At 41.3% G+C, this 288,358-nt stretch overlaps 1 protein-coding gene and 1 pseudogene across 1 annotated transcript; one reads left to right on the top strand and one right to left on the bottom strand.

Moving 5' to 3' along the window:
• The first annotated feature begins 51,372 nt into the window (after nucleotides 1-51,372).
• On the top strand, nucleotides 51,373-52,885 carry LOC101670845 (annotated as a pseudogene).
• A 61,304-nt stretch (nucleotides 52,886-114,189) lies between these two features.
• On the bottom strand, nucleotides 114,190-268,283 carry STAC (SH3 and cysteine rich domain). The gene is made up of 11 exons (XM_045089090.1): nucleotides 267,965-268,283; nucleotides 208,300-208,579; nucleotides 174,640-174,740; nucleotides 172,963-173,044; nucleotides 171,732-171,847; nucleotides 164,147-164,225; nucleotides 153,595-153,659; nucleotides 151,716-151,804; nucleotides 137,509-137,560; nucleotides 131,743-131,880; nucleotides 114,190-118,447 (listed from the first exon to the last, which is right to left on the bottom strand). Exons 1-11 carry the CDS (start codon nucleotides 268,073-268,075, stop codon nucleotides 118,349-118,351), a joined length of 1,212 nt encoding a protein of 403 aa, XP_044945025.1. The 5' UTR covers nucleotides 268,076-268,283; the 3' UTR covers nucleotides 114,190-118,348.
• Nucleotides 268,284-288,358: the final 20,075 nt, after the last annotated feature.

The following is a 288,358-nucleotide window of genomic DNA, read 5'->3' as shown; positions in this document are numbered from 1 at the left end:
CGCCCCTAAGGCTGTCCCTTTAAATGGATATATTGAAACTGATATGTTTCTCCATCAAATGTAGATGCATACAGTCTTTCTTTCTTTCTTTCTTTTTTTTTTTTTTTAAATCCATGCTTAATGCAAGTTTGCTTAATTAACCTTTTGGCTTCAGTTTCCCTGTCTGGATATGGCAGTTGTTAATATTAGTTTGAAACTACGGGTATGCAACAGTTATGGCACAATTTCATTTTCTGTCATTTGAATGATTTTGGCTGTACCCTCATCCTGCTGGCTGGACAGTGACTTCAGCCATTCGTTCCACATGGGATCCCAGTTCTGGGATCCTGTGAAGTGCCACATGGAGGGGGCAGCCTTCAGCGATCTGTCCCCATGGGTTCCTGCTGTCACATGCTCTGTCCCAGCCTACCTCTCTGCTGCTCCCTTGCCACTCTAGGGGTTGGGAATCCTTTGTACAACAGTCCACAGTCTGGTCGCACTGATTATTCTCCTTTGGGGTCCTGATGCCTGAGAAGGCATCTACTTGGATCCCTGGGGTTTCTGGAGCCTGTAGGATTCTCTTTCCTCAAGCTGGGAAGGATCCCTTTGTATGGTTTGGGAGAGGGAGGCACGCTTTCTCCTTTTCTCTCTGTAAGCTCCTTTCTCCCTCCTTATACTCTTTATAGGTCTTCCAGATACTCTCCTGGGCAGGGCTGGGATTGGGACGAGATGAATGAAGATCTCTCTCAGCCCCTAAATTTAAGGGTACACCTTACAAATCAGAGTTTTTTTGTATTAAAAAAAATTTTTAAGCAACACCAAGGATATTTGTTGAATATTACTTAACTACTTAATATTACTTAACTTAAGCCTGGGGTGAAATTGACTTAGTCATTTTATTTTTTAACTATTACATTAAAATATTATCTATCCGGACTTCTGAGTTTCTTGTGTGTGGGGGGGGTGTCTTTAGATTTTGCCTGCAGGACAGTGCCTCACCTGCCTCACTTTAATGCTTGCCATGGGATTTTGGAAACAAAACCAGTACATCCTGGTGTTTACTTGTCTTTTCTATCTTTTGAAAACCAGCTAGAATTGAAGAAAAGAGGGAGGGGAATGCAGAGAGGACAAACCATCCATTCATATCCCAGGACACATCCAGCCACACAGTGATAGGGGGTGGGGCTCTTGAACACCTTCCAGCCCTCCTGCCTGCCCTGCAGATCACAAGGAGAGGCTCCTGGACAGGTGTGCCCCCAGGAAGGCCCCTGCTTCCTCACCCGCCTCAGGCAGCAGCTGCCATTCAAACCGTTTTCAGCTCAGATCCTTGGCTATGGAGATGTGGCCACTTGACAAAGCCTCCCTGGCTAGAAAAATCATGACAGGAAGAAGAGTGGCCTCTCACCTGCTAGAAGGTTCTTCCTTCCCTTTCCTTCATTTTTTTGAAGCTCAACAGTTTTCCCCCAGCTGTGGTGGCTCTTCACCTTTGTCCTCATTAAAAAGCAAAAAAGAAAAGCAAAAAACACCTTTTCAAAAAGAGTCTCTATTCTCCAAAATGTGATCTGTGAAGTTTGATTCTATTTTTACAAAAGGCCCAACATTGGCCCAAAGGCCCCCACACAAGCACTCTGATTGAGGAGGGGACTGAGTCTTAATACCGGAGGGTAATTCCTTTTATTGTGCTTCTTTTTTTACACTCGCCCTCAGGGGCGGGAACCAATCCCAGGGAAAAAATGGAAGGTTATGAAAAGTCAGCAGGGCTGCTCCCCCCACCTGGAATCGCAAAGCCCAGCCTTTGTACCGGGGAGGCAGCTCCTTTCAAGCCACCTGGCTGGCTTTTCAGCCTCCTAAAAATCATCCAAGGGCTGCACATCGCTGTTTTTTCTGCTTTGCCTACTCCCTTGAAAATAACAGAAGCACCATGGGACGTTTTGTCCCACATTTGCAGCTTCTGAGTATATTCTGTTGCCAAGCTCTGGGACACAGGCCACCTTCCGAGGACTGAGTGACTGCACGCTGTTTCCATTCGTCTGGTTTTCTTTGGTCTGCTTCATTGTCCCTTCTGATCTCTCTCAAACAGAATGGACCAGCTGTGACCTCTCCTCCCCCCACCTCCCTTAGCTCTGATTTGTTCCTTTCTTCTTAGGGCGCTTTTCCTAGCCTGTGCATCCATAAAAGCTGCATCTACATCAGGAAACATGATGCTGCAAGAGCGACGAGCAGGGCAAGTGAGTCAGGTGGAGAGAGGGCTTACTGCAAGGTCGGTCATGGGGATCCAACAGAAAAGGTCTCTCGAGAACCAGAGGTCACCTTCACTGATTGTCCAGCCTCGTGGAGAGGTAGCTCAGGGGCTTTGAGCTGGGCCTGGGGCTGGGCATTCTTTCTCCTTCCCCTGCACACCAGCCTGCTTCACACCAGTGTCTGGGTCTTGCTCGTTCACAGTTACGGCTGTCCTGTGCCTGCTTTGGCTTTGGATTCTCCGTGACCTTATAGCATGTCTCCTTGGAGCTAACTGGCTCACCCATAGGGATCTGTTTCCAAATTCCTGGGAAAGGAATTCTGATTGGCTAGCTTGGGTCAGTTGCCCTAGCTAGCCCCATCAGGTGTGTGTGATGGTGGTGGCAAGTGGCATGGGAACGTGGCTGCCCCTTCTGGGGAAGCATGAATTGAGAGCCGTTTTCTAAGAAGAGGACAGTGTGGCCTGGGCAGGAGAGAGCCAGCATTCCTAGTGCCATCCCTCCACGTCATTTCCTGCTTGCTGCCCAGTGCTCTGGGGCACACTCCTGGTAATCTTCCCTTGCAAGGAAACATGATGCCCTTCTCGAGGTCTCACTCCCTGGTCTTGCCTGTTTTGGGTTCTGATGTTGATCTATTGCCTACAGAGCACCCCTACTCCCAACACCGAGATGAAATATTAACACTGTTTCCTGTTTTTCTTAAACATTTATTTATTTATTTTCTTAGAAATGACATTCCATTCCAAGGGACCGTTTTATTTTATTTTTATTGTGTTATGTTAGTCACCATAAACATTTAAACTATAAATATTTCGTCCATCCGGAATTTGTTTTGGTGCAAGGAGTTAGGTAGGGAGTTCAGTTTTATTTCCTCCCCCCTAGCGGCTAGCCAGCTGTCCTTGGACAATTTTTTAACTTAGCCATTAAAAAAAAATTTAATGAATATCTTATTTATTATATAGTAAATGAATTTAATGAATATCTTATTTATTATATAGTAAATTTTCTCATGCGTTCAATCAGTATATGCATCCCTATGTCTAGACTATATTCAGTTTCATTAACCTGTTAACCCATGTACCAGAAGCACCATGTTTTAATGATTATGGGCTGCTGCTTCTACATTGTGAAGTCATTTTGTAATTTTGTACATCGGGTGATTCTTCTTTTTTTAAAAATTTAATTTATTTATTTGAAAGAGAGAGAGAGAGAGAGAGAGAGAGCATGGGTGTGGCTGTCAGCGGGAGAAGCAGACTCTCTGCTGAGCAGGGAGCTGGATGCTGAGCTTGATCCCGGCATTCCAGGATCATGACCTGAGCCGAAGGCACTCGCTTAACCAGCTGAGCCACCCAGGCACCTCTCTTCTTGTTTTTTAATTGCAGTACAGCTGACACACAATGCTACATTAGTTTCAGGGATACAGCGTGGTGATTTGACAAGTCTGTATGTTACCCTGTGTTCGCTGCTAGTGTAAATCCCACCTGTCCCCATACAATGTCATTGCAGTACCACTGACTATGTTCTCTATCTTGTGCCTTTCATCCCTGTGATTTATTCATCCCACAACAGGAAGCCTGTTCCTCCCCCTCCCCTTCACCTGTTTTGCCCCTCCCCCACCTTCCCTCCTTCATGTCATTTTCTAAGTGCTCTTTCTCATAGATTAGACTGGTCTTGTTTGTATGATATCAGACACTGGGGGACAGCCAGTGCAGATCTTTCTTTCCACGGAGGGAGCCACCTCACCATGGGAACCCCTCCTTTCTGTGGGGTACTCCCCCTCCATGTCCACATCAGCAGACGGAAGCTGCTAGGATCATATATGGGGTCCCCTCGCCAGCCTGCCCAGTGCCATGGCAAAGCCACTCTCATCAGGAACCGTGTCCCATGCAGCTCGCTACCCACACCCTCAGTGCAGGTTGGGGAGCTCTGAGGAGAAGTGAGGTCACTCTGTGACCCCAATCACTCAGGCCTTGGCAGCAGGCTAAGGGCTACTCTTGTTGGATTTGTTTTTGGCTGACTACAATATCACTCATCCCCATCTTCGGCCACTTTGGTTCAGAGCTGGGGTGAGAGCTTGGGTCCTGGAATTCATCTTTCACAAGTCTGTGACTTGTGAGGCCAGAGCTCCCTGAGGGCCCTTGGTCCACAATCTCAGCTTTTAAGTTTTAGGTCTGGCCTCTGTTTGTGATTTAGTTCTCAGTTTGTTTAAGTTATTCTGGTGGAGATTTCAGAAATGAGAAAAGAGAATACAATGCAGAGACTCAATTACCACTTGGATCAGAGTTTCTACACATTTTCTTTTTTTAAAGGGAGAAATGGGAATGTAAATGCTCCCTTTCCTTAAAGGCAGTATTTCTAAAATGTGGGTCTGTAATAGGTTGCATGGTCTGTTCACAACCCTACCTTCCCTCCTCCCCCCATCCTGGCTTCTTTACGCTTCTGTGGGGGAAGTACACCTCCTGACCCTGCTGTTTTGACCAAAAGAATTGGAGCAGATGTGATGGGCACAGAGGCTTTAAATGTGCCTCTGTGTGGTCTCTGTGCCCCTGCCATTGACCACAAAAAAAGCATGCCAGGTTCAAAGATGAGAGACATGTGGAGCCGACCTGAACTTGGCCTGCAGAGCCACAGGGGCTCTAACTGACCCACAGCACATGTGGGTGAGGAAGACAGATAGCTGTCCCTGTAAGCCTTTGAGACCTGGGGGTGGGTTGTTATGAAGCACACCACCACTGCAGGCAAAACCTGATTAATGCTGAGTCATATAGGGGGTCCCTTTTAGTGGGAGAAATTTCTAGCGAACGCTATGTGTTGGCATATTTTTTCCATTCATTCAACAATTAACACTGGATATGAGTGTATGTGTGTATTGGAGGGGAGGGATAGAAATAAGGAGAGCAGTTAGAAGGAGTCAGAGGTAAATAATTCTGTATGATTTAACAAACATTTTTAAGAAGATTTTATTTACTTGAGAGAACGAGAGTGAGAGAGAGCCAGAAAGAGGGAGAGAGCACAGAGGGAGAGGGAGAAGCAGGCTCCTCACTGAGCAGGGAGCCTGATGTGGGGCTTGATCCTAAGACCCTGAGATCATGACCTGAGCTGAAGGCAGAGGCTTAACCCACTGAGCCCCCCAGTTGCCCCTAATTTAACAAATATTTTAAACAATACTAGGCATACATTTCTTATCCTTATAATTCATACTCCATCATACAAGCAAAACAAAATTACAAATTAGCTTCAGGTAAAACTGCCTCATAATTTATATCAGTTAGATCAGATAGATGATGTTTTATTTCCACTAAGTTGCCTTTTGCAGTTCCACTATGGTCCTTACTGTTCTGTTTACATTCTTTGGAGTTAGGTGGGCTTCTACCCTCCTGAGTCTCCTGTGATGACTCAGTTTTCACCCCATTTTTTCTACAGTCGCTATAGAGCTCGAAGCTGAGTCCTTTGACTTTTACTTAGTAGAAATACCTCCTTGAGGATGCCATCAACGCTCTTCTGATCCATGAACATGCCACAGATAGAAACAGTAGCACCGGACACAACTTCCCAGCAACATCCTAACAAATGCAAAATAGAGGCCAGGAATGTTTTGATGATTTTCCATTCCTTTATCAGTCGTATGATCCAGCATGTGACTGTTTAGGCCATCATAAACACAAAGGCGTACAAACAGCTCACAGATCTTGGAGAGAACTTCGGAGACTGAGCAGGCTCCCCCAGTTTGAGCTGAAGGCACCTTCCATTTGAGGTTGCTGAAGAGAAAGGTTGACGGACAAACCGGCCTTTTCGCAGTCTGGGCAGCAGGTGGTGCTCTTGACTTTTGGAATCACGCTGGGGTGTGCAGCGCTGGGTTCCTGGGTCTGCTTTGGATAGAATTTGCCGCGGTTGCATTGCAGTAGGCTTGTTGTTTCTTCATCTTTTAAAAACACCGTGTCTGCAATGAACTTATCTGGGCCAAGGTTACCCCTAATGCAGCACAGGCTGCTGACGGGGCTGTGGTTTGGTCGCTGGGCTGCATTCTATTTTTTTTTTTTAGGCTATAAAGGCAGCCGGGGCTCTAGCGCTAGCTGCCGAGGGTTTGCTAGGATACATTCGGACCCTCTTTAGACACAGGCAGTCAGTGTCTCAGCTCTGGTCTACTCCACAGCCCCACGCCTGTAGGCTGGTGGCTTCGTTGTAGTGCTAAGGCAACGGCGTGGGTCTGCTCTGGTCCCGGAAGGAGCGGATAAAAATGAAGTTGTGGTGATTTTACCTTTAGGAGCACGGAAATCCAATGTCTTCATTTGTCTTCAGAGGTGTGGCCATCAGAAGGCACTACATTTTCAAGTTGCTGTGTGGCGGAGGTTTTCCATTCGGAGACTTGGAATAGCGGCATCCTCTTAGGGACGGTAGCTTATCAGAAGCCTCACTTCAGTCTTTTATGATTGATAATGCAAGTCACCCGGGTGCTGCAAGATAGATTAAATAAAGAATCAATCATAAAATTTGAGATGTAGAGATCATCTTACCCATCTTACTCCTTTTACGGTTGAATGTCTAATGCCTAGGGAGGGGAAATAAACTTGCTCCAGGGAAGACGGTGGGTGTGTAATCAGCTTAGATCTCTCCCCTCCCAATCGAGTTTTTAAAAAAGCCATAAGGATATTTTCCTCCACCACAGCCCCAACTCTGTGCACAACACCATGCCAGCACCATGTCCAGGGCTGCCCACCTGCTCTGTCCTACCCAGGTAATTCCTAGGGTTGAGAATGACTGACCCACATCCTAGAATGAGAATATCATATATATTCTGTCTTCATTAACCTAATCCAAGTCTCGAGGGTCCTAAAGCATGGAAGTATCCCTTTTTACAGACTGAAGATGTCTTTGATGACATATGTATTTGTCTGTTTCCAGATTTTACAGATGCCCATAACAAGTGAGTGTGTGTGTATATGTGTGTGTGTGTTTTAAGGTGAGTGTTACTTAACACACAATAAAATGCACCAATGTTAAGTATTCAGCCTAATGGTTTTTGACAACCATGTAATTGCTTTTTGAGGACAAACCTGACTATAGAGTTAAGTCTTACAGAGGATGGAGTAATAGAATTTGTATCTGAAGGAAAGTGAATTGCTGGCTCAGGGCTTGTCTGGAAAGGGAGGAAGCCTGACATCTCAGGAGATCCTGTCCATTCTCCTGAGTTTCTTAAGAGGGTGAAGCCCTGGCTGTGCCACCCCAGAAGTTCACTGTGCTTCCTGCAGCCTGTGGGAAAGGATGCTCTCGCCAGTGTTAGTGAGGTCTCAAAAGACAAGGGGACCACATAAAGCGTGATTGCTACCAATCACAGGCTCTGATTTGTGTGTCCTTGCTGACAATCTGGAAGTCACCCTCACCAACGTGGTCAAACACCAGGCCTGTCTAGGTCCACTGTGGGCACTGTGTGTGGCTCTGGGCTTTAAAGGCTTGGATTTTACTTCCATACTGCTGAGTCTTTACCGTCAGTCTCCATTTTATGTTTCCTTCTGGGTCTCTGTAACTCTAGTGTCAGGTTCCTGCAGCGTCTCTTCCTGCCAATACGTTTGGAGTGGTGTGAATCTGAGTCTTGAACTCAGGTGTGCAGGGAGGATCACCTGGAAATTTCACTTCTGGTGTTACTGTAGGCTCCTCTCCAGCCTGAGGTCGTGCCAGGGTCCTGGGGCCACTCACAATGGTAAAGCCAAGGGGAGACTTTCCAGTCATAAGTCACAGGTCTGCACTGATTAATGCTGAGACATACCCATTGTCTCATTGTCTCTGTTGAGGCTGCATAGGTTCAGCTCAGAATGCGAGAATCTTTGGTGAAGCTTTGAGCTTTGGGTCCTTGGGCCTAGCATCTCCCACCCTCGTATCCTTTTGAGGTCTTGTGACCCCCTCATTCCCCACCTGCCTCAAAGTGCTGTCCTCATGACTCAGACATTCCCAACATCATAGATGTGGGACTCATAGATATTCCCAGCCCTGTCCTGGACTCTCTCCTTGCCAGCATAGGCTTCTCTCTCTCCACCCTATACCTGGGACACCTAGTATTTATCAGGGAGCCATTACAGAGGGCAGGAGAAGGACAAGCTTCTGATCTAAAGTCCCATCTGTATCCTGCTCTGTAAAAAATACTCTGAAGGGAAGAATTACAAAGGCTACTTGCATGAAATCCAAGGAGATTAAAATTGTATGAGAAAACCATAGGCTCATATATCAAAAAAGTATCTTGCCAATGTTTACTTTATTCCAATGGCCTGTTTTGCTTATGATGCTCAAGCATCATGCCCTCTGGCTCACTCTCCAGAGAGTTCTGTATCTCCTTTATTGCTGTGATACATCTGGGATGATCAGAATCATCATGGCAGGGATTCAGTGCATGTTTTTACCTGAAAGCACTCACTTCCTGTGCCCGGTTCAGCTGGAAGAACACACCCTGACAACACCGTAATGCTAGCTGAGGCATTTGTCTTTGGTGGCATTACTGCTCGGCAATCTCACCATCTTCTCGTGTTTGCAGCAAGGTTTGGGGGGAGAGGTGGATATTGTCTCCTCATGGTGTTTTCACATTGGGATGAGTATTAATTATAAGGGGAGGTTTGTTCTGATGTACTTGAAAGAAGACTGGAAAAGGTAAAGAGGCCTGTATGTTGTGCCACTGGCCACTAAATCATTTGGTGGCTGTAGATCTTCCTTCTGGCTTGAGGACAGCACTTGAAGAAGATCACATTCAAAGAGGAAGCGGACCGTGCAATCCCAGGGGGACAGCCATGGAAGACTCTTTCGTCCTCATCTCCTGCCTTTGCAAAGGAATGGAAAGGGAGGACAAGTGGGAAAAAACACTGCACTCCAAATGGGCTGGAACATTCCAGCACTGGTCTGGGTGACCGGATGTCTAATACATCCCAGCGAAGCAAATAAAATTTCAAATTTTATTTGAAATAAATTTTATTTGAAATAAAATTGCTTTATTTCAAATGGAACTGAGCTTTTTTTCTCACCGTGTTCATTATGAAAACCGAGTAAATCTTGACGATTAAACGAGAATGAGCAGGTGGAAGAAAGAGCTACAGGCAGGGTGAAGTTTTGACTTTTCTGAACCCTTTGGTTGAGATTTTGCTGGGGTCTTTAGGCTCTGCAGGCTGGCATGTCACCAAGAAGCCACCAGATGGCGCTGTGAGCAGTGTCACTCCCAGGTGAGGCAGATTATCCTGGAATCTGTCCCTGTTCCCAGGGCACTATATTGGGCTTGAGGAGTCAGCCTGGCTCTGATCAGGGAATGACCTCAGTTTAACAAAGCGCAACCATGCCTGGGTCTGGCTCCTGCTTCCTGACCTGGTACCTGAGGGATCTGTGTTGTACTGGTTTCTGATGAATGCTTTCCTTGACAATCTGGGTTTGGTATCTTTCTCATTTTCTGCCCTGCTAGGTTTAGTCTCTCAAAATGGGATATTTCTGTCAGACAAGATAAGGATTGTGTCACTGTAACAAGCTGTTCTTGCTCCTGGCAATGAAAAACTTCATGGATAAGCTGTAAAGTGTGCAGCCCTGCCCCAGTCCTTACATAGACTCCCTGACTTAGGTTTGCCCCATCCCGGATGTCAGGGTGAGAGGGAGTGTGGATGGACAGACCCAGACAGGGGCTGGAGCTTGAGCAAGGGCCAGGGGAAGAATGAGTCAAGGCTTGTTGGGGGGGGGGGGTCAGAGGACAGGGCTGTTAATGGGGAAAGGTTCAGATTCCAGTGCACCAAAGGCTGGGGGGCAGCTGTGGGAGGGGCTCGCTCACATACTCTACAAACATTCAAAAAGAACCCTTTCATACTCGGATAAGGTCCATGTTTCTATATATGCCTTAAAAGAATAAAAACCTCCTAAGGGTTAGAAGAGCCTTGTCGAATTGCTACTTTGAAAGGTCCTGATTCATTCTATGGAAGGCTCTTGGGGAAATCATCTCTTCTTGGATCAACGGGATGTACGCTGAGCAGTGTCGGCTAGGAAGCAGTCTCTCACGCGTGGTGGGCTGGGGAAGCAGTCTCTCATGCGTGTGGAGCCAGCTGGGGGCTGTGGCCACACTTGAAGGTACAAAGAGGTCTGGGTTCATTTCTGCCCAAATCTCCATCTGTGAGAGAGAACAGGTGTGTGAGGGTTTGAATGTCAGTTCTGGGGACAACTGTCTCTCTCTCAACAGCTAACAGCCCTGATTCCTGGCTTAGGGAAGGCAATGAATGCTTATGACTACCTTGTCCAAGCTTGCCTGGAACCAGCTGTCATGAAAAGGAGATAAGATCTCAGGCTGAAATGTTTAAATTGTACAATTTTTTCCCCTCCTAATAACAGAGTTGTTGACAGTTGTGAGGCCTCTAACATTTTAACCTTCTAAAATAGTTAAGGGTCAGCCAACATTTTAAAATCATAGTGTTAAATGTGCCCAAGACATACTCCTGGATATAGGTTCCAAAACCTGAGTTTTCATATTTTGAAGAAGATAGATCTGTTATAAAGGGAACTCTCTTCATATGATGAGAATGTGTTTTGATCCCTGTATACTGCAAAACCTTACACATATTTAGGTTTGAAAGGGGTGTGTGTGTGTGTGTGTGTGTGTGTAAGAGAGTCTAAAGTTTTGGGACTTAGAATGTTTACTTTTCTAGAGCATTTATTTATTTATTTTTTACCAACTCCCAGGATTGGTTGGAAGCTTCTCAGAATCTTCTAGAATGCTCCTAATATCTAGGAAAAAGCATTGCTTCCTTCCTCTAGTTTAGGGAGTTAGGCTGGGTCAAATACAGGTCAAATACATATGTGTGACTATTATCTTACCTAGAACCATGCCGTTTTCATAGCTATTGCCAGCACTGTCCTGCCCTTCTTTCCATGAGATGAAGAGAGACATAATCCCTAACTTTAGCTTCTCAGGTGCCTATAATTGTCCATGAATTGACTAGTTTTGACAAAATTCCCTGAATTTTGGGGGGAGGGAATCATGGTGAGAGCATCAGTCATCTATTACTGTGTAACAAGCAATCACAAACACATCCCAGTGGCATAGAACAAAAAGCATTTATACGGCATCTGTGGGTCAGCTCTATGCCTCTCTTGATCTCAGCCTGACTTGCTTATGCATCATCCATTGGCTGGAGGTTGTCTGATCAAAGTGGGGCATGGCTGAGCCATTCGGCTTTGACTGTGACAGCTGGAGAAATTCCCTCTCTCACTCAAGTCTGTGGGTCTCAGAGAGTGCGCCTCATCTTCTCTGGACCAAACCATCCAGTGCATATCTTTGTCTTGCAAGGGCAGAAGTTCAAGAGGGAGGGCCTTCTGCAAAAGGTGGCTTTGTCTCATCTCCTAAGATTTTATTGGCAAAGCAAGTTTTATAGCTGATCTCAAAGTCACAGGATAGGGAAATACACTCACTCATGCTCACATGAGGAAACTACAAAGTTGTATGGTAAGGGTGTGGATTAGGGAGGTATAAAAAAATTGGCTCCCAAAAATGTACTCTACCACATCATGTATAAGACACTTCTCTGCACTGCACGGACAACTTCACTGGCTCTGCATACCCTTAAGCCTAACCCTCAAATTGAAAGGGCTTCTTTGCTTCACCTTCCTCTGTAACTGCTTTTTGTTCTATGCCACTGGGATGTTTGTGATTGCTTGTTACACAGTAATAGATGACTGATGCTCTCTGCCCATTCCCCAGACAAATACATCTTAAACATGTCCACATTTACCTAGGTAGCCCTCTCTAGTTTTTGTTTGTTCAAGCCCTACTCTTGCTTTGTGTGGAATGTAGGTTCCATAACCTTTAAGCAGCCCCACCCCAAGACAGACTTCCCCTTCAGAGCTCACATTGTCATTCCCCTTTGTGGCTGCTGGTCTGGGCTCAGAGCACTTGGAGGGATGCACAGATCTACTGCACCTCTAAATTCCCAACATCCTGCCTGCACGCTGCCCAGCATGCAGTAAGTATCTCAGTCAATATATTTTTTGGCCAGGAGCTAGGAGGGGAAAGGAAGGAGAAAGAGAAGTTAGTCTTCCAAGAGTTGGGAGGAGCCAGAGCTTCTGCCTCACTCACAGTTGGGACAGAACAAGTGTTGGATCAGCTCAAGTCCCAGACTCCTTCAGATCTCTCAGACTTCTGCTTCAACACCTGATTCTCATTGTTCTTCCTCTTTTAGTTCACTCAGTGTTGATCAGGTGATGAGACAATCAGCTTGTATCAGCTAAGTAATAAAATATGCACTTATGCGAAACCATCTTCTCATAGAGAAGTTCCAACCCTGTAGGTCTTTTTCCAAATTTTTTTTTTACTTTTATTTTATTAACATATAATGTATTATTTGCCTCGGGGTACAGGTCTGTGAATCATTAGGCTTACACTCTTCACAGCACTCACCATAGCACCTACCCTCCCCAATGTTCATATAACAGCCTCCCTATGCCTCCCCCAATACACCCCAAGCACTCCTCAGTTTGTTTTGTGAGATTAAGAGTCTCTTATGGTTTGTCTCCCTCCCTGGTCCCATCTTGTTTCATTTTTTCCATTTCTTTGAAAAAAATTGATGTTATTTTGATAGGGATTGCATTAAATGTATAGATTGCTTTAGGTAGCATAAACATTTTCACAATATTTGCTCTTCCAATCCATGAACATGGAAAGATTTTCCATTTCTTTGTGTATTGCTCAATTCTTTAGTGAGGACTTTCTAGTTTTCTGAGTACAGATCTTTGCTTCCTTGGTTAGGTTTATTCCTAGGTATCTTATGATTTTGGGTGCAATTGTAAATGAGATCGACTCCTTAATTTCTCTTTCTTTTGTCTTGCTGTTGGTGTACAGAAATGCAACCTATTTTTGTGCATTGATTTTATATCCTGACACTTTACTGAATTCCTGTATGAGTTCTAGCAGTTTTGGAGTGGAGTCTTTTGGGTTTTCTACATAAAGTATCATATCATCTGCAAAGAGTTAGAGTTTGACTTCTTTGCTGATTTGGTTGCCTTTTATTTCTTTTTATTGTCTGATTGCTGAGGCTAGGACTTCAAGTACTATGTTGAATAGTAGTGGTGAGAGTGGATAGCCCTGCTGTGTTCCTGACCTTAGGGTAAAGCTCTCATTTTTTCCCCATTGAGAATGACATTCACTGTGCATTTTTCAAAAGTGGCTTTGATTATATTGAGGAATGTGCCCTCTATCCCTAAACTGGGAAGACTTTTGATCAAGAAAGGATACTGTTTTTTGTCAAATGCTTTTTCAGCATTTATTGAGAGTATCATATAGTTCTTGTTCCTTCTTTTATTAATGTACTGTATCACACTGATTGATTTGCAGATGTTGAAGCAAACTTGCAGCCCAGGAATAAATCCCACTTGGTTGTGGTGAATAATCCTTTCAATGTACCATTGGATCATAGTGACTAGTAGTTGGTGAGCATTTTTGCATACGTGTTCATCAAGGATATTTGGTCTGTAATTCTCCTTTTTGATAGGGTCTTTATCTGGTTTTGGGATTAAGGTAATGCTGGTCTCATAAAGTGATTTTGGAAGTTTTCCTTCCATTTGTTTTTTGGAACAGTTGCAGGAGAATAGGTATTAATTCTTCTTTAAACATTTGGTAGAATTTCCCATGGGAAGCCATCTGGCCCTGGGCTCTTGTTTGTTGGGAGATTTTTGATGACTGCTCCAATCTCTTTACTAGTTATGGGTCTGTTCAGGTTTTCTATTTCTTCCTGGTTCAGTTGTGGTAGTTTATATATCTCTAGGAATGCATCCATTTCTTCCAGATTGTCAAATTTGCTCATAATATGTTCCTATAATTGTTTACATTTCTTTAGTGTTGGTTGTGATTGCTCCCTTTTATTCATGATTTTATTAATTTGAGTCCTTTCTCTTTTCTTTTTGTTAAGTCTGGCTAGAGGTTTATCAATCCTATTATTTCTTTCAAAGAACCAGCTCCCAGTTTCATTAATTTCTTCTACCATTCTTTGGGTTTCTATTTCATTGATTTCTTCTTTGATCTTTATTATTTCTCTTCTCCTGGTGGGTTTAGGCTTTCTTTGCTGTTTTTTTCTCCAGCTCCTTTATGTATAGGGTTAGGTTGTATACTTGAGACCTTTCTTGTTTCTTGAGAAAGGCTTGTACTGCTATATTCTTTCCTCTCAGGACTGCCTTTGCTGTGTCCCGAAGATTTTGAACAGTTGTGTTTTCATTTTCATTTGTTTCCATGACTTTTTAAAATTCTTCTTTAATTTCCTGGTTGACTCATTCATTCTTTAGTAGGATGCTTTTCAGCCTCCATGTATTCGAGTTCTTTCCAACTTTCCTCTTGTGGCTGAGTTCTAGTTTCAAACCACTGTGGTCTGAAAATATGCAGGGAATGATCCCAATCTTTTGGTACTGGTTGAGACCTGATTTGTGATCCAGATGTGATCTATCCCGGAGAATGTTCCATGTGCACTAGAGAAGAATGTGTGTTCTGTTGCTTTAGGATGGAATGTTCTGAATATATCTGTGATGTCCATCTGGTCTGGTGTGTCATTAAAACCTTTATTTCCTTGTTGATCTTTTGCTTAAATGATATGTACACTTCAGTAGGGGAGGTGTTAAAGTCCCCTACTATTATTATATTATTGTTGATGTGTTTCTTTGATTTTGTTATTAATTGGTTTACATAATTGGTTGCTCCCATGTTAGGGGCATTGATACTTAAAATTGTTAGATCTTCTTGTTGGACAGACCCTTTAAGCATGATATAGTGTTCTTTCTCATCTCTTATTATAGTCTTTGGCTTAAAATCTAATTTATCTGATATAAGGATTGCCAGCCCAGTTTTCTTTTGATGTCCATTAGCATGGTAAATTGCTTCCCACCCACTCACTTTCAATCTGGAGGTATCTTTGGGTCTAAAATGATTTTCTTTCAGACAGCATATTGATGGGTCTTATTTTTTTTAAATCCATTCTGATATTCTATGTCTTTAGATTGGGGAATTAGCCCATTTACATTCAGGGTAACTATTGAAATAGATGAACTTAGTGCCATTGTATGCCTGTAAGGTGACTGTTACTGTATATTGTCTCTGTTCCTTTCTGTTCTTTCACTTTTAGGCTCTCTCTTGGCTTAGAGGACCCCTTTCAATATCTCCTGTAGGGCTGGTTTGGTGTTTGCAAATTCTTTTAGTTTTTGTTTGTCATGGAAGCTTTTTATCTTTCCTATTTTCAATGACAGCATAGCTGGATATAGTATTCGTGGCTGCATATTTTTCCCGTTTAGTGTCCTGAATATATCATTCCAGTCCTTTCTGGCCTGCCAGGTCTCTGTGGATAGGTCTTCTGCCAATCTAATATTTCTACCATTGTTTGTTACAGAAGTCTTGTCCCGAGCTGTTTTCAGGATTTTGTCTTTGTTACAGAGAGTTGTAAGTTTTACTATTAGATGATGGGTTGTGAACCTACTTTTATTGATTTTGAGGGGCATTCTCTGTGCCTCCTGGAGTTTGATGCTTATTTCCTTCGCCAATTAAGGAAATTCTCTGCTATAATTTGCTCCAATATAACTTCTTCCCCCTTTCTCTTTCTTCTTCCAGGATAAATTATCCTAATATTGTTTCATCTTATGGTATCACTTAATCTCTTAAATTCTCCTCTCATGGTCCCGTAGTTGTTTATCTCTTTTTTTTCTCTCTCAGATTATTTATTGTCCATCATTTGGTCTTCTGTATCACTAATTCTTTTTTTGCCTCATTTATCCTAGCAGTAAGAGCCTTCATTTTTTATTACACCTCATTAATAACTTTTTTGATTTACTTGCTTAGATTTTAATTCTTTTATTTCTCTAGAAAGGGATTTTATTTCTCTAGTAAGGGATTTTCTAGTATTTTCCACATTTTTTTCAAGCCTTGTTAGCACCTTGATAATCATCATTCTGAACTCGAGTTCCGACATCTTACTAATGTCCATATTGATTAGGTCCCTAGCCATCAGAGCTCCCTCTTGTTCTTTCTTTTTGAGGTGAGTTTTTCTATCTTATCATTTTATCCAGATAAGAATGGATGAATGAGAGAACAAAATACTAAAAGGGTAACAATTACCCCAGAAAATATATACACTAACCAAATCAGAAGAGACCTACAACCAGGGAGATTAAGAAAGGAGGAGATATATATACATATACATATATGTGTGTGGAGATGTGTGTGTGTGTGTGTGTGTGTGTGTGTGTGTGTGTATGTATCAGCCACACACTTGATTTTCAGTGTATTTTGGTCTGTTAGAATAAACTTCCTCCCAAAATTTTAAAGAAAGAAAAACATATAGATACAAAAATAAGGGTAAACATGACAAAGGGATAGAATATGACTGTAAAGATAAAAATTAAAAAAAGATTCTAAAAAAAGAATTGATAAGATAAGAAGTTGGTTGAAAAAAGAAAAAAAAAGAGGCAAGAATGTAGTCAGGCTGGAGACTAGAACAAAGCCATGCATTAGATTTAGGGTATATTTTGAACTGTTAGAAGAAACTGTATCCCAAAATTTTAAAGAAAGAAAAACCACGTGGGTGGCTCATTTGGTTAAGCATCTGCCTTCGGCTCAGTTCATGATCACAGGTCCTGGGATTGAGCCCCACATTGGGCTCCCTGCTCAGCAGGAAGCCTGCTTCTCCCTTTCCCACCCCTCCACCCCGTGCTTGTGTTCACTCTCTTTCTGCCTCTCTGTCAAATAAATAATAAAATCTTAAAAAAAGGAAAGAAAAACCAATATGTATACAAAAAAATAAGGTTACTGTGGAAAGACTGTGGAAAGAACCAAGATGCCTTTCAATGGATGCATGGATAAAGAAGATATGGTCCATATACCATAGAGTATTATGCCTCCATCAGAAAGGTTGAATACCCAACTTTTGTATCAACATGGAAGGGCCTGGAAGAGATTATGCTGAGTGAAATAAGTCAAGCAGAGAGAGTCAATTATCATATGGTTTTGCTTACTTGTAGAGCATAAGGAATAACAGAGGGCATTGGGAGATGGAAAGAAGTGATTTGGGAGAAATTGGAGGGAGAGATGAACCTTGAGAGACTGTGGACTCAGAGAAACAAATTGAGGGTTTTGGAGGAGAGGGGGGGTGAGGGGTTGGGTGAGCCTGGTGGTGGGTATTATGGAGGGCATGTATTGTATGGAGCACTGGGTGGGGTGCATAAACAATATGTAGATTCTGGAACACTGTAAATCAATAAGATAAATAAAAAAATAAAGTTAAATACAATGAAGGGCCCATGTTGCATCACCACTTCCTCATATCAGGGAGATCATATGATAGTTGTCTTTCTCTGCTTGACTTATTTCGCTAAGCATGATACGCTCTAGTTCCATCCATGTTGTCGCAAATGGCAAGATTTCATTTCTTTTGATGGCTGCATAGTATTCCATTGTGTAGTGGGTAGGAGAAGAATAAATGAAACAAGATGGGAATGGGAGGGAGACAAACCATAAGTGACTCTTAATCTCACAAAACAAACTGAGGGTTGCTGGGGGGAGGGGGGTTTGGGAGAAGGGGGTGGGATTATGGACATTGGGGAGGGTATGTGCTTTGGTTAAGTGCTGTGAAGTGTGTAAACCTGGTGATTTATATGTTTATATGTTTATAAAAAAAATAATAAAAAAAATAAAAAAATAAAAGTGCACCTGAAAAAAAAAATACAATGAAGGGATAGAATATGACTATAACAATGAAAATTAAAAAAGATTTTTAAAAAAAGTATTGTTAAGATAAAATAGCTAAAAAAAGGTTAAAATGAGAAAGAGGAAACAAAAAATAGGATAAGAAGAAAATAAATATTTTTCAAATTTTGGATTCTTTTTTTAAAATTGAATTTTATTTTTTAAGTACTCCAAGATTCAGTGTTTATGCACCACACAGAAAATAAAATTAAAAAAAAATTTAACTTTGGAAGAGTAAAGGATCATGAGAAGAAAACCCACGAATTCTATGTGTTGCCTTCCCCTAGCTTTGGAGTACTGCAGTTCTCATTGATCTATGAACTTGATATTGGCTGGATGTTCTTTTTGATCTTCTGGGGAGGGGCCTGTTGCAGGGATTCTCAAGTGTCTTTGCCTGAGGTGGAATTGCACTGCCCTTGCCAGTGGCGAGGCCAAGTAATCTGCTTGGGTTCACTCTTGGAGATTTTGTTCCCTGAACACTTCCATAGATTCAGAGGAAGAGAATGAAAATAGCAGCCTCACAATCTCCAGCACCAGAGCAGCTGAGAGCTCAGGGCCCCACCCCTCAGTGTGCCCTCAGAGAAAAGCAGTCAGTCACTCCCTTCTCCCTGGTCTCTGTCCACACTCTGTGCTCTTCCAGCCTATGACTGAGCATTTCTATCTCTGGTGCATGCCCCGTTTGGAGTCTCTAAACCCAGCCAGTTCCTGCAGCATGCTCCTGTGCCACTTCTCCTGGGGAGGAAGGTGAGTGTCCCTGGATCTGTCACTTGTGAGGTCCCTGCTCGAAGAGCAGTGGTCTGACTGTGCCTTGGATCACTGTTTAAGGTAACCCTGAGCTGAGAACCAATCCTCGGCTCTGTCTCTGCAGTTGGCTTCCCACTGTGATACCTGGGAGCTCTGACACACTCAGACACCCCTGGTCTTTCTGTGAATCTGAGGGTCATGAGACCACATTGTCCCAGTGAGGGATCTACCCCCTGAGTAGCCTCTGGAGTGATGTCCCTCAGTGGAGCAGACTTTTAAAATTTCTGATTTTGTTCTCTGCTGCTCTGTCACTTGCCAAGAGCTGCCCCTCCCCCTATGGTCTATCTTCATATATCGCCTTGGATTCATTTCTCCACACACCCTACCTTCCAGTAAGTGGTTGCTTTTCTGTTCCTAGAATTGCTTCTCTTCTCTTTGATCTCCGTTGAGTTTGTAGGTGTTCAGAATGGTTTGATAACTGTCTAGTTAACTCCTGGGATGCCATCACATTTAGGTCTCCTACTCCTCTGCCCTCTTTCTCCTCCCTACCCCTGTAGGTCTTATCTGCGGAGGTTTGTTCATGTGGTTCCCTCTCCTGGGATGCCTATATATGCTGAGAAGTCAAGGTCCAAGTCCAACTCAGCCTCTTCATGAGTTAATTCACTTAATTCTAATTGGAGAGCTCAAGGGGAATGATGGCTCCAGCACTCCCAGGAAATTACCTCATTGCTTAGACTCTAAGACTCATCATCTGTAAAGTGAATCAGATTTTTAAAAGATTAAATGAGATACAGTGCAAAGTGTTTAAGATGGACATCACATGCACTGTACTTGGGAAAGAAAACTCCACAACCACATCCTTTTATTAAGAAGATTTTAGATCTGGAAAATTTCACAGAAATAAACACACTTCCATGTACCCAGGATGCAGCCTTAATAATTGGCTGGATTTTGCCAATCTTCTTTCATCTGCCCTCCCACTTTTTATCATACTGGAGAATTTTATAACAAATCCCAAAGTCACATCATTTCACCCCTAAATACATGTAGTAGCCTGTTGTTAAGTGTTCCCCTGTCCTTTATCTTTTCCATCCTCCATGAATCTTTGGGCTCCCAAAGCCCTCTGGTTTCTGCTGAATCTATTTCATAGCTAATCACCTGATTTTGCCATGCCTTTTCATTTGTTTCCCAAAGGAAATTGCAAACAAGAGATAAAGGATTTTGTTTTGCTTTGCCTCTGTGTTCAGCTACATATCCATTGTAACAATAATCATGGAGCACAAGACACTGTATTTGAACACATAATAAATGAGGGTGGGCACCACAGCAGGTGCCACTGATGCATGGTGAGGATCAAATTGTTGAATCTGCACTTGGATAATGAACAAGATTAGTTGTGAATTATGTCAGCAGGGTTGGGCTGTTTAATCAGTTCATGTAGCCCTCAATTGTTCATTGGTAACAGAGATAGCTCTACAATGCAATGTAAGAAAGAAACTGGATTCCCAGGGCCCTGTCTCAGAGGTAAAATAATAAAATTCATTCATGGTAACAAGCTGATAGAGGTCAGACTGGTGCAGGTATCTGAATCTTTTGTTTTTGATTTACTTCTGTGCTCTATGGAGTTTGGGCATTCTCAGAGGAGTCTCACAGGCTGACTGAGGTCATGAAGTAGGGGAAGCTCTAGGCCTCATCTCTGCTCTATGTTCCCCATAAGATTTCCTCTGATGAGAACAGGGGTTTCCAAATGACTGCTCCAAACAGCCTTGCACATTCCTTAAAATGGTCTGTAGTAACATATAATCTCCAAATCTCATTCTGCAATTTGTTTGCAGTATCAGAAAAATGCATCTAGGAGAGATGACAAGAAATGTGTCTCTGGCAGAAAAACTTTAGCAATGTTGCCTTTTTAATTTTTTTAAACATTGATACCAGGTGGCCTCAGTTCCACATTTCTAACCTCTCTGAGTCTCAGTTTCTGCATCTGTACAATGTGGCTTCTCACATATCAAATGTAGATTATTGTCAAAATGTAAAATGTAGGACACTATATTACATCCTCTTGGACCACCTGGAATCAGCACACCTCTGGTGGACAGTTCCCCAGACTCTGTCAGAGTCCCCCCGAAAACATTTGAGAGTGGAACTCAAGATGCCTCTCTGTTTCATTGTTCTTGGAATTCCTCTGAAGCTGCGGGAGGCTGCCCCACCTCATGTAGGCACAATCCAAAAATGTAGAGGGGTTAATGCCCCAGGGATGACTCTCAAGTAAAGGAGACTGGGAGTCAGGCTATTAATTCCCTGGTCTCTTCCATCTTATGGTATAATTAATTCTGAGATGCATTGTTTGCAGTTCTGTAGTGTCCACAGTGGGATTGAATCCCACTGCCTTCAATAGTAATTAATTCAGTAACTCGTTTTTTATTGGTGTCACTGTCCATCAGCCAAAGACCACACGACTCCATCTGAAGTCAAAGTGAGGTTGATAAGTTTGCAGCAACAGGGAGAATACATACCTTAAGTGACTGTGAGAGGGTAAGTGGGATTTTAGTATTGGTGATTTTGAAAAGGATTGTAAGAAGTGATTTGATCCCTCCACTCCTGAATTGAGTGCTGAATTGGGAGCTCAGGGCAATTTGATGACTGTGTATTTTAATGATTTTTATCTAAGAGGCGGGGCCAACAAAGCAGATCTTGGGTTGTTGTTGATAAAGAAGCAGGACTCAGTTATGTCAGAACAAAGGGATATTTAATTATTTTTGTGGTCACACCATGTCCTTATCTTTGTGTACAGTCATGACTATGGAGTGGTCTTGCTTTTGTCTTGACTTATCGTGAGTGGGCTTATCTGGTTCTTTTTGAGAGTCTATAGAAGTTTTTTGTTGTCAGCAAGCTGTTGACAGCACTAAGTCCTTTTATCCTGCCCATATTAGTTTTCCTTCCCTTCCTGTTTCTCCTCACTCCTCATTGTGCTTCCTGGGATCACTCTTTTAATAAACTGGCTGCAGCCCCCATCTCAGTTTTGTCCTCCTGGGAACCCAAAGCAACAACAAGACTCTTTTAAGTAACTGGACTTGGGTCCAGAGAATATCTTTAAAAATTTAGAGGCAATATGGCTCCTAGAATCTTAAGGCTTTTTAAAAAAATACTACAGTAATTGTTACATTATAGGAATATGAACACTGTTATCTCCTCCTTCCTCAAAAATATTCACTCATGACTGAAGGAAAGTTAGAAAAAAAAAAAAAAGAAAACAAAATGAAACATAACCACAGAGGCATTTCACAGTTTTTCCCATTTTTTTTCACCTGGATCAGTGTTGTCAGGAAGAAGTCCTACTGTCATTATGACCTTCAACCTTAATTAAGAGATATTTCAGCTGGACGTTTCCTTCCACCTTTCCCCACTGAGTTCTTAGCATCCCCTGATACTCATTTATAGCTGTAGATGTTAATGCTGGACCAATCCCTATATCCTGCATGTATACATCATCCACTAGTCTCAGTCACAACATAGCCTATTCCTCCACTAGGAGAAAGGCCAGATTCACTGCAAAGCAATAGGAGGGGCAGGCTGTTCAATATGTGGGATTATTATTATTATTATACATTGTTGTAATTAATAGATTCAATATTTTTAAGTGTAGTTCTAGATTTATGAAATAATTAAGCAGATAGTACACAGAGTTCCATATACTCCTTGTTCAACCCTTCCCTCACCTCCTATCCCAAGCACAGAATTCTTGTGTTAGTGTGGTCCATTTGTTACAATCAATGAACCAATACTGATACATTACTATTAACTATAATCCATATTCTGTCTTTGTGCTGTACAGTTCTATGAGTTTTGAAAAATACATAAAGTCATATGCCCACCATTACTGTTTTGTACAGAATGGTTTCCCCACCCTAAACATCTCCCATACTTCCCTTTTTCATACCTATCCTTCCTTCTCCCCTTTTAAAAATCCCTTCACTCTGTTTTGATAAATGGATGAAAGAAGGCAAGACACTCTTCTGTGACCCAGGAATATTCAACTAGAGTTGTTTTGCTTCTTGACTTCTGTTTCGTCAGGAAGGCTAGGCGGACTCCTTCTATGGCCGTCCTGTAGGGGTATGCAGAGAGTCATGCTGAAGGAGACAATACAGGCAAAGTACCCCAAACATGGTGGGAGACTTGGTACAGATTTTCCCTGTCTCCTTCCTCCATTGTGGCTTCGTTGAGGCTTGGCAGTTGGAAAGAAAGGTGAGGCAGCTCTAGACACCAGGTAATTGTATATTCTTATGATAATTCTTTTCTCTGCCTACATCCCAAGGGGATGAATAACAGGCTTCTCTGGCCCTGGCTGGAGAGAGATCCAGTGGGAAATTGAATTTTCTCTGTGAGTTTAAGGGACTCAGACCAAGACTTTCATTAATCATCATGAGAACCCTCTGCTGCCCTATTGCTTATGAGCATCATCTGCTCTGGATTGTCTTCTTGGGGCCGGCCATTCAGAACAGCCTGAATTAACCCCTCAGGATTGGTTTTGACCCACCCTGACACCACCTGCTGAAGGCTGGCTCCCTCCAGCAAGACCCCCTCCCCCAACCCCGTCAAAATCCTCTCACCCTCAGTCTTCCCTGACATTGGACTACTTCCTCGATGCAGACTCAGTCCTTTGTGGCAGGATTTCACAATACAGATACTTCTCTCTAGCACACTTTCATAATGCAGATTGGGAATGATGTGATAGTTTACTGGGGAAGCTTGCTTTGCAGTGTGGAGATTGATATGGGTTCTAACATGGTGTTTGCTCCATGAATATAGGAAAAAGTTGTTGCTCACAAATCTTACTTTTTTGGGGGTGGTTCCTGTGCTTGGTTTATCCTAACAGTAGTGGATTGGTCAGGATCCACAGAAAGCAGATGGCACATAAAAATATAATTTAGGTGAGAAGGTGAGTGTTTGTAAAAGTGTAGGTATGGTGAAAGGCACCAACAAGGGATGGTGAGGCACTGAAGGACCCAAATCAGTAGGAAGCCATTGCTTTTTGTGATGGGTAAGAGGTGGGATGGCAATGGGAGTGTGGGAAATCTGTAGCTCTCAGAGAGGGGCTATTTGAAAGGAGCTGTAATCTTGGGTAGAAAAATGCAGACATTTATCAAAGTGTTGTCTAGCTGGGAAGGAGCCAGGGAATAAACCTGTAACTTCTCTCCCCTGCCCTTCAGGTGCTTGGTGGTATCTCCATTTGCCAACAGAAGCCAGAGGGAAAAAGAGCTTGGGTGATGCATTCCATCAAGTTCAGCCTGCTGGGGTCCAGGGAAGGGCAGGAAAATGTGGACAAGAGCTGGGGAACAGCAAGTGGAGAGTACCCACCACAGGTGGATTATAAGGATAAAGTGATATGAATGTGTGAGGTGACCAGGGGTACTAAATGAACTGGTGGTGAAAGGGAAACATGGGTATTAGTGTTGCCCAACAGCCATGAGAAATAAATTCCTACATGAGCTTAATGATTTTGATTTTGTAACTATGGGATATAACCATAAAGAAAAACTCATATGTAAAATATCTACAGGAAAAATAACTCATGAATCGAAAATTCTTGAAGCCCTATCTTTTCACACCACCTATGCCCCTATGGCCACTGAGATAATAATAATTTTGTCATTCTAGTAAAAACCAAGTAACATAAATTTACCCTCTTAAGAATTTTTGTGTGTGTCGTACAGTAAACTATATGCACATTGTTATACAACAAATCTGTAGAGGTTTCCCATCCAGCATGACCGAATCTTTATACTATTAAGCAACAACTTCCCATTTCTCTCTCTCTGAAGCTCCTTAACAACAACCATTCTGCTTTATCTTTCTATGAATTTGACTATTCTAGGTACTTCATGTAAGTGGAAACAGGCTCTCTATCTTTTTGTGATTGGCTTATTTCCCTTATCTTAATGACCTCAAGACACATCTGTGTTATAGCATATACAGTCTAAGAAAGAGATAGTTTTACTTCTTTCTTTCCAGTACGGATAGATGTTATTTATTTTTCTTACCTAGTTGCTGTAGTTAGGATTTCTGGTATTGTGTTGAATAAAAGTGGCAAAGGTCAACATCCTACTTTGTTCCTGACCTTAGAGGAAAAGATTTCATTTTTTCAACTTTGATTGTGTTAGCTGTGGGCTTTTCATATATAGCATTTATTATGTTGAGGTAATTTTCTTCTGTTCTTAGTTTGTTGAGTGTTATTATTATATAAAGTGTTGAATTTTGTTGAATGTTTTTTTTCTGCAAAATTGAGATGACCATGTGATTTTTTGCCCTTCATTCTGTTAATGTGGTGTATTATACTCATTGATTTCTGTATGTTGAACTATTCTTGCATCCCAGTGATAAATCCCAGTCGGTCATGGTGTATGAACTTTTAAAGTGCTGTTAAAGTCAGTTTGTTGACATTTTATTGAGAACTTTTGCACCAATATTTGTCAGGGATATGGGCTATCATTTTTTTGCCCCTTGTATCTTTGTTTAGCTTTGGTTATCAGAGTAATGCTGGCCTCATAAAATGAGCCCAGAAGTATTCCATCTTCAATTTTTTTTAAAGATTTTATTTATTTATTTTTTTGACAGAGAGATCACAAGTAGGCAGAGAGGCAGGCAGAGAGAGAGAGAGAGAGAGGAGGAGGAGGAATCAGGCTCCCTGCTGAGCAGAGAGCCCAATGCGGACTCGATCCCAGGACCCTGAGATCATGACCTGAGCCGAAGGCAGAGGCTTAACCCACTGAGCCACCCAGGTGCCCTTCCATCTTCAATTTTTAAAAAATGTTTGAGAAAAATTGGTGTTAACTTTTTTTTTTTTAAATTTAAGCCACAGAAACTTATTTGTCTACACTTCTGAGGCTAGAAGGCCAAGATCAAGGTGTTGGCAGAGTTGGTTTCTTCTGAAACCTCTGTCCTTGGGTTGCTGGTAGCTGTCTACTCCTGGCGTGTTTACAATCTCCCCTGGGTGCATGCCTGTGTCCACAGCCTCTCTCCTTATAAAATCACCAATCCATAAGTGGCTTAGGTCCCACACCGATCACCTCAGTGTAACATAATCACCTCTTGAAAGATACAATCTCCAAATGCAGTTGCATTCTGAGGTCCTGGGGGTCAAGACTTCAATATCTGAACTTTGGAAGGATACTGATAAGCCCATAACAAAGTCCTATTCCTCAAAATATTGTGAATATTCCTCAAAATATTGTGACAAGAATGTATCTCTCTGATGAATGGTACAGTGATGGGGAAGCAAACTTGCCTGTGTCATGAGGATGTTATGCTTCCCTGCTAATGCAGACAAATGCCTGAGGGACTATACTGGTTGCAGAGATGTTTGCTTTCAGATCTCCTCTCCCCTTGCTCTTTCTCTTGCTCCTCTGTAACAACATTTCTTTTTTTTTAATTTCTTTTTAATTTATTTTCAGTATAACGGTATTCATTATTTTTGCACCACACCCAGTGCTCCATGCAATCTGTGCCCTTTATAATACCCACCACCTGGTACCCCAACCTCCCACCCCCCCGCCCCTTCAAAACCCTCAGGTTGTTTTTCAGAGTCCATAGTCTCTCATGGTTCACCTCCCCTTCCAATTTCCCCCAATTCCCTTCTCCTCCCTAACTCTCCATGTCCTCCATGCTATTTGTTATGCTCCACAAATAAGTGAAACCATATGATAATTGACTCTCTCTGCTTGACTGATTTCACTCAGCATAATCTCTTCCAGTCCCATCCATATTGCTACAAAAGTTGGGTATTCGTCCTTTCTGATGGAGGCATAATACTCCATAGGGTATATGGACCATATCTTCCTTATCCATTTGTCCATTGAAGGGCATCTTGGTTCTTTCCACAGTTTGGCGACCGTGGCCATTGCTGCTATAAACATTGGGGTACAGATGGCCCTTCTTTTCACTACATCTGTATCTTTGGGGTAAATACCCAGGAGTGCAATGGCAGGGTCATAGGGACATTCTATTTTTAATTTCTTGAGGAATCTCCACACTGTTCTCCAAAGAGGCTGCACCAACTTGCATTCCCACCAACAGTGGAAGAGGGTTCCCCTTTCTCCACATCCCCTCCAACACATGTTGTTTCCTGTCTTGCTAATTTTGGCCATTCTAACTTGTGTAAGGTGATATCTCAATGTGGTTTTAATTTGAATCTCCCTGATGGCTAGTGATGATGAACATTTTTTCATGTGTCTGGTAGCCATTTGTATGTCTTCATTGGGGAAGTGTCTGTTCATATCTTCTGCCCATTTTTTGATATGATTTTCTGTTTTGTGTGTGTTGAGTTTGAGGAGTTCTTTATAGATCCTGGATATCAACCTTTTGTCTGTACTGTCATTTGCAAATATCTCCTCCCATTCCATGGGTTGCCTCTTAGTTTTCTTGACTGTTTCCTTTGCTGTGCAGAAGCTTTTGATTTTGATGAAGTCCCAAAAGTTTATTTTAGCTCTTGTTTTCTTTGCTTTTGAAGACATATCTTGAAAGAAGTTGTTGTGGCTGATATCGAAGAGATTACTGCCTATGTTCTCCTCTAGGATTCTGATGGATTCCTGTCTCACATTGAGGTCTTTTATCCATTTTGAGTTTATCTTTGTGTACGGTGTAAGAGAATGGTCGAGTTTTATTCTTCTACATATAGCTGTCCAGTTTTCCCAGCACTATTTGTTGAAGAGACTGTCTTTTTTCCACTGTATATTTTTTCCCGTTTTGTTGAAGATTATTTGACCATAGATTTGAGGGTCCATATCTGGGCTCTCTACTTTGTTCCACTGGTCTATGTGTCTGTTTTGATGCCAGTACCATGCTGTCTTGGTCAAAAACCTCCCAAAAAACAAGAGCCCAGGACCTGACAGATTCCCTGGGGAAGTCTACCAAACTTTCAAGGAAGAAATAACACCTATTCTCCTGAAGCTGTTTCAAAAAATTGAAGCAGAAGGAAAACTTCTAGACTCTTTCTATGAAGCCAGCATTACCCTGATTCCCAAAGACCCTACCAAAAAGGAGAATTTCAGACTAATATCACTGATGAATATGGATGCTGAGATTCTCAACAAGATCCTAGCAAACAGGATCCAACAGCACATTAAAAAGATTATCCAACATGACCAGGTGGGATTCATTCCTGAGCTACAAGGGTGGTTCAACATTCACAAATCAATCAATGTGATAGAACAAATTAATATGAGAAGAGAGAAGAACCACATAGTCCTCTCAATCGATGCAGAAAAAGCATTTGAGAAAATCCAGCATCTGTTCCTGATTAAAATGCTTCAAAGTATAGGGATAGAGGGAACATTCCTGAACTTCATCAAATCTATCTATGAAAGACCCACAGCAAATATCATCCTCAATGGGAAAAAGCTTGCAGCCTTCCCATTGAGATCAGGAACACGACAAGGATGCCCACTCTTACCACTCTTGTTCAACATAGTATTAGAAGTCCTAGCAACAGCAATCAGACAACAAAGAGAAATAAAAGGTATCCAAATTGGCAATGAAGAAGTCAAACTCTCTCTCTTGACATGACATGATTCTATATATGGAAAACCCAAAAGACTCCACCCCCAAACTACTAGAATTCATAGAGCAATTCAGCAATGTGGCAGGATACAAAGTCAATGTACAGAAATCAGTGGCTTTCTTATATACTAACAATGAAAATACAGAAATGGAAGTTAGAGAATCGATCCCATTTACTATAGCACCAAGAACCATAAGACACCTGGGAATAAGCCGAACCAAAGAGGTAAAGGATCTGTATTCGAGGAACTACAGAACACTCATGAAAGAAATTGAAGAAGACACAAAAAGATGGAAGACCATTCCATGCTCTTGGATCAGAAGAATAAACATTGTTAAAATGTCTCTACTGCCTAGAGTAATCTATACTTTTATTGCCATTCCGATCAAAATTCCACTGGTATTTTTCAAAGAGCTGGAGCAAATAATCCAAAAATTTGTATGGAATCAGAAGAGACCCTGAATCGCTAAGGAAATTTTGAAAAACAAAAATAAAATGGGGGGCATCACGCTACCTGATTTCAAGCTTTACTACAAAGCTGTGATCACCAAGACAGCATGGTACTGGTGTTAACTTTTGTTTTGAATGTGTGGCTTCTAGTGAAGCCATCTGGTCCTGGATATTTTTTTTAATGGAGCATTTTGATTCCTGATTTAATTTTCTAACCAGTTACAGATCTGTTCAGATTTTCTATTTAGTCATGATTCAGTCTTGGTAGGCTGTATTTTTCTAGGTTATGCAATTTGTTGATTTATATTTGTTCACAGAAGTCTCATGATCCTTTGTATTTCTGTGGTATTAGTTGTAATGTCTTCTCTTTCATTTCTGATTTTAGTTATTTGAGTCTTGTCCTTTTGTTCTTAGTTGATCTAGTTAAAGGCCTGCCAATTTTGTAAATCTATTAAAAGAATCCAACTCTTAATTTCATCATTTTTTTTCTTATCTCTGTTTTGTTTATTTTTGGTCTAATCTTCATTATTTCACACATTCTGCTTGAGTGGATTTAGTTTTTTTTTTTTTTTAATTCTAGTTCATTAAGGTATGAAGTTAGGTTACTGAGTTGGGATCTTCCTTTTTTTTTTTTTTTTTTTTTAATTTTTTATTTTTTATAAACATATATTTTTATCCCCTGGGGTACAGGTCTGTGAATCACCAGGCTTACACACTTCACAGCACTCACCAAATCACATACCCTCCCCAATGTCCATAATCCCACCCCCTTCTCCCAAACCCCCTCCCCCCGGCAACCTCAGTTTGTTTTGTGAGATCAAGAGTCACTTATGGTTTGTCTCCCTCCCAATCCCATCTTGTTTCATTTATTCTTCTTCTACCCACTTAAGCCCCCATGTTGCATCACCACTTCCTCATATCAGGGAGATCCTTTTTAATGTAGGCCTTTACTGTTATAAATTTTCCTCCTAGAACTGCTTTTGTTGTATTACATAAGTGTTGGTATGTTTTGTTTTTGTTTTTATTTGTCTTGGATATTTTCTAATTTCCTTTGTGATTTCTTCATTAACCCATTTGTTGCTCAATAATGGGTTGTTAAATCTCCACATATTTGTGAAATTTCCAGTTTTCCTACTGCTATTCATTTCTAGTTTCATTCTATTGTGGTTGGAAAGGTACACAGTATGATTTCAGTCTTAACATTTGTTAAGGCTTGTTTTGTGGCCGAACATATGATCCCTTTGGAAACTGTTCTATGTGTGCTTGAGAGGAATATGTGCTCTGCTGCTGGTGCCTAGAGTGTTCTGCTTATACCTATAGATCCAATTAGTATTGTTCAAGTCATTTATTTCCTTACTGATCTTCTCTGTAGTTGTTCTATCCATTATTGAAGGTGAAGTACTAAAATCTACTGAAGGAAATATTGGTTTCCTTCATGTATTTGGGACCTCTGATGTTAGGTGATACATATTTACAAATGCTATTTTCCTGGTCATTTGATTCTTTTATCATTATATAATGTCCTTTTTTGTCTCTTGTGACTTTTTTTTTTTAACTTAAAGTCTATTTTCTTTGATGTAAGTATGGCCACTTCTGCTCTTTTTAGTTATCATTTGAATAGGAAAACTTCTTTCATCTTTTCACTTTAGCCTGTGTGTCTTTACATCTAATGTGACTGTCTTGAAGATAGCATATAGCTTCATCTTATTTGTTTATTTACTTCCATTTTGCCATTCCTTTTTTTTTTGGAATCGGGTGCCTTAATCCATTTACATTTAAAGTAATGACTTATAGGGCAGGATTTATTACTGCCATTTTGTTAATTGTTTTGTGTCGTTCTTGTAGCAATTTTTTTCCTCTTTTTTTCTCTTAGCGTCTTCCTTTATGTTTCATTGATTTTTTTTTGTATTGACATTTTTTCCCCCTCATTTCCTTTTCTGTAATTTCTTATAGTATTTTCTTTGTGTTTCCCAAGGGCTTACATAAAACATAACAATTTTAAGCTGATACAACTTAATTCCAATTGTATGCAAAAACTCTATTCTTTTTGATTTCCCCACTCCACTTTATGCTATTGATAACAAAAATTACATCTTTATATATTGTATATACATTAACATTGCTTTAGAGTTATAGATTTTTAAAATTTAATTTATTTTTTATTTTTTTCATTTATTTATTTTCAGCATAACAGTATCATTATTTTTTCACCACATCCAGTGCTCCATGCAATCCATGCCCTCTAGAATACCCACCACCTGGTACCCCGACCTCCCACCCCCCACCACTTCAAACCCCTCAGATTGTTTTTCAGAGTCCATAGTCTCTCATGATTCACCTCCCCTTCTAATTTACCCCAACCCCCTTCTCTCTAACTCCCCATGTCCTCCATGCTATTTGTTATGCTCCACAAATAAGTGAAACCATATGATAATTGACTCTCTCTGCTTGACTGATTTCACTCAGCATAATCTCTTCCAGTCCCGTCCATGTTGCTACAAAAGTTGGGTATTCGTCCTTTCTGATGGAGGCATAATACTCCATAGTGTATATGGACTGCATCTTCCTTATCCATTCATCTGTTGAAGGGCATTTATTTATTTGAGAGGAAAAGAATGAGAGAAAGAGCAAAAGCAGAAGGAGCAGCAGAGGGAGAGAGAGAAGCAGACTGTCTGCTGAGCAGGGAACTAGATGCAAGCCTTGATCCCAGGACCCCAAGATCATGACCCAAGCCAAAGGTTAAGCTGAATCTTAACAGACTGAGCCATCCAGGCATCCCAAGTTATAGTTATTTTTTATGCTTCTGTCTTTTAGATATGCCGGAATTTAAAGTGTTTTATGGACCACCATTTTAGTATTACAGTATTCTTTATTTACCAATATATTTATTTTTACCAGTGAGCTTTACTTTTCACATGTTTTTGTTTTGGTATTTACTATTCTTTTCATTCCAATTTGCAGGATTCCCTTTACCATTAAAGCTAGGTCTGGTGGTGATGAACTCCCTCAGCTTTTATTTATTTGGGAAAGTCTTCTCCTTTGCCTTCAAAGGATGAAAAACATTTTTTCCAAAGGACAATTATTTAACACTTTCTGTTATAATCCAATATGACTTAATTTTCTTGCTCAAATTATTCCAGATTGGGCTATTGGGAGCACTTTTGGTTGACTGCTGTGTCCCCTTTACACACTCCCATCATTGTGAAGCTGTTTAAGTACTGCCTTAATTCCTGACACTACACAATACTTGGGCTCATGTTGTATATTTCCTGCTCCAGTCCTTGAATCAATCACATCTCCAAGGACCCCGGTTCCTTTTATTGGAGAATGATTTTAGAAACCAAGATTGGGGGGCTGGGTATGTTAGATGTTACTGGGGTGTCATTGTTATGGCTTCTAAACTGACAGAGCAAGAAAATGTGTATGTGTATATTAACCCATCTACGTATACATACCCATACATATTTTTGTATGTAACAATCTGTATCTATATTGAACTAAAATAAGTTTATACTGATGTCTTCAACTGTACTCTATTCCTACATGGATCATTCTAGCTTTCTTTCTAATCTTGACTATAACTTCCCATTCCAACAGTAAGAAACCTGGCTCCTGCCATCTGCCATCCATTTACTTAATTGTTCAGTTGCACATGTGTATGCAGTATCAGAATTGTTAACTCATTATTCCCATAGGAAACTACTTTATCAACCAGAGTAAATTGCTGATGCACAGATAGAGATTTTTTCACCTTAATAATTACAAATGATACAGAACTTTAACTCTACGTGGAGAGTAGTAGCTGCCTCATTAGTTACATCTGGATTTTTCTTCTTCAGGCCCCAAACTTTGCACACAAAATTCCATCAGCTTGTCTTTCCATTGGAAATGCCACTGAGGCTTATGTGAGCTTGTAACACTTAACTTCAGATTCCTTTCTCCAAAAAGAAGGAGTGGAATGAAGTCTTGGGTCTCCAGAAATAGATCACAACACAAGGATTCACATACAAATGTTTTATGAAGGACCTTCTCCCAGGAGAAGGAGGAGAGAGTATGGAAAGTCAAGCAAAGGTGTGGTTTTGGGTGAAGTCCTGCCTCAACTTAATTCTGAGAGAGGTTCTGGGGTATAAACCACATAGCAGAATATGTCTATCCTCAAAGAGGGTGCTAGACCTTATAACCATCTATCTGTCAGGCACTGGCCATGGGCCATAAATGGAGGATATGAACTCCCAGGAACCTCTGGCTTTCTTTACTTATGTTGTGGCAGTGCAGCTCTGATAGGACAAAGGCAGTTCTCTGAGGAGATCCCCAGATGTAAACTGTCAGGAGTAAGGAATGCAGAAACTGGAGAGGGGCATGCCCGACCAGTAGGAAGATCCAGAGGATCTGGGTGGAGCACTGCCAGGCAATGCCCCCTTAGAGTCTTATGTACTGAGAGTGCATGGTAGGTGGGGGGCAGCTTTAGTAGGATTTAACATTGTGGCAGTCCTTCCCATTTTCATTTCTCCTCTGGAGAGAGACCATCAGTCCGCTGCATCCTTTATTTACAAGGTCATAGGGTTTCCCATTTCATTCTCACTGTGTCAGAGCCCAATATCACAGCAGATAAGCATATTCCCTGTTTCAAAAAATATATATGTATTTACTGAAAATATATATAAAATATATTTACAAAATATATTTTTACTGGAAGGTAATGATTTAGTTTTTTGATTATTCATGCAGTTTGATATTTTGTTTTAATTTTCATATCTCTCAGAGGACTGGGAGATGAAGAGAGAAAGTAATACTCAAATGGGCCTAAAATTCAAATAAGCTTGGTTAATAATGAGCTCTTTATTATTATATATTGACCCTTTCTAGATGGTATTTGCATTAATGTGATTCATTTAAATAGGATTCATTTCCCTAAAAATGGTCATAATTTGCAGGGATGCCATTGGTAAGCTTATTACTGATTTTGGATGATTAAAAAAAAAAGCATTTCGGAGTCAAGATGGCGGAGAAGTAGCAAGCTGAGACTGCTTCAGCTAGCCGGAGATCAGCTAGATAGCTTATCTAAAGATTGCAAACACCTGAAAATCCATCGGCAGATCGAAGAGAAGAAGAACAGCAATTCTGGAAACAGAAAATCAACCACTTTCTGAAAGGTAGGACCGGCGGAGAAGTGAATCCAAAGCGACGGGAAGATAGACCCCGGGGGGAGGGGCCGGCTCCCGGCAAGCGGCGGAGCAACCGCGCACAAAATCAGGACTTTTAAAAGTCTGTTCCGCTGAGGGACATCGCTCCAGAGGCTAAACCGGGGCGAAGCCCACGCGGGGTTAGCGTGGCCTCAGGTCCCGCAGGGTCACAGAAGGATCGGGGGTGTCTGAGTGTCGCAGAGCTTGCGGGTATTGGAACGGGAAAGCCGGCTACAGAGACAGAGCCGACAGTAAGCTCGCAGCTCCGTGTTACCTTGAACCGGTCGCAGGCTCGGTGAGCTCGGAGCGCGGCCGGAGGTCAGGCAGACGGGAGTGACTGGGCGCTGTTCTCTGAGGGCGCACTGAGGAGTGGGGCCCTGGGCTCTCGGCTCCTCCGGGCCGGAGACCAGGAGGCCGCCATTTGTATTCCCGTCCTCCGGAACTCTACGGAAAGCGCTCAGGGAACAAAAGCTCCTGAAAGCAAACCCGAGCGGATTACTCACCCCGGCCCCGGGTAAGGGCGGTTGTAATTCCGCCTGGGGCAAAGACACTTGAGAATCACTACAACAGGCCCCTCCCCCAGAAGATCAACAAGAAATCCAGCCGAAACCAAGTTCACCTACCAAGGAGTGCGGTTTCAATACCAAGGAGAGCAGCAGAATTCCAGAGGAGGAGAAAGCCAAGCACGGAACTCATGGCTTTTTTTCCTGTGATTTTTTTTAGTCTTGCAGTTAATTTAATTTTTTTTTCGTTTTCATTTTTTTTTTTTTTTTTTTTTTTTTTTTTTTCTCGCCTTCGGGTAAAATTTTTTTTTTTTTTAACTGTTACCTTTTTCTTTTTTAACGATTTTTTACTAGTTTATCTAATATATATATATATATATATATATTTTTTTTTTTTTTTTACATTTTTCTTAGGTGTTTTCTCTTTTTTTTTAAAATTCTTTTCTTTTCTTTTTTTTTTTTTTTTTTTTTTTTTTTTTTTCTTTCTTCTCTCTTCCTTTTTGAACCTCTTTTTATCCCCTTTCTCCCCACTCACGATTTTGGATCTCTTCTAATTTGGTTAAAAGCATATTTTCCTGGGGTTGTTGCCACCCTTTTAGTAGTATTTTACTTGCCCCTTCATTTACGCTTATCTGGACAAAATGACAAGACGTAAAAATTCAACACAAAAAAAAAGAACAAGAGGCAGTACCGAAGGCTAGGGACCTAATCAATACAGACATCGGTAATATGTCAGATCTAGAGTTCAGAATGACAATTCTCAAGGTTCTAGCCGGGCTCGAAAAAAGGCATGGAAGATATTAGAGAAAACCCTCTCGAGAGATCTAAAAGCCCTTTCTGGAGAAATAAAAGAACTAAAATCTAACCAAGTTGAAATCAAAAAAAGCTATTAATGAGGTGCAATCAAAAATGGAGGCTCTCACTGCTAGGATAAATGAGGCAGAAGAAAGAATTAGTGATATAGAAGACCAAATGACAGAGAATAAAGAAGCTGAGCAAAAAGAGGGACAAACAGCTACTGGACCACGAGGGGAGAATTCGAGAGATAAGTGACACCATAAGACGAAACAACATTAGAATAATTGGGATTCCAGAAGAAGAAGAAAGTGAGAGGGGAGCAGAAGGTATACTGGAGAGAATTATTGGGGAGAATTTCCCCAATATGGCAAAGGGAACGAGCATCAAAATTCAGGAGGTTCAGAGAATGCCCCTCAAAATCAATAAGAATAGGCCCACACCCCGTCACCTAATAGTAAAATTTACAAGTCTCAATGACAAAGAGAAAATCCTGAAAGCAGCCCGGGAAAAGAAGTCTGTAACATACAATGGTAAAAAATATTAGATTGGCAGCTGACTTATCCACAGAGACCTGGCAGGCCAGAAAGAGCTGGCATGATATTTTCAGAGCACTAAACGAGAAAAAAATGCAGCCAAGAATACTATATCCAGCTAGGCTATCATTGAAAATAGAAGGAGAGATTAAAAGCTTCCAGGACAAACAACAACTGAAAGAATTTGCAAATACCAAACCAGCTCTACAGGAAATCTTGAAAGGGGTCCTCTAAGCAAAGAGAGAGCCTACAAGTGGTAGATCAGAAAGGAACAGAGACCATATACAGTAACAGTCACCTTACAGGCAATACAATGGCACTAAATTCATATCTCTCAATAGTTACCCTGAATGTGAATGGGCTAAATGCCCCTGTCAAAAGACACAGGGTATCAGAATGGATAAAAAAAACAAAACCCATCTATATGTTGCCTCCAAGAAAAACACATTTTTAAGCCCGAAGACACCTCCAGATTTAAAGTGAGGGGGTGGAAAAGAATTTACCATGCTAATGGACATCAGAAGAAAGCAGGAGTGGCAATCCTTATATCAGATCAATTAGATTTTAAGCCAAAGACTATAATAAGAGATGAGGAAGGACACTATATCATACTCAAAGGGTCTGTCCAACAAGAAGATTTAACAATTTTAAATATCTATGCCCCCAATGTGGGAGCAGCCAACTATATAAACCAATTAATAACAAAATCAAAGAAACACATCAACAATAATACAATGATAGTAGGGGACTTTAACACTCCCCTCACTGAAATGGACAGGTCATCCAAGAAAAAGATCAGCAAGGATATAAAGGCCTTAAATGACACACTGGACCAGATGGACATCACAGATATATTCAGAATATTTCATCCCAAAGCAACAGAATACACACATTCTTCTCTAGTGCACATGGAACATTCTCCAGAATAGATCACATCCTCGGTCCTAAATCAGGACTCAACCGGTATCAAAAGATTGGGATCATTCCCTGCATATTTTCAGACCACAATGCTCTAAAGCTAGAACTCAACCACAAAAGGAAGTTTGGAAAGAACCCAAATACATGGAGACTAAACAGTATCCTTCTAAAGAATGAATGGGTCAACCGGGAAATTAAAGAAGAATTGAAAAAAATCATGGAAACAAATGATAATGAAAACACAACGGTTTCAAAATCTGTGGGACACAACAAAGGCAGTCCTGAGAGGAAAATATATAGCGGTACAAGCCTTTCTCAAGAAACAAGAAAGGTCTCAGGTACACAACCTAACCCTACACCTAAAGGAGCTGGAGAAAGAACAAGAAAGAAAACCCTAAGCCCAGCAGGAGAAGAGAAAATCGTAAAGATCAGAGCAGAAATCAATGAAATAGAAACCAAAAAAACAATAGAACAAATCAACGAAACTAGGAGCTGGTTCTTTGAAAGAATTAATAAAATTGATAAACCCCTGGCCCGACTTATCAAAAAAGAAAAGAGAAAGGACCCAAATAAATAAAATCATGAATGAAAGAGGAGAGATCACAACTAACACCAAAGAAATACAAACTATTCTAAGAACATACTATGAGCAACTCTACGGCAATAAATTTGACAATCTGGAAGAAATGGATGCATTCCTAGAAACATATAAAACTACCACAACTGAACCAGGAAGAAATAGAAAGCCTGAACAGACCCATAACCAGTAAGGAGATTGAAACAGTCATTAAAAATCTCCAAACAAACAAAAGCCCAGGGCCAGACGGCTTCCCGGGGGAATTCTACCAAACATTTAAAGAAGAACTAATTCCTATTCTCCTGAAACTGTTCCAAAAATAGAAAATGGAAGGAAAACTTCCAAACTCATTTTATGAGGCCAGCATCACCTTGATCCCAAAACCAGACAAGGATCCCACCAAAAAAAAAGAGAGCTATAGACCGATATCCTTGATGAACACAGATGCGAAAATACTCAACAAAATACTAGCCAATAGGATTCAACAGTACATTAAAAAGATTATTCACCACGACCAAGTGGGATTTATTCCAGGGCTGCAAGGTTGGTTCAACATCCGCAAATCAGTCAATGTGATACAACACATCAATAAAAGTAAGAACAAGAACCATATGATACTCTCAATAGATGCTGAAAAAGCATTTGACAAAGTACAACATCCCTTCCTGATCAAAACTCTTCAAAGTGTAGGGATAGAGGGCACATACCTCAATATCATCAAAGCCATCTATGAAAAAAACCCACCGCAAATATCATTCTCAATGGAGAAAAACTGAAAGCTTTTCCGCTAAGTTCAGGAACACGGCAGGGATGTCCATTATCACCACTGCTATTCAACATCGTACTAGAGGTCCTAGCCTCAGCAATCAGACAACAAAAGGAAATTAAAGGCATCCAAATCGGGCAAAGAAGAAGTCAAATTATCACTCTTCGCAGATGATATGATACTATATGTGGAAAACCCAAAAGACTGCACTCCAAAACTGCTAGAACTTATACAGGAATTCAGTAAAGTGTCAGGATATAAAATCAATGCACAGAAATCAGTTGCATTTCTCTACACCAACAGCAAGACAGAAGAAAAGAGATATTAAGGAGTCAATCCCATTTACAATTGCATCCAAAACCATAAGATACCTAGGAATAAACCTAACCAAAGAGACACAGAATCTATACTCAGAAAAACTATAAAGTACTCATGAAAGAAATTGAGGATGACACAAAGAAATGGAAAAATGTTCCATGCTCCTGGATTGGAAGAATAAAATATTGTGAAAATGTCTATGCTACCTAAAGCAATCTACACATTTAATGCAATTCCTATCAAAGTACCATCCATCTTTTTCAAAGAAATGGAACAAATAATTCTAAAATTTATATGGAACCAGAAAAGACCTCGAATAGCCAAAGGGATATTGAAAAAGAAAGCCAACGTTGGTGGCATCACAATTCCGGACTTCAGGCTCTATTACAAAGCTGTCATCATCAAGACAGCATGGTACTGGCACAAAAACAGACACATAGATCAATGGAACAGAATAGAGAGCCCAGAAATAGACCCTCAAATCTATGGTCAACTAATCTTCGACAAAGCAGGAAAGAATGTCCAATGGAAAAAAGACAGCCTTTTCAATAAATGGTGCTGGGAAAATTGGACAGCCACATGCAGAAAAAATGAAATTTGGACCATTTCCTTACACCACACACAAAAATAGACTCAAAATGGATGAAGGACCTCAATGTACGAAAGGAATCCATCAAAATCCTTGAGGAGAACACGGGCAGCAACCTCTTCGACCTCTGCCGCAGCAACATCTTCCTAGGAACAACGCAAAAAGCAAGGGAAGCAAGGGCAAAAATGAACTATTGGGATTTCATCAAGATCAAAAGCTTTTGCACAGCAAAGGAAACAGTTAACAAAATCAAAAGACAACTGACAGAATGGGAGAAGATATTTGCAAACGACATATCAGATAAAGGACTAGTGTCCAGAATCTATAAAGAACTTAGCAAACTCAACACCCAAAGAACAAATAATCCAATCAAGAAATGGGGCAGAAGACATGAACAGACATTTCTGCAAAGAAGACATCCAGATGGCCAACAGACACATGAAAAAAAAGTGCTCCATATCACTCGGCATCAGGGAAATACAAATCAAAACCACAATGAGATATCACCTCACACCAGTCAGAATGGCTAAAATCAACAAGTCAGGAAATGACAGATGCTGGCGAGGATGCGGAGAAAGGGGAACCCTCCTACACTGTTGGTGGGAATGCAAGCTGGTGCAGCCACTCTGGAAAAACAGCATGGAGGTTCCTCAAAATGTTGAAAATAGAACTGCCCTATGACCCAGCAATTGCACTATTGGGTATTTACCCTAAAGATACAAATGTAGTGATCCAAAGGGACACATGCACCCGAATGTTTATAGCAGCAATGTCCACAATAGCCAAACTATGGAAAGAACCTAGATGTCCATCAACAGATGAATGGATCAAGAAGATGTGGTATATATACACAATGGAATACTATGCAGCCATCAAAAGAAATGAAATCTTGCCATTTGCAACAACATGGATGGAACTAGAGCGTATCATGCTTAGCGAAATAAGTCAAGCAGAGAAAGACAACTATCATATGATCTCCCTGATATGAGGAAGTGGTGATGCAACATGGAGGCTTAAGTGGGTAGAAGAATAAATGAAACAAGATGGGATTGGGAGGGAGACAAACCATAAGTGACTCTTAATCTCACAACAAACTGAGGGTTGCCGGGGGGAGGGGGTTTGGGAGAAGGGGGTGGGATTATGGACATTGGGGAGGGTATGTGATTTGGTGAGTGCTGTGAAGTGTGTAAACCTGGTGATTCACAGACCTGTACCCCTGGGGATAAAAATATATGTTTATATAAAAAATAAAAAAAAAAAAAAAAAAAAAAAAAAAAAAAAAAAAAAAAGCATTTCATTGATCATTTCTAGAAGCTAAAATTAGTAGCAGAAGACTGTGGACATGTGACTCTTCTGTCTGGAGTGACAGTAAAGATGAGGTGGGACCTTTCAACCTTCTTCTATTCTTACCTTCCATCTTCTCTTCCTACCTGCATGTAGACAGGACATTGGCAGAGGTGGTGGGCTGACTCTTCCATCCCACATGCCTCTCCTGCCCAATATACTTCATGTCAATGATGCATCTGTAGCCACTCACTTTGTGCCATTCCAGCTGGCTGGTCCCTGCCATTCTGGATGTTTCAGGCATCCTGCAGCACCTAAAGCAAAAACAAATTAACATATGTGTATGTTATCCTGGCACAATTAGTGTAAAGAATGATTATTATATTAAAGGTTTGTCGGTAAAATATAGGTCAGTTTAAGACTTGTTTCATTTTAAGAAATCAGACCTCATACCAAAACTCTCCAGTAAGCACTTCTCAAAAGGCAGTTTAAATGAGAATCCATTGAGGAATATTAATATTCCCTTGAAGATAAGGTTAGCAATGCCACATTATTAAAATCTGTGTTAATTAGGTACCTAATCTAATTAAATTTCTCTGTCTTACATTTCCTACTACATGTACTCATAATGTATAGTTGCAAGTTGATAGAGGCAGAGACAGGTTTCAAGCAGGACTGAGGGGTTCCTGAGACACGGGACTTCTGTGATAAAACCACGAAATAGCCAGGCAAGCCAGGACTAGTTGGTCAAGGTGAATCATTCAACACATTAACATGTAATGTGAACCCAGCACCAACCCCTATCCTAAGATGCAAGTTTCTGAGTTCATTCTGGCTCTATAGCTGTGGGCTATTGGTGACTCCAATCTTCCCCCACTTCCCTCTGTTGAATCTACTGTCAAACCTTTGTATGAAAGGGTTCCAGATTTACTTACATCATATTCAAATGTATAAAGAAACTCTCACTTCTTTATTTCTCTTGTTACAGCTCAAGCTTTCTTTCGAGAGACTCCTCACCTTCTAGATACCATGAAATGCCTGGGTCTTCCAGAGCTAATTGGGTGGGCTTCCTTTCTCTCTTGTTGGGTATGGGCTACCCTCCATCATGTCATCCTCTTTGCTGATATAATACTTGCCCTACTTTCTTTTCAGGCATAATCGATTTGGTGCAGGCAGAGGAACTGGCTTACTGATAAGGGGACATGTCATATTTACAAAAGTTTAACTTATTATATTGATTCAATGTACATGATGTATTGATTCTATTAATTCAATGTACCATGATAAATTTTGGCTCTTGAACCAAATTCAAAGATAAACATAACAACTGTGATATAAAGACATACATCTCTGCTGGTATTTTGTAACTAGATAGCTCTAGTGTAAGGAAGTTAAGACCAATAACAATTGGAATGAAGGTTTTAGAGAATTCTACAGTCTCACTGATGAATTTCGTCTTCCCTGCCTCTTAGGCAGGCACAGCTGGGGTAGGCCAGCTATTGTTAGGCTGTTTCAGGATCAGGGAAGCTGCTATAGGGCTCTTTTTTTGTACTGCTATTGTGAAAGTGTCTTAACCTTAGCAGTATATCTGTTAGTATTGATACAGAAAATTCATCTCTATTATCTGTAAACTGGTAATGAATGAGTAGTTTTAAATTCTCTTTTGATGGAATGAATGTATAAAGTTTCACATTTCCTGGAGAATAATTTCACAAAGCCATTTCTATAAGAGACACGTTTTTACAGTTAGTTGAATTTACTATCCCAGTAATGGTAGTTAAAGATATTTTTCAGAGATATTCACCCTTTCCTCTGTTATTTGCTGCCCAACTGCTAAAACTGTAGATTTATATCTGGCATCTTCCCCCCTCCTTGGTCTTTACATGTTTAACTTTCTTTTTTGGTAATAGCACCTTTAGAGGAGATAGTATATGAATTTTGGATATAAGCATGACCACCATGAATTCTAGTGACCCCTGTGTTTCAAATACAAATATGAGATACAGAAAAAACCTGTTCCTCTGTCCTCTTTAGCTCTAGAAACAATTACTACTCCTTTTTGAAGCTTTTCTTTTCCCTTCAAGAGTTCAACATTTGTAACTTCAAGTATCAGAAGGGATGACTGTTAATTACACATACTATTTGAAAGAAATCACGTTTTCTCAATAGATAACTCTAACTCTAAGCCAATTCTAGTGCATCCAGGGTATATAAATCCATGTGCAGTCATTGGATTACCAGGAAAAACAGCAGTTCTTAAAAAAAAATTTCCCTTGATTTTATTCTCTTTGTGAGAATATACTTATTTTAAATCCAAGACTGGGGTATTGATTGTTTGCATAACAGATTGCCACACACCTAGAAGGTTAAAGCAATACCTACTTATTAGCTCACAGGTCTGTATGTTAGAAGTTCAGTAAGGTATGGTTGGATTCTCTCTTCCAGGGCTCAAAGGTACATTCTTACCTGGAATCTCTCAGGAAAGAATCAGTCTCCAAGTTTATTCAGGTCATTGGTAGAATCTAGTTCATTGTGCTTATAGGACTAAGGTCTTATTTTCTTGCTGGCTGTTGGCTGGAGCTCACTCTCAGCAACTAGAGGTGCTTGTGGGTTCTTTTCACATAGCCTTCTTCATCTTCAAGCCAAGAGTGGCATGTTGAATCCTCCAGATATTTGAATCACTGACTTCTTTTGCCATCAGCCAGAAAAAATTCTCTGCTTTTAAAGAACTCATGTAGTTAAGTGAGGCCCATCTGGCCCATCTCCCTTTCTTAAAATTAACTATGCCATATAACATAATTTAATCATGAGAACAATTTCTCATCATATTCACAGGCTCCTTCCACTCACAAAGGGGAGAATGTATATCAGAGCAAATGTCATTTCAAGGTCATCTTAGAATTCTGCCAAACAAGATGGTTATAATGATTAATGGTAACGTGGTCATCAATATTTTTGTGCATTGAAGATCTTTTGAGTCTCGAGTCTCATGTTCAGCTATGAAAAATATGATAATAAGAATAAAGTAAGAATAAAATTGTTTTAAAAAAGAGAATAGAAAATCCACAGCATGATTATATTCCATGGAAAAAAGAGAGGAAGAAGGGGAAGATAGAAGGAAAAAATTGTGAAGGAATGGTCAAAAAGAAAACCACAGGCCCAGGATGTAGTCACTTATGCTAGGCCATGTCCCCAAACCTGAGTTTAAACCTAACCTAAGTGCAGTTTCAACCTCCCCCAGAAATGTAGTCTTAATGTGTCAGTCAGGAATTTTCTGGTCAGCACCAGTGAGGTAATCTCCTACATGGGCTGTCCATCCCCCACAGGAAGGCAACATAATCTGCATGATATGACTCTCTGCCCTCATCCCTAATGAAAGGTGACCTTGACTGGAACAATCCTCTATTTTCTTTTCTTAATAACTCTTGCTCCACCCTCCTTCCTGTAAAAACCTTCCACTTCGTACAATTCCTTTGAGCATCCCTCTACTGGATGGGATGCTACCTGATTTATGAATTGTTTAATAAAGACAATTAGATCTTCAAATTTCTCAGTTGAATTTTCATTCTTTAATAGGATGATAAACTTCAAATATTTTATTTGTCCATTTATACAAAATGGTGCTTGCCTACTTTGTAGTCTTTGTGCTTGTTTCCTTGAGCTGAGAGACAGGTGACTTGAATTCTAATCTCTGCACCTCTTCCTAACTAGAGGACTCTGGAAAGTCTCTGGGCTTCATTTGGTTCACGAAGATAATCATAGTGCACTTTCCTAAAGACAAGCAACCTCGAGGGCCTGTTTGACTCTAAGATTCAGGAAGTTGAATGTGAATGAGATGTGAAGAATGCATCCAGTTGTGGAGGGTGGAAGCTGTGTGTTTTGGGATATTTGACAGGTTCATATTTTGCTTCCTTTCAGTCTTACCTCCTCCAGGAACAGACAGTCCCTGTGGCTTCTTGTAGTGGGCCTCAGGTAGTTCCTATGGGTGTTGGGCCACTCTCTTTCCTCCTTCTTGGAAAAGTGAAAACTTCAAACCTCATTGGAACTTTTCTTCTTTTTTCAAATCACATTTCTGTTGTAGGTAGATCCTAAATGCAAGTCTATTTGCAAAGCCATGAATACCTGATGGGTATGACAGCAAAGTCCAGTAGAGAAAGAAGACTTTCTCAAAAGTCCATGAGTGACATAGAAGGCATCCTGGAATGGAGAGTGGAAAGGGAGGTGGCTTCAGATTTCCCTATTTTCATCCACTTTTAACTAGTTTGCTGACAGCCTCTAGGGAGCTTCACTCCTCAAAGGTCTCACTCTCTCCATGTTCCTTTTGGTTCTCAGAGCTTGAAACCCTCTGCTGTTTTATCCTCCTCACCAGCTGTCAATCATCCCATTCTCTTCCCTTTCCTTCCCTTCCCTTCCCTTCTAGCTAGAACTCTTGAAGGCCAAGGATACATGAAAATAGGGGAAAGAATGAAAGACAGCCATTTTCTGATAAAAATAATCAGAGTTTTATACTGCCAGTCAAAGCTTAGCAAAATTCCTGTATGACATTTTTATTTACAGAGCCACTGTTTCTTTTCTTGGTGTGATTTGGGTTGTCCTCTTCTGTTAATATGGATTGGTACATGCCCAGTCCTGTAAGTGAGTTGGTTTGGGTTTCTCTTGGGAAGAGTATGTAAGTTTCTCTGATCACTGGCTATTTCAATGCCTGGGAAAACACCAGTTTTACTCTTCATATTTGTGGTTTAAATGCTCCTTGCACTTAGGAATACATTTTTACTCATACATAAGGTTTCATTTCTAAAAAGTTATGTACAATTTTCATGTGCCATTGGATAATGCCATTAAACTGGTCAATATAATAAATCTAGGATGTTCAACTCAAAGTTTTAAAAATTGATTATTGAAGAAAATAGGCTCAAAATATGCTAGACTACTGTTGCTTTCCAAATTGAGATGGGAATCATAGGGTTCTATATTAATATGTTCATTTGAATTGAAAAATGAAATTAGATTGTCTGGATGGACAGGAACCCTGATTTGATGATTAGTTTGATGTTAGGAGTGGCTTTATCATCATGTTATATGAAAATAGTTTACCTGCTGCTACAAACTTTGTTATCAAGTAAAAGCATCCCAATATTCATAGCAACAATGTCCACAAGAGCCAAACTGTGGAAGAAGCTGTGATGCTCTTCCACAAATGAATGGATAAAGAAGATGTGGTTCCTATATACAATGGAATATTACTCAGCCCTCAGAAAGGATGAATACCTACCATTTATAATGACATGAATGGAACTGGAGAGTATTATGCTAAGTGAAATAAGTCAAGCAGAGAAGGATAATTATCATATACTTTCACTCATATATGGAACATAAGGGATAGCATGGATGACTGCAGGAGAAGAGAGGGAAAACTGAAGAGGAAGAAACCAGAGAGGGAGACAAACCATAAGAGACTCGATTCTGGGAACCAAACTGAGGTTACAGAAGGGAGGGGGACAGGGAGATGGGGTAACAGGGTGATGGGTATTAAAGAGGGCATGTTGGGCGCCTGCGTGGCTCAGTGGGTTAAGCCGCTGCCTTCAGCTCAGGTCATGATCTCAGGGTCCTGGGATCGAGTTCCGCATCGGGCTCTCTGTTCAGCAGGGAGCCTGCTTCCTTCTCTCTCTCCCTATGCCTGCCTCTCTGCCTACTTGTGATCTCTCTCTGTCAAATAAATAAATAAAATCTTTAAAAAAAAATAAAGAGGGCATGTTATATATCAAATGATCACAGGCTGTTATATGCAGCTAATGAATTGTTGAACACTACATCAAAAACTAATAATGTACTATATGTTGGCTAATTGAACATTATAAAAAAATAAGGTTGTGAGGGAGGAGTCAAGATGGCGGAGAAGTAGCCGGCTGAGACTACTTCAGCTAGCAGGAGATCAGCTAGATAGCTTATCTAAAGATTGCAAACACCTGCAAATCCATCTGCAGATCGAAGAGAAGAAGAACAGCAATTCTGGAAACAGAAAAACAACCACTTTCTGAAAGGTAGGACTGGCGGAGACGTGAATCCAAAGCGACAGGAAGATAGACCCTGGGGGGAGGGGCCGGCTCCTGGCGGCGGAGCAACGGAGCAACGGAGCACAAAATCCGGACTTTTAAAATCTGTTCCACTGAGGGACATCGCTCCAGAGGCTAAACCGGGGCGAAGCCCACGCGGGGTCGGTCAGCGTGGCCTCAGGTCCTGCAGGGTCACAGAAGGATCGGGGGTGTCTGAGTGTCGCAGAGCTTGCGGGTATTGGAACGGGAAAACCAGCTACAGAGACAGAGCCGACAGTAAGCTCCCAGCTCGGTGTTACCTTGAACCAGCCACAGGCTCGGTGAGCTCAGAGCGCAGCCGGAGGTCAGGCAGACGGGAGTAACTGGGCGCTGTTCTCTGAGGGCGCACTGAGGAGTGGGGCCCCGGGCTCTCGGCTCCTCCAGGCCGGAGACCAGGAAGCCGACATTTGTATTCCCGACCTCCGGAACTCTATGGAAAGTGCTCAGGGAACAAAAGCTCCCAAAAGCAAACCCGAGCGGATTACTCAGCCCGGCCCCTGGTAAGGGCCGTGCAATTCCGCCTGGGGCAAAGACACTTGAGAATCACTACACCAGGCCCCTCCCCCAGAAGATCAACAAGAAATCCAGCCAAGACCAAGTTCACCTACCAAGGAGTGCGGTTTCAATACCAAGGAGAGCAGCAGAATTCCAGAGGAGGAGAAAGCAAAGCACGGAACTCATGGCTTTCTCCCTGTGATTTTTTTAGTCTTGCAGTTAATTTATTTTTTTTTCTTTTTCATATTTTTTTCTAGCCTTCTGGTAAAAATTTTTTTAAACATTTACCCTTTTCTTTCTTAACGTTTTTAAACTAGTTTATCTAATATATATATTTTTTCTTTTTTATATTTTTCTTTTTTTAAATTCTTTTCTTTTATTTATTTTTTCCTTTTTTTCTTTCTTTCTTTTTGAACCTCTTTTTATCCCCTTTCTCCCCCCTCACAATTTGGGATCTCTTCTGATTTGGTGAAAGCATATTTTCCTGGGGTTGTTGCCACCCTTTTAGTATTTTACTTGCTCCTTCATATACTCTTAGCAGGACAAAATGACAAGGCAGAAAAATTCACCACAAAAAAAAGAACAAGAGGCAGTACCAAAGGCCAGGGACCTAATCAATACAGACACTGGTAATATGTCAGATCTAGAGTTCAGAATGACAATTCTCAAGGTTCTAGCCAGGCTCGAAAAAGGCATGGAAGATATTAGAGAAACCGTCTCGGGAGATATAAAAGCCCTTTCTGGAGAAATAAAATAACCAAAATCTAACCAAGTTGAAATAAAAAAAGCTATTAATGAGGTGCAATCAAAAATGGAGGCTCTCACTGCTAGGATAAATGAGGCAGAAGAAAGAATTAGTGATATAGAAGACCAAATGACAGTGAATAAAGAAGCTGAGCAAAAGAGGGACAAACAGCTACTGGACCATGAGGGGAGAATTCGAGAGATAAGTGACACCATAAGATGAAACAACATTAGAATAATTGGGATTCCAGAAGAAGAAGAAAGAGAGAGGGGAGCAGAAGGTATACTGGAGAGAATTATTGGGGAGAATTTCCCCAATATGGCAAAGGGAACGAGCATCAAAATTCAGGAGGTTCAGAGAATGCCCCTCAAAATCAATAAGAATAGGCCCACACACTGTAACCTAATAGTAAAATTTACAAGTCTCAGTGACAAAGAGAAAATCCTGAGAGCAGCCCGGGATAAGAAGTCTGTAACATACAATGGTAAAAATATTAGATTGGCAGCTGACTTGTCCACAGAGACCTGGCAGGCCAGAAAGAGCTGGCATGATATTTTCAGAGCACTAAACGAGAAAAACATGCAGCCAGGAATACTATATCCAGCTAGGCTATCATTGAAAATAGAAGGAGAGATTAAAAGCTTCCAGGACAAACAAAAACTGAAAGAATTTGCAAACACCAAACCAGCTCTACAGGAAATATTGAAAGGGGTCCTCTAAGCAAAGAGAGAGCCTACAAGTGGTAGATCAGAAAGGAACAGAGACCATATACAGTAACAGTCACCTTACAGGCAAAACAATGGCACTAAATTCATATCTCTCAATAGTTACCCTGAATGTTAATGGGCTAAATGCCCCTGTCAAAAGACACAGGGTATCAGAATGGATAAAAAAACAGAACCCATCTATATGTTGCCTCCAAGACACTCATTTTAAGCCCAAAGACACCTCCAGATTTAAAGTGAGGGGGTGGAAAAGAATTTACCATGTTAATGGACATCAGAAGGAAGCAGGAGTGGCAATCCTTATATCAGATCAATTAGATTTTAAGCCAAAGACTATAATAAGAGATGAGGAAGGACACTATATCATACTCAAAGGGTCTGTCCAACAAGAAGATCTAACAATTTTAAATATCTATGCCCCCAACGTGGGAGCAGCCAACTATATAAACCAATTAATAACAAGATCAGAGAAACACATCAACAATAATACAATAATAGTAGGGGACTTTAACACTCCCCTCACTGACATGGGCAGATCATCCAAGCAAAAGATCAGCAAGGAAATAAAGGCCTTAAATGACACACTGGACCAGATGGACATCACAGATATATTCAGAACATTTCATCCCAAAGCAACAGAATACACATTCTTCTCTAGTGCACAAGGAACATTCTCCAGAATAGATCACATCCTCGGTCCTAAATCAGGACTCAACCGGTATCAAAAGATTGGGATCATTCCCCTCTACATTTTCAGACCACAATGCTCTAAAGCTAGAACTCAACCACAAAAGGAAGTTTGAAAAGAACCCAAATACATGGAGACTAAACAGCATCCTTCTAAAGAATGAATGGGTCAACCGGGAAATTAAGGAAGAATTGAAAAAAATCATGGAAACAACTGATAATGAAAATACAACGGTTCAAAATCTGTGGGACACAACAAAGGCAGTCCTGAGAGGAAAATATATAGCGGTACAAGCCTTTCTCAAGAAACAAGAAAGGTCTCAAATACACAACCTAACCCTACACCTAAAGGAGCTGGAGAAAGAACAAGAAACCCTAAGCCCAGAAGGAGAAGAGAAATCATAAAGATCAGAGCAGAAATCAATGAAATAGAAACAAACAAACAAAAAAAAACAATAGAACAAATCAACGAAACTAGGAACTGGTTCTTTGTAAGAATTAATAAAATTGATAAACCCCTGGCCCGACTTATCAAAAAGAAAAGAGAAAGGACCCAAATAAATAAAATCATGAATGAAAGAGGAGAGATCACAACTAACACCAAAGAAATACAAACTATTATAAGAACATACTATGAGCAACTCTATGCCAACAAATTTGACAATCTGGAAGAAATGGATGCTTTCCTAGAAACATATAAACTACCACAACTGAACCAGGATGAAATAGAAAGCCTTAACATACCCATATCCTGCAAGGAGATTGAAACAGTCATTAAAAATCTCCAAACGAACAAAAGCCCAGGGCCAGACGGCTTCCCGGGGGAGTTCTACTGAACATTTAAAGAAGAACTAATTCCTATTCTCCTGAAAGTGTTCCAAAAAATAGAAATGGAAGGAAAACTTCCAAACTCATTTTATGTGGCCAGCATCACCTTGATCCCAAAACCAGACAAGGATCCCATCCAAAAAGAGAGCTATAGACCAAAATCCTTGATGAACACAGATGCGAAAATTATCACCAAAATACTAGCCAATAGGATTCAACAGTACATTTAAAGGATTATTCACCACGACCAAGTGGGATTTATTCCAGGGCTGCAAGGTTGGTTCAACATCCGCAAATCAGTCAATGTGATACAACACATCAATAAAAGAAAGAACAAGAACCATATGATACTCTCAATAGAAGCTGAAAAAGCATTTGACAAAGTACAGCATCCCTTCCTGATCAAAACTCTTCAAAGTGTAGGGATAGAGGGCACATATCTCAATATCATCAAAGCCATCTATGAAAAACCCACCGCAAATATCATTCTCAATGGAGAAAAACTGAAAGCTTTTCCGCTAAGGTCAGGAACACGGCAGGGATGTCCATTATCACCACTGCTATTCAACATAGTACTAGAGGTCCTAGCCTCAGCAATCAGACACAAAAGGAAATTAAAGGCATACAAATTGGCAAAGAAGAAGTCAAATTATCACTCTTCGCAGATGATATGATACTATATGTGGAAAATCCAAAAGACTCCACTCCAAAACTGCTAGAACTTGTACAGGAATTCAGTAAAGTGTCAGGATATAAAATCAATGCACAGAAATCAATTGAATTTCTCTACACCAACAATGAGACAGAAGAAAGAGAAATTAAGGAGTCAATCTCATTTACAATTGCACCCAAAACCATAAGATACCTAGGAATAAACCTAACCAAAGAGGAACAGAATCTATACTCAGAAAACTATAAAGTACTCAGGAAAGAAATTGAGGAAGACACAAAGAAATGGAAAAATGTTCCATGCTCCTGGATTGGAAAAATAAATATTGTGAAAATGTCTATGCTACCTAAAGCAATCTACACATTTAATGAAATTCCTATCAAAGTACCATCCATCTTTTTCAAAGAAATGGAACAAATAATTCTAAAATTTATATGGAACCAGAAAAGACCTCGAATAGCCAAAGGGATATTGAAAAAGAAGGCCAAGGTTGGTGGCATCACAATTCCAGACTTCTAGCTCTATTACACAGCTTCATCATCAAGACATCATGGTACTGGCACAAAAACAGACACATAGATCAATGAAACAGAATAGAGAGCCCAGAAATAGACCCTCAACTCTATGGTCAACTAATCTTCGACAAAGCAGGAAAGAATATCCAATGGAAAAAAGACAGCCTCTTCAATAAATGGTGTTGGGAAAATTGGACAGCCACATGCAGAAAAATGAAACTGGACCATTTCCTTACACCACACACGAAAATAGACTCAAAATGGATCAAGGACCTCAATGTGAGAAAGGAATCCATCCACATCCTTGAGGAGAACACAGGCAGCAACCTCTTCGACCTCAGCCGCAGCAACATCTTCCTAGGAACATAGCCAAAGCAAGGGAAGCAAGGGCAAAAATGAAGATGCCCTTCAATGGACGAATGGATAAGGAAGATATGGTCCATATACCCTATGGAGTATTATGCCTCCATCAGAAAGGACGAATACCCAACTTTTGTAGCAACATGGATGGGACTGGAAGAGATTATGCTGAGTGAAATCAGTCAAGCAGAGAGAGTCAATTATCATATGGTTTCACTTATTTGTGGAGCATAACAAATAGCATGGAGGACATGGGGAGTTAGAGAGGAGAAAGGAATTGGGGGAAATTGGAAGGGGAGGTGAACCATGAGAGACTATGGACTCTGAACAACAATCTGAGGGGTTTGAAGTGGTGGGGGGGTGGGAGGTTGGGGTACCAGGTGGTGGGTATTACAGAGGGCACGGATTGCATGGAGCACTGGGTGTGGTGAAAAAATAATGAATACTGTTATGTTTAAAATAAATAAAAAATAAATTAAAAAAAAATAATGGATGGGGACCAGAAATTGGATCCTTATGCCCAAGTAAAGCAGGATTTCATCCAGCACTTCTCTCAGATGGTCAAAGTGCTGACTGAGGATGGCATGACCCACCTGGAGACAGGAGATGGAATTGCCTGGCTTACGAAGGTCTTGGGATACAGTGCTATCCAAGGCAAGTACCAGTGGGGTTTGACAGTGCTGATAGATTTTCAGGAGCTGGTGGAGCCAGGGAAGCAGGGTGCTGATAGTCTCCAGCAGGACCTGACTGCGGGCTGGTGTGTGGAAATGCTCCAGGCTTTCTTCCTGGTGTCAGATGACATCATGGATTCATCTTTCACTGGACGGGGCATACCATGATCTATAGGTATCACAAACCTGGCATAGGTTTGGATACCATCACTGAAGTTTTGTTTCTGGAAGCATATATCCACCACCTGCTAAATTTTTACTGCCAAGAGCAGCCTTATTATCTGAAACCATTTGCGCTTTTCCTACAGAGTTCCTATAAGACTGAGATCAGATGGACCCTGGACCTCATCACAGCCCTCCAGGATAATGTGGATCTTGGCAGAATCACTGAAAAGAGGTATAAATGTATTGTCAAGTACAAGACTGCATTCTATTCATTCTGTGTTCCTGTGCCTGCTGCTGTGGATATGGCAGGCATAGATGGGGAGAAAAGCATGCCAATGCCAAAAGAATCCTGCTGGAGATAGGGGAGTTCTTTCAGAATCAGGATTATTACCATGATCTCTCTGGAGACCCTAGTGTGACAGCTAAAATTGACACAGACATCCAGGACAAAAAATGTAGTTGGCTCGTTGGTTCGGTGTCTGCAGCAGGCCTCTCTAGAACAGTACAAGATCCTTCAGGAGAGTTATGGGCAGAAGGAGGCCAAGAAGGTGGCCCTGGGTGAAGATGCTGTATAAGGAGCTGAACCTGCCAGCTGTGTTCATGTGGTATGAGCTAGACAGCTGCAGCCACCTTCTGGGCCTCATCGAGCCATGCCTCTGCTCCAAGCCATGTTCCTGGGGTTAACACACAAGGTCTACAGAGGAAAAAGTGACCTAAAGACAGAGGAAAGGGGGCTCTTAATAAATTGTCTAACCTTCCAAAAAACAACAACAAAATGATCAGTTGGATTTATGTTCTCAATTCTTCACTCATCACCCTTGCAGCAAAGGGAGTACATTTCCCCACCTCTTTGATGTTGGACTTGACCATGTGACTTCATTTAAGCAATGGAATCTTAGCAAGTGGGATGCTAGTAAGGATTTTAAACATGTTTGTGTGATTTGTTTCACCTCTTGGGCTTATGCCATCGGCCTTGATAAGAAAATGCTTAGGTTCAATGTTTTTTAAGTTTCTCTTAGGGTTTATGTGAACAGGAAGTTTGAGGCACCACTATAGATATATATATATATATAACTGTAATATATCTTACAGATCCTTTGGTAAAAAGACCTTTAAAGACTCTAAAATCCCAATTGCAAACATTGTTATACACATGAAGGTTGGCATCTGATCTGCTTTCTGGGTTTGCTTAGTGATGTTCCACCCAAGCTGTAGTTTCATTGCTAAAATAGAGACGTATATAAAACACCAGTTATCTAGATCTTTGGCCTATGATCTACAAACAGTAATACAAAGGCAAAATTTTTTTTTTTTTAATTTTTTATTTTTTATAAACATATATTTTTATCCCCAGGGGTACAGGTCTGTGAATCACCAGGTTTACACACTTCACAGCACTCACCAAATCACAAAATTTGAAAATGAAATCTGGCAACAATATAAAGGAACGTCTTAATTCACCTATGAAAGAAGACATTGAGACTCTTCTGCAACTGCAAAGTAGGTTCAATCTTAGCAATTCCCCCATTTTGGCATTACATGAAATTAGTTTCATTTAGGAAACTCCTGAAGACTGAAGCTCTGAAAGTGGAGGTTTGTGATCCTTGGGGCTCTAGTGTGAATAAAGACCACAGCCTACTCAATATCCAAGATAAACATGACTCCACTTCCTGGAATATTTCACTTACATACCATATTAAGTTGGGAACTCTTATGGAACAGGATGTAAAGTATATAATAAACTTTAAAAGATATCATCCAAGACTTCTAGGAAATTTTGAAATTATAGTAAGATCTAGCAGCCCTACCTCCAGGACTTGTGTACACATAGTTCATCCTTTTCTGCTGGTAGGAATTCTTTAGTGAAATTCTGGAGAAACCTACTTTAAGGGCTTCACCTGCTTAAAATGGTCCTTGTTGCACTGGGGAGAGAAGGAATTGCAAACATCACTAATGCCTATACTTCATGTTGCTCAGACACAGCCCTTGACATCCAAGGCCCTTTTGCTGGCCTTTTTCTTGAGGTTATTCTACTTATGGGATTTGAGAGCAGTTTGTGGAAGTTCTGGAGGGTTTTCTTCTTGGCTGACATTCAAAGGGGGATGTTTTTTGCTTGGATTACCAGGAGGTCGATATCTTGTTAACAGCGATGACAGATTGTAGGGACTCTAAGACAGCCTCATACCAAATGTGAAACACCCAATATATTTATGAAATCATTTAATCCATAATCACAGTGTATAATGAAAGGCGCTGGTGCTTTGGCATTGGCATTTACAAGGCCGACACCATGATATGTTTCTGTGAATTACAGATTCAGCGAACTGTGTAATTTATGAGTCATGAGAAAAAGGATCCATCTGGGCACTTCTCAAAGCTTGTTGAAGCAAGATGACATCTTTAATCAACATGAATATAAAAATCACACTATTGGGTTATTTACCTGTTCTGAGCAATGCCACATTCCTCTGGTCCCTACTGTTTTCTGAGGGATTGGGGAGTCAGAGAGGATAACATTCTTTTCAATTTTGCTGCAGAGATGCTATAGATGTGGTGTAATTATTGTCTTTTGCAATTCAGAGCCAATAGAGTTTGACTTGAAGGTCACTGCTTGTATTGACCTTGAAAAATTACTTGGGTTACCTTTCATCAGAGAGCTCAAGAGCCAAAATTTGGCCCTAAATGAAACTATAGAAAGAGCATCTTTGAGGTTTCTATGGACTCTGGGCCTTCTCATCATTTTCCATAATGGAATGCAACCCTTCTCTGAACTCTGGCCATGCTGATCTCTATTTCAATGGGTCATTACTGTGCTCACAGCTCTTTATTTCTTTATGACCACCTTAGAAAGGTCCCATATGTCGGCCTCTACAATTGCATTTCTGTGTTGCCTTTGGGACTGAAGGTCAAATTTAATATATATTCAACAAATCCATATTTTCCATTATCTGTGGTGTCTTTATCTGGAAGGTGCTGATAATAAGATTAATTTTTATGGTGGTCATGAGAGTGAAATGGTCAGCAAGTGTGAAGCACCAGTATATTGGTGCTCAGTTGATGTCAGTTGGAGTTCTTTCCCCATACCAGTATACATATTCAGTAGGTACTGCCAGGATATGGAAAGAATGCTGGGGTGTAGTGACATGCCCTCTCAGTTTTTATGGGTATAGGTGATGCTCAGAGCTTGTAGGATGAGCATTAGAAGAACCAGACACGTATTGGTTGCATATCATTGTAGCATGGGTTACATATACATTTTCTCTTGCTAGTCCATATTCTTTAAAGCCCACAATTTGAGGAAGAAAGGTATAATTTCACCTGTTAAGTTTCAGCTCCTCTTATGGCCCTCAAGTGCATGGCTCTCTGCTGTAGCATTTTATCCATACCATTCTTCTGGATTTTTGTATTAGAGCTAGATTTAGTATAAAGCACTTAAAGTGCTTTCTGTGAGTTCATGGTGGTAGTGGCTTGATCTTGGAATCCAGTTTTAGGTTTCCCTATGTATGCCTCCTCCCTACATTTGTTTCTTATTAGATTTGGGATGTTTGGGTGATTTGGTCTATGGTCAGAAGTGGCCAAGGGACCTGAAGATCACACCTTACAAACCTTAATCCAACCTTGGCATTCGCAAGTACACTTCTTTCTGGGATATAAGAATTGCTTTTTGATTGGATTATTTGTTATTTGGGTATTGAGTTTGCTAAGTTCTTTATAGATTTTGGACACTAGCCCTTTATCTGATATGTCGTTTGCAAATATCTTCTCCCATTCTGTCAGTTGTCTTTTGGTTTTGTTAACTGTTTCCTTTGCTGTGCAAAAGCTTTTGATCTTGATAAAATCCCAATAGTTCATTTTTGCCCTTGCTTCTCTTGCCTTTGGCGATGTTCCTAGGAAGATGTTGCTGCGGCTGAGGTCGAAGAGGTTGCTGCCTGTGTTCTCCTCAAGGATTTGGATGGATTCCTTTCTCACATTGAGGTCCTTTATCCATTTTGAGTCTATTTTTGTGTGTGGTATAAGGAAATGGTCCAATTTCATTTTTATGCATGTGGCTGTCCAATTTTCCCAACACCATTTATTGAAGAGGCTGGGCAGAAGACATGAACAGACATTTCTGCAAAGAAGACATCCCCCTGGGGATAAAAATATATGTTTATAAAAAATAAAAATTTAAAAAAAAAAAAAAAACAAGAAGACATCCAGATGGCCAACAGACACATGAAAAAGTGCTCCATATCACTCGGCATCAGGGAAATACAAATCAAAACCACAATGAGATATCACCTCACACCAGTCAGAATGGCTAAAATTAACAAGTCAGGAAATGATAGATGCTAGCAAGGATTCGGAGAAAGGGGAACCCTCCTACACTGTTGGTGGGAATGCAAGCTGGTACAACCACTCTGGAAAACAACATGGAGGTTCCTCAAAATGTTGAAAATAGAACTACCCTATGACCCAGCAATAGCACTAATGGGTATTTACCCTAAAGATACAAACGTAATGATCCGAAGGGACACATGCACCCGAATGTTTATAGCAGCAATGTCCACAATAGCCAAACTATGGAGAGAACCTAGATGTCCATCAACAGATGAAGGGATAAAGAAGATGTGGTATATATACACAATGGATTACTATGCAGCCATCAAAAGAAATAAAATCTTGCCATTTGCGAAGACATGGATGGAATTAGAGGGTATCATGCTTAGCGAAGTAAGTCAAGCGGAGAAAGATAACTATCATATGATCTCCCTGATATGAGGAAGTGGAGATGCAACATGGGGGATTAAGGGGGTAGGAGAAGAATAAATGAAACAAGATGGGATTGGGAGGGAGATAAACCATAAGTGACTCTTAATCTACAAAACAAACTGAGGGTTGCTGGGGGGAGGGGAGTTGGGAGAAAGGGGGTGGGGTTATGGACATTGGGGAGGGTGTGTGCTATGGTGAGTGCTGTGATGTGTGTAAACCTGGCGATTCACAGACCTGTACCCCTGGGGATAAAAATATATTATATGTTTATTAAAAAAAAGAAAAAAGAAAAAAAAGAATTGCTTCTTACTCATGACCTAGTTGTGGGTCTTATATAAACAGAAATATAGAAATAGTAGGTCAACTTTTACTTTTTAGAAAGAGCCACCATCCCTGTTATCATTAGAGAAATAATTAATGGTACAGACACAGATATGATGATAAGAATATTCATTGCAGCTGTGTTTTATAAGAGGAATAAAAAAAGCAAAATTATAATTACCCATAATTTTTATTGAGATATCAATTTATTTGTAACCTTCTCCCAAAAAATTCCACTGCAAATCTCAGTCCAGAAGAAAACATTCTAAAGCCACTTCAGTCCTGCAAGTCATTTCAAGCACAGCAACTAGAATGGTTTCAAGAAGATGGTCGGTGGCAGGGCTGGAGGGGAAAGGGCCATATCTATAAAATACAAAACGTTTCCCCATCAACAGGAACCACCTTAAAAAATGGGAATCAGTCATAAAGCCTTGTCCCTCCAATGTTCTCAGTACTGAGAAGAGAGTGAATGCCTGCACCTGAGGGGCAATGGGGTGGTGTGAGGAAGTGTGAGTCATCTGGAATCATACTGATATTTTCCACCCAAATTTCAAAATCTCCTACAAGTCTTAAAGTTTTATCTTTAAGAATTAATATTCATTCTCTGTTGTACTCCACATAATTCATACTTTATTTCAATATTTAGCAAGTTTGAAGTTACTGTTATTAAAGTGAAATTGATGTACCAAGAAGCTGTGCCAGATTTATCTTGGGCTTTGAAGACCTGTGGCCTTCTGGCAAGGGTCGGTTACCCTAATTTAAGGCCTGAAGGCAGGTGAAATTTATCTTTTATTAGACATATTCTCTGATACCCTATGAAAGGCTGATATGATGGTACCCCAGGCAGTGATAACTCTTGGTGAAGCAGTAATGCCAGCTATGGTGCACGTCAGAAGCAAAGGGACATGATGAAGAGGGCAGAAGGTGAGGATGCTCTCAGGAGAAGCATGGAGATAACCTGGCAAAGAGAAGGGGCCTGAGTCCTTGTGAGGACCAGCTTATTCACCTCTGTCTCACAAGAACATGGCCACTCTCCTTGTAGCCGAGTATGAATACAGGAAGAGCCTGTGATTCTGGGGGATGAAGTGGGTGCAGCACAGATCAAATGTGAGGACCAGTCAGTTGTGCTGGCTGTAGTCACAACAGAATGAGGAATGAGGGGACAATGGAATGAAGAGAAGTAAGACCTAGTCTAAGTAGTGGACTGTTTTTGAAGGAGATGGGAAAGTAGGGCTTGGTCTGCAAGTCATGTGGGGCCGGAGCAGAATTTCCATCTTGGTTGCAGGCCCTTCGAAGGTATAGTACTCAAGAGACACTTGCAGAGGGGGGCCAGACAGGCTGGCCTTTGGTGGGAGAAGGATTACATTCAGGCTTTACCTAAAATCAGAGGCTGAAAAAGATGGCCTCCCAACTCCATTGCAGCCCCTGGATTTCTCTGGTTTTAGGAGGAGACATCAAGGGTGGCACTGGAACTGAGTCTGTGGACTGATTTGTGTGCAAGGGTGGAGGGCCAGCAACCAGGAGAAGAAGAGGAAAGGAGAAAACAGATAAAAGGTAAGAACACAATCTCAAAGGCAGAGGAGTCTAAGAGTAATCACTAGCCCAGGAGTGGTAAGAGAGGGTACTCAGAAATGATTGTATTTCTGGCGGTGCATGTCGTTAAAGGAAAGCAAGAGGTTGGCTTTCAGCATAGTTTCAGCTTGGGGATAATGAGACATCATTTGGTAAAAACCAAACATGTTCAGGCATAGATTTACTGCAAATGAATCACACAGATGATCAGCTTGAGGTTGAAAAGAGGTTTGGGATTTTTCAGAGCTTCATAATTCATTAGAATGGCCTGGTCTTCCAAGCAGATAGACAATTCCTTTTTAAACTTCTTTTTATGAGAAGAGAAATATGGGTTTGTTTTTGTACAGGAGGCCTGGTTCCCTTCTTTCATTGTCATTATTTTAAATATGAAACATAGTTGGACAAGTAATGGTGAGAAAACATGGGGTGCATGAAATATGTAGGCAGAGGCTGAGGAATTTATGACTTTATGAAATTCCTTTGAAGTCACATAACTGCATCTAGCATTTTACATAATAAAATGTACTGTAGAAGTAACTCTTTCTGATATAAAATAAGTATTCAAGAATTATATGTAATACTATGAGAAAAATACTATCTATATTCTGCACCTAAAAATCCTTTAAAAATTCATTTGTTTCAAAATGGGATATTTTTGATACAAACATGAAGAATATATTTGGATGTAACTAGGCTGCTTGATGCTCACTGTGAATGTCCAAGTGAATAATTCTTTTTTTTTAATTCTCATTTTCCATTCATTGGAAATCTAACAACTAATTCCATGTTAAACACTATAATCTTTATGGGACCCATTGAGCACCCTGTCCTCTACAAGAGATGCCTGCTAGCTATATGGTCTCTATCTCAACTTTTTTATGGTGGCTTAAGTTTGGAGAATAGCAAACAAACTTCCTGAAGAAAATCCATATTGTAGATTTTCCTGTGTTTGCTTTATGTAGGAAGATAGTAAAATAATTCACTGTATTCTGAGGTTGTGGTGGGAGGTGTCATCATCATCACCATAATCACATCATCATCATCATCACCATCATATCACCACTGTCGCCATCATCATCACCACCATAATTTTAAAGACATGACATGTTTATTTACTCATATATTCATATATTGATGTAGTACTGTGTTAGGTATTGGACAGTCACAGAATCAGCTTTAAATAGTTGCTGATTCTTCATCTTCCTATCATTGTAGGGAAGATGCAGGTGTCAGGCAAGTCTGCAAGTACACCAAATAGAATATAGTTGGTGCAAGGTATATGCGTTGAACCAGCTCAAATGAGTTCTAAACATAAGTTGCTATTATAAACAAATAAATAAGTAAATAAAAATTATAGTAGCAAAGCTATACAGAAGACCCTGGGGGTTCCAAGCTAAATAGGAAAGATTATAGCTTCGTGATGTTATCTATGGGAAACCCAACTCTTGAAGCTTGAACTAGGTAGCTGATTAATATCAGATTTTAGAAACTCAAGGGAGAAGTCTGCCTGAGATTTCTGCTTTTATTGCCATTATGTCAACATCTTGCTGTATCTATGCTCAAAGGAAAGCAATATTTTAATAAATCAAGAACATTTTGCACACCTCAATCTTCATTGGACCTGCTCTGTTATAAACTGTGACCTGATTTCAAAAGTACAGCTGTTTAATCATGATAGCTAAAGGGTGGTATGAACCAGACCACCACACCAGGAGAGAGTCTGAGCTGGAACTGACATTTAGCTCAATCTTTTGCTGGGTAACTGCACAAGTTAGTCTCTCTGAGCATCAGTTTCTTAATGTAAGGCCTGTTTGGTTTGTAAAGTTTATTATGTGGATCAACTGAATAAATAAAGGTAAATATATTCAGAAAACTGTCAAGTAGTATCCACACACTACTGATTATGTAAGTAGTATTACATACTACTGATTATGTCTATCTATTTTTATAGTTTTACTGATATTTTAACATCCTTCATTATTCTACTTTTAAAAAGTATTCTTAAATATTATCCGGATTAATTTGAAATTATTTTGTCAGTTTTTCCAAAGTATTTGGTTGCTACTTTCATTTTTATTGTATTAAATTTATATACTAATTTGGAAAGGATTGGTGTCTTGACCATGTAGATACTTTAATTTGATAGTGATATATTGAATATTTTAATAGTTTGATTTTACATTCCATGCTGAAATTTTACTATTTATTTATTTTGCTTCTCAGATTAATAATATTTATCTTTTAATTAGAAATCTAACATATTTATATTTGATATGAGAACAGATGTATCTGGGTTTAAATATATTATTTTATTTTGGGCTTTTATTTGTTAAATTCTGTAACCCTTTTTTCTACTTTCTTTTTTGTCTAAATATTTAAAAAAATCCACTTTCCTTTATTTGTAAGTTTACATAGTATTTACATTCTTTTAGCGGTTACTCTAGAAATTACTCTAGGAACCATAACCTTATCACAGTCCAAATGACATCTTACTCTCACTCCAGAAAAGACAATGACCTGAGGACACTTCTATTCTGTTCACTTACAGAACTTAAAATAAACACTGAATAGTTCTTATGTCACCTCTTACATTTTCTCAACCCTCTCTCCTGTCTGCATGAACCTGTCCAGAACTCATGTATCCATAGCCCAGGAATGTGAGGAGATTAATGACCAATGGGGGACAGACGCTGTTGAAGAAGTATGTCTCTTGCCTTTCCTGTGGACAATTGTGGGTAGTTTCTCAGTAGTCCCTGGTGAGACTGAGTCCTAGCTGTCCACAGAAGTGAACTGCTCATTAATGAACACTTTTATTGGCTTTAACTCCTTTCTTGTTTTGCTCTCCTTAGTGATCCCTCTTTCCTGCAGTTATTACTGAACAAATTGCATTTATATATACATATATATACACACATATGTGTGTGTGTGTGTGTGTGTGTATACACACACACATATTTATTTATTTTTGGTCTCACAATCTGCTTTATGGAGGGGAGGGCCCACCGTAGGCTAAGACATTGTATATTTTAGTTATGTATCTTAACCTCATGTATTTACCTCTTTCTTTGCTCTTCATTCCTTTTTGCACACCTAACATTCCATGTAAAATAATTTACTTTCTGCTTGAAGTATCTTATTTATACCTGGAGGGTATACCTGGGACTTCTGGCAATACAGTCCGTAAGCTTTGTCTGAAAATATCTTTATTTTGCCTTTTTTTCTTAGAGAAATAACTTGTTTTTCTGGGTATGAAATTTTAGTCTGATAGCTATTTTCTCTAAACACAATGAGAACACCATTCCACTTCTGTTCTCTATTGTTGCTGTTAAGAAGTCACCTGCCACTGACTGTCATTTGTTATTTTTTCCTTTCCTCTGGTTACTGTTGTAATTTTTTTGGTCTCTTTTTCTGCAGTGTTGCTATGAAATGTCCATATGTGAACTTTTTTTCCATTAATTCTATTTGAGGCTTTTTCAGCTTCTTGAATCTGTAAATTGATGTTTTCAGTCAGTTCTAGAATATTCTTTTTTTTTTTTTTAAAGATTTTATTTATTTATTTGACAGAGATCACAAGGAGGCAGAGAGGCAGGCAGAGAGAAAGGAAGGGAAGCAGGCTCCCTGCTGAGCAGAGAGCCTGATGCAGACTCCAGCCCAGGACCCTGGGATCATGACCTGAGCTGAAGGCAGAGGCTTTAACCCACTGAACCACCCAGGCGCCCCAGTTCTAGAATATACTTAATCATTCCTTTATTGTCTCTGCTCCACTCTTTCTCTCTTTTCCTCCTTGGATTCCAAGTAAATATATTAGACCCTCTTATTTTGTCTTTTGTCTCTTTTTCTCTGGTCTGTTATTTCTATCTCATTGTCTCTATGTGTTGTGTTGTATTTAATATATTCTCCCTATCAACCAAGTTGCTGTTCCCTCTTTAGCAAAGTAGACTCTGCCCTTAAATTTTTGGTAATTGATTTTTTTCATTCTTAATTTATATCTGGTCCTCTGAAAATAGGCTTTGTCAGTTTTTATAGTTCTTAATTATTGTCCAAAACTTTTAAACTTGGCTTTTATGTCTTTGAACCAGTAAGCCTACGTTTGATAATTATAACAGGAAATCTTTGAGAATCTGTGTGTTCTGTCTTTGCTGGTTCTTGGTTATAGTGATTTGTTTTCGTGCGTGTCTGGTTTTCTTTGTGTGTTGCATGCCATACCTAAATTATTTTTAGGAATAATTATTTTTTTGTTGTTTTTGTTTGATAATTTCTCTTTTCTTAAAAAAAAATATTTTGCCCAGAGTTTTAGGGAGATTTTGTCTGAATCATTTAGATTTCCATTTAAGAAGTGGAAGCTCCATTCAAGTTTTTGATCAGGAGATGACATCATTTTGTGTCAAGTTTAAAAAATATCACATTGGCTACTATGTGCATGTTGGAAGCAGGGCAAGATTGGTAGCAGGGAGACCAGTGAGGAGGTCTTGTCACTGACCAGTGAGAGATGAAGGTGATTTGGACTAGAATGGGTGAGATGGAGAAAAGTAGACAGATTTATTCCTGATATAGAACCATCAGGAATTTATATTAGACTTATAAATAAATAATAATGAATAATATAGCTTTAAGGATGACTTCTATAATTTGGTTTTAGTAACTCAGTGGAGATTGTGCCATTACTAAGAAAGGAGAGACTGGTCACTTCCTGTTTAGTTTCATATCCTTTCTGCATCCTACCCATGGTATATGTTCTATGTTGTGAGACCCCCTATTTCTCAGTCCCCATTGTCAGCTAGATTTTGGTATGTTCAGCCAATGAAAGCAGTGGCAGAAGACTAATTAGCAAGAGGAAGAATTAGGCCAGGAGTATTTGCTTTCATTCTGCATCAGCTAGCCCCAGGTAGGCTGTGTCTCTTCTATGGCCCAGTTTCTGTCAGCCTTCATGGTCCCAAATATCCCTGGATGGTGCTCCTTCTGGACTCCCCTCCATCTCTCCTTTCCTTCCAGCCCTTCAGGTGGTGGTGACTTCCTGCCATGGCCAATCTGCAGGTGGTTTCACCATTATGTTTTCCATAGCCTGTCTTGCCAATTCCTGGTATTAAATTCTCTCTTTTGGAAAGACCTAGATTGATTCTGTTTTCCTCACTGGAATATAACTGATAAACCTGGGTTAGGACCAGGTTCATTGGAGGGAGAGGGGAAAATAATTTCCTGACATTTGTAGTGTCCTATAGATACTAAAGTGGAGATGTCAAAGAGTGAGTCTACCTTGACATCTTCCTTCATGGGAGAGGCCATGTTATAATACTGAGCATTTCTACACAGACCTGTCTAGGAACATCAGGAAGACATATAAGGCCCAACAGGTCTTGAAATCAGAAAAACTTAGGTTCATTTCCTGTTTCATCACTGGTATTAGTGAGAGTTAAAGTATAGCAAAAAAAAAAAAAAATCCTCAAATGTCTGCAGCTTAACACCATAGAAATGCAATGCAGCTATCCTCCAGCGTCCCTCTCCCCTGCAAATAAATAAATAAATAAATAAATATGCAGAGATGTCAAGAAGGTGGCTGGACATAGATCCAGAACTCAGGGGAGAGATGAAGAGGAACTCCTTTGCATGCTGGTGACTTTCAAAGTTAGGGAGAGATTATGTAATATATAGAGAGAACACAGAGAAAGAAGAGGAAGGATTCTGGATGGCCCTGGGGAATTTTTTCAAATGGAGGAAGAGGAATCTGAAAAAGGGAACTCAAAATGGTGAACCAGGGAGATAAGAAGAAAGTCAGCAAAGTGTGGAGTTGTTGAAAAGAAGAAGGGAGTATGACAGGAAAGAGAGGAGATGTCAAAAGTCTGCAGGTGGTCTAGTAACATGAGATGAAAACATCTGCTGGACATGTGGACATGGAGCTCACTGATGGCTGTGGCTGAGAGCAGCTGTATGGGAGGGCTGAGGGTTGGAGTGGGTTGAAAGAACACGAAAACAGCTCTTTTGCGAATGTTTGCTACAAAGAGAAGCAGTTTCTCAGCCTCTTTCTCATTATTGCCCCTTAAGGAGCCTCTTTAGACATTTTTCTCTAATTGCTTCTATCCCCTGAAATTTCAAACCACAGGTACACTGTGTATCTGTTTATGTCCTATATGTGTATTGTTACTGATACATAAAATGAGTACAATATATTTTCACTTCCTGAAAAATCAGTTTTACATGGTATCATCCCTGCTGAGAATACTCCATCTTAGCCTAATAATTTCTTAACATCTACAACGGGGCTCAAATTTTCTATTTATTTATTTTTTTGTGAAGGGCTAGTTAGTAACTATTTTAGAGACCATATGTGGTATCTGGCCTCTGTCACCTATTCTTCTCTTTGTCTTTTTTTAAAAAAAAATTCTTTAAAAATAATAATAAGAAAACACAATTCCTAGCTTGCTGGCTGTATGAAAACCGACTGTGGGCCGGGTTTGGCTCACATTCCATAGTTTGCCACCTCCCTGATTTGTAACGATGAAATCAGCCAAATTTCAGAGTTAAAATAAACACGTTTTTGCAGGGTTTTTTTGCATGGCATTTAGAAATATATGATTTAGTTATAGATTTGAAAGCCTACACGGAGTTCACTCATTTATTAGCCAAATCATGATTGACAACTTCTTATGTGCGGAAGGTATGAGTAATTTTTATATTATGGCAAAACAACCAACTAAATAACTGAGTATTAAAATGAGTCAAGGGTCGACTGGGTGGCACAGTCAGTTAAGCGTCTGACTCTTGATTTCAGCTCCGATCAGGATCTCAGGGTTGTGAGATGGAGCCCTGGGGTGGGCTATGCACTGGGCGGTGGAGTCTGCTTGGGATTCTCTCCCTCTCCAGGTGCTCCTCCTCTGCTTTCTTTCCTTCTTTCTTAACAAAAAAAAAAAAAAAAAAAAAAAAAAAGCCGAAACAGCCAGTGATGTGCTGAATACACCATGGGTTATAATTGGGGGAAGGCTGGAGTGCAAGAGGGACCAGCTTAGGTCTGGGATTAGAGACTTGTGTATGCATCTGCACTGACCTTGGTCTAGTTCCATGACCTCGAACAAGTCACTTAACCTTCTAAAGTCTCAGTGTCCTTAACTCACAATGCAGGTGTTAATAAGCCACTGGGAAGATTAACTATAGTAAGAGCACAAGGTGCCTGGTGTCTCATAGCAGCTCTGTAGTGTTAGTTTCCTTTTTCTCTCCTTTGCTCTTAATGTGACTGAAGAGGGTCTTATGAGCATTGTGAACTATGTCCAAAAATCAAATATATAGATCTGTTTCAGAGTTCGAAGACAATGGTGGCAAGCTGTTTCTATCGTGAGGATGCTGTTGGAATTAAGGAGGTGTATACAGAGCACCTGTAGGAAAAGAACCACCCTGACAGTCTGGTTTGGGACGTCTTGGGGCACCCGGGAATGTGCATTTCCCAAGCTTCCAGCTGACTCTGATGCAGGTGGTATCTGGGTGCTGCACTTTGAGGATTACTGCTTTATTATTAAACAGGAAAGCCTGGCTGAGGTTCCAATATCCCAGAAAAATGTAGTTTCCCACCAGTTTTCCTGAGACTCCAGCCATGAGAGGGGGAAAATTTTAGGGTCTGGGGCAGAGGGGGGTGGTATTTAACCTAAATGTCAGACTGGACTCTCTGCTGGGGTGAGCACTTTAAACAGGCTTTAAGAGAAACAAAGTCTAGCTTGATCCAGGCCCTGGTTGACATCCCAGGTGTTGCCTCAGGAGCTGGGGCCCGCAGACAGACGCAGTCCTAACACGTTCTGGGTTTTCTACTTGAAGATCCTGGACAGTGGAGGATTCTGGAAAAGGGGTCAAAGTCAGGAGGAGGAGGATGGCAAGAACTAAATGGGGTTCCAGGGTCTGGATCACAGTCCAATTTTTTATGCTGGGAAAGGTGGTGTTGAGACAGCCAGTTTACCACTCATTAGTTGTGTGCTAACTTTACCAGCCTTCATTTTTCAAATCTGGGAAATGGGATTGTAAATTCCTCCTTCAGAGTGATGCCGTGAGGATGATATCAGGTCTTGAAAGCACCCGCTATGGCACCTAGCACATCATACATTCTCAAGGTACAGGGATGTTTACTACCATCATGGCAGGGTGGAGTTCTTCCCGCTAAACCCTAGAGAGCTGATCTGGAAATCAGACTTAGGCTAGTATGCCAATGGCTGGGGAAGGGTCAGCTCCCAGGCTGCGTAGGCAACCATGTTTTATGGCAGTGGAGTAGACCGTGAACATTGATGAGAGGAATGTGAACCAGCAGTGGCCCTCACTGTCCTGGACAGAAGAGACCCAGAGTCTGTGTGGCTGAGCCTGCCTCATCAGGGGACAGCAAAGCACATGTATAGAGCTGGACTTCAGGGCCCGGGCCAGCAGAGGTGGCCTGCCTTACCTGGGACTGGGATTTCCAGAACCATCCATCATTTGGGATTCACTCCCCGAGACTCTGCCCTTTTGGATTGCGGCCAGAGTTGGGAATGTGCATTTACTTTAAAGCAACTCTTCCCCTTGCCTATGACCTCACCTCCCCCTCCTGTTCCCCCCCTGAAAAACATTGTCCTGGGGGGTGGCAGACAGTTATGTGGAGTGGGGTTCTCAGCTTTTTGTGTTTGTAACCCTCTGGTGGATTTGGGGCAGCACACGGTGAGGGTGCTAGAAGTCAGTCTGGCACCAGCAAGCCAGCCACCCCTCCAGCATAACCCCCAACTGTATACAATGTCTCATGCTGCCTTGGAGCATCCACCACCCCCTAGTCCCTGGTCTGCTCCTCAGAATCATGCTTCTGTTTAAGCTAAATGGTTACTGCCCTTACTATGTTCTTGAATACAGCTGGAGACACAGTCCTCACATTCTTCCTCTGAACACTGTCTGACTTTCTGCTGTGCCTTCTCCCTGTTCTCCTCAGCAAGCGGCGCTTCCTTATGTTGTCCTGCCTGGCTCAGACAGGGCAGCGGGTGGACAGCAATGCATATCCCCTGTTGTGGGAGGAGTAGGTCTTTCACAGTGATCAGCAAGCAGTTGGGGGCACACTTGTGCAGCTGCTGTTTTCTGGGGTGTGGGGGTTGAGAGCCCTTGACCCAGACAGGTCGACGGAGAGACACGCAGAGCCCTAGAGTGGGAGCTGAAGTGGATAGAGACAGATGAAGCACACTGCTGTGGAAGGGCAAAATATTTCCCCCAAAAGCCTTTTTTACAGAAGGCAAGCAATTTGCAAACCATTCCCAAGTCAAGCTGTGGCCTCCGTGTCTGGCTTCCCTGATCGCCTGTGGGGTGGGAGTATATCCACATATGCGGATGGACTCCACAGAGCCGCTGCTCAGCTGGATTGTTACAAGGATGCTGGATCTTTCCAGCTGGGGGGTCCAGCTTTAGCTGTTAAGATATGAATTGATATGAGCCTTCAGAATTGACTTTGGCTTCTCCTCTGGGGTTCCAGATTATCCCCTGTGGTTCTCTCTTGTCTGTTGGCAAAACTGCAGTGTGTTCATGTTAATTGGAAGTGTCTGACTAACCCTGTTTCCTGATGTCATTATGAACGTTAGATGACAATTATTATTTGCAAGAATTTCAATCAAAAAAAAAAAAACCATACCCCTTATAAACAAATGTAAAGTTAACATTGTGTGGAAATGGCTTAATCTTAAAACCAAAGACATGAATGTCTGTCTGTCAGCTACTTTGCCATCTGCGTGGTTTTGGAGACATGAAACAGTTAAACACACTGCCCCAAATGTGCTAACTTTTCACACACTGTTGAGTGAATCTCCGATGTTTAAAAGAGGTTGCATCCATTTTCCTTGGGAGTTTGCAGAAGGAAATAATGGCCGGTAGATTTTTCAGGACCCACAGGCCAGCTCTATTTAAAGTCAGCTCGACGTTGCTGTCACCCAAGCAATGATCACTGGCCTGGTCTTTGAATGGACTATAGACCAGTTTTACGGTGGGCTTCGCAGAGTCACATGTGCATGAGGAGCAAACTAGACCTGCTTGGTACGGCCCCATTAGAAGTTGGAAAGGAGCAACTTGAACCTGTTGAAATTACTTGAAAACTTCTTACATTTCTGTCAACATACCTCTGTGGGAAAGGTTTATCTACTATGAGTCTATGAATGTTATTAAAACAAAACAGATAAATAATTGGATATACTTTATTCCTTGTAAATCGCATGGCCAATCCAATTTAGGGTACCAAATCCATTTGTTACATTAAAACCTTTAAATGGTGATGTACATGGTGTTTGTTCAAAAGGTGCTCTAGGTGCTTAATGTGGGGAATTGCTAACTCATAATTTTTGGTTTAGTTGTAAGTGTGAGATGACAACGTTACAACTATAATAATGATTCTCTATGTTCATTGCTTTTAGGCATGCTTCCAATGAATTTGATACACAGATTTTTGTTCTTTCTCCTGTCTTATTGGTTCTGATTATATTTGTCAATGAATTGATATATTTATTGTTATGTAATTTTGTACCTGCTGAATCTAATCATAAAACATTTGGACTTATATTTGTACATAAGTGTCTGTTTTTTCAAAATTTCATTTTTCTAGTAATTCACTTTTATTGTGTTTTATAAAACTGTAAGTCGGTGATGGACTGGAATTTAAAGAAAAAGGTTTTTTTGTTTGTTTGTTTGTTTGTTTTCTACTACAAGAGAATCAATTCTGTAGGAGTAGTTCTCAAATGAGATCCATAGAACAAAAAATACATCCAAATCATTTTGGGGCTCTTGATGCAGATTCCCCAAAGCAGAATCTCCAGGAACAGCCTCAAGCATTTACACAAGCTACCTAGGGTATTCTGAGTCTTACTTGAATTTGGTAAAGAGCTGACTATAACATGTCTGTGTATTATATGATAAGCATTGCACTAGGTAGTTCTGTATTTTAGGATTCTTGGAGAGCTGACATACAAAGGAAAGCAGAATTCTTAGAAGTACCACATCCATCCCTGACTGCTTTACTCAGAACTGATCTTCAGGTAATTTTCAAACTCTAGACAAGAATAGAATCCTAGGTGGTACCTAGGGAAACATTGTTCCAGACCATAGTCTTTCAGTTTTATTTTTGTGACTGTGGCCAATGTAAATGCCCAGTGTGATGGACTGTTGGCAGTTAATTGCCAAATATTAGAGAGAATGCTCATAGCCAATGCATTTATTAATATGATTGGCTATTTGCCTTGACAATCTCAACGACTGAATTGAGTCAAATTGTGGCCCTCTTGTAGTGTTTTTTGATAGTTCACTATTGAGGAATAGGGAAATATGTTTGAAACTGAATTTAATCATCCCTCCAACCCCTCCCCCCAAATCCTCTTCTCAATTTCCTTGTTTTATCATGAAAAAAACCTGTTCCTCCTTATTTGGATTATAGAAGTAGACTCCATACTCAGTAGTTGTAAGAATTTTATTTTAAGAAAGAATCTAAAAATATATCCCATGGCTCAATGGCCCATGGCTGTCTCCTAGTGGCAATCTTAAGACCATTACTTTCACTAACTTGTATCCCCCAAATGACTCTGATTCCACAACATGCTCTTGAGAATTACATATATTGCTTAAAATTTTGTGGGGAGATGGAGAAGAGGATTCTGAATTTGGAGTCAAAATTAGAAAAGGCTCTTCTAATTTAAGATTATAAAGTAATTTACCCATGTTTCCTTGAATTACATTTATGTCATATTAAAAATTATTTTTTTCAGTGTTCTAAAGTTCGTTGCTTATGTACCACACTCAGTGCTCTATGCAATACGTGCCCTCCATAATACTCATCATCTTACCCAATTCCCCACATCCCCCTACAAAATCCTCAGTTTGTTTCTCAGAGTCCACACGCTCTCTCATGGTTTGTCTCCCCCTCCGATTTCTCCCCACCCACTTCTCTCTGTCTCCCAATGTCTCCTGTGTTATTCCTCATGCTCCTCAAGTAAGTGATATTATTTAAAAAAAAATTTGTCTTTAACATATTTGGACTTTACTTTTTTTTCTGAAATATAGCTCAATTTCTACCCCCCACACCCCGCTGCCCCCAGAGGGTTACTTGGTTGTTTTCAAGCAGTGGTCCTTAGACATGGGCAACTTTGTCACACAGAGGCCATTTGGCCATGTCTGGAGACATTTTTGGTCATAACAGCTTGGGGGTGGGTATTATTAGCATCTACTGGATAGAGTCCAGAACGCCACTAAAAAGCATCCAATGCCCAGGATAGCCACCCAGGACAGGGAGTTTTCCAACCCAGTAGTGCCAAAGATGGGAAACTTTATTCTAAAATCATTTATCAAGTAATCCACATTCATCTTACTGATTTGAGATGCTACATTTATCATACATCAGATTCTTAAAACCATTTGGGTCTATTTTTATGCTTCCCATTATGTTTCTTTGGTTTTTCCATATATCCATGCATCACTAACACATAGTGGCTTTATTTTATATAGTAGCTTTGTAATATCTTTTTAGTATCTGGAAGATAGTCTCTTTTTGCTCATCAGTCTTCCAACTTATCCTGGAAACATTTTTCTCCTATGTTAAAACTAGAAAATCAGCCTATTGACTTCTGAAAGCACTCTTTGATATTTTTATGGAAACCTGTTAAATTAATAAATTAGCTTAGTGAGATTTGACGTTATGATGTTGAATCATCTTATTCAGGAACACAATATGATGCTTTTCCATTTTTTCAAATCTTCTTTTACTAGTTTTGAAAATTTCTGTCTTATAGTCCTTGAATATTGTTGTCTTGTTAAAACTATTACCAAGACTATTTAAAAAAAAATAACCAAGACTATTTTTTGTCATAGATTTCTTGTTTAAATGGAGTTTCTTTTTTCATTTTATCGTCTCACTGTTGGCTGTTTATATAACTGAAAGCCATTGGTTTCAGCATTTTAAGTCTGCCCCTTGCTAACTTATTACATCTCTAATGACTTGTTGCAGTTTTCAGTCAGTTTAGGGGAGAAGAATTTCCACGTGTGCAACCATATCATCTGTAAGCAAAATATCAATAAGTCTTTTCAATTTAATCCTGTAATATCTTTGTGTTTTCTGATTACATTAGGTAGTACCAGAGTATAATGTTCTAGTATTGAACAGTATTATTAACAGTATTATTGTGATAATAGTGGGTGGAGTCAGGGTGCCATTGGACATCCTTGTATTGTTCCCAACTTTAGTGAGAATGTCTCTGGTGTTTCTCTGTAAGCGTGAGGCTGCCACGTGGGCTGAGGAGAGCACCTTTTATTCAGTCAAGTTACCTCCATCTATACATATGTATTGAATGTTTTTGTTATTTCTTTTTCATATCAAGAATGATTGCTGAATTTTTTCAAGTGTGATTTCATGGTCTATAGTGAGGATTACATGCTTTTTGTTTTTATTTATATACATATGATGGCTGATAGTAACAGACTTTCTAATACTGGACCATCTTTGACCAAATCTTCTTGGTCGTGATATATTGTTGTTAGTGTGTGTCATTGGCTTTTTAAAAATTTTTAATAAGGATTTTTGTATTCACACATATAAGTGGTTTAAGATTTTCTATTTTGGGTAATCTTTGCTGGGGTTTGATATCAGTATGATAATCACATAGTTTTAAAAATGTCAACATTTTCTTTCTTTCTTTTTTTTCTATATTCTGAAGTAATACTTCCTTGTGAAAACCTCTGAACCTGAGGCTTTTTTGGAAGTTGGTAAGTTGATGGCTTTTTTTGGTATTTTCTATGGAAGTCAGTTTGTTTAGAGTTTCCATCATTCCTAGCATTAGTTTTGGTAACTTACGCTCTCCTAGGAAAATATACATTTCATTTGGTTTTTTATAATCTTGAGTAATACAGCCTAGTGTTAATATTTAAATGTTCTCTCTTTCTCTAGTTATTTATACTTAACCCTTTTTCTTTATTTTTTTGGTAAAAGCATTTTTATAATAAATTTCTTAAAAAGCATTTTTGTACATTTTTTTGGGAAAAATAAAGATCCATTTTCTGTCTTCAGGAAGTAGAGTTCATACATCAGTGAGGCTTATCATGTTAGTTCTGTTAGTTAGGTCTTTTTTTGTCCCATTTGCCTTTGCCCAGAGTACTTCCAGGGGCGGTATGTCATTAGAAGGGGCCCAGCAGGGCCTTCAAAGCCTATGACCTAGAAGGTTCCCACTCTTGCCTGGGTCTAGGGTAGCACTACCATTATATAGAGATCAGAAGAGTTAGAATTAAAGAGACTGACAAAATGAAGTATAGGTGAGAAACAGCACTTTGGAACTGTTAACTACCACTGGTAACAAATTGTGTATAAATTGATAGAACACTGAGATATTGTTGCATAGCAGAAAGTCTACTAGAGGGATACACCCAGCAGAAGCATGCAAATACAGCTACTCAGAATTAATGCAAGGATTTCAGAACAGTCTTGGTTGTAAAAGCTCCAAACGACAAAGTCAACCGTCCATTGACACTAGAATGGATAAATAAATTATGGTACATTCATTCATTCAGGGGAATACTATGTAAAAATGAAAATGATCTACATGCAATGATACGGATCAGTCTCACAAACAATGCTGAGCCAAGGAAACCAGACCTAAAAGCATATGAGAGGTACAATTCCATTTATATAAATTCAAACACAAGCAAAGTGATGTCTGGGGACAGAAATCATTATATTGGTTGCTTTTGAGGAGGAAGGAAGAATTCCTTTTCTGTTTTTTAAGATTTTATTTATTTATTTGAGAGAGAGAGAGCATGAATGAGTGGAGGGGTGGGGAGGGGCAAAGGGAAAGAGAAAAGCAGACTCTCTGCTAAGCAGAGAGCCCAACATGGGGATGGGATCATGACCTGAGCCAAATGTAGATGCTTAAACAACTAAGCCACCCAGGCACCCCAGGAGGGATTTCTTACGGGTTGCAGATGAAGGTGGCTTCTGGCTGGGAACGTTGTATTTCTGAAATCTGGGTGGTGGACAGATAGTTTTCTTTTCTTTTTTCTTTTTCCTTTTTTTTTTTTTTAAGATGGGCCATCAACCTGCATGTGTATTATTCTGAACTTCTCTCTCCAAAGGTTACAGTTCAATTAAAGATTTATTTATTTATTTATTTGAAAGAGAGAGATCACAAGTAGGCAGAGAGGCAAGGAGAGAGAGAGAGAGAGAGAGAGAGAGACAGGAGGAAGCAGGCTCCCTGCCAGCAGAAAGCCCAATGGGGGACTCAATTACAGAACCCTGAGATCATGACCTGAGCTGAAGGCAGATGCTTAACCCACTGAGCCACCCAGGCGCCCCTACAGTTCAATTAAAAAGATTACTTAAAAACATCATAGGTTTCCATATATGTCAGGTTTTCCCTGACCTGAGTTATCAGCCATCTTTGACAACTCTCCTGACTCTTAACCTTCTGTGTTTCCTTGCTCAGAGAACTGAGGAAGGGTGGGGTGGGGTGGGCGGCATCTGTGTCCATACTCTGCAGTAGCTCACCCACAGTCACAAATAAATAACTGCCTCTGCTTTCCTCCTAGTGGACTTGGGAGGACCATGTTATGTAGACCAAGAGGGCCAGGCCAGGACTGGGTGGCATCCTTGAAAAATGCATGGACCCACATAACAAGTACAAGCCTCTGTCCCAGGAGTGGATCCAGTGGATAAAGTTCAGGTTGCAGTGGGCAGCTGAGTCAGGTTCAGGAAGTGGGAGATGAAAGTAGCAAGATAGGAGCCTGCAGATCCTGCCTGGAGCTGGGGGTAAGTACAGAGGTCAAGCACGAGGTTGAAGGGGGTCATGCAGTGCTGCCTCCTTGGAGCTGTGTGGGTTACTTGGTGAGGAGAAGCTGGAGAGAGGGGGCAGAGGATAAGAACCTGATCTAATGATACCTTCTGTATTTTAATCCTGCAAAGGTCTTAAAATGCTATTTGTTCCAAATTCAGGCTTCAAAATGGATAAAAACAAGCATGCATGCCTCACGGCACACACAGTAGCCACTGAATGGAACACCTGGTTGTTAGCATCTTCTCTAGGGAGGGAAACAAAGCTTTTCTGGCAAGGTGCTCATACCACTGCTACCATGGTGCAGTGAGAGCTTAAAATAACCCAAGAGACTATTGGGGATGGAGGGGGCTTGTACTGAAGTTTGTTTGTCTTTGAATTAATGTTAAGGCCACAATAAAACACAAGGAGAGAATGTTTTGCAAAACCCAGGAAGTTATAAAATATTTTTATTCCAGAACAGTTCAGTCGGTGCTAAAATGTTAATTAAATCAGCAGATGGTTAGCTACTCCTCTTTGCAAGTTCAATGATATAATTCCAGAATTAAAAAGACTGACAAATTTCATATACATTTATCTATTCCATTTTGCCACTTAGAGATACGAGACATGTCTTTCGAGTCAATTTTATAAACATTGACTCGCTCTCACCAACCCTCCCCACCGCCCCCAAGTATGCTTGGCAATGGAATAGCTTTGGGGTCCAGAGGATTGGGATGACTTCATACAGTTTCTTTTGTTTTCTTTTGGATCATGAACTCAGCTTTTCAGATTGATGGATGAGGTGTTTTTCAGCCATGTCACAAATGGAAGAAGTGAAAACAGAAAACATGTCCAGAGTCACGCAGGTGGGCACTCTCAGAGCTAGAACTGGAACTGGGGTGTTCTTGTTGTAGCCACGGAGGCAGGCTTAGTCACTGGATGGGAGTCAGACGTGTTTGCTCCACTGCGTAAACCATCCAGTCACTGAAAATCATTTAAGAGTCACTAGGTAAGTCAGGTATGGATAGAACACGCGAACAGGAGCCAGAGTGTCTCATTTATTGGTGTTTAGACTTAATCTGGAGATAGAAGAAAGCAATAGAAGTCCTTATCTCTGACAGAGGCAGGGCAGGGCAGGCCAGCAAATTATGATATAGAAACAACAAGGGGCACTGGATTCATCCCCTTCTCTTTTTAAATTTATTCTTAACAAATGTGATTTATGAATCCCAGGTGTTTTTTTTTCGGTCCCATTATAGAACGCAGCTATCAACCTTGTGCCCTGACACCATAATTTTGTTCTAAGCCAGTCTCTCTATTCTTATGCATTTCCTGGCCACATTTGTGCACCCACTTGTCAGTTCCATAAATCATCATAGATAAGCGAATCCTTCTCTTAACCTTTTGGAAAGATAACATGACCAATATTTTCTGAACATATTTTGCCAGGTTTGCTGTGGGGAGATAAATGTGGCCTGTCTTGACAGTGCATCACTAAACAATAGCATGATTTATGAGGAGGAGTGGGGCTTGTTCATTGTGGGTAACCCAAAGACTTTTCAAATGTCTTCTTTTTGGAAGGACCATGGGGAGTTGTAAGGAGACACAGTACAGATTTTCTACAAAGACCTTGTATTCAGGATTTCCACAGCAGTTTTTATACCAAGGTGAGGTAGCCTGTGAAAGTTTTAATATAGTCCCTCAAATTATCTAGAAATTCTTTTTGAGGGATGTGAACTTTGGTTATATTTTTTTCGTATGTTTACATAGACTCTTCCAAAAAGGTCTTAAGAAGGAGCTTCCTTCCAGATCCCAGACACATATATGCAATCTGGTTATAGGAGGAATGCAATTTAAGTGAGACACAGAGAGGAGATGGAATGTATGTGCCCGCCTCCCACAGGGGGGTGTTGGCAGAGAGCCCTTTACTTTAGCATAACCATGATATTGTGCAGCCAAAGACAGGACATGTAGAAAATCACATTCAAGGATGTCTGAGTGGCTCAGCTGGTTGAGCATCCGAGTCTTGGTTTTGACTTGGGTCCTGGTCTCGGGTTGTGGGATCCAGCACTGCGTTGGGCTCTGTGTTCAGTGCAGAATCTGTTTCAGACTCTCTCCCTGTCTTTCCTATTCTCTCTCTCTCTCTTTCTCTCTCTCTCTCACACACACACACACACACACACAATAAATAAGAGAGAGAATGAGAGAGAGAGCATGGGAGGGAGGGTCAGAGGGAGAATCAGACTCCCTGATGAGCAGGGATCTGGGTGCAGGACTTGATCCTGGGAATCTGGGATCCTGAGCTGAAGGTAGTCGCCCAACCAAGCCACCCAGGCACCCCTAAATAAAAATCTTGAAAAAAAAAAAAAAAGAAAATCACATTCAGCATGAAAATCAGAGAAGGAAAAATGTGCCATGGTTGGGGTATAGGCTGTGGAGTTATGTGAGGGTTGGATTTTAATCCCTATTTGTCAATGCAGCGAAGTTGGGCACCTTGGGTATCTATCTTAAGTTCGTCTGTTTCACTCCAGTGTAAAGTGAGGCTAATGTGTGCCTCAGACTGTTGTAAGCATTAAAAGAGACATTATCTTGGCATTGGATGGAAGACTTTGTTCCCTCCCTGGCATGAAGAATTGGAAGGATCCGGACCTGTTCCTCAATATATAGAACACAAACGTCCTTACTCTCTGCGCTGCCTCACTCTTCGCTGCAAACTACTTTATTTATTGTCCCTTTCCTGTTCCATTCCTGATCCTGTTTCCTGCTCCCAACAGGTACCCACTCCAGGGGAAAACTGGAGAAGTCTGTCTCAGGGTATACTGACCCACTGCCTTGTGTACATGAGTGAAGAGCTGAGTGTTAGCCCCCAGGCTGGTCTTCTTCATTTGGTTCAATCTACGTATATATATAATCTATATATAGAAGGATATATATATATATATATATATATCCTTCCATATATATAAATATATATATCCATATATATGGATCTATCTATATGTATCCATATATATGTAAATCTATATAATCTATATATAGATATGATATATTTATATATAGGTGATATGCTTTAGTGTTGGCAGAATGAGGCTGAGACTTTGTTTTAGGATCAGTCAATGTGTGTGCACACATATTTTCTTTCTTTTTCTTTTCAGGGAACACCACGAGATTCTCTTTTTGTCTTTTGATAAACATTCACTTACATTTTCCATGTAAATTTTCAGGTTTTTTTTCTTTTTGCTGTTGGAGTAGGGAGCCTTCTGACTTTGGTCTTTTCCTCTCCGTCAGGAGTGGGACTTAATACACTTGGTCCCGTTCTAAATCCATGCAGGTTCTGCCTGAGTTCCCTTTGGAAGCTGATGTGAACAATTCCTAGCCCCAGTTCATCCTGGGGCCCCAGGGGAAAAAGGGATATTTTATTTATTTATTTTTTAAAATATTTTTTTAATTTTTTATTTTTTTGACATATATTTTATATTTATTTTTAAAAATATATACTGTTGTTTTGCTTCTTAAACAAATGGAATTCATGACAATCTTTAGTCTCTATAAGCTACTGCTGCCAGAGCGCTTGGAGCTTTCCTTTTTAGGGACCTTACTTCTGCAGACTGCACTGTCCCTCTTTTTGGAGGTTGTGTCCTTACTCTTGCAGAATGCAATTTGATGCAGAATGATCAGAGGGAGGTAGAAGTCATGAGGGCTCTGGTGCAGCACTGACACCACAAACCCAGCCAGACCAAGAACAGAAAATTTCTTTCGTAAACCTTGAGGCTATTATGAACGGTTCATGATTTTGCTTAATTTTAATCTATAAACCATACCCTAGAAAATGACCCTTTTCATACCTGTAATTCTGATTAATTTGGTGTTTATGTTACCATCATGGGCTTTTTTCTTTATTACTTTTTTTTTTGTCCATCATTTAACTTTTAATATCTATGTACCATTTTTAAAAATGCATTTATTTATTTAAAAAATTTTCTTCACTTATTTGAGAGAGAGAGCATGAGCAGGAGGGGAGGGGTAGAGGGAAAGGGAGAAGCAGACTTCTTGCTGCAGGGACTCCATTCCAGGACCCACAGATCTTGACCTGAGCCAAAGTCAGATGCTAACCAACTGAGCTGCCCAGGTGCCCTCTACGTACCAATAGGATTCAACAGTACATTAAAAGGATTATTCACCACGACCAAGTGGGATTTATTCCAGGGCTGCAAGGTTGGTTCAACATCCGCAAATCAGTCAATGTGATACAACACATCAATAAAAGAAAGAACAAGAACCATATGATACTCTCAATAGATGCTGAAAAAGCATTTGACAAAGTACAGCATCCCTTCCTGATCAAAACTCTTCAAAGTTTAGGGATAGAGGGCACATACCTCAATATCATCAAAGCCATCTATGAAAAACCCACCACAAATATCATTCTCAATGGAGAAAAACTGAAAGCTTTTCCGCTGAGGTCAGGAACATGGCAGGGATGTCCATTATCACCACTGCTATTCAACATAGTACTAGAAGTCCTAGCCTCAGCAATCAGACAACAAAAGGAAATTAAAGGCATCCAAATTGGCAATGAAGAAGTCAAATTATCACTCTTCTTAGATGATATGATACTATATGTGGAAAACCCCAAAGACTCCACTCCAAAACTGCTAGAACTTGTACAGGAATTCAGTAAAGTGTCAGGATATAAAATCAATGCACAGAAATCAGTTGCATTTCTCTACACCAACAGCAAGTCAGAAGAAAGAGAAATTAAGGAGTCAATCCCATTTACAATTGCACCCAAAACCATAAGATACCTAGGAATAAACCTAACCAAAGAGACACAGAATCTATACTCAGAAAACTATAAAGTACTCATGAAAGAAATTGAGGAAGACACAAAGAAATGGAAAAATGTTCCATGCTCCTGGATTGGAAGAATAAATATTGTGAAAATGTCTATGCTACCTAAAGCAATCTACACATTTAATGCAATTCCTATCAAAGTACCATCCATCTTTTTCAAAGTGATCCTGCTTTTCATGAGCATCAAAATCTATTCTGATTTTGTGCCTTTGGTTTCCTACATCATTTTCTCAAAGTCTTCTTTGTTTTTTCCAGTGAGCTTTCTTTAATTTAAATTCAATTAATTAACATATAGTGTATTATTAGTTTCAGGGGTAGAGCTCAGTGGTTCATTGGTCATGTCATAACCAGTGCTCATGGCATCACATGCCTTCCCTCAGGTCTATCACCCAGTTACCCCATCCCCTCACCCTTCTGCCCTCCAGCAACTCTGAGTGAGCTTTTAATCTCAGTCCGTATTTTAGTCTATGCATCTCCTAGTTTGTTTCGTATGTTAAAAATAGAGTTGATATGTTCTTACATTTTAATAGAGAGCACAAATTAGATGCTTCATGAGAATTACTTTTGTGTTTCATAGCAGCTTCTTTTGAATGCTTGGTATTTCTTTGAGCCATGTAGGTCACAGGGATAAAGGTGAATGAAAGAAGTCTCCAGGTATTTGGGGTGAGCAACCAGGTGAGTGACAACGTCATGTCAATATTCCATTTTGAATATGTAAAGTTTGAGATGGCACTTAGATAATCCTTGGGTGATATGTGAAGTATCAGCCCCATGAGGCAGCTTGAGGCTGGGGTTGCAAATGCCGTTATCACTTATATGGGGGTCCTGTTGAAAACTAGAGGGTGCTTGAGTTTATCAAGTGAGAGTATACAGAGAGAAAAGACCCAGTCCTGAGAAATGACAACATTGACATTTTGGGTAAAGGATGAAGAGTGTACAAAGAAGCAGAGGAGGGGTTAATTATGTAGGAAGAAAGGTAGAATATGACATGCTACAGATGCACAAAAGAAAAGTGCTGAAGGCTACTCTCACTGGTTTAGCCATGTAGACAATCTGGATTTGTTAGAGTAAGTGCAATTACCCAGCCCAATGTAAAATGAACACTAACTGGATGGAATAAAGTGAACAACGATCTAGTTAACACTGGAATATCAGCAAAAAATTAACCTGTCTCCTCTCTAACATCTGTCATTCATCCTGTGAGAAGGGGTAGCCTGATGGCATTAGACCAATGGGTAGAGCAGCTGAGTGATGAGTATAGGGGATTTTGTAGTGTGTCTAAACATCTGGTTCTGGAACAATGCGTTGCTTGCCCATTCCAGCTAGCTTAAATAGAATAGGAAGTTTTGAGTACTTAGAGAGTCAGGCTTTGAGTCTCTGTAGTCAGGAAGAAAACCAAAATCATATTCCCCAGGACTCCTCACTCATACAGTTCCTTGATGGCTGGACATTCATTGCCTGATTTTCACAAAAACAGTGACCTGAGACACTGATGTGAATGCCTCTGGTATTCTAACTTCTGAAATCCTGGTATTTCTCTTCCAAGTTCCTTCTCCCTTTCCAATAAAATGGATTTGGTGCTCAATCCTTCCTTGTCTTGTTTTTTGTCATTGAAATCTGTGAGGGTGTGTTTGGTTCACTTCCTTGTGCACTAATTGCAAGGGAGTCCAGGAAAATATGTTCCCTGATATCTGTCTTGCACATGTGGATCTCACCAAGTAGGAAATTTCCAAAGTATAAGAAAGGTGTCAGAAAGGCACCAATAAGACAAATCGAGGAAACAGTGGATCCAGTAATGTTGTCCAAAGCCTCAGTAAGGGGAAAATAGAAAAAAAGTCTTGGCCAGTGGTGCCTGGGTAGCTCAGTGGGTTAAAGCCTCTGCCTTCAGCTCAGGTCATGATCCCAGGGTCCTGGGATCGAGCCCCACATTGGGCTTTCTGCTCAGCAGGGACCCTGCTTCCTCCTCTTCCTCTTTCTGCCTGCCTCTCCATCTATTTGTGATCTCAGTCTGTCAAATGAATGAATGAATGAATGAATGAATAAATAAGTCTTTTTTTAAAAAAAGTGCAGACAGTTTTGTAATCATTCTATGTTGCTTTTCCTCATGGCATTTCAAAAACTAACCATCTCAAAAAGAAATGAATAAGAAAGAAAAAAATCTAATTCTAAAATTTGATTTTTTAATCATCATGAAAATAAGTAGTTAAGTAAGCATGATTCTTGTGTTTTCTAACTCGATATACCTATCTTTTATTCTATTTAATTTTTTCGTATGTCATTGTCTGGAATAGACTCTGAGGTGATGGTTTTAAGAGGTTTTCCAGGAATTCTTCAGTGATCCACACCTGTAAAGAAGGGAGGGTATGAGGGTTGAACAGAGGGAGGAGGTTAGCTTCAATTCCCCAGACTCTGTGGTATTTCCAAGCTCCATGATATACAAATATATATTATTCTATATAAGGGTTTTACACTCAGCAGGACGATGAATGATAAGTAATACACTATTGCTTCCAAAACCTGTGAGCATTTCTTCAACCATAAGTATTATTTAATGGAGCTTCATGATTAAATGAAATTGGAAAATTCTGGATTAAGCAGAGTAAAACAACACAATTGATTGTAGTTTCTATGCTTAACCTTTTCTTCCCATGACGTTGTCATCCCATAGCTGGAGACCTGTACCTCCTCCTCCTCCCCTTCACCATTTTGCCCATGGCAAAACATCCCCTCTGGCAAACATCAGTTTATACTCCATATTTATAGGTCTGATTCTGTTTTTTATTGGCTTGTTTATTCACTTGTTTTGTTTTTTTAATTTCTACATGTGAATAAAATCATATAGTATTTGTCTTTTTCAGTCTGATCTATTTCACTTAGCACGAAACCTGCTGCTATCCATGTTGTCTCATATGGCAAGACTGCATCCCTTTTTATGGCTGTGTAATATTCCACTGTGTACCCAGATGGATGGTAGCTACACTTGTGGTGACCATAACATAATATATAGAAATGTTGAATCATTATGTTGTACACCTAAAACTAATATAGGCATGTATCAACTATAATGAAAAAATCTAAAAAATAAGCTAACTGAAATAGATTTTTCTTTTTTTCTTTTATTTTTAATAGAATTTATGCACTGTGAATCTTTGAGAAGAGTAAGTAGAATTTTCCAGTTTACCTGACCATGAAACACCCTTTTCCCCAGCAACACACTCTGGAAAATGCTGGATCACACTAACTTCATTTGCACCAGAGACCTTGCATTTGACATGCATGGCATTGAGTGTCCTCCACATATCTGATCTTGATGCCCAGGTAATCTGCAATTCTAGTTTATTATCTTTAAAATTAATGTAACTCTTCTGTCATGATAAGTCAATTAACTTTTATGAGAAGATTTACATGAATGAAAGGGTGCCTGGGTGCCTGGGTGGCTCAGTTGGGTGAGCGACTGCCTTCAGCTCAGGTCATAATCCTGGAGTCTCGGGATTGAGTCCTCCATTGGGCTCCTTGCTAAGTGGGGAGTCTGCTTCTCCCTCTGACCCTCCCCCATCTCAGGTTGTCTCACTTTCTCATTCTCTATCTCTCTCAAATAAATAAATAAAATCTTTAAAACAAAAAAATAAATAAATAAAAAAGAAAGGGTGACCTAAAGCTTCTACAATGTTACCATTTGTGGACTGCTAGAAACTCTTGGATGCATTTTGTTTCAGAACTTCAAAAAACAAAAGCTTATACATACATATAAATGTATGTATAAGCATTTTTTTGAAATAGAAATATATATATATATATATATTTGCCAAAATATGGGATTATGCCTTAATTTATTTTGTGCCCTGATTTTTTTTTTACTAAATAATAAATGATAAACAGACTTTAATTTCCAAAGTACACACCTACAAGGTTATTTTTGATGTAGTGTGGGTATATTGTGATTTATGTAATCCACTCCTTATTGTTGACATTTAACTTTGCCTAAAATATCACTATGGAAACCTTACAATTATTAAAAATAATGCTGTAATGAATAGTCTTGTGTTTACTTCCTTTTTAAGAAAATGATTTTATTTATTTATTTGAAAGAGAGAGTCAGAAAGAATAAGCAGGAAGAACAGTAGAGGAAGAGGGAGCAGCAGGCTCCCCACTGAGCCAAGAGCCCAATGCGGGGCTCAATTCCAGGGCTCTGGGATCATGACGTGAGCTAAAGGTAGATGCTTAACCATCTGAGCCACCCAGGCACACTTTGTGTCTATCTTGTTACATTCTCCCTTAATACATCTTAGGGAAGTTAGTTGAACTCTCTTCTATTGCATGTCTCTCATCTGTAAGATGGGTCTTGAAATAGCATCTATCTCGCAGGGGTGGTATAAGGATTATCATAAATCTTCTGTGTCATATTTAGATCATTGTGTATCTCTTATCACCCAAGAGGTGTTGACTTTTAAGACTGTGTTGCCATACTTTATGATCTATAATCCAACCCAGCTGTACACATTATTGCCTGTATTCACCTGGTTCTTCAGATGTTCTAGCAGGTCATCTTGAGTGACAAACATAGCTTGTCCTGTGTTAAGTCCAAGTATGTCCAAGGTTTCTAGGCACCTTAGGAAGAGGATCTGCACATTGTAACTGTCATAGGGAGTACCACAGCCTCAAGTGAGTCAGCAGGGAACAAGCCAACGGGAGGAAACCCCTATCAGTCTTTAACCCAACAGCCCACAGGTTTCTGAACAGGATACCCTGCTAAGGATTAACATTAGTGGGTGCCCTGCCTGCTTTAGCCTCTCCATCTTTATAAAAGGAAGAAGATGATGGGTTTGTAAAATACTTTTCTCCATTGGTGCAGATGACCACAATTGAAAAACAGATGGGGTGTGGGGTGAAGGGCTTTTTTACTCTTAAAGACCAGAAAACTCTTATGTTTGGCCTGGAATATCTTCCTCTGAACTATCAGAGTGGTGTCTGGGAGGTCAGAGCAATTTGGATTCTGGTTAGATTTGCTCTGCTGGAAGTAAGTCGAAGGTAGGGTCCCAGATTAGCTCTCAAACTGCTGTTGAGGGTGGGAAAGTCTCTTATTCACAATCTTGGGTAGGGTTGTCAGAAATCTGGTGCTCTGATGCTTTCTCTGGTGTCCCAGGACTGCCTGATGATCATCTTCCCAATCCCGAGGGGCATCAGTTTTTCTAAGGCCCTCATAATCTTCCTTTAGATTTGGCTTCACAATGTGGAGAATTTTGGATGTCTCCTTGAGTCTTTGGTCAAGACCGTGTCTGAAAAGAAAGACTTGGCTCTAAACCATTTCAGTACCAACCTATTCTTTCTGAAGCTGACTCTTCAAGTTACTGTCCATCAACCACCAGATGGCTCATGGTAAGTCCCTCCTGTGTGAACATAGGACCTTGCTCTTTCCTATCCATGTGTGTAGTCATCCTGGCCCTGCCCCTTTTAGCCAGGAACTCTTTCCTATACATGGACCTTTAGCAATGGAAACAGAACAATCTTAGCCAGTGGCTCAAGCTCTCTTGGGTGCTCCTTCTCATTCTGTTTCTGTGTGTATGGTGGCTTTGTTCTTTTCCCCACTGCACACTGGGTCAGATACCAACTTATAAGTCAATAATTGCTGGCCAGGGAGTCAACAATTACAAACATGGGAATATTCAGGGGACTCATGTATACAAAGTGGCAAGTGGGGGTAGAGGGGGAGTTCCATAAAGAGGGGAAATCCTTGGCAGATCATCCTTTATTGATCATTATAGTGAGGATACTTAGGTAGGGAGAAGAACAGATTCTGGGTACCAGTTAGCTTTTGCTGCAGTAACAACCAATCCAATTCTCAACAGAATAAAACCAAACACTTATTTCCTTCTGACATTAAATGAAGGCTGAGAGTTGGCTGTGGAGTCTTGGGTTCAAGGCACTTTCTCATTGCAGGTCTCAGGTTAAAGAATAGCCTTTCTTTTCCATACCATTCTCATGCAAGGAGGTAAGAATGCAAGAATGCAAGTGTACAGAGTAAGCATATTTAAAATTTCTGCTCACAAGTGGCAACTATCATGTTTGTCCATATTCCACTGGTTGACATCAGCTATGTGGGTAGCATGTCAGTGGGGTAGCCTGGAAAACCCCCATAGTCAGGTGGCAGAGGCTGTGGATGAGTTATCCTTATAGGCCATTGTGGGGGAAGGAACAGGCGCGGAGAGTGAATGAGAGTGAGGGAAGGACAACACATACAGATTCCTCTTTTTAAGGAACTTGGCATTTAAGGAAATGGAGGCATGGTGAAACATGGAGATTAGTGGTAGGTCAAATATTTTTGTTTTTGTTTTGAATGGAGGAGACTTTTCTGCATAGAGGTCAAAGAGAAGGAATAAGGAGAATATGATAAAATCATTTAATACTCTAGCCTACATTCTTTGAAGGACTACTCTGTGCAGCCTCTTTATGTTTGTCATCTTATTACAGCTTCTAGAAGCAGGTACTATTACCTTTGTTTTTCCAAAGAGGACAGTGAGGCCGATGCTAAATAACTTGCTTAGTCACAGAGCAAGCAGAGCTGGTACTTTAACCTAGTAGATGGACTGTAAAAACTTGGCTTGTTTTTTATTTACTAAATGAAGATGGTAGAAAAGTGTCCTTCTCTTCCTCACCTTTGCCCCCATCCAAGAAATCTAATATGCATGTAGGTAGTGCTTTGTGTGTCTTGGAGTACATGGCAAATGTTGGAGGTCACTGAGAGGCACAGGGTGAGATCATCATGCTCCCATGGACATTTTGCCCTCCTAACTGACTCCAGGTGTGCTATAAGCAGTGGGCAGCCTCACAATGAATGCACGGGGCCTTTGGTAAGGCTTTCTGCCTCTCTGCTAGATGTGGCCAAAGCAGCCAGAACTCTTGGCAATTGCATCCAGATGTTGCCTTTAGCTGGAAAATGAACAGAGTCTACCTCAGCCTCCCTCTGGATACAACAGAAGAAGTTTTAGATTTAGTGTACTTCTTGGTGGATTTGCTGACAACATTTCTTTTTATTTAGGGCCAAATGTTCTGAAAGCAAAGCCTGCATTGTATTTGCCAAACATGCATAAGAACACAAACAAAACTCATGTTTGCAAGCCCTAAATAAACACTTCTTATGCCGTAAGTGCCATTTGGAAACCATCCAGTGCCACAGTGTGTAAGCTTTGTGAACAATTCTCCATAATTGTGTATGCAAAGGGTGTATATTCACAGTTGCTTGAATGTCTTTAATTTCCTTTGATTACATGGCACACTGTGTCCTACCCTCTTGAAATGAATGTCCTTTATACACCAATGGCTTCCTAAATTTGATATAGTTTCCTGTGGAGTGGGACTTTGTACAATGGAATTTTCTAATTGGAGCTGGGGTAAAAGAAGAGGGAGGAGAAATGGAAGGGGACACCAAATTCTGAACAAATAAAAGAAAAATCCAAGTGTAAATTGTTACATCCCACTGATCTTCTCCCAAACAACTCTGTAGGCAGCATAGAACTGGCACGTTGGCCAAATTCCCTCTGGGTGGTGGACTTGTAGGGGATTAACCTGCATTTGGTGCTTCTTGGAGTCCTGCTGAGTAAATGTGAAGTTCAAAAGGGCCAACCGTGCATAAGACAGAAGGACATGTCGGAGAAGTGCATTTCATAATCTCCATTCATGCCTCCACAGTCCCTAATACTCATCCTCACCATCCTCAGCCATGCTGGGGATGGGAGCAGCAGACTTATGAGGAACCCTAGTCATCAGATGGTGGTCGTCCATATGAAATTGTCTGGAGGGAGTCTAGAAAGAGTCTCCAGAATCAGACAAGTCTTACTCCACACTAGATGACAAAGAGCAATGGGCTGGCAGCTGGCAATCTTTGGTCCTTATCAGAAGGCAATGGTAAGGACAACTTAGCACCATCACTACTCAAAACTCTTCAATACGGTGTTACAATACTGAGCTAATTCAACCTCAAAATGTGGCTTGAAGATACTCCACTTTACCCTCTCTGTTCTGCCCAGTTTGAATTCCTCCCGTTTTCCCCAGGGCTTGGTGTCATTTAAAGTTCTCTTTTCTGATGGGGTTAGTTGCTGTATAAGAATACAACTCTACTTTTTTGATCTGTACCTCGGCCCATGGTTTCTTTGGTTAGTATTTGAATGTTTGTGGTTTTTTGGGGGGTCCTGCAGTGGATAAATCCAATCCAACTGTTTGGACTTAAAGGATGAAGAAGCTCAGTGAGTGGGAGCAGGGAGCAGAGCTATATGCCATTGCAATAAAATACCATTTATTGAGCTCTGCACACAATGAGCCAAACACTGCATTAGTGGTTTCTGAAACATTTCCCCCTCCAACAGGCATGTCTTACTGTATTGTAACCAATGGAGAAACTATGCATCTAAGCGTATCCATAATTTTCCAGATCTTGGAATGCAACTGGATATACTTGACTCTAGGAGATGTGATTTTTCTAATCCTGGTCTCATTGTGGAATTGCCAGGCCTGATCCCCTGTTCCATTTCCCCTCGGATTCTTTTTCCCTAGTCTCACAATACTTAGTGGCAAGTCCTAATGTGTTTCTCTAGCATATCAAAGACTGATCTGATAGCATTAATTTGTACCACTGTATTGCTGCTGTTGTTTCTGCCTCAGAACATTTCAGAAATGGAGTTTTGGAGAGGAGTTCCAGGTACAGGATTAATTCCCAAAGGACCTTACAAGGAGTCTGCAGATGCTGGAATAAGGTTTGCCAACATTGCTGCTTATGGGCTTTTGCTAGATAAAAATGAGGCCAAAGAAGACAATACTTTGCAGAGGGACTGTGTGGTGCCCTCCCAGATTCTCTGTATTGGGTTGGTGCACTCACTTTTCCAGCTTCTGTGAATGTTGGCTGCTAGTGTTTCATAGATGGAAAATTGTCTGGGGATGAGGGAAGCTACTGGCCTTAAAAGCTATGGAATGACTAATATGGGAATGTACTCTATTTTGTTTTAAGAATGGAGACCTCCAGGGTATGGATTTTGCTCCCACAGTCCCTCTGTAGATCAGGACCAGGTCAGATTATACCAGAGACCACTGTCTTGCTCAGTCCCCTCCCCTTGCCTTCCCCTGCTATCCTCCTTCCTTCCTGGATTTCTTCTGAGAGTGCTTTTCCAGGAAACCATGTGTACTTGAATCCTTGTCTCAGACTCTACTTCTCAGGGCGTTGACCCCAGATCGACTGCTCACCTGTTTAGTTCACCTTGAGCATAGACTCCTAATGTGATAGCTGAGCAATGTCTATATTATTCTATTAGACATCCATAATAGTATCTGAAGGAGTCATTTAGTGGATTTTAGGAGACATTAAAAAGACTATATGAGAATAAAACTGAAACCACTTATAGAATAACAATCATACAGACATTTTTGAAAAAGTTATTTCATACATAAGTAATGCAACAGCTATAGGTACTTTTAATGATGCTTATAAACTAATTTGTACATAATTATACATATACTATAATACATATAATATGTATTTATATATGTATATATATACACACACATTATACATGTACATACATTATATACATATACTGATTTCTAATTCCCTTTCCACTCAAACTTTGGTTATAAACCTTGACCAGACAGATTTTTCCAAGGGCATATTCTCTCTTGTCACACAGCCTTGACATCCTTTTCTTCCTTTGTCCATGTTCTGCTGAGTATAAATCACTCTTCTTGGCCTATATCATTTTTGCCTTTTGCAGGAATGCAAGGGAAGCAGAATTTTCATATCAGAATGCTGTCTCATTCTCTTCTTAAATCTTTGTTTGAAGTTTATTTTCAATATTGTCAAATGATTGGAAAAATGCTTAGTGTTGGATCTTTATGGTTGGGGAATGTTTCTCTGCTTTTGGTGTTTTTTTTTGTTTGTTTTGTTTGTTTGTTTGTTTTGCTAACTGCTGAGAACCCACTGCCATATGCTGTAGATTTGCCATTTTGTTCTTCATTACAGTTTTTTTTTTTCTTTGTCCCTGAAGTGATCCTGATTGAAGTTTGACCTGAAAACCGATCCTCTTTGGGGTTGAATCATGGCACCATGACAATTCCCATATAACTTTTTGCAGAGTTGAAGGTTCAACTATGTGACTATTTCATGTCTGATATTGTGAGAGTAAATGATTTAAATCTCGTATGTATTTTGGGGGGGTTATAGTTCTCTGAGAATGTTACCGTTTTATGTTTTGAGGCAGGACTTCTTTTGGCTATGTCTTTCTGATTCTAAAATTCTGTGAGGCAGTAGAAGTGAGGAGGACAGGAAATTAATATCTATTCTATTTGCTTTCCCCACATAGGAAAACAATCATTGAGTTAGGCTGATAAAGTTTCTATTCTCACTTGCAAGTTCTCTTCACCAGCCCAAAACCACTGAATTAATGCGTACTGACATGCCTTTGCTCACACCAATCCCTCGGCTTGAATGCTTTAAGCTCCCCTTTCTACTAAGCTGTCCCATCCATAGTTCAAACTCACATCCTATTCTCCCGAAGAAGTCTTCTCTACCCGTTCCATTCTTATGTGTCTTCACTTTTTTTTTTTTTAAAAAAACCTCGTAAAGCATATCTATATAAAAATGGCAAAGAGGTGTCATTGCATATCCTCCCATATCTGATTGGTAGTGGCTACCAGGGATACTGTGTTGAGGAGATACTAAAATGAGGCTCTCTCCACGCTTATAGGGCAAAGGAGGTATGATTAGCCATGTCAGCCATGGGTATCAGTGATGGCCCTATGTTTGCCACTTTTGCTCAACACCATCCAGCTGACAATTTTATACTTCCTTCTTGGTTCTTTAGTTATCTTTTAGAAACATTATTTCTCTTTCAAGTTTTCATACCCACTGCAGAAGAGGACAGTATACTTCTCTGTAGCCACAGAGTTTAGTTTCTGGCACATAGAAGGTTTTAATTGTGGCAAACCATTAATGATCTGTGCTAGATAAATGATATATATATAGACTCCTAATGCTTCACTGTTATCCAGAGAAGGTAAAAACTACTCTTGGAGCTTCTCTTGCCTGTTTAATCTGTAACTAGCAGAAAGTTGCAATTCAAAGAATCTCGGGGGTAAAACATGGCTTCACAATTAAAGTACAAAGAAAAAAGGTGAGACTCCCATTGACCCAGAAATACTAAACACTCATTGCCAGTGGAATTTAAAATTTTTTTCCATTGCAAACAGTGATTTGACGAAGGAAACCACTAATTGAAGTGGGCTTAAAACTCAAACTGGATCCTTTCATGGAAAACCAATTATGAATTACATCTTTATTGAGGTCCACAAACATGTAAAACTTACCAGATGAGGGGACATATTTCCCACTAAATGTAAATCCTAGAAGAGTTTGCATCATTGCCTCAGAGGAAAGACAAAGAGAGTATATTCAAAGTCCAAACTTATTAAATATGTAGGAAAAGATCAATACTTGAAGGAACAGCTTTCTTGGTTAATATTTTTAATTCCTGAAGTCTATGATATAACATACGGATGACTTTTTCTTAAAAGATTTTATTTATTTATTTATTTGAATGAGAAAATGAGAGGGAGATAGCACAAGAAGGGGAGGGTCAGACTCCTCACACGGAGCAGGGAGCCTGACCCGGGGCTTGATCCCAGGACTCCAGGATCATGACCTGAGCTGAAGGCAGTCACTTAGCCAACTGAGCCATGGGTTACTTCTTGGGGGGGGGGGCAAATAAGTGGATTAGATCATTACCACCAAGGTTTAGACATTAAAACTTGGTTCATCTATAGTGGACTAAGTGTCAGAGAATTGTGTGACAGCCATAAACACTTGATTACTTGGTGGAGAGTATAGAATATATCTAAGGATAATTTTCAAGTTCACGAAAGAAGCTCAAGATAGCATAAAGATGAGTTTTAATTATTTATTTATTTGAAGATTTTATTTATTTATTTGACAGAGAGAGATCACAAGTAGATGGAGAGGCAGGCAGAGAGAGAGAGGGAAGCAGGCTCCCTGCTGAGCAGAGAGCCCAATGCGGGACTCAATCCCAGGACCCTGAGATCATGACCTGAGCCGAAGGCAGTGGCTTGACCCACTGAACCACCCAGGCGCCCAAAGAGGAGTTTTTAGAATGACACTCTCCAGTGAGGGAACTAACCCTACAGTTTTGATATAGTCCAAAAGATACACATGTTAAGTGTCTAAGAGTTGTCAAAACTTGTGCTGGATATTACATGACTTACAGTGATGACTAGATGCAAGGTCATTGGGAAGAGCATGAGTCTTACACTTATATAATTATGGGCACATATCAGGTACTGTAACTGACAAATTGTAGGAGCCTGGGGAGGTTGTTGATCTTTTCTGAACCTCAGCATCATCATCTAATGATGTTTACTTGGAATGCTATTAATGTGAATGAGGTGAGATGAAGTAGGTCTAAAGACAGCTGGGGAGCAAGAGAAGCTGCTAGAATAAGGATGGGAGGCTGCTCACTCTTGGGAGATAAGGGACCCTAAGATGCCTTCTTCATTAAGGTAGGATGTATGTAGGATATAGAGTTCTCCAGAGAAGCTAAACCAAATCTATATCATATATTATAGGCAAGATAATATATATGAAGCTATATAAAATAATATATATATATATATTTCTGCCAGCATATACATACACACATGCATACATGCATGCACACATACATGTGTGTGTGTGTGTGTGTCTGTGTGTCAGGCGAACGTGATAACCACTACACTACGGAAACGTGTGTGTCTGTGTGTGTAAGGAATTTGTTCACATGACTGTGGGGCTAGCAGGTCTGAAACCTGTAATGTAGGTCAGCAAACAGGAATCTCAGGCAGAGTTTCTGTGTAATGGTTTTGAGGCACAATTTGCTTTTCTTATGGTACTCTCTGTCTTTGCTGTTAGGGTTTCAGCTGATCTGATGAAGTCCACTCATATTATGGAGGGTAAACTGCTTACTTCATCTATTGACCTAAATGTTAATATTTCCTCAAAATTTATCCAAAAAATACCTTCCTGGCAACATTGAGAATAGTGTTTGGCAAAAATGACTGGGTGCCATAGCCTAGCCTAGCTGACACCTAAAATTAGCCATCACAGAGGATTAAAGAGATGAGCTGCCCTTAAATTGGTTAGAATTTACAGACTTTGGGGAAGAAATTTCGTCAAATGATGATAAAAATTATCATCCCAATAATTACAATAGTGATGGTAGTGAACACTTACTGAATTCTGTTGACCAGGACCCAGGGCTATACACCCTATCTGTGTGAATTGCTCATTTGTTCAGGCCATATATTTTTACCTCACTTCCCCAGGTAACTAGGGAATAACACCCCGACAAGTCTGTTTATATGCATGTAATAGAATATTATTCAACCTTTAAAAGGAATAAAGCACTGATATGTTTTACTCTGTGGATGGACCTTGAAAACATTATGTGAAATGAAAAAAGCCAGCCCCAAATATCACAAACTGTATGATTTTATTTGTATAAAATACTTAGAATAGGCAAGTCTATACTGACAGTAAGTAGATTGGTGGTTTCCAGGAGCAGGGCAAGGAGGAAAAGGGAGTGATTATTTAATGGTGTGAGATTTTCTAGTGAGGTGATGAAAATATTTTTAACCTTGATAGAGGAGGTGGTTGTATAGTATTGTGTCACTGAATTTTACACTTAAAATTATTGATTTTAATTATAAAAAATTTAAAAAGTACTCTTGAGACAAGAGTATAAAGAAATTTGCAGAGCTGATAGATAATGTATTCCAAATGTTAGGCATGTCAGTGGTATCCAGACTCTCCATTAACTGGGAGATATATATCCTTTTCCAATTCTTCTCCTCACTCTCAGTCATTAATGCTCAACCTCTTCTCGTGCTGGCATATATGACATATCCCTGAAGGGACTCCTATGTTAGTATTTTCCATCTTGCCTGGTTATATTCGATCTCCTTTAGTATCCATAAATCCATGTCTCACCTCAGTAGTGTCCCTTTTCCCCAGACCCTTGGATCTTAAATGTCGGAGGGGATCCTTCAGTAATGTCAGGTAAGGTGCTGTTTTGATTTTTTCTCTCCTTTGGCCAGTACGCTCTTGGCAGAGGCATACATATGAGAAATCTATTTCCCAGGAGGGTATGTCAGGAGAGGAGAATCCGAAGTTTTTAGCAGGCATCTTTTTTTCTTCTTATGGTTTTTTTTTCTTCTTCTTATGGTTTACTCAGTATCTCAAAGTCCCTTCTGATCTCTAATACTATCTTCTGTATTTCTCTTCTATTCTTCTACTCCATGTCATCTTCTTGGGGGACATTGTTATATTATAACCTGGTGAGGCTGGAAAGCTTAGCTCGCCATTCCCAACAAGTATGATTGAGATGGTGTGTGGAGAATGAGAAGGTTGACACTGAGATTAGGGGGTTGACAAGAAATGAGTGGGTGAGGAAGAGGGCAGCAAAAGATCATTGAAAGTAAGGCAAGAAACTATCGATGGCATTGACTGGATTGTCTACACGGATGTTGAAGTAGCAAAGAATAATAAAATAATTGAGAAGAAGAAAATGAGTAAGGGAGAATGTCTGAGAAGTCAGGAGGTGGCTGCAGGAGACAGGAATGGCAGGTGACGGAAACTTTTGGCATCCACTGCAAAAGAGAGGAGGCTTCTGAATGTGAAGAGAGAAAAAAATTCTAGAAATAACAAGGAGCTGCTGGAATGACACCAATATGCCTCACTCTCCTGGTACTGAGACACCTGAGGTGTAGGAGAAAAACACAGCCACCTCCTAAGAGGAGAGTAGGTGAAACATGTCCGTGCGTTTAGGCAGGTTTCAGTAAATGTAAGGAGCTAAAAGAAACTTCACTCTGTCAATTTCTCACTACATTAAAAGTTCCTTCTTACTTTGGCATTTGACACAAGAAATTGAAATGGAATCTTGAACCCATTTTAATGGGGGAACAGCAACAGTTTTTACTTAATAAAAAATGTTGATAGAGATGTGGGTATTAGGTCTCAGGTGACAGTTTCCTTGCTGAACAGATTGCCCAGGGCTCTCTCTATCTGTGGTGATAGGCCTACATTTCTTAGGAGATTGTTTAAAAGAGAATTACTCCTCTATAAGTTTGAGGGTCCTTACATACATATTTAGTTGTTCAGACATTTATTTCTAGAAAAATGTAATTTTCCCATCAAAAGAGTATCATTTTGTTTTCTGAGGAAGTATCAGAATTGAATAACTTTTACAATATTTTGTTTGGGGACAGCAGTCTTTTGATTTTATTTTGCTTCTTTTAAATTCAACTATAGTTGGCGAACAATGTTTCATTGGGTTTACAACACAGTGATTCAACAACACTCTATGTTATGCTCTGCTCATCACTAGTCTAGCTCCCATCTGTCACTGTACAGCGCTACACAGCCCCACTGACTGGACTCCCCATGCTTTCATCCCTGTGACTTACTCATTCCATAAATGGAAACCTGTACCTTCCCTCCCCTTCACTTATTTTGCCCACCCCTCCCATGCCTATCCTCCCATGGCAACCATCAGTTTGTTTTCTGTATTTACAGGTCTATTTCTGCTTTGTTCATTTGTTTTGTTTCTTAGACCCCACATAAGACTGAAATCATGGATTTATCTTTTCCTGTCTGACTTATTTAACTTTGCATGATGCCCTCTAGCTCCATCTATGTTGCCACAAATCACCCTGTTTTTTTTTTTTTTTTTTAAAGATCAGGTTTAGTATACTCTTTTCTTTCAACATTGCAGTTAGGTCATTGGAAAATGTTGAAAGTTAGAGAAACCCTACTGTGTATTATAAGAATAGGACTTCAGCACCTTAGGGAAACTGATACCGGCTGGACACCTGTTTGTGTGACTTCACAGGCTTGTGGCAGGTTGTGCTGGACCATGTTAAAGAGCAGAAGTGGTAGTCATGTGTCAGTAGGCTGTAGTTTTTCCATCCAGTAAGCAAAACAGCAGAATAGGGGGTTGTGTTCAGTGGGTGCTAGGGACTGAGTGAGATCATTAGCCCATAAGTCATGTGGTCCCATAATAATAGTGGAGCTTTCTTATTTAGAAAATCATGGGCACTTCTATTGTCAGTATTTTCTTTCTTTCTTTTTTTTTTTTAAATTTTTTATTTTTTATAAACATATATTTTTATCCCCAGGGGTACAGGTCTGTTTCTTCTTTAAGAAAATACTGACACTTCACAGCTTTGGTGAGTGCTGTGAAGTGTCAGTATTTTCTTAAAGAAGTTGCTTCAACAGAAGTTGCTTACTAAAGGCCATTAGAACAAAGCGGTGCTCCTGGTGTCCTCACCCCTCCCACTCTATTTGGAAGGGCCAACAAGGAGTTGGAAGTGGAGTTGAAACCTGATACAGGTTTTCAGCATGGTACCATGAGAAACCTTACCATCCCTTCCATTTGACAGAAACCACTCAATTTAAGAGAGTTGGCCCAGGAATGACCTCACTGTTTTATAACACGGTACATGCTTACACATGAGACAGAGAATAAATATTTAGGACAGTGCTCCCTTTTGGTGTGATGGCATGTCATGAACAGGAATGAAATGGGATTTGCCTATCATAAAAATGCTCTTGATATGGAGAGTGTACTTGACAAGCATTGTCCTATCTAGGCCAGTGTTCCATTGTAAACTCCCAACAGAAGGCAGAAATTTCCAGAAAACTGACTTGTACCAAAGGTGCAGTTTATAGGAGAATCAGTCAGAACATTTTTTTTTCTTTTGTAAGCATCATCTCTATCTAAAGAATGCAGTGACAAGGGTCTTGGGTTTGGAAGAACCTATTTTAAGAAATAATCATAAAACATTAGAATGAGTGAATGCACGCTGGTGCAGCCACTTGGGAAAACAGCACGGAGATTACTTAAGAAATTAAAAATAGAGCTTCCCTATAACCCTGCAATTGCACTATTGGGTATTTACCCCAAAGATACAGATGTAGTGAAAAGAAGGGCCATCTGTACCCCAATGTTCATAGCAGAAATGGCCAGTCACCAAACTGTGGAAAGAACCAAGATATCCTTCAACAGATGAATGGATAAAGAAGATATGGTTCATATATATAATGGAATATTATGCCTCCATCAGAAAGGATGAATACCCAACTTTTGTATCAACATGGATGGGACTGAAAGAGATTATGTTGAGTGTAATAAGTCAAGGAGAGAGAGTCAGTTATCATTTGGTTTTACTTACTTGTGGAGCATAAGGAAGAACATTGAGGACACTGGGAGATGGAGAGGAGAAGTGAGTTGGGGGAAACAAACCATGAGGGACTGTGCACTCTCAAAAACAAACTGAGAGTTTTAGAGGGGAGGGGTGGAGGGCTGGGTGAGCCTGGTGGTGGGTATTATGGAGGACACATATTGCATGGAACACTGGGTATGGTGCATAAACTTAGTAAAAGCTTACTTATGGATAAGAAAATGAGACTCTAGTCTGTTAATGGTAGAACTAGAAAGGAGAATTTGATCTTTCTCTTTCGTTCCTAGTCACCTTTTCTTTCCTGTTATAATCCAGAGTGTTCTTTCTGGCTTGAATATTTATCATCTTGGCTCAAAGTTGAAGCAAATTTAAACATGATGCTATATTTCTGTTTATGGAAACATAGAAAGAGAAGTATTTTAGAAAGTCCAATTGAAGGCAAATTCAAATGGGAACATAGGAATGATTTGACATCTATGAATACAGCCTTTTTTCAAGATAGGAAGAGAGAAATCATCAATTGTGGCATACAAAATGTTCTTAAATTGTGTGGTACAACTTTTAGGAAAGAAAACAGAAATGTTATCTGTTTACTGGATCTAAATTTCTATATAACTCTAAACCGTTCAGGAAAAATACACTTCCAAAAGCCAATGGCAGGACAGACATTTCTCTGCATTTACTACGCAAGCTATCACATGATTATACCTTTTGGAAGAAACAGATTGTATTATAAGTGTGGGCGAGTTTTATTGGAATTTCTGAAAACTACCATAAAGCTTTATTTTAAAATTCTCATTTTACTTCTGAGTGTACATAATGTTGTGTATTATTCCCTGACAAAATGCTTATAGGAGTTTCATTTTTGGTGATTAATAATTATAATGTATTGTATGTATTGAACTTGTCCTGTGTTTTATATATTTTAGAGCATTTTTTGGCTGATTGGCGAATTAATAAAAAAGAGTCAAGTTTTATTGTAAGTGTTCTCGTGTTATGAATCCACACTCTTCCTTCATTTGCTATGTTAGTTATGAAATAAAGGAAATAAGCTTGTTTTTCTAAGCATCTGGCATACATTGTAATTCATCCAAAAGAGCAGATAGTAGACCTTTTCCAAAAAGAGTTTAAGATATTTCAGAAATGTAAGAAGAAAGGAAGGAAAAAAAAAACCCTAATGTTTTGAATTTTCTTTATCATCACTGGGCAAGCTTATCTTTATATTTTTGTGTTTCTGTAAAATCATTCATGTTACAAATGTATACTAGGGGTTCTTCTACACCCAGGGAATGATTATGAGACACCTATTTAAAATTATTTATTATTTTTCATAATGAACAGTTCTTCATAAAGTTATGGATCAACAGATAGAAAAATGAAGATTTGGGCAATGGATATAAATAACCCCTTAGCTGTGGTGACTCAGTGGTGGGTCAAGTGAAGGATCTTCACAACCTCAGAACATTATGATTTTTTGAGGATCACTGTAAACTGATAGTTGTGAGCCTTCTACATAGAGCCAGCTTAACTATTGGCCTATCTGCCATTACTGATGGGTCGTAAGGAGACAAGGAAAGAGAAGAAGAGCATCTTCAAGGTCTGGAAAGGAGTTTCCAGGAAGGGGTAAGCTTGTTGTAAATACAAGTTATTCTAGTCAGCTTGGCTGCAATGCTGCCTTTGGAGGATAGGAACGTCAGGCACTGGGATTTACTACAATCTCTTTTCCCTGCTTTTCTGTGCATTGTACAACCTTATGATTTTTAAAAAAGATTTATTTATTTATTTGAGAGAAAGAGTGAGAGAGAGAGAGAGAGAGAGAGAAAGAGCCAGGGAGGGGTATAAGGAGAGGGAGAGGGAGAGAGACTCTCCAGCCGACCCCCTGCTGAGCACAGAACCTGAACATGGGTTCAGTCTCACCATCCCTGAGATCATGTCCTGAGCCAAAATCAAGAGTCAGACACTTAACAGACTGAGCCACCCAGGTGCCCCCAATATTATGATTATGACTTATATTACTGTACAAGTTTGTCTGTTTGGGAAAATGTATCTATCTGTGAATATGAGTATGAATTTTTTTAGCAGTCATCATTTATAGGATGCCTCACATGGTGCCAGGAATATGTTAATATATGTTATCCTAACTTTTCCCACATGAGCTTTATGTGGTAGTATTTTTATTGTCCCCATTTCATCAATGAAGACATCAAGATTCAGGAGAGTTAAATTAAATCACTGCCCAGGATCATACTCTTAAGGGGTAGAGCTGAGAAGTGAAATCAGGTCTGTAGTCTTCAAAGAGTGGAGATAGTCTTGGTGCTCTCATTGTTCATTGTACAGTAATTACCTATTTCATCTCAAATGCTGGTGGGTTGATCAGTCTGAGTAAGTCCATGAGAGACGGACCAGTTCTAGAGACCAGGAAAAAGCTTTCTTGGATCTGAAAAGCTGAGACATGGGGTCTGGATAGGTGGTCCCCGCTGGCCACCTGATCCAGCCTCCATCTTTACCAGAAGAAATCTCAGCCGTTTTCTTTCTCTAGCTTTAACATCGCAAACCTCCAGGGGGCAGACAAGGAAGAAAATCATTATTGGAGTGTTTGTAACTCTCTTGTAGCAAGTGGAAAGGGATCTGGGGGAAGTTCTGTTAAAAAAAAAATGTTGTTTGTCCTTAAATCCACAAAAACTCCATATTTATAGTATGACTACTTTCAGGGATTTGATAATCCACACCAGAAAGAATAAAAGATTCCCTCCCTTCCTTCCTTCCTTCCTTCTTTTAAGATTTTATTTGACAGAGAGAGAGACACAGTAGTGAGAGAGAGAGAGAACATAAGCAGAGAGAATGGGAGAAGGAGAAGCAGACTTCTGGCCAAGTAGGGAGGCCAATACAGGGCTTGGTCCCAGACCCTGAGATCATGACCTGAGGTGAAGGCAGACATTTAATGACTGAGCCATCAAGGTGTCCCTTAAATAAAGGATTTTCTATTCTATAATGCCAGGGCAAGTTTTCTTTTTGTTTTTGTTTTGTTTGTTTGTTTTTTAGAGAGAAAGAGAGAGCAAGGGAGCAGGGAGGGGAGGGGCAAAATGAGAGGGAGAGAGAATCCTAAGTAGACTCCATGCCCAGTGCAGAGCCCAATGTGGGGCATGACCCATGACCCCAAGAACTGACCTGAGCCAAAATCAAGAGTTGGACACCTAACTGATTGACTCACTCAGGCACCCTATATATAAATTTTTTTAAAAGATTTTATTTATTTATTTGACACTCAGAGATCACAGGTAGACAGAGAGAGGAGGAAGCAGGCTCCCCGCTGAGCAGAGAGCGCAATGCGGGGCTTGATCCCAGGACCCATGACCTGAGCCAAAGGCAGAGGCTTTAACCTACTGAACCACTCAGGCGCCCCTCCTATATATAAAATTTTAATCGAAGTGTAGTTGACACACAGTATTACATTAGTTTCAAGTGCACAGAGCAAGTTCTTGAGAGAGGTTCCTGATGTCCAGGTTGTCTGTATTTAATGACTATAAATATAAGTAATTTATTTTGAGTGATAAAGCACTGGTGAAAAGTTCTGGATTGTCAGCCTTTATGTTTCAAAATACCTTATTTAGTTAGTTGCAAGGATATTTGAATGGCTTCTCCTCTGTCTTGGGACACACAGCCTCTGTTCTAGGGGTGGGACTCCCTGGAAGGATGGGCATCCTGCTTTGCAATTTACCAAGTATTATATCCTCACTGGAGAAGAATCAGTCCAGTTGCTTAGTCTGAGGTTAAATTACCTTTTTTTTTTCTTTTAAATCGGGCAGTGTTTGGCATATGAAGGGCACCCAATATATTCTGGTTGAGAGAATAGAGACCAGAAGTTTCAGAGGAGCAGAGAAAGTAGAGGACAAGAAATATTATAAGAACTGAAGGTAAAACATGTATCGGGCTAAAGGCACAATTTTTCAGACTGTATTTTTCTAACTGGCATTAAAGAAGATAAATTTAATCTAGTCAATGTTCGAATGGATAAGGAAGATGTGGTCCATATACACTATAGAGTATTATGCCTCCATCAGAAAGGACGAATACCCAACTTTTGCAGCAACATGGACAGGACTGGAAGAGATTATGCCGAGTGAAATCAGTCAATCAGAGAGAGTCAATGATCATATGGTTTCACTTATTTGTGGAGCATAACAAATAGCATGGAGGACAAGGGGAGATAGAGAGGAGAAGGAGTTGAGGGAAATTGGAAGGGGAGGTGAACCATGAGAGACTATGGACTCTGAAAAACAATCTGAGGAGTTTGAAGGGGCGGGGGGGGGTGGGAGGTTGGGGGAACCAGGTGGTGGGGATTAGGGAGGGTACAGATTGCATGGAGCACTGGGTGTGGTGCAAAAATAATGAATACTGTTACACTGAAAAAATAAAAAATTAAAAAAAATATAATCTAGTCCAAGTCTTGTGAAATTTTAAACCTTTAAGAGGAAAGAGAAAAATTTCAAACCTTCCAGAGAGGCAAACAAAGAACCTAAAAAGGAATTTAAGAAATTAGTCTGACATCATACTTTACATTAAATGTTAAGGGACAAATTATTATTATTATTTTTTAAAATTAATTAATTAATTATTTTTTAATTTTTATTTTTTATAAACATATATTTTTATCCCCAGGGGTACAGTGAATCACCAGGTTTACACACTTCACAGCACTCACCAAAGCACACACCTCCCCAATGTCCATAATCCCACCCCCTTCTCCCAACCCCCCTCCCCCCAGCAACCCTCAGTTTGTTTTGTGAGATTGAGAGTCACTTATGGTTTGTCTCCCTCCTGATCCCATCTTGTTTCATTGATTCTTCTTCTACCCACTTAAGCCCCCATTTTTAAAGTCATTATTTGGACAAGCAGTAAATTTAAATAAGATTTGATGGTTGAAATTCTTGACCTTGATAATTGTATAGTGGTGATGGAAGTAAGTATGTTTGATTTTAGGAAATATACACTGAAATATTTAGGAATGAAGGAGAATTCTGTTTGTAATTTACTCTAAAATATATAAAAACCACAGGAATGAAATGAAGGAAAACATGCAGCAAAATTAGTGAACTCGTGTAAAGGATATGTAAGAGTTCTTTGTACTGTTGTCACTAACTTCTTTTAAGTTTAAAATATGATCAATATTAAAATTTAAAAATTTTCTTAGTGAAAGAAAATACTTTGAGCTCAAAATGCTATAGTCAGAAACAAATAACAGTTCTGAGAGAAAAAATAAAACATTGTAGCATGTACAACAATAAATTTAACATTCTCTATGAGATAATGAGTGATATTAGGTCAAGAAATGACAAAGATATCCCAAACTAAAACTATACAACACTGCATAACATTGATGAGAAAAATCAAAGATGACCTAAGTAAGTGGAGACACATACTGAGTTCATCGATTGGCATAACCTACAAAGAGGTAATACTAGATATTTTAGCTAAGCTAATCTAAGGGCAGCTAGACTAATCTAAGTTTCCATTCAACATTGAAATCTGATTTCTTTCCAGTTTTGGCTATTGTAAGTTAGGCTTCTATAAACATCCATGTATATAGGCCCAAAGTTAATGGCTCAAATACAATAGAAGTTAATTTCTCATTTATGTATCAGTTCCAGGTGGGTTCTTCCCCATGATAATTCAGGAATTCTGTTTTGTGGTCTTTGTTATAAGTAATTCTGGGTCCCCATATCCAGGGTGACCCTGGTAGAAGGAGAAAGAATATGTGGCAGTGGCTCACTGTCTCTGAAAATCCTTGACCTGGAAGTGGCTCACATTTTTGCTTATAAGCTGGCAAATGTGGCCACATCTAATTCTAAGGAGTACTGGGAAATGTAGTTTTTTTGTAAAATAAACTATTTATAAAATTACTATAGAGCCATTCCCCTTTGTGCCCTATATAGTTTCCAATTTTATGCTATTATATTATTATATTATATATTATATTATATTATATTATATTATTATTATTGGGCAAAAAGTTGTTTATCTGTTTAGTATTTTTCCATTTATTCAGTTCAGAAATAGAATATCGTAGGTCCAAGTTCACTGGGTTTAATAACTATACATTTCATTTTTTTCACACTTGCCTTTCTTTTGGATGCCTTCATAAGTTTCTTGTCTAAGTTTTCCTCTGCAAAAAGGTTTACCAAGTTTACGGAGTCAAAACAGTCAAGTTTTATTCCTGGATCTGGTTTGAGTTTCATTGTTTACTTCTTGGTGTTCACGACTCTCATATTGGTATGTATGTGGAAAAATAGACACAAGACCCTGTCTCATTCTTGGAAAACAGCAGTTTCCCACTCCCAGGGGAAAATAGGGTGGAGGTGGAGATTTTTCAATAAAAGACAGATCCCTGGGTGGGTCATCCCTGACTATTTTCAAGGGTTGCTGAGATCATTCATACATGCAGTTCAAGCTTCTTGACTTAGCAAAGTTTCCCAGAACTTAACAGTTCCTTCCTGGATGATCACTTCTCTTGAGTTAGCAGGTCCAGACATTACATCTATCCCTTGTGTTTCTGGCTTTGTCCAGCTCTAGTTCCTGCTCTAAGGATGAATAAAATATCTCTTAGTTCTATATCTGTTGATTAGCTTTACATTAAAACTGTTCTTATTGTTCAGTTGATCCTGCCAACTATCCTGCTGTGGTCCTTCTGGTTTTTCTTCTCTGGAAAATCTTTTCTCCCTTGTCTCTATGATTTATGACCTGGCCCCTTCTCTTTTTATGAAAGCCATAAAAGCATCCGGGCCATTTTTTTTCCCTCTGGAAGTTTATATCTGTCTTTGAAGACTTCACTGGGTTCTGCCCTGCTTTTCTGGTAGCCTTACTTTGGCTGATAGTCTCAGCCTCCCCTCTTCCCTTCTCTGTTCTGTCTCTTTCCCATTTGGTATCTGTCCTTCTGTGAGCTTTATGCTTGATCTTTTCTGGTTTAATATTAGGGTGGCAGGGGTGGGGTCTCTGGTAGCCCCCAGTAGGAGATGGCAGAGGTTTGGGTTGGCTGAAGAGGCTGATGGGTCATGTTGGGCAAGCACTCTGAAGACATGAGCATGTGATTTGAAGACAGATGACACAGTCACACCTGTGTGCTAATGTGCTATACAACAGAAAACAGGAGAAAAGCCAGGAAAAGAAACGTAAAAGACAACTTTGTGTAGTCAGAGGGAAAGAATAACCACCAAAAAAATCAGGTCAACAAAGTTTTCTCAAAATGAGATAAGTTTTGAAAGTGTTGAAAACATGCCTCTTAAGAAAAAAAGTGTAAAGACAGAAGTAGGATTACATGGAATTTGGGGAAAAAATGTGTAAAGAGTTGAAACTAAGGCTCTGACCTCAGACTGCCTGGGTTCAAATTTCAGTGTCACCACACACTAGCTGAGCAACAAAGGACAATATCCTCATTTCTCAAGTTTTTTACCGGTGAAATAGGGATAAAAGTAGTGCTTATATTCTAGGACTGCTGTGAGGATTCACTGAGACAATGTACATGTATCACTCAGGTTTCAATCAGAGAAGTGAACTACTCTAAGTAATAGAGAAAACAAACCTCATAAACAGTAGACTCTGTCATTGTGGAAACTGGCAGAGGCATCTATGCTTGGCTGTTGTCTCTTCATCTAGTGCTGAGACTATAGTGGCATTAACCAAGTAAGCTAAGAAAGCCAGGTGTGGTCACAGGTAAAGACAGACTGGAACCCATGAAGACGAACTGGGTCCCACCCGTAAAGTCCATGCCATGGCTGACTTGCAGGGGTAGCTTGTGCCTTCCCCCAAGATGCCACATGTGCACAAAGGTAAGTTGCAGAAGGGGAGAGAGTAGGAATTGGAGTAAGTGACAATGATGACATGAGCCAGGTGCCATAGTGCCTGTTGCCTATTTCTGACCTTCAGGGCATACAAAATATGGAGTGTCGCTCTCGGCCCGCAAGAACGACCCGCAGACGAGGTGAGTGGCAAACTTCTTTATTACTAATGTTAATGTACTAATGCTAATGGCGGCCGCGCCGCACCAAGCACTTACAGCAGTATATATTCACGTGTGTACGCCCCCCTTCCTGCCCAATCAGAATGCCGTGCATGCAGTGCCCTCATGCGCTCTTATGTAACCGAGCAGGATTCTTTTGTTCTCTAGCAGTGATCATGCATATATTTCTTGGCTCCTAGTGCTGTTCACGCGCCGATCACGAGCGCGCCCACATTCTCCTCAACCAATCATCCTCATTTCCTCAATCCACGGGCACATCCATCTACGTGACTCCTTGCATCTGCTGAATGGCTCTCCACAATGGAGGCCACTTTCTTTCTGCTTTTTGAGTCTCAAGCAAAATTTCTCTTGTGGCCTACCCTGACATGGAACCATTCAGGGAAGGGAATTCTGGAAGATGTGGTTCCAGCTTAGCTATGTTGTTATAGCACAAAGCCTATAAAGCTAACGTAACAAGTTAAAGAGTGGGCATCATATTGGTGTGGTTGGTTTATGAGAAGCAGACAGTTTCTGAGAAAACCAATAATGGGACAGAAGGTGGTGATCCCCAAGGATATGACATGGAGATAGTCACTTTGGGAGGTGGAAATCATCCTGTTTCTTCCTGTTATAGTTGCTGACACTACCTAAAGCTGGCGGTTTGGACCTCAGTCCCCTCACAACTGCTCATCAGAGCACTCTCACACTCTCTGTGCACAAAAGACCTCCTCTTTAGTCCCTCTTGAGCTCTTCTTTCCTCCCAAGAAGAGACTTACAGTAGCCACAGGAACTTAGCTCAAAATGGGAACTTTGGATTTTCTATGAAAGGTGCCATTACCACTCACCTTTGGAGTTCTGGCTTATCTACTTGTGCTGACATCACTGACTCAGACTCTTTACCCAATTAGGTCAGTCCCTGCCTCAGCATTTCTACCCCCACCCCTATATCCCCTAAACCTCCCAGCCATGTTCAGAGGATCATAAGATCTTTTTCTCCAAGAAACCACAACCAGGTTCTTTGCCGATCCCTGCTGACACTGTGCATTCCCATGAACACTGGTCTTCACATATAAACTAAAAACATACATGAGGAGGGAAGAATCCTGGACAAGCCCTCTGATTTATCCCTCCATGCCTCAGTTTATTTGTATGGGAGATAAGGTTGTCAACCACCTTCCTCAAAAGGATATTCTGAGGTTTCACATTGGAGACTTGACATTTATTAACCAGGGTCATAGGAAAGCTCTGATTTAATCTCTGGAAAAATGCTTTGAGTGTTTCAGACATAGGGACCATATAAGCATAAAGAATTTTGCCCATAGCTCTTGAAGGAGGCTGCGGTCAGTCAACAGGGGTGTGGGCCAATCTTTGGTGTGTTCTGTTTACAGTTGTGTCCAGACAAGTTTAAGTGGAGAATTAGAGATCAGTATACACTACACTAGTTTATTAACTATTAACTATTCATGTACTGAACAAGGATATTCCAAAAATATTTATAATATCTTATAATAGAAGAGGATTCTTGCCGCCAACAGGTTAGAGTTGGACAACAGCTTTTTACTAGGATAATACCACTCTTGGGGGACAACAGCAAGAACTGTGGAGCCTTCTCTCTGCCAGTCACTACACTATATCCTTTCATATAAATATCTTCCTTTGTCCCTTCAACAATTATTCCAAATAAGTATTATCATCACTGAGGCTCTGAAAGATTAAGCACTTTGTCCACAAGCTAGGAAGGAACCAAATCAGGATTCCAACTTAGGTTGTTTGTATTAAAAAAAAATCCATATTCTCTCACTCTGTTATCAAATCCTAATAGTTGTCTTTAAATTCAACAGCTATACTATTAAGCATTGACTATTTATGTTCCTATGTGATGAGGTGGTAATAGAAGATAAAAATCTTTGAAGGACTATAGCTAATGCATTTTAGAGTATGCAGTTGGATTAGTAGCACACCTAATCTTATAAAAGAGCAAAAATGTTGTCACTATTTTGCCCATTTGTGAAACAGATTATACTCCTTGGAAGAAAGTTTGTGTTAATGGGAATTCTTGTGAAGGGGAGGTCGAATACATCCAGTTTTGGGAAGAAAGCTCTAGGGAACTGAAGCATACATGTAAAAAAACAAAGCGTTATTTTTTTTTTTTAAAGTGTATTTGTGCAGTAAAATCATTGTGTTTCAGACCAGACCATCCCATTTCTGCTGTTCAGTTGGGGGTATAATTTCTATTTCTCCAAGAATGAAGCATCACCAAGAATCCCTGTTTCTTGTCTGTGGTATGTTGGAAAGATGACGTCCCACAAGTAGTCTGTTTTCAGTGATTATCCATATCTCAAATCAGAAACCCAGTGAAAATCATTTGTATTTAGCTTGAAAGGAAGGCATTAATAAACAACTGAGCATACACTTAGCTCACATCAACAGTCAACCGAGGAACTGACATGCAGAACCTTTCAAAAAGTAAGTGTTAAAGAGATGACACAGAAACAGTGAAGATAAACGGCAGTTGGCTTGGCCACATGGCACAAGTTGAGAATGTGTGAAGTGTCCTTCTAAGATGCTGAGGATGGAGTTGGTACCTCTAGGGCCGGTGGCAGGCCACAGGCCTGGAGGGGAGAAACCTCTGGAACTGTTCTTATGTGTTGTTCTAAATGAAGGCTTTCCTTGGTAACTGAAGATTGCCTTTTTATTATTATAATTTTAACTGTCATCTAAGTCTTTCTTTCTTTTTATTATGTCATCTAAGTCTTTCTACAGAGAGTAGGTATTGTCAGAAAGAAGACCTCTTGCCCTTCTGAGCATTTGGATATGCTGGAGCTTCTGGGGGCAAGGCAAGAGGAAGCAGAAGAGCAAGGAGAATGGTGGGGGTGAGGGGACAGTGAGTTGATGGAGTGTCACGGGCTGGCACTCCTCTCTGGGTCTCTTGCTGACATCATCTTGTCAAGTGTATGAGCCTTAGTCCATGATTTATGGGAGTGGATTTCTTGTAAACACTGCTGAGATGACAGAGTTCAGCATCCAGTCTGAGGTAGTGCAGAAACAGAAACAGCTTTGCAAGGGAATGGGAACAAGGAAGGAATGAGAGTCCAGAAGAACATAAGACTTTGGGAGTTTCTGGAGATTGTGATGGAGGTTTAATTATACACACACATATAAACACACAGACACACAAGGAATGCTATTGGAATATTAGAATTATAATGGACTTATATGGAGTACATATACCGTATTTTCTTTATTCATTCATCCGTTGATGGACATTTAGTTTCTTTCCATGTCTTGGCTGTTTTAGTGCTGCTGTGAACATGGGGGTACAGATACTTCTCTGAGATGCTGCTTTCATTTCCTTTGGATATCTAGACCCAGAAGTGGGATTGCTGGATCATATATGGTAGTTCTATTTTTAAATTTTTGAGGAACCTCCATACCGTTTTTCAATGTGGCTGTATCAGTTATGTTCCCAGTAATGGAGGCTTTAAAGTTTTCTGGGCTATGGACTTGAGACTCCCCAACGACCCTCCTTGGATTTCAAAGGTTGAAAAGACCTCAGAGAGCACCTCTATTTTGGAGACAAATTCATTTTAACCTGAAAAACAGTTATTGATCATTCACTATATGTAAAGAACCATGTCAGGTGCAAGGAAAAGAGAGATTCCGCTGGACATTTCACATTGTATGTTGCTGAAAGTGAGAAAAATGAGTCCTTTCCCCTAGGCTGCTTACAATCTAGGCAGAGAGAGAGACAAGCAAGCATCTAGTTTACAAAGCAGATGAGGTAGGACGTTTTGGGAAGGTATAGAGAGCTAGAGAGCAATCGATTAAATGGGTAGTAGATTCAGGGAGCTTATCCTTACAGCATGTATGAGGTATATTTATAGATACATTTTACTGAGTATTTACTATGTACTGTAACCTCTGCTAAGATCTTCCTATTTAATTCTCTAAGTAGTCTCACGAGATGGGCATTATTTGGTATTTATTTCACAATTGAGGAAATGGGCTCTAAGTTCACCCAACTGAGAGGTACTGACCCAGGTGGGAACAACCAGTCTGAGCACAGAGCCCCACCTGACACGACACTGCAGGAGGCCTGGGACAATTTGTGGGAACATCTGGGTAAAAGGCTCACAGTTTCCCCTTCTGGGCACTAATGCCAGTCTTACCATTAATGCATGACACAGACTTCCTCTGTACACTCAATACAGGGCTGTGGAGGCAGCCCTGTGAACAAGTGCTCTTTGAGTTGTCTGGAGGTGGGGACAGATCAGCAACACGACACACTTACCTTGTGACTGGGGCTGCAGCTGCCTTCCCTGCCAAGGGACAGGGCAAAACCCAATCTCTAGTCCAGGTCTCCACTTTGATCTCTATCTTGGTGGCATTTTCTGACTAATCCAACCTGCTAGGCAGAGGTCATGGTCATCCAGTGTCATGTCTCAGATATGCTAAGAGGTGAGGCAGTGGGCTGGTCATGACGGACAGGCTGGGGAAGAGTAATGACTCCATGGTATCCTGACCTACCACCAAGAGAGTGTTTTCCTTTTCCAGGGCGATCCACCCTAGCATTCTGCCCTCAAGGGGGTGTAGATCCTATTTACTGAAATAAACTTTAAAATTTACCAGCAGTTGAATGTTATGGGATGATGCCAATCGAGTGGATCTGGTCAGGGCTGTGCAGTTTCAGGAGTAGTGAGGTTGGTCTGGGGCCATCAGAGAAGACTCCACTGTAGGAGCAAGCTGCTCTTGCTTCTGTAGACTGAGATGGGGTTGGGGACGGTTTGGAGGGGTGGAGAGCCACTGGGGGGTTTTGAGCAGGGAAGCAACAGGATCAAAGTGATGCGTTAGGAAGATGATTCTGGCTTTGAGATTGCCTCTGAAAAGAGCCACCACCAAAAAAGACTTTGCAATGGTGGAGTTGCTGTGAACACAGGATGCTAGGATGAAGCTACCAAGCAGGCTGGCTGACCTTGCTGCATGGCCATGGGTCCCTTGTTGTTGCCCTATATGGCTCCAGGCTCTGCCACTCAGGCGTGGGCCTCCCTCATCTGTAGCCTGCCCCCTCTCTCGCTCCTAGAAGTGTCTTCCCTTCCATTTCACCTCTCCCAGCACCAATTGTTTTCATCCCAACCTTTACAGAATATTGGTATCACCCACATTTTATGATGTCTCATAACCCTCCTAGGATTTTTTCATCTGCCTGACTCACCCCAATTGTTTTATATTCTTATTTTCCACAATTCCATTTTTGATTAGACATCTCCTTTCCTCATGCTTTATAAATTACTTATTGCTGCATTCAAGATTGATCTGTCTTGAGATATAAAGTGCATCTGAAAAACAAATCAGAGCTGTGAGTGAAGTTTCCATCATCTAACCGTTTCCTTATCAAGGCAAACTCGCCTTTGCTCCTGTTACCTCCTAATCACACAAAGCCTGAGGTCACTGAGACCAAAATCCACCCTTCCCCTCTGGGGAAGATAGAAACTGGGAGTGGGGAAAATCCTTCACATTCATCTCCTGATGCTATGAAATTTACAACCTACAAGAGAGGTATTATTTCCTTAAGGAGGTTGGATTTTTTCTGGCGGACTGAGTCTGGGGTAGTGATGGTGATGCGGACTGTGGAGGAGGAAGGGATTGAAGTCAGCTGCAAGAAAAGAGAGGTCCAGGGGGGACTCTTCCAGAGACCTGGACAATGAGACTCTGCTTCATGTGTAAAAAACAGGTTAGGAAAAGCTTTGAAACCAACAAACTGGATCAAAGAATCTATAACTGCTTAAATCTGTATCACAGCATAATATTAATTAAATCTGAGTGTGTGTGTGTGTGTGTGTGTGTGTGTGTACATGCACACACTCTTGGATGTACTCTTACTGGCCAAACTAAGCCATTTTTTACTTTTCTCATTCCCAGAGGTTAGTTCCTTCTGTTACTATCCAGGAAAGGCAATAATAGCTTCCCACACTGGTTGAGTGTTACTAACTTCCAATTGCATTTTTCCTATTCTCTTTGGTTGGCTTTTTCTGAGTTTTGGTAGCTTTTTCTTTGTTCCTGATCTGTGTTTGCAGGTTTTGGTCCCCTCGGCAATGTTCTTAAGGTGCAACAATGACATTCAGTTAGATTTCCCCCATCTTTTCTCCACCTTCTCCAGCGGCAGTGCGATGTCATATGTTTCCTATTGGTGCTGAAACAGGTGATGCAAACTTAGAGGCTTAAACAATACAAAGTTACTATTTTACAGTGTGGAGGCTGAAAGTCCTCAGTGGGTCTTATTGGAGTAGGGCCCAATGGCTCTATTCTTTAAGTTCAAGGAGGCTCAGTGCGGGTCCAGATTGCAGGCTCCAGGAGCAAAAGTAAAGTCTTATAGCTATAGGGATCTACTTTTTCTAAAAGTCAGGTTAATATCAATCTGTTGTTACTTCAGCTCATTCCTGAAGGTCTCATACTCTTAGGGCTTGTAAAGAATTTCTTTCCTCTGCCAACACAGATCTTGCCCGCAGAATTCTGAGAAATATAGCCAACAAGACTCTCCTCCTTTGCTCGTGAGCCTTTAGTTCCTGCTGCTGCTCCGTCCCTACTCTACAGAGTGCCCCAACTGGAATCTCATCTGTTCCAGCTCCTTCCCTTCTGGCCAAGTCCTGGTGCACTCACTGACCCAATGCCCTTTGCACAGAGTACATGATACTCCTTGGATGGCTGATCGTCCTGGATTCAAGGTAACATTTCCTGGTCCCCAGAGCCCACAGTTTTCTTTATTTCCAGCACTGGCTCAAAAGGACTTGCCTTACACTGCTTCATTGTATTGAATTTTATGGTTTTAATATCACATGTGTGTAAGAGTTATGGATTCTATAAAACTGATTTCTGAATACTTAAGATTTTACCTTTTCTTTCCTGTGATTGAAAGAGGAAAAAGTAACTACAGCACTAGGGCAAACGGTTTCATTGTCTCTCTATAGAAAGAAGACTCCTGTGGGGTTCATCATGTATATGGTAGAAATCTGGCCCGAATCACAGGACCCGTGATTAAAAACAAACAAACAAACAAACAAAAAAACCAAAACAAACAAATAAAACCTTGTTTCCCCCATTGTGGAGAAATCTCTATTGTGTTCCCATTTTGAAGATGTTTAAAACATTATTCTCTGAAATATTTTTCCTAAGGTCCTAGACATCAAGATTGATGTGGGATGGATGAGGTTTTACCTGATGGCTTTCTCTCCTTGGGGCATTTCTCTGGAGATGAGATCAAGAACGTGAATGCTCTTTGGGGCAAAAGGTGGCATAGATGAATAAGCAGCCTCCTCCTTCTATCACCTACTAAAAAGTTAAAAAGAATTGGCTCACTTTTATAACATATTGCTTCACCTGAGAAAATTAGTAAAAGAAAATCTTATTTAGAATGGTGTTGGGAGGTCATCAGGGAAAGCCGTCATGCCCTACGCTCCTCATCAGTCGCAGCCCCAACAGGAAGAGCCAGAATCTTGCACCTGGATGCTACCATAGTATCCCAGCAAGAGGAAGGCTTCCTACCACCCTGATAACAATGGCTCAGCCAATGAGAGATTGTCATGATGATAGACAGCCAATGAAACGCCACTATACTCAGAACTCCCAGTTTCCTCCAATGGACTTCTGGTTTATTAGAGCCCCCCCCCCAACATCACCTCCCTCTATAAAAGAGCAGTCGTGTGTGTGTGTGTGTGTGTGTGTGTGTGTGTGCGCACGCGCACAGGCACGCGTGCTGTAGCTTGTTTGTTTGGGGTTGCAATTCTCTGCTGTTTCCGAATAAATTAATTTTTGATGGTAAAATAACTGGCAGTTTTACTCTTTAAGGTTAACCCAACTTATCTCCGTAAAATGTCCTCCTCCTTCATCATCCGTAAATTCTAGTGGAACTAGAGTGCTTCAAGTATTGGTAAGTTATAAAAGAAAGGGCTGAAAAGCAGCTTTGGCATTTTTAGTCTAAAATCGCCTTTTGGAAAGCCAGGGCGTTTTTGGAGTGAGAGGTTTGAACTTTTATAGACCCTGGTCCTGATGGAAGCAGCATAGTTGCAGCATATTCTTGTGGTTCACTGTTCTTCCTCTATTGTACCACTAATTACACATTTTCAGTATTGCTTGTTTGACGACAGTCGTTCCCGGTAGACTCCAACAAGTATTTGTTGAGTTCACTGCAGACAGGACAGCCATCTAATGACTGAAGAAAATGCGTATTTGAAACCAGCAGCTTGTGACTCACCATGTTGGGATTTAGATTTCTAGGTATGAATACATTTCATCAGTTTATGAGGTGAATTCCACCCTTTCCGGTCCGGTGGGTGGCACACACTGGAGAGGTTGTGAGGTCTTAGCCCAATAGTGACTGCTGATTTCACTGTAATTTTTTTTTTCCTAGCAAAACTCTCTGACCCAATATTAAAGTTTTCCAAGAATATTTTTGGAACCTCTTCATGTAAAAGTGGGTCCTTTACAGTCTACTCCAGGGAGTTAAAGATAATATTTACTTAAGAACTGACTTCAGTGACTCAATCTATGTGTGAAAGGGGAAGCTGTGGTGAAGAGCATTTCCTTCCTCCAAGGGCTGGCACCAACAAGCAACTGGAGGTCTCTTTGCAAGATATCTCTTGTTTCAGTCTACTGTTGCTTGCTCTTGACTTCCTTGTCTTTGAGAGAGCATATTAGTAAATATAAATGAGAACACAGATGACCTGAACACTTTGTTTATTTAGTAGATACATATTAAACTTTGTATACTGCACATGTGACTTCTCTTTTTTACCAGTATCCATTGGACATTTCTAAAGAATACTCATGTATTAGAGCACAAAATGCCAATTGATTTCCTCAAAGCAGAAACCCTGTGGATCATATTTTATGACCACAATGCATAACTAATCACACACACACTAAATAAAAATATAAGAGAAAAAAAATCAAAACTCTAAATACAAAGTATTTAGAAATGAATGAAAATGGGAACACTTTCATATGGTCCAACCTGAACTCAGAGGAAAAGTCATAACCTTGGGTGATTTTTTTTTTAACCTTAGTAAATAATAAAAGTAAACTAAGCAAACACTTTTTAGGAAACTTGTTTAAAAGGAGACGTTAAAGAAAAATACTGCCATGATAAAAACAGATGGGGTCTAGTGTAACCTGAGAATCTGAGTAAATGAGGCCAGTGGAGGAAATCTAAAGAGGATCCACCATTTTTCTTGGAAATAGGTATTATACTTTCCCAGGGTATATTTTCAGGATTTCAGTACACCCTAACTTGCATGAAAACAGGAAAGATGTTCAACAGCTGTTTAAGCTTGATGGTGATATGATAACAAAGTCTGCTACTTTTTCATTTTTAAAAAGGAAATATAAAGTAAATTGCTATTATCTTGTTCATGTTTTGAGGTGTAGTTAATTACATTTCTATTACCCAGGGAAAGATTGAGGACTATTTAAAACTCTTTATTGGAAGCTAAGAAAAAAACACATGTTCTAAGGGTCAAAAACACCAGGTGTTCTACAAAACACACAACAGAATAACAACTCAGCAAAATCTAAGAGACCGTTTTCAGGATATCATTAAACCAGTTTTAATTTTTTTTTTTTGTCCAAGTTGTTAGTAAGGATTTTGTTTTGTGTTAAAGCTGTGGAATGCACCTGCTCACTTGGTTTCCTGGGGAGGCTATTTTGGGCAATGCTGAACTTTTTTTTACTCCCAGTTTTATACCAGCCTACGCCCTGCTGGTCAGTACTTGCTGAAGCCATTAGAGCATGAAAAAGCTGATCTTCTTCCTGAGATTTTCACCCCTTGGGGACACAGATCCCACTTTCTCCTACTCCCTAAATACTGATTCCAGAGTAGATTGTCTTTCAGCCTCCATTTTTACTATGATTATGCACTTTTGTCCTTTTCAGTATTTCCTGGGTATCTTAGTGAGATATAGGAAGAAAGAGAAGGTATTAGATGGATTCAATATTATATAAGAATTCTCTATCACCGCATTTTCCAAACTATGTGCCTTGGAATAGTCAGTCCTAATAGGTGTTCCATGGATCTAAATCCCTTTTTATAGGGATGCCTGGGTGCCTGGGTGGCTCAGTCAGTTAAGCAGCTGCCTTTGGCTCAGGTCACTCTCCAGGGTTGTAGGATCAAGTCCTGCATTGGGCTTTTTGTTCAGCAGGGAGCCAACTTCTCTCTCTCTCTCTCTCTGTCTGTCTCTGACAAATAAAAGTCTTAAAAAAGTAAATCCCCTTTTACAGATTTACTGTGAAAATTCAGAAATTAAAGTCTATGGGAAGTCCTGAGTAAAGAAGCCTGGTTTATTTTATTTAAATGTAAGCTATTTGAGCACACAACCCTTTTTTTTTTCACATAGCTGGCTGGGCCTGGTTCTAGGCTGGGCCTGGTTCTAGGCCTGGTTCTAGGCTAACCAGTAGGTTTCCTTCCTGACCCTCCTCTCCTTGGAGTAACCGGTGACCTGGACCAGCTTTTGGACCTCCATGCTGCTTTTTGACCTTTTAACAGTATTCAGCACCAGACTGTTTACATGTACTGTGATCTTCCCATTGATTTTTTTCTTCCTTTAATAAAAAGAACATTAGTTCTTATAAGTGCCTACCACGTACCATCTCACTGGTTGTTTTAAAAATATAACCCGGATGCTGGACTCTTCTTCTCAACAGGAGTGTGTGTGTGTATGTGTGTTTGGTGTGTAGAGGTGAAGAGGAAGGTTCTCTGTGAAATCAACCCTACTAGCAGTCAGTTGAACATCTACACATGGGCTCTCTTTCCCCCCATGGCCCACACTAAATGTGTCTTGGTTGTCTGCTAGTGATGGGGTAAAACAAGTTGTATTCTTTACCTCCTGAGACCCTGAGGAAACTTTAATCAGTTTTTCACTTCAAATTCATCTTGATAGAATCCAAGTTCTACAGCACCACTGGTGGGGCACAGAGCACAGCGTCGTCCCTGGTTCAGTTAGATATGCGCCCTCCCTTGGCTGCAGGCAGGGGCAGGAGGGGCCATAGGCTGTTTTCTCACACTATGAAGAATACCCCTCTGGCCTCCCTTTTTTTCCTTCATATTAGCACTTCTTCTCCATCCCTGCCCCCTCTCTAGAATCTGTCTCTCCATCATCATCATCCCCATTCCCAAACTCTGGATCTTCTCCCAGCCATTTCGTGAGTCTTGGAAACCTTCAGGACTTTGGTAGGTCACGGTTGTCCTTGTTCTTGCCATTTCTGCAGACAGGTAAGAGGAGAATAACTGCTGTGGGTCCTCAAGTTTGTGTGTGTGTGTGTGTGTCTGTGTGTGAATATCCGCGGCAACCTGCACTGAGGACCAGCCTTGTCTCTGCTATCTGCATGACCTGAGATCTTTCAGGAATACTAGCTATCTTGCATTGGGAGGGCTCATTGTCCACCAATACTTGATGTATGTCAAAACTTTTGGGCCTCATAGTGCAGAAGATGTGTTTTTTCCTCCTAACATTGGCTCAAATTATGAGTCCCTGCTTGTGACATGTTTCTGTAAAACAAATCACTCCAAAACTTAATGACTTAAAAACCACCAAATCCTATTTATTTTGTTTGTAAAGTTATCACTTGGGTAGGTCCAGCAGGGATGGCTGCTGTTCTGTGATGTCCGGGATCCCAGCTGCAGACACACGTGGTCTGTCTATTGCACCTCTCCCCCATGGTGGTTTCAGAGTAGGTGGCTCAGGGTTCCAAGGGCGAGTGTTTCCAGAGAGCAAGGCAGAAGCTACAAGGACTTCTTTGGCCTAGCCTCAGATGTCATGCAGTATGACTCCTGCTGTATCTTTTTGGCCATATAAGACCAGTACTGATTCAATGTGGGAGTGGGCTATACAAAGGCAAGACTATTAGGACACAGGGACCACCTTGCTGGCTGGCTACGGCAGCCCCCTTCTATTCAGTTTCCAAAGATCAGGCAAACTGACTTTTTATTGCAAGTTAAATTTGTCTAGGATCTGACACCACTGGACCCAAAGGCTTCCATGGATACGCACCAGAAAGAAGAGATCAGGACACACATTTTCTATACTCCTTCCAGCCACTGTGTTGTCTTTATTCAATGGAGTACTGAATTAGAGGCAGAGAGGGTTTGTCCTCTGGCATTCCATTTTAGAGAATGGCAGTCATACTATCCGCCCTGGCTCTCGGAGAACCCATCTTGGCTCTGTACACTCAGTTTTTCAGGTTGTACCAGAGAGGGAGGAAATTCTGGATGCCGGCTTTAAAATAATAGTAAGGCATCCAGACTGCTGTGAAACTAGCAGCTCCCCCGTCTCAGCTCCCACCATCATGCTGACCAGTAACAAAAGAAATAAGAGGAGACTACGAATACTAGGGTGTGGGAAATAATGCTCACATGCTTAAGATGCACCCGCTTAGGTCTTTTAAAAACCAATTGTTCTAAAGCTTTTATTGCTCTGTCACAAAATAAATGGAGCGGACATTGATTCCAAGGTCATTGTGAATTGATATTTAACCATATTAATAAGTAATGCAAGTTTGACTGCTAGGAGGAGGCTTGCCGGGGAAGGCATCACAGTATACTGAATGCTTGTAAACATTAGTACAAGTATAGAGTAAGAGAGACTCCCCTACTGATGCTAGATAGGACCCAAGTTCCTCTCTTTCTGAGGGATGAAGCACTAAGGATTCGTCTCCATGTTATGTCTGCTAGGGTATAATAGACTGCCCTAAAGAAGAATGGATTCTGATTTGGCTACTTGTCTCAAGGTGATATTGGTTCTCCTCCATGTTTCTGGTTCTTTGCAAGGTGGGCTCAGCGTCCAAAAGGGGGTCCTCCAGGATGGCCTGACAGAAAATGCTGCCCCCAGTACCAAGGACATGAAATGAAATGGGCTCATCACTGAGACTTTTTGCCCCATTCTCTTCCCCAGGTTCACCTTTGCAGAGAATGCTTTCCTAACCGAAGGGGCTGCATAATCTGCAGTAAATTGGGCTCTCTGCCCCACCTTACTCCCACTTTGCTCTCTGTACCTATGCCTTGTGTCCTTCTCTGTCACCTCTGCCAGTAACCAGAAGAGCAGCAGTGGCTGCCTATTGGTCACCTTTGGGCAGATCAGGTCCCGGTGGCTAGTGCCACCAGCTTAGCCCTCCCATCTCACAGCACCCCCCCAGCACTCCATCAGAGGACAGAAGAGACAGTGCAATAACAAAGCGAGGGGGGCTGCGGGGAGCCCTGGCATTTCGGGAGCTGGGGATCAGGACTTCCTGATGCTCTGCAAAGAGACCGCAAATGCGATGATGCGGAGGGGCCATTGCTGGGGACACACGTCTGGAACCAGAATCACACTTGGCCGTGGGGATCCTAGCCTCGCACTGGGCCCACACTGCAGGCTGGAGCACCCTCCAGTGGGCTAACTTACATCACATGGACGGGGACGAGGTGAGCCCTCAAGGACAGCTGTGGCTGCCACCCTGCCTCAGCCGCGGCCTGCATGGCACTCAGCTCCCCATCTTGGGCAGCCTCGCCCTCACCTTGGGCAGCCCGGCAATGCGGTGAGATGCCCCTCTGTCTGTGGCTGATACTCCAGTCTCAAACCCATGAGTCTTGTCTCACTGTTTCCCAGGGAGGAGGGTGGGTCAGTGTGGCAGCTCCTCTGCGGGGACACAGTGTGAGACGAGGCATCGCAGCAGAGCCCGGCCACTGCCAAAGCAGGAGGGGCCAGCAATCAGATGTTTTCTAGGACATCCAGGGGGACAAGGCCTCTCTTCTTTCCACTGAGGACTCTGATAAATCCATCTTGCTCCTCTTCGGAAGTCACGCAGATCTGAATGCCAAGGAAGGAGAAACATCAAAGTGTCAACAAGGAAGAAATTAGGAGCTGCTTGAATCACAGTGGACTGAGGCCAGGAGCACCAAATTGGAAAAGGGAGAGCAGTTTCAAATAGTGGGGTGTTGGAGGGGGGAGGCTGGCTCTGTAAGGAAAAGGTTGAGTAAATATTAGGCAGAACCTGGGTTTGGAAATAGGCCTAGGTGCTGAATATTTTCTGAGTTTTAGGAATGAAGTTTTACAAATGAGGATCAATAAAATGGGGTTAATCAGATTGTGTCCTCCTGAAGAGTCACTGTGAGGACAACGATAGAATGCTCACAAGAGAACCTAGCATGTGGCACACAATGAGTCCTCAATACTTTATTTTAAAAGATACAGACTAATAGCTACCATTCAGCAGGCCCCGGTCATGTGTTTGGAAATTTATACATATGATAACAGGAAGTCAAAGGAAGCTATACCATTCCTGGCCCCTAGCAAAGCAAACAGACGCTAACACCTCCCCTTGCCCAGCTGTGTGGGACTGAACAAGAAAGTGGTTAAAAATCTGTTTGTATGCCCTTGTCATCACCACTGCCATTTACCACTGAAAGGCTGAAGGGTGGAGAGAGTCAGATGGAAATAAGAATTTTTTGCAAAGTTCTGTGAGTTTCAGCCACCTGACCTGCTTCCATGTGTGGTAGGTTAGATCTTAGGTTAGAGTCCCTAGAAACAGAGCCTGAGGCATGAGAAGTGGCTTGTTGAGGGTGTGCTCTCAGGAGGTGGGAAGTGAGGGAAGCAGGAGGGCGGGGAAGGAGCTGAGCAAGGGTGAGGACTCAGTTGGAGGTGAGCCTCAGGCTGATTCAACAGGGAGCTCTGGAGTATGAAGTGGGCTGAGGAGTGTTCCCACCTTGAGGCAAGGGGTCTGGCTTCTTGGGCCCCCTGTCAGTCATTGGCCACTGGCTGACTTGGGTGTGAGAGGTGTGACCTGTCAGGTGAGGCAGCTCTTGGTCCACAGAAGGGCAGTAGCTGGATAAGGGACAGCTGTGAGTTGTCCATCAACACAGCAACCAGGAGATGGGTGTACCCACCTAGTGAGGGGGTTGGGAAAAGAGCTGAGCTTCATTTGTGACTCCCAGCGCTTAGGATATACAAGGGACTGGTTTCTGGTTCAAGTTTCAGAATCCTAACGCTATGATAAGCTTGACTGGAAAGAAGCTCAGATGGGGAAGTAAAAAGGAGTTGATCTGTAAGAACAGAAGATGTGGTGACTATTTCCTGAAGGCCAGAGGTGAGCTGTGAGAAAGAAATAGCCTTGGTGCCATGTTAGATCCTGCTAGAGCATGATGGGCAAGGTGGCTGCCAAAGGGAAAGTGAACCACCTGATTTTCAAAAGCTAAGACCTGTCATTACCATGCCAGAAACACCACAGACAAGGGACCCTAGTGATGGGCAGGGAGTATATGTCTTGAAAAGAACCCATAAAAATGCCTTGAGAGCACGATTTACCTTTAAAACCGTGACAAAGACAGAATTTTCTTCATTGTTGAAATATGCCTGAAATTCAACAATCCTTACTATTAGACCAACCGATCCACATCAGTGAAAAACTTTAAAACTGATCCCTTGTGCAGATTTGTTCTAGATGCTTATTTAAAAAATTTCCAGTTGAAATATTTAAATAAAGAAATGAACATGAAAACAGTTTGATGACGTATATACACACAGATGTTGTATCATGTTGATGTCAAATATGGAGAACACTGGGCAAAAATCAGAAAACAGAAATTCTGGCCAGAGCTCAGAGCCTTATGCCATTAGCCTAAGTCATAAAGCAAACAAACCAAAAAAATGACTGCAGTCTGGGGTCTCCATTAGTTTTTTGGGTCATTTTCACAGCTTTCCTGATTTACATTAGTAGTAAATTTCAGTCTCTCTAGCAGAAGCCCACTGACAGTTCAGATGCATGTCCATATATATATATATACCCCAAACCTTTATTCTCCCTTTTTCTTTTTCAAGATTTCAGTGTGGAAGAGAAACAGTGCTTGGTAGAGGCAATGGAAGAGTTGTTTGAAGGTGTCTCAAAAATAGGAGGCCAAGATACACAAATGTTTGTACTTTGTTGCATGCACTTATTTCTTCTGCACCTCCTTCTGCACCTCCTTCTGCACATCCCTGCAGTGATTTGACTTGGGGAGACCTTCCAAAGGACGAGGAGATCTATACCCACCACGCACTGCTTGGATAGTCTCGGGGGAAGACAATGGGGACACAGATGAGGAAGCTAAAGGAAGTTGAAAAAGATGAATACAAAGGGTTGAAAATAGGTTTCAGCAGTTGTACTCTTCCTAGAAATGAAGAGTCTAGGATTTAAATTTCTGATGGTAGAAATACATCGCTCTCCAGGTTTGAGAACCTGCCATTTTAGGAAGTGATAAAAAAGTTTGAAACATTTCCTTTCAAGATGAAGTGGAAAGATGAGCCCAGAAGATTACGGGTAGAAGAGGGTGGGAGGTGAGGCAGAGGCAGAACTCCTTTGCTTCGCAGGGACGCAAATAGGGTGACCAACTTGTCTTGGTTTGCCCGGGACGTTCTCAGTCTTTGCACTGAAAAGTCCCACATCCGAGGAAATTCCTCAGCTCCAGATAAAGGAGACAGTTGATTATGCCAGCAAATGTTTTACTGGCCAGGCCATGTGAAAGATACCTCCAAGTGTCTGCGGTCCCTTGATTCCCTACTTTCTGCATTCATTCATTCATTCACTCACTCATTTTCCAAGTTTTTATTGAGAGGCCCCTATGTGCTAGCTACCACTCTAGAAGCTGGGAAAGAAAGGCAGATGCCTGCTCTCATGAAGCTTATTGGGCAGAACTGGAAGGAGAGATATTTAATGAGTAATTACATGTGTGATGAGTGCAAGGGCCCTGTGTGTTTTAATCCCTGTTTATTTAGTACACTGACAATATAAATCATTAAGTTTTTGAATGAATGAACTCATGATGAAAAGGGTCCCTTTGCTGACCTTCTGACCTATCTCTTTGACTGGAACTGGGGCACTGGCCAACCACTGAAAACATCACCAGCAAGAATTAATTTAATTAGGATTCACCTGAGTCATGGGAGGTACACATGGACAAGAGAACAAAAATCAGGGCTCTGCCAAATGGGGAAAGGGCAGAGATGACTACTGGTACCAACCAACAGTTGAGTGTTAGACGATTTTCAGTAGAAAAAGGAAGATTTATAAAAACTGGTTCTTTTTCCTCTCCTGTCCTCTCCTCTCCCTTCTCCTCTTGTTACCTGATATCCTTTTTCCCCTCTCTTCTTCCTCCCTCTTTCCTTCTCTTCCTTCCTTCCTCTTTCCCTCTCACTCTCTTTCCAGCCAGACTTCTGAAGACTGGACTATTTCCTTCCCATTGCTGACAAATCCTGGCCTGTCCACTCTGCTTGCTGACAGCATTGCCGACTGCCTGGTGGACACCACGTGTGCAGAAGGGATGGTCTGGGCATCTCAGTACCAAGGTGAGTATAGCACATACAGAACACTAGCACCCAGCATACTCAACAGAGCATCTCCAGTAGCCTAGTGCTTACTTAGACATGCAGCCTGGATATTGCCAGCCCCTGAGCATCACTCAGACTTTGCATTCTTTAATTAATTAATTTCTTTTGAGAGATGAGGGAGCATGCATGCACTCGTGGGTGGGGGGGGGGGAGGGAGCAGCAGAGGTAGAGAGAGATTCCGCACTGAGAGTGGAGCCCTATGAGGGCTCCAATCCCAGGACCCTGAGATTGTGACCTGAGATGAAACCCTGAGATCTTGACCTGAGATTGTGACCTGAGCTGACCCAAGTCAGCTACTCAACTGATTGAGACACTCAGCCATACCACTTAGTGTTTGTTATTAATGGTAACCCCATTCACTCATGTTTTTGCTCTGGTTTCTGTGTTTATGGCTTTACCACTCTCCTCCTCTCACTTCCCCTACTCCTATGGGAGGAGACTAGATTTTTCCCCATTCTTGTCTCTACTTGATATCTTGTCCTTGACCCACTCCCTAGCCCTCTGCTTCTTCTCCTATGTTGTCTCTAATTCTGCTCCCTGCCAGTTAAGTGCGCCTCTTGGCTCAGTCCCTTCATGGTCTTGCCTAGCTTAAGTCCTACAATCTAACCCACTTTGGGGAGCACATCTGCTAATAACATCTAAGGTTCCCCTGGCCTTGCCTCTCAACTCATTAACATTCAACTGGGCTGCAACTTAAAACAGATGAGCCAAACTATGGAAAGAACCTAGATGTCCATCAACAGATGAATGGATCAAGAAGATGTGGTATATATACACAATGGAATACTATGCAGCCATCAAAAGAAATGAAATCTTGCCATTTGCGACAACATGGATGGAACTAGAGCGTATCATGCTTAGCGAAATAAGTCAGGCGGAGAAAGACAATTATCATATGATCTCCCTGATATGAGGAAGTGGTGTTGCAACATGGGGGCTTAAGTGGGTACGAGAAGAATAAATGAAGGAAGATGGGATTGGGAGGGAGACAAACCATAAGTGACTCTTAATCTCACAAAACAAACTGAGGGTTGCTGGGGGGAGGGGGTTTGGGAGAAGGGGGTGGTATTATGGACATTGGGGAGGGTATGTGCTTTGGTGAGTGCTGTGAAGTGTGTAAACCTGGTGATTCACAGACCTGTACCACTGGGGATAAAAATACATGTTTATAAAAAATAAAAAATTATATTAAAAAAAAAAACACTTATGGTTTGTCTCCCTCCCAATTCACAGACCTGTACCCCTGGGGATAAAAATATATGTTTATAAAAAAAAAAAAACAGATGAGCAGTCATTTTATTTGAAAGGATTTCTTGCCTAGTGCTCTGGACTCAGTCTTCCCTCAAAATACCTATGAGGAGATAGGACATAGAGGGTCGAATGTCCTGAGCACTGGGATTGGCAGCCATTTGGAGGCTGACAGGCACTTCTCTACAACCACTGAGTTGTAGAGAACTCATTTGATGCCTGAAGCAAGTTGTTCTGTTGGATTTAGGATGAATATTCAAGGCTGAAAGATAGCTCCTCCTCCAAGGTCTGCCCAGGCCACAGAGATTCTGCAACTGCCCAGAGCAGAAAGCTGGGCAGCCACTTTTCCCTTACTACTATGGGCTCTACTTTCTAATGTGGGCAAAATACATCTTTTCCTTGTCCTAATTAATACCTCTCTTTCTATATTTATTGATGCATTTATTGGAGTGGTCCTCTAAGAAAAGGAAATGACAGGAAGTAGGAGCACATTAGGAGACACCAGTATCTCCTGGGAGGTGAGACCTCATCAGATAAAACAGTGGGTGGGAATGGAGACAGAAAGACCACGGGGTCTTGCATGAAGTAGGAGGTAGCTTTGCACATGTTCCAGAGCTGAGAATGTTGAGGAAAAAAGCAATGGCAATAGCAAATCCTAACTTGACCTGGCAGACCAGCATTGGATAAAGGCCTCTTAGATAATTGAAGTTAGTGTAAGAGCCATGCATAATTACCTGCTCCCCCAGCTGAGGATACCTGAAAACCCATGAGTGAGCTCTGAGTTGCACCAACTCTGGTCCACTCATCTTTCAGCTGGGAACCCTCCACTCTGCACCAATCATTCCTTGTTCTAGGATAAGTAAATCATTTGCATTAGACACTGTTGGTTAATGTCAATGGTGTTAATCTGTTCTTTTCCCATGCAGCAGAGCTCTAACTTTTGTTCTGTTGTCCATCCTTACCCTACATGACTTGGGTGAATCCTAATTGTCTGAATCTGTTTTGATTCTCCTTGCTAGTGATTCTCATGGGACCCGGTTCTAGCTAATGAAACAGCATGGGGAGTTCTGAGGTAGTGTGTTTTCCTCTTGAAAGAGATACATTAAGAAGAAAATTTCTTTCTTCATCTGGAAGGGATTCTTGGGGTGGCTGCAGCCATCTGTGACCACTAGAAAAGGTGGCTAGTATTTCAAGGATGGCAGAGCATCAGGCTGGAAGAATCTAGATCTCTGACCATGGAATCAAACTGTTGAATTATGAATCCCAGAACTTCCCTGTATCCGGGCTTCTCATTATGTGAGTAAAATCCACCTTATGAGGTTGACTCAATTTGAGTAACCTGAGATGTGTAACAGCTTCTGCTGTTGTAACAAATTACCACAAACTCAGTGCTTTTAAACAAACCAGTTTATTACATTAGATTTCTGTATGTCTGATGTCTGGTGGGCTTGGCTAGTTTTCTCTGCTCTGGGATTCATAAGGCCAAAATCAATGAGTCAACAGGGCTTATTCTTTTCCCCTCCTTCCTTACTTCTTTTTCTCTAAGAGAGGATTAATTCCAGGCTCATTTAGGCTGTCCAATCCAGTTCCTTGAGGTTGTAGGACTGAAGTCCAGTCCTGGTTTCCTTGCTGAGTTGGGGATCATCCTCAGTTTCTAGAGGCTGCCTGCAGTCCTTGACTTGTGGTCCCTTTCTGTATCTTGAGATCCGTAAGTGTAGTTTGAGTCCTTCTCACATTTAATCTCTCTCTGATCTACCTTTCTTCCGTTTCCTGCTATCTCTCTTTGACTCCAGCTGGATATATCTCAATGCTTTTAAGGGCTCAAATTGGAGGGCCTTGCACACAAGGCCCTTGAAATTGACTGGAGCTAGCCAGCCCACACAATCTAGGATATATCCCTATCACAAGGCCCATAATCTTAATCACATCTGTAAAGTCCTTTTTGCACAAAATCTGGATTAGTGTCCTATGGTTTCTGTAACAAATTATCACTAAATTGATGGTTTAAAATGACACAAAGTTATCTTGCAGTTTGGGAAATCAGAAGTCCTTAAATGTGAAGGTGAAGGCTGAGCTGCCAGAGAATCTGGTTCCTTACCTTCAGCCTCTAAGAGGCATTCCCTGGCTCCTGGATCCTTCCTCCATCTGCAAGGTCAACAGCATAGCATCTTCAAATCTCTCTCTATCTCTCTTTCTTACTTCAGCTTCTATCCTCCCATTTACTTCTCTGACTCTGGCCCTCTTGTCTTCCTGTTCTAAGGAACTGTGATGACACTGGGCTCACCTGGACAATCCAGAATAATTTCCCATCTCACCATCCTTGACTTCACCACATCTGCAGAGTCCTTCTTGCCATGAGAGGTGACACATTCAGTTTTGGGGATGAGGACATGGGGCTGTTGTTCTGCCTACCACAAGGCGAAAGGATCAAAACTATTACTGTCAAACACTAAAAAGTACTGTGGGCAATATGTGCATATGTATGAAAGAATAAGTTATTCTTGAATGCCATAGGTTGAAGGAAGACTCAGCCTTGACGTTTTAAGGAGAGCATCTCCAGGTGGAGAGAGGATGTGAAGAGAGGCAAAGTAAACATTCTGTGGGCAGAAGGGGGTTGGTGTAGAAGAAAACACTACAGGCAATGCACATTCAGTTCAATCTATGTTAGAAGCAGTGGCAGACTGGATTGAAACTTCAGAATATTAAAGGAATTGGGGCACTATCTTAAAATGTTCTCCAGCAGGAAGCGGAGAGTGATGGAGTCGAACTCAGTCAAGAGGTTAAAATTAGAGGGGATCATGGGGGAAGAGAGGAAAAATGAAACAAGACAAAACCAGAGAGGGAGACAAACCATAAGAGACTCTTAATCACTGGAAACAAACTGAGGCTTGCTGGAAGGGAGGAGGACGGAGCGATGGAGTAAAGGGGTGATGGACATCAAGGAGCGCATGTGATGTAATGAGCACTGGATGTTATATAAGACTGATGAATCACAGACCTGTACCTCTGAAACCAATAACATATGTGGGTAGAAATTGGCACACACTTTTTAGAAGCAATTTGGTCATATGCATCAAGAACTGTAAAAATCTTTTATCTGTTTTTCTATAAATTCTAAAGTCTATCATAAGGATGTAATCAGAGTTACGGAGAAAAGATTTTAGTTTAAACATGTTTGTTGCATTATCAATAGTTTAAAAAGTTAAATAAAAATAAAATTAAAAAATTAAAATGGAATATCTAACAACAGGAGAATACTGAAATGCATTCTTCTACATCCAGACTAGGGGTTGACAAACATTTTCTGTAAAGAAGAAAATAGTAAATATTTTTGGCTCTGCAGGCCATATGGTCTTTGTTGCAACCACTCAACTCAGCTGTTCTAGTGTGAAAGTAGCTTCAGATGATACACATATGAATGAATATAGCTCTGTTTCAATAAACTCTGTTTTAAAAACAGAACCAAATTTGACCATAAGTCAATATGCCATGGTTTGCTAAACCGTAATGAATGTGATAAAATGTTAGAGAACTGATAAAAACTGTTTTGAGAAACATTTAATGACTAAGTTAAAAAAACAAACAAACTCAGAACACTAAATAGAATATGATACACCAAAATATTAATTATAAGAAAAGTTTGGTAGAAAATATACCAAATTGTTTTTGTCAATAATAACTTGATGCTTGAGTTACCTGCTATTTTTATTTTCTTCTTTATATATTTTTTGTAATTTTCAAATTTCTCCACGATAAATACATTTCAGTTTAGTAATCTAAAAATAATTTGCTTATTTTTCTTTAAAAGCTTCAACATAATACAAAGAATCAATAAAAACAGTTCTATTGGGATGGCAGAACTATGGATGAATTTCAAGAAATACTTTTATGGTTTAATAAGAATATTTTTTAGATTTTAAAAATAAGGAAAACAAACTTTGGCATTAGTGCAAACTCTAGTTGTGTTCACAACGAAAGGATAACTTGATTCTCTTTGGAAATAAGAGCTCTGTGAAAAAATAATATAATCATTATGAGACAAATTAACCCCAGAGGCAGAAATGTGATTTGATCAAAGAGATGCATTGCATTTGTTTTCAGAATTGAATTTCTTCTATTTCCCTGTTAAAGAGCATTTGTCTATATTTTTAGAGTTGCAAATACCATACTGGCTATTTTCTGATGTTTACTAGGTAATTTTAGGCAGTGCTGGCCATTGCAGATGAATCTGGAGCTCACTCTAGATGGTGCCGGCTGCATGGGGACCTTGCTATGCATTGGACGGTGGTCAGGCACAGTGCTGACATTTTACACAGGGGATCATGTTTCACCCTTACCCATGTCAAGAGGGAGGTGCAACTATGCCGACTTTACAGATAAGAATGCTGACATTCAGAAGTGACTTTGCAAAAATCACACGGGATATGCTATTAGGTTAAGCTCTCCTCATTTTGACCAATATGTTTTGAAATTTTACACCTAAACTAATTTAGGACACTAAATGATTCGGAGCCAAATTTAAAAAAAATTTCTTAATAATAGATCTTTGTTTTTATTTATTTGTTTTTAAGATGCTCTCTTTTTTTAACATCTTAATTTTATTTATTTATTTTTTCATGTTCCAAGATTCGTTGTTTATGTACCAGACCCAGTGCTCCATCCAATACATGCCCTCCTTAATACCCACCACCAGGCTCACCTAAACCCCATCCCCCTCCCCTCCAAAACCCTCAGTTTGTTTCTCAGAATCCACAGTCTCTCATCTTACATCTCCCCCTCTGATATACCCCAATTCACTTTTCCTTTCCTTCTTCTAATGTCCTCCATGTTATTCCTATGCTCCACAAGTAAGTGAAACCATATGATAATCGACTTTCTCTGCTTGCCTTATCAACAGGACAGGAAACAACAAGTGTTGGAGAGGATGTGGAGAAAGGGGAACCCTCTTACACTGTTGGTGGGAATGCAAGTTGGTACAGCCACTTTGAAAAACAGTGTGCAGATTCCTCAAAAAATTAAAAATAGAGCTACCCTATGACCCGGCAATTGCACTACTGGGTATTTACCCCAAAGATACAGATGTAGTGAAAAAAAGGGCCATCTGTACCTCAGTGTTCATAGCAGCAATGTCCACAATAATAGATCTTTAAAATGTACATTTTCTCTTAAGTGGCTGACGTTTTTCCAAAACTGGTTGCCATGTTGATGCCAAGGATGGAAAATAAAGAATTTGTGTAGGGCTAGAGACCTCAGTGCCTTTGTTGACCCACATGTCATTGGACATAAAAATGCCTTCAGTAGCTACAGGACTACATGGGATTTGAAAGTGAGAGAATGGAAGTGAAGGTCATTCTCAAACTTCAGCTTTGATCCTGGGAAGTTTGTAAAGAGAGAGATTCTTTGCCTTTGCCCTGAAAAGATCTGCTTCCACAGGTCTGGGATGGAGTCCAGGAATCTGCATTTTCCATGATCTCCCAGGTGATTATGATTCAGGTGGTTCAAACCACACTCTCAGAAACACCAGGCTAGACAAATACCGGGGAATATGGAACTTTTTTAAAGGATCATGGGTGGATTCATTTGGTTCAGGCTGAAATGCTGTGTTATGTCTTGAGCATGTCTAATTGAAGAGATTGGGTTGTATGCCTCTCCGCCACCCACCCCATGCTGGAAGACTGTACTTCAACCATGGGAGTGGAGAAGATAGGTGAGAGCCCATTTCCAGAAAAGACAGTTTTGGAGACTAACAGTCAAGGAATTGGTAGGAGTCACTGAGTTGATGTTCTGCTTCTGGAAATTGATCAAGTTGAGCAAACTTTAATTTGCCTTCTGCTTTCACTGACTTGTATATTAACAACATAAAGACAATGTTCAATTTAAAGTGAGGAAGCATAAGATTATTTTGAGGGAAAAATCAAACATGCTAGCAAAATTATTAACACTCTGCCAATAAAGATGGATATTCTTCTTGAATTTATTTCCTTCAAAAGACTTTCCAAACTTTTGCAACAGGGAGGATACAGTTGGATACACTTGGAGAAGCCCTGACGGGGAACCCAGCTGGGAAAAGTGTTCGTTTGCTGTGTGCGATGTGTGTGGCATTAGAGCTGAGGTCTCAGTGTTATGAGGATGATTCCATTGCCTGAAATGAAAGATAACCCAATAGGGCACTTACAGGAGTAAGACTGTTTCTAAGGAGTTCTCTGGTCCCAGGATACTTGCCTTAATGACATTCCCTTCCCTGGGAGCCAAACTATGCAAATGGTGCTGTACAGCTCAAAGTTGGTGCCACCTTGTCCAGGGCACATGGAAAGCATTTTGGCTTGGAGTTTGCAGACCAATGTTTAAGTTCTAGCCTGGGGGTGCCTGTGTGGGTCAGATGGTTAAGTGTTTGTCTTCTGCTCAGGTCATGATTTCAGGGTGCTGGGATCAAGCCCGATGTTGGGCTCCCTGCCCAGCAGAGCCTGCTACTCTGTCTCCCCCAGAATAAAATCTTAAAAAAAAAGTTCCAGCCTAGCTACTTACCAGGTTTTTGTCCCCTTGAGCAAGGGATATAATCTTTATGAGCTTTTGTTTCATCATTTATAAAATATAAATAGTGGTTAATTATTCAAAAAATTCACAGGACATGTGTGGGATCTCAAGTAAAATGTTGTAGGTATATATACTCTATAAATATATATATGACATAAATAATTAGCAATAATAATGATGATCCTTGTGATAATTATCACTGTGGAAATGTCCAGGACTGTATTAATTTGTTCTTTCCTTCTCTGTGAACCAGGGGCTAGATATAAAGATTTTTCTTTTAAACAGTCGTAACAAAAAGGTAAATCATTATTCTTTGAGAGTATACTTGTTAGTTTGAAGATGATCAAGTATTTGGCACTATGTGTGGCACATAAAATTGTTGATCAAGTTAGGTAAACCAATTTTTAAAAATTTTAAATCAGATATAAAGTAAGGTAAATATAAAATAATATGAAGTCTTATGGGACTTAGAAACTGTCTTTGTAGGCAATTGCAAAAATGACATTCAAGATGTCTTTTGGGCAATGCTATCGAACTGGGATAGTATTAAAATAATTATTATTGTTCTTTTAAAGATTTTATTTATTTATTTATTTGAGAGAGAGAGAGAAATAGCACATGACTGGGGGGAGCGACAGAGGGAGAAACAAACTCCCCACTGAGCAGGGAGCCCAATGTAGGGGTCTTGATCTCAGGACACTGAGATCATGATCTGAGCTGAAGACAGCCGCCTAACCAACTGAGCCACTCAGGCACCTTGGGATAGTATTAAAATTACTAATACATTGTTCATTTCTTTTTCATTTTCATTCACTTCTTTGTAGGGTGGGCCTCATCATTTCCAACTAGAGGCATAAATTGCCTCAGGAAATATTAAAATTACCATACCAAAAGTGGATACAGAAAGTAATGGATACACCACTAGAGTTAATGGTGAAAATTTATTAGGAGACTGAAGAAATTTCTAGTGTCTGATTTCTCAAATCATCCCCAAATACACCAAGAGCAAATGTGGAGGTCTTCATGTATTATTTTTACTTTATAGTGAGGATACAGAATCTCCTGTGAGAGAAGTTGGGAGTCAGAGAAGTAGGGGCAGTAGGAAGCCCTCTCTCTGCTGGAAGAAGGCAAAGAGAGGCAGAGTTAGGACAAAGAGCTGAGCTTTGTGTGTCTTGTCACTTTGTGTCTTTCAGCATTCCAAGAGTGAGATGGGGGAGCAAGAAGCAAGGAGCTTAAAGACATACATATGGAAGGAGTTCATTCCTCACTTTTTAGGAAACGGACAGCATCATTCATTTGCTGTTGCCTGTTGACCCTCACATTCAACATGGCTCTAGAGCAAGATGGTGCCAGACACCTCTAGATTAGATGTATGGAAACATCCAGGCACTGGTGTGAGATAATCCGTGGTTACCTCTGTCCTGATTATGTTTTATGCAGCAATGTGAAGGTGTCTTGGATTCCAGTGAAAAGGCAGAAACTTGGAGTCTGGACAAGGAGACCTTATTTAGAAGGGTTGCTGTGACTGGAGGTAAATGCAATGAACTGTGGAACCCTCAGGAAGTAATAGCAAAGTATTCCTAAGAGAGTACAAAAAATTAACCATGCATTGGTTCAGGCCAGCACAGAACCAAAACTGGAGTAGGTGTCCACATCAGAGACTAGCAGTCGTCAGAGAAAAGGGACCAGGACCAGATAGATGCCCTTACCCTGCTGCCATAACGTTATGTATATTTCCTCTTGTGAACACATAGCACTAAATGAGTTTCTGAACATTCTGGTTTTGCAGGTTTAGATTCTGCTACACTACATAATACCACCAGAGTGAGTATTCTCTTTTCTCAAAGTGAACACTTGGACTATGACCCCATTCATTCAGATTTATGGGTGCCATTATGTTTGTTAGTGGTTTTTTTCTCTGTTTTGGTGGTACCTGGTATGTGCTTGCATGCTTTACTCACCTGATTCTCCTTCAGTGTCATCTGCCCCTGTTCTTTACACCCGAGGAAGGTCCTAACACATCTAAAGATCTTCTCATTTTGTTGTACTCTCTGAACAAAGTTGGCCGGAAAGAAGCCAATCCTGTCTTGAATTTTCCCCTGGAAGGAAAAAGGACACATGAGTCCACAATTGTTTCATTTGTTGTAATTACATTTACCAAGTGATTCTTTGTTTTGTTTTTTCTTTTTCTTTCTTTTCTTTTTTTTTCTTATGGTTTTTTTTTTTTAATTTTTTATTTTTTATAAACATATATTTTTATCCCCAGGGGTACAGGTCTGTGAATTACCAGGTTTACACACTTCACAGCACTCACCAAAGCACATACCCTCCCCAATGTCCATAATCCCACCCCGTTCTCCCAAACCCCCTCCCCCCAGCAACCCTCAGTTTGTTTTGTGAGATTAAGAGTCACTTATGGTTTGTCTCCCTCCCAATCCCATCCTGTTTCATTGATTCTTCTCCTACCCACTTAAGCCCCCATGTTGCATCACCACTTCCTCATATCAGGGAGATCATATGATAGTTGTCTTTCTCTGCTTGACTTATTTCGCTAAGCATGATACGCTCTAGTTCCATCCATGTTGTCGCAAATGGCAAGATTTCATTTCTTTTGATGGCTGCATAGTATTCCATTGTGTATATATACCACCTCTTCTTGATCCATTCATCTGTTGATGGACATCTAGGTTCTTTCCATAGTTTGGCTATTGTGGACATTGCTGCTATAAACATTCGGGTGCATGTGTCCCTTTGGATCACTACATTTGTATCTTTAGGGTAAATACCCAATAGTGCAATTACTGGGTCATAGGGCAGTTCTATTTTCAACATTTTGAGGAACCTCCATGCTGTTTTCCAGAGTGGCTGCACCAGCTTGCATTCCCACCAACAGTGTAGGAGGGTTCCCCTTTCTCCGCATCCTCGCCAGCATCTGTCATTTCCTGACTTGTTGATTTTAGCCATTCTGATTGGTGTGAGGTGATATCTCATTGTGGTTTTGATTTGTATTTCCCTGATGCCGAGTGATATGGAGCACTTTTTCATGTGTCTGTTGGCCATCTGGATGTCTTCTTTGCAGAAATGTCTGTTCATGTCCTCTGCCCATTTCTTGATTGGATTATTTGTTCTTTGGGTGTTGAGTTTGCTAAGTTCTTTATAGATTCTGGACACAAGTCCTTTATCTGATATGTCGTTTGCAAATATCTTCTCCCATTCTGTCAGTTGTCTTCTGATTTTGTTAACTGTTTCCTTTGCTGTGCAAAAGCTTTTGATCTTGATGAAATCCCAATAGTTCATTTTTTCCCTTGCTTCCCTTGCCTTTTGCGTTGTTCCTAGGAAGATGTTGCTGCGGCAGAGGTCGAAGAGGTTGCTGCCCGTGTTCTCCTCAAGGATTTTGATGGATTCCCTTTCGCACATTGAGGTCCTTCATCCATTTTGAGTCTATTTTTGTGTGTGGTGTAAGGAAATGGTCCAATTTCATTTTTCTGCATGTGGCTGTCCAATTTTCCCAGCACCATTTATTGAAGAGGCTGTCTTTTTTCCATTGGACATTCTTTCCTGCTTTGTCGAAAATTAGTTGACCATAGATTTGAGGGTCTATTTCTGGGCTCTCTATTCTGTTCCATTGATCTATGTGTCTGTTTTTGTGCCAGTACCATGCTGTCTTGATGATGACAGCTTTGTAATAGAGCTTGAAGTCCGGAATTGTGATGCCACCAACGTTGGCTTTCTTTCTCAATATCCCTTTGGCTATTCGAGGTCTTTTCTGGTTCCATATAAATTTTAGCATTATTTGTTCCATTTCTTTGAAAAAGATGGATGGTACGTTGATAGGAATTGCATTAAATGTGTAGATTGCTTTAGGTAGCATAGACATTTTCACAATATTTATTCTTCCAATCCAGGAGCATGGAACATTTTTCCATTTCTTTGTGTCTTCCTCAATTTCTTTCCTGAGTACTTTATAGTTTTCTGAGTATAGATTCTGTGTCTCTTTGGTTAGGTTTATTCCTAGGTATCTTAGGGTTTTGGATGCAATTGTAAATGGGATTGACTCCTTAATATCTCTTTCTTCTGTCTTGCTGTTGGTGTAGAGAAATGCAACTGATTTCTGTGCATTGATTTTATATCCTGACACTTTACTGAATTCCTGTACAAGTTCTAGCAGTTTTGGAGTGGAGTCTTTTGGGTTTTCCACATATAGTATCATATCATCTGCGAAGAGTGATAATTTGACTTCTTCTTTGCCGATTTGGATGCCTTTAATTTCCTTTTGTTGTCTGATTGCTGAGGCTAGGACCTCTAGTACTATGTTGAATAGCAGTGGTGATAATGGACATCCCTGCCGTGTTCCTGACCTTAGCGGAAAAGCTTTCAGTTTTTCTCCATTGAGAATGATATTTGCGGTGGGTTTTTCATAGATGGCTTTGATGATATTGAGGTATGTGCCCTCTATCCCTACACTTTGAAGAGTTTTGATCAGGAAGGGATGCTGTACTTTGTCAAATGCTTTTTCAGCATCTATTGAGAGTATCATATGGTTCTTGTTCTTACTTTTATTGATGTGTTGTATCACATTGACTGATTTGCGGATGTTGAACCAACCTTGCAGCCCTGGAATAAATCCCACTTGGTCATGGTGAATAATCTTTTTAATGTACTGTTGAATCCTATTGGCTAGTATTTTGTTGAGTATTTTCGCATCTGTGTTCATCAAGGATATTGGTCTATAGCTCTCTTTTTTGGTGGGATCCTTGTCTGGTTTTGGGATCAAGGTGATGCTGGCCTCATAAAATGAGTTTGGAAGTTTTCCTTCCATTTCTATGTTTTGGAACAGTTTCAGGAGAATAGGAATTAGTTCTTCTTTAAATGTTTGGTAGAATTCCCCCGGAAAGCCGTCTGGCCCTGGGCTTTTGTTTGTTTGGAGATTTTTAATGACTGTTTCAATCTCCTTACTGGTTATGGGTCTGTTCAGGCTTTCTATTTCTTCCTGGTTCAGTTGTGGTAGTTTATATGCTTCTAGGAATGCATCCATTTCTTCCAGATTGTCAAATTTATTGTCGTAGAGTTGCTCATAGTATGTTCTTATAATAGTTTGTATTTCTTTGGTGTTAGTTGTGATCTCTCCTCTTTCATTCATGATTTTATTTATTTGAGTCCTTTCTTTTTTCTTTTTGATAAGTCAGGCCAGGGGTTTATCAATTTTATTAATTCTTTCAAAGAACCAGCTCCTAGTTTCGTTGATTTGTTCTATTGTTTTTTTGGTTTCTATTTCATTGATTTCTGCTCTGATCTTTATGATTTCTCTTCTCCTCCTGGGCTTAGGGTTTCTTTCTTGTTCTTTCTCCAGATCCTTTAGGTGTAGGGTTAGGTTGTGTACCTGAGACCTTTCTTGTTTCTTCAGAAAGGCTTGTACCGCTATATATTTTCCTCTCAGGACTGCCTTTGTTGTGTCCCACAGATTTTGAACCGTTGTATTTTCATTATCATTTGTTTCCATGATTTTTTTTCAATTCTTCTTTAATTTCCCGGTTGACCCATTCATTCTTTAGAAGGATACTGTTTAGTCTCCATGTATTTGGGTTCTTTCCAAACTTCCTTTTGTGGTTGAGTTCTAGCTTTAGAGCATTGTGTTCTGAAAATATGCAGGGAATGATCCCAATCTTTTGATACCGGTTGAGTCCTGATTTAGGACCGAGGATGTGATCTATTCTGGAGAATGTTCCTTGTGCACTAGAGAAGAATGTGTATTCTGTTGCTTTGGGATGAAATATTCTGAATATATCTGTGATGTCCATCTGGTCCAGTGTGTCGTTTAAGGCCTTTATTTCCTTGCTGATCTTTTGCTTGGATGACCTGTCCATTTCAGTGAGGGGAGTGTTAAAGTCCCCTACTATTATTGTATTATTGTTGATGTGTTTCTTTGATTTTGTTATTAATTGGTTTATATAGTTGGCTGCTCCCACGTTGGGGGCATAGATATTTAAAATTGTTAGATCTTCTTGTTGGACAGACCCTTTGAGTATGATATAGTGTCCTTCCTCATCTCTTTGGCTTAAAATCTAATTGATCTGATATAAGGATTGCCACTCCTGCTTTCTTCTGATGTCCATTAGCATGGTAAATTCTTTTCCACCCCCTCACTTTAAATCTGGAGGTGTCTTCGGGCTTAAAATGAGTTTCTTGGAGGCAACATATAGATGGGTTTTGTTTTGTTTTTTTACCCATTCTGATACCCTGTGTCTTTTGACAGGGGCATTTAGCCCATTCACATTCAGGGTAACTATTGAGAGATATGAATTTAGTGCCATTGTATTGCCTGTAAGGTGACTGTTACTGTATATGGTCTCTATTCCTTTCTGATCTACCACTTGTAGGCTCTCTCTTTGCTTAGAGGACCCCTTTCAATATTTCCTGTAGAGCTGGTTTGGTATTTGCAAATTCTTTCAGTTGTTGTTTGTCCTGGAAGCTTTTAATCTCTCCTTCTATTTTCAATGATAGCCTAGCTGGATATAGTATTCTTGGCTGCATGTTTTTCTCGTTTAGTGCTCTGAAAATATCATGCCAGCTCTTTCTGGCCTGCCAGGTCTCTGTGGATAAGTCAGCTGCCAATCTAATATTTTTACCATTGTATGTTACAGACTTCTTTTCCCGGGCTGCTTTCAGGATTTTCTCTTTGTCACTGAGACTTGTAAATTTTACTATTAGGTGACGGGGTGTCGGCCTATTCTTATTGATTTTGAGGGGCGTTCTCTGAACCTCCTGAATTTTGATGCTCATTCCCTTTGCCATATTGGGGAAATTCTCCCCAATAATTCTCTCCAGTATACCTTCTGCTCCCCTCTCTCTTTCTTCTTCTTCTGGAATCCCAATTATTCTAATGTTGTTTCGTCTTATGTTGTCACTTATCTCTCGAATTCTCCCCTCATGGTCCAGTAGCTGTTTGTCCCTCTTTTGCTCAGCTTCTTTATTTTCTGTCATTTGGTCTTCTATATCACTAATTCTTTCTTTTGCCTCATTTATCCTAGCAGTGAGAGCCTCTATTTTTGATTGCACCTCATTAATAGCTTTTTTGATTTCAACTTGGTTAGATTTTAGTTCTTTTATTTCTCCAGAAAGGGCTTTTATATCTCTCGAGAGGGTTTCTTTAATATCTTCCATGCCTTTTTCGAGCCCGGCTAGAACCTTGAGAATTGTCATTCTAAACTCTAGATCTGACATATTACCAATGTCTGTATTGATTAGGTCCCTAGCCTTCGGTACTGCCTCTTGTTCTTTTTTTTGTGTTGAATTTTTACGTCTTGTCATTTTGTCCAGATAAGAGTAAATGAAGGGGCAAGTAAAATACTAAAAGGGTGGCAACAACCCCAGGAAAATATGCTTTAACCAAATTAGAAGAGATCCAAAATCGTGAGTGGGGAGAAAGGGGATAAAAAGAGGTTCAAAAAGGAAGAAAGAAAAAAACAAAAAGAAAAAAGAAAAAAAAAAGAAAAGAAAAGAATTTTTAAAAAAAGAAAACACCTTTCAGAAAGTGGTTGTTTTTCTGTTTCCAGAATTGCTGTTCTTCTTCTCTTTGATCTGCCGATGGATTTTCAGGTGTTTGCAATCTTTAGATAAGCTATCTAGCTGATCTCCGGCTAGCTGAAGCAGTCTCAGCTTGCTACTTCTCCGCCATCTTGACTCCTCCCCCTCTTTTCTTTTTTTTTTTAAGAAAGAGGAATACTTACTTTCCACCAGTCTTCATTAGTGTCTTCTAGAAGAGTAATCATGTCTCCTGGCCTATAATGAAGCGTGAACGGGTTGATTGGGGAAGGAGGGGGGGAAAAAAAGAAGATGACACTTCAGATTCACAAGTAATAGTCTTTCATTTACACAAATAATCCTAAAATAAATAGAAGTAAAATAAACATGACTTTTTCTCAGTTCTTCCCACCCAAGAAAATAGTTTTGTTATACATTCAAAACAAATACTATTTCCATGTTGTATTTGAAAAAATAATATAGCCTTATTTTTTAAAAGGATTTCTTTATTTTGAGAGGGAGGGAGAAGGAGAGAGTGCAGGGGAAGAGGCAGACACACAGGGAGAAAGAGAATTCAAGCAGACTTCTGCTTGAGCACAGAGCCTGACTTGGGACAGGATCCTACCACCATGAGATCATAACCTGAGTCAAAACGAAGAATCAGGTGCTTAACCAATTGAGTCACCCAGGTACCTCAATATTAGCTTTATTTTTACATATAGAGAAGGGTTCTTTATTATTTCTGGAAGTTTCCTATTCATATTTGCCACTTCTGTTATGGATGTGATATTATAATAGATATTTCTAAGAATATTATATTCTGTTTTTAAAAACAGTATTTCTTTCCTTTATTGAGTTCTTTCCCCTAGAATTGGTTGGCCTCCTCTTTTATTGCTTTACCTTCATGTCAAGGGATTTTCTTCAATATCTGTGTTTCTTGGTTGTTTCTCTTTTTTTCTTGGTTGTTTCTTTATATTAATGGCTGAAAACAGAGGTAGATGGGTGTGGGCAGCTGGGTGAGCTTCTCTGCTATTACATGCTTCTGAGTCTGCACTGTCTCTCTCTCCCAAGTGCAAGGGGTAATTTCTAGTTCTGCTTAAAAGAGCAGGGAGTCTCAATTGGGGCCTATCATTTTCAGATGCTTGAAAACGTAGCAGGCAAGCAGTGTGGGGTCTCCTACCACTACCCCAATGGCTTAAACAGGAGGGCTTTCTTAACCTTTGTGAGGGGAAGATCAGTTTATTCTCCTGTTAAGTACACCTGTCTTTTTCCTTCCCTCCCCTTGCTTTCTAGATGGTCTGGGGTCAAGAGTTATCTAAACATAGCTCTTTGTCTTTCTTAGACTTCTGCACTCACACAGGCATAGGTTCCTTTTCTTCTGAATACAGCTGTTCCTTTGATTATAGGGTCAAATACCATTGCTATCTATTGCCCATTAGAACCAGTAATGTGGTGTCATGAACACAGCTGGGAGTCTGTGTCAGTTATATGTTGCTGTGATAATGCTGTGTACCATACAGCCACAAAACAATGGCTCACTCTCATACCTGAGTGTCGGCTGGCTGTTGGCTGGAATGACTGGGGAGACTTGGCCCTATTTCCTGTTTCCCATACACCAGAAGGTTAATTTGCACATTCATACCAATGCCAGAATTTTAAGAGCAGCAAATGGAAACACACAAAACACGTAAGGCCTTTAAGGCCAGGGTTGGAATTGACACACTGCCATTTCTGCCTTGTTTTATTGGGCAAAGCATGTTATGAGACCAGTCTAGATTCAAGGGATGGGACAGCGGCTCCACCTCTGTGATGACAGGAACTGTAAGGTCCCATGGCAAAGGATAGGAGTATAGGAAAAGGTGAAGAATTTGGGTCATTAATGCAATCAAGCTATTGGCGAAACCCTCATGTTCTTCAATGAATTTGCTGGGAGTTCAGTGTCTCCTTGAATGTCCCCCTACTTATACCTAAAAGTTACTTTTTCCTGAGCATGTTTTGGTCTCCAGGCATCTTCACTGTCCTCAATTCTAGTTGCTGTAGTTTGCCAGGAACTTTTCAAAATGTTGGGGTCTTGGATAGTATTATTTCTTGTTTTCTAGTATTGTTTGTGGAGGGTTTTTTTAAAAAATATATTTTTGGACATTTCAAGGGATTGAAACAGGAGAGGAAATAGATCCAGGGGTTCATTTGGTATTCTGATTCAATCTCCTCTGCTGTCATTTTCAATTCTCAGTTAATATCTATCTTCGTAGGGGACTCCAAATAGAACAGGCTTGTTACACCTGAAGCATTAAACACAAGTGGCATTTTGGTATTTCAACAGTCACAGTTCGGTGCTGATGCCATAGAAAGCGAGATGGCTGAAAATCACTCTTTTCCCAGGTGAGGGATTTAATTAAGCAGCAAGGATGAAAGCTGATGTAGAAAAATCTTTCTCACTCCAGCAGATTTTACTTAACCTAATAACCTAAGAAACAATGTGTTAGCATCAAGTCCAGTGACTTTACTGATGGCTTGGTAGAAACAGGAAGTAAGGAAAAAAGGTGGAGGTGAGGGTGGGGGTGGAGGCACCTTTTCCTAAGGGTGAGAAAGGATACTGCCTGGATCTAACTGCTGGTTTTACAATTTAGATAGGGAGTCACTCTTTACCATGGCCATAGGTGAGCTGTCCCTGAGCATACGACCCATGGTAACTAAACCACATATTAGAACAAGGCACTCACTGGAACACAAGCTATAATTTTATGAGCAATACCAAACATCCTCTTGACAGCGTGATGGGGATTGTCTTATCCTATAAAAGAGCACTGCCAGGACCAGAAAACTGCCTAGTGAGGGAGGAGAGTTACATTCAAATATATATTTTTTCTTTTTTGTTATTTGTTTACCCACTCATTCAACAAATATTCCAGAATACTGACTCTGGGTAATCTTTGGAGAATAATGTCCTCACTGGAGTTAATGTTCTAGTGAGAAAGATGGATACAAATAAGCACACAGAAAATAGAACATTGAATATGGTTATAAATACTAACAGGAAGATTGTATCTCTAATTGATGGATGTATAATTGCAAATTGTCATAAGGGCTATGAAGGGAATAGATAGGATGCAGATATAAAGCATACGGGTAGACTCTTGATATTAGCCAACTACTCTAATCATCTGGTGAAGACAGCTAATGTCTCTTTTTCACTGTAGGCAGGAAGTTGCCCCAGGCAGCACTTGAATCCAAGATAACAATGCTCTGACATCTCAGTCAGCAAACCCATGGCCCATGGGGTTTGCCCTGCTCCTTGCCCCTACCCCACATCCCCCACCAATCTTGGCACTCATTCCACTGCACCTTCACTCAGACTTAGACTCCTTTTCAAGATGGGATCCAGGCCTGTGGATCTGAGGAGGCAAGCAAGATAAAACAATATGAACAATATGTTTTGTCTTGACCTAGTTTTGAGACTCTCATTAGAGGCCAGTCAGTTTCCCTTAAGCAACGTGTTAAGCCAACACCCCAACCTCTTCCCTTTGGACTCTCACAGTCCAGGCCATGATGCCCCAACCCTGTCTGCTCCTGGGGCCATGTACCAGATAACTAGGGACAGCCCTTATGCCCTGGAACATGTGAAATTTTATTCAGATTTGCTAATCCACAGGGATTCTGGGAAACCAGCTAACCCTGGCTGCTTGCCATACATAAGCTGCCCCTATAGCCTGGGTGTGCAGATTCCCAGCTGCAAGCTTGGGTGGCCCAATGTGGCCACCCCTCCTTATCACCTGTGAGTCCTCCACTCAACCGGTTCTCAGCTTTGTTCTCTTCTCCTGTCTGTGGTTTTGGTGCACGATATCCTGCCATCAAGGAATTAAGTCCAAACATTCTGCTCCCTTGCTCCACATAGGGAGAGCCTGTCCATGGTTCCTGGAGGAATGGAAGCCCAACGCCTAAAAATCCTCCTTCCTGTGGCTGGTCTTAGGATGGACACTGCCAATGAGTGACTCTCTTCCCCCAAATGTTTCAGGTTTCTATGGCCGACCAGGCCCCTCTTCATGGAACAATTCTTTCTCATTTTGGGTTCTCACACTTCAAAGTCCTGTGCTGGCCTAACACTTACTCTCTTTCTTCCAGGAGACCTTATGTTCCCAATCCATAATGTGCAGATTTTATAATTTAGCTCTATTTCCAAATTCCTGGAGATGAACTTGTCAGGTCCCCAAATATTTTTAAAAAGTTTCCTTTTGTTTAATTCAATCAGAGCATCCTAAGTTCAGGTAAGCCTTTTGCTGTACCCAAGAATCATACATGTCTACAATATAATGCAATTTGTAAATGATAAAGGGATAAGTTTCCCTTTTGGCATAGACTGATCAGAACACCACAGCTGGCCTTTTCTTTTGGTTTGCTCAGTAACATAGGTCTTGGATCCAGAGGATGATTTTCAGAAAGTCTTGACATGATGAGGGAACTCTGTGCTACCATCACGAGTAGGAACAGAGTAACAACAGCTAAGTGCAGAATCACGGCTCAACAGTGAGGGGACCATGAGTGTGTGTGTTTGAGTCTGTGTGTGAGAACAGGATGGCTGCTATCTGGTTCATTTTCCGCAGTCCTCTGCTTCCCTCATTTCTCAGTTTTTCATGTGGACAGAGGAACCTCTTTCTTTCACCATAAGGGAGACTGGTTTTAATGACTTAGAGGGCATGGCGCCACAGAGTTGTATGGATAATGCCCACTGAGCCCAACCAGCTTCAGAGAACTATTCTGCAAGGTGTATGGCCATGGTTTGGTCTTCTAGAAGGTGGGAAGGGAGTTGTCCTGAGGACCTCTGCCCAGTCTCTCCATTCCGCACTGGCACCACAGATTCCTAGGAGTTTAGATGCTAACACCCCTGATGAGGTCACAGCATTTGAGAAGTCCCTTCTCCACTGAGACAACCTGAGACCTCAGACTGGCCCTCAGCTGGGAGGCACAGAGAGAAGGAAGGATGTTCTGGTCTCTTTTCACAATGTTTTGGCTATACTGTATATTCTGGAATGCCAAAGACATTTATCTTTCTTTATTTCTCCATCTTTGCCTATTGAGCCAAAGGAAATTATAGGACATCCAGGTATTTTTTGAATGCTTGTGGTAGGTTTAGGTATGTGTCGAGTGTACAAGATGAGAAGAGTCTTTGAAGCATTGGTTTTCCTATCTGTAAGGTGAGGAAGAGAATAGTACCTGTCTCATCAATATTTTTGAGGATTGGGTGAGGTAATACTTGTATAGCATGTTTAGATAAGCCCACAGCAGATGGTATGGTTGTTAAGACGTATTTATTACCCTCAAGATACTGGTACTCTTTTTTTTTTTTTTTCATTCCAAGTAGTTAAGAGATTTTACTTTAGTTAAGGTGCTGGTACTCTTAAAGGGGAAAGACGTGGAAGCTGGAAATTTACATTAAGCCTCTTTGCTGAACAAGAAGAAATATGCTAGGGGTGGAGGGGACAAGCAAGCGTGGAATTGACTTCCCCACCCCTACTCCCACCAAAATCCCAACATACATGCTTTGTTGAGACTCAGCTTCATCAGTGATGTTTATACAACTACATATTATACATAATAAATACTTAATAAACTCTTCTTATTTTGCATAGTTGCTGTGTGGGTTGGATGAGAATGCCTATGTGGAACGCTTTAGCCCTGACCTTAAGGGCTCAAAAGTTCTAATTTTTTCCTGAAAGTGTAATTTTTTTCACTAGGAAATGAGAAGATCTAGTGATTATTACCCTTCAAATGGGTGTTTTCTTAGGATTTTGGCAAGGATGGTTGGTTCATGAAATCATCTTTTGCCTCTTAAGTGGCCTCAGTGTTATTCAGAGCTTTGGAAAAAGCTTTTCTCTCTCATCTGCCCCTCTCTCTTGCCCTCCACCCAAGGTAGTGACGGGAAAGCTGTGGCAAGGGCTGGCAGCTGGAGCTAGTATTCCCCAGCCAGCTGCTGGCTGCGACGGAGCTGTTGGAATAGTGGAGGAGGACAGCCAAACGGGCTGGAGAGGGACAGTGGGTTCATTGAATGAAGCGGGCACAGCCAGACCCTTCTGCACACAAGTAAGAAGGTAAGAAGGTTCACTAGTTAAAGGCAGGATCTGAATCCACGACTACACAACTAAATCCAGCTGCCTCTCATACCACCCAAGCCTTGTGAAACTCATCAGAACTCCCATTTGACTCTGCCAAGTATTTTTCAGCTACCTTTAGCATTTTTTACCCTTTTCTATTCATTAGGAACAAAAGAGTCAACAAACCAAACAACAACAACACCCACCCACCCAACCAAAGCCAAACAAATGAACAAAAACCAAGTCAGTCTTATAGCAACCAGAGTCACTCAGCCAAAAGAGATGTCCTGGAAAAACCAGCTCAGGGGAACATAAAAAGGAGCCAAATGGCTCCATTAACTTCAGATCTACTCCTTAATTTTTCGCTAGACCTGCTTCTCAATTTCCATAGTCCTGGTCCAGAGCCTTTTACAGTCTGAGCACACGGGTAGGTAACGAGGAACTCCTGAATCTGCAGTTTAATTTTGTCTTAAATCTGACATCCGTGAGACTGCCTGCGCTTCCCCAAGTCTGGGGAGAAGCTAGGAGAAAAAGCATTCAGCTAAAGGGCCATTTGGATGGATTTGGTAAATGTTCCTGAACTGTCATGGATCACGCTCTCCAGAACCTAATTGGAAGAGGCATCTGAGTGAGAGGATGGCTGCTGAGCACATTAGCGGCATTCAGGAGGGTCTGGGTTTCCTGACATGGTGCAGCCTCGGAACATAATATGCATCAGAGACTTTCCTCAAATAGCCTTAATTGCATTTTGATGTCCTGGTGACTGTGAAGATTATTTTTAAATCAAATTGGTGCATTAGAATTACATTTAGTTTTAATTAAGTTGATGCATTTGCCAAGCGGTAATGTACTTAGAGAATGGAAACGAGACACCGAGGGAGGCTTATTCTGTCTTACTCTGTCTCAAGGGCTCTCCTTTTCTCATATTGTGAAGGATTTAGAAAGCCTTACAGAGTGAAGGACACAGCCACACAAGCAGCTGGCCAGAACCCTGATGTGGACCTGAGTATCGAGCATGACTGAAGAGCAGGAAGCCTGCCATGTAGTCCTGGGTCTGTCACTGGCCCACTTAGGGTCTTCGGATGTCACAGCAGTTCTCAAGTCTGATGATACTCAGAAGCCAGGGGAAGGCTTAGCTGTTCAGGTCTCCAAATGGGATCTGACCCCCTAGGCCTGGGCAGAGCCCAGGAATCTCTATTTTAATAATATTCTCCAAGAGGTTCTTAGGGCTGGTGACAAGTGTTTTAACAAACCCAACCATAGTTTTCTCTGCTGTCAAATACGAATTGCTTGGATGACCTCATAGATATGTGAAAAGAACTCAAGGGGAAGTAAGGGAAAGTTGGGAAAACTATGAAAGACTTCGAAACAGGCATAAATATTACAGATCTGGGTGTCTAGCTCACCTTTCCGGCCATCTCCCCCTTTCATTGTTGTTGGGCTGTTTTACATATTTTCTACAACTTGTAGAAAACCGTTGATGATGCAAAGGCCTCTTGTCCCTAGAAATGCAAGTGAACTATGTCTGGTGGGATGTAATCAGTTGTTGCCCCTGAGGACTGACCCGTTTGGTACGCATTCATAAATTCATGTCATTGCTCCTGATCGCCTACGTATGTGAGATGTTTGAATTCTTCCTTTGTACCAGATGGGACATTATACTGGTTCACTCATTAATTAATGAGTCAAATAAAAATTCTGACATGTATTCATTCTATATTTGTATAGATTCATGATTTTACCTTAATTAAAAAAATTATTAATGAACTGGAGTGAATTTTCATGAACACATTCTATAGATCACAAGCTTCCTGTTCTTAAAAACAAAGCTGAACAATCTTAATAAGCTCCTAAGAAAGGCTTATGAATGACCCGCATGGGATAAATTAATACATTGTCTCAGTCTACTGATTAGAAGAAATTGTCAACCTCACTGGAGGACACGCCCACACAGTCAATGCAAGATGAGAAGCTTGGGGTAGGAAAAAGACCAGTGGACTGGAAGTATGTCTCCTTGGTTTCCAGCCTGAGCCTCTACGTTCTACCTGTCAATTCTTGGCTTTGGTTCTCCCAACTTACCCACCACAAAAGGTCAAGAACCATAAACTATCTCAATAGAACATGAACTAAAACAGCTAGGTGTCCATTCATTAAACTCTACTGAAGTTGAAGACAGTCTTTTCAGAATGGGGACTGGAATGCATGTAGTCATGAAAATATGCTCCCAGCCATGCAATGAATTTGCACACCTCTTTGTAATGGGGTTGGCATTTGCCCCCCATCTCCTACCTCTTAAAGTTGTCCTCATATTCTGCCATTGAACCCATTCTTCCTTATCCTTTCCTTACTGGAAAGAGAGAATGACAGCTCACTAAGCAAACTGCACAGGCACCCCGGACCCCTCTTGCTGGGAAACTTGGCTTGGTTATGATGCTGCCTCCTTGCAAAGCCTTCCCTGGCCTCCTGTGGCTGCTTTGATGTTGCCTGGAGGTGGTGTGGCAGCGTCCTGAATTGCCTTCTTTCTCACAAGATCTCACATTGGAGCATGCTTTCTTGTCTACTCTTCTGCACGCCAATCCCTCCAGCCCGAGGACCACTTGTGCTCTTCGAGGGCAGGGCCTGCAAACTTCACACAGCAGCCAGTCAATGCTCATTCACCACGTGGTGAGCAGTGAAGAGATGAAACAAATCGTAAGAACAGCCATAGAAGGGTTAAAATCAGTTTTAACTCGAATTCAAGGGCTGCTTTGAAAAAAATCAGAAAAAGATGAATTCAGGCCATCCCATCTCCAGAGGTTCTCGTGAATATTAGCTAATGAGACGAATGGTTGCCTGGTTTCATTCAGACTCAACCACGGAAAAATCCGAGACTTGCTGCTTCCAAGAAAGAGGCTGACCAGTCAAGAACCTAAATCCTTATTTGGGATTATAAAAGAAAATACAGTTTTCTTTGAAGCCCCCTAGTTTAGGTGTTCAGGCACACACTGAAGTGGAGATTAATCTGTATCTTAGAATTTAATAACATTGGAAAAGCAGTTTCCTCTTTCCCTCTCCTGGCTCCTAAGCTTTTTTCTTTTTTCCTTTTTCTTTCCCCCTTATGAAACATGGCCATTATCATATAAATTCGTTTGGGGAGAACTAATAAAAATGAAAATGACTTAGATGTGGGAAGGCAAGATGGATTCTTTGGAATAGGCATTAAATGGTCACTGGAATATGCATCTGAACACATCAGTCTTTTATTTACTCCCCATTCTCTATTTCAGAGCCCCTAAGGTGTTTTAGGGGTTTGTGTTTACTTGCATTTATTTACATCTGCTGCTTATTTACAAGATATACCAGCATGGCAAAGCCATAAAAATTACTCTTATTGACTTTTATTTTTACTTTCTAAAAGATATTTTCTTTATTTGAGAGAGAAAGTGAGAGAGCAAGTGCATGCACACACAGGTTTGTGTGGGGTTGCAGAGGGGCAGAGGGGGAGGGAGAGGGACAAGCAGATTGTGCTGAGTGTAGAGCCTACATGGGTTCCATCCTACGACCCTGAAATCATGACCTGAGTTGAAAACAAGAGCAGGACGTTCAACACACCAAGCCACTAAGGTGCCCCTATTCTTAGTGATTTTTAAAAGGCGTGTTGGTGTGAATAATAAGCAATGGTTCTAAGACTATTTTGCAGATTTCAAACCCCAAATTGGCAAGGATAATGGGACTGGTTACACTGTAAATGTGGAAGGAGAAAAGCTAAGCATGTGCTACCAAGCTCTTGCTAACTATGTGTGTGTGAATGAACATGTATCTGAGTGTGCATGGGCATATGAATGTGTGTGTGTATCTCACTGTGAGCACGTGGGCGTGTATGAGCATATTAAATGTCTCACATGCATATACTCACCCACTAGGATACACACTGTATGCCCTCACAAGGTAGCATATACTGTAACAGTGTCAGTGCTGATGATAGTGGTTTGTATTTCAAGTAGCATTTCAAAAAGCTTGGCTCATGTATTAAGCTGGCCATCCTTAAAGTGTAATTTACAAAGCTCTTAAAAAATTTGATAGTAAGTGTCATTGGTGGAAGCTGTTTAAGACCGTAATTTCAGAAGTTTATCTACTATACAAGCTCATTACACTCAGACGGAGGAATGGGGTGCTCTTTGATGTTATCAGACCTTGAGTGGTCAGTGATAGTCCAGGGATCCTGTGCATGTTGGCACCATGTCTTTCATGTCAGGGGTAAAATATCGTATCTGTAAGTCAGCAACTGCAACATGGACTCAGAAGATGAGGGGAAGGGTCTCACAGTCTCCTTTTGACTGGACAAATTAGACGAAGTCCTACTGAACATGCGCAAAGGCCAGAGAGAGACTTTGTGTTTTTTTTCAACTATTATATCCTTAGGGTAGTGTTGATGGGATCCAGAGGACTTGGAAATAAGACATATTGTGAAAAGAGGCAAATTAAGCAGGGGTCTAAAATACACTGTGCACCTCGCTTTGTACTGGGCAAGATATTCCACCTTTTAGTTACATCATCTGGTTTAATACTCAGTCTCCCTAGGAAGGAGAAAACTCTCCTCCCCTCCCCCCACCGGCCCCCGAGAGATTGCACCATTGGCTGAAATAGATGCAGCTGGGAAGGATCACACCGGAAAACAGACTCCGTCTCTGTGACTCCCCAACAGTGCTTTCCCCCCCTGCCGCCTTGCTCTGTCTGGTTCTCAAGCTCATGCTGGATGGACAGAGCTACTATCATGAGAGCTCCAGCAACCTGGGGAGGTAGTGGATGATTTCATGAAAGCCTCTGTCTATAGACAGCATTTGGAGACCAATGATAGGACCGTGGGACTTCTAAGAGGCAGACTCACTGCCCTAAGACTGAGGGGGCAGTGCTCCAGAGGTTCCTTTCTGAGGCCTACTCTTCCACCTCTCAACCGTGAGTGCTCAGTAAGGGCTTACCAGGGCTTCTTCCCAACCATCGGAAACCCTTTGATCTCCTTTTCTACTTTTTCTTCTTGACAAATGATATTCATCATGGGATTAAGGCCCATCTCCTCCAGGAAAGAGGTCTGGGCTAAGCCCTCTGAGCTTCGTTTGCTTCCCCTTTTATCATTCCCGGGATATTATCATGTACTTGACATTCCCACATTGTGCACGGCAGGCACAACATTAGTTCACTTCATCTCCACGATACTCTCCATTTCCTCATCACCTATTCATTGAGCATCATTGTGTTTCAAGAACTGTCCTATGCTAGACAGGCTAGCAATGACAGATTTGTTCTCATGGATTTTATAGGAGAAATGGAGGTTCACCAAATAATTCCAGAAATATATAAACACAAGTTGAGGTAAGTGCTTTAAAGAAAAGAAATATGGTGTCATGAAAGGAGATAACAGAGGACTTGCACCCAGATTGGGGGTATCAGGAAAGGGTGCATCGAGGAAGCGAAACCTGAGTTGAGCTCTGTGGAGGTCAGTAGACAGGTCTGGACTGTTAGCTATTGGCTGAAAAGCTTTCCTTGCTCCTGAGCAGATACATAATTGATGTTTGCTGAAGCAATGATTCAGCCGCTCTGAGTTACAGCTGTTGGCTTCACCGATTGGGACATCTTTGCCCTCAAGCTTACACTCCAAACATTCCCTGTGCCCTCACCTCATTTGTCCTCTGCTCTGAGGACAATACCCGTGTGCTCCCCTGGATAAGAATGTAGGTGGATAAGAATGATATTTTGTTAAAAGGAATTTTTTTCTACCTTATGGTATGAGGAGGAAAGGATAATTCACAAAGCATCAGTTCATTCAAGGAACTGTATCAAATCCTCAAAGAATTGCTTTACACATTTTAAATCAAGTGCCTGGCTTTTAAACTGGGAACATATAATCTCTTGGAAAAAAGAAAAAGAGAAAAAGAGAAAAAAAGGAAAAAAGAAAAAAAAAGGAAAAACTATGATTTATCACTCCAATTTTGCAGTCTATGTAATGCAGGCATTTCACTCCTGGGAATGAATAGTCCTGTTTGCCTCAGAGCAGACTGTAAATGTTTGATTCGTGACCAGACAACTTGACTTTTAATGACCTGCAACTGTCTAAAATAAGCACAAAAATTTATGACCACCACACCAGGCAGCTAGACATCATTCCTTAGTACCCTAATAATATCCTATCATTCTTTGGAATTGTTCCTTTCATCTGCTGACTTCAGAACAATCTTCCGGTATAAAATGGTGGGACTGCCACACAGGGAAGTTGTTCCAGTTTAAAGTCTAGATATCCAAGTGATGGTCTCAGGAAGGACACAATTCTGTCCACATTTTTTTGGACATGCAGCCCTCCAGCCATGACTCCCAGGCAGGCTCTGACTCTAGGGCTGGTTCTATCTCTGAGAGAACAGAGCTTCACTTTGTAAATGCCTTCACCTCCTGCTGCACGGATGCCAGACTATTGGGTCTGTTTATAGTTCAGCATGGAGAGTCCAGCTCAACGATGGAGACAACTCAGATTACAAGAGCCTCCTTGTCTGAACAGATCCCAGGCGCCAGGATTCAGGCCCTGAACTCTGCTCTGGAAAGGCCCAAGAATCACTTGGAAGAAGATGGCAAATGAATACTGAAACCAAGCTGACCTTGGGTATGAGCCAGACTCTGGCAGGATACACACAGCGGCTATGAAGTCTTATTGGATGAAGGACAGCCAGACTGTTGGGCTTGACCTCATGGCACATGGAACCTGGGAAAGGGGGGCTAGCTGGAGACTTTTTGGTAGCTCTTTTCTTTTATGGGGCTTTGTGTAAAGTGAAAGAAATGGGACACCAGCTCAGGCAAGCAGGACAGGGATCATGCCTGGGAAATGGTACAGTCTGAGAAGAAAGTCCAAAGAGCTCCAGGGTGGAGAGACGACACCTTCCAGAAGCCATGTTAAGGGAGTGAATAGCAACTGGTGGCCTGACCTCCATGACAGACAAGTGGAGTCCACCTCAAAATGGAGGCTAAATCCCTAATGCTCTGGCATTTCAATAGTTTTATCTCTCTGTTCTCTTCAGAAGAGGAAAGAACTGATCTGTGAGGGAACATCTGACTAGAAAAGCAACCCCTTCCATCCTGTTCTAGGGCCAAAAAAACACCAAACTCCTATGTTTTAGGGTCAATACATGGAGGAAAGAAATAAAGCATTTTCTCTGAGATAGGTCAGTGAACACCGCGTTATAAAAACTGTAATAACTGTCAATTACTGAGTGTTTATAATGACGAGGAACTGTGCTATATGCTTTAAGAACATTGTTCATTTCACCCTCAAAAATATCACAGGGTGAAGAGGTCATTGTTATTCTTTTATAAGTAAGGAAATCAGAGCAATGAAATGTTTATACATTGCTTAAGGTCACACAACAAGCAGCATGTGAACTCAGCACGGACTCTCCAGCTTCCCTGGATTGCATGAGGGTCCCAAAGCTCACCTTATCCTTCCCCGTATTTCAGGTACTATGAAGTGGGATGGATCCTGAAACAAAAGCACAGCTCAGGGTGTGCAGCAAGGGGAAGCTGCCAGGATAAACAAGTGGTTTTAGTTTGATCTTTTAACCTGTGTCAGTTTGGCCACTAGAGACAATGATTTTGGGGCACCTGGGTGGCTCAATCGGTTAAGTGGCTGCCTTCAGCTCAGGTCATGATCCCAGGGTCCTGGGACTGAGTCCCGAGTCGGGCTCCCTAATCAGTGGAGAGCCTGTTTCTCCCTCTCCCTCTGCCTGCCACTCTGCCTACTTGGGCTCTCTCTCTAGCTCTCTGTCAAATCAATCAATCAATCAATCAACCAACCAATCTATCTAAAATAAAAAAAATCAAGACATTCAGTTTGATTCCCTATTAGACCACGCAAGATGCCAAGAACATTTGACGCTCATGCTGCACGCAAACACCCATTGGCAGTTCTGCTGCTGATGCAGTAAAACTGTGCTTCTTAAAGCGGGTCCCCGATCAGCAGCATCAGAAGCACCTGCTGACCAGTTAGAAATGCAAATTTTCTAACCCCGCCCCCAGACCTGCAGGATGAGAAACTGCAGGGACAGGATCCAATAATCTTTCTGCTAACCAGCCCCAGAGGTCACTGGATGTTGGCTCACTGCTTAAGAACATTGTTCATTTCACCCTCAAAAATATCACAGGGTGAAGAGTTCATTGTATATTCTTTTATGTCACACTTGGAGCAGTGTGACAGTCACTGCTCCAAGACATTAGGATGTGGCACTAATGGAATTCTTTTTTTCACATGAAAAACACTGACTTTAAATTTTCTTTCTTTTTTTCTAAAAAAAATTTTTTTTTTTTACCTCATTTCCAAATCTTCATTCTCCTGTGGTACAAATTTGTACAAGGCAACATAGGTGTTCATCTGTAATGGTTCTTTGGAAAGAGATCCCTGAAAGAGAAAATAATAGAAAAATGAGAGAAGGAAGGAGGAAAACAGAAAATAAGTAAGTGAATGCAATGTAATTCTAGTGTAAGGACAGTGAATGTTAAAATATCAAGCTATTATTCAGGCTTTGTTTCAACCATAGGTTTATTTTAAATTTCTAAGCTAAGTTTGATTTCATTAGAAACCGAAACCAATAGTGTGTAAATCTGTTAGAAATAACTACAAATGTCTTCAAATAAACTTTTTCTTTGCTACAGTTGTTCATGAAAGGTGACAGGCTTGGCCCCAAGAATGGGAATATTCACACTATAGAAATAGGGACATATGAATAGTAGTCAACAGCTTTCATTTCCTAAAATTGACTTTTTAATCAGCCTAAAATTTGGTACCTACCCTGTCAAAGGGATTCTGGTATAATCAAGAGCAATTAGTTCATGCATGTTGTGACAGAAGCATAGTGTTTGACATCAGACTGATTTAGTTTGTATCAAAGAATCACCATCTCCTGACCAAGAAACCTTGCAATAATGGTAATAAAGGCTACCATTTTTGATAACTTACTGTGTGTGCCAGGCATTATGTTACATGCATTGGCATTCTCACAACAGCCCCCAATTGTTGTCCCCACTTTATAGATTATCCAAGAGTCTTATAAGTGTTATGTAAATATTACCCATCATTATTATCCAAATATATGTCAATGTTATATAAATGTTTTCACTTTATAATACATAATGAACACAAATTACATAACATACAAAATACAACTGCATATTACTATTATATAATACAATAAAACATACATAACATATACATATCATTATGTTATATATGTGTATATAAAATTATATGATATACAGAATTGTATAATATATTTAAATACATGATATGATAAACACATACTATATAAGACATAAACAAAAGTTGTACACAACTTTGATTCACTCTTCTATCCAAAGCTCAAGTACCTTAAGTTACATACTTCTGTCCTAGTCTATCCTGTTCTAATTATATAGATATAATTATATAGTAGTATATATAAGTGAGCATAAAATATATATTTATATACTATAAAATATGGTCATAATTGCTATGTAATTATGTAATGTACACACCTTACACTATGCATCAATTTGTATATAATATATACAATGGTAGCAAAAAGTATACAACACAATACATATCCTTTTTACCTTTGATGCACTGTGATGCACGGTTTTATGCTACCTATGCTACCACACATTGTTCTTTTCTGTTCTATTCTACACCCTATTCTGTTCTGGGACCTACTAACTAAATTTCATAACCCACTTAGGTAGTGATCTGTAATGGGATCTAGGGACCATGCCTGGTCTATCTTCTGTGACATCTATGAATATAAATACAGGGAATTCTCACTAAAATGGAATCAGGGGGTTGGGCTGGGGGAGCTATTATTGGCTGTAACTCGTAGTCAGCTTAGACCCAGCAGAAAGACAGGGACCTTGCTGCGGATACTATGTAACTACTACTTTACTGTCCCAGCAGGAAGAGGGAAGCCAACAGCTCAGCCAATAAGAGACAATCTCAGCTCAGCCAATGACAAGCCTCCATATTTAGTGGACTTTTTGTTTATAGCATTCTCCCCCAACTCCTGCCTTGTAGCTACAAACAGCCTTTCCCTGCTTTGTTTGGTGGGATTGTCTATGGTTTTGCCATAGTGTACTTGTCCTGCATTGACATTTTCTGCTGTCTCTGAATAAATTTGTGTTTTGCTGGTAAAGCAATTTTTAAAAGTTAACAGTGATAAATACCTGCTGGCTTATGTTCTTTGCTTGGTGTCTGGAATCGTCAGTGCCATTTTCTGGATAAGTAAACACTGAGGGAGACAAGAAAAAGCAGGTGCTTTATGAATCCAGTCACCACGTTTTGGAATCATGCCTAGAAGATGTGGCTTTATGTTTTCCCTGTCCCATAGCTTCTACTTTCTTCCTCACTGCCTTTTCCTCATCTTAGTTACACAGCTTTCATGTCATCTTCCACGTGAGGCTTTTCCTGCCTCCCAAGTGGCATTTCGCTCTACCTTTTCTGCGTGTCCACACCCGTGCCCATGCCTCCAGCGAGCATGCCTCCTGAATATTTGGCAGTTGTGTTCACAAAAAAGCCTTATTTGGCACAGCCTTTCATTCATCTTTGAAACAATGTTATTTATCTGTTGAATGTATCAGATCATTTGTTAAGGGAACCGTGGGTGAGGTATGGCCTAATTGCATTTGAATGACCATTTCTAAATACCAAATTCTTTTATCTATTTTCAATATTTTGATTTCAGTTTCTTGGTATCTATATTATATTTTGTACATTAAAGCTTTAGCTTTTTTTCTTTTTCTTTTTTTTTTTTTTTTTTTTAAAGATTGGTGTATTGGAGAAATGGGGGAAAGGGCAGAGGGAGAGGGAAAGAGAATCTCAAGGAGACTCCCGGCTGAGCACAGAGCCCCATTTGGGGCTTGATCTCACCGCCCTCAGGTCATGACCTGAGCCCAAACTGAGTGAGACACTCAACTGAGTCACCTAGATGCCACCAATTTTGAAATTCAAAATATTTCCTCCATCTCTTATCATCAATGCATTAGGACTATTACTCAGAATAGAAAACAAATAATGGCTTTTCATTTAGTTGGGTTTTGAAATATGTAATTCTCTTCCTTTTGCATTTAAGTAGCCACCCTGTGGTCTCAAATAAAAAACAAAGCTTCCTCAAATGGGCAGGGATTTTCACCATCCAGATGCATGGCTGGGGAAGATCCCTGGTGGGTATTGCAGGGGGGCTCTGCCTTAACTTGTTTCATCAGCCGCCTTTACCCAGGGACCAACGAGACAGCCTTATTCTCACCACATATATCTGCCTCAAACAAAAAGGTGGCAAGTGTTTCCAAGTTTGTACAATAGAGTTTTGGTGTCTAAATTAACCTACCAGTTAGATGAGACGTTTAAAAAGAGCACATTGCTGCTTTCTTGTTCCCTTTGGTCTCCCTTTAGATTGTAAGGAAGTATCAGTAAAGGAGGAGAAACACTCCACAGAAAACTCTATAACCTGTATCAGTTACTGCACTGACATCTCCACTATCCTTAAAATGACCCCAATAAATGGGATGCAGAAAACATGGTTCAGAACAAGAGCCTCTGTAAACGTACTGATGCTTAGTAAACATCTATTCTCCACAGTTTATAGTTCCAGAGCCTGTGCATGAAATTCCATGATTCCTTGGAAGCCTAGGCATAAATATGCAGTCATTGGAGGAGCTCTGGTTTGTAGGTAAGTGGAAAATGATCCTATGGACCTTGTCTGCCTCAATATCTGGATACTCGCCTTACCAATTTGAACTGAGTGGAGGCCAACAATACTCTTCATTGGTATTATGTGATTCCCTAAGAGCTTGGTGTAAATATTTGATCCCATAAGAATAAAACTGGATACTTCTAAAAGAATATTGAATATCTGCAGGAAAAATGCAGAGAATGTTCCTAGAAAATTCTTGATTGGAGTTTAAAAGGGAGACTTCATAGGCTAAAAATCAGTTTGAACTGATTTCACAATTTTGCAGTTTCACAATATTTTAAGCTTTTTATTGAATAGCCATTAGCCAAAATGTTTACCATTTTTTGTTTTGTTTACCATTGTTTGTTTACCATTATTTGAAGTGACCCCAAATATATTTTTAACTATTAGACCGAAAGCAGACCACTGCAAAAAAAAAAAATTTAAAAACCTATTCCTATGGGCTATTTCTTAGACTTTGACTTGAAGGGAAAAGAATAAAGAAAGGTAACTATTTTACTACAGATGTATCATATACTTTTTATGTTTGGTGCTTTAAATTTGTTTTATTAAAAATAATCAGGTTGCTGATATCACCCAGGACAAGTACTCAAAGAATATATCCATCGTGGAGACATATTTTCTAATGTTACGGAAGCAAATGAATCTTTAGTTTCTGCCATATCCACAAAGGACTTTCCTCTTTTCCTTTTTCATATTCTTTCTCCTTCACTTTGTAGTCCTGTGAGGACCATGTCCACAACTTCGTTTTCCAATGAGATGGTTATTTGGTTTTTCTTCTTCAAGAAGTAAATAATGTAAAAGTTGTGTTACTTGCTTATCTAACACAAACACAAATTTGTATCCCTGAAGTAAATCTAACTTGGTAATTATGCATTACTTTAAAAAATAATTATTGGGAGTGCTTGGGTGGCTTCTGCTTTTGGCTGAAGGCATGATCTCAGAGTTCTGGGATCGAGCCCCACATCAGGCTCCTGCCTCAATGGGACGTCTGCTTCTTCCTCTGCCTCTACCCCAGCTTGTGTGTGCGCTCTCTCTCTCTCTCTCTCACTCTCTTTCTCTCAAATAAATAAAATCTTTTTTTTTAAGATTTTATTTATTATTTATTTGAGAGAGAGACAGTGAGAGAGAACATGAGCAAGGAGAAGGTCAGAGGGAGAAGCAGACTCCCCATGGAGCTGGGAGCCCGATGTGGGACTCGATCCCGGGACTCCAGGATCATGACCTGAGCCGAAAGCAGTCGTCCAACCAACTGAGCCACCAAGGTGCCCTCAAATAAATAAAATCTTTAAAAAATTATCAGATTCAGTATACTAACATTCTGTTTCAGATTTCTGCATCCATGTTCAGGACGGAAACTAGCCAGTGATTTTTCCTTTCTTAAGGTGCCTTCAATTGATTTTGAAGTCAGCATTAGACTAGCCTCATAAACTAAGTTAGAGAATGTAGCAGCCCTTCTTCCCTGCAACTTTTTCAATTTCCTGAAAGAGCTTACATAATCTGGAAATTTTTCATTCCTTAAATGTTTGGTTGAGTTTACTCATAAAGTTGTCTGCATTTTCGCCATGCAGAATTTGAGATACTTGATTCAGTTTCTATCATGACTAGAAGCAAATTCAAATTCTCAGATTTTTTATTTCTTCTTGAGTCAGGTTTTGATCGTTGATACTTTTCATGGTATGTGCCCATTCAAAAAGAAGTTTTAAAATTTATTGGCATGAAGTTGGTCATGGGATTCTTTTATTTTCTTTCAATCGCTGTTAAAGTCATCCTTTTTCATTATTACCTTTTGCTTCATCTCATTTATGCTTAAAAATATTGTTAGTAATTGTAGGGGTGCCTGGGTGGCTCAACTGCTTAAGTGACTCGACTCTTGAATTCAGCTAGGGTCTTGATCTCATAGTCATGAGATTGAGCCCCTCCATGGGCCTCTGGGCTGGGTGTGGAGCCTGCTTAAGACTCTCTCTCTTCCTGCTCATGCCCTCTCTCTCTCTCTCAAAAAAAAAAAAAAAAATTCTTGGTGATTTTGAGTTTTCTTTCTTTCTTTCTTTTAAAATAAAGATTTATTTATGAGAGAGAAAGAAAGCATACTCGTGTGAGCAGGGGAGAGCAGAAGGGTAGGGAATCTTTAAGCAGACTCTGCACTGAGTGCAGAACTTGACATGGGGCTCAGTCTCAGGACCCTGATACCACGACCTGAGCCAAAACCAAGAGTCAGAGGCTTAACCAACTGAGCTGTCCAGGCAATCCTTCTTTTAAGAACCATTCTTAGGATTGATTGACCTATCTTAGTCATTTGATAATTTCTGCTCTTATCTTTTTATTGCCTTCCTATTGCTTTTGGGGGCTTATTCTATTTCTCTTTTCTGATTTCTCAAATATGATGCTTAGGTTATGAATTTCAGCCTTTTAATTTTTTAATAGAATAGTTTTATTTATTTTTTTAAAGGTTTGATTATTTATTTGAGAGAGAGCACACACGCAGGAGCAGAGGGAGGGGCAGAGGAAGACAGAGAAGCAGACTCCTGGCTCAGTGGGGAGCCTGATGTGGCATACCAAGACGTGACCCCAGCCAAAGTCAGATGCTCAACCAACTAAATCAGCCAGGTGCCCATAGAATACTTTTAAAGCAAAATATTCTAGTCACAATTTAGCTATAATTTTCACAGAATATTAATTCTGTGAAAATTTATGAAGCTTGATTTATGGTCTAGCAAGTGATAAGTTTTTTAAATTGTTCTGTGTCCTTTAAAAGAATGTGAATTCTCCATTTGTTAGATGGAGTGTTCTTTTTAAGTCAATTAGACTAGGATTGTCAAATGTGTCCTCAAATCCTCTAAATCCTGAATCTTTTTATGCATCTGCTTTCTAATGACTTCAGAGATATGTTAAAAACCTCTCACTATGAAGGGGTATGCCAATTTCCCTAATACTTCTATCAATTGCTCCTTGAGTTCCTGTTGCTTTGAGGCTATATAATAAGTAAACACAAGTTTAGGATTCATATCTTTTGTTGATGTGGACATGGTCATGTAGTGATGTTTTTTTCTCTAGTAATGCTTTTCTGATCTTAATGTCCATTTTTCATACTTTAATACAGTTATACAATCTTTTTTTTGCCTTTTAAATTGTATGTATTTTTTTTTACTTTTAAACTTTCTATATCTTTATGTTTTAGATTGTTATAAGTAGTCATAAATAATCCAGTGTGTAAAACTCTTTTATCTAGGGCTTAGTTGATTTATATTAATTTTGATTACTTATAAATTGAGATTCTCTTCTAGCATTTTATTTTTTATTTTCTATTTATCTCATATTTCCCATGCTTTTTCTTCTCCTTCTGTACTCTTTCTCCTTTCTTCCTTTAAAGTTATAAGGTTAAATCTATTTTTTAATCTTCTAGTGGCTATTCTAAAAATTTTATGAGGTATAGTTAACTTAATAAAATCTAAAGTGAAAGAATATCTTTAATTTCCTTCCAATTAGTATGAGAACCTTTAAATGTCCATTTCTTTCTTAAATATCCAGTATTTCAGTTAGTGTTTCATTAACAACTTTTTTCTGACATTGTTATCTTTTTATGTAGTCAATGTTCACTTGGTTCTTTCTTTGTGCTTTATTCCTTGCTTCTTGGTGCTTCCTTGGAGGTCATACTTTCCTCTCTGAACTACATCCTTTCAAAATTTCTTGAGTGGCTCTTTCTTCACTGCACTGTAGACACAGTGTTTTTCTGAATATATATTCTTGAAAGTTTTGCTTTTGCTCCATTTACAGTTCTATTTTAAGACTTACTTTTCCTTTTGATTACTGAACGTATTGTTCTACTGTTACTTGGTTCTCTTGTCACTTACAAGAAAGAGTTGTCTTTCTAGTTTTCATTCTTCTGCAGGTAATCTGTCTTTCGTTTTGCATTTAACATTTGTAACTGCAGTTTTGCAAAGATGGGTCTAAGTATAAATTTCTGAATTTGAGGAATGGTGTCTTTAATCAATCTTGAAACATATTAGCCACTATCTTCTTGAATATTATCTCTCCCCCATTCTCTCATTATGTACCTCTTAAGTGTCATTTAGATGCAGGCTGGACTTTACTGCTCATCTTCTGTGTCTCTTTCACTGTCATGAATTCTATTGCTTTGTCTCCCTGGCTTTACTGTAAGAAAATTCTTTGCCTGTGTATTCCATACCACTAATTCTCTCTTCAGTTATATCCAATATGCTATTAAATCCAACAATCAAATTTCTTCTTCTTTTTTTTTTTTAAGGTTTTATTTGTTCATTGAGAGAAAGACACACACAACAAGAAAAGGAACACAAACAAGGGGAGTTTGAGAGCAGGCTTCCTGTAGAGCAGGGACCCTGATGTGGGGCTTAATCCCAGGACCCTGGGATCTTGACCTGAACTGAAGGCAGATGCTTAAGGACTGAGCCATCCAGGCACCCCTCTTCTTCTTTTTTTAATTTCTAAAATTTCTGTTTGGTTTTCTTAAAATTTGCCTGTTCAACTTTGATAGTGTCTTACTCTTTTGTTATATGTTCTAGTCCACTTTTTGTATCTTTAAATATATCTAACTATACAATTAGATATTTCTTTATTTGATAATTCTAACGTATACAGTTTCTAAAGTCTGATCATAAAAAAGGTGGGCTTTGACTAACTCTTACACATGCTAGCTCATTTTCTTGTTTATTTGGCTTATTTCAATGTTTAGTTCATGTCCTTGGAAAGTTAATTTGTGGAAACTTCTGAGGTCTGGGTTTAAATTCTCTTTCTCCAGAGGCCATTTGTATTACTTCTGGCAAATGCCTATGCATTTATCCAACAAGTCCACTTTAAATAAATTCATCTAAAATTTTATATTATTTTACTTTGTCCACAGAGGTAGTATGAATTCAGGCCCTAAATCCAAGTAAGAAGAGTTTCTTCCCTCCTTTGCTTTTTCTTTTCCTTCCTCTCTGCTCCTATTTCATTTCTTTCTTTTCTTCCCCACTTGAGTTAAGGCCAATATAACATTTTTCTTTACTAAATTTCTCTGCAGGACATTCATTTTTCCTAGTGCCACTAAAGGTGCCTTTTGGGGTATCAGCTTTCTCCCAAAGGGCCTCTCATTGTACCTATTACTATGCCTGCTTGCCAGGTCTTGCTCTCTACTGACCATACCTGGGGCTTATTCTTCCCATCTGAGGCCCCAGTGATGTGCAGAATAAACAATGGCCCTCACCTGCTTATGTCTCTGGATTCATGCTTTATTGTCATTTCTAGACCCCAAGGAATTGTCTTATTTTGCTTCCAGCTCAGCCATGCATTAACTGGAGTTTTTTTTTTTTTTTTTTTTTTTTAAATTCTTTTTCCCAGCAATTTTAGGTGTGCTAAAGTGGAAAAAAAAAAAAAAAAAAACAACTTCTCTAAGGAAAGAGAGTCCTCTATGCTTTTAAAAAGACCTTTACTTGCTTTAGATATGAGACATCTAGATATTAGGGTATCTGTTGAAGAAGACATTAAAATATTTGCTTCATTTTCTGGGTGACATATCAAAATGTGGGATATAAAATCAGTGCATGTTAAAATTTTCCAAATCCTAGCTTCCTTTTTCCTTTCTGGGCAAAATTTCTTTGCTTCAGTGAAAAGTAAGGTATCATTGGGCTTCAAAATATTCTCCAGTGGATGTGATTAACCCAGTTCTTTTTGAAGAATATTTCTAGGAATTTGTCTTACTTATGTTCTTTTCCCTCTGCTTCTCTTCCAGGAAAGTTATAATCACATAGAGTCATACTGAAATGCAATTATTGAAGGCAGCCAATAACGTCATTATTTGGCATTTTAAGCGGCAATAGGCAACCTAGCTTTTACTTCTCCCTTTGCTCACCACATAGTTTCAACTGGAGTTTCTGGCCAAAGATGAAGACCAACAACTCTTCCCTCTAAGTTTCTGATGCATCCACAAATAGTATTGAAAACAACAACCAGAAACAGACAGAGCAGCCCAGCATCTTTCATGAGAGAGAAAACAGAGAGTGCACACTTGGTAAGAAAGAAAGGAGTATGACTTGTATCCTCTTTCAAGGAGACTTTGGAAATCTTCCTCAAGGATTTTGACCTGACACCTAGCTGGTAGAAATAACACCTGTATGCACTGTGTAATTTTTAGAACATAAACAAAACATGTCATGAAGAACAGCTTGACTGGAAGCCAAGTGCTACTTCTGAAAGGCTAGGACCCTCCATGCCATGACTGTGGGGAGACCAGTGGGAGCCTGGACACAAAAGCAGGGTGTTTTCTCTGCGTTGTTTCCCAAATTGTGTGGACAGGGGATTAAGCCCAATCACAAGAACATGTTTTGAAGCAAACTGCTGTATAATTAATCCCTCCAGCTTCCAAGGGTGCATTGTAAAGAAAGCTATTGCTGATCAAAGGAATAGTTAATAGATCCCCAAAGCTTTATAGAGGTTTATTGCTTGTGAAGTTCTTTCAACAGATTTCTTTGAATTAGGCTCTAAAATGCCTCTTAACATAAAAGAAATAGCAAATATTCAACTTTGTGTCTTTGAATGTATTACTCCGTGCCTCAGTTTCCTTATCCATACATATGTGTCTGTGTTGTGTGTATTGGAAGGGAGGGAGTTGGACTAGATGACTTCTCATCCTGTTTCTTGAACTTTAATAAGATTAATATGCAAACACTGCTTCTGCAGTTCTGGAAAGGCCTGAGGTTTTTCATTTCTAACAACTTCTCTTGGGATGTCCAGGATGCTTGTCCATGGGCCACACTTGAGAATGGGGAGGCTCTGGGTTGTGCCTCTGACACCTGATGACCTCATGATGTGTTTATTAGAAGGAAACGTGCTTCACTTTGATGATTCCCTAATATAGCTCCTTCACATTATAAAAACTTATTGAAGACCACTTTTTGCATAAAGAAATCTCCAAGGCAAACAGAGACTTTAGCTACTGAGGAAGAGGTGAGCAAGAGCACCAAAACTGCTGGTCAGGATGCCTGAGGCAGGGAGATGAGTGGTGGGCACATGCTGGGAATGATTTTGAAGAGCAGAAAGTAAGATTTACAAGACATGAGAAGAAGGGGGAGTCAAGTCTGATACCAAAAGTTCTGACCTGGAGTAAGACTGACTAACAGAACAGAGCTCCTATTTACTGAGTAGGGAAAATGGGGGAAGAGCAGGTTGTGGCGGGTGGGTTGGTGGGTGAGCAAGTCAAGAATCCAGTTTAGGTCTGTTAACTTCACGAAGTCTACTCCCCATTCAGATCGCCACGTCCAGTGGGCGGCAGGCGTCTGGAGGCAGCAAAGGGGGCTCAAGTTTCAGAGTCATCAGTGTACGGAGAGCCTTTACATTCATTATTTCACTGAATGATAACAACACCTTATGGAAGTATGATCACATCCTTCATTTCAGAGATGAAGAGATGGATGCCGGGAGATCAAGGTCACTGCTTTGAGGCCATGTGACCACCGAGGGAAGCCCAGTGGTCAGTCTCCAGAGCAAGGAGGGGCTGAGGACCAAATGTATCCCTGCAGGTAGTCATGAGCCGACCATCAGCAGTTGGGTGAAGGGAAGGGTGCAGGCAGAAGGCAGAAGGCAGACTCAGAGGACTGCAGAGACAACCACGCTTGAAGTGTTAACATGAAGGTCTGGTTGAACACCCATGTCTGATAACTTTGTGCTCAGATGCTGACGAATTCTGACCAAACTCAGTTAACGTATCTATAGGGCTAGACAGACATGGGCTGGGGGGCCCTGTGGCATTACCGCCCTGCTGTGAGGTTCCCCTGGCAGCCAGCACTCTAATTCGTCTAATGGCACTGCTAAGTGCTCAGTGAATGTTTGCATTGATCTGAAAGTGCAGCTTTCCCCAGATGATGCCAAAGAATCCTTTGCCTAACAGTGCGCTCTAGCAGATGTGAGTGGGCTTGGCAAGGGGGGGCCCTGGTGAACACTGATGCTTATTTAGGAAGGAGAAGCACAGAGGATTCTCATGTGGAATCACAGAGACACTGCCCTAACTAGAGAAGACACATAAATGAGCTCCTAGAGCTAGGGAAATGGAAGAGATGCCTCATAAGACAGTTGCTGCGAAAGCAGCTCTGGGGTACTGAATGCAGAACTTCTGCTTCCAGTCTGGAAGGGCAGAGGTGACCAGTTGAGTGGAAAATCTACCCAACGTGCCACATCCCCACACCTCCGATGCAGGGATAACTTCTGCCAGGAGAATACATTCAGACCAGGTCAGCAACTCGAATCAGAACCCACAACTTGGCTAGGTTATGAGCGGACCTGAGGACAGCCTAATGACTCGTATCATTTTGCTATTCATAGTAAATACTTCATAAATACCTTTTGCATAAATGAGTGTGGTTAAGTAGTTGCTGATGTCAGAGAGGCTTGGCAAGATTCCTCCATAAGGGGTTGGTTGTGTCTTTAAACTCTGGTTTAAGAGGCTGTTCTTTCTTAACGTTAGCAAGCAACAGCATGTAGTTAGCATTCAATAAAAATTCTAGAAATTATCGTAGCAAGGGCCTAAGCTATGAGAAAATTAAATAACATTAGGCAAGAGTGTTTGGCTCCATCATACAGATCAGTTTTTGAGTGTCAGTTATCCGTGCTGGGAGGAGCCCTGTGGGAGGCCCCTACTTACCACCACCTACCTGCTCTGGGGTACTTCAGCTGTAGTGGGGAGTGGCTTCTTTCCAGAACCGTTTGCTAATCTAATGTAGGTCAGTGAGGGAAATGATGTATTGACAAAAAGGTCCAGAAGTGACTCCTAGACCCCAGTGTAGCCAAGTCCACAAAGGGGTGAGAACTCAGGGAATTTTGCAGTCAAATCAGGGAGATCCACCAGGAATTAGGCCTAGTTTCCCTCGAGAATACTGTACATTTGCTCAGAATGAATTCCAGAGCTAGGACAGAAAGAAAAGAACTGGAAGTCAACGCTCCCTGGCTGCGGACTGGGCAGGGCAAGGCCTTTCACATCCCTGCTGGGGCGATGCCTGCTTCCGGGCTCATGCACTCACCACTGTTGCTGCGTTTCCGTGGGTCATATCCTCCTCCTGGCCCATCAACTTCTTCAGGAACCTCCACAAGATCTGAAGTCTTAGAAAACAGAGGGAGTGACATGAAATGAGCAAAACCCTTTCAGTGGGCCAACTGAGCTGAGAAATTCAATGTCAATAGAATTCAATGTCAGTAGAATTAAGCTAGAATTTGCCTGACACTGTCTGAGGAACCCAATCATGCTGTGGTCTGGCTCACTTCAGAGAGGCTGTGTGTTCCCTCATGGAGGCGGTGGCTCCCTTCCAGTGTCTGTCTGCAGGCTCAGGGGGCAGCAGGGGGCGCATGAGCGGCACTCAGTGAGTGTAAAATGAATTTCTAGACGCCCAGGGACACACAACAGAGAGAAATCAGAATTCATGCCCGTACCCTGTCATGTAAATTCTCACTGACACTAGAGCTCTTTTAGAGGTAAGTTTTAAATATAGATGGTCCCTAAGCATAATCTCCTCCAGTCCCATCCATGTTGATGCAAAAGTTGGGTATTCATCCTTTCTGATGGCTGAGTGACATTCCATTGTATATATGGACCATATCCTCTTTAACCATTCATCTGTTGAAGGACATCTTGGTTCTTTCTACAGTTTGACGACTATGGCCATTGCTGCTATGAACATTACAGATGGCCCTTCTTTTCACTACATCTGTATCTTTAGGGTAAATACCCAGTAATGCAAATGATGGGTCATAGGGTACCTCTATTTTTAATTTTTTGAGGAACCTCCACACTGCTTTCCAAAGTGGCTGCACCAGCTTGCATTCCCACCAACGGTATAAGAGGGTTCCTCTTTTTCCATATCCCCTCCATCATTTGTTGTTTTCTGGCTTGTTAATCTTTGCCATTCTAACTGGTACAAGGTAAAGGAAAGGAAAAGTGAATTGGGGGAAATCAGAAGGGGAGAAAAACCATGAGAGACTGTGGACTCTGAGAAACAAACTGAGGGTTTTAGAGGGGAGGGGGGTGAGGGGATGGGGAGAGCCTGTTGGTGGATATTAAGGAGGGTACGTATTGCATGGAGCACTGTGTGTTGTACATAAACGATGAATCTTGGAACCTTGCATTGAAAACTAATGATGTACTGTATGGTGACTAACATAACACAATAAAAAAATAAATAAATATAGATGGTCTCCTTCTGATTTTTTTTTTTTTAAATTTTTTTGACTTTACAAAACACATCAGTAGAAGCTACATCGAATTTTGCGTTTGGATCTTTTTCCGGGCTGGAGTTACATGGGAGTTTATCCCCAGAGGATGCTGCGTGGCACCCGGGGCTTTGGGTCAGTCCCACGATCACGAAGGCAGTGTCCACGAAGCCATTGTTTGTCACTTTCAATCAATGGCATGAGAGAGTCAACACTTTGTTATCAAATAGGCTTTTTGCTAGATGATTGTGCCCAATCATAGGGGAATGCAAGTGTTCTGAGCACAGTTGAGTTAGGCCAGGCTGAGCTACGATGTTTTCGAGGGCAGCAGTACCAACCCCTTTTTTGACTTCGGATAGTTTGAACTTACGATGAGTTTATTAGGATGTAACCCCATTACAAGTTGAGGAAGACTTGTATTGACTATAGAGAACAAGATGCAGCATCGAGGGGTGCATGACCTAGGTATGAGTTAAATGTCGTTTCCCCGGCTGCACAATTATTTACGTAATTCTTACTCTGCCTTTTCTTTTCGTTTAATAGGATAAGCCACAGCCATTCTTCTGCTTCAGTTACAGAAATAACATCATTACTCTAAATGGCTGATGGTTCCTGATCATTTATCATGTGCTGTTTTATGTACCATATATGTATCTGTTTATTCTTCACAGTAATCCTGTGACAGGCATACTTTTCAGTGACGAATGTGGAGCCCAGGGAAAAATCAGTAGTCCTTCTTGAGGTCCCATGGCCACTAAGTGCCAGAACTGGGGTTTGAACCTCAGGTGCTTTCTTCAGAGCTCATGTGTCTGAGCTTCTTCCAACGGTGTGCTGGAAAGGCTCATGCGGGCTGGTGAGAGCTTTGATGGCCTTCATAATGGGAGAGTGAAACAGGCCTGCGTGGGACTATTTACACCATAGAAATTGGCAAATGCTGCATATCAGGGTCCAGCCCCAGTTGGTAGTTAAACATTTATCAGCATACCCCTGATTGCGTCTATCAAATGGCCAGATGCCCCGGCTTTCATCTGGTTGGCCCCCATCTCTTTGGAAGAGGAATTTAGGGGGCCTCCGAAGAGGATCACATTTTTTTAAAAAAATATTTTATTTATTTATTTGATGGAGAGAGACACAGGGAGAGAGGGAATACAAGCAGGGGGAGTAGGAGAGGGAGAAGCAGGCTTCCTGCCAAGCAGGGAGCCCAATGTGGGGCTTGATCCCACCACCCTGGGATCATGACCAGAGCCGAAGGCAGACGTTTAACGACTGAGCCGCCAAGGTGCTGTGGGTCACATTTTGAAAACAATTTGCTTACATCTTATTTCAGAGGAACAAGTTTGCCTTCCCAGCCCTCTAGCCCTCCCAGTCAGCTCAGAGCATTTTAGCACGACCCTTGAGAGGCTCATTTTTGATATAATCCGGCTTAAAGATTTTCCCCAGCCATTCTCACTTGCATGATACATCGGAAAGAAGGGGAAAAAAAAAGTCACAGGATCTCTAGGTCACTTATACCCTGCTCCTTTGAAGCTGGCTATTTCTGAACAAAAGTTGCTATTATTATGTTAATTTAATCTTAGGAAACTGAAGATTATTCCCAAACTGGTCGAACCACTCCCAGAAGGTTTTTGAATTTCTTCCCAAAATTTTTAGTTTCTTCCCAAAGCCATCCAACCTTTTATATTCCAGAATATTTGAAAACACATTAAAAGAAACATAATGATTTAGAAACAGCCAGGTGGTGACTGCCCGACAATGTAAAGCCAATGGCCCCACAGCCCTGTAAGAAAATAAATGTGTGGAGCAGAGTTTGCTGTGTGGGAATATGTTAGCTTTAGGACATAACAAAACTGCAAGAATGGCAAGTGGCTGAAGTTCATTACCATCTGCCCCTGCAGGAAGGAAGCCAAAGCATTTTCAAGTACCAATCAATTGTTTCTGTTTTTTTCATTGAAGCAAGAGGGACTCTGGGGAAAGAGTGAAGTGACAGATATTTAAGGACAATTTGATTTGTGTTTGTCTCCCCACAGCCCTGAGAACAATGCCTTCACAGAGCACAATTCCGAGAATATTTACTGATAGAACCAGTGTCAGGAAGTTTAAATGGACTGTGATGAATGGATACCTTATTGACATTCAGAAAACCGTGTCTTCCGCCCTGAGAACCGGTCTGTCAGGGCCAGTCATGGCTAGAAACAAAACCATTTCAGACAGAAAAGCAAACTGGACATCCTTAATTTGTGTCTCTGACATTCTTGCTACTTCTACGTGAGAACAAACCATGGAGGCTAACATGGTCATTGCCTGCCACAGAGGGTCTGAGGACGTCTCCTCATCGTGGGGTCGCCACAGCCCCGGATGCAGGGCCAGCTATCTGCTGCCGGGATGTGTACCTGAGGGCCATCCCCGGGGAGCCCCCTCTTTATTCTTGCCTGCCCAGGCTGGCTTTCATTGGCCTTCCCACGAATGCTGTCCTCAGACAAGCCTGGGAGATGTAGGCACTAGAGGAGATGAGGGTATAGACCAGCTCTCCCCAGTGACATGAGAAAGGCCCATTCAGCATACAGGGCAAGTGACCAGAGCAGTCTGTTTTTCTTTTCGGCAGAAAGTCTTGATTTGTAAGAGGTGATGGCTACAGGCTGACAGCCATCACTGTGTGGCCCTGGGGGAAACGATGGCCCTCCTCACACTCCTACGGAAGAAGACCTAACATGGTAAGTGGGTTTAAGGACATGCTCTACAGATCAGAGGTTCTCAAACTTCGGTGGGTATCAGAATCACCTGGAGGGGTAATCAAGTACACAGATGCCCAACTCTTAGTAGGACAGGGAGCTTTCTGTCTTTACAAAGCCCTTCCGTGGATCCAGATCCCCACCAACATTTGAGAATCACTAGTGTAAAACAACAGAGAGAAGAAGGGAACCAAGAGTTCTTGTGTTTGAGCAGCTTCATCTAGTTGGGGAGGAAACTAAAGGAGAGAGGGAAAAGTGAAACACAAAAGTGAAAAAATACCAAGGAATCTGCAAATCACTATGATTGATGAGTTGGTTGTTGTGGGTGTCCACAGAAGGGACACCCCAACCCAGACCCAAAAGAGATGCTGTCTGTATAGAGGTAGAAACAAGATGGGGGCAAGACCCAGCTACTGGGCAGAATATGGCAGTCCAGAGAGCTACAAAGTGTGCATGTAACTGGGGGCAGAAACATCAAAAGGTCAGGTTGATTTTGAGGGTTCCGAAGTCAGTCTTTAAGAATCCCCGATACTTTTCCTCACTCTTTGAGGATGCACTTTTTGAGCATGAGGTGCTAGACCCTGGTATAATGAGATGAGCAGGGAACAGGGCCCCGCTGTATAGCCACTCAGTACCTAGTACAGGAAAGAGAGCAGAAAATTATGCTGCAATTGTCCCTACCCTGTAAGAAAAGGATTTTCTGAAGGCCTGTGAGAGGAGCAACCATTGTGCTTGGGGGAGTCTGAGAACTCTTCCTGGTTTGTGTAAAAAAAAAAAAGCTGGTCTTAAAGAACATCAGCTGGGGGAACAGCATGTCCTAAGGTACAAAGATGGCAAGAGCTTGGTGTGTTCAAGGGAAGGTGGATCTTCAGGGCAGTGACAGGCCTCTCACACCATGCTACAGTTCACATGTCTTTTGGGCATAAGGAAGTCAATACAGACTTTTGATTTGGAAAACTGCAAAGGTCGTTCTTTAAATGATGATAACTCTGGAGGTAATGATAAGAGAAGACTCAAGAGGAAGAGGGGAACACAGCTATTCCTTTGAAATAGTCTGGGTGAGAGATGATGAGATTCAAACCTCCAGCACAGCAGGCAGAGACAAAGGGCACTTCTGATGCACATTTCCGAGTTTGTTTGTTTGTTGGTTTTGTATTTTAAGATTTTACTTATTTATTTGACACAGAGAGACACAGCGAGAGAAGGAACACAAGCAGGGGGAGTGGGAGAGACAGAAGCAGGCTTCCTGCTGAGAAGGGAGCCCGATGCAGGGGTTGATCCCAGAACCCTGAGATCGTGACCTGAACCAAAGTCAGATGCCTAATGACTGAGCCACCCAGGCACCCCTACATTTCTGAGTTCTCAGTTAGAGGACCCAATCATCAGTGGAGCACCATTAGAGCATGGACCTGCTGGAGGTTAGGACCCATCTGGAGGTTAGGACTAGAAGTATCTAAGGAGTCATCATCTTGGGCATGATGGCTGGACCAAAGGACTGTGAATGAGATGATCGTGAAGAACCAGTAGCACATGAAGGCCAAACCAAAGTAGAGATCTGGGAACATCCCTGACTTAAGGAGCAACTGAAGGACACATGAGAGGAGAATGGTTGAGGAGGACAGCAGGGTGGAACCCTGGAGTGGGTCCAGCCTCTTACAGAGCCCAAGAATGGGCCCCAGTAAGGAATGGCCAGGGAAATGTCCTTCTCAGAGAATGTATTTACCTTTCTAATGGATCACACCCTTGTTTCACTTCTTCATAACTCAAACTCAAAGAAAGCCCAGCCAAGGGCTCAATGCTTAATCGAAATAAAACATCAGCAAATTTCATTTATTGAGTGCCAGGCTTTGTGCTAGAAAATTACTTATACTCTTACTGTCATCTAACCCACATCACCAGAACCAATATTATCATCAGGACGGCCAATTTGATGTATAGCCTCCCAGGGAGATCACCAGGATCAGATACCTTAAAATGTCCCAGCTTATACCTGCACTGCTTTGAGAGCAATGTCTACTGAAACTGTTTCCCTCTTTACTCTGAAATCCTGCAGTGCTCCTATAACATAGCTATTATAATACTCATAATGTGTATGCTATGTTCCGATTCATAATAAAAATAGTACAAGACATAAAAATATGTTCCTTAAAAAGTGCCAGACAATGCTGTCACCATCTGCTTTGCGCTCTATTGTTTTGGTCTTCTGAAATAAGTGGTGAATTCGGAGGGTAAGAAGTCATGTCCTCCCCTTCATCTGTGTCCTCTATGCTGGTGGACTGTAGGCACTTAATTCATGTTTGCTAACTGCAAACTGAGAGTAAAACTGACATCACTTTTAGGGGCAGCAAGGAATAAGTGTACCACAAGTTTTGGTTCTTCCTTCTGAGAAGTTGGTGGGATGCATGAAGAACAGGGTTTTTGGTGAATGTGAAATGGCCTCTGGGGGCACCTGGGGGGCTCAGTCAGTTAAGCTTCTGCCTTCAGCTCAGGTCATGATCTCAGGGTCCTGGGAACAAGAGGCCCATGCCAGGCTCCCTGCTCAACAGGGAGTCTGCCTCTCTCTCCCCCCTGCTCATGCTATCTCTCTCTCTCAAATAAATAAATAAAATCTTTAAAAAAGGTGGCATCTAGGATAACAATGGGGCATCAATCAGAAGACTTTCAAATCTACCTACTCACCCACCTGACCTACACACCTGCCTACAGCCTATAATCTCAGTTATCCTGTAGACTGACCTGCACCCATTGAGGGAGCTGCTTTCACTCAGCTCGAGAACCCCTCCGATGGGTACGCACCCCTCCTTCTTCCATGATCCACCCTAATCACTTGATGTTGACAGGACCCAGCTGGGCAGACCACCTGGCGGCTCATCTGTGCCTTGCTTTGAAATCCCATTTTAACATGGGCGGCAACAATGGAACCAGTAACTGGGTGCGAGCCATCCTAGTTGGCAACATTGGCTGGAAGGTCCTTGTCTCTGCAGGACAGATGGTGGCCTTCAGCATGAACGGCAGAGTCGTGTGGCATCCTGGGGCATTTATAGAAATTCTGGTTGGGACCACCAGAAACAGAATGATGACAGCATGTCAAGGAGAGCCATGGGTAATCATTTTAGAACAAAAAACATGTGGGAGAGGTGTCTGGGAGGGTGAGTGTCCCTTGGAAACAGACCCTGTTAAGTCACCAGTCCAGCGCCTCTGGGGAGGGCAGCTTTTGTATGAAAGCAAGAAGAGTACCTTGTCTCTGAGAGAAAAGAATGAGAAAATGTGAGAAAGAGCTGTATTGAACTGGGATGTAGCCGGAAGGAGAAATGGCCACAGCTGGGACTTCCCTGCTTCTGCCATTGTTTGGGTGAACCTTTCTCTCTGTTGACTGCCATGCCATCGGGTATTGGTGGGAGGGGAGGGAGGGGAAGTACATGGAGAATCGAGGTGCATGAAACCAAGAACATAGTCTTTGAGGGCAAAAGTACAATGATCCCTGGGTGTTGGCCACAAAGAGGAAGTTAACCTTTAGTGGCCCAAGGCACCTGGGATTTCCCTTCAGAGGCTACCTGACTCTCAAAGACCTGACCTCATGATACATTTATGGGGACCCCCTTGCGCTGCTGTGCCTGGGGTCTGCCCTCCCCAGAGCACTGCAGGTGGACTGAGGGAGGAAGAGGATAATTACAGAGGTTCTGTGAGGTGATTCAGAGCCACTGCCGGAGCTGCCCTTCTTCGTCCTCTGGGCCAGGGAGGTGCCGAAGCGGAGGGTCTCATAGACAGGGTCCACCTTATTGCCACAGGCTGCAATGGAAAAGAAAGGTCGTCTGAGTGACGGGTTTCCTCCATTCACCATCAGGAGGGCAGCCAAGCATTTATCATACCTTATGGATCAACAGCACTTAAGAAGAAGGTGCTGTGCCAGCTCACTAGTAACCCCTGGGAAAAAAAGGAGCTGTGTGTGGTCAAGCTCATTGGGCAGATGGGCCCCCCACAATATGTGCCCATCGACCATGTCCTTCCGGTGCACTGACCACTTACACCCAGAACTCTCTGCTCCCAGATGCTTCCTGATTTATTGGTTTTCCTCTTTTGTTATCCAGCCTCAGGACTCCAATATCAAGCTTATTCCCAGACACCAGCTTTATTTCCCCTAGTGTGAGGTTCTACTCACCAAGGTTCAAAGCCTTAAGCAAGACTTAAAGTTTGTTGTAGGAGGCAAGTGTTTTTGAAGGAATTTGACATTACCAGGTCTTGTGAATTTCTGTTTAAAAGCTTTCTAAGTTTAAAACTTGCCCCCCTCCAAAGGCAAAAATATGTAAAGATTCTCACAGACAGAGGGAAAGAAAAATAGAAATAAACTGAAAGATATTGTTAAAGAATAAACTGAAGCCAGAAATATCTATAAATATAAGACATTTTTTGGTCCTCATTAAAGAAAAACTGATATTCAGAGTTCCTTCCAAGCATTGGTCTATAATTTATGGTTTTTGCTTGTTTGTTTGTTTTTTTGCAACAATTAGAAAAAGCAGCTTTTGGTTTTCTTCACTTGTAGGGTCTGACAGGATGAGTAACTTGTCCAGACACTCAGTTAGTGGGTCAGTGGGGAAGCTGGGCTCTGAGCCAGGTGTGTGGGATGCTAGGCTCTATGTTCTTCCCACTCTGCCAAGCTGCTGATGGCTGGAATAGCATATCAGCAGCCTTTGGGACTTGGGTGTTTTTCAAGCTTCATCGGGGAGAGAATTTGCTCCTCCTTAAATATCCTCTCCAGCAAAGCAAACAATCATAGCGCAATCAGCCACCAGAGAGATGCACAAACATAGCCCTTTGGGTCTGCAGTCCCAAGAGAGAAGAGTAACAGCTATTAAGGCTGACACTGCCGCCCAAAACCAACTCAACTCATCAGCGTCCCAACTCACCGATGGGCATAACTTCTTTAATGCATCCAAACTGTTCATGAATGAGCAAGGGGGAGCTGTAGTATCGCCGAAACCCCTTTGGCTAGAGAAAGAATGAGAAAGAGAAAGGCTTAATGTCACAGAGGTGATGGAGAAAACCACACAAGAGCTCTGAGAATCATACCAGCTGATTTTTCCAGGGGGCACCCCTCTGTCACCCTTGAAGATGCTGACTTGTCCTTAAATTTATCCCTGGTTGGGGGATAGGGCGGGAGGTACAGGTGGCAATAAGCAAGTTACACTCCACCCAGAAAGCAAGCCCCAACCTGCCCTTCCTTTTCCTGCCTCTCCTCCTTCGGCAAACCTTAGCAGCCTCCCTTTTGTCTAGGCTCCCCATTATCTCCCACAATACAAATGGACTGGCATGCATTATTTCATAGCACTTCACGATTAAGGCTTATTAAAATAATAAAAGTCCTGGGCCAGGGGAAGCAGACCTCAGAGGAAAGCCCAAAGGATCTTGTTTATGTGGCACCCCAGAGTCATTTGTCTTGTGTTCTAGACTCTAGCATGCTTTTCTGATCTCTCATTCATAGTCTTTGCCTTGGTTTATGGGAATCACCATTGGAAGAGAAGGAGGGGAACAAGTGAGGCAGGGGTTTTAGAGAAGATGACACTGCCAATCAGAGAAAGGAGACGAAATCTCTAAGAACCCTGACTTACTATGTCCCAGTGCTGGAAGGGAAGTTTGTGGCCCAGCCCCTACTGGAATTCCCGAATCCTTGCCCTTGTTCCTGGCAAGCGGTATCCTCCTTTTCTGAACACTGCCATTTCTGAGGTGTGGGTGGGAGGAGCTCTCACCAACCAAGGAGGCAGGTCTTTGGTAACCTTATCTCTTTGTTAAGACTTGGTGTCTACTGATCCTAGGTCTTTTCCCTGGAGCCATAGGACAGGAGATAATTCCTCTTTTGTATGACAGGCCTTAAATTATTTTGAAGGCAGCTGTCACAGTCCAAGTGTCTCTAGGCTAGACATTTTTGAAGGCAGCTGTCACAGTCCAAGTGTCTCTAGGCTAGACATTCTTGGTCCCTTTGACAGCTCTTTGGCCATCCTAGTATCAATACCCTCAAAAATGCTCTGGGTTCCTTTTTTTCCACATGTTGCCGCAGTACTGAAGCCCATGCTCCCAAGATGCTAAGACCAGCCTAGAATGGACCACGGCTATCTGATCTTCCTTGGCTCGGCTGCCATGATCTCTTAAAGTGGTACATTGAATTTTATTACTCGCTCCATTTTTAGGGTGGTGGTTAATCTCTCTCCCTCTCTTGATGTCCGCTGAGCCAATTTAACACTGAGGTGACCAGCCGCCCTCATTTTTCTGGGAAGAGAGGGTTCCAGGCATGCCTCTCTTTCAACTTCAAAACATGGACAGTCCCAGGATGTGGGCCTTGCAGTGCTAACGCTGGAGAAGTTCCAGCCCGGGACAAGTCAGTCACCTTGTTAAGGTGTCTTTTTTACATGGGAAACATTTGTCTTTCAGGATGATAAAGCTGCTCCTCTGCTTTGTCATTAGGCCAACAAGGAAGCCCGGTTGGTAGGCCAGGGACTTGGGGGTTGCCTCTCTATTGTCTGGCTATAAGGGTGGAGGAGCTCGGATAGGCAGGGGGGTCTGGGCTCACTCCTGGCACCGGCCCTTACCAGCTTGCCCATGCACCGCTGGGGTGCTAGGCCATCCATGCACTTGTGGTGGAGACTCATCTTACAGGCCTTGCAGCGCAGCCCATGCTTAGCGTTTGCTCCTGTCAGACATGCGTGAGCTTTGGTTAGGAGACAGCCTGCCTTCACCTGGTGGCTAGCAAGAAGTCCCTGACAGAGGGATTAATCCCCAGACCCAGGTAATTCTCCTTTTCTCACATACTGAAGCCGCGTGATGCTTTTGAAATGGACAGGATCTTATGGTAGATTCTTTGACCTTCTCCCACATCTAGTACCACTTCAGGTACCAGCTCTGGTTTCCTTCCACTCATTTCCTTTTCATGACTCCAGAAAATCTGTCTCCTCCATGTCACCGTTCACTCGTTTCAAGCTAGCAAATGCCACTTTCTTGCTCCTCACAGAGGCCACCTATTTCCGCTCCTCTGTAAGTCTTGCCAAGGAGTGCAAGTGCTGCAGTTTTGCCCATTTTTACCGGAGTTTCTGTCACAGAGTCTGAGCAGTTGGACAGATGCTCGGGAAAATGGCCAATAAAGGGGGAATGGTACAGTCTGTGTGAGAGACAAGCTGATGGTACTAAAGTGGGGATGGAGGACTGGGTCCAACACCATCTCCTGGCTGGTGGAAGAGGAGCAGGGTCAGTGAGGAGCAGGCCATGAGAGCACTGTTTCAGGGAGTCATCCAGCCTCCCGGGAGAGGGTGCTGTGACAGGTTGGGATGAAAGGAGACAGAAGAGAGAGGTCCCTTGGAGCCTATGCTGCAGAAGTGAGGCTCAAGGCAGCAGTGTTGGGGGACAAACACAAGGGAGGGCCTGGATCGCCTCAAAGGTATGGAGGGTGCTGGCCACCTGCATTCATGTTATGCAGAGCAGTTAGAGGGAGGTTAGGTGACGATGTCAGGGTGGGACATTTTGTCTCCATTAGGCCCAAGACAAGACGTGCAAGACAGAGCGAGTGAGCTGGTAGGTTCCTCACACACCCCCAAACATGGGCTGCCAAAATGGGAGTTTATAGCTCTTAGATGGCCAAGCACATGAAGCACATTAGAAAAGTGAGGAAAGGGGATACAGGAGAGGGTTTCCTTGTGGAACTGCTGAGGTCCTACTCCTTTCATCTTGCTCCTCCCACATAGCGACAAGGGTGGGACCGTCTCTACTCAGTCCTACTTAGAGAAGCTTCAAGGAGATTACTTTAAAAGCTTGGCTTATATCCCCTGGAGACTGTGGGACACACAGCTGTGGCTATACCCACATGAAGAATGCTGACCAAGAACACTGCTGGACAGGCAATGGGACTCCCAACATCTCATAGGCATTAATTCATACATATGCTGGGAGACATGAGGCCACAGATAGCCCCCGCTACAAACACAGCTGACTACAGAAGCAAAATGAGGATCATATGTGAAAACCACCCACCTCTCCGCCATCCAAACCACCATTGGCCCTTGTCCAGACTAATTCCTAACTGAACTAGTTTATCTGTGTTTGTCTTCCTCCAATGCATGCGCAGGAAACAGAACAATCATTTAAACATGACTTGAGTCACTTCCCTCTCTTGTGTAAACAGCTTTCAGTAGGTTCTCCCTGCCTTTCTGGCATTATACAAAATGCTCAGCATGGTGGGGAGGCTTTGTATGATTTGGTGGGAGCCCATACTTGCTCCTATCTTCGGCCAACCCACTTGTTCGCTATGCTCTAGCCACCTGGCCTTCTGCGAGTTCCCTGAAGGCATGAGCTCTTTAATTCCTCAGGGTCTTTCAGACATGTAGCCCTAAATGTTTGGAATGTTGTCTACATCACTCCTCACCTGGCTGGTCGGTCCTCATGTTTTGGGTCTCTTGTCATTCCTCCCATCAAGCTTTCTTGGCCACATTTCTCCTTTCCTGTCTAAATATATTTTTTTCTTTAAAACTAATCTTTCTTGCAGTTTTCTGTTGTTTTTCACAGCATTTATCAAGAGTTTGTTTTTACATGTATTTCCTCCTGGACTGTGAACCCAATGAGGCTAAGGGCTATGTTTGTTCATCTGTCACTGTGTACCTAGCTCTGAGCACGATGTCCGATAATATGTGCTAAATACATTAACCAACAAATTTTCTCACAGTCACACAAGTACTCAAACAGGAGTGACCAACTGAGATAATTAAGTGGAGTTGATTCATTGATGGTGTAGAAGCAGCATTCCAGAGCTGAAAGAGGACTTGAAGATCAACTGTAGGCATGATTTTATTCTACAGATGAGAAGGCTGAGGTACCAGGTCGGGGTCCTGCCTAGTATCACTTTTCCTCCGCTTGACCCTAAAACTTCCTCCCTTTATTGGGAGTAAGGTACATGAAGATAAGAAAGGGGATAATTAGATAAAAAAAAAAAGAGAGAGAGAGAGTACAAGAACCAGATATTCAGCTGGGAAAAGCCACGGGCAAACTCTTGTCTGGACAAAGATCCACAAACCCTTCAGGAGGTATTACCTGAAAACTGCCCTCAAGAAGGTATCATTTAACATAAATTGTGTCTGCTCATACAACCACAGAAAGGCAAAGTGACATATAAACAAACCATAAATTACTGGGTATGTTTGCTTGTTCATAAATACTAATTGGAAAGGTTCTTTTCCTTTTTTTGAGAGTGGTTATTGCAATGCCTTTTAAACACTGGACTTTGAAAACAATCACTCATTTTTTGTTTTCAAATTAGAGAATGCTATTTGTGCCCTATGAGAGAATGTAAGTAAAAGCTTCAAAGAAGAGTTATTTCATTGTGTGCTGGACTCTGAAATAGCACTTTTCCGTATTAAGGTATATTTTCCTTCAGACCTGAACACTGTAATTTCAGTTTTCCTTGTCCGTTCTAATATGCTCCACTATTTGAATGAGTCAGATCACCAGCAATAATTTGGTTTTAGGTGTCCCCATTTCTACAATGGAATAGCACGAGTGTGACTGAAGAGGAAAGCCTGTATTCTGTGGTTCAGAGAATAGTTCAAAGGGATAATTCACATCACTCAATGGTGTTAGTTTACTGTAGCAGGATATGGGAAAGCTACTGTCTGGTCCATTACTAGTGACCTCCATCACAAAGGTATCACTGAATGTGACCCTTATGCCTCAGTGAGTGGGAAAAACATGGTTTTATATTCGAATCTGTCTCATGCTGGCCCCTTAAACTTATGAAAGCTACTAACATTCCCAGAGCCTCAGCTGTCTCCTCCTCAAATGGCAATGCTTCTAGGTCCTCCCAGGGTTGCTAACAGTAATAGTGTCAAAATACATGCAAAGGGGATTGCATGGATTTAAATACTTGGAAACATAAAGATGTCACTAGACTCTGAGTAAACATGGTGGACTGGCCACAATAGAGTCCCATTTATTCATACCAAAGCCCACTAAAATGTCAGTCAAATAATAAAAAGTGACATAACCCCCAAATAACAAGGTTACCAGGAAGAGTAGCAAGCATAGAAGAGAGTTCAGAAGATAGAAAGCAACTGGAGGAAGGGCAAGGAATTTCACAAAAAAGGGGGAGACAGAGTTCCCAAGAGCAATTTGGAAATGGGGGGATCAGGGACCGTCGAAAATTGTGGAATTTCAAAATTCTGAGAGAAAAGACTTTCAAACCTAGAATTTTATACCCAGGCAAATTCGTAACAATTAAGTAGGCAGAACAGACACATATTCAGGGACTCCAAATATTTACTTTCCATACACCATTTCTCAGAACACTAATGAAAAATTTGCCTCAGAGAGATCAGGGAATAAGTCAAGGAAGAGGAAATTGTTGGATCCAGTGCACAACAGAGGAACCAACACAGAGGGAAGGTAAATAATTTACCCAAAGTAAGGCCATATCCTTGGGGGGAAAATGGAACTTAGAAGTTTATTGATGTTTTTCAGGTTTGGATGCTGTAATAGATATGGCATCGGATAGAAACATTTGAAAAAATTATAGATGCCTAAAAAGTCAAGAGAATTAAAAAGGTGATTTCTGCTTGAGGAAATATAAAAGCTGTGTAAGAATAGAAATGTAATCCTAATACAATATTTGAATCAGAAGCTAGCAATAGTCACAATAGTGTAAACACAGACTATCAAGTTCACACAAAGTTGTGACAAAACTACTTGGGAAGATGAGAACAAAGGGAGAGCAAAGATTGTGCTGAATGTAACTCTTGTGGGAAGGTGAGAGTGAGGCATAGAACAAACAGGGGGTGCTGGAGGGGGGCAGCCAGAAGTCAATAAATATTTCATTAATCAACAAAGAGTAAGTACAGCATTTAGACATTTTGAAATAAATGCCAAAGAAACAATTGCAGAGGATGAAAGCAGCTACCTTTCAGAAGTGTCCTAGTTGTAGGATGAGAAAGTTTCCAATGAAGTATTTTCAGTACCATCTGTACTGTATTTAAACTACTTGTCCTACTGTGGCAAAAAGCAAATGGAAGTGAAGCTGCTGGAAGCTGGGTCCTATCAGCCCTTTGGATTGATATGGTTTGTGGTATCCAGGGAAAATAGGGAGCTGGCTCATCATGTAATGATCAGTTATTCCCTGGGGCTTGAACTTCTGGGATAAACTAAGATAGTTCTATGAATTATAGTGGAAAATTGTTAAGAATGTTATGATACTCAGATGGAGTTTGGAATGGATCAGTGCAAGCCAGGACAACAATGACTAACTTCCTGGCATTGGGCTCTTTTATGAGCATGGTTGGGTCTACCATTATGGATAAGTAAGCTGTCCCTAGAGGAACAAAGTGTTGAAGTTCTTGTGAATAAAGGAGTCTCTATATAGATATTGGGAGAAATATAAAAAGGGTTTTCTCAATATGAATGGTTAATCAACAACACTGGATGGCAGGCTACTTTTTAAAAAAATAATAATATTAATTATATATATATCTATAAAAGAGTTGGCAAGAATCATTCTGATAACATTTGGCCATTTAAGCATTGCTTAACTCTTAGTTACATTTCATATTATATCTCTTAAAAATAAAACAGGATATACCAGGGGTTTACAATCAAGACCCCTTAATCAGGAAAGTAACATGGAGAATGAGGGTCCAATGCGGGGGGTCCACCCCCCTCATTCTATGCAAAGAGACAGATTTCTCCTTGTAGACCCAAATCCTGGATGCTTGTGTGACTACTGGATTCTAAACTACCTGCAGATCTGCATTGTATGAGCCCCCACCTGGCTGGGTCTAACTTTTCATATCCACGATCCAATGTGACTAATCCTGGTTTGCTGGGACTCAGAACTCCCCATGTCCTTGTGGTTGTACGATCCAGGCCAGATACTGCCTGCCTGACCTAGGAAGTGAACTGAAAGCTGATTCTGGGAACCACCGTCTCTGTCTCTGCTATTGGTCTGCAGATGTTGAAAACTATCTGCACTGGAATCCTATGAGCTGTACCCCTTGACTTATGTCATTTTCCTTGTGGACACCTCGCAGCTAACAGCTTACATGGGCCTCTGAGTCCTCCTTCTGGCATGAGCTCCCATGACACCTCTCAGGTGACCTACAACAGTGTCTGTGAGTGCTCTGTTGTCCTGAGAGAGAAGCTTCAGATTTCCATTCTTGCTTTCATCTCATACCTATAACTCAGTAAGGCCAGTCCCTCCATACCTAAACCTGCCTGACTGTAGGAGTGCATAGGCGTAACTTCAGCCATGGTTCCCTGGAATTAAAAGTGATACATGCAGGACATGGTAAGTGTTTCTGTGACTTTCACACGTTACTTCTTTCTGATATGGAGTCATCATATGGAGATGATCTTTAAGACTGTGAGGCCACGTGAAACCAGCTAAGCCAAACAGAGTCACTGGGCAGGATTCTTTCTCATCTCCTATGGACAGAGGGTGACTTGAGAGAAAAACAAATGAACGGAGGAAAAAATCAGCATAATTAAGATGGAAGGAGTTCGGCGGTCAACACACACACACACACACACACACACACACACTTGCATGTGCACACCCACACACACTTGCACACACGTATTTGAGATCGAAGAACATTGTACTAAAAGTCATAAATGAATTCTCACCCTGATCCTTCTGGAAAGAAAGGCAGCAGGAAGGAACTAAAAATTATTGTGCTCTTGTGCACTCTTGGGCAGTTTCCTGTATGTTTCTTCATTTTATTAATACTTGTTACCTGTTGTATGCAAGGCATCATTTTAATTGAAGAAGGCGGGGGTAATCAATAATTTCAATGGCAAAGAATGGACTAACGTTGAGTTGGGTTGAATATGTGATTCACTAGCTGTGAACTCAATACTGTGATTTTCCCCCTGTTTTTATCCACACAGTCCTGTGAGGTAGGGATTTTTATTCTCTCGTTGTTATTTTTTTTTAAGAGATTTTCTTTATTTATTTGACAGACAGAGATCACAAGTAGGCAGAGAGAGAGAGAGGAAGGGAAGCAGGCTACCTGCCAAGCAGAGAGCCTGATGCAGGGCTCGATCCCAGGGCGCTGGGATCATGACCCGAGCCGAAGGCAGAGGCTTTAACCCACTGAGCCACCCAGGTGCCAACAGCTTCATTTTCATTTGCTTTTTTTAAAATTTATTTTTTTTAATTTATTTATTTTCAGCATAAGAGTATTCATTGTTTTTGCTTTTTGCCACAGTAGGACACGAGAGTAGTTTAAATACAGTACAGATGGTACTATCTCTGAAGCTCAGGGATACATAGCAAGTGGGGACAGAGACAGGATGAGGGTCCCGGTCTATACAACTTGGAAGCTTGGCTCTCTTCCCTAATCCCCACTGCCTCCTGCCAGACATCCACACATCAGCAGATCTCTACCCTGGCCTGGTCTGCATTTTTCCTATTGAAGCTGAAAGGGAAAAATTCCAAAGGCATTTATGGTCCTCCAAGCTCTGTTTATGATAATCGTAGAATAAAAATACAAATATGTTACCACAGCCATTGAAGATAGGGTTGGAAGGTTGGAGGAGAAGGGTCAGGAGTTTCTAGATACCAAAGTTTTCCCTGAGGAGATTCTGGGTCAGCATTGGTTCCTGTCCCAACATTCTCTTCCGATCACATTTGCGATTGGTGACAGGTAGGCTCTCATAGTGGACAGAGGTGAACAGGAATTTTTTGCATGAGCTGGCCACTGCAGAGATATGGATCCATGTAACAGATATGTAGAAGGGATTACAGGCTCCACTGGTCTGCAGCTCAGGGCAGGCTCTTGAATTCACACAGAAGGAACGTGTGGGCAATACGGAGTATTTCCCATTGCAGATATTGCCAAGCCCACTAAGCTGGTGATGACTCATGCGATCAATAACACATTAGGAATCAAGGCTGCAAATGCATTAGCCAATATCAGAGTACCCTGATGTTTCTAGTTTTCCTATGCACTTATCTGGGGACTTGTTTCTGTTTCGAAAATGACACTGATGTCATAAATGTTCTCATCCTGGTTGATTCTTTTTAAAAAGGAGGAGTGGAGGCAAGGTGGAGAAATACAAACGTAAGAAGACAAAAGTACCAAAGCAGGACAGTTGTTCTACAACTGATTATGACTTCCATGCATAAATTGTCTTCTATTTTTATGTTTGATCTGGATATGTGCGTATATATATGCACATGTAATAAATGTACTATGGCGAGGTAGAAGAAGCTGGATTTAAGGTATCCAAAAACTTAGATCTTAGTCTTTAGGTCTGAGACCTTGGACGGGCACCAGTCCTCGGACCTCAGTCTCTCCATCTGAGAAAGTGTGCTGCGAGCACCAAGTGGAAAAACCAAGAGCCTTCTTTTTAAGAAGCACAACTCAACATGCAAAAGTAAATGGTCACAGGGCTAAATGTGCGTTACCTGCTGCTCTAAATGACAATTTTCCCTGAGGTCATGATTTCCAGATTCCTTAAGGCTGAGCTGGATATTCCAAACTCAGGATTTGATGAGGCATGACTCTGCTACAGCACCAACTACATTCTCTTGTCCTGTGTGTACTACACCCAAATCTCCACACTCAGTTTAGAAATTAACCAAGTGACCCTTGCTCTGTAAAGGTTTACCTCAAATACCCTTGAAACAGGATTATGGCATCAAATACTAAAGAAATGTATTATTTATAGAAGAATTCATTCCAGTGATCTTTTATAAATAAGATTCATACTTATTTATTAACTATGTTACTGATTTATTTAACTAATAAACATCTAAATACAATAATATATAATGACTTCTTTTAATGTATTAACTCAATAAGATAACCGTTTAAGGACTACTAACACCTGATGAAGACCAAGCTGATGGAAATTTTAGCAGCCGTGGCCAACGGGAGAGAATTAGAACTAATGGTTAAAGCCCAGGTGGACTGTCAGCTGCATGACACTGATCCCTCAGCTTTCTGGGAGAAGGTCTGCAGTGCAAAACTGGGCCTTCATCTGGAGCATCTCTGCATTAAAGGGCCACATATATCCTGTAGGATCTGTATAAAAGGGCTATACTGGAAGAGGTTTGAGATTGAGGAGAGAATACTAAAACAAACCAATAAACAAACAAACATCCCCCAAGCAAAGCAAGACAAAAAGAATGGGTAGACACTTTCATCCACACTCTAGAAAGATGGGCCACTGAGATGTTAAGCTTCACAATTCAGATTTGACTAGGATTTGGGAAGCCCTGGCAGGGATTGTGGAGAAAATCTGTCAGAATTGAGAATGTCAGTTCCATTGACATGGGTGTGGTCCTCCCTTGACTTATCTGCCACTTCGCAGGGGAGAAAAAAAGCAGCTGAGTGCCGGGGAGGACCATGCTGCTTAGCCTCCTCTGGAGTTTACCCTTATAGGACAAAATTACTCTTCTGGCCTTACTCTCTGTTAAGAATCTCGCCCATGCTGAGCATGCCACCAATGACATTTTTACGACATCCACCACAGCATTGGAAATGCTTTCCTGTCATCTAGTGTAGTCTTTTAAAATTGTAGCTTACAAGCTAATCAAGTGAAGGCATAATTACGAGGAGAAAGGCAGATAACTTCCAATTCCTTCTTTGAAAAACACTTTATATTTCAAGAATGTGGAGATTCTAGTAGCAAAATGGAGCATTTCTCTGGAAGAAAACTTGTCCACCAAGAAAAACTTGGTCATAAAGGAGTTTTGTTGTTGTTTTTTGTTTTTGTTTTTGTTTTTTCTTCCTGAGGAATTAGACTAGGAGCCTGAAAAGTATCTCTGTAGGAAGTGGTGATGCAACATGGAGGCTTAAGTGGGTAGAAGAAGAATAAATGAAACAAGATGGGATTGGGAGGGAGACAAACCATAAGTGACTCTTAATCTCACAAAACAAACTGAGGGTTGCCGGGGGGAGGGGGTTTGGGAGAAGGGGGTGGGATTATGGACATTGGGGAGGGTATGTGATTTGGTGAGTGCTGTGAAGTGTGTAAACCTGGTGATTCACAGACCAGTACCCCTGGGGATAAAAATATATGTTTATAAAAAATAAAAAATTAAAAAAAAAAGTATCTCTGTAAAGGGCAAGAGAGTACATTTTTAAAAATTGTGTTATGTTAGTCACCATACAGTACATCATTAGTTTTTGATGTAGTGTTGCATGATTCACTGTTTGCATATAACACATATTTTAGACTTTGCAAGTCTTACAGTTTCTATTGCATTTATTCACTGTTGTAGCATGAAGTAGACACAAATAATAAGTAATCAAATGAGCATGGCTATGTCTCCATAAAACTCTATCTAGACACACTGAAACTAAAATTCATATAATTTTCATGTGTTGTGAAATATTCTTCTCTAGATTTTCTTTTAACAATTAAAAAATAAAAACCTTTTCTATTCCTGGCTCGAAATAGGGCATGGGCTAAATTTGGCCAGTGGGCCATACACAGCTTTTTCTTTTTCCCAGTATTTTTTAAATTGAGGTATAATTCACATAACATGAAATTGACCACCGTGGAGTGAAGAATTCAGTGGCATTTTGTACATTTGTAATATTGTGTGACAACCACCTCTATCTAATTCTGAAACATTTTCATCACCCCCAAAGGAAATCCCATATCCATTAAGCAATTATGTCCCACTCTTTCCTTCCCCAGCTTCTAGAAACCTTCAAACTGCTTTGTGTCTTTATGGATTTGCCTATTCTTGCTATTTCATATAAATAGCTCATCAATCTGTGACCTTTGTATCTGGGTTCTTTCATATAGTTTGGTTCTGAGGTTTACCCACATGTATCAGTATCTCATTCCTTTTTATGGCTGAATATTCCATTACATGCAGTCTAGTTTATTATTAGAAATAGCCATTAATCTAATTACTCATAGAAATAGATTTCTCATTCTGATTTAAGCTCTTAGTGAAGGTGGGATAGAAGGATATGATATTCTATAATATAATAAAGGATGCACATCTGAAATGAGTCTGTCTGACACTTAATGAGGAAACATTAGAAACTCTCTCTCACCAGTAAACGGCTCTCTGTGTTACCAGACACCAACATCTAGCTAAATCCAGTAGTTGGATTTCATCCCATAACTGATCTACCGATAGCAGGATTCAATAAGGTTGATCATTCTCTAACATTTTCTTTCTTGGGTTATAAGATGGTGTATCTTCTTGGCTTATCTCTACCACACTAGGCACTTTTTCCTGGTCTCTTGTTGGTTCTTCCCCTTTTACTCAACTTTTTAAGATTTTAAGGTTTACCTAGGCCAAGTCCTTGGTCCTCTTTCCTTTTCTGTCTGTACCTACTCCCTTGGTCATATCACCCCACGCTATCCCTTCACATACTATTTACATGCTTACAACTCCATACTTTTATCTTCTACCTAGAAAAGGCCCTCAAATTCCAAATCTACTCACACACCTGACTTCTTGATATTTTTCTACTTGGCTGCCAGATAAACATTTCAAACTTCAACATGTCTCAAACTGAATTAGCGATTTTTTCCTTTCAGCACCTACCCCAGAACCTATTCGATCTGCAGTTTTCCCATTTCGCTTGATGGCAACTCCATTTTTCCAGTTACTCGGGCCAGAAACCTTGTTGGAAAAATCCCTGTATGCTAATTTCCTCATGCAGCCCACATGCAGAAAATCCTGCGGGGCATTTCCTTCAAAATATATCAAGAGTCCAGACTCTTCTCAGTTCTTCCCACTGTTCCCTGACCTCTGACCTGTGCTGCTATGACAGCCTCCTGACCGTCCTTTCTGCTTCAATCCATGTCCCATTCCTCCAAAGTCTTGCTATTCTTCCCACAGAAGCTAAAGCCACCTTTTGCAAATACCATTCAAGTTCTATAATTACTTTACAGTCGAAAGTCCTCACAATGGTCTACAGAGTTACACAAGAGATCTGCCCTCCTTTCTTCTGCCCATCCTTCACTGCTCCACTGCACACTAGCTACTGGGCTGTTACTGATCATACCAGACATACTCCTGCCTTAGGCTTTAGCTCTAGTTGTTCCTTTCACTTGAAATGCCCTTTCCCTAGAGTTCTCCCACCTTTCACAAGTCTTGCTCAAGTCTTATCCTAACAAGCTTACACTGACCACTTCCTGTGATACTGTACTCCGTCCCTTGCCTCTGAACTCCCGATCCTCCTCACCTTGCTTTACGTTGTTCTTTCTTCCACATAACTTAGAACATTAGAAAACTCATCCGTTCATCTATCCATCTATCCATCCACCCACCCGTGCATCCATCCCCCCACATCCATCCATTCACCCATCCATCCATCTAACCATCCATCCGTCCGTCTCCATGACGAATATGTCAACCTTACAAGGACCAGTATCTTTTCCAGGTTTATTCATTGTTACATCCCAAGTGCTTAGAACAAAACCTGGAAGAGAGGAGATACTCCACAAATATTTGTTGAATGAATTCTTTTTACGTTTGAAAGAAGACAAAGATGCCTGCGGTCATGAATACTCAACATATTAAATAAGAAAAGAAAAAAATATGTGTTGAAGAGATGCCAATTTTCTCCAAATAGTTTTGCAAATTCACCAGAATTCCAGCTGAGGTCTCACTGGGATTTGGATGGGGGATTTCCTAAAGAGATTCTAAAATTAATCTTGAAGAATAAATGCTTGAGAATAGCAAAACATTTTTGAAAAAGAATCTATGATAACCCACAATAATAATTAAGCCAGAGAGATATTGGTGCTGAACAAACAAACAAACAAAATAACCAATAAAAAGAACTGAAAACCAAGAAATATACTTAGATATCTTTAAAAATTTAATGGTTGATAAAAGTGATTTTTGAATCAGCACTGAAAAGTAGGATTATTCAACAAATTTTGGTGAGTAATCTGGTAAATTATTTGGGAAAAAAGACCAGACATTTAATTCATAACAAATTCTGAAAAAAGTTTGGGTGGGTTAAGGAATTTACAAAGAAGTTGAAACTATTAGGGATGCCTGAGTGGCTCAGTCAGTTAGGCAACCAACTCTTCATTTTATTAAAAAAAGATTTATTTATTTATTTGACAGATTTGAGAGGGAACACAAGCAGAGGGAGTAGGAGAGGGAGAAGCAGGCTTCCCGCTGAGCAGGGAGCCAGGTGTGGGGTTCGATCCCGGGATCCTGGGATCATGACCTGAGCTGAAGGCAGACACTTCACGACTGAGCCACCCAGGCACCCCCCCAACTCTTAATTTTTGGCTCAGGTCATTGGTCTTGAGATTGAGCCTGCTCTATTGGGCTCCATGCTCAGTGGGGAGTCTGCCTCAGATTCCTCTCTCCCAGGCCTTTTGCCCCTCCCCCTGCTCTTACTCTTGTTCTCTAAAATCAATCAATCAATCAATCAAACCTTAAAAAGTTGAAACTATTAAATTAATTGAAGAAAATATAAATTTTAGCTTATTTATTCTTGAATAGAGAAGCTCATTTTAAGTATGATTTTATGAGCGAAAACAATATATAAAAGATTGATAAATCTGATTACATTAAAATATAGTCAGTAATTTTAAAAAAGGCAGATAAATTGGGGAAATTATGTGCCTTATAAAATTTAGGATGTTATACTGTATTATATGGGGTTGATGAACATTTCTTACCAATTACAAGGGAAAGATAAATAAACTACAATGTGCATTGTGCAAGGACATAAACTTACAGCTTATGAAAGAAACAGAATTAAAAGTTAAACATTTATTAAGTGGCAGACTTAGTTAGTAATCAAAGAACTGGAAATAAAAATAGCAAGATATCCATTTTTCCTTCATCAAATGTGCAAAGATTTAAAAAATGGAAAAGAAAACCATCAGTGTTTGAATGTGGGATGGTTGGCACTCCCACACACTATTGCTAGGAGGGCAAATGGTAGCCCTTAATTTGGGGGCTTAATTTGTTAATTTGGGAACATGCACCAGTTAATTTGGGAACATGTACCAAAAGAGATGCATAATTCTTTGCTACAGCAATTTTAATTTCAGAATTGGCCTTAAAAAATAACTAAGTATGTCTACAAAGATTTAACTACAAAGATGCTTGCCATTGCTTTGTGAATATTACAAACCTGGAAATAACTGAAATATCACAGAATAAGGTATTAGTTAATAAAAGCTTGAAAACCCATAACCAAAATACCTTTTGGCTACTGAGGCAATCTTTTATTTAATAATGATTGACATGATACTCACAGTATAATGGTAAAGTGTCAAAACACGGGTGATACTCCACAATGTTCAGAAAACCCTCTCTTAAATTAACATCACATAGATGTCAAAAAGTCTGGCAGGGCATACCCAAGACATTAATAGTATTTCTATCTGGATGGTGGAATTACAAATGCTTTTTAGTTCTTATTTTTGTTTAATCTGTATTTTCTCATTTTCTCTATGGAGTACCTTTCCCTTTTATAATGAGAAATAAGATGCTACCTATTGTTGAAAGGAAGTGCAATTATTTTTGAAAAATTATAAAAGTAAGGTCACGTTGAGATGAGAGGGATCACCCTGATGGTATGGCTTTGGGAGTTCCCACTGTGGGGAATTTGTGGTTGGGGTCAGGAGGGAAAATAAGGTGAAAGCAACTCTCCTCCATCTGCACTCACCATGATCTTGGACTCCGGTAGAATGGAGAGTGTTGTCCTAGATGCCAAGTCCTGCCGGACCCACCAGGCCCTAGCTGCCCACTCGTCCCCATGTGGCTTGCCGGGCATACTAACATGCACAGCGGGCTTTGTTTTTCTTTCCTGGAACAACGTTCTTCTAGGTGCGGCCTTCCTCTGGGTTTCCCAGAGCACATTCTGTTGCAGACTTCATAGAGTCTTCCATCTCAATTATCTCTAGTTTGCAAGGGAAACGTGCCTGTCAACACCCACCGACCCCCAACCACCCCCCCCCAATTTAGTGGATAGATTTCATTGCCTTTTAGATTCCAAAGTATTTTTCCCCCCGCAAGGGACACCAAGTTGTGCACACACGGGCATGAGTGGGGGATAAGCAGAGGCACAGGGAGACAGAATCTTAAGCAAGCTCTCTGCTGAGTGCTGAGTCCCACTCTGGGTTTGATCTCAGGGCCCTGAGATCATGACCTGAACTGAAATCAAGAGGCAGACACTTAGCCAACTGAGCCACTCAGGGGCCCTTCAAAGTCTTTTTTTTTAAATCCAAGTTTTCTGAGCAGAGTTTCTCAGTCTCTACCCTAGTGGCCTTAGCAGCCTGATAATTCTTCACTGTACGTGGATGTGATGGGCTGTCCCATGCCCTGAAGCATGGTCAACAGCATCAGAACCCTCTATTTGCCTGAGGCTGGTTAGCACACTTTGTCCAGAATCATGACAATCAAAAACAATACCAGGTATTGTCAAATGTTCCTGGAGATAAGGCTGCTAGATAAAACACAGAAAGTCCAGTTAAATTTTATTTTAAGATAACAAATTATTTTTAAATATATGAATATTTCAAATATTGCATGGGATAACCGTGTCCCAAATATTGCCTGTGACACACTTACACGAAAAAATTATTCGTGGTTTTTCTGAAATTCAGATTTAATGGAGTGTCTTGTGTTTTTACCTGCTGAATCTTGAATTCCTACCTGCGAGGCAAAAATTGCCCCCAGGTTGAGAACCATGGTTGAAAGGCATCAGTTATTTTCATCCCTCTTTTATAGCGAGGAAAATGAAGCTTTGGGGGGTGGAAGTCCTCGGTTTGAGGTTAAAGTCCTTATGGAGACAAGGGTGGAGAGGAGATCTGAACCCAGTTATTGTGATTACAAGCTCCCTCTTCCTTCCTGCACACAGAGCTGCTTGTCTATTCTCCTGGGAGACTGAAAACTGGGAGGCCACAGGGATCAGGGCCCCTGAATACCTACCCTGTGCTCAGAACCACCATATGTTCTTGCCATATGTTCTCTGTCATACAACAATCCCTTGAACTTAGTTATTATTATTCCACACTTAATAGATGGAAAATTAAGGATCAGAGTTTAAGCAATTGACCCAAGTCTATTTAGTTGGTAAGTGGTAAGGTGGCAATTGTAAAGCAGGTCTTGGTCCATACTCAACATCGTACCTCTGGCTGGTGTCCTTTGTTTATTTATTTCTTCCCCTCAATCAACTAGGTCTGACTGAAATCTTTTAGCTGTATATTCTGGGTGCATCTGGGTACCAGGTTTGATCTGTCGCATTTGAAAATCAGGGATAAAAGGATGAACTGGTTCAGAAATCTTTTCTTTTCTTTTTATAAATTATTTTATTTATTTTGAGAGAGAGAGAGGGCACATGAGAGAAGGAGCATGAGCAGAGGGGAGAAGCAGAAGAAGACTCCCTGTTGAGCAGAGAGCCCTATGTGGGGCTTGATCCCAGGACCCTGGGACCATGACCTGAAACAAAGATAGATGCTTAACCGACTGAGCCACCCAAGTGCCTATCAGAACTCTTTTCAAATACTATTTAAGACAAAAACCAAGTAATGTAACCCCTAGTTTGATTTTTGGTATGGTGCCTCCCATGAGAGAAGTCTACCAAAAGAATAGAGAGGCGGTGGTAAACCTGGACACATCCGTAGGCTTTATCATTAGTTTTTGAGAAATTAAGAGTTGACTCTCAGTTAACATTTTTTTTTTTTAAAGAAAATATGGCACACTTTGGCTCTTGTACATACTCAATGGGGAGGTCTAACATAATATATTAAGTTTGGTAGGAAGTGGTAAACTCTTATTCATCCTTCAATGCCCACCTGAAAGGTCACATTCTCTACGGGACTTTCATTGACCTCTTTCTCCTCAGGTAGAACTACTGTTTTCTCAGTTGGATTTTCCTGGCACTTCTTATATGCATTGGTGCATGTATTTTCATGTGTATGTGTATCAACAATTGCTTAGTAAGCTTTCCGTATTTATTATCTATGGAAAGAAAGATGAATATTTATGCAAGAGACAAAGTCAGAAATCTCATGAAAATTTAAAATGAGCTCTTCTCTTCTTTTCTGTACCTCACTTCTCTTTCCCAGGTACCTAAGGCAAGGCCTCCCACATAAATCTTCATGACTTGCTGAGTTAACAGTGTTACAGAATTAATCAACTAATTTTCATTTTCCTCTTTTAGGTGTCCCTACTCCCAACAAGGGAGTATTTCTTCTTAAAATTTTTTAATTTTTAAAAACATTTTATTTATTTGAGAATTAAATTAAATTAAAATTAATTAATTATGCACACAAGATAGAGAGAAGGAACAGGGTGGGGAAGACTCCCTGCTGAGCCAGGAGCCCATGCGGGGCTTGATCCCAGGACCCAGGGATCACAACCTGAGCCGAAGGCAGACGTTTAACTGACTGAGCCACCCAGGCACCCCAAAAGTGTCACAGAATTTAGTCAGAAAGATCCTCAGTGCCTTGTAACTTGAAGTGTGGCCCAGAGATCAGCATGACTGACATTACCTAAGACCCTGGGAGGAATGCAGAATGCAAACCTACTAAATCAGGAAATGCCTTTCACCAAGACTTCAGGTGATGGGCATGCATATTCAATTTCTGCAAAGTCCTGCCTTTGAGATCCATAGCCTGAAGATGGCAAATACATAGTACAGGTACTGAAGAAGCACTTCATTTTGTATACATGGCAGACACCACTTATCAATCATACCAATTTTCTCATCGAGAAGGGTTAGAAGTTTCTCTCAACAATCACTGCCAATCCATTAGTATGGAAACCAATGTGCACCTCCCCCCCACCGCAACTGACCTAGCCAACTCTCTCCTTTTACAGGTAAAGAAACAGGCTTAGAGAATCAAAGTGATCTGACAAACATTACACTCTTCCTTCACAGCAGAGCTGTATTAATGAGTCGTGTCCAGCCCCCTGTTCTAATGTTCTTGTCGCACCATAGTGGGAAGTGAGGCAGACATAGTGCAATCCGGGACTTACAGTTCTTTCTCACCATCCCCAAAAGAGCCCTCGGTTACCTGTCACTGTCCTCACAATGTGGTGTACCAGAAAGAGCTAGCTTGACTTTTGGACCTAGAGAAAGACAGCTTAAACTGCTCCCAAACTTTAGATTAACACTCAATACTTAGAAAGTTTTCTGCTAAAGGGGAAAAAAGGGAACATATTTTCCATCATAGCTGAACTCTAGTCATGGGACCCTGATTAAAAATAACCCTTCCTATCTCTCCCCTAATTTACTTGAACAAGGTAGTTTCCAAGTTTTCCAGGAAACTCGCTAATAGAGTAATTCACCAATGGCCTGAAATGCCATTAAGCAAGCAGAAAGGACCACTAAAAAATGGGAAGACCCCTGGGCCATCTTTCCTTGCCTCTAGTCCCCACTCCTTGCTTCTCTACATCTCTCCAACCCCCTCTTAGCTTAAAAAAAATTAATGGCATTCATTGTTTATAAATGCTTCTGTTGATCTTTCCTATTTCGGTTCCTGACTGCTAGTGGAAAAACTCTCCCTACTTCCCCCGCCCCTCACCCGCACTGAGCTTTAAAAATAGCAACGGGAGTTGGATTGGCTCAGGGCTTTGTGTTTGGAGACCACAGCCTCTGCCCTCTGGGTCATTGGTTCACACTGGAATACGTGGCCGCCAAGCTTTCCCTCTATTACATGTATTTGGCTTCAAATGTTGAGTGAAGACATCCTCCTCAATGACCAGTTTCCCATGACCATCTGGCAACTATCTGAACTTGACACCCCTGACCCTGATATTGATGATCACTGCTGCTCTGTCTCCTCCCTTGCCTTAGGTGTGGGGTTTTTACAGTCCCTTAAAGAAAGCCCCTTGCTTTCCTCATAACTGTTCTAGCTTAAGTCTTGCGAATTTGTACTTCTCCTCAGGTCTCTCCAGAATGGATTGGCTGGTCTAGGTTCTACTCCTCTCCATCCCCCAAGTGCTTGCCTAGGAATTTGGCATACTGTTAATATGAACCTTCTGTACATAAAGATATGTTTCATAGTCCACAGGGAATATTCCCGTGTGTCACTTTATGTAGTTTTCAGTAAATTCCAAGAAATAGATAGGTATTATAATTTTCAATCCTGTTTGAAAGACACTGGGATTGAGGGAAGGTCTATCAGCTGTCTGAGGTCACTTGATCTGCTAAGTGCAGAACCAGAATGCATACCCACCCAGATGCCTGGACATCATTTGGTCTCTCTACTGCTCTCTCCCGCAGGCCTGCATTTTGAGCTTGTTTGCAAATGACCCACTTACAGATGTTTGCTCGTTCCACTGACAAGGACTGTCAGGGGTAGCGAACAAAGTTTCACCTCTGCAGATCTGATGGGACAAGCCCCATTGCTTCTCCGCTTTTATGGACTCCAGGAGGTTTCAGAATAAGAGTCAAGTCAGGGAAGCTTGAGTGTAATTCTTTAGGCAAGGAGATAGAAAACCATTCCTGAGAAAATCAGTAATTCGATGTCCGTTTGTTTTCAGACGAGGTTTGGCAGTATGTAAAGTAGACGAGGAGGTAGAGATGGAGAGAAAACATGACTGGGGTAGTTCTTGAAAGAGTTCACGTGAGATGTGCTGGATGAAGCCTGGGCTGGGGTGGGAGCAGCAGGGCGGGTGAGGGGGAGAAGCCTGACCTGACCACAGAGAAATCAGAGTGCATGCACGGATGGGGTTTCTGGACAAAGGGGCCAGGGAGGAGTCGAAGATGGCCAGACCACTTGCCCCAGCAGGAGAGGTCCTCAGTGATGTGACAGGTTTTATAAGGAAAGGAGATGCCAACAGTGCCACTGTCGACATACTGAAGCATGTCAGCTTTGCCAAGGAATCTGGGAAGCCAAGTTCTGGCTGTTGAAGTGAGAGACTGGGCCTGGGCAGAGAAGGTAGGCAGGAGGCAGCGCCTGCTCTCTGGGGTGGTAAGACCGGAAACAGGAAGCAAGGAAAGTTACTGTAAGAGGACACTACTGCTTTCGGGCACTGTCTCATTTAAACTTTAAACCAAATCTGCCAGATTAACATTTTTTATTTCTATTCTTAAAATAAGAAAATGGATGCCCAGAAAATGTTCCTTGAAATGTCCTTTTCAAACAGGGAAAGCAGGCTGATCTCATGCAAAGTGATAGAGGCCTTCTGCATCAAACAGACTCAGGCTGGTTCACTATCCTTCCTCAGTTTCAGTAAGTCATTCTGGTTGCTTCTCTTTTTGGCCTTAGAGCAGAGTAGAGGTGATGCTTGGATTATCGTGGACAGGCTGAAGCGACAGGGATTTAGACAATGTTCTTGCTCTGGCAACAGAAGATGCATTTCCCTGATGGAAGGTGTGAGTGCGTGCATGGTGTGTACATGTGTGCACGCCCACATTTCATTTGTTTGTTGTTAGGTTGTTGGGGTGTGGAGGAAAGGGTCACAATCAGCTTTTGGATTTTCTTTCCAGGTAAGCTTAGCATGTGACAGAACAGTCTATGCTTTTTTTTTTTTTTTTTAAATCTCCTTCAACAACCAGGCAGTGTTTGATAAGCTACAAAGTAAATGCTTTAGTAACATTTAGCAATGAATGTCCCCCACACCTTGCCAGCACCCTCCAAACCTCAGTCCTGAATAGCTGGGTTACAATGCACAGGTCTCTCTCTCTCTCTCTCTCTCTCACACACACACACACACACACACACACACACATTGCTTGATGCTTTGAGCCCCAGACACATACAAGGACCTGCCCTATATTCTACCAGTCTCATTCTGTTATTTTATGATGCGGTATCTATGGTGGTGGGAGAACCAATGGAACCATTCTAAAGTAGGTCAGTGGAACATTCTCCAATAAGGCAGCTGAATGGAAGTGCGGGTGACACACTTTCCAATGGGTCTGCATCTCCCAGGTTTACAACTGGAGATGGCTTATTCCTGTGGTTTCCCAGCCTCCAAACACAGAAGTAATAATGGGTCCAAAGGCAGGTGACCTCTACTTATGTCTGTCAGGACTTGGTCTGCACCTCAAGCAGGAAGGCACGAATCAGCAGCATCAGTCAAGAAAAGGTTTTGCAGCTTCAAGTTTAGATAACTCTCCGAGCATAGCCAGGATTCACAGCAGGTCCCACTTTCTGACTGCTCAAACTCTGTCTTGGGTGATTCCTCCTCCTTTCCTCTGCCCCTAGGCACCTTTTTTATTTCTTAGTGGATGGGCCAAGGAGAAAATGTGTGAAGCACAGTAGGTCTTGGGGGAACATGGAAACACACATATTCAAAATATATTTGCTATATTACTACACCTAGTTGGTGATCCATAGGAAGGACTACAAATTGAACAAAAGGCCACCTAAAATGATCACTCTCCCTTCTCTGGTGGGTTATCTACACAGGGAAAATACTGTCCTGTGTTGCCCTTCTTTCTGCTAAGTTATGATCTTAAAAGATTCCTAAAATACAAATCTCTTCTTTGGGGCACAGAAAACATTATTCTTCTAGGAGATCATTGCTATACCATGATTCAAGAAATCACCAAAGTGGGGCGCCTGGGTGGTTCAGTGGGTTAAAGCCTCTGCCTTCAGCTCAGGTCATGATCCCAGGATCCTGGGATCAAGCCCCACAACGGGCTCTCTGCTCAGCGGGGAGCCTGCTTCCTCCTCTCTCTCTGCCTACCTCTCTGCCTACTTGTAATCTCTGTCTGTCAAATAAATAAATAAAATCTTAAAAAAAAAAAAAGAAATCACCAAATGTTTTCAGATATCATGATCTATAATTTAAGAGGGACAGTCTCTGTCCTTTGGCTGACTTTTGTCCCAAACTGTAACATGTAAGACTTTGGTCCATTACTAGTAAGGTAAGCAGTTCTCAGGAATAACATCTCACATTTTCTCTGTAACACTGATTAAACAGTGTCAGTGTCTGGCACTTGAGAACTTTTTATTTTCTGGAGACCTTTATGCATATAAAGATGATCCCTTCACCACTTGGTTCCTTTCTTATTCTTCCTAGTCATGAGATGTTTAAGGATGGGATAGAGGAGGGAGGCAGTGTCCATGTCTTCCTAATACCAACTTATGTGTACAACATGAAAAACATCTGTGTAAGTGTGACCAATATCATACTCATGTCTAGACAAACCAGACTCTGACAGTTCCTCTGGCTTCCTGACTTCCCCAAACTGGTCCCCAAATGGAGTTCAAATATTCTCCCAGCAGTGACCAGGCTACAAGGCATCCCAGTTGGGTCCCCTGGAAGGGAGTTGGGGAGAGGGCCTTGGAAGGCTACTGACAGCATCATGAGGCCTGTTAAACCCACCCTGTCCACTGAATGTTAGTGTCTGTCACTGAAGTAGGTCCAGGGCACCTTCAGCTGAAAGTGGCAGGGGTTCCCTCTCAATTTCTCCAGTTTCTGGATAATGCTGACCCCTTTCCTTTGCTAGTTCCCAGACTCTTGACTTAAATAAATGAAGATGTGAGATATCAGCTCAGGGCCTGGCACACAGCTGGTGCTCAATGTCTAATGGATACATGGTTACTGAGATTATCTGTAGTTCTACCTTCTTACTTCTGAATATTTTGCATTGTGTATAACAAAAGTGATCTTACTAATAATTCTGATACCGTTATTTCTGATTGGCTGAGGACTTGTTTTATCTGTTCACTCACTCTTTAATAAATTTGCACTGAGCAACCCTACAGGGATGGGTGTCGGGCTTGGTGCTGAGAATATTGCAGAGAATGCCCGCACCACAGCGTCCACTCTCTGGAAGTTATGCGGTCTCACTTGCCCTTTGTCCATGAATGTGACCACGTCTCATAACCTGCCTCCTTTCCACAATGACTTAGGGGAGGACATCTTTTGGAGGATTATACTATATTAAACAAAAGACAATTATAGACAGCATTTGCTTTGGGTTGACAACAAAATACACAAGAGCTGATATTATGATAAAGGAGTCAAGAGAAGAAATGAAATGAAATAACAAAACAAAACCCCAGATGAATAGTGTGGGGAATATAGGGAAGCAAGAGATAAAATTTCATCATCAAAGTCCTTAGGAGAGATGGTGCTGGACAGAAGTGGCCCTACAGATGATCTAATTACTGTCATAAAGCAGCAATTCCCAGATTTTTTGACTTCCTAAACTAAGAGGAAAGGGGAGAGTGTGCCATTAGCTTCAAAGGAAGCGGAGTGGGCAGGGAGACAGAGCTACAGGGCATGGCTGAGGGACATTTCATAGAAACTGCAAGAAGCCCTCAGTGGCTCACCAGTCTGCCCCAGTCCGCAAGAGATTCATTAGCTAAGTAAGTGGGGCCCCTGGCAATTCACTCCGATATGCCTTTGGTGCCAAAAATATACACCAAACAACTGAGAAACAAAACAAAAACAAGAGCTGAAGAATAAAGATGTTATGCAACAATTGAACAAGTGGTAAATACAGAAATCAGAACTAGAAATGTCTAAATAGATGTATAAATCTTATAAGATGCTTATCTATCTTAGTATTTATTCTCAATAGTATGACTTGTGAAACATTATAAGAATGGTAAAAGTCTGAATTGACGAGAGTGACATACTTGGGTTAAGGTTAAAAGTTCAGTATTTTATGGGGTGCCTGGGTGATACAGTCGGTTAGGTGTCCAATTCTTGCTTTCAGTTCAGGTTGTGATCTTGGGGTTGTGAAATCAAGCCCTACATTGGGCCCCGTGCTCAGCATGGAATCTGCTTGGGTTTCTCTCTCCCTCTCCCTCTGCTCCTTCCCCTCCTGCTTTCTCTCTCACTAAAATAAATAAATAAATCTTTAAAAAAAGTTTGGTAAGTTATCTGGAATAACAGAGAAGTCTATACAAGATCTATTTTGACTTTTTATTAACTTGAGAAATGTAGAATAAAGAGTGTTTACTCAAAGGTAATCAGAAGGAGGAGTGTATTATACATGTTCCAAAATACACAGAAGATCGTACAAGGAAGGAACACACAAACCACACATGACTAACACTCACACAAGGAGATACATAAACACACACACGAAATGGAAGGAAGCAGAAAACACAAAATAGAAACTACAGAGGCATAGTTTCTAGTTTTCTTCCTTTAAGATGGAAAGGCAAGTATTTCACTCATAACAATGAATGTGAATCCAAAAATCTCTGTTATTTAAGAATACAATTTCAGGTTGGGGAAAGGAGAAATCTACAATCCAATTATGTTTATTTGCAAGCAGCACTTAGACAAACAATCAAAAATGTTTAAAATCGAAAGTAGATAAAGGAAAATATAAAACAAAAACAAAAACAAAACTAAGGTGGAAGTATTACTACTAATAGTGGGAGCTCAGGACACAACTGTTAAACAGAATGGGATGGCACTGTGTTTGTATCTGGATATAATTCAAAATGAAGAAGATACCCCTGTTATGACCCTTTGTGTACTGAGTAACTTTGTGTTAAAATACGCAACACAAAGGGAAATGAAGAGGAAGATCACATAAGAGGAAATAGGGCTTCTGTGACAAGCTTCTTTTTGGGCAGGCTGAAGACTTAATATACCTGGACATAACTTTCAAGAGGGATTAGGGATTTTCCATGTACTTCCCCTATTTTTTTTTTAAGATTTTATTTATTTATTTATTTATTTGAGAGAGAGAAAGAGAGCATGAGAGAGAAGGGGCAGAGTGAGGGGGAGGGAGAAGCAGACTCCCCACTGAGCGGAGAGCCGGATGGACGTGAGGTTCTATCCAAGGATCCTAGGATCATGACCTGAGATGAAGTCAGATGCTTAACTGACTGAACCACCTGGGCACCTCTCCTATCTTGTTTTTAATTGGCTTCTATTTCTGTTGGTTGGTATTTGAGGGCAGACTGGTCTTTTTCCCACCCAAGAACTACTATTTTCTAAATACTCAGTGTGTACAGGTGTGTGCTAGCTGTCATAAAAATGGGCACATAAATGAGACCTGATCATGTCTTCAGGTTGCTTACCAATGTCTAGTCTGTTTGAGGAATGATATGCAAGTTCAGAGAAACGATGGTCACCAAAGAACTTGAGGAAGCCCTGTAATTGGGTCTTGAGAGCTTTGGGACCAGAATCGATGGAGAAAAGCTGGAAAGAAGGGCATTCAGATGTTCCTCAAGGAGTGTCAAAATGCCCGCACACTGCAAATGGGCTCCAAAAGCACATTAGGACCTTCCCCAGGGAGTAGATGTTTGAGGGAGGGTGGTGGGAAATATGGTCACATCCTCTCCACCTCCCTCCTCTTGTCCTATCTTCTTTCTGGTAAAGGACCTTTACCTTTTCAAGGCAAAGATATGAAGGTCCCATATGATAGCCCAGAGCCCAACATTGGTCCCTACACCCTAGTTGCTTCCACTTCTGTGTGAGACTCCAAGACACCTCCATTCTTGGAGCCCACCAGCATCCATTTCTGCTCAGTGTTTCCTGGAAGGAATGTGGATTACTTTCTCACATAAGTAATTTCCAGTGAGATATTTCATAAAATCCTTAGCATGTGGTGGCAAGCATCACATTTTAGGAGCCAACAGAAGATGCTACCTTTAAAGTGTTTTGTACCCCTTTCCTTGAAAGGCGCTGGGTACAATGTTCTCTGAGGACACTGGACCTGAATTGAAGTCTTTATAACTTTTTAATGAATTTGCCTTTGCGGGCATTGAAAAGGCTTTCTGAACTACATACACTGAAGAGATACAAGCGAAAAACTGTTCAACAGCAGCCAAGTGGAATTAGGGAAAATGAGATGTTGGGAGAGAGAACTGTAGTTATAATCCATTTGCTCCACTGCCTGTTCTCCACTGATAACACTTGGCAGTTTTCAGAAGAGCGGAACTACAAAATGTTCATGTGTGCTATCAGTATCTAAAGGGAACACAGTATACAGCATTTTCCAAACATATACGTTAATGTGGAACCCCCACCTCTCCAAATCTGTAGAGCTTCTGGGATCATCTTTAAAAGCTCTCCCTTTTAGTGTCTTCCATCACCTGGCACTTGGGATCCTGAGCGAGTTTTAATCTGCTTCTGAAAGCAATCTCTTCAGCTGTTTGAGGACACTGACCGTATTCCCCAAAGTCTTCTCCAAGCCAAACATTGCCATGTCCTGCAAGCATTCCTCGTCTGGAAGGGTCACCATTTCCTTACCCTGCCTGTGTGCTAGTGTTACTGACTTTCTGTTGCTAGAGTCAATAGGATTCCCTCAAGAGGGCCAGAGGAACAAAGAATACAGGAAAACTACCTCTTTTGGACTGGGCATTATATTAGCATTCTGTCCTCTACAGAAAAGTAGCAGTTAAGTTTGTGCTACTCGGAAGTAGTGAAGACACCAGAGGCGAACAATCCTTTCCGACAAAGCACTGAGGTCTGGGTACTGCACTTTAACATGGATACATACCATGACCCAACGGAAAGGATCTATTTAAAACTTAAGAAAAAGATTCTAGAGAGCACTGGTGTTTTCTTATCTATTGGTTGTACAGCTTCTAAAACAATTGTCTGGTTAAGTGATTGATGGCACCTTAGAGTTTTAATTCTATTCTGAGAACACACAGATTTGACATTTACTTTTCAATATTCCCTTTGATTTCTGTTTGGTCTTTCCCATCAAGAGACACTTCATTGCTGAGCAAACACTGCCTTGTCTTTTTAGTTTTATGTACCTACATATGTGTGTGTGTCTACAATTTTTTTTTTCCATTTAAGATTTGGTTAAAGTTTTATGGCTTTTCCGAGCAATCACATGAGGTCAGAAAACAGTTAAACTAATGGTCAAACAAGAGCATAGCAGAAGGCTCCTGGACTGAGGGTAATGTAATATTTCCTTTTCTAATAATGTTACCATATTACCTTTCATTATGATGGGGTAGCATGATGTTATTGGTACAACAATGCCGAGGTCCATCTGTATTTTATATTCACTCATAATGGAGGATGTTTTGATGCTGCATCTACATGTAAAGATATGGTGATACTCCTGGTGCCTTGTCCACATCTGGTTTATCATGCTGATGTTGTGATGATGGACTGCTATTGGCCCGCAGGTGCTCTTTTTTGGAGAATAAATCGTTCTAAAGACTGAATGACAGGAGATACAGGCTGGGCACCCTCATCCCAGGGTGGGAATACCAGGTAAGAACAACCTGTGTCCTAGAGCTTGCCATGGGTGGCATCAATCTGAGCCATCTCCAACCGAGGGCACATCCTTGCTTGGCTCCTTCCCCTGCCTCTTTTGCTGAGAGCAGCAGAATCTCAATCCTCCTCTCCCAAGGGCACCCCCCCCCCCAATAAACCACTTTCACAAGGATCTCTCTCTCAGGCTCTGTTTTAGGGATGCTGACCTAAATCAAAGTCATTGTTTTCCTCCGTGGTTGCCACGTGGGAAGTTTGAAAGCGAATGATCCTTTGTGCAGTGACTATGAGCATGTTTAGAAATATGAGCCCATTTAATACGCTGTCTTCTAAGTGGATGCCAACTAAGAACATGCAGTTAATGTAAAAATCATTAAGGAAACAAGGTATCTGACAGTAATGGAAGAACAAAGTCCTTTGGAAAATCCTCCTTAATTGATGGAGTAGAGTCATACATTGAGTCAGTTATGTTAATAGTGCTTGTTCAGATCTCTGCAATTTTAAGGAGTGGCAGATGACCACAAACAATTGCAATGCTTTCCTGAAATGAGGCTGCCACAGGTGGAATACATTTGAGTTGATGTACAATGAAGGTGAGTCCCCACCCCTGACAGCCCCAATCAAGACAGCCCCAAGGCCCAGGGATTGGAAGAGTGGATCTGCTTGGTGGAGAAAGGACGTTCAAACCAAGAGGATTCTCCTAGCCTAAGACTGGGTCTTCAGTTCTCTTGACTCAAGGGCTGGAAATTCCAGCACTGGGTGTTGGAGGGCACGGCACGGCTGGAGTCGAGGACCAGACCAGGCCCTGACTTGTGTCTCCTTCAAAGTCCGGACACCTTGACAAGGTTAAGGATGGGAAAGTTGAGTGCACTGAGAAAGGGTCTGTGCCATGTGTCATGCGCTTGCCTACGTGACTTCCCACACACTCTCCCTTTAGTAGGGAACAATGTGGCCAGAGTCCTGAGTTTTTTAGTTATTCCTTGTTTTTCTGTACCTCCCATGATCCACTCCCTGGTTGATTGTCTTGTTAATGGCTTTAGCTGAAACTACCTGGCGTCACGAGGTTTGCTTGTAGTTAATGTAAACTTGTTAAAGGAACTTGCGGTCATCTGACTAGGTACTGATGTAATGCTTCTCCTATTCTCGTTTGCCTTATAAATGCTTGTAAGACGTGGAATAAATTTGGCACTGTTGGACATCCTCTTCAGTGTCCCTCTTGCCCCCATCTCTTTGTCTCTTAACTTTTTTTCATCATCCTCTTAGCCCCGACGGTTACCCCGGTCGATTCGTCCTGCTGGCCGCGACAACTGGGGCTGAGGGACACATAGCTGCCTATTTCTCTCATGTCTCCACAAATGGTTGGGATGACCATCTTTGGCTTGCACAGCTGACCAGGTTTTCTGGAAGGGGACAGTCTGAGGAAGTGATCATAAAGGATGGCCATGTCCTGGAGGCAAGATTGGACTTGAAGAAGAGCCTGCCACAGTGTCTGCTCAACCCAAGGGCCTGGGGGCCACATCGGTGGGGGGAGGTGCAAATCCAAGGGCAAGGGTGAAGCTGGCAATAGGTAATGAGTTATAGAGTGTGAGAGCTGAGAAAATTAGAAACATAGAAACAGGGAATGAGGCTGGGGTCCTGGTTTCCTTTTCTTGGTCACTTTCTTGTGGCAAATGTGTAGCCTTTCCAGCTTTAGGGCACAGGCAGTCAGGCGAGGAACAAATGTGAGGCCCTGTCCACCCAACCCTTAGTGTCCATTTTACCTCAGAAATCCTAGAGAGTGAGAAAGCCAGACAGATTCCTTTTATTTTTAAACAAACATCAATCAGCTAGGAACCTCACACTTGACTTTTGACTTTTCTTGGCCATCACTGTATAACCTTTGGTTCTCAGTTAAAAGGAAAACAAAAACTGCTCTAACAGATTTTCTGAAATGTCACTCTCAGGAGATAACTGCAGGTGGCCTTTCCCTGGAATTCGGGATATGGAGATGAGATGGGGCTTGAAGGAAGCGAATCTGCAGGTAATACGTGTGGAGACAGGAGGTTAAATTTGAAGAGGAAGGAAAGGGAAGGGGGGCAGATCACCTGTGCTCTGGGATCACTGACCATGGTACCCGACGCCTCCTCTCGGGAACTGAGAACATTTGCCAGTCTCTGCTTCACATTGTGGCTTGCTCTCTTCACCTCCTTCCTTTGCCACCTCACCTCACCTCACCTCACCTCACCTCACCTCACAGAGAGCCCTTCACTAATTCTCCTTCCTCTTCCCTAGAAGGAACCTGCTTGCTTTCCTTCACTTTCATCTTTGAAAACAACAGAATGCCTGTCAGACCTCTTTTTTCCCTCTGTATTTTAAAAAATAAAATGGTAGCTACGATATCAATTTAATCCTAATAAGGGAAAAATATAGTAAAGTTCTCTTTAGCACAGGGCATTTCATTTTATTTTTTTTTTTCCAAAATGGAGTCTTTCAAAATTGGGCTGTACTTGAGAAGCTCCTAAAATCCCCCCTGAGGTTAATGATTGTGATATTCTTCAGAGGCAAACTCATTTCCATTACTCATTTAAAAAGCACATGTTCCTTTGTCTTATCACACTCATCACACTGAGAATTAAAACAGGTGACAATGCAACAGGTGAAGGATTACGAATAGCACTGCCTTGAAAGGCCTGGTGGGAATTTATAGGCAACTGAAAGTGACACAGCAGCCTTGGAAGACAGCTAAGCAGACAGGAAACCAAGCTTGGAGGCCAAGCAGCCTCCGTATCCTGAGCGCAGGACATAAGACCCCCTTCCCGCCAGGCTCGCAGTCAGACCTGAGGCGTTACCTGGGAAAGGGAAGCGGAAGGGTGGGACAGCCCCAAGACTTGGTGCCATCCACCCACTTTCAAAAAGGTTCAATGATGCAGAGGTCACCTTCAGTACTATGGTAGGTTAGATTCTTGACCCCATCTTTGCCCCGGCCCGCACGTGTGTCTTTTGCCAGGTGGCTTTGCAGTCCCTGGAGAGAGTGCGTTTCTCCACCCTTTGACATGGGCTGGGCCCACAGCCTGGAGGAATGTCACCAGATGGGATGGCCTGCCTCCTCCAGGAAGCTGAGGCCTTAAGCAGCTCTATGTGCTTCCCCTTGTCCTTGCCATGGGAAGAACACACCCTGGCTGGCCCACTTGTCAGAGGAAAGGGTAAGAGACGAGCAGGAGAACATGCAAGAGAAGCCCAACCTCAGTGGTTCCAAAGTAGCCCAAGGAAGAGTCCAAGAAAGCTGCGGCTCAAGAGCACTCGTTACTCAGCAAAACTGAAGAATCGTGGAGCTACACAAACGCAGCTCTGAAATGAGGTTTGGTCATAGGAAGGACGTGAATGACAATGACTGGGAAGTGAGAGTGTGAGTAGAATACGGTTTTCTGAAGATGATGACGAAGACACTCCTTGTGTCCATGATCACCAGAGAGGCAGACATTGCTCCCCTGTTTGAACATCCCACCCTTAACTGGGCCTTGGCCAAGAGTAAAGGGGACAGCAGAATCCCGCCTTCCTGGTCATACTGGAAATCACTGATACGTCCAAGTTCAGTGATGAGAGACGTTGGCTTCTTTGGGAAGCACGAACATTTTGAAGATTATCAGATAATTAAGTAAGAAAAGACCTTCAGATGACCTCTGCCTGACAGAAGTTAAACCACGCACTATTCACAGCTCAAGTGCATGGGTTAAATGGTTACATTCCCACTCAAGTTTGCCTTTTACTCTACCCCTTGTTTCCAATCCTCCCTTCTAAAGTCACATTGCATGAGTCTCTTGACTTCAAACATGGTACTTTCAAACACAGCTGCACATCCTCAATCTTTTACACACCAAACTCCCAGAGTTTCCTCACGATTTTATTTTGATACACCACTCACCACTCTGATCACTCTCTTCCAGACACCCACCTGCTTGTCCATATTCCTCATAAAATATGAAACTCAGAATGATAGACAATCCTTGACATGTCCCTAAAACATTGCCACATACATGAGGGACTAATTACTTCTTGTTAGCTGGACATTATTTACTTCGATTATTTATGCCTATTAAATTTAACTTTTTTTTTCTGTAAAGCTAATTTGGTCTATCCTCTGAGTATGTTTCTCTGCTTCAGGACAGCAATGACTATTTTCTCCACTAATAATGATAATGATAATACCAACTCCGATGGACCCCCTTTACTGAGAGCCTTCTGATGCCTGGTACTTTCCCTCTGCCAGTTCACTAGACCATTCAACCCCCCTGAGGGTGTTATTATTTTCTCCACATAAAATGAGGACACATGCTCAGAGAAGGTGAGTTACTGGCACTCGGTCACATAGCTGCATGGGGTTCAAATCCAGCCTGATTCCATGCACCTGATACTTTCTCCTATCCTCACTCTCTTTCATCATTTTATCTGGAAAGCAAAAGGCTAATGATGCCATGGTAATAGCCACAAGCAAAACATGGGTCAGCATTGTCCACACGTTGTGCACTGAACAGAAAGGTGCCTCTTTGCCTACGCTGAATGAAAATACCTCTCACCACATCACATGACAGAGCCATCAGCTGTGCGACAATCATGTGATTGGTACCAAAGCCAGGATGGAGAGGAATCAACAGAGGCCAGTCTTGTGATCTTCAACCACAGTTTTCCTCCACTGTTGTGGTGGACACTGTTGATACTCTGCCCAGATACTCCTATGGGGTTGGCACAGGCAGAGGAATGGCTCCCCATAGGTGTCCACCTCCTAATCTCCAGACCTGAAGAACATGTTATGTTACAAGGCAAGGGGAAGTCAAAGATGCAGAAGGGAGTAAAGTGGCTAATCAGGAGGCCTTGAGATGGAGAGTATCCCAGTGGGCACAAGAGGGAGAGTCAGGACCAGTGAGATGGCTGTGTGAGAGAGATGCAACCTGTCATTATAACTTTGTATGAACACAGAAGGAGCCACAAGCCAAGGTAGGGGGGTGTCTGTAGAAGCTGTAGGAAGAAAGAACATATATTCTCCCCTAGAGCCTCCAGAAAGGAATGGAGCTCCTGAAGCCCTGATTTTAGCCCAGTGAGACCCACTGTGGACTTTCAACATCCAGAACTATAAGATAATACATCTGTGTTGTTTTAATCCACTAAGTTTGTGATATTCTCTCACAGTAGCAAAAAGCCCCTAATATACCAGAGGCGTGTGTGCTGGCTGCTGATGACTCACAGCTACCTTCCTTCTCCAGAAAATTGCCTTCAGCAGAACATGAGCCACTTGGCCCAGGCCATCGTGGGAGGAGGAGGGAGGCCCACTGAAAGCAGGCTACAAAAGGCTTGCCTCAAAGAAGGACCAGCTGTGCGACCCATGCAGAGCTCCCTCCAGAGCTGGCTGAAGTGGGACCCTACTAAGGCCACTTTCTTATTCAGCCCCCTCAACTGATCACAGTGCACCTAACTCCCCTCTCAAGTTCTGCTTCTAGGGAATCTGGCTCGAGACAACAGTTAGCCTCGGAAGAGATGCCAGGCTATAGGAAGCTGGTCCTGGTGGGGAAGGGGTGGGGCTGGGAGGTGTGTGTCAGGGTAGAAGATCTGGAACATGAGACTGCAGGGCTTATTGGCTTTTGCCTGGGTCCTCACTGGGCCCTGGGGCCAACTTGATCATAAAAGTGTCCTTCCCTACTCCCTTCTCAGAGAAGGGAGTTGAGGGAAATTGGAAGGGGAGGTGAACCATGAGAGACTATGGACTCTGAAAAACAATCTGAGGGTTTTGAAGGGGCGGGGGGTGGGAGGTTGGGGGAACCAGGTAGTGGGTATTAGGGCACGGATTGCATGGAGCACTGGGTGTGGTGCAAAAATAATGAATACTGTTATGCTGAAAATAAATAAAAAATAAATAAATAAAAAAGTGTCCTTCACTAAAGCATTCATGTCAAAACCCAACCCTGTAGCATCTGGGCTGCAAGGGGGTGGGGAAGGCCTCAGGGTGCTTCCAGGTGCTCCAGGAATTCGATTGGCTACACATCTGGTGGGTCAGCACCATCTTGGGAAGACAGTCCACATCTGGATCTGGATCAGCCCTGCATTTTTCATTTTTCGGCCTCATTTCTGTGCGTGATGCCCTTTAACTTCTCCTACTGGGGGTGGGGTGTGGGTTGGGCAACACCCTCTCTGTGCCCTGATAGCACACACAGGCCTGTCTGTGTTCTGTGGCCACTAGTCAATTACCAGGATTGAAAGCTGCTCTTGAAACAACTGGTTTAAACTCACTCTGAGTCCCGCCCCACCCCCCAACCCCAAACTGCCTTTATGATTTCCTCCATCTGTTTGGTCACTGGGTTCCTGACATAGGAGAGGCAGAAGAGTAGGAACGGTGGCATTTCTGTGAATGTGGCTCGGAACGGCCTACCGCTTCCTTGTGGCTGGGACATGTCATAGATCATTTGCTTCATCTGGGCACAACCCCTAAGACTCTCAGGCTGCCCCCATTTCTCTGAGGTACTGTGAGTGAGTCCGTGCCAGGTCCAGACTTGTACGGAATGGTGGCTCAATCACCTTTCCTGGCTGGTTCAGTGCCTCCCCCGCAGAATCATCCTCCCACACCTGCCTATCTGAGTCCTTCCCCTGTAATGCACCCAGCTGCAGACTTCCTGCCCAGGCTGCCCCAGACAGACAGTGCCACATGCCCCGTGGTTGATTCTGGGATAGTGTCCCTCAGGTCCCCCTGATGTATCCAAGCATTCCGTGCCCACCTGCCCAGCATCCTGGTTGCCTCCCACTGATTTCCTCTTTGCCCACTGCCCCGGCTGAAAAGAGCTGCTTTGTCCAGATTATGTACCTTCCCCAGGGGCTGCCCAGCCACAGCGAGAGGTAATACAGTGGTACAAAGTCCCAGACCACTAGCCTCCGTGCAGTTGACTGTCCAGGGCTCCCTGGGGGGGATGGCTGAAGTTCCAACTGTATCACCATCAAACTTCTCCCTCTGCCCAGTCCTACTTCCCTTCCCCGTGCACAACTATTGTTCTCCAGAACATTCCCAAAACAACCTGCTCTCATGTACATCTGTGAGGCTCAGAATATGTCCTGGGGCCTGGACTCAGGCTATACCACTCTCACTTGCCTTCCAGTGGGGCAGGGACCCTGGATGTGGAGGTGGGGGAGGCCTTACCCACGATCATGTGGTTGCAGACGTCACAGAAAGTGGGCTTCTTGAAGATGTGCTCCTGAAAGGCGTGGGCCTTGCCGCCAGCCCCTGGGTGCAGGCTGGCCCTGGTGGGTGTGGACGTCAGGCTTCCAGAGGCAGGGAGTGGGCTGGAGCTGGGGCTGACCTCAGCCAGCATGTCAGCCTGTAGCTTCACATCGCTGTTGGTTCGCTGGAAGAAGTTGTCAGCACTTTTGCTCCGTAAACTCTTGGTCTTGAAAGAAAGTGATCGTTTTAGTTTCTGGAGCTGCAATGCAATGACAGAACACTCTCTTACGATCAGTCATGCAGACTCATGCTGTGGGGGTGAGGTCTGCTCCAGGTACTGCCCTCTTTCCGCTGATACCCTCCACCCCAAGGAGGTTCCCCGATGTTCCTGTGCCTAGTGGGTATCTGGCAGCCCCTTCTCCACCCCGTGCTGAGCCAGACTGCCCAAAGAGGCTCCAAGGTGCTTCTGCTTCTGGCCCTGCTCCTCTTCCCTGCCTCCTTGAGGTCCTACCAATGTGCTATCAAAACGGCCCATGACACTAGACGTTCGACACCATTTGCCTTCTGAATTGGAATAACTGGAAATATGAAGCATACGACCTTCTGGGCTCAATGGCTGCATCTGCCAGGCCAGGGCCTCTGCTGGTCTTTCTCTCTGACTGTCACTTAGCAGCCACTTGTCCCTACACACGGCAAAGCAGAAGAGGCCACTGTCTGACTCGAATTCATCTGGCTCCACAGAATGGGAGCCAGAAACTCTCAAGCCTACTTGGGTCTGAGGCACATGGATGAGTAATGTGTGTGTGTGTGTGTGTGTGTGTGTGTGTGTGTTCGTGGAGGACACAGTGTGGGATTTTTGGACTTTCTCTGCTCTTCTCCTTGCCTTGCCTCTTGTTGTCAGTCATGGCAAACTGGATCCTATTCTCCTTTGCCTTGGAACTTAGGGAGAATTAAAACATGGGCTTGGAAAACTAGTAAATACTGAAAGGCCCGGGTTTGGTCCAGCCTGCACTGCCAACCCAGCCTTCCTACTGGAGACAGAAGGATCTTTTGGAAATACAGATTTCCGTATTTATGAGTTGCTGAACCTGCTGTTTAAATTTTTCACAAGGTTTCCTTTGTTCTTAAATCTAAAGAAAAGCTCCTTGTCGTGGGCTCTAGGGACTGGTGGCTTCTGGGTCCCCATGACACCTTGTAGCAAACCGAACCTTGCTGTCCATGCCAGCCACAGTGGTTCTTTGAAAGTCTGTGGTATTTACTATGCTTTCTCATTGCCCACCTTTTGTGCATGCTTCTCCCTCTGCCCAGATAAAGGTATAAAGCACTTAGTAGCTTCATGACCTGCAAAAGGTCACTTTACCCTCAAAGTAGTTTCCTTTTGTAACTGAATATCCAGGGGGGCTCTGCCCGTTGTCTAGAATTAATGTCTTTGACCCAAAGCTGCAGACAAAAAGGGGCCAAGCAAACGAGTCTAAAAAAGGCCCCAATCGAGAGTAGTCGAACACCTCTCCAAGACACACAAGATGAGCTGATCTGGCCTTGTCAAGCCACATCACTTCTGCATCAACCCTCCAACCTGTTCCTCAGAGGATCAGGAAGCTGTGGCCTTTCATGCTTGGGGCAGACTGCAAAAATGCTACAATTTTCTTCCATTACCCTTCCCCATTCACCTTTGCAATGTGACTTCACAGCCCCATCCACCAAAGGTAGCATGTTTCTGCACTCCTTGGAGCTCGTGGGTTCAGGGTATTTGACCAAAAAAAAAAAAAAAGCCGGTTCCAATCCTGTTTAAGCAGGTGCCTGGCCTGCCCTCAACATGCCTTGTGTGCTCTATCCTCCCTCTTGGAAACTTGCCAAACTGCCACAGGAACCAACCCAATGTTGGCCAAAAGATGATGGGAGACACACCCCCAGTCCAGTCACCTCCTTTTATGTGTGCGAGACCAGTGAAGCAGAGCCACCCTGTTTCCCTGCCGGGAATGAAAGCATCCAGATGAGACCAGAAGAACTGTCAAGCGGAGTCCCATCCAAATTGTCAGCTCCCAGAACCATCAATTGAAGAGATGACTGGTGTTTGAAGCCATTAAGTTGGGTATCTATTGTCTGTACACAGCAATACATTGGTTCTTCTCACCTTCCTGCCATGGGCTGGGATTTTACTTCTTTGCCCACGTGAGGTTGGCTGTGGCTATATGAAGGCAGCACCCCACTTCAGGGAACTGGCTGGGGAGAAGGACTTGCAGGCCCTACAGAGGAGGTCCACTTAGTCAGCAATGAAGCATCATAGCCCAGAAAGGGCTGGCCAGAGGAGCAACAATACCCTACATTAAAAGTCAGAAACAATGGGTCGGCCAAGAACCCTGTCTCTTTCCCTTCGCCCTACAGCCCAAACTCACCAGAGGCTCTGAAGACACTGAAGAAGGAAGAGAAGGAGGTACTCATGAGTTATTTTGGAGCTGTTTGTCACTGTACCATAACCTAGCCTATCCTGATGGATATAGGGGAGCAGGGTCATGTGTTCTTAGGAGCCCCGCATTTATTATGAAAGGGACCCTCCATCTCCAGCAAAGCTAAGTGAGAGGGGGCATGAAACAGCTCACTGAGATGGACCCACACCAGCATGAGGGCCAGAAAGCCAGAAAGGAGAACAGAACTTCCTCACTTCCTGTCCTTCAGGCTATCACCTGCGCTGGTGCTGGAGGCAGGGGAAGGTTTAAATAGATAAGACTAGAGTTTTATTGTGGACAGATTTTAATAAAGTGACCAGGAAATTAAGGAATGTGCTAAGATTTTGTCGTGGGTTGTGCAACCCAGGGCGAGGGTGATTTATCTGAGCAAATATCATCATATAGAGAAATGAAGTCCTGCGTATTGCTTGCCATGAAGTTTAGATGGTTCAATAAACTGGCTCCCCTTGTCTCAGAAGCAGAACAAAAAAAAAGCACCTATCCTGATTTTAATAATAGCAGGTTCATCCCCAGGTGACCCTTGTTCATCTTCCCAACCATCCAGTGAAGGCACTATTGTTTTTACTCCTGGAGAAATGGCTGAGGGAGGTTAAGGGACTTGCCCAAAGTCACACAGCTCATGTGAGTCAAGCCCAGGGATCAGAATTAAATTGACTTTTCTTTAAGCCTACACTCTTTGCACTGACAGTGATTGACTGGTGATGGAAAGGGAACGGAGGAGATTTTGCCTCTCACCCCTGAGGGGGATAGAACTACTTTTGGTGGACAGTGAGAGTGGGAAAGGATGTGCAGTGAGAAAGCAAATCTGATTTTTGGGGAGCTATTTCCCTTGTTTTACAGACTTCAAATTTCTTAAAAATAAAAGAGCATGCCCGTTTAACAAAGGGGAGCAGCAGACTCCCCTTTGGGGCTTCTCTCACACTCTATGGACCCTGTTGATATGCCGGGAAGGTCATGGGGTGCTGTCTATGTATGTCCAGTCTGGTCTCCTTCCTGTGCTCATGTGCTTTATTTCTGACTTCAGAACTTTCCATATATGGTATTCAGTGTTCCCTGGAAGTTTAGCAAGATGCCAAGACACCTGTAGCATTTTCCTTGTCCTGTGGGATGTAGCTGGAACTGTTTCAGACTTTCAGAGCCTCCCTGCCTATAGAGCTGGAGAATTTGCCTTGGAAGCCATTGTGACATTTCTTATTCAAGTGGATAGCTTAAAAGAAATGCCTATAAGTTAAACAAAGTCTGAGCAGTGAGCTCAAAGGAATACATTTTCTCAAATTATTCCTCAAAGAGTAGAGGCCAGATGGGAACATATAAAATACAGAAATAGAAGCAAACCTTGATAATAGCAGATGTCACAAAATGATTAGCTGTGGCAACACTGCTACAGCCCAGCTCCATTTTAAAATAATAATAATAATAATAATGGGAGAAGAAACATATGTTCTCAAGTATTTTGCCATGTGCTAGAAATTGCTCTATATATTTTAATTCATGTAATCATACTAGTGATCTGATGAGTAAGAGATCATTCACTCATTCAATAATTCACTCAATAAGTATTTATTATGTCACACTATGAGCTAGGCACTGGCCTTGGCTTTGAGGCTATAGCAGTGGAAAAAAAGTAAAATCCTTCCCCTTAAGGTTTTAAGGGTTTAAGGAGATAGAAAGTAAATAAATAATCAAAGATGTATATAATATAAGTTTGGCTAAGGATAAGAGGAATGAAGTAAATAAAAGTGGAGCCAGGCTTTAAAAGGTGATGAAGAAGGGCACCTGGGTTACTCAGTGGGTTAAGCCTCTGACTTCAGCTCAGGTCATGATCCCAGGGTCCTGAGATCGAGCCCTGCATCGGGCTCTCTGCTCAGCAGGAAGCCTGCTTCCCTTCCTCTCTCTCTGCCTGCCTCTGCCAATTTGTGATCTCTATCAAATAAATAAATAAAATCTTAAAAAAAAAAAGGTGATGAGGAAGGCTTCTCTGACTGGTGACACTGGAGCAAGGACACATGAGAGGTGAGGGCATGAGCTACTTTGGAGAAGAGCATTCTGGGTAGTGGGGGAAACTACGGGCAAAGGCCATGACAAGGGGTGGGTGTGTTTGAGGAATACCAAGAGGTCAGTGTGTCTGGGGCAGAAGGTTGAGGGATAGATAAAAGGGGCAGAGAAGTCAAGGATTAGCTTCATGCCAGGCCTTGCAGACCATGGCAAGGGCCTCAGAATTTATCCTAAGGGTGATGGTTTTGAGTAAAGAATTTTAAAAGGGTTCCTTTGGCTTCTATGTGGAAAACAGATTAGAGGAGGGCAAGATGGAAGCCCGGAGACCAGTTGGAGACTCTTGCAATTATCCCAGGGAGAATTCATTTTGTCTTGCCCTGCCATAGCTAGGATGCAACATGGTTGAATATGGGGTACAGTTTGAAGGTAGAACAGAATGGGCTTGTTGAGGGACTGGATATGGAATATGAAGGAAAGGGGACTCATGAATGGTTTCAAGGTTTTGGGCTTGAGGCAGTGGGTAGATAGAAGGTCCATTTACTCAAAGGAAGAGTCCTGGAGAAGAAGAGAGTTGGTATGGAGAAGTGGGGTGGGGATGAAGGGTTGAGTTGGAGAAAGTAAGTTTGAAATACTTATTAATTCATGTGGAGCTGGATATATGACCTTGGAATTCAGGCGAGAGGTGAGGGTCATGAAGGCACAGGTGGTACTTACAGCCATGAGGCTTGATGAGATCACTATGTAGTTAATGTGGACACTGAATAGAAGTGCTCTGAGGATGGAGACCTGAAGGTCAAGGAAATTAAGGAAATATTTCGAGCCAAGACAATCAAAGAAAAACAAAGGAATCTGAGGAGAGACTGGTGAGGAAGGAGTGAAATCTCTGGGAATAAATTGATTCAAGAAAGAAGAACCCACATCATCCAATGAAGCTTATACATCACATAATGTGAGGGTTAGGGAGAATGTCTTTGGGGAATCTTTTGTTTCTTAGTTTGTTTGTTTATTTGAGAGAGAGTATACACGCCCATGTGAGCGGGGAGGAGGGACACTACCACGGGGGAGGGGCAGTCAGAGGGAAAGAATCTCAAGCAGACTCCATGCTGAGCAAAGAGCCTGATGCGGGGCTCAGTCTCACCACCCTGAGATCACGACCTGAGCCAAAACCGAGAGTTGGATATTTAACTGACTGAGCCATCCAGGTGCACCAAAGGGGGGGGTATTTAATGGTAGCAGATGTAATGATGTGGTAGGGGTGAAGACCTAGCTGATAATTTCAAGAAAAAATGGCGGTGGTGAGCACAAGCAGTTCTGCTCTAGAGAGGGATAGTTACAGGGGAAGGGGATGCAGTATGATGGGTGAGTTTGGTTTTATTTAAATTTGGGAGATTATTTCAGCATGTTATTAATCTGATGCTGTAGAAGAGAGTGGGAAAATGCTGGGTTGATGTCTTCGAGTAGATGGGAGGAGGTGAGACCCAGTTCACTGGAGGAACAGTTAAGTTTGGGCTGGAATGAGGTAGTTGATCCATATGGAGAGAGAGGCAGACAAACTGGTGAAGTCTGTGCTCGTCGGATGTGCTTCTTCTCTTTTGATTGCTTCTTCTTTCTCAGTGAAAACAGAAGCAAATCTCCTGAGTGAGGGGAAAAGGGAAAGAGTTGGAAGCTGAGGTGAGAAGATGGAGAAGAGCTGTTTCAGTGCATTTATTAGCACCGTGGAAGGGTGCGGGTGGTACGGAGGGCCTGTTTAGGTTATCACCTCATTTTATAGAGGAGACAATTGAAATTCCAATTTAAATAGCTGGTTAAGTTGCAGAATGAAGATCCACATCCAGGGCTAACTCCAAATCCCCTTAAGCCAATCAGACTTTCATAAGGTTTCCTACTATTGGGACCCCTGGGTGGCTCAGTCGGTTAAGTGTCTGCCTTCAGCTCAGGTCATGACCCTGGGGTCCTGGGATGGAACCCCATATCGGACTCCCCGCTGAGTTTCCCCATCTGCCTCCTGCTCCCTGGCTTGTGCACTCTTGTGTTCGTTCTCTGACAAATAAATAAAATCTTAAAACAAAACAAAACAAAACACAAGGTTTCCTACCCTTGGTCTCCTTTTAGGGAAAGCCCTCTGTTTGGTGTGCTTTACCTTCTGGCGCCAGCTGGAATTAGCCCTAGTCTGTGTGGTTGCCATGTTGAGCAATACTTCCATGGCAATCAATTGGGGAACAAAGAAATCAGGCTTCATTAGAGCAACGGAACACAGAGAATTACAGCCTGTAGGTGATGGCAGAGGCATTCGCCTGATTTGCTGGTCTGTTCTGCAGAAGCATGTCAGGTTAATTAACCAGCATGTGCTTGGTCATTTCAGCCAGGACCTGAAGTCGTGCTATGTGGGAAAGAGGTGGGTCTGGAGCAAACGCAGCCCCGTCCACACAGGCATAAGTCAGGAGGCACAGTCGCCGCATCCATTTGTTTCCTGTCAAAGTCTCGAGGATCATTTCTTTTGCTCTCTGAGACCCCACCAATAATGTGCTGCCTTTTGTTTCTGGATTGAAATGAGGTCATTTGCAAGGTTGTGTCTCATCCTTGGTGCCCACATGTGATTTACATCCTTGGTTTGTATTTTAACTTTTATAAAATACGGATGTGTTTTAATTGAAATGCTCACTCTTTTTAAAATTTTTATTTATTTATTTTAAAGATTTTAATTATTTGCCACAGAGGGAGAGTACAAGCAGGGGGAGCAGCAGGCAGAGGGAGAGGGAGAAGCAGTCTACCTGCTGAGCAGGGAGCCCAACATGGGACTTTAGCCCAGGATCCTGGAATCACGACCTGAGCTGAAGGCAGATGCTTAATCAACTGAGCCACCCAGGTATCCCTGAAATATTCATTTTTAATTTTCTTTTCCTGAAAAGGTATTATTAAACCAACTGCTGACAGCGAAGACTCGGGAAATGAGTTATTTTCCTGCCGTGGTATGACAGTCTGGCGCACTCCCTCAGAAACTCCGGTCCCTTCGCTCTCCGCCAGCCACACAGACTCACTCCTCTCTTGCAAGTCTGGCTGATGCTTTGGTTCCTCCCACACTCACCCCCTAACATTTTATGTGTGACTCTACAGGCAGAGAGCGAGCACTGGGGTTCTGAGAAATGTAATGGCCACGATGAGGACCTTCTCACCATCCTTCTACCCACTCATGGCCTGGTTTCTTTTAAGACACAATATATGCCAGGTCCTGATTAGCTTCCGTTTGGATGGGACTTCGCAGTCAGAAATAGTCTTCTTACATCTACCTGGCTTTGTCCTAACAGCTGCAAAAACTGTTGCTAATGAATATGTTGGTAAAGCAACAATAAGGAACATAGCTAGCTTGGGCAGGACCTCAAGCCCCTCAGCTTGAGTTCTATCCATAAACAGAGAGGAACAGCTCAGCGGCTGGTAGGTCCTTTCCTGCTCTGGCAAGTCAGCACAGTGAGGACATACAAAAGATTTGAAGCAGTCTCTACATACAGGAAATCTAAGATCTAATTCTGGAGACAAGTAGCAATGTTTAAGACTACCCAAGGGTGACACAAGACCCTAGGTTTAGATCATCAAGTGATAAGAAGAGTGTTTTATTTGCTGCCTATTCTAATATGTCAGAGAAGGGAGCTATTAAGGGGGGCTCGAAGAGTCAGAGACATTCTTTCAAAACTTAAAGAATGAATTGACTTTAAAACAAATAATTGAACTGTACAAGTGCTTTGATGGCATTCCATACATTTAGGTTGTACCCTGTCCCTCACTGTGTGATACAAGACCCTCCCTGATGGGTGAGGGCCTTACACTTGCCAGCAGACCACTAGTCATACCTCCGCCAGCCTAGGCACACAGACACATCAAGAAGAGCCCAAAGATTTTCAGGGATAGGTAAGCCTTCAGTGCCTTTATTCTGCCCAGAAATGGTATTCCATTCTACTCGGAAAATGCCTGATTCTCCTTAATTGCTTGACTTTTTTTTTTTTTAATTAATTTTTTATTTTTTCTGGCCTCTTGCCTGATCTTCCCTGCAGGTGGACAGGGACTGTTTCTTGTGTGTGACCCAAGTGTGCAGAGTGGAGATGTGTCCTTCCTGCCTTCTGCTCTGGCCTTCTCTTCAGACCATTAGGCTACTCCTAACAAGTGCCTGGCATGTAGTTATGATATTAATTAGACTAGCAAAAAATTACTCAGCTGTTATTACACACCACACTCCATCTTGACGGTTTATGTTAAGATGTCTTTCGACCTTTGTGCTAACCTTGAACTAATGTGAAATAATGTGCCCAAATACACCCGGAAGAAGTGGTTGAGTCAGGATTAGAACCAACAACCAGATGACTTTAGAATCCAAGTCTTAGCCTTTGTGCACATTTGTTAAATGACTGCTGCACAGACTGGCGGGTGGACTGAATGAAGAGGAGGAGCCACATCTAGACTGGAGACTTGGATATGGAGGCAGGAATGAGTGTACCAAGAACACGTGCTCTGGGGCAGTGCTTACAACCAGACTCTCAACATACGTGCAGCAAACCCTGACTGAAAAGCCGGCCTGCCTGGTACCCTAGGTGTGCTGGCATGAGGGGCAAGTGGGTAATGAAGGAAATATGTGTGAGTCCATGTGGGTAGGTGTCCCAGGTGATGACGGTAGCCTGGTGGAAAGAGTGTGAAGTATGATAATCCACAGAGACCCACTGCAGGTTTTCTAGAAGGAAGAGACAAGTCCTGATGATCAAGTTGTGGTAGGTGTTAGAGGAGGTAATGTGAGAGACATGCCCTGGGATGGACAAATTAGCCAGTTGCTCCCTTCAGCCATATTTCTTCTAAAGATGTTTCTGTGTAGCTCCCAAGTTCACAGATTCCAGAAAAGGAAAAATGTAGTAGCATGGAGCTCCTGGCTGCTTCTTACCCACTGCTCTTTGTGGACAAGTTCAAGATCATCAGTTTCCTGAGACACCACCATGTTCCTTTCTAGGAGTCCTAAATGTTGTGGTTTTTTTTTTTTTTTTTTTGGTCTTATCCTGAAAACAGTCCTCACCTATAGTGTTTAAGCCAAGAGTAGTGGCACTCACTGGTTAGATCTTGTTCAATGGCACACATCAAGATACTAATAACTAACTAATACTTCACTTTTTGGTACAGACACACACACACACACTTTTATTTGACATACCTTTCCATGAAATAGCCCCATGAATGCAGCTGGGCAAATATTACCCCCATTTTACAGATGAGCAAAATGGGACAAAAGATTTGAAGTGACACTCAAATAGAGGGTGAGATGCTTAATGGGGAGAAAGAGTTTTTATTTTTTTTTTTAAAGATTTTATTTATTTATTTGACAGACAGAGATCACAAGCAGGCAGAGAGGCAGGCAGAGAGAGAGGGGAGGAAGCAGGCTCTCTGCTCCGCAGAGTGAGGGGACTGGCCACTTCTGGATCTGAAGCCCCGATGCAGGGCTCGATCCCAGGACCCTGGGATCATGGCCTGAGCCGAAGGCAGAGGCTTTAACCCACTGAGCCACCCAGGCGCCCCGGGAGAAAGAGTTTTAAAAGATCATCTTAGGCCCAGGGTCAGAGGATCCTTTCAAAACTGAGGATGACACAATCAAGGCTCTGGGGTCAGACAGACTTCCCTGTCCTTCCCAGCCTGGAGATCTCCAGCAGTATGAGCACAGGGAAGTTACTTGACATCTCTGAGCCCCAACTTCTCCATCTACAAAATGGGGACAATAATACTTTCCTTGCAGGATTCAATAAGATAAATCTCCGAAGCCCTTGGCACAGTCCTGGCCCTCAAGGGACACATCCTCTCAATGTCCCAGAATCCCCAGCACACTACCATCCCTTCTGGTTGACCTGAGGTTGGGAGAGTTGCTCTTAACCTTCCCACGCATGTGGATGTGAGTGTCACAATCCTGGGCTGTAGCATCACTTTCAGGGATGCGTTAAGATTCCTCTTGGGCAAGAGTACTATATGTGCTCAGAAGAAATACTTAGAGAAACCAAAGGCAAGGGAAGATGGCACCTCATGGACCAAACTTAACAACAACAATAATAGTAACAATATGGCACTGAGTTCTGGGAAGCACTGAGAAGGGTGAGGTTTGCTGTCTGAGGGATGGAATCACACTACAATGTACACTGGAGGTGAGCTGGGAGCGGGGGCGGGCTGCCATGAAGGAGGTGTGCAAGAAAAGGCAGTGAGAAGACAAATTTAGAGGTGGTGTGGATTTTTAAGTCAGAAAGCTACTGAATAGTATGTGCCATAGAAATCTCTTCCTTCTTCTCAAGATCTTCAGTGAAGTCTACATTTCTCACTAATGCTTTGGTGAGGGAGTACTTTAAGACTTATTTATCTGAGGTAGAGAGAGAGCGAGCATACATGCAAGAGAGCGGGGGAGGGGACGAGAACAAGGAAGAGAGAGAGACTCCCAAGAAGATTTCCTGCTGAGTATGGAGCCCAATGCTGGGCTTGATCCCACAACCCATGAGATCATGACATGAGCCAAAATCACGAGTCAGATGCTCAACCAATTGAGCCACCCAGACACCCCGTGAGGGGTACCTTTTCAGGGAGAATGCTGACATGGGCATGACCACGTGGATTGACATGGATTCTGTGGCCCATTTTGGAGTATACTCCTTAGCCCTGGAATCCTGCCAGAGAGAAGAGGCACAGAGGCAGGGACTGAGAGTACTGGAGTCGAACAATGTGGCCCATCAAGTGGGGGTCACACTGGACTGTGTGATGCTGTGGCCACCCTTCCTCACAGATCCAGAAGTGGCCAGTCCCCTCTCTGCTGTTGTCACTGTTGTGATAGATTGGGAGGAGGGATACAGCCCCAGGGACCACATTATTATTATTATCTATTCCCACGAGCAGAGGGAGAGGACTGGGCCCTAGAAGGGCCAATGAACCCAGAGAAAATGGAAAAGTGCAGGCTTTCTAAAAGGGAAAACTGTTTCAAGGGCAAATGAGCTTAGAATTAAATATTCTGATTCATATATTAAGTGATTCTTCTGATTAAGTGATGGACCAAGAAACGAAAGTATTTACATTGAACTATGCTGGGCCTCATTTATTAATACCACTTTCCCTGGTGCCTTGCAAGCAGGAGGTACTTATTATGGGCTGAGTTGTGTTTCCCGCCCCCAAATTAATATATTGAAGCTGTAATCCTCCATACCTTAGAACATGACTGTATTTGGAAATAGGGCCTTTCAGTAGGTGATTCAGCTGAAGTGAGGACTTCAGTGTGGGCCCTAATCCAATCTGACTGGTGTCTACAAGAAGAGGAAATTTGGACACATGGACACGAGGAATGCATGCGCACAGAGGAAAGGCCATGGGAGGATACATGGTTAAGGTGGTCACCAACAAGTCAAGGGGAGAGGGCTCAGAGACATGGATACCTTGATCTCAGACTTTCAGTCTGAGATTTCTTCTGAGAGATTTCTTCTGAGAAATCTCAGTTGCTCAAGCCACTCCGTCCCTCCTAGTTTGTTATGGCAGCCCTAGCAAACTATACAATGCTCAGTTAAAGCTTGTCAGGGTGAAACATGGTGCTCCTAAAGCTGTCAGTTCCAATCAGAAAGAGCTACACTGAGGCCTTTCCTGCAGGGTCTCTAATGTCCCACATGACAATATGCCCAGCCATGCGTTTCGCTGGGTAATGAGAATGGAAGCCTTGGTAGATTGTCTTGTCCGTGCTGTCTGGCTAGGAATGTCCTTCTTCACACACATCCCTGGGGACCTTCTGCTTATTGTCTAAGTCACAGCTCTAGTGATGGCTCCCAAGGCCCATCCCCAGTCTTCCCCGACTTCTCCATTTATGTGTGCTCTGGGAGACTTAGCATCAGCGCGCTATAACCTGCAGCAGAAATACATCAGCACAACTAACCTTCCACATACTTTCATTTTATTCACTGAGGTCAACGCTTTTCAGGTTCGGATCTCTGACACACCACTATGGGTTTTGGTCTGGTATGGGCATTCTGTGGAATAAGTGATTGAATGAATGATATAAGTGTGTCTGAGTTCTTCTCCTTTAGTAGTGACAAAATGAAAAAGGCGTCATACTTTCAGACTTTTGACCTGGAACAATCTGCTGGTAGAGGACTCCTTGAGTTTTCCTTCTCTCTACTCTTAAGCCCTACTTTCTGCCAGTAACCAAGGCTAATTCCTTTTCCTTTGTAAATGTCTCCTGTATTCCCTCTTCTCTCCAGACCATGCCAACTCTGTTTCCCCATCTTATGGCCCCAAGTCTCTCCTTTTGTACCCATTCTAGCAGGCTTATCTTCCAGCAGTCAGGCAGGGTTGCCTGCCTGGCTTTGGCAAGAGTGGGGGGTCAAAGATGGGCATGGGAGCACATCGGGCCTGTGTGAAGGTTTGGAACAGAAGGAAACAGATGAGTGTGCTCTTGTTGTCCTTAGTCCCAAAACCAAAGGAAAAGTTCTACTCTCCACATCAGAAAACCGGGAGACAGAACTTAGATGATCGAAGGACATGCAAGGGGCGGGAACATCTTCTATGGTATGTATGTCGACCCTCATGCACGGACAGAGGGAAAAAGAGAGTCCTGAAGACCCTGAGCAGGTTCTAAAATGTACTCTAGCACTCTGAGACTGCCCCCTGGTGGTGGATGAAGCCAGGGTAGGTGCTGGTCACAGGGAGCACCTGTCTGCTCAGCCTCCCTCTCAAGTATTATATGGAGAAAGCACTGGGAACTGAGAGGTTGATGGTGGGGCCTTGGCAAAACATAGGCAAGAGCTGGACTCTTTTTTTTTTTTTTTAAAGATTTTATTTATTTATTTATTTGACAGAGAGATAGTACAAGTAGGCAGAGCGGCAGGCAGAGGGAGAGGGAGAAGCAGGCTCTCTGCTGAGCAGGGAGCCCAATGTGGGGCTTGATCCCAGGACTCTGGGACCATGACCTGAGCTGAAGGCAGCTGCTTTACTGACTGAACCACCCAGGTGCTCCAGAGCTGGACTCTTACAGAGAAAGGCCCTGAGCTGATGACCCTTGTGCCCCTGGAGGGCCCAGAAGGCAGTCCTCCAGCTAGTTTCCTCACTCTCCGGGCTCCCAGTCGGTAATGGCATCACCCACTTTATCTAATTTTATCAGGCCTCAAGCCTGGGAATTGCCCTTGACTCCAGTTTCCCCTTCACACTTCATATCCGGTCCATGGGCTAATACATTAGCCAAACAAGAATGTCAAAATACGTGTAGAACTTACTTACTTCATATCACTTCCACCACCGTTATCCCAGAGCGATCTGACAGCCTATCTCACCTGCACACCCGCTTCTTCAAGGCCATTCCGAAAAATGAATCAACAGCAATCAATTTTCTTGCCTCCCTGTACTCTATTTGCCGCAAAATCACCCAAAGTGACTGTTGCAGATGAAAGTCAGGTCATTTTATTGCTCTGCTCAGGACCTTACCGTAGTGTCTCATCACACTTAAAACACACCTCACAACTTTTCTGTTGCCTCCCAGCCCCTCCAGGAGCTGACCTGGGACCATTTTTACCACCCTCCTTCATCACTTACACTGCCCCAGGGCCCCAGAGCCCCTCGTCTCCATGTTGCTCCACAAAAACACCAGGAACACTGCCACATGGGGGCTGCTGTCCTCTCTTCCTGCAGTGCTCTTCCCTCTGCAGAATTCACGAACTCCTTCTTCCCATCAGCTCTCTGTACAAAGGTCATGTCACAAGAGACATTCCCACCTCCACTCTCCATCTCCCCTACCTTCTTCTGAATGCTTATTGCTATTTATTTTTTTAAGGTTTTACTTTGAAAACCTTTAAACCCCCATAAAATTGGCAAGAATAGTTCTACAAATGCTGATCATGCCCTATGCTCAGGTTTGCGAATTATTAATGTTTTGCAGTATTTGCTTTTTATTATTCTTTCTAAAGTAACAGCTATTATTATGATTGTTGTCATTGGTGCTATTGTTTTCACTACTGAGCTATCTGGGAATGTGCTGCAGATGTCATGACCTTTTATGCCTAAATATTTCAGTGTGCATCTCCCAGGAACAAAGATATTTTGTTATGCAAACTCAATATGATAAATTAAAATTGATGAGATTCTGTTACTCTGCATGCTAGTCATTCTCAAATTTCAAGAATTATACTAATACTGTCTTTCAGGGTATGAAAAATCTGCTTTGGGATCTAATCTAGGATTATGCACTGCTTTTGATTTTCATGTAATTTTTTTTCTTATTGAAGTGTACTTGACATCCACTATTATAACAGTTTCAGGAGGACAACATAGGGATTCAACAGTTCCATACATTACTCTGTGCTCACTGTGATAAGTTAAATCTCCTTTAATTTGGAATAGTGTCTTAGCTTTTCTTTGTCTTATATGACATTTTTATTTTAAATAGTGCAGAACAACTGTCTTGTAGAATGTCCTTCAATCTCAGCTTGTCTGATGTTTCTTCACAGATTTGGGTTACACATTTTTGGCAGAAATTTTACAAAAGTGATGCTGTGAACTTCTCAGCAGATCATATCAGGAGGCATATATGATACTGATTTCTTTCTATTTCATATAAGTACTCCTTTATTTACTTGTTGACTATCTGCTTCCAAAACCAGAAGGTAGTCTCCATGGGGGAGGGACAGAGAATTTTCACTGTTCTGTTTACTTCTGTGTCTCAGAACCTCAAACAAAGCCTGGCATGTAATAGGTGCTCAAGAAATATCCAAAGAATGAACCAGCTGTGGCTGACTCTAAAGCTCCGATGCATTTAACCACCAGAAACAAACAAACAAAAAAGCCAAAACAAAACAAAACAAAACAAAAAACGCTTAACCCAGCATCCTTTAGAGAATTCTGGAACATTTCCTTATCCTGTGTATTCTTGAGCAGTTACAGCATGCCAGGCAGCCTCAAGATACCTTGAGCAGCCAGGTTAAGGCCTGCAAATCCATCCTTGGGGGCTCTTAGGCACTTATTTCTAAGGCTAGCCCAGAGGGAATGTCCCTGGACCGGCTGGAGGCTGTCAGAGCGGGGTGGGGTGGAGGGGCAGGGAGCCATGGTGTTGCTGGTCAGGGGAGGGGATGGGTAAGGCTGTGCAAGGGGAGCAGTCGTGCCAAGTGGCACGCATGGCTGTGGAGGGAGGCAAGGTGCTCCACAGGCTCACAGACTCCCTATCACAGGAGCGGTTAGAGCACTGGAAGTGTGGGCTCTACTCCTCACCTTTCGAGTAGGGCATGATTGAGACCTTCCGGAACTCCTGTGTGCTAAACTCCCTGTTGATTTAGGAGTGGGGGAGTGAGGGTGAAAGGTGGAGAGGAAATCAGGGGAGACGGACGCTGACTGGAAGAAGGGAGCACAGCTCATTTTCCCAAGGCTGGTTCTCTACCAAAGGCTACCCAAAGTGACTGTTGCAGATGAAAGTCAGGTCATTTTATTGCTCTGCTCAGGACCTTACCGTAGTAATAGCCTGAGGCCTGAGTGGGGGTGTTTGTGGGTGGAGGCGAGGAGGGGGATGGTGGCAGGTGAGCAGAAGGGCAGTGAAGTAAGGTCAGACTGACATTGTGTTTCAGATGGAGTGAACTTGTATTACCTGAAAGTGAGACCCTTAGGGCCGGCAAGGAAAGCTGTGACATGTGCCCAAAATGTTGTCAGAGGCGATGAACAGAATTCCCACCAACCATGTTAGAGGAGGGTAAGAAGAAACATAAAACCGATAGCTGAGGGCACCGCATGGGGCTCAGCACCCCTCATACAGGTGCCCCTATCCCTGTTCGAGATGTATTTTCAGACACACCATATAATCTGTGGCAGGATTAGAACATGAACCCAAACTCTGAATTCCCATCTGAACACCTTTCCCACAGCCTGCTTCTGCTCTTACGTATTGACTTACTCAGGAAAAAACTTACTTAAGTCTTGAAAAAAGTGGCTAATAGATGAAGTCAGTTTGTTTCCTGAATCTTTTGTTTATTTCATACACTGAGGATTCTCCTTGACTTTGCATTCCCAGACCACTGCAGGGTACCTCTAAACCTGAACGTCAGATTTACAGAAACCTGAGAAATGGTTTTCAGTTAAACAGCTCACAGCTGTAAAGGTGGCTCGGAGACTCAGAGCAGCACCTAGCAAGAATCTCAACTCCATGTAAGAGCCTCATCTGGCGCTTTCTCTGGGTCCCCAGACTTATAAGAGAGTAACCCAGTGATAAATTGCATGCTCTATTTCTTTTTATTTTTTTTTCAACTTTGTATTTAAAAATAATTTTAGCAGGGTGCCTGGGTGGATCAGTCAGTTACAGAAGGGAGGGGGGAGAGGGGGTGGGGTAACTGGCTGATAATACTGGGAGTTAAATGCAACTAATGAATTGTTGAACACTAAAACAAAAACTTATGATGTACCATATGCTGGCTAACTGAACATAATAAAAAAATAAATAACCATGTTTCTTAAGAAAGAAATAGATATAATTTTAGCTCTCCGGAAAAGCTTCAAAACAGTAGAGCCCCCCATATATCTTTCACCCAGTTTTCCCTAATGTTAACATCTTACATAACCATACTAAGACTGCCTGCATCCAGGAAATTCACACTGATATAAAATAACTAACTAATCTACAGACCTTATTGGAATTTTGTGTTGTCCCGAAAGATCTATTTTTCTTGTCCAGGATCTATCCAAGATCCCATATTACATCTAGTCATGTTTCCTTGGTCGCTTCAATCCATACCAGGTTCTCAGTCTGTCTTTCATGACCTTGAACCTTTTGAAGACTACTGGCCTGTGTTTTGTAGAATGTCTTTTAATTTGGGTGTGTCTGAGGCTTCCTCCTTAGACTGACTTTATATATTGCTTGTAACAAAAGGACAAAAACGATGCATTCTTCTCACTGTCGCATATTAAGAAGTACCTGATGTCAAGCATGTCCCATTGCGGGCAGTACTAACTCTGATTGCTGGATTAAAGTGATATTGGCCAGACTGCTCCACTGTAAAATTACTGCATATTTCTCTATTTGTAGTGAATGAGTTTTGTGTAGGAAAAACACACTGTGATGGTGAAAATATCCTATTTTGCATCCCACATTTGCCTTCTAATTTCAAATACCCATTGGTGATTACTGTCTGTAAAACTTAATACATGGTATTTGCTTAACGGTGGTGTTCATTTCCATCAGTCCTATATTTATTAATCAGAAGTCTTCTGTAGAATCTCCTTCATTTATTTACTTATTTATTTATTTACTTATTCATTCATTCATTCATTCAATTACTCATTTCTATTAGTGTGGGTTGATGTATATGTCGTCTACTCTATGAGTTATAATTCGCTACTATTGCTCAAACTGTCCCAGGTTTGGTCACCGTGAGCTCCTTTAGACTGACATCTGTGTCCTTTTCAACATGCCCCAATTCTTTCTGAGTACCTCATTACTCTCTAACACTACAGGGCTCTCTGGACAGATCTTATAATATTTTCCCTGTTCTGGTCCTCGTAGCCAGTCACTTCTCCAAAGAAGCCTGGTTAGTTTTATTTTGTAATGGCTCTTACAAGCTAATATTTGGGTACTAGATGTGTTCATTGTTACTGTGGTGTCACTGACCTACGGCTCTCTCAATTGACAGAACTAGGAAATACATTCTGGAATACTCATATACCCCTACACACTTATCTATATTTATTTTTCTATCTGGATAGCAATTAGAATCCATGATTTCATTCAGATGTACTCCTTTACTAATTTAAAAAAATGCTTCATTCCCCCCCCCCTGGTTAATATGTGCATAGTTGGACTCTAAATTTCGTGTCCTCAAGGAAGAGGGGACAGAAATTAGTTGGGAGAAAATATACAGGACAAAAGAGAAAAATCAGAAAAAAAAAATGAAGGAGCAGAGAAGCTACTTAAGAGAGGAATATGGCAGTCACTTAATAAATGTTTTTTAAACTAAGTGGCTGAAATGATTTTTTCACTTCAAGACATATTTATTCACTCCCTATTATTTGTTATCCATTCTGCTAGGGATGAGGAGAGACAGAACATTGCCCCTTGTCCTTGTTCTCCTCTTGGGGAGATACCCAGACAAATCCATGATATTAGTTTTATGGTACTAAAAAACTCAGTCTTACATGCCAAATGAAAAAAAAGAAAAAAAAAAGCATAATGTAAAATACAGTGTACTGGGGTTTTTGGAGGAGTATTTTAGGCTGATAGACAATTGATGAGCAAAGGTAGGAAAATGAGGAACAGCACAAGAAGGGAGCTTCAAGTCTAAGGCATAAAAAGATACAAAGGGACCTGAGGAAAAAAAGGAGCTTGAAAAATAGGTTAGTTAGCCTCGACACTATATTTTTTTATTTTTTATTTTTATTTATTTATTTATTTTAAGATTTTATTTATTTATTTGACAGAGAGAGATCACAGTAGGACAGAGGAAGGGAAGAGATCACAGAGAGAGAGGAAGGGAAGCAGGCACCCTGCTGAGCAGAGAGACCGATTCGGGACTTGATCCCAGGACCCTGAGATCATGACCTGAGCCGAAGGCAGCGGCTTAACCCACTGAGCCACCCAGTCGCCCCAGCCTGGACACTATCTTATAGCAACTGATAATTGCTAGCAAGTATTAAGCAAGGGAAGAAGTTACTCATATTTATATATTTACACCTTGCGATATTAATAAAGATGTATACCTACGGTAAAAAACAAATCATACAATAGAAAAAGGGACTTACTGAAAAGTAGGTTTTCTTCTCACATTAGATCCCTAGCTCAACTCTGAGTTGAACCATAACAACTTCTTCCAGAACTGTTCTGTGTATATATCTGCATGTATATGTAGCACATTTTCATTTGAAAAACACAAATGTGAATATATTGTGCACATTTTTCTGTAACTTGCTTTTCCATTTCATAATGTGTATTGGGATCTTCCTATGATATGCATCTAACAATATGGGAGATTCAACCTATTCTTTACTTGCTGTCTAATATTCCATCCAATGGAGGTACCAGACTGTTGCTCTTTTGATGGACATTTGATTGTTTCTAGCATTTTCTTGAAGCAGAGACCTGCATTTGTTTACCAAAATCCATTTTCATTTTCTTCCTGGGTGTATGATTGGATTGTATTTCCCAAAGCTTTCAGCACATAATTGTCCAAATGGCACAGCATTCTTGCTAATGGAATATAACGACATTGTATGTGTCACTTCTGAAACTAGGACGTTAGGCTGTGTGCCTGTCTGCTCTGTTCTCTCTTCCCCTTTCGCACCAACTGCAATATGCACGTGGTGTCGATCCTCTTTTCAGCACGAAGATAATGGCCATCCTAGAGGATGACAGAGCAGCATCTTGGGAGGAAATGGGTCCTTGAATGGCCATAAGGAATAGAATTTTCCCTGAAATCTGTGGGAGAGAGAAATAAATATTTCTTGAGCCACTAAGTATTTGTTGGACTTCATTATTACAGCAGTCTATTGTTATCCTCACTAGTATATTTTCAATTATAAACAATGCTGGAGTGAACACTTTGCACATACATCTTAGGAGCTTTAGTGTTGGAAGTAGAGTTGCTTGGCCAAATATATGTTTTTAAATTCACAGTCCCATTAGTTGGTACAAGAGGGTACAAGAGGGTGTCTTTTTCTCCATACTATAACCAGACCTATTATATTTTTAAAGTATTTGCCCACTTTATGGATAGCAAATGATATACAGACTTTAAAAACTTTCCATATTTAATGATCAGTAGGACTAAATTTCTTTCTATATGTTGATAAGCTAATTTCCATGGAATAAATGAACAAAAACTAACTGCTCAAGATGATTTTTTTCTAGTAGGTTACAAATCTCATTACTGATATGTAAATGTTTTATAGATTTGTAAATCGATTTTATATTTGAATAGCAAACATTTTTCTCCGTTTGTCATTTATCTTGGACTTCATTCACAGAATGTGTTTACAGTGGATGAATTAACATTTTTTCTGGAGTCAAGTTTATCATCTGCTGCTGATAAGGGCCAACACGTACTGACTTCGTACTTGCTTATTCTGTGGTCCTTGAGGCTGTTGTATCACTTAACTCATGATATATACTTACATTGTCCTCCCTTCCAGCTTAAGATATAATATAAGGACTTAACAACATCAACAGGAATACTAAAGTGATCATAGGAAACTTTTCTCACTTGTTTAGGTACAAATTCCAGATTGTGAAAAACTCTTTTCATTTAGAAATGAAAGGACATAAAACACAAACTAATAATACGGTGAGCCTCTGAAAACTTCTAAAACATAAAATGAGTAAAGATTATAACATTCAGGTAGTAAAGGAAGAACATAATTATAAAAATGCTTACTACTGGGATAAAAATAAAATTTTATGTACTCTCTACTTTGGGATCTCAATACATCTGAGGGAATGTCTGCAAATACTGCAAAACAAGATATGCACACTGACGTGACCAAAGTAGATTAGCAAGGGAGGGATCTGGAAGTTAAGGAAGATGCCTAACAACCAGTAATAGCACAGTAAAGTTCACAACAACAGGAAAAGTAAAAGCAAGAAAGACTAATTTTGCAGAAAGGTGATTGAGTGATGTGGGGGCATAAGTTTGAGGATCTCCCACACAGTACAAAGTGAGGGTACAGTAATTTGAAAACCACTAGAGATGATCGTATTAGAGAAGCTATAAAGAAGCAACTGAATCCTGAAGGAGACTCCAGAAAGACTAGAGCAGCTGCATTGCTCAAAGATAAGAGTTCGTTCCCTGGCTAAATGAGGTAAACAGATCCAGATCAGACATCTCTCCTGCTGCCAGCAGGCTGAAGTATCCTGTCAGAATAGGAGGGTGTTTCAAGTAAAGAAGGACATTCAAGCACACAGGCAGGAAAAGGGGTCATCTCTGAAGAAAGAAACCTCAGTCTCACTTCAAATCTCTGTTTTACCACATGAAACACTTGAAGACAAAATGATGATCCAAGTATTCTTATACCAGACAAATGAAAACAAACAAACAACCCAGACAAATTACCATTAATAAGCACAGAAAACAAAGGATGAGAAAATCTGGAAAACACGAGGCATGAAAGGACTTGTGCTTGAAATAATTTGAACATGTTTAAGTTAGAATGACTGGTATAAACAGTTCACAGAGAAAATTCACCTCTTATAAATACATAATGAAAGAGATGACACATAATTAAAGAGGTTTTTGTTTTTTTTTTAAGTTTATTTATTTATTTAAGTAATCTCTACACCCAATGTAGGGCTCAAACGCATGACCCTGAGATCAAGAGTTACGTGTTGTTCCAACTGAGTCAGCCAGGCACCTCTAGAAATGTTTTTAATAGGAATAAAAATCTCATGACTTGTAGTAACAAAACAGGCCAGGAGGCCAGTGGGGGACGGGATGTGGAAGAGGAAATCAGGTTGTGTTAATTTCCCCATTTTATATGGAGGAAAATGAACACAGACCACAAAGGTATTAGTTACAGCTGACATTTGAGTCTTACTATGTTGTCACACAAATTTACATCTATCATCTCTTTGATCTGCCAATCCACCCTATCAGGTCGGTGCTATTATTATTGTTATTGTCAATTAGGAGAAAAAGGAGCATCAATGATGTGCTATTCTATTCTAAATAGTAATAATTCAAAGCATATAGTTTCAATAAATGTTAGCATAATTTATTTTTTTCTAAATGATTTTTTAAAATATTTTACTTATTTATTTGACAGACAGAGATCACAAGTAGGCAGAGAGGCAGGCAGAGAAAGAGGAGGAAGCAGGCTCCCAGCTGAGCAGAGAGCCCGATGCGGGGCTCAATCCCAGGACCCTGGGATCATGACCTGAGCCGAAGGCAGAGGCTTTAACCCACTGAGCCACCCAGGCACCCCTATGTAAGCATAATTTAAAAAGTAACCATTAGTACATTCTAAAACTTGTATTATCTTCAATTTATTAGAAAAATTATTTATATAGTAGAGAATAGTTAAAGAAAAAGAAAAGAAAATGGCAAAGAGCATGAAAACCTCCAGAAACAGAAATTAAAATGACAAAGATGAAATCACACATGTCAGTAAATGCTAATGGATTCTGTTCTTCTTAAATAAATATAAAATGTACTTTAGAAGAGCCCCACCAAAACAAAAACAATTCCTGGAGATAAAATAAATGAAGGAGCAAAAAGAGTAGCAAATGCCAGCAAAGGAGAAGGATATTTGCAGTATTAATATTACACAGAGGAGAATTTTTTAAAATTTAAATTCAATTAATTAACATATAATGTATTACTGGTTTCAGAGGTACGGATCTGTGATTCATCAGTCTTGTATAACACCCAGTGCTCTTTACATCACAATGCTTCCTTAATATCCATCACCCAGTTACCCCATCTTCCACCCTCCTCCACTCCAGCAACCCTCAGTTTGTTTCGTATGATTAAGAGTCTCTTATGGTTTGTCTCATAGAGGAGAATTTAAGTTGAAAAAAGTCAGTGGGACAGAATGGGAAGTTAGAGGTGCCTGGTGCAATCCATAATGAAGTATAAACAGTTGTGAGCTGTTATGCACCAAATAATATGACATTAGAATATATAAAACTTTTAAATTGTAAAAAGCAATAGATTGAAATGATCCAGTAGTTAAAATACCTGATTTTCTTCAGTCCATAATACATGTAACATTGTAAAAGAAAGCATAAAATTTCGGAAGAGTTAAATGTATAATGTTGATTTAATTCAGAGTATTAAGTTCTCTACATGTTAGTAAATATATTTCTTTTCAAGGGCCCATGAAGCACAAACATTAGCTTATAAGCAACCACAAAGGAATCCTCAATGAGCTCCTCAACATAGATAACTACACAGGACATAGACAATGAACACAGAGCTATAGGACAAGAATTTAATAACCAGACGTTAAATAAATAATATTAAAACACCCAAATATTTGGAAATGAATCCCCTCCACCATCTCATCAGCTTGCAGGTGCATATACATCTGCTTCTGTTTTGAAGTACTCAGAAAATAATGATGAAATTAATAATTATAAAAATGTAGAGGATATAATCACAATTATATTCAGGAGTGACTCCAAAGCCATAAAAGAGTTATGTTTTATGTTTATGTTTATTGTTACAACAAAATAGTGAAAATTAACAAACTAAGAATGTAACTTAAAAAGTAGTAAGAACAAGACAGTGAATATGAAGAAATCAGGAGAGTGTTTAATAGATAAAAGCAGAAGTTAACGAAAAATCAGAGACTAGATCAATTCAAGACCTACTTTATTGAAAAATATGAAAACAGAAAATACTTAGTCTAATCAAGAGGAAAAGAAAATATCTGCACTAAATACACAAAATGTAGAATGAGAAAGGAGGCATAATCACAAATGTAAGAGATCTGCAATCCTTTACTAATAATACACTTGAACATTTCGTTAAATTTAAAAAGGTAACTTCCAAGAATATATAAATTGCTAAGATTGATTTATGCTATTGGCAGTGTAGAGAATTAGCTCAATTGCCATAGGAAATATGGGAAAAAATTTCTAAATAATGATCTGCAAAATGTGGTTGGATCCAGTGTTTTATGGGCAAGTTCCCCTTCAAATTTAAGGAACAAATAAATTCTATACTTTATAAGCTATATCATAACATAGATACAAATAGGTGACTTTCTAATTCATTCTTTCCTCACTGTATTATAAATATCATTGCTAGATGATGAGGAGAATGGTACCAAAAGTATACAAATATCCACATTCTACACACTAATTTCATTTCTGAATGGGGGGGGCATATTCTAAATACAATTTGAGGAAATCAAATAAATCTATGTGTTGAAAGGATTATATCTCATGGTCAAAGAGGGCTTATTCTAGGAATAGACTATTACATTGTTTTTGAAAAATTCTGGCCAGAAATAGTAAAGCAAACAATAGAAAATTTTTGTGAGGGTGTATGTGTGTAACACTGTGTGTCTATGTGTGTGCATAAAATACACTATATCTCACCAAATGAAGACTAAACATAGGCTGTGCTACCTGATTCTCCTGAATCAACCCCTGGATACACCACATACACAGGAAGGAGGTAATAGAGAAACCAGTAGGTCTTTGGGTTCCACTGTATTGGAAAGAACAGCTTAAACTTGGAAGACAATTAAACACCATGGGATGCATAGGGAAACACTTTCTGTTTGGACGTTTTCCTCTCCTACATGGCTTTAGGAAGCTCATTTTCCCTACACTCATATTCATGCGGAGACTGAAGAAGTAATGCCAGCTTGAGGGCCAGTTAGGGGCCATGGAGTAACATCAAGGATCTCTGGATACCTGGTACCATGGGCGGCAAGCCAAAGACTTGCCCAAACTCCTTCCTGGCTTCTCCCCACATGTAAACTCTATGGCAGCTCTTGGTATAAGAGAAGTGGAAGTGCAGAGACGTCTCCTGAAGAGCAAGGTGATCTAGTTGGGAGAGGGGGACTATAAACAGAGAATGATTGGGTCCACATAACAATACAAAAGGATGGCTGCTCTTGGTGTATCCTTCCCCCTAAAACTCACCAGAGACATGCTGTACAGCTTGGGCTTTTATACCTGATGGACTTCCCATCAGGTACAGATCACTAGCCAAGGCAGTAAAGACTCCCAGGATAATATTAGCTCACAGGGAAAAATAACACAGAGAAGAAAGTTAATCGACCAGAACAGAATACGAATTTAACACAGGCATAATAAAAATCTTAAAGCATGAAGGGACAACGTTAGCATGGTGCAGGAATAAGCAAGCTTTCGGAGATGTGGAAACACTGAATATAAAAATATGAGTTGTTATAAGGAACTCAAGAGAAAGGTTGATAGCAGCAAGGATACTTTTCTGTAGGTAATTTTAAGTGTTTTATTAAAGGACATATAAAAATACCTGAATAAACAGAAAGATATTCCATGTTCATGGATGGCATGACCTAACATTTTTTATTAATTCTCTCCAAATTACTGTAAACACTCAATATAATTTCAATAGGCTAGTTTGAACAAATTAACATCTAAATATAAAAATTACCCTATACCACAATAAAGAGTAAAGGCACTATTAAAAAAGAAGAGTAAAGATGGTGATATCCTAACCAGATTTGAAGACATACTACAAAGTCACAGGAATAAAAAGATATGTGATATTTATGTAGAACTATATAAAGCAAAGGACTCAAGTTAAACACAAAACCCTGAAACAAGGTGTGGGTGTGTGTAGAACCATGTGAGTGTTACAAGGGTTTGTCAGAAAAACATTAGCACTACACAGAGACAGACAAATTTGATTCCTTCCTCTCTTTGTACCAAACACACATTCACAGTTGAATTAAAAATCTAAATGTGGAAGAAGAAAGCTAACAAATGAGGATATACGAGAGTATCTTTGGCACCTGGGTAAGGAAAATTTCTTAAACAGACCCACTCATCATAAACCATATGAGACAATATTGGTGGGTTTTGCAACCTTAACAATTGCTGGCACATGCTTGACATTGTTGTTTGATGTGAACGAGAAGTAAACATTTGTGAGAATAAACCAATGGGATTTGGGGTTTTTTAGTTACACAACTGAGCAGGACAACTAGCACACCAAAACAGAGAAGGTCAGTGTGGTTTATGTCTGGTATTAATTGCAGGGGGTCTGGCAAGAGATTGGGGTTTCTGTTTGTAAAATAGAGCTATAAATGTCTAATAGTGAAATTCTGGATCAATGTAATAGAATTTTAATGAAAATTGAGCAGGTTCATCTGCTGGAAACCGTAGGAGATGAAGAACATGTTCTCTGTTGTGTAGTTTTGGTGTGACCCTACCAAAATCCTTGCATAAAGTCTGTACCCCAATTAATGAAAAAAAATCTAGGGGCGCCTTGTTGGCTCAGTCAGTTAAGTGCCTGCTTTTGGCTGGGGTCATTATCCCAGGGTCTTGGGAATCAAGCCCCACATTGGACCCCCTGCTCATCAAGGAGTCTGCTTCTCCCTCTTCCTCTCACCCCCATTCATGCTCTCTTTCTCTCACTCTGCTATGTCTCCCCCTCAAACGAATAAATAAAATCTTAAGAAAAAAAAAAAAATCCAGAGAGGCAAGCCGGCTATTCTCACTGGAATGGAAAGTCCTCAAGAGCAGAGTTTTGTCTGTTTTGTTCATTCCTGTGCACAGAGCTGTGCTGCCCAATATGAAACCAATTGCAACCCATGGCCGAGGGATGCTCATTAAAATGCACCCTGATTCAGGAGACTTGGTGCAAAGAAAAAAAAAGAAGGTTAAACATTTTAGCAATAATTTTTTTTTCCATCCACTACATATTATAATGGTAATATTTTGGATATATTGGGTTAAGTAAAAATATATTATTATAATTATTATTAAATATTTTATTTATTTATTTGACAGAAAGAGATCACAAGTAGGCATAGAGGCAGGCAGAGAGAGAGAGAGAGAGGGAAGCAGGCTCCCTGCCAAGCAGAGAGCCCAATGCGGGGCTCGATCCCAGGACCCTGAGATCATGACGTGAGCCGAAGGCAGTCACCCAGCACCCCTAAAAATATATTATTAAAATTAATTTCATCTGCTCTTTTAAAATTTACATTAATATGGCAACTGGAAAATCTAAACTTCTATATGTGCCTTGCATTATATTTTCATTGGACAGTGCTTGTCTAGAGTAATGAGTGGAATATTACAGGGCTAAAAGATGCTGGATAAAAGAATGAATAAGCATGTTTGTCCAAATGGCTCTTGTAATCAGCACGAATTAGTTTTTTCCATTTGTTGTGCAGTCTTATATCATTATATGTAACTAAAAAGGTTCTATGAACTTGGAAGAGAGGGGCTTCAGTGGGGATGCCTAATTAAGCAGTATTCAAAGGAAGAGCTATTGTTCATTTCACAGAGAAGTTACTGTGTAGCAGATACATTATATGCACACTCCCATTAAAATCACTCTACAACTCTATGACAGATTACTATTCCAATACATAGATGCTGATACTGAGGGTCAGAGTCGGAAAGGATGTGGTACAAGTGGTGAAGCCAGGAGTCAGCTCTGCTCACTCTAACCAAGCTGGACGTTTGAAGACAGCCCAGTCTCACCATGCCCCTCCCTCCTCACACTCTATTTTTCGGCTGCAAGTGACTAGCAAGGGTGCACTTTCCTGCCTCTGAGCTTTGCTCATGCTATTCCTCTGCCTGGGAACACCCTCTCACCCTTTCAAAAAGCCAGCCATCTGCTATGTCAGGATTGTCGTGGTTGGAATTACTCGTTTGTTGTCTATGTCCTTCTTAAAATGTGAATTCCACAGATGCAGGCAGGCTTTCTGTCTCGTTCACTGGGGACACCTTAGCAATTAATAGTGAGCCTGGTGGTGGGGATTATGGAGGGCATGTATTGCATGGAGCACTGGGTGTGGTGCAGAAACAATGAATCTTGGAACACTGAAAAGAAATAAAATAAAATAAAATGAAAAAAAAAAAAAAGAAATGCCTGGTACACAGGAAGTACTCAAAGATTATTGTGCAGATCAATGAAGAGTTTTCCATTGTTCCGACAAGAACTAATTGCCTCTTGGATCTACTATAACATGATGCTTGTATTCTAAGTACAGTTCTTATTTTACCAGGTAGCTATTAAAATCCACTCTCTCTTTATGTCTTCCCACCTCAAGATTTGTAAATTTCTTGAGGATTAGATTAGGTCTCAATCAACTTTGAACCTCTCCCAAAGCATTTTTCAGTCTTTTTCCCCTATAGGACTTTTAGCTGGCAGATTCTGTTAACTACATACCCAACTTCCAGTTTCTACTTCTTTTTTTTCTTACAGAATCTCCATTCTGCGTGGAACAGCCTTCCTTATAGCTGGAAATGGCTGTGACATGGTTCTGGCCAAGATAATGTACATCCGATATGGATGTCTCCCGAGAGTTCTTTTCCTGATAAAAGAGGGAAGACTCGTTTGGCCTCTCTTTCCTTCTCATCTTATGCACAGACATGATGTCTAAAGTTATAGCACCATCTTGTCATCTCAGGACCCTAAATAGGGGGACATAAGCCACCAGGCTATGGTGACAGAACAGTGAAGAGGAAAATCCTGATGGGTTTGTTGAGTAGCTGGACCAAGGCCAGCAACTTCCTATCTCTAGATTTCTTGCAATGTGAGAAAAACAAACCCAGAGCTGTTTATCACTGTAAGTCAGTATTTTTGTGTGTCACTTTTAGCCAAAATTATCTTTAACTCATCCAGCTGATATCTTTAACTGGTACAGCGTGTATTTGCCATACTCCCAAGATTATATGCAGATATTTGGCAAACCCAAAATATTACCGCAGGAAAGCAAATCACTGAAAAATTTTGAAATATGAAGAGACTGAGGCTCAGAGAGGCCAAGTGTCTACTGATGGGAAGCAGCAGAGTCAAGAATCAAACCCAGGTCTCTCAAGACTGCAGAGCCCATGCTTATGCCTTCCCGGGCATAAGCATGGTATGCACTGCCTGCAACACCCACATGCCTTGGCCTCATGAAGATACATGGACCTCGGAACACCTCACCCTGGTGCATACTCTCTCCTGGGCTTAGTTACCATGGTCTCACTTCCTACAATGGGGTTGAACTCTGTTAGCCAAATGTGGCCAGCCTTTTTTTTTTTTTTTTTTTAAGATTTTATTTACTTGAGAAAGAGCACAAGCAGGGGAGAGGGGCAGAAGGAAAGGGAAAAGCAGACTCCCTCCTGAGCAGGGAGCCAGATGTGGGGCTTGATCCCAGGACCCCAGGATCGTGACCCGAAGACGCCTAGTTGACTGACCACCCAGGCGCCCCTGCCTGCCTTTCCTGGACTTCTCTTTAAAAGCACCTTTAGAAATCAGCCACCAGCACCCTTCTGGCATCCTCTCAACCTGAGATGGGAGTACGTCGTGTGTGTTTGAGGAATGCCAAGGACCTTGAGCATCAGCGAGCGGAACATACTGAGGGAAGGACAGGAGGAGAAAAAGATGCAGATAAGGTCGTGCCCTGAGCTGTGTCCGTTTGAGGCATTTACTGAGATGACAGACAGTGGGGAGAAGCACATCTGAGGGAGAGGAGGATGGCACACGACAGTTGTTTTTGCTGGGTTAATTTTGAGATGACTATCACACATCCATGTGAAGATGTGGTAATCAGAGAGAGTTCAAATCCACTAAATTTACAGTCCCAAATGTCACCCTAAAGTGTTCTGATAAGCCAGGGGCCAGATGGCAAGGCTCTAGAGTAAACTGGATAGGTTACAAGATATCCTTGAAGACAAAGACAAATATCCGTCGGGAGTTACAAACACACATTCTGAGATTTTAGCTTTTCGCTTCATTTTGCAGCTGAGCCCATCGATATGTGACAAAAAGTTTGGTGTATTTACATGTTTGGTCCATTGCCTCAGCCTGGGAAACATACTGATTACATTTCACTGCAGATAACAGAGAGAACTGCCTCCCTCTAAGATTTTCTCTGAAACAAACAAAAAATATACAAACACATATGTAAACACGGCCGTTAGGCAGCATGGCAAAGGGCTCTGGGGAGTGGACTGCCCCGAACTGTCAAGCTGCCAGGGTCTACATTCTGGTTTTCATTCCTAATAGCTTCCTTAACCTCTTGGTGGTTGGATAACGCAGGCTGTGGGGTAATTCAAAGACATAATCTCCATTGAGCTCTTAGTACAGAGTCTGGTACAATGTATCAACCTAATAAATATGAGCCATTATTCACTTACATTCACAGAGGCATGTAAGACAGAGACTCATAATCCACTGAACACATATCTTCACATCCATGCACTGATAAACACATACCAGTAAATCTCCATCTACAGTACATGCACACATATTTACAGAAAATGCCTTAAAATTTTCTCATTCCCTCACCGGTTGTCTCGCCTGACTTTGACTTGATAACATTCCTTTTTAATGCTTTTCAAGAATGGAAAGATTTTCTTTTTCTTTCTTATTCCCTCCCCCCCGCCCTGCCCACACACACACCCAAGAGCTGGCTTTTACTACCAATGCCTGCCATGGTTCACAGCTGGCTGTCCTCCTGAATGAATGACAAATACACTCAGCAAATCACTTTCTCTAAAAATAGACCATCCGGATGATCTTTACCCTCAATTCTCATTTTCATACATCTTGAAAAGAAAAATTCCTTTCTTTTTAGAGGTTTACTGCTAATCTATCCCAAGTAGTACAACTCTATGAAAATGAACAATGTTTTTTTCTTCTTTTGCAAAATGCCTTAGTTTTGCTCCACCTGTTTATTGGATTTATATAAAATATAAATGTAAGACTAACACTTCTCTCCATGTTCTGCCAGCTGAATGTTCATTCTGTTTGGCTTTATGGAGCTGTTTACCTGGAGTATTTTACCTTGATAATTTAATGTATGTCTTGACTTCTCTGTTTCTTCTTCCAGATACACCTGAATGAACTGAGTGGATATAAGATACTTTTCAAGTCATAGTCACTGTGCAGAAGCAGATGAATTGCTTTCAGCATTACAAGCCAAACAATTTTTTGATAGACATGATTCTTCAAGAGTTTGCTTGACTTTATGGGTCATGGACTACATGGCTCACATCACCTGCACTGCTGTGATGCATAGGTTTGTGGCAAAAAGAAACAAAACACCCCTCCTCCCCCAAATCAAAACACTACAACACTTAGAATGCATTTTATACTGGGAAAATCAACACCATTGGCCCAATGCTAATAGAACCTGAGCATGATTTCTATTTACCTCCTTATAACTTTAATATGCATAAACCAATTAAATTCCAATTTGGACCACTGTGCTTTCCTGCTCTGGATTGGAAGGAGGCATTCCATCAAGATCTAAATACTGTATCTTTAACAGCTCCTCCAAAGTCTATCTTGACATACTTACTCTGTATTTTCAAACTGGGGAGCCCTGAATATGGGAGACTACAGGAAATAGGCCAAATCTACAATTATATCCTCTAGATGCCATTCAGTAAAATCAGCAGCAATGGACTTTGCAAATTTCATGTTGGTGACTTTGACAACATTCCCTGGACAGAGGTACCTGTTGTCATCATCATAATGGTTATTAATATTTCTAAGTATAGTACAGTAAGTAAAGGAAATACTTAGTATTTCCTTTAAATACTTAGTATCAGTATTTTGCACTGATTCACTGTAATCTGGTGTAGGTGCCACAATTTAAGACTAATACACAAACACACACACACACACAGATTATTTAGTACCTACAACTGCAGGTATTAGCAAACCGAGATTGAACCTGGCTTATACAATAAGGATATTGTTTTATAGAACAAGAGGTTGTAATGTAGGGAGACACTAAGGACGGCTAATTCAGCAGTAGAATGACATCACAAAGAACTCAAGTTCTTTTCAACATTTTACTTTGCCTTCCTCATCCCAGGCTTAAAGTTGGCTTCCCTAGCAGTATAATCAACAACAACAACAACAAAAAACAGCTGCCTGTTGGGAAATCTTGAGCAGCAAAGAGCACTGGCATCTTCCCTTATATCTGTTCTCCCTGGCCTGGAGAACCTTTCCCAGCAGCTCATCTTCAGACTTCCTCCCAGTGTTGGCCAGAACTGTGACACACTCCCTCCTACACCAAACACTGGCAAGGAGAATGAAACTGCCAAGATTGGCTTCGATCAGTCAGGATTTACCTCCTCAGTACCAGTGCTGAGCAGAGGGTTTCCTGAAAAAACGGGCTGCATGGAGAAGGGTGAATACTAGGGCAAAATGAGCATTTCATTAGAAAGGTGAAAGAGGGTAAATGACTATGGGGTAGGCGACCGCCATGGTCTCATAAACAGACAGAGACCCCTGGTAGAGAATGATGGGAAGTAGGGGAGATGCAGAAGAGAAAGGCACAACCTTAGGGATGCAAGTACATCAGCTGTCCCCTGAGGGGGTGGTGGTGGCAGGGCTTGTGACTATGACGAGGCACCATCTTGGCTAGGACACATTATAGGAGAAAGGTGATGGAGCCATTACTCCCAGGATTATGATGTTATCTTAAACTCCATCCTCGCAGACTGGAGGGAGGCCGTGCTCCTGACCTTGGGAAGAATCCCTGCCCTTTGCTGAGCAAGAAAATGGGGCCGCAGCCATACACTTGTAAGGAACTGAATTTTTCCAACAGTAAGTGAGCTTGGAAGAGGACCCTGGGCCTCAGATGACAGAGCTGGCCAACCCCTCAGTTTTGTTCTGCTAAGATGTTAAGCCCTATCTTAACTACATCCTATATGTTAATAGGAGCCCTATTATTATATAATACACTTGTGACCCACAGAACCTGTATATTGTTTTAAGCTGCTGAATTTGTGGTATTTTGTTATGCAGCAATAGAAACAAATATGCCCACTTTGGACTTGTGGATGAGCGAGAAATGAACTTATTTTTTATGTTACACCACTAAGCTTTGGGGGTTTATAACAGCTAGTACTGCTCCATTATCTAAATATGATGATATTAACAAGGTTGCTCACAGAAAGGCAATAAAACCCCCATCAAATGTTTAGGGACTGTCTCCTCTGGAAGTCTCGTCATGGGGACTGTCTCCTGGGGCTGGTCTGCAGCGTGGTTCTACCTGCTAATGAAACGGAATTCTGAACAGCTACGATTTACTAGCTGTCACCTCCAAACTACATTCCTTTTCATTTTTGGGTTCTAGTTTGCTCCAATTAATTATGATCTGGGCCAGATACATAAAGCGTGATACCTCTGAGAATCATCAGCATGGTCTGTCACCTTTATGGAGCAGAAAAGTTTCTGCATTTCTGGCAGGTGCTAAGGATTTTAGATTTTATTTCTGAAAAAATATTTATTTATTTATCTATCTATCTATCTATTTATTTATTTATTTAATGAAATAAACACATTAACGTCTACTCTACCCTAGAAGGATTCCAGGCTTTTAAAAAATGTCATAACGCTTTCTGAACACACCTGATGGCTCTCATTTAAGTGAACACAGAGTATATACCAGGTACTGTGCTTGTAATCCAGGTGTGCCTTCTTACTTAGTGTTCACCATAACCCTGAAAAGGAAGTAATGTCAATCTCATCTTCTGCATGTGAAACTTGAGACTTAGGTTAAACAATGGGCCAAAGGTCACAGCTTTTGAATGGTGCAGCAGAGAATCAAACTCAAGTCCACCTGAATCACTCACCCATCCATGGATTTGTTTGTCCTTCATCCAAAATTCTGTCTCTAGGCATCAGATAGGGTGTGAGGAGCAAGATAAAGAATGGGGGTTGGTAAACTCCTTCTGTCAAGAGCCATTTAATAACCACTTTGGACTGTGGGGGCCGTAGGATATCTGTCACAGCTACTCGGGGATACAGTGTGAAGTGACCGTAGACAATACGTAAATGAATGAGCACGGATGTGTTTCAGTAACATTTTACTTACAAAAACAGCAGTGAGCTAGATTTGGCCTGTGGGCTGTCATGGGCGGACCCTGGTCTGGTGAGCAGCTGTGGGGCATGGATGGCCTGGTTAGCTGCCTCATCCCCCTGCTGTTGGGACACGGCTGACTGCAGGCTCTCAGGGGAGGGATCTCCCTCATGGAGGGGCCTTCCTTCCCCTCTGAGGCATGGCTGATGCACAAGAGGGTAGAGCCCCCACACTCTTTGCTCAACTCGGAATAGCCGTGATGGGCCACCCTAGCTCCAGAGCTCCCCGAGGAGGTGGCCGAGGCCTTTGTTGTCACTGCACTGATGCTGAACACCCCCTTCTGCTCACTCCTGCTTTCCAGTCTCTTCCAGGAGCTGTCCTCAAGTATGCCTCTCAGGAAACTTCCTGCAGGTGATTCTCCATCTCTCAGAGTCTGTGTGCAGGAGGCAGTGGTAAGCAGGTGAGTAGGGAGAGGGGTTGCAGGAGAAACGGAGAAGGCCAAGCATGGGCAAAGATACGGAAACAAGAGACTCATGATGGATTCCAGGAATCAGATGTGGTTCATTGTTGCAGGGATGTGATGTGTGGCTAAGGAATTAGCTGAATCTGAGGAGAGGAGGGACAGGAGTTAGATCACGTAAGGCTTCGAAAAGCAGGTTTACATCGGAGGCGGGAGTAACTGCCAAGAAGCAGCCCCAGGTGTCTGCAGGGCCCTTCTCTACCTTCTGACCATTAGGTCAAGGGTATGATGCCTGGAGCACTCTCCAAGGAGAGGGGCATATCTTGGGGCATATCTGGCCTCAGGGAGTCACCCGATGGAGGAAATCCAAAGACCCTCACAGTAGAAGTATGGTCCCCAGGCTTCCAGATCTCAGAGGACACAGTGTAAGTCTGGGGCTTGGAGAGTGACACCACGGGTCAGGGACAGCAAGCGCAGATCAGAATGCAGAGAAGCCAGAAGGAAAAGAGTGTGGCTGGAAGGGCTTGCCTTTTGGGGGTTAAGGAAGGAAAGGGCCTGGCACCAAGACCTCCTAAAGCCTAACAAGACCCTTAAAAAACCATCTGTGCTTTCCTATTTCATAGTCTTAAAAAATAAACAACAGTTGATCTTAAAAAAAATTCAAATAATATGGCTATACAGTAGCCCCCCTAATTCAGGGTGTTGCTTTCCATGGTCTCAGCCCCCTGTGGTCCAGAAGCAGATGTTCCTCCCACTGACTGATCCTCAGAAGGTCAACAGTAGCCTAACGCTGTGTGGCAGTGCCTACGTCATTCTCACTTCAACTCCCCCTGTGTAGGTATTTTATCACCTCACGTTATCACATGAAGAAGGGTGAGTACAGGCCAACAAGAAATTTTGAGAGAGACAGACCACACCCACATAACTTTCATCCTAACAAATCGCAATGACTGCTCAAGCTTATTGTCAGATATTATTATTACTCTCTTACTGTGCCTAGTTTATAAATTAAATCTGGTCATAGATAGGTATGTATAGAAAAAATATAGCATATAAAGGGTTTGGTACTACCCACAGTTTCAGGTATCCACTGGGCTCTTGAAATATATCTCCCCTAATAAGGGTGTTTATAATAAAGAAAGAAAATCACTTTATGTAATTTTTATCACCATTTTTAATATTCCACCAAACAAGATCTCAGAACGGCAAAAGTTTGGTGTGCATCCCAGAACAATTTCTGAGAACTTACTAGTATGTACTTGTACTTAAAAACATCTATCATCTATTGATCTATTATTTCAATATTTTAAAAACTCATGGATTATCCTACACACTTTGTTCTGTGACTTGCTTTTTCCATGTCGGATCAGACATGTATGTCATCAACTTTACAAATGCTTTTCCATGTTATGGATTCAGTGTGTTGTATTTAATCATTATAAAATTGATGGCAATTTGGGGCTGTCCTAGTTTTTGCTGTTGTAAACACTGCTAAAACAACTATTACTGCTGAAATGAACATTACCACATGCATATTTGCATATACAAATGCACAGGTGCACTTAGTAATATTATTAAAACTAACTAATTTCATGGGTCTGCTGTGGGTCGAGCACAGTGCTAAAGTGTTTATATGTGTTACTCATTTAATTCTCACAATTACTCTTTGAAGTAGGTTTCATTATGATCCCAATACTACAAGTGAAGAGATGGTGCCTAAGAAAGTTTAAGCAACCTGCAACTAATACCCCAAGAAGGATAGTGGAATGGAATTTCTCATTGCCATTTTTTAAAAAAGTCCTGTTTTTATATGATTGGAACTAACTTGAGTTGGACTGACATCTTTACAACATTGAGTCTTCTCATTGAAACAATGTCATGTCCTTTCATTTATTTAAATAACATTTGTCTTTCTATAATGCTTGCATGTTCCTCACACTGGATAACATATTTCTTGCTAAACATATTCCTAGGTTTGGCATAGTTGTTATTGCTGGTTCGAAGAAAACAAATGGATTTCCCATTTTGATTTTGAGCTTGTAGCATACCAAATTCTCCTGTGAGTTATAGAAGTTTCACTGATTATTTTGAACAGATAGACTTTCTTATCAACTGCTTAGTAATAGCGACTTTGTCTCTTCACTTTTTTAAAAAAGATTTTATTTATTTATTTGACAGAGAGAGAGAGAACAAGTAGGCAGAGAAGCGGGGGCGGGGGCGGCGGGGAAGCAGGCCCCCCACTGAGCAGAGAGCCCGAGACCCTGAGATCATGACCTGAGCTGAAGGCAGAGGCTTAACCCACTGAGCCACCCAGGCACCTGTCTCTTTGCTTCTAATACTTATTCTTGCTTATGTCTCCCATCCTGGAACTTCCAGAGCAATGCTGAATAACACAGGCATGACTGCATCCCTTACTTTAAAGGCATTCATGGGGTGATTGCTACAGTTCTCTGGTAGATACTCTTCAACAGGTAAATAAATCCCAGCTTACTAGGGATCTTTTTGATAATCAGCAATTCCAGTTGATTCTGCACCAGTAGAGTCCAGGCAATTTTCTCCTCTTTTCTATCAAAGAAAGGGATTATATATTTATTTGTGTTTCACTGCCCTTGCTTTTTTGGGGTATATTCTTCTTGGTTATGAGAGAAATACTTGTAATGCCCAGCCTTTATTGGGGCCTTTTGATTTCAAAATATAAACCTAATCTTCTTTTATTTAACTTTCTATTCATTTTCCTTTTCCTTTTCAAATATTTTTTCTTTTTTTTTCCCCTTCTCTATCCTTTTCTTTAATTATCTCCTCAACTCCATTTCAGCTGCCCTCTCTCACGGGCAATGACTGGTTGGTCTCGTTTCCACTCTCAATATGAGACTTTTCTTTTATAAATTACCTTTCTTTTGTTGTATTTTTTGGGAGATGACATTATCTTCCATCTTACTGATTCAGTCTTCACCTTTGTTTATTCTACTTCTGAGACCTTGCGTTGTTTTTATTTTTTTTTAATTTACTTTGGAAATTGTATTTTTCCAAAAAAATTGATTCCTATTCATTGATTTTTTTGTACTAGAAACCTGTTCTTTTGATATGATCACAATATATCTGAATCTCTCTGAAGATACCAAATGGAAAGTTTTCACAGCCATAATCCTTGTGTTATCTCTCATTTCTCTGGGTTAGTGTACATTGGTCCTTCTTGTTCGTGCTTCGGCTGTCTGTTCATCCCTACGGCTGAAGAACGAGCTTGATTATATGGGTAGCTGTGGTGTGGTGCCCTGATTCTGCCTGACTCAGGGATACTGACAGGTAGCCTCTACTTTAAGATACATGGGTGGGGATTAAGCAGGCAGGATGGAGACTCCCACCAAAGTCAATGTATGGTGGGTTCTACTTTGAGGATTGAAGGCCTTTGTATATTTTATTCCTGGATGGAGCTCTCTCTTGTCATTTTCTTGCAGTTATGATATTTGAAGTCTGGAATTATCTTGGGCTCTGCTCCTCTGCATGGCCCCGGAATCCATTCTGGGTGACCTCCCAGGCTAATGCTTTGGGTTATTTAGACAGAACTCCTGAGGTGTTCACCCCAGCTGGGAGGCTATGTTTCTAGCTCTTTGAATCCTTGGGAAATGAGGAGAAATAATGGGTCCTCTGTGCTGTGGCTTAGCTGGGGCCCTGCTGAGACCACTCCTGCTGACTCAGTCTCCAGGGCTCTGCTGGGAACATCTGTGCTCAGGTCTGTAACTACCAACTTGACAACCTGCTTCGGGCAACTGTTATCTCTCATCTGGTTTCTCCATTTCCTCAATGCTTTCTGCTTCAATCTTCCACAGTGTCTTCACAAATGTTATCTTTTCTGGTTGTCCCACACTCTTCTCTATGTCATCTTTTCACATACCTTTTCTGCCACACCGATGGGATTTTGCAAGGAAAGAAAATGAAACACCTACACCTGGCCCAGTTTCAAAATGATGAGTCTTGAATGACATTTAAAGCAGGGCCCACCATTTGCCTGGACATGTTACCTTCTCAGTCTCCGTTGGGTCACCTATGAACCTACGACACGGGAACTGTTTTGAAGATTATGAACAGGATTCAAAGGACCCGGTGAATAGCCGGCAATCAGAAACAGGGCTCAGCGAACGGTACCTGCCATTATTGTTTGCATGAATGTGACTTTGCTGCACATTGCTGGAGGGCAAGTGCAGACAGGCCACTAGTCATGCACCGTGAGACTCACAGACATAGGACACATGGCCCGTGGGCCATTAGCTTCACGTGGACTGCGGGGGTAGTGGAGGGGGGCCGAGAGCTCAGGCAAGTTGACCAACTGCTGTAAGGGTCTCATCTGGAAGGTGGCATTGAAACAAGGTCTGTTTGGGGTGGTTGTTGTGAGGATTCAATGAAACAAGGCATGGGGAATGGCAAATCGTGGAAGGTGGGTACATGCCAGCTTCCTCCTTCTGGCCCTCTCTCCCCTTTTCTTACTCACTCTTTCCCCCTCTGTTTCTCTCTTCCGTTCCTTTCTCTTCTTTTCCTGTGTTCCCACTATTATTATTGCTGTCGCTGTCGTTTTTAATTAAACCTGGATCTGTACAATTCGCTCATCAGTTTATTCATTAAGAAAAACGATACGAAATGTTTACTTTGGCTTTGTGGGGAATAACATTTGAAAACAGATGTAAGAGCTTCCCCTACAACCCATTACTGCTTTAAGAAAGTGGGTGTGGCAAAAGCAAAAGCCAACAAACCAGCCAGCCAACTGGGACTTAGTGCCAGAACTGGGGATGAATTTTAGGGGAGGCCTGGAGCAGCCACACGCCTCCAGACCAGCCGGTTCCCTTTCCCAAGCCTGGGCATCTGCAGTTCCCTCATCTGTAAAATGAGGACAAATGAAAGGCTATGCATGTATGGCCTTGCACAGCAAGTCCTAGGGAAAAAAGTCTGTGCTCCTCCCTTGACCCCGCCAAGCTTCTGCTGCAGGGCCAGTGTGTGGTCGTGCAGGGTCTGCACTTAGGAGGGTTTCGTACTCTCCTGTTGCTGTCTTAAAATTCTTCATAATGTCTGAACAAGCAGCTCCTGCTTTCATTTTTGCGCTAGACCCCACAAGTTATGTGGCTGGCTTTGCTCGCTGTGATACGATGCACGGAAGAATCCGTCCTGCTGCCCTCCTGGCGGACAGAGGGAGCAGGTGCTCAGGTGCCTAGAGGCAGCAGGTCTGGAGTCCTGCACCTGGCTGTGGCTGCCCCTCGCCCAGCTCCCTTTCTATTCACGTCCCTGAAGCAGTCCCTGCAGGCTGCCTTGGGTTCCCTGCAGCAGCTTGGACTCTAGCTCCGGTCCGACACACGTGCTCTTTTCTGTCCGGGTTCTTAAGGTACCACTCTCTGTCAGATTCTGAAGTGATACACCTTACTACCTTTTTGTTTATGACTTTAAAAGTATTTTTTGAGCATAAAAGAAAACACACACACACACCCCCTCTATGAGTATGCTGGGAAGCAGGCTCATGCTGTGCGTGGACTTGGATGCGAAATCCCTGCCAAGGAAACACATAGCTGGGAGGTTCCCCTGCCTCCTTCACGAACCTTCAGTGGGCCATCTGTTCCTCTATTTCCAGAAGGGAGGGAGACTGTTTTTCACATGCTAATATGACTCCAAAATGGAGGGATAGAAACCTTAGAGGCTTGATTCCCTGCTTGTTTCAAAAGGAACGCACCCGTTTGGAGGTTTCAGGTTAAATTCAGTCCTATGCAGCTAACCCCCTCTGCCTTCTTTATCCAAGTCCACAGTTGGGGAGGGAGGCAGTGAGTATGGGAGGTCGGGAGAGGCTGGGTCAACCCAGCATGATCCTGGGGCTTCCCTCCTGCCAGCGGAATGAATTCTGGCTCTCTGTGGGTTGAGAGAGGCTATGGCTGGAGACCCTGCATACAGGCAGCCCATCTTGAGTCAAGAGAACAACTCTGTATAATTACAGCCAGGGTGATGTCTGTAGAGCACAGTACACAAGCATGCGGAGTAGCTAGTTACATCAGTGGAACTAGTTCTCAGAGTATCTCTGTGCTCACAGTGTCATGCGTTTGAACTGCAAAATCTTAAGCCTTATCCCAGACCCACCAAACCAGAAATTCTGGGCATAGGATCTAGTATTCTGTTTTTTCATAGCCCCCTTCCTCAGGTCACTCTGGTGCACATGATGTTTGTAACTCACTGCTCTCTGGTGTTCTTTGGAGGTATTCATAAGGCTTCCTAACCCAATGTGAATGCCTAGATGGCCTGTTCTGTGGCTTTGGGCTGTAGTGACTGTTGTGGAAGTGAGAGAAGAATTCAACCACTCTGGGCCTCAGTCTCCCCAACCCTAAAATCATCAGATTTTTCTGTGATGATCTTGGATGCTCTTTCCACATTATATTTTCTATGGTCTGGGGTTCAAAGTCACCCAGTAACATTCTCAAATAGTTATATAACACATGGGCAAATGGTCATTTCACAGCAGATGAACAGCTATTATAATAGATAAATATCTATTTATATACTCCTATTTCTGTATCTATTTACCTCTCTATTTTCTATCTGAATCTGGAACATGGTAGCCCAGGTACGGAGTCAGATGACCCAAATTTGACACCAGCGACTTATCATCCATCAGATTGGGAAATCGCCTACCTTGCAGGGAGGAGATGATGAACAGACAGTGTCTGGTTCTGGGTCTGGAGCTTGAGAGCTTCCAATGGGCAGTCACAGTTACTGTGTTGCCTTACACCCATAGACCTGAGCATTATCTCACACCCCTCTTAAAGCACAACAAGCCCCTCCTTTCCCTTTATCCCTCTCCCCAAACAGTCCTGCCCAAAGCACTTGAGAATGAGTGCTTCTATGTTGTGTGGGGCTGTGTGGGGCAGCGAACTGACAGTGGCTGCTCAAACCCACTATACCTAGAGACACCATCCAGGCGGACTGTCCAGGCACTGATTCTGGGTAGGACTTCAGTTCATCCATGACTCCAAAGTCAGTTGGAAGAACTTGTCTACAAACCTGCCAATGTGTGAATCAACTTCATGAAAATCTTTCCCAGAGTCTTAAATTGGTTACCCCATATTGGCCAGTTTCTCAAGAGGTCTTTATCCCAAGGCTAACGGATGCCCATATTAGAGGATAAGATCACCAATGTGGTCTCGGAGAAGAAAGGCACCTGGGCCACCTGTCCTCTAGCCATTTCTGCACTTCAAATTGGCCAACTGGAATATCAATAAATGGCATACTTCACCTTAAAATGTTGTTTCTTCCTGGGGCACGGGATGCAAGACTCCATCAGGGCACATCCCTGCTGAGATCCCTGGCTTACTCTCCTGCTACAGGATGCGTATTGCGTTAGGGAGTGAGCAACCAGTTCCCATAGCCAACATCTCTCATAGGCTTCCACTGGGTGTCTATCAGACTTCTTTCAAATTCAGCACTCTTTTTTGAGCAAAAATGTTAGCAAAATTCCTAATTATATGAAGCATGAAAGAGGGAAATGACTGCCCTGGCTGAAATTGTACAGGTAGAGAGCTGAGCTGGCAGGTGCCATTGGTACCCCACCCAGGTCCTTTCTGCTGGGGCCGCTGCACCCATCTCACAGCTGCTTTAGTTTGCAGAGGGCTCTTCTCTTTTGAGAATTGGCCTCAGCTAATGGGAACTGTCTCCCCTGGGAGACTATGCAAGCACCCACACCCACCCCCCACCTCCACTTTGGGCCAAAGACTGACTGATACTGAGTAAAACAGTCCTGTCCTATTGCTGTAAAGGCAGGGACAGCTCTTGTGTTTGAGAGCCCCACTGTGGGTCAGGGAAGACTTCACTTTAGGCTACATTCTTCTTCAGCTCTGTCTTCTGCCCTTTCCTGTTTCCTTTCTCCTTGTAGGTTTTTCCTGAGAGCGTGCCTCAATAAATAACATGCTTCTGGGGGGCTCCATCAGTTGAGCAATCGTCTCTTGATTTCAGCTCAGGTTGTGATCTCAGGGGCATGACATGGAGCCCTGTATTGGGCTTTGCCTTGGGCGTGGAGCCTGCTTAACCAACTGAGCCACCCAGGCGTCCCGGGCGTGGAGCCTGCTTCAGATTCTCTCTCTCCCTCTCCCTCTGTGTCACCCCCCTAAAAAAGAAATAAAAACAATAAATTACGCTTCTGAACCTCATGGATCTTTTGGAGACCCCAAATTATGGTAAAAGTTAAGGGAATAAGGAAAAAGAAACTTGGTAACTTCAGCAGCTATAGCAACTTTATGAGCTGGAAGCAGGCTTCCTCTGAGCTGGTCCAAGATGGTGAGTCTTACCATTGGGAAGAGAAAGCCATGTCTTCTAATGGACCTCTGTCCGTCTCACAGCTGCTTCCCAGAGCCTGGGAGGCAGATGCACGGGCTTTAAGACTCTAAAGAGATTTAGGCTCCCTGTGTTGCTGTCCAAATGGGTTGTCGCCAGACTTACAAGTGAAGGTCCAATTAAGAATAAGGAATTGTCCTGGGGCGCCTGGGTGGCTCAGTGGGTTAAAGCCTCAGCCTTTGGCTCAGGTCATGATCCCAGGGTCCTGGCATCGAGCCCCGCATCGGGCTCTCCGCTCAGTGGGGAGCCTGCTTCCTCCTCTCTCTCTGCCTCCATCTCTGCCTACTTGTGATCTGTCTGTCAAATAAATAAATAAAAATCTTAAAAAAAAAAAAAAAAAAAGGAATTATCCTGCCATGAAGCTGGAGGTCCTGGCATTTTGTTCTTGGTTCCTGACTTATAAGTTTACAATGTCTGCCATCTTTGACCCTATGATTTATGAAATTAGGCTTTTTTTTTTTCCTTCTCTCTGCCGAAGTCATCCTATCAGCAGTCTATGAAAAGAACTTTGCCAACTTTGCCAAAGAACTTTGACGAACAAGTCAGTCACATATGAAATAGTGCGCACTGCTTTCTCAAACAAGTTCATAAAAGCCATGAAATTCTAGAACTAGACTGAAGTTATTCCTTCTGGAAAAAAGATCATTCACAGCAAGAATCCGCACAGTCAATGGTTTGAGGGGCTCTAGTGGGTTGAGTCATGATCTGACATGAAACCTCCTGAATTTATATTGTGTTCCTCCTTATATTCATCAGAAGAACCATAACTGCATGTTTAAATTTTGCAAGCTGGATGTTTTTTCTTTTACTCTTTTGCTTTTGCCTCATGTAACTTATTCATGGAATATTTATCTTGATCATGTCACTTATAGGCTATATAGCTGAATAGAAGGGATACATTCTAATATAGAAGTTAGAAAAAATCCATTCCAAAGAAATTGACAATAATGAAACCTTATATTTAGGAATTTTCTTTCCAAATGTTTTAACTGGAATATCGGGTCCACCAAGGACAATCACAGAGAAATTGACCAACATACAAAGTATCCAGTAAAAATGTGTTGATGAAACAAATGGATACCAGTTTGCCCTTTGAACAAGGATTCAGAAAGAGCAAACATATTAGAAATTCGGCAACTGACTTAGAGAAAGTGTAGCCAAGAACCTGGATATGTAAGCAAAGCCTGATGAACTTCCAGACCAATCACTAAGTAAAAAGCAAAAACAAAACAAAAACAAAAAACCCTAAAAATTAAAAACCCTTTATTTACTTCCCTGGTAGTCCATTAGGTTCAGTTTCCATTCTAAGGAAAATGTGATTCCAACTAGTTTGATGATTTAGCTTCTAATACAAAAGCAAATTAGAAGAAGCACGTTAAAAGCCTCAAAGTAGTCTGCAGAGAGAAATGGTCTTGTGGAAGGAAGAGTTAGAAAAATGTTAGAATTAGACACAAGATCCAGGAGAGCACAGCAGTGTGGAGTTGTTGGTACAAGGAAAAAAACCTCTGCTATCTGCATAAAGTTCAATAGCTGCTGTTTAAAATGGTAATCCTGAGTAATTAGGCAAAGTAAATTGCAAAAACAATATAATTGCTTTGAAATTTACAAAGCATTTGCAGCTCTGTTCTATGTGAATGAAATTTCATGTGTCATATTCTCCTTGTGAAGGCAGGGAAATGTGAACCAGATTACGGAAAGATTTGCAAGCAAAATTCTCAACTGGGAAATGCTTGGCACATCAGAGGACATGTTCTCTCTTATAAGGAAGGCTTGACTCTCCAGAATGACTCTTTTCCTGAGCGTCCATGCCTGGTTAAGATTTCCTGGTGCTGCTTTGAGATGGAAGGAACACAATTCTCCCAAAATATTGAGCTCCAAGAAAATGTTTCTGGAACAAAAAGTAGTAACTAACTTTGCATAACAGTAGTAATGTTATCAGAAAGTCATCCCTAGCCTTTTTCAATAGGAAATAGAATTTAAAAGATTGCATGTGTATCATATGATTTTTTGGTGTTCTTTTTCCAAGAAACTTCATCTCAAATTTCATTCAATTAGCAGAGATATAATTTATAATTGGTTTCTGTACATATATCTATGTCACCTGTACCCCACTTGAAGAAACTTTGGTTTCATATCTTCTAAATAGATGATGAAGAAACCAGTCGAAAAATCTTGTTAATCTTATTCAACTTCAGGGTGGAGACGTCCACTGAGCTTTTAGAGGTAAGATTAATGGGGAAGGGTAGAAATAGGCTTCTGCTGAAACTATAATCAGGGAGATTTTTCTATTCCAGAGATAATAACGATTATTTACCAGAAAGACTCCCTGACTGAAGGAAATTTCTCGAATACAAGGTCTATCTCCTTGCCCCTCACCTGGCTTTTAGTTTTATATCAAGATGGCCCATGCTTATGGAAGTAAAAAATCAAAGTATTTTCTTGTTGGATGACTCTGGCCCTTGTGGTATTCATTTTTTTTTTTTTTAATGTTATGTTAGTCACCATTTAGTACATCATTAGTTTTTGATGTAGTGTTTCATGATTCATTATTTCTGGATAGTACCCAGTGCTCATTACAACACGTAACCTCCTCAATACCCATCACCGGGCTCACCCAACCCCCTCCCCTCCCCTCTGAAACCCTCAGATTGTTTCCCGGAGTCGACAGTCTCTCATGGTTCCTCTCCTCCTCTAATTCCCCCCCCTTCAGTTTTCCCTCCCTTCCCCTGTGGTCCTCCATGCTGTTCCTTATATTCTGCATATGAATGAAACCATATGATAATTGTCTTTTTCTGCTTGACTTGTTTCACTCAGCATAATCTCCTCCAGTTCCATCCACGTCGATGCAAATGGTGGGTATTCATCCTTTCTGATGGTTGAGTCATATTCCATTGTATACTGTGGTGATCGTCTTGTCATATGATGAAATATGAATGTAGATCACGGTGACTAACACCCAACTTCACAACTGATGGTTGTCTGATACCCTCCATGGCCCAGGCACCAGAGTGGAGCTTCAGTGAAGCAGTGAGGTTCACAATCTTGATTCTCAATGACTCTGGACCTCATTCCATCCTGTGTCTGATTTTCTTCACTGTTAGCATCAGCTCTATGCTCTCTTGCCTGCTAATCCCACACTTTGGGATGCTCCCCATCTCCATGTTTCTGGCTCTGATTGTGGAACTGCTACTCAATTATTCTGGCTATTTGTTCTGACTGTTGAGTCTCTGACTGTGTAAGGGTCCTCCTGGGTGAACCCAGCCTCCAACCCCGTGCAAGTCTGTGAGGACAGCTCTCTCTGGAGCAACCAGGCACTTTCCCTTGACTTTGAAAGTCCTCCCATTCTTGCTCTTTCCTCTTTTCCTATTTCTCGTCTGCATTTTCTCAGGCCTAGATTGCCCATCTCCCTGGTTTAGGTTCTCTCCATGCCAATCCATCTTTCACTTTACTGAGGCAACATTAATGGCACCTCTCATCTTCACTCTTCAAATCTGATTCCCTCTGCCCTGCTTCTAAGATGTAAATCTGACCCCATCAACATCCTTGTATGCAGAATCAGTCAAGCCAATCATATTGCCTCCATCTTTGAAAGGTCATCCACAAGATTAAATTCATGCCCCATATTTTTGAAGTTTACTGTGACTACTACCCAGTCATGTTTGCACAGGGCTTCGCGGATCATAAAATGTTGTGCTCCTCCCTTCTCACTTTTTAGGAAGCACCACTGGTTCTTCTTTCTCCCTCATACCTTGTGCTGTATTCATAGCAAATCTCATGGATTCTACTCTCAAAATATATCCTGAAACTCATCACTCCTTAACTATTTCACTAACTAATACCTGGTCTAACACACTGTTCTCCCTAATCTGGACCACCACAGCTTTCTAACTGGCCTCCTTACATCAATTATTGATATGCTGTAGTTCTACTATAGGGAGTAGCCATAGAAATCTTGGTAAAGTGTAAACCATGTACTGTCCAGATCCATTTCCTCCTGGACTTTCTTAAGTGGTGGCCTCTCAGACTTAGAGCAAAATCCAGATTCCTTAGCACCGCCATGGAAAGTCCATAGGGTTTAGCTGGTGCTGTCTAAGAATGTTCTACAATGAGAATAATGGTCTATGGTGTTTAATGTAGTAACCACTAGCCACAGATGATTATAAGTACTTGAAATGTGGCTAGTATAACCAAGAAACTAAACTTTAAATTTTAATATAAATATAAACTTAAGTAGACACACATGGTTAATGGCTGGATGGCATAGTTCTAGTGCTTGGACTCTTCAGAGGTGAGTCTCACTTTCTGGACTCAACAAGCACTGAATACTTCTTGTTGCTCCTCAGCAATGCAAACTTATTTCCACTTTGGGGCTTTGCCCAGATATTCCCCCGACTCCCTTCTTATCTTCGAACTTGAAATGACAGTTCATACCCTCACTCCATTCCAGTCTCTGACTCAAGTCACTTTTTCATAGAATCCTTCCTTGATCATAGAAGTAAAATAGCTCCTTATGCTCCCTGCTTCCACACTGTTCTCCTCTAAGTGGCTTTATCACTGCCTGAAATATATACATGTTTTCACCTTGTTTATTATCTGTCTTCTCTACTTTCTCCAGAAGTGTGGGTATGGAGTAGATGGGAAACTGCCTTTAGGCAGAGCTAAAGTTTCTCTAGGTGATTCTGAAAAAAGGCACAGAAGGGCAAGGGAGTTTGAGGTGTTTGCAAGGGAGGAAATACAATCATGACAAAAAGGAATTTGAGAACCTAATGTGGGTGGGGGGACAAGGAAAGGTGGTATGCTCCCCAGTTAATGGATTTTATATTCGGGTGCAGTTGAAATATTCTTGGAGTAGAGGTGTCAGAAAGAATCAGATGGAAAGATGCCAGATGATGGTCCCAGAATGGGAAGCTTGCAAGGGAGATTCTAGAGATGATACAACCACTACTCAGACAAAGTCCTGGGAAGGATCATGGAAGTGGGTGGTGATGTGCAAGAAAATGGAAGACAAGACCTTAGGAGGAGAAAAGCTTAAGGGCTACAGAAGCCAGGGTATTTAGCAGAGTCATCTGCAGTGTATGAATGTCACCAACAATCAGAGTAGGAGTGATGTTGGAATGAGCGAGAGAGGGCATGGCTCTGTCATGGTGGGGAACAGAGAGACCCACTGGGGTTGGCAGCTGACTGGGGATGCTGGTGGTGGGAGGAGGAGCCTGAGCACATGGGTTTTAAAACTGAGTTTCAGAGGAGGAGAGACAGAGTCTGGAAGCAGTACTGAAGGTGCCTCCCCAACTATCAGGCCCAGGGAAGAAGACAAGAGCCACTGCCTGAGATTTTGCTGAAGAGTGAGCTGCAGAAGGTAGAAATGGGAATGCTGACCCTGGGGAGGGTGGTAGACAGGCTGGATTAGCAGATGTGCAGACTTGTGTGGAGGGTGCGCTGTGAGAGGACAGGGTTCCGCCATCTTGTGCTTCTTTTGGTGACCAACATTACTGGGGAAAGGGGTTGCTGGGATTCTTTTCCAAGTTCTCCATGTTGCCCTGTTCTGATAAAACTGAGAGTGTTGGAGATGGAGGGGAGGCCCTTCCAGGGGCACATGGATTTCTAGTATCTCTTTTTGCTACTTTCCCTCATGTTGGTTTTGAGGGCAAAAATGGTGGCATTCCTGGGAGCCCAGGGTGTTCTGGATCCCTCCTCTTGCCCCCTTCTTTTGTGTCTGAACTCAGTCGTCTATGCTGTGGTCACAGCTGCTGTCAGACGTGAGGAAAACATCAAACTGGAACATCAGCTATGAGGCTATTACCAAAAGCCATCATGGGCAAGTTGCATTTTCAGATCAGTGAAGCACCCTCTGGGGGCTGACAGACATTTTGTCCCTCATCCACCTGCTGCCAAGCTACCTCTCTGCTCTGGCCCCCTGGGGGTCATCAAGGATAACTTCTGGTTTTCTGGCTTAGTTGACTTGAGGGATTTTGCTCACCAATGGATGAGAACACATGAAGACCTGGATTGGCACTTGAGTTGAGCAAGCATGATGGGTTTGGTTGAGAATAGGCTGAATTTAAAAGGCATGGATAACCTCAAGTCAGGTGGTCCAAAAAGCAGCTGGATAGATCAGTCTAGAGCTCAGAGTTGTGTTGGATTCAGATTCAGAAGTTATAGGCTGGTGGGTGAAATTAAAATAGGTAACATGTCCCAGTAGAGATGTAGAGAGATTATGGAGAGTGAGAAGAGCTGAGGCCTGACACAAGGAGGCTGGAGAAGACCAACATTTGAGTGGCCACTGGAGGAGAAAGTGATAGCTCAAAGGACCAGAGAGGAATTGTTCCAGCAGTAGGAAGGGAATCAATGGAGTGAGAGATTTAAGGGGGAGAGCACTGGTGTTTAACTCTTCTGATTCCCAGATGTAAGGGACTAATGCTATACAAATACAGAGAACTACAAAACGGGGTGTGCACACATGGGACCCCACTAGAGAAAGTGAGAATGGGAAGAGACTGAAGGAAGGTCTGGAGCTGTTTTATAATAACCCATGTTATTATAAATTTTAGTAAGATTTAAAGGAAATGAATAATTTTATGGAAAAATACAAATTAACAAATCTGAATCATGCCAATTTGTTAAAAAAAGAATAGAATAATAAAATCAAAGAAATGTTCTCAAAATGTATTTTGAAATAGGTGTTAGGTCTAGATATTATTGGAGGTTCCCCCACACCAAACATTAAAAGAGGGGATCTGGGTTCTACAAATTGCTCCATGGAAAAAACAAAAACAAAACAAATGAAAGCTTCTATAGAAATCTTTCCAAATTGTTTTTTTAAAACTTGGCATATCCTTAAAAATAAAATCTGACCAAGAACACAAAGTAACTATTACAGAATAATCTCCCTTATGTATATACATGTAAAATATAATAAAGTATTGGCAATCAAATCCTAGCAGTTTATTAAAAGAAAATCCTCATGGCCAAGTAGGACCTTTTCCAGGAATGTAAGAAGGGTTTAATATTAGGCTATCTATAAATATAATCCATCACATAAAGAGGCCAAAGGACAAAAAATAAATAAAAAAGAAAAGAAATCACACGATTACCTTGATACTTGCCAAAGTCATTTGAAACCATTCCACATCCATTCCTGATGGAAATTTTCAGTAAGCTAAGAACATTACCCATCTTAACACAAGAAAGACTGTCTCAGTTTAATTGTGAACATGAGTGGGAAGTCTGGAATTTGTAGAGAAGGAGGTCTTAAGGACCTCCTTTGCAAGGCACCACCTTATGTTTCTCAGGCTGAGTGTATAAATTTGCAGTGGCTTCCACAATGGGTTGATAAACAAGAGCGCTAAGGCCACTCCTTAGCATCCAACACTGTACAATGCACACTTACAGAAGGCATACAGTTACGGCAAAACAGTGTGGCATTTAAAGTAAGCCAGTCGTTAGCTCAATACCTCCACTAACATTTACCGTATTTTGGGAGTGCAGTAAGCAAGCCCCTGTTCCAAACGTACCCTAATCTACTACCTCCCAAAATGAGAATTATATTTAGAGAGGTGAAATTATTATTGCAGATATTATGATAATCTGGTAATGATAGCTCACATTTACTTATTATGTGCCAGGCACTGTGTTAAGCACTTAGCATCCACTAATTAATGTAATCCTAATGACAGTGTTACAGAAGGGCATTATTATGTTCACTTTACAGAAAGAACAGTGAAGCTCAGGAAAACCCAAGGACAGGGAAGCGTATTAAGTGGCGTCCCAGAGTGGTACTGTGGATGTGAACACAGCTATTTTTGACTCCAGAGCCCATGCTTTGAGCTACTAAGCAAGACTGTATTTCTTTATTGATGAATAAGAAATGGAATATGAAAGATCTTAGGTTATAAAATTAATATAAAACAAATGTCCTGTATATCAGCTCTCAGCAATCAGAAAATATAAAAGAGATGGTTTATAAGTGCAACCCAGAGTATAAAACACCCAGACAATAGCTAACATAGAATCGGGCAGAAAGGATTTGAGGAAAACTCTCAAGTGTTTATGAGGGTCATAAAAGGCATGTCAATACCTAACGATACATACTATGTTCCTGGATAAGATACCCCATTACTAGTAAAGATTTCACTGAGATGATCTTAAAAGTTTCATGCAAGGAGTTCCAAAATATCATTTTTATAACTTGGTAGAAAAAGAGAAATGTGTGCAGCTAAATAAATAAAACTCCCAAGAAGGTACTTGTATTACCAATTATCTATTAAAAAGCTACAATGATTAAAAGGTTATAGTAATCATGCCAAAGTACTGTAGAGTAATACATGCAAAATCATTAGAATATAACAGATGACTCTAAAGGAGAACCTAGTACATATTAGCATTTATTACATAATAAGTGTAACATTTCAAGTCAGTGAAAAAAGAATGAATTATTCAATAAATGGTTTTAGAAATACTCAGTAATCATTGGGAAGAAAAATTAGAGTTCTCCCATACCACAACACCAAAAAAGCCAGATGGATTAAGGTGATAAAAGTAACAAGTATTTATTAAAGATCTATTATTTATCTGCTTCCAGGGTGGCAAAGACCTTTCTAAATATAAATGGAAAAAAGAAGCCATAGCTAAATAAATCTGAGACACCTAACAACATGACAAAAGAAATCTTCATACTGAAAATGTCATAAAATCAAAAAAGCAAGTTTCAGTGTGGGTTAACAACATATATGAAAGATCATGGTTATGATATGAAAGATCAAAGGTTAACAACATATATGAAAGACCATGGTTTTAATATTTATAAAGAAGTTTTTAAAAAATCAATAGGAAATGGATGAATGTTCTATTAAAATGGACAAGGACAGATAATACAATCAGATAATATGCAAAAGAAAAAAGACAAATATTTTTAAAACATAAAAATAATCCTTGTGTAAATAAATGTAATTAAAACAATAAGAAAAATTCCATATATCTTTGTCCTTCAAATGTTCTGATTTAAAAGACTATGAAACTACAACTTAACCAAAAAACCCAAGCAATCTGGTTTAAAAATGGGCAAAGGCCTTGAACGGACATCTCTCCAAAGAAGATATACCAATGGCCAATAAGCACATGAAATGATGCTCAACTGATCATTTGGGAAATACAAAATAAAAACCACGATAAGATACCACTGAACACCCATTTGAATAAAAACAAAAAACCAAAACCAAAACAAAACAAAAAAACAGAAAATACGAAGTGTTGGAGAGGATGTAAAGAAATTAGAACCCTTATTTATTGTTGATGTGTATCTAAAATGGTGCAGCCAGTGGGGAAAGCAATATGATGATTCCTCAAAAAATTAAAAAAGAATTGCCATATAATATAGCAATCATATTTCATGCCATATACCTGAGAGAAATAAAAGCAGGGATTGAACCGACATTTGCATACCTAAGTTCATAACAGCACTATTCATAATGGCCAAAAGATGGAAGCAACCCAAATGTCCCTTGATGGTAAGTGAATTAGTGTAACTGGGAAAGAAGTTCAGAGAGTGAGAAAATAAAAAATAATAAATTATGAATGATATCAAATATTATCCTATTGAAAATATAGCAAAATTTCTTAGCTCCAAAAATGTGATATATCTATATAATGGAATATTATTTAGCTTTTCAAAAGGAAGGGAATTCTGACACATACCAAGACATGAATGAAATTTGAAGATTTACATTAAGGGAAATAAGCCAATCACAAAGGGATGAATATCACGGAATTCTTCTGAGATGAGGTAGCTAGAGAAGTCAAATTTAGAGAATCAGAAAGTAGAATGGTGATGTCAGGGGTTGGAGGCAAAAGGAGATGGGGAATAACTCTTTAATGGGGACAGAGTTTCAGTTTGGGAAGATGCGAAAGTTCTGGAGATGGATGATGGTGATAGTTGCATAACAATGAGAATGTATTTAATGTCACAGAAATGTACAATTAAAAATGGTAAAAATGGTAAATAATAAATTATGTATATTTTACCACAAATTAAAAAAAAAACTAGGGTGGTTGGATTTTGATGCCTAAATATAATAGAGACTTGAAAAAGAAAGAAAGAATGAACTAGAAACAAATTTCTCACCAACGCAGGTTCATGATAAAGAAATCTTAACATAGTCATAAAGCAGAATATATACATACATATATACATATTTACTGAGAATTCAGATCTACATATTTACAGATCAGAATTACAGATCTGCCTTCACATAGATTTAAGGCTCAAATTTATAAAACACAATTTGGCTTGGGAACCTCCAAACCGAAAAAGTAATATAAAATTAAATTCTCAGCTAGTGATGCCCTGGGATACCTGCAGAAGAAAACATTCTTTCTTTCTCTGTGTGTGTGTGTGTGTGTGTGTGTGTGTTTTTTAAAGATTTTTATTTATTTATTTGTCAGAGAGATAGAGAGAGAAAGAGAAAGCATGAACACAAGCAGGGGCAGAAGCAGGTAGAGGGAGAGGAAGAAGCAGACTCCCTGCTAAGCACTCCCTGGGACTCCACCCCAGGACATTGGGATCATGACCTGAGCCGAAGGCAGACACTTAACTGACTGAGCCACCCAGGCATCCCAGAAGCAAACACTCTTGAGTGGTATATGTTATTAGAAGAGCAAACGCAGCAGTGCAATCCTGAATCTTGACCCGTACCTCACACCATACCAAAACAGTGATTCTAAATGGATTATAAATCTATGTGTGAAAGGCAAAACAGCATTTCTAGGAAATAATATAGAAGAATACCTTCATGTCTTTGGGGTAAGCAAAGATTTCATGAATAGAACATAGAAAAGCTTAACAACCATAACATAACACAGCATAACAACCATTAGTGGGAGTATGAATTGGTACAGCTGCTTTGGAAAGCTGACAGTATCTATACATATGCCCCACAACCTAGCAATGTTGTTCCTAGGTATACACCCAAAAGATGTGCCACAAAGGATATACATAAAAATGATCACAGCAGTACCACTTATAGCCGCCAAATCCAAGAAACAATCCAGATGTCCATCATCAGAAGAGTAGATCAATAGGGAACTATTCATATAGTGGAATGCTATACAGCAATGAAAAAGGAAAAACTAGTGCTACTTGCAATGGCATAGATGACTTTCATAACATACTAAGTGAAAGAAGCCAGGCATAAAAGAATATACAGTATATGCTCCATTTACAAAAAGTTCAAATAACTGAGATTAATATATGTTGTTAGAAGTCAGGATATTATTTATCTTTGGGAAGGAAGAAATAGAAATGGGTCTGAGGGAGATTCTGGGGTGCTGGTAACATCCTATTTCTTGATTTTACATTGGCTGCAGACAGATAAAAAGTTTATATTCTGTAAAATTCATTAAGCTGGAATCTTGAAATGTGTGTCTTTTTTGGTATGATGTCATATTTCAGTCAAACTTTGCTAAGAAGTAAAAAGCGATGGTATAATATTTCTTCAGGGCACTGTGTCAATGAGAATAAAGGACCCTAGAAGTATTTATAACTGGACCCAGCTATTCTACTTTCCATGAAACTAGTCAGAAATATAATAAAAGGTTTATGTAGCAAGACATAAATTTTAATATTTTAAAATATGTAAACAGTAAGAAAGAATCTAAATATGCAGTCAGAAGGGACTTCTGGGATAGATCTGGTGTAACAACAAAGTAGAATATTATACCATTTTGAATATTCATGTTATTGATTATCTAAGAGTATAAGGAAACTGCATAACATCAAGTGGAAGAAAAAGTACAACATGCATTTATGTATATACGCTGTTCCAATTTTGTTTCAAGGGTGTGTGTGCATGCATAAAGGAAATGTAAATGAAAGAAATACAGCAAGAAACGTAACCATCCTTATCTCCAGGTTGTTGTGTGATAAAGAAATTCTTCTTTATATTTTTGTCTTCCAGTTTTCTACAGTGAATACTTGTTATTTTTATAATTATGACAACAACTCAGTAAAAACATAGCTACTATTGTAAAACCAGCTGCATCTGAGAAATGCTTAAGATTATTTGGTAACATGGAAGTCAACAGCTGGTCACTATTGCCAGAGCTATTCCTTTGGACTGAATGGTAAATAGGAAGGGGAAGAAGAGAGACTAATTACAAATTATTCCCTCACATATTGTGGTTAGAACGAAGGAGGGGACTCCTTGGTCCATGGCTCCTATGGGCTATGGGGTGGCTTATATCCCTCTTCCAAAATTGAAGCCATAGGCTGGTAAGTCAATGGCTTATCTTCGTTGGGAGTGCAAAACAGCTAAGGCGAAAACTTATGTTCAACAGCACAAGTAAGGTCCAAAAGGAGGCAAATCCAGTTATACTACTGGAACATCAGTTTGGGTTACTGAAATGATTCCAGTGATGACATGTGGGGTTGACTAGGAATAGAAGCCATCTAATGTGAAGCAGGAAGGGAAAGTAAATAACGTTATATGCCCATATATGCTTACGACATACTAGGTTATAGGCTTTACAAAAAACCCATGTCAACTGGGTATTAGCATCCCCATTCTAGAGATTAGGAATCTGAGACTCAATGAGGCTAGACAACTGGCCCAGAGTCATAGGGCAAATAATAAGAAAAGATCTCAATTCTTCTCTGTTTGGCCTGGAAACCTATAATCTCTCCACAGCATCTTGGGTCATATAAGTGATGTCAAAGGGTAGCCACACAAAACCTTCCTATTAGACCTTAGTTAGAGTTCTATGCTGTCAGTAAGTCAGTAGGAGAAGGGATATTCATTGAAATAAGGGATGCTGAAACATGACATTTTTCTTAGTATTCAACAGTCTCTATACTTAAAAAACAAATGAGGTTGTGGTCTTTCTGGAACAGTTAGTGGAAAGATAGAGGGGTGAGGTTCATCAGTGGTTTTCACATTCTTTCACTTCAACTAATTTTATGAAAAAGAAAACCACATAAACCACATTACTACTTCGGTTCACAGGCATATGCTCTGAGGAAATTGTATTGTCCTGGGGTATCCAAGGTCCAAGAGAGTGTTCTTCTTTTTTTTTTTTTTTTAAGATTTTATTTATTTATTTGACAGACAGAGATCACAAGGAGGCAGAGAGGCAGGCAGAGAGAGAGAGGAGGAAGCAGGCTCCCCACTGAGCAGATAGCCTATGGGGGCTCGATTCCAGGACCCTGGGACCATGACCTGAGCAGAAGGCAGAGGCTTTAACCCACTGACCCACCCAGGCACCCCAAAAGAGTGTTCTTAAACAACACTAACAATCTGGGTGATTTTAGGCAAGTCGTTGTCTCTCTCTTGGCTTTGATTTCCTCAAGAGAGAAAAGAGAAGACATTTCAGCAAACTTTGAGGGCTCTAGGTACTTGACTGATCTCCTACAAGCTGTTTATCTTTTCCCCAGGTGATGGACCTCTGTGCATAACTGCACAATTATGAAAGCGGATTCTGGTTGTGCATGCATCTTCCAAAGACTGTTTGTGGACCCCCAAAGAACACACTAACCCTTTATGAAAACACCTGGTACATGTGATAAGGGAACTGCAGTCATGCTCACTAAAAAAGCCCTTATCTTTTAGAGAGGCAACCTGAAATATTTCTGGATGAAATGAACTGATGCCTGGAATTTGCTTTCAAATGATCCAGTGTATCTGGGGAGGGATGGTGGTGGTAACAGAAATAACAGATGCAACAAGATCACCCAAGAATTGGTCACTGGGGAAGGCAGGTAATTAGTTCCACGACAGTTCTTTATACTGTTTCCTCTACTTTCGTGACTGTTGAAATTTTCCATACTAAAATAAATTTACACAACAAAAATTATCCCTGATTTAAAAAATACTCCGAGCAGATGATGGCTCATGTTTCCAACTCCATTAAGCCATGATGTTGCATTCCAAAGAACCTGAAAAGGAAATGGACTTCCAGAAACATGCTACGGGCTCAGGGCACGGAACCATCCTCTTTCACTTCTAATGGACTCTCTGTTCTAAAGGGTTTATTCTGGTCTCCTTTTCCAGATATTTCTGTGACATTACATTTAATTATCTGCATAAGTCTGTTTTTGGAGGAAGAGTAGCAAAACCAAACCAGAGAGCTCGACAAAAATTGGTCTTTAATCATTTCACATGCAGCTCAACTCGTTTTCAAAGATTTCTTAAGAGAAGACGAAAATACTGCTGTAAATGACTTTGAGTGGCATGGGAGCTATGTGGTTAGGATATGATGGGAACGAGGAGCAAGTGAAAGAGTACACAGCATGACGGATAGATGTGGTGGGGGGCTGGGCTCCGTAGCTCTGCTGCCCAGCACTCTGCCCTGGTTGTGTCACTCAACTAGCTGTATGATCTTGGGCAAGTCGCCCAACCTTTCTGAGCTTCTGCATCCTTATTCATAAAATCAAAGAAACAGGCAATCTCCCTCATTGGGTTATTGTGAAGAATCAAATTGTACCTGACATAGAGTACACATTCAGTAGATGCTGACCAGAGTTCTTTCAACTGTGTAAATATAAAAATAGATCTTAAAAAAAAGATGTACGATATAGATCAAAATGTTATCAGTAGTTGCCTTGGATTGTGAGCCAATGGGTTATTTCTTTTTCCTTTATTTTTATCTGGGCTTTTCAAATTTTTACAAAGAATATTTTGCTACCCTTATAATCAGAGAAGAAAAGTCTTTTAGAAGGTAATTTTAAAAATCTTTCTTGCGAAAGTTTAATGCCCAGAGAGGCCTAACCCATGTGGAAGGTTCATAAACAGACTGTCGATCAGAGCGAGGTGAAACGACTACTATTACCTTGTTCATGCTTTCCTTTCTATGCTCTCATCTTCAGGGCAGAAAATCCCTAAAAATGGCAGTGAACATTCAGATACGGCACCCCTAGTGAAGAATAAATAGAACCTTCTTCTGCTCCTGTTTCATGCCCTCCAGCTCCATTACCACGTGTTCCTCCATGCCAGCAGCTAAGCTTTTTTTGAGGGGGTTGGACCCCTTTGAGAACATCACCAGTGCCACACCATAAAAATTCACATTCGGGCACACTATTTTGCATTCAATTTCTTGGCGTTCATGGCCCATCCCCTGTCACCCCTGAGCCATCCCCACTGATAAAGAACACCAAAGCCATGACAAATTTCAGAACATAAACATGCCCTTCAGGTGTGTAGCCCACTTGGAGAAAAATTGGCATGTACAAATTTGAAAGCCTAGTCAGAGAAATCAGTGGATAATTATGGGTATTACATATGTAGTTTTTGCTCTGCCAAAGAATTTGCATCAGGATATCTATAAATAGCAAACCCATATAGTGTGTTTAAACCATGCCGTGGTGTACGCAAATGCTAAGCCCCTTCCAGAACACACCTACTGCAGAGCAACAGGCCTGATTCAAAAAGTTTAGTACCGGTTTCACTCTTGAGTTTTGCTGCATTCATTTACAGTCTATGAGACCATCTTTGAAATGGCCCCTAACCCATACCCCTTGGGTGGCTGATGCTCAATGATAGACAATCATGAGACACCCAGAAACTTCCAGTCAAAAGAGAGGTGGTAAGTATGTGTGTGCAGGTTATGAAACAGCTTTGGAATGGGTATCTGTAGTGGGGTGGAGCCCCTTGATCCCAGGAAGGAAAAGGATAAACACAGATTGAGTCTTTGCACTGCAATGGGTCGTTTTACCTATTCTTCACAGTGACGTTGGAAGGAGGGTCTTGTGCCCCTATTTCCAACCGAGTTTCAGAAAAGTTGACACACACATGCCCCAGATCAGACATTTATCAGGGGGAAAAAAGATAAAGATAATGCAAAGCTCTCTTTGGTGGCTAACTTCCAGAGGCTGAGATGTGTATAGTGCCCAGCAGCACTTAAACCAAGAGCCACCTGGCTGTGATTTTGATCCTGCAGATTTGTCAATGGCTTTTAGGGATGTACCTAAAGGGAGAGAGGGATGGGCCTTGTTTTGGTCCCATCTGCCCTGCCCTCCAAACCGGCATACCCCTTCCCTTCACTCCTATACAGGAACCGCCCAGAATTCCAAAGATGCCTGGGGGATTCACCAGAAGATCTGTATAAAGAACCAGGAACCCTGCACTTAAAGAAATCCATATAACCACAAACTCCATCTTAGGATTTTCACTCCAGGCTAAGATGCTATTTGACATGTCACTGCTGACGTCCACATTTTACTTGCTCCTCTTCCAAGATTTCCAAACATGTGCCTGGCCCCCACGAGAGTTTCAGAGGAAGTGGAACGGTGGCACAGTGCTGCGGGGCTGGCTTTGTGTATGTGTGTTAGTGTAACTCATAAAAAGCAAGTGTAAGTTCTCCAAGTATTAACTTCCACAAGAGGAACCTCAACTTTCCCACGAACGCGGCTTTTTCCTTTCGCTTAGCTTTTCCGAAGTTAGAAGTTAGGGGTAAGCCCTTAAATTAAACAGAGTCTCGGGGACCCCTGTGACACAAACACCCCTCTACTGGCCACAAGTGCCCTAGCTTTTCTGAAGGCGAATCCCTCGCTATCATACTTCATCCTTCAGAAGCAGCAGAACACCTCCACGTGCTTTGGGGCTCCAGCTGGGTGAAAGCACAGAACCACCAAGCCACCAAGCACCCAGGAAAGCGGTCTCTGAGCTTGCAGTCAGGGCGCGGGGAGAAACCAGCGCAGCCTCGGGTCTGCGTGGGCAGGAGGCTGGGTCCACACGACGTGGTCCAGCAGCGTTACAGCGAGTCCTACCCGACATTCTAGTCTCCGGGGAGCCCTGAGGGTACTAAGGGTATGTCTCCCGCCGGCGTCGGCGCCGGTTCCGGGGAAACGAAGGCGGACCGAGAGGGCAGGAGTGAGTTCATGTTTTCTTGGGGCAAGTGTGCGCGGTACCTTGGATTCCTGGCTGCTCGTGGATGCAGGAGAGGGCGGCTGCTCGGCGCTCGGCGCCTCCTTGGGCAGCCCGTCCACGCCGTCCTGGCGGGCGCCGCTCGGGGGGATCATCCTGGCGGCGCGGGAACGGTGTTGGGCTCCCGGTGGAACAGCGAGGCTGGCCTTCCCGCCGCTCGGGCTAACTCAGCCGCGGGTCCCAGGGATTCCCATCCTCTCCCAGCCGCCCACGCGCCCTCCCTGGACTCCGCCTGTGCGCACGCCCGTCCCGCACTCCCGCCGCCCCTCGCCGGCCAGCGCACTGGCGGGACTGGCAGCCGGCGGGAGCGCTAGCCGGCCGCGGGGGAGGGCGGGGCGGGGCGGGGCGGGGCTGAGCGGCAGCCGCCGGGAGGCAGGGCGTGGGGGGAGGGGTGGGGGCCGCGGCTGAGGGGTCCTGCAGCCCCGCTTCGCGCGCGCGCCGACCCGAGCTAGGGGGTGCCCCAGGAGGGGTAGTGGAAGGCAGACAAAACCCGGGAAGAATTCAGCCCGGAGGGACCACCTGCAACACCACCGTCATTCCGCACCCTAAGGAACAGCGACTCCAAGGGAGACGGTGACTTAGCTAAGTTATTTATAGGGTTCAGTGACGGAGAGCGGGGAGAGCTGGGGTTCCCCTGCTTGAAGGCACTCCACGCTCCCCCATTCAGCCTTGGACTAAAGCAGAGGCGAAATGCAAAGAGGCTGTGTCCTCATTTTGTTGTGTGCTTTTTGTCTCAGCCCTCTAGACTTTTTTTTTTAACCTTATTTAATCCTCAAGGCCAACCTCTTGGGCTGGGTAGCATCACTCACATTTTATAGACGAGAAAACTGAGGTTCTAGGGAAGCTAAGTAATTTGCTTTAAGTCGTTGAACTATAAATAGTGGATTGGAACCCATTTTGGCTCAAAAACCCATGCCCTTTGAACTCTGAGGCCTCAGATGGAGGCCAGCTCTGCATGGCTGAACACCCCATAGGGTGATTCTGCATAGCAAGGAATTCAGGGCTGTTCATGGAGGGGCAGACCAGTCTGCCTTAATAGAACCTTTGGAAACAGAGAGATGGCCCCATTGAATAAAGGGGCAGAAGGATCTATTATGTTTTGAAGACACAACCTATGTTAAGTATGCACGGAAAGGAAATACATCTGGATATTTAAAAAATCTTATTTTTTCATAAACACAAGACTCCCACAATTGTCTAACAGAAAATTGCAACATTATGTTCCAGGTTTTCCTGATTATCTGTGAATTTTGCAAGCCCAGCTTCATGGGTATGCAACCTGTGCAGTCTCATCCAGGACCCTGTACTTGGTTTGATGCTCTTCCATCACCATCTTGAAATTCCTTTATTTTTAATTTTTTTTCAATTGTAGTTTAGTTGATACACAGTGTTACACTGGTTTCAGGAGTCCAACATGGTGATTCGACATCTCTATTCATTATGCTCTGCTCTCCACAAGTGTCGCTACCATCTGTCACCATACAATGTTATTACAATACTGCTTACTGTATTCTCTGTGCTGTACCTTTCATTCTTGTGATTTATGTGCTCAGTAACTGGAAGCCTGTACCTCTCATTCCCCTTTGCCCTTTCTGCCCATCTTCCCGCCTCCCTTCCCTCTGGCAACCACCAGTTTGTTCTCTCTGTATTTATGGCTCTGTTTATAATTCTTAATAATATTTGAACAAGGGGCCCTGAATTTTCATTTTGAACTGGACCCTGTGAATTATATATCTGGTCCTGCATGTTTGCCTTAGCTCATGTCTTTGGGAAGAACCTATTACCCTCTCTATCCTGGACATCAACTGAAAGCTCCTGTTCTAAGTGCCAGGCTCTTAATGGACATTTGGCTCTCTTCTGGAGCTCTCAGAGAGCTCCAAATACCCTAGTGGCCCTTAGCTTCTTATTTGACCAGGCCAGATTGGCTAACTCAAATGGCCACAGCTCTTTCCGTCTCAAAACACAATTCCTAATTGTTCATTAGATACAAAATTCTGATAGCCAAAATCACAAGAGCAACAACCAGAGCATACAATGACAGGGGCAACAGTATCAGTGGATCTTTATCCAGCATCTCCTCTGTACCAGACATTGTGCTAGAAAATAATGATTGAGCAGAGAGAAAGTATCAATAGATTTAGTCTGTTGTCCTGGAATGGAGAACCTGGTGAGAGAGAGAGAGACAGAGATTAAATAAATCACACACACACACACACACACACAGATTTTATGAACTGTGATAAAGAAAAATATAGAAATCTAATGACTATGAACAAATGCAAGGACTGAACAAGTGTGTGGCCAGAAAAGGATCTTTGGAGGAAGTGAAGCCCCCCAGGATCATGGGCAGTTCCAACCTTGGTAGGGAAGCACACTGTAACTTAAGTACAAAGAATTTTTCATCTTTGGATCTTATTTTTTTTTTTTAAGAGTTGAAGGTCAGCTGTATGATCTCACCCTTCATTTTAGAAAATGCTCAGACTTTGATTCTGTGGGCTTTGGCTTCTTCTGGAGCCATTTGGTAGAAAGATATTAAGACTATTTAAAATTTTAAAATGCCATACTTAGGAAGGGCACCAAAAAGAATAGCAAGGAAAGGAAGTGAGAAGATAAGCAGAATGATGAGGGAAGGGGGAAGTGACAAGGATAAAGGAGAAAGGGGTCTCAATAAGTTGGTTTCCATGTCTGATGCGTGGGGTTGTGAATAATAAGATATATGAAGAGTATGGAGTGTGGCAGTTAAGTCAATGATAATAATAACTGCTAACCTGCACTGGGCTTCTGCTATGTTAGAAACATTTTCTTTGTGTTTTTTTTTTTTTTCATTTAATCTTTTATTTAGCAAGATAATTATGCTAGGTTTTACAGTGAGTGTGGGAAAAGGGACTTGAACTCAGATATATCCTGCTCCTGGGCCAAGTTTTGGCTACATTCTTCTGCTGTCCCTTGCACATATGTGGAATCCAGATCTGGTGAAGAGGCTGCAGGCCTTAAAGAGACAGACAGAAGCCTAGGAGAAGCATAGGGAGAGTCCTCAAAGAATGGAGAGTTGCCCACTCCATTCTTGTATCTTAAAAGTGAAAAATCACCGGGTGTACGTTTTGGAGATGATAGCCAAGAAGTCAAGACAAATGTGTCAGGAGGCACCAACCACTATCATTCAACCTGTGAAGGGGCATTAGTTGTCACCTCTGGCCACCTTGCCTGAGGGACCTGCCTGGAAGCCAGAGAAACCCAACACTTTGCCCAGAGTCCTACCAACAACCCCACCAGCCCCTGCTTTGAACAATGGTTAATGTGGGACTGCAGCCCTCACAACAACTCTTGACTGTTCCCTCCTCAGCATCAAAGCTAATCATTTTATTTGGAGACTCCCATTATCAGGGCAGACAAGACCCAGTGCAAGACTTCTTAACCTGTTTTTGGACGTCTCAATTAATAATAATGACAGCAACAATGATGGTAGGTTATATTTGAATAGCACTGTGTGATGGCATTGAAATGGTCTCCTGGAAAAAGCAGCCTCATAGAGCTAGTTTCTGGTTAAGATCTGTCTCTATTCTCTATAGAGTAAATTTGTGGGCTACTTCTAGTTGGTTCTAACCTCTGGGAATTGGAGGGGGACTTGAATCTTCACACTTAGTGAAAGGTCCATGAGCCTGAAGGTCCCAGCTCTTCCACTTAAAAACAACAAGATCTTAGACAATTGACTTGATCTGCCTCAATCTTGGTTTCCTGTATAAAATGAGATAATGATCCCTACTTCATAGGGTTTCTGTAAGGATCAAAGGATTAAAGTCCTGGTCAAAATTAGTCTTATACTGCTAATTATTATTGTTACTATCATCATCAACATTAGTTGTATGCTTTTGCTCAAATATATTCACTCTGAGTAGGGTTTTCTGCTCTTACAACCAACTGCATGTACAATGTCAAAACAGTTTAATTTCTATACACTATTTGTGAAATAGCAGAAAGAGAAATTAAAAAACCAATCCCATTTATATTCACACCAAAAATAATAAAATCCCTAGGAATCAACTTAACCAAGGAGTTGAAAGATTTGTACTCAGAAAACTATAAAACACTGGGGAAAGAAACTGAAGATGATACAAACATGAAAAGATACTCCATGCTTACGGTTTGTAAGAATCAATATTGTTAAAATGTCCACACTACCCAAAGTAAGCTACAGATTTAATGAAATCCATATCAAAATACCAGCAGCATTTTTCAGAGCTAGAACAAACAATCCTAAAGTGTGCAAAGTGTGTATGGAACCACAAAAGACTCTGAATCGCCAAATCAGCCTTGAGAAAGAAGAACAAGCTGGAGGTATCACATTTCTAAAATTATTGACAGCTCCTACTTGGAAACTTCAGATGCAGTTTCCTACAGAATTTAGTCCTTTGATTAGTAATTAGCATGTGCCTTCACATACCCTCTTCTGTGGGTTCAGGGTAATAGTTTCGGAGATGTGAGAACCCCTTCACCCTGGCCCTTTTGTTTCTTAAAATGTCTGGTCTATTCCTTCTTCCAGTTTTGGTGCTTGTCACCATTTCCTGAATCTGAGAATCCCTTACCATTGTTCCCCATGGACAGCTTTCCTCCAATTTCAGAACTCAGAGCACACCATCTAAAGAATCTTGTTTCTTTCTTTTCTTATTTGGTGTCCTTCAGGATCTAAGCTCTGTGACATTGAGGACCTCATGTCTCCTCTTCATCATCTATTTCTGGAGCTTAGGTCCTCGTATAATAGGTGCTCAGTGAGTATTTGTTAAATGAGTGAAAGATAAAATGCCAGCCTGTAGAGAAACTTACAGGTCTGATGGAAAAACTCTTGTAGAGGGGAAACTCAAAACTCACAAAGGTTAAATACTGTGCCAAGTTAATTAATATGTGGCACAATGAAACACTGTCTGTTTACTTGTTTACCAATCTCAATGCTCACTGCTGTACTCAGATTTGGAACATATGAGCAAACTACTAAAAGCATGAGTTTCTTTCCTGAGTCTTCAAATTTATTATCCTATGCAAAATATTTCTTTTTCTAACAGCATTTTTAAAATTAACATATAATATATTATTGTTTCAGAGGTACAGGTCTGTGATTCATCAGTCTTACACAAATCACAGCACTCACCACAGCATATGCCCTCCCCAATGTCCAACATCCTGTCACCCCATCCATTCCATCCTCCTTCCCTCCAACAACCCTCAGTTTGTTTCCTGAAATTAAGAGTCTCTTATGGTTTGTCTCCCTCTCTGGTTTTGTCTTGTTTCATTTTTCCATCCTTTCCCCTATGATCCTCTGTCTTGTTTCTCAAATTCCTCATATCAGTGAAACCATATGAAAATTTTCTTTCTCTGATTGACTTATTTCACTTAGCGTAATACCCTCTAGGTCCATCCACATCATTGGAAATGGCAAGCTTTCAGGTTTTTTGATGGCTGCATAGTATTCCTATATATATATATATATATATATATATATATATATATATATATATCTCACATATTCTTTATCCATTCATCTCTTGATGGACATGTAGGCTCTTTCCATAGTTTGGCTATGGTGGACATTGCTGCTATAAATATTTAGGTGCATGTGTCCCTTTGGATCACTTCATTTGTATCTTTAGGGTAAATACCCAGTAGTGCGATTGCTGGGTCATAGGGTAGCTCTATCTTCAACTTTTTGAGGAACCTCCATGCTGTTTTCCAGAGTGGCTGCACCAGCTTGCATTCCCACCAACAGTGTAGGAGGGTTCCCCTTTCTCTGCATCTTCGCCAACGTCTGTCATTTCCTTAATGATTAATTTTAGCCATTGTGACTGGTGTGAGGTGGTATCTTGCTGTAGTTTTCCCTGTGATATTTTCCTGATTTCAAGTGATGTTGAGCTCTTTTTCATGTGTCTATTGGCCATTTGGATGTCTTTGCAAAAATACTTGTTCATGTGTTCTGCCTATTTCTTGATTGCTTGATTGAATTATTTGTACTGGATGTTGAATTTGATAAGTTCTTTATAGATTTTGGATACTAGCCATTTATTTGATATGTCATTTGCAAATATCTTCTCCCATTCTATTGGTTGTCTTTTGGTTTTGTTGACTATTTCCTTTGCTGTGCAAAAGATTTTTATCTTGATAAAATCCTAATAGTTCATTTTTGTCCTTATGCAAAGTATTTCTGAATACTCTTTTCCAAAACAGCAACTTTATCATGATTCAAACAGTATCAAAAAGAATCTTGAAGAAATTAAAAAATCTTCCTGAATTCTACCACCTATTTGTAATAACTGTTAGATTTTTGGTAAGCTGCCTTTTCAAAGCACGTGTATATATGGGTATATTTTAAATGTATATTTATTCACATAAAATGACCTCAGGACACCAAGGGTTCGTGTCTTTAATAATAATAATTCATAAAGATAGTTCTGTGTCAATAAATGTAAGTGTACATTATCCTTTTTTTAATGAATGTGTATCCACTTGTATAGATGTGCCATTATTTATTTATAAAGGAGCTTTTCTGCTTTTTCCTGGGAACTGTTAGAAGGCAATTAAAATCTCATTTATCTCTTGTGTTCCTAAATGTCACCCTGGCAAGCTAAGTGCCATTAAACCCATTTTGCAGATGATGTTGTCAGAAGCCCGAGAGGTTTTATGACTTTCCCTAATGGAAAATGGCAAGTGTAGAGTAGAGATTCCAACTCCCACCTTTGTACTCCAAACCTCAGACTCCTTGCCACACATAAGCAAACTGTAAAAACTCAGTGGGATCACTGTTATATAAGGGGCTTGAGCAACATGATCTGAGAGCACAGGCCAGGGGAGGAAGAAGTCCATCAGTGGAAAGGGTGCTTAGGAAGGTTCTTGTGGAAAATGAAAGGTGACTATGGTTTTGGTGGAAGGAATCTTCTTCTTTTTCTTCTTCTTCTTTTTTTTTTTTTTTAAAGATTTACTTATTTATTTGAGAGAGAGAATGAGCAGTGGCGGGGCAGAGGAGGGGATTGAGAGAGAGAAGCAGGCTCCCCACTCATCAGGGAGCCCCATGCAGGACTTGGTCCCAGGACCCTGAGATCATGACCTGAGCCAAAGGTAGATACTTAATGGACCCAGCCGCCCAGGTGTCCCTGTGGAAGGAATCTTGAGTGGAATGTACAGTGTCCATACAGACATGGAGTGTGCTAGTGCAGGGCTGTTCAGGTTTGGTTCCTAGAAAATTACAGTTTCTTTTCTTTGTGGGTAAGATAACACACATGATGCTCAAAAAAGGGAAATGTTGGAGAAATCCTTTGAATAATCATTTTAAGTACTTTTAAAATGGTCCATGGGGAAAGTTGGATCCCAGTCAGCCTGGGAGGAACAGCCTTGTTAATAACAAAGGGAGGAGAAAAAGAATTATGAGGATTTCTGGAGGGTTTCATGGGTCACAGAGTAAGAAAGAACCAGCATCCAGAGTTCCGAGAGACACACATAGATTCTCGATGCCTGGTAGCCAGACATGGAGAGCTATGGCTCCCTCTGAAGCAGGAAAGTATTCTGTTTGCAGGGTCCTAAAATTTATACACACCTGTCACTTGCACACTTACAATCTGTAGAGGATTATGGATATTCAATGTATGCTCAGTTAATCCTTCTGTATCTTAAATGACATCCCTAGAAATGAGGAGTAAAGAGTGACTCTCAAAAAACGAAAACCAAGAACTCCAGCAAAAATGGATAATAGTTCCTGCTCTTTATCTCTAAAGCTTTGCATTTACTTTGAAATATGCTCTAAAAGCCTGTAGTGTCATGTTGGGGGCAAATGAATCTTACAGATTCTCTTAACCATTTTCCAGAGAGGGGTTATATTACCTCTTTGTCCTTCTGCCTTCTGTAACCCTCTCTGTTCCTCCAGGAACTCACTTGGCAGCCATGAGCCATCCATCAGGCAGTTGACAGTTGGTCTGGAAAAGATGACTCAGACCTTAAGCTTTAAATGCTACTTTCTTCCCTCCATAGCTGAGGCCAACTTACCCATAAAACCTGGACTTAGGAAACTTACCTCTGTTTCATCTGTCTTTATTCTTGTAAAGTTGGCCCACTTTGTCTCCTCAGTTAATAATGAGACTGGATACAGGTAATTACAGTGTGGAGTAGAGTAGGAATGAATATTGATGGTGGTGTTATTCGGACAAACACTCAGAGGGGTTGTTGGCTGTTTCTATCCAGTTTCCTCCCCAAAATGCAAGCTGCCACAACGCCAGACTCTACCAAACAATGGCCTAGGGCTCTGAGGTCACCCAACCTGGCTGGTAGTTTTATATGACATGGAATCCCTGAGTTCCTTAGACTGCAGGTAGAGCTGCTGATGTGTCAATCAGAGAAACACCCAGATTTTATTTTATTACTTTTTAAAGATTTAACTTATTTATTTGTCAAAGAGAGAGAGAGAGAGAATGAATATGCACAAGAGAGAGAGCAGCAGGCAAAGCAGGCAAAGGGAGAAGAAGGCTCCCTGCCAAGCAAGGAGCCCCATTCTGGACTCGATCCCAGAACCCTAGGATCGTGACCTGAGCCAAAGGCAGGGACTTAACCAACTGAGCCACCAGGCATTCCAACACCCAGATTTTAAATAAAATCTGCAGCATTTTACCATTTGCTTTTCCTCAACCATCTTATGCAGTGAGTCACCATGTCCTGTTGCTTCTACTGCTTCTGTGGTCCTGGGAGTAAGGCGTTATTCAGCTTAAGATATTTGAGATCATTAAAAAATAAGGCAGAGATATCTAAATAAATGAAGTCCTCACTTTATTTGCCGATTTATTTATTGACAGTTGCTGAGAACTGCTATGTACCAGGGCCTTTATTAGATCCAGGGATAGAGAGAGATATATGTCTCTTTCTTAACCCAGAGGGAAATTCACCTTATCGAGGAAGACAGAACTGGGGACAAATGATAACCACGAGTATGAAGAGAGGTCATAGCCAGCAGGGCAATAATATTCTAATTCCACTGAGGAGCTAGGAGAAGGCTCACCAAGGGGAAAAACATTATTATTGAAAGAAAAGGAGCAATTTTCCTGAGAGGAGAAGGGGAAGGCCATTCTTCACATTTCAATATGAGTCTACTTTTCTACTTACATTTTCTGCAGCTATTTATTTTACTATTGTTACTCAGGGAGAAGTGGAGGGACCTAGAATTGTCATCATCACTCCTTGTAACTCTTCTTTCTCATTTTAATTTGTTTTTTAATTGTCTCAAACCTAACCCACATCCTGCTCAAAATACCCTTGCTTCAGTGACACCCACTATCATGTTTTGAAAATAGCTATCTTAGACATGTATGCTTATTTGAGAAATATATGCCGTTAATTTGTATGTATAAGTGTTTTAAGTTGCATAAAGCATCCTACATGATAGCATATTTCCTCTTTCTAATTTATCGCAGGAAAAAGTTTCATTTTTAAAAGTAACTTAGAAGTAAAATATGCAGATTATTTGTTCTCTTTCCTTGCTGTATAGAATTTGATTGTATGAATCTGCCATAATTTATTTAACCCATTATGTGTGGCTGGACTGTTAGGGTGTTTTCATTTCTTCCCTATCACGAATAGTGTTGCTTGAACATTCTTGTGTATGACTTTTGGTGCTGATGCATAAGCTCAGTTATAGGTTCCAGTTTTCTCCAACATGGATACTGCATTATTTTTTATTTCATCATGGTAGCTTTATTTGGCATTTCCCTGATGGCTAATGAAGTTGAACCCCCTTGTCATATGTTTTTTGGACATTCAGATTCTGTCACGAAATAGAAAAAAAGAAATAAGACACAGAAGAATACATACTATGCTACATAATTTATGTAAAGTTCAAGGACAATGGCCATATTTAGGAAAGAAGGACAGTTCATAACTAGAAAGAAGCACTGTGACTTTTGGGGGTACCTACCAGTGGAGCTCTCCACCTTTGGTGAACTATATGTGAACAATCTGTGAGTTTTTCTGTCCATATATTATGTTTCAATAAAGTATAGAAGAATTTTACAAATGGAAGGTAAACAATCCAAATAAAAGTGAGTCGTCTTCTACTTATAAGAATATGGAGAAGATATACTTTTCCCTAGTCTTCCCATTAGATACAACTAAAACCTCTGAATGTTTAAGAATACTTTGAAAGGTAGAGAGAAGGAGGCAGAATGGCTTGATATTTCTGGACCGAAGGGAAGACACAGTGGTGAGTTCCCTGAATTTTCTTTTTGTCTTATACATCCCATAGTTGGAACTGAACAGGCCTGCAAACCAGAAATGCCAAAGGGGATGGACCAGGGGGGAAAATGCCAGCCAGAGGCTGCTTCTTCTAGTTAAAGTGTCAAGAAAGGGTCAACCCAAAAGTGCAGACAGATTTTAGACAATAACTGCTCTGGCCATGTCAGCAAAGACCAAGTGGGGAGCTCAGGATTCCACTCTTACTAGGCTGTGAGGAGGTGTCCCAACACCCCTACTGGGGGGGTGTCAGAAAGTGGAGTAAAGATCTGGGACTTTAATTTTTATCAGCTGCTAATGAGCTGATGAGCTCCTCCCTCCCCATGCCCAGTGGTGTTGGTGGAGACCACATGGGGCGGGGGGCTTTCACTCTCACTCAGCATTAACAAAGGGCCAACAGGCCCTGGGGCTCTATATGTCAGTTTTGACTTGGCAATAAGGTGTTACCCTGCCCTACTTCCTCTGCAAGAGGAGGGACAGAGAAAACTAGCTCAAAGTGAAGGTTTAAATACATTCAGTCTCATAACACAATGCAAAAACTCTAGGTTTCAACAGAAAGTTACTCATCATATAAAAAAACTAGAAGATAACAAGCCAAATGGAAAAAGGCAATCAAAAGACACCAACAGTGGGGCGCCTGGGTGGTTCAGAGGGTTAAGCCCTCAGGTCATGATCTCAGGGTCTTGGGATCGAGCCCCACATCGGGCTCCCTGCTCAGCAAGGAGCCTGCTTCCTCCTCTCTCTCTCTGCCTGCTTCTCTGCCTACTTGTGATCTCTGTCTATCAAATAAATAAAATCTTAAAAATAAAAGAGACCAACAGTGATATGACAGAGATATTAGCATTACCTGACAAAGATCATAAAACAGCACAATAAAAATGCTTCAAACACCAATATGGCCACATTTGAAACAAATGAAAAGTAGGAAGCTCAGCATAGAAATAGAATATCTCAATAAACAAATAGAAGACATAAAGAAGAACCAAGTGGAAATTCTAGACATACAAAATACAGAAATTGAAACAAAATTGAATATTACTCAACTGTCAAAAAGAATGAACTCTTACCATTTACAATGACATGGATGAAACTAGAGAGTATTATGTTAAGAGAAATAAGTCACTCAAAGAAAGGCTGATACTGTGTAATTTCACTCATATGTGGAGTTTAAGAAACAAAACAGATGAACATAGGGGAAGGGAAATAAAAATAAAATAAAAACAGAGAGGGGAACTGTAAAAGACTCTTAACTATAGGGAACAAATTGGGGGGTGCTGGGGGGGAAGGTGTTAGGGAGATAGAGTAACTGGGTGATGGGCATTAAGGAGGACACTTGTTGGGATGAGCATAGGAGGTTCTATGTAAGTGAGAAATCACTGAATCCTACCCCTGAAACTAATAATACATATATGTTAGGTAAATTGAATTAAAAAAAAATTTTAAAAAAGCTCCATGCATGGATTCAGCAGCACAAAGAAGGAGAAAGAAGGAAGAATCAGTGAAGTGGAAGCTACAACAATAGAAATTGACCAGTGCGAACAACAGAACAAAAATAAATGGAAAAGGTGAAGAAAGCCTCAGGGCTAAAGGGACTATATAAAAAATGAACAATCACATCATCAGAATCCTGGAAGGAGAGGAGAAGAGTCAGGCTAAAAAAGTACTCTAGGAAAAAATGGTTGAATATGTACCAAATTTAGCAACAGATATAAACCTACAGATTTTAGAAGCTAAGAGATTTCCACAAAATGGAATCCAGTGAAATCCACGCCAAGACACTTCATAATTAAACTTATGGAAACTAAAGACAAAAAAAAAAAATCTTGACTGCATCCAGAGGAGAAGTGACGCCTTATACATAGGAGAACAAAACAAAATAAAACAAAAACTCAAAAATTAGTTCAGATGACCAAGGATTTCTCATCTGGAATCACGAGAGCTAAAAAGAAGTAACACTGTTTTCAAGTACTGAAAGAAAAGAAGCATCAACCCAGAATTCTATGATCACTGAAAATATTCTTCAGTTCTGAAGGGAAATCAAGATATTTTCAGATGAAAAACAAATAAGAGGATATATTACTGGAAGGTTACCATAAATAATGGCTAAAGGAAGTTCTCTGAACAGAAAGGTAATGATAACAAAAGCAAGTATGATGCATGAGGAAGGAAGAAAAACATGGTAAGCAAAATCGATCAGTAAATAGAGCAGGCTTTGAATCTCTTCTTGAGTTTTGTAAGTTCTGTTTGACTGCTGAAGCAAAGATAATAACACTGAGTATGGTTCTAAAGGTATGTACAGGTAATATTTAAGACAATTATTATGAATGGGGGAGGGTACGGGGATGTAAAAAGGTAAGGTTTTAATATTTCACTCAAACTGGTAAAATGATACCACCCGTAATCTATAATAAGTCAAGCATATATAATGTAATACATAGAATAAGCACTAAAAATGTTATACACAACTAAAGTTGGCTTCTTTGAAGCCAAAACCACTGGAGCCATAAAATTGTAGAAATATTGACTAGAAACAGATTTTTATGAATTGCTGGAGGATGAGGGTAGACTAGCTTCAGAGTGAGAAACTCCTGGGACCCAGTGTTGGGGGGGACTTTACACTTCTATGAGCTTTACTTTTTTTTTTTTTTTTTGGAAATTGTAAAAGTGATACTTTTTTATTTTTTTAATTTTACAACACTGTGCTTTACTTTTAAGAAACTCACCAGATCGTCTCAGTGAAGATCACAGGAAAGCTTCCTCCTGTTTTGAGCAGGGAGACAGAAAAATAACTATTCTGCCTTAGGCCCAGAGCAATCTCCATAACAAAGTCAAACACACCAAGAGAAACAACTTTTTCAGAACCCTGTCTGAACTGGAGGGGAGGGCATAAGCCCTGTACTCCTGCTGATCAGTTGATCCCACAGGAGGAGAGGTTAACAGTTCTATACGGATATATGTGCATACTGAAACTGAACAATTACATCAGTGGATAGTGGATGACAGCTATTGGTGAAAACAAGTTTCCCACTGCTGGTGGGAGATGCATAAAGGTGGAGATGAGAATGATCCACATGGTAATGGATTAAAAGTTGGAGACATCTGAACTCATATGTAACCTAATATAGACATGGATGGCTACATGTAGAAATACTAATATATAAAGATATATTAATATATATACCTTATATATTATATATATACCATATATATATTCACACATCTCATATACCTTATACTTTATGTATATATAAAAATATATAACTTAGCTTTTTAAGATTTATTTATTTATTTGAGAGAGAGAGAGTGCTCTCATGTGCATGAGTTGGGAGAGGAGCAGAGGGAGAGAATCTTCAAGCAGGCTCCCCACTGAGCATGGAGCTGGATGAGATGCTCCATGAGGGTCTCTGTCTCATGACTCATGAGGTCATGACCTGAGCTGAAACCAAGAGTTGGATGCTTAACAGACTGAGTTACCCAGGTGCCCCCAAATATACTTATTAATATGCATATATATATTTGTTACATACACACACATGCACACACATACATGAATGGTATACACACATATTTGTCTTTCGCTATTGTAGAGGACCTATAAGAAAGCACACCTCAGCAGCGACAAACACACTGAGTGCCCAAATCTTGGTTTCAAATACTGTTTCTATTAAAAGGGAGCCATGTGTATAGCCCTAACATTGACTATTGTGTCCTACACAGAAACAGTGATCTAAGAAGCCATGCCATTTCCACCACAAGAAACATTCCACAAAGGTCAAATTCAAAAAACATGTACTGAGGGCTATTAGGCACCAGACACTGTTTCCAGTGGTGGTGGGGTGCAGAGGGAGAGGGACAAACAGACTCCTCACTGAACACAGAGCCCATCATGGGGCTGGATTCCAGGACCCTGAGATCACGACCTGAGCAAAAGTCAGATGTTTAACTGACAGCCACCCTGACACCCCTCCAATGCTTTTGTGTACATGTCTCGCTGAAGTCTAGGAAGAAATATTATTATTTCCTCTTTGCAGGTGAGGACACTGCTGTGACCAGCACAGAGATATTAAGTGAAGGCATTCTGACTACAGACTCAAGCTCTCGTGTGTTAGATTGCTTCCAACCTGAGCCCCTTGCTGGACTGAAAATACAAGTGAAAAATCAAGCATATCCTTGTGACTTAAACACCTTGTCTTTCATTTATAGACCTATATAATTACAGCCTATGATATAGATAAGTTCAAACAAATTGGAGGAACTGATGCTACCAACAGAAACATGACTATTATTGAAAACTCCCTCATTAAGTGTCTGAATGGCTGGTGGTTTGATTTTTGTAGCCCTGATGCATGTTCTTACAAACATTCATGTTTTACGTTCAGATAGAACTCAGAATGGAGATGTCATGATGCTGTTGCCTACCAGGAAATAGCCATTCATAAAGGCATCACTGAAGATTCTTTTGCAAGTTCTATCAGGAGGAATAAACATGTTGCCTTGAGCAAGGTTTTGTATTTAAGGATTACCACAGTTGAGGGGAGAACTGAGGGTAAGGTGGAACCCAGTTCAAAGGTGTGAAACACTAGCATATGACTAAATATAAAAAGGCACAATTTCAAAATGTGAGTATTATACAGTAATTGCAGCTAGTGTAAATTTATGTCAATTTCTGACTTCAGTTAGAATGTAAACACTTAGAATATAAACAATATAAAACACATTATTGAAAAGGGTACATTCATGTATTTTCCTAATTGTGTTCCATTAGGAGAGAGTTTTAATTTGTAGGAAATTAATTCTGTTAGACTTGATGTTTAAAATAGAGAAGTAGAAAGAATCGAACCACTTAATACTTAATTTTTTTCAGGAGACCATTAGCAAACAGACATATCCTTCCTATGATGTAGTTAAGTATTGCATTCCCCCTGCTGCCCCGTGAGAGATGAATCAGGAAGATGTTATATGCCACTGAAGTTGAAGAAAGCAGAAGATTCAGCTGCTCAACATTGTGGTTCAGAGACAATGGTTAAAAAAATGTAGAAGTTGGATTTAGGGGAAAAAAACCCCACAAATACATAGCACTTCACCAAATAGCATTTTAAAACCTATTAACTGGTATATGAAACTCCCAAAGAAACTGAAACATCAAACAAAGAAACAAAAATCTCTATTTTTATTTTAAAAAATTTTTATTTATTCATTTGAGAGAGACAGAGAGAGTGAGAGAGAACACGAGCCAGGAGGAGGGGCAGGGGCAGAGGGAGAGGGAGAAGCCGACTCCCCACAGAGCAGGGGATGTGGGGCTCGATCCCAGAGTTAAGTGGAAGGACCAAGCCACTCAGGCTCACCCCTCCCATTGTTTACTTTTAAAACATGTCACAGGAAATGTTATGGTTCTAGTAGTTACAGAGCATATAACATCCCACAGGGCCCCTCCTGACTTCTAGAAAAATCCAATTCTGGTTATAAGCATATAATCATACTATTAGTCACTATCTATCTAGTCAGGCATTGTAAGGTGCCAGGCATTGTAAGTTCTTTGTATGCCTTATCTTATTTAATACTCTTAGCAACTGAAGAGACAATTACTCTGATTATTTCCATGTTATAGATGAGGGAACCAAGTTTAAAGAGGTGAAGAAAATTATCCAGAGCCACAGAATGTACCAATTAGTTTTTATTTATAGCAAACTATGTCCAAACTTAGCATTTATAATAGCAATCATTTCTTCAGCTCAGAGAAGTCTGTGGGTAGACAGTTGGTGTGGGCTGAGCTGGGCACTTCTGCTAGTCTTCCTGGGGTCACTCATACATCTGAGGTCCCCTGCCAGGTCTCACAGTCTCTTATCCGACAATGGGTAGTAAGGCTGCACACGTGCTGGTCTCTGGGTTCAACAAACCCAGAGAGGACACGATGCGATGCTCAAGGCTTGTCAAACTTCTGCTTGTATCACAAGGCAAGTGACATGGCGAAGCCAGACTCAAGTAGTCAAGAAAACTCTCCCTCTTGTTTGGAGTTAGCTTCACGTTGTGAGGGAAGTAGAAGATTTGGGCTGTATTTTGAAATCTGCTACATCAGTTAGTAAGTGACAGAGCCTGGCTCTGAACCCTGATTCCAGAACTTCTGTCTGTCCCTAATACTGATCCTACAGTGTCTTTCAAAAAAGGATCCCTTCATAGTTTTTAAGGATAATGCACCACTTTGGAGGACATTACCTTCTCTTTATCTGATAAACCCTGCTGTGCTCCAGCTCCCACTGGTTCTCTCTGTGCACCCCTGTTTTGCACATACATCCAACAGAGCACTTATCACATTATAATGAATCATTTATCATCATACAGTGTTCAGTCTCTAGACTAGGCAGGGATTATGTCTAATTATTATCTATAGCCCTGATGCTTTGGTACAGGTTTTGTGCTTGAAAATGACATGCTGAAGAAAGTCATGATAATGTACCCACTGGTAATCAGTTTCAGTCATAACTGACATCACAGAACAGTTAGCTGTGCTTACTGTTATCACCTTCTGTTAAATGTCCTCAAATCCCTGGAAAAAATGTAATAATAAACATTTTACTTTTGATTCCAAAATTTTAGAAGAGTACTCAATTTCTTTTTATAGGCTATCTCCTATAATATCAGCAACATTAATTTTTAGAAAAATGCAAATTAGATGCAGAGAGCAAGAAAGGCATTTTGAACCATCTTTATATCCAGTTGAGTGACATCAAGGATGGGGTGTAGCCGAGATTCCCCAATTTGTCTGCACTTGTTTAAGAAGGATGCTTGCAGCTACCTTAAGAGAAACAGGTTCTCAGAAGTCCCCTCCTTCTTTCCTAGAAATAGCAGTGCCCTTGTGAAATACTGCCTGGAGGGCTCCATGGCTAAATTTAGATCCATTGCTATGCTTGTGTTTTCCTTCTTTTTAGCAGCTGATGTTGGCTCCAGGAGGCCTCCAAAGCCATTTCAGTTCTTTTCTGCCCTCCAGCTCAGACTCCTCCCTCTCTGGGCTTTGCTCCTCATCTGTCATTTGCTGTTCGAATAGTCCTTGCACATTCTGTAGGTGTGTGCAGGCAACCAGGAAGCCATGGGAAGTTGGTGCATTCACACTTGTGAATGAGACATAAGTGAAAAATACTCATGATCAGTGACTTAACCTTCTCTTCAGTGCTCCAAATACCACCAAAGAGCTGGTAGAACACGAACCCATCTGTGTTCCCCGGATTAAAGGGACCAATATTTATTCCGAACTGTTACACACAAAGCGCTTCTGTACTCTACATTTGCCAGCTGGGAGACCTTGGCAAGCTGGTAATCTGTGAGCTTCAGTTTCCTTATGTGTCTCCTACAGTTCACAGTGTTGTTGGGAAAATGAGACAGATCTGTGCACGGAAAGCACTCAGCACCATGCCCAACTCATGGGAGGTGCTCAGTAAGACGGACTACTGTTATATTAGTATTATTTAGGATATCAGAGTTCCCTCATGTAAATCTCAAGGTTTAGCTTAACTTCCTGCATTTCATTATTTTCAAATTAAAGCTATTTTAATTTAAAGAACAGATTCAAATACATAAAAACACAAAAGGATAAGTCACATTTCTACCACCTTTAACAAATCCAATTACTGTCATTTTCCCATGTTCCTGTTCATTCCTTATCTATACACATAGGAGGGTTTTTTTTTTTTTCTCCCTTAGCTGCAGTCATTGTGAAGGAAATGATTCTGGTATATGTCTTAAAATTTTCACTAGTGTTATATCCTGAAAAATATTTCAATGACCTGAATTTTAAAGGTCCAAGTAACAACTTCTAGAAAGGATACCAGCATCACAATCTGCAGTAAATTATGGAGCTCCTTGGGTATACATAATGCATTGCAATTTTCCATAGATGCATTTTTATGTAACATAGTAGTTTTGCAAGATTATAATAATAAAATCCAAATGATTATAAATAACACTTTTGAGTGTTTATTTTGTGACAAGCCTATTCTCAGCATTCTTATCCTGATTGGACACTCAGGGAGAGAAGCCAAGTGCCTTACTCAATTTTACGAATCCAGTGAAACATTGAGATGAACCTAAAAATCTAGATTTTCTAGCTCCTGCTCTGGTCTTCTTTTCAGTCTACCTCCCCTTTCCAGAAAGACACAGATGTTGAGTTCCTTTCCTCCCTAGCATACATTGCCACTGGTGCTGCCATGCTGTGTTGTTGCATTATTTCACTTGGATGCTTTTAAAACTGGCTTTGGCCGTGTGTTTTGGGCACAACCTCTTATCTTGGTGGGATCTGCTGGTGTCACCTGTAGGAATTTGTGGCAGCCATTTACTGCTCCACATCTTCCAGATAAACCTGACCCCAGCGATTAGACCAAAAGCAGGAAAAAGAAGCATATCAGCAAAACATTAGAGAATCTTCTACCCTTCACTTTAGTGATAAGTGCTATTTTCAATGAAGTACACTTTTCTTTTTCCTGGAGCACATACATCCAAGTATCCTCAGGTCAAACACTCCTATTTTATAGGCAGTCTTTTCTTCAGGCATTATTAAAATCTCACCAGAGCATGTGTCAGTCTTGTTGAAATGGTTCTAGATAGGTCTTAGAGCTGGACATAAAGCCAGAAAAAATTGCCATGGCCTGGCACATTTGTTCACTGTCTTAAGCACCTGCTTCCTTACTGGCTAAATCAGGTCCTTCAGAGAGATGTTCTCTGATATTGTTTACATCCCTCTTGCACTATGATTCTCTATGTGGTCCCTGATATATTCTCTACCCACAACGATCTACTTTGTGAATTGTCTAGCTGAAATCTTAGAAAAGTCCTTCAGTGTCATCACAGAGAATTTCCCATGCAAGCCTCCTGTGTGCCCATTTTCTTATTAGTTAACTACATTAAAGTGCTATCAAAATTCTTCAGAATTCTTCTCTGTGGGTGCCTGAATTATGGTATTCAATCACTGAACACATAAATGGAATATTAGCACTGCCAAAATTATAGAGACAGTGATGAATTCCCAGAAGATGATATGTAAAATCCCATAAGTTCAAAAAGTAGACATACCCTCTTAAACTAAAACTAAAATGCTAGTAACTGTTTGGCTTTGTAATTCTTACTTTATGGTTCTTGGAGATATGCAGTTTTAGAATTTATCTTTTGTTTGCAAGAACCATGAGATCAAGAGAGACTATACTATTAAACTTATCATATATTTCAAGCTTACTAACTTGAAACAAACACATGTGATATAACTATGTTATAGTAATAGAATATATTAAAATTACACATTGTTAAAAACTTTTAATATTGCTAATAAACAATTGTTTTATGCTTCAAATATGTATTAGTTTCTGTATATTCTTTGTTTCTAAACTCACTCCCAAAACTACAATCCAAGTTTTATGAATTCCAGTCTAAAATTTATAATATTGAAATTTAGTGAGTGACTAAAACACTGTTCTCAGATCGTTATCAAAGAGTAAGTCAATTTTTCCATACTAACAAGTATATAGAAAACCATGCTAGTTTTAGAGATGGCTGTGACCTAATTGACCCAATGATGGTTTGGCAGTTCCTGTGATTTCATGTATTTTCTATATTAAAGTTTCAAACTTTTCCAGACAGGAAAAAATACTGGATGTGTTCAGGCAAAATAAGTGAACTAATGAGTGTGTCATACTATTTTGCATTTGCCTCTCAAAATCCACCCTCCATCCCTTTCCATCCTGTTCTCGGCTTAGGGAGGCTGACCTATATCGAAACCATCAATGATCTCTCATCTGCAGGGTAAAGAGTTAAAATTTGAATTTCAGATAACTAACCAATAAGTTTTTAGTATAAGTATATCCTCTGAAATACTTGGAATATACTTATGCTAAAAATTTATTGGTTGTTTATCTGAAACTAGAATTTACCTATGTGTCTTACATTTTCAATTTGCTAAATCTGGCAACCCTACTTACATCCCACCTGGTTAGAATTTAAATTTAAATTAGAATTAAATTCTGGTTGAATTTCACTACTGGGGAGTTCTAGCAGGAGACTGATGTAAGTAAGATCAGAGAGGGAGTTCAAAATATTTATTTTTCTGCTTCTCTTTGTGCGAGATGAATTTGGTTTGGCTTTTTTCC

This window comes from Mustela putorius, unplaced genomic scaffold (genome assembly GCF_011764305.1).
Source record: "Mustela putorius furo isolate JIRA1106 unplaced genomic scaffold, ASM1176430v1.1 tig00003834_pilon_pilon_pilon, whole genome shotgun sequence".
Lineage (NCBI taxonomy): Eukaryota > Metazoa > Chordata > Mammalia > Carnivora > Mustelidae > Mustela > Mustela putorius.
Note: the sequence above shows the minus strand (reverse complement) of the source record. Positions and strands in the feature narration are given on the sequence as shown.

Excerpts from the sequence above, each read along its gene's own strand:
- STAC (XM_045089090.1), bottom strand. The coding sequence starts at position 268,075 with ATGATCCCCCCGAGCGGCGCCCGCCAGGACGGCGTGGACGGGCTGCCC. Across the intron at positions 171,848-172,962 it reads TAAAGAAGTTATGCCCATCG|CCTGTGGCAATAAGGTGGAC; the intron begins GTGAGTTGGGAC and ends TTTCCATTGCAG. Across the intron at positions 118,448-131,742 it reads TGACACTGAAGGAGAATCAG|ATCTGCGTGACTTCCGAAGA; the intron begins GTGAGTAAAGCA and ends CTTGGCATTCAG.